The sequence below is a fragment of the Protopterus annectens genome, chromosome 11.part0 (genome assembly GCF_019279795.1).
Source record: "Protopterus annectens isolate FY-2018-M chromosome 11.part0, PAN1.0, whole genome shotgun sequence".
Lineage (NCBI taxonomy): Eukaryota > Metazoa > Chordata > Ceratodontiformes > Protopteridae > Protopterus > Protopterus annectens.
The window spans coordinates 451,247,555-451,535,912 of NC_056745.1; the positions used below are offsets into that span (position 1 = coordinate 451,247,555).

Consider the following 288,358-nt stretch of genomic DNA (forward strand, 5'->3'; position numbering starts at 1 on the left):
GTCATGAAATCTACACTGATCATCTCATAGGGTCATAGGTTCATAGTTTCATAGGTGTTTACTAGGCTAACAACCACAAGGGCCTTTTTAAGACTAGCCATGCATCCCAAATCTCTGACAAGTTTTGATACCTTTGATAAGTGTAAGCAGGCATTTGGGAGATTAAACATTTACAAACAGGGGCCTAGGAAATGAACCATTTACAGGTTGCTTGTGTCCATTAGAGACATAGTTGCCAAACCAGGGATGAATTTCCTGTTCCCCTTCCAATTGTCCAAGTTGCACTTGAATTGGGTTAGGGAGGAACTCTGCTTTACATGGATGGGGAGCCTGTTCCATAGATGGAGTAGTCTCTGGGATAGATACCTATCTCTCCAGCAGGTCCTATTTATATCACAGGCAAGGTTTAAGTCTTCAGAATGGGTAATTCTGGTACTGTATGTTTTGTGGATATGCAGGAGGTCCATCAGAATGAGGTCTGACAATGCCCTGTATGCCAGGCATAGATCTCCCCTCAAAAGCCTATAGGAGACAGAATACAGGGATAGAACCTTGAGATGGTCTGCATAGGACATTTTATTTATGCCCTGTATTCTTTTAGTGAGGAACCTCTGTGGACATTCCACTTGTTGGATATGCCTGATTAGGTACAAACCATAGGGGGCATTGTACTCAGTGATAGGTCTGATGAATGCCGAATACAGAGGAACAATGACTTCCTTGGATTCCTTGGACTTAGATGCCATGCCTTTGTTTATAAGTTGTGCAACATAGAATGATTTTCTCGCTACTGTAGACACAGACACATGATGGTCAAAGGCCAGATAACTATCAATGTATGTCCCTAAGTCCCTGACTACTGGGTCAAATCTAAGGGGTGTGTTGTTAATATGATAGTTACCAGGGATAGATGACTTCCCAAAGGATACTATTAGGCATTTTTGTCATTTAGTTTTAATCCGTGGCTCTGACACCAGTTGTTTTTCTGTGACAGCCCCTCCTGGAGAACATTTATGCCAGTGTGGGATTCAGTGACAGCTCCTAATTTGCAATCAACTGCAAACTTAGTCAGCCAGGGATCACTGACATTGACCTTGACTTCAGAGAAGTAAATGCCAAAAAGGAGTCGTCCTAGGACTGATACCTGAGAGACTCCACTTATGACTAGCCTCTTTGTAGAGGTGGACTTCCCAATTCTAACTTCCTGGATCCTAACTGTGAGCCAGTTGGCTATCCACTGGCTGACATACAAGTTTGTACCTAACCTCTTGAGTTTGTCAACAATGCTTGAGTGGGGTATTGGGTCAAATGCCTTGGCCAGGTGAAGGCAGGCAGCATGTACCATTTTGCCATCATTCATTGCTTTGGTTACCTTCTCAATGAAGTACACCAGGGTGAGTAGGCATGACCTGCCCTTGACAAAACCAAATTGGTTTTGGTCTGGTGTCTAGAGGTTTACTATATCTCTATTGATCATTTCCATGGCTTTACATATAAGACTAGTGAGACTTGTGGGTCTGTAGTTTCCAGGGTCTGTAGATGGCCCACCTTTTAGCAGAGGGATGACTGTTGCTGTTCTCCATTCATGAGGCACAAAGTCTGTTTGGAGGCTACAGTTAAATAGTAATTCCAGAGACCCTGATAGGCATGTTTCATGTTATTTAGAAGGCATCCTGGGATATTGTCTGGGCCCATTGATGCAGTGGTCTTGGTCTTAGAGAGAGCATTAAGGATCTTTTCCCTAGTGATAGTAGGGGGAGTTATATTTGATGGTATTTCCTGAGGGAAGTTTGAGGGGAAGAGAGGGGCAAAGTTGGATCTGAATTTATCAGCCATGAGGTTTGCTGTATCTTCTGGCTCATTATAGGTGGCTACATTTACAATCAGCTCTGCACACAATTGTGTATTGCCTTTGAGGCTGCAGACATAGCTAAAGAATGCTTTGTAGTTTTCCTTGGCCTAGGAGGCCAAACCTACTTCAAATTTGGCTTTGGTATTCCTCTGTGTTGTTTATTTAGTTTGATGAGAGTGCTTTTATCCTGCTGGGTGGGTGCTGTACCTCCTAATTTTTGTCATGATCTTCTTCCTCCTGTTACACAGCCTATTGATTTTGTGATTCCACCAGAGTGGCTTGTTTTTTGAGTTAGTTCTGTACTTCTTCCTGGTGGGTACAGCTGCCTCTATGCAGCTATTAACATGCTTGTACATGGTTCCTTTGAACAGTTCTGCATAGGCAGCAGTGTTCTCAGGGTTTATGGGGACTTGAAATTTTGCCAGGTTATCACTTAATAGCAGGAGGTTAGCCTTATTGTAGTTCCTGAACATTCTAGGGTTAGCTGGAGATCTAGGTTTCAATTTTACTTCAAAAGAGACAATTCTGTGGTCTGACCTTACCAGAGAATACATTACAGTAGAGGGTATGCAGCAGTCTCTCATATTAGTGAGGACCAGATCCAGTAAAGTTGCACCCCTGGTTGGTGAATTGACTATCTGGTCCAGGAAGATTGTGTTTACAAAATCTAGAAATCTCTGTGCCTGTACATTTGGTGTCATATAGGATTCCCACTTAATAGTGGGGTAATTAAAGTCACCCATGAATATGGTATTGGGGTGGGTGGTTAGTGTTTCTAATAAGTTTAAATACATGGTATGGGTTTCCTGGGTCATATGGGGGGGGCCTTTTCAGTATCATAGTGGCTCCTGAGGGACAATCTCTGCCTCACCAGACCTGACCTTATCCTCTCAGATCTACTGCACATCCCCACATCTAATGAGGGAGTAAAGTCCTGCTCAAGAGATCATAATCTCTTCTACAACATAAATAGAACATGCTAGAGGGATAGATATGTATTTCAGAAAATACTGCCTCTTTATAATAATCTTTGTCTCTACATAAAGCAAAGTACTTTTCTTACTTTATTCAAATATAATCTGGATGAATGGATAGGAACCACAAATTCATCCCTGGTTTAGCACCTTTGTTCCTTATGGATAGGCATAGGTTATTAGGTTCATAGGGAGGTACTAGGCTATCTGCCTGAAGGCATTTATAAGCCTAGCCAGAATGTGTTGGCTTTTGCCACCCCCTTAGATTAGTTCCCTGTGCCTCTGTCCAACAGAGCCACTAAAGTGACCCCCGGGGTAAACTTTCTGTTTCCCATCCACTCGTCAAGGCTTCTCTTGAAGAGTGTTAGCTTGGAGCTCTGCCTAATGTAGATTGGAATCTTGTTCCAAAGCATGGGAAGTCTCTGGGACAGGAATCTATCCCTCCAGCATGTCCTATTTATTGTTGTGGTGAGGTTTAGATCCCTAGACCATGTGGCATGAGGGGATATGGTTTTCTTTAGGTGGAGCATGTCCATCAATTCTGGGTTGGACATGGCCTTGTATGTCAGGCAGAGATCACCTCTGAGTAGACGGTATGCAACCGAGTACAGCTGGAGTTTCTTCAGTCGAGCTGCATAGGGCATTTGTTTGAGGCCAGTGATCCTCTTGGTGAGGTACTTCTGTGGTCTTTCCAGCTGTTGCAGGTGTCTTGTAAGGTACATCCCAAATGGGGCATTATACTCTATGATGGGTCTGATGAGTGATGAGTAGAGGGGCACAATGACCTATTCTGATCTGGGTGCGAACCCTTTTGTGATTAGGTGAGCCACATAGAAGGATTTCCGAACTACTTTGGCAATGTGAAAGGAGAGATTACTATCTGCTTGGGTCCCCAGATCCCTTATTATGTCTTCCATGTTTAGGGGACTACCACATATGTGGTAATTCGTGGGTACTTTTTTTTTTCCAAAGGGGATGACTATGCACTTTTTGGCATTTAGCTTGAGGCCATGATTTTGACACCAGGTATCTGCCTCAGTGAGACCCTTTTGGAGGATGTCTGTGTCAGCCAGAGAGTCAATTATAGCCCCTAGTTTGCAGTCATCTGCAAACTTGGTCAGCCATAATCCTTCTGTGCTTGCCTGTACCTCGGAGAAGTATATGCCGAACAGGAGTGGCCCTAGGACTGAGCCCTGTGGAATGCCACTTGTAACTGGTTTAGAGTTGGACCTAGTGCCTGCAACTCTCACCATGTGGATTCTGTCCATGAGCCAGTTGGCAACCCATCTTGTGGCATAGGGTTTTATGTTCAGGCTGGTGAGCTTGTCTATAATTCCAGAATGGGGAATGGTGTCAAAGGCCATTGTGAGGTCTAGGTAGGCTGTATGTACCACCTTTCCCTTGTATATAGCCTTGGTAACTGTCTCAAAGAAGTCCACCAGGTTTAGGAGGCATGATATGCCCTTAACAAAGCCAAACTGGCTATGGCCCAGTGTTTGGAAGTTCCCAATGTCTCTGTTAATGAGTTCCATGATGATGCGCTCCATAGCCTTGCAGACCAAGCTAGTCAGGCTTATAGGGTGATAGTTCCCAGGGTCTGTTGTGGCTCCACCTCTGTGGAGTGGAATAACCATTTCTGTGTGTCACTCTATGGCTACATAGCCTGTGGAGAGGCTGAGTTTGAACAGTGTGTTTAGGTGAGGGGTTAGTTTGTCTTTGACCTCATGTAGGACACTGCCTGGGACACCATCTGGACCCATTGATGCTGTGTTTTTGGCTTTGGAGAGGGCTGTTTTAACCTGAGTGTCTGTGATTTCAGGGGCTCTACATTCTTCTGGTATGGTTATGGGCCCTTTTGGCGGTGAGAGGGGGGTGAAGTTTGCACTGAACCTGTCTGCCAGGATGTTGGCAATATCAGTCGGTTCAGAATAGTTTGTGCCATTCTGCACTAACTCTGAGCAGATTTGAGCATTGCCACTTAGATTCTTGACATAGCTGAATAATGTCTTGTGGTTATCTTGGAATCCTTGGCAATTTTTCTTTCAAAGCTCACCTTGGATGATTTTATGAGGGATCATAGTTTCTTGCTGATACTGATCAGGGATGTCTTCCCTTCTTGGGCTTTTACTCTTTTCTGTACTAGTTCCCTCCTTCTATTGTATAGCTTGTTTATTGCAGGGGTCCACCAGACTGGTTTCCTTTTCTTGGAGGAATGAGTCTTGGTTTTGCTTGGGATGGCACGATCCATGCATTCTTGTAGGTGCCCATAGAATGCATTAGTAAAGGATTTTGCAGCTTGGACAGTGTTATCCTTTAGTATGGGGGCTTTGAAACTTTCCACCTCGGTCTTAAGTAATGTGAAGTTTGCTTTTGAAAAGTTTTTCATGGTGGTTTCCTTGACTGGGGGTGGGGGCAGAATGTGGATATCCAGAGTGATTTGTTTATGGTCAGATCTAACCTCTGAGGGGTTAACCTCTGGTGTGCAACACCGGTTGCCCATGTTGGTGATGACCAGGTCCAATATGTTGTCACCTCTGGTGGGAGTGTTGACCAGTTGATCCAGGGCATTTGAGTTTATAAATTCTAGGAAATGTTGGGCAAGGGAGTTAGTACTTGAGTAGTTCTCCCAGTTAATGTTTGGGTAATTGAAATCACCCAATATTAGGATGTTTGGTAGGACCTTTATGTTTCCCAGTGTTTCCAGAAATGCAGAATGGGGGTCCTAGGACATGATGGGTGATCTGTAGCAAGCTACAATTTGAATTGCAGTTTTGCCTGTTGTTAGTTGCATGTGGATGATCTCTGAAACATCGTGCTGTGCCACTAACCTGGTAGTGTGGGTATCCTTGATGAATATGGATACGCCCCCACCTTTTGCATTTCGGTCCGGGTTCTGTGGCCGAAATGTATGGTATGAGTTGTAGCCTGGTAGTGCTGGGGTGCTCTCTGGAGCCTTAAACCAGTTTCTGTTGGTACTGCACATATATTGATTTTCTCCATACTGAGGAGTGCCTCGAGTGCGTGTATTTTGAGGTTTAGACTTCTGGCATTGAGTAGCATTACCCTCAGTTTTTTGTTGCTTGTGCTATTTACGGCGGTGGGTTTGTCTTTTGAGCTTTGCCTAAAAAAGGCAATATGGGGGTGGCAAGAGCCTTGGCCAGTGTTCGAAAGCCTAAGTGTAACAGGTGCAAGTCGTCTCTAGCAAAGCAGAGTGGCTTGTCGAGCATGTCATCCCAGGTGGACAGACACTGGATCTCCTTTGAATGACACCAGAAACTTAGCCAATTGTTGAAATTTATAATTTTTTCTTTATATTGTGGTATCATTCTTGGTGAGGGCAGGATGCTACTCAGGGTCAGGGTCATACCGGTCTGGGCTACGTGATCAGAGAGCTTTTCCACACCTCTTTTCATGTAGTTCAGGGAGGTAAGGCTCAGGTCATTCACAGCGATGTTCTGCCCAGCTCTAGATTATTTATACTTAAATTAAAAGGGCAAAAAATTTCATGGGAATGCATGGATGGGCTTCAGAAGATCTTCATATAGGTTCATATGTAAATACTAGGCTATTGGCCCTAGGGCCTATACAAGCCTAGCCAAAAAGGTACCCTAGCTTTCACCACCCAAGAAAAGTATTTTCCTGTGCCCCTGTCAAGCAGAACCACAGAAGTGATCCCCGGGGTGAATTTCTTATTACCCATCCAATCATCAAGATTTTTCTTGAAGAGTGCTATAGGTTCATAGGTAGGTACTAGGCTATTCATGCAGCAATAGCCTGTAAGTACTAATGAGCCTATGAAATGCTGTAACAAAAACACTGTCGATGAGGTTCCAAGACATATTATGCTTTAGGTACCTTGATTCTTTTGCTTCCTAACCCAAGCATTTATTCAGTGACAGTGTCAAAAACTAGACCACCATGATTTCTTATGCCTCATAGGCTAATTAAAAATTGTATCAGCCTACTCTTTATTCCATGACTGTCCTAAGGATTGCAATGGTGCAGCATTTAAACATTTTATATTTGTGTTAAACTCCATTTCAAAATTTCTACTTATATAGTCAGCCTGTTACATCATTTGGGGCCATATGGCATGCAGAATGCTGCAGCTATACATTTGAACTGGTACTATAGGCACTACGTGGTGGACAGGCTATCATGTCCTATATAGTAAAGTCAGAGCTATAATCAGACAGGCCAGGAGACTGAAGATGCTGGAGAAGGACCACATACAGATAAGGTGCTGTTGTTTGCGAGTTGTCTTGTTCGCATATAGCAGATAACTCAAATCTACATTTACTTAAATTATCTAGACTGTACTTTAGAAGTACATTCTCATAGCATGTCATCACTACAGAGACAGGCATAATACTGCATGCATGGCAAAGTTTTACTTGTCACACATGTAGTATTGCAGCCAATATAGAAGTAGTGCAGTGGTGACATCAAGCATCACTGGTCTTTGAGGTTATGGGGCGGACTCGGTGCTGTTCAGACTACACAAAGTCTAGTAAATAAGATTCATTTACTTAACCTCTTTGTGACTCTCATGCTGACATTTGTCATAATGAATATCCAACCTCCTTGCTTTATATACTTAACTGTTTGGTGTACTCAGTCTCATATACGACAGTATTCTAGGAATGGAGCAGGAAGTTCTATTCAGGGAGGCAGTAACAGATGGTGGTGACTGTAGAACACAACGTGTGTATGTACCTTTAAGAAGCATTTCCAGATGTAGGCACATGCATATAAATAGTGAGTACGTGCAGGCAGCAGTGCCATTTTGAGAGAACAGCCAAAGTGTTAACATGTATGAGTATGGTAGTCAGTCTGTTTATAAATGTATTAAAGTTTAAGTTACAAAGCCTCATTCCTGATGCGTTTGTGTGTAATAAAGCTGCTTGAACTGAACCCACAACTGTTCATTTGTTTTATCCTGACTAGATGAGTGACAGTGACCCATTAAAAGGCTCAGCTGGATTTTTTAGAATCTGGCCCTCTAGATATCTAAATAAACTACTAAATGCCTATGTTTTATTGCTCTCTCTGCTTTGGAGCTACACCATATACTTTTCTACAGAGCAGTGTTGCCTGCTCATCTGCTTGTTGTCTTTTGTTTTACCTTGTAGTTGCTGTTCATTTTTTATCTTGAAAATAAAATTATTGAATAACATTAATCCATTCTGTAGTATATCTTGAAAATGTATTGTATCCAGTTATTATTGTGTGGTTTAACTTACTGCAACACAGTCATATCTGAAAATGAGCTTTTGGGTGTAATCTGCTTGCCTTAAATAAATAAATAAATACAGTAAAATAAAATAAATGGTTGAATGCATTCTTGAAATAAATAAGCTATTTTTTTTTCTGAAAACAAACAGTGAAGCTGCCCAGTCCATTGGTTTAGAGTGATGAAGTTCTGACTACATCACAGATGATCCCTCTTTGACTAGAGGCAGAGCTGATATGGGGGGAGGATGGGAGTGAGAAGCCAGTGCCAGCTCAGCTTATCCATCCTGGGGAAGGGTCATTGTGACAATAGAAGGTACTGACAGCCATGCCAGGAGAAGTAGGGCAGTAAATGTATGACTTGTGGAATTTTGTAAATAATTATATATCATTTGTATATCAAACTGATTTGTACAGATGCTTGTGCTGAACATGTATTTGTGTATCAACAGTGTACGCTCGTGGGATGAAAGGAAATGCTCATGTATCCTTGTGACTTAATTAAATATATATGTTTTAATATATGATACAGGATAGCAAGGGTTAACCCTGGCTTATTTTAAGAAAAATAATGGAAATGTAAATGAGATGTTAAACCATTAAATGGCACCCAACAATGCTGAATAGGACTGTAGGCATTAGGTCTGGAAGAAGCCTTTGTTCATTAGCTCAGTAAAAAGAGAAGAAGCACCAGGCACTGCCATAAACATTTAAGATGTGTATTGTAGCCGTCTATGCTAAATTCCTGTCTCAGCTTCAAAGGGGGTTACTATGAGAACCTAGAGTCAGGTGAGATCATCCTGCAAGCCATCTTGGATATTATATTTTACAGGGAGTAATCTCTGAGGAGGGAGTATTTTGTTTTGGGGAACCTGACTAGAAAGACTGCTCACGTACTTCATTGTGCCTGGCTCTAGCAAGTAAGTTATTAGGGAATAGCAATTCTCTTAGATTCAGTCAGGAATATAGTGAAGCTAAATTTATATATTGTTTTTCTTTATTTGTCTGAGTCTGTCCATCAATGTTTCCTGTGATCTGAACTCTGTGGTTTACTGTGAATATATATTCAGTATTTTCATGCTCTTTTATTATTTATTATTAAATATACTTAAAACTTTTATTATGGCTGGTCCTTGTAGAAAGTACTTAACCTTTGAGAGTGCTTATATTTATTTGGTGACACTGTGTGGGCCACTCCAGAAGGCCTAGCCATCTTAGTCAGCTACTACCATTTGCATTAGTATTAATATCATGCAGTATAATTGGACACCCTTTGTTAAGGGCCTTAGAGTAGCTGATTGTGGAGTGTCTGGAGGCAGAGATAACTACCTTAAACTCTGGGCAGAAGGGGGTACAGCAGGTAAATCTGTGCCAGCCTTTCCCAGGTGTGTGTGTGTGTGTGTGTGTGTGTGTGTGTGTGTGTGTGTGTGTGTGTGTGTGTGAAAAATCAAATCTCTCAGGGTGTATGCATCAGCTACTTAGAGCAGAGACACCAAGCACTGGGCTTACAGAGAGGGTGCTGGCAGTCTTGGCTTGGACACTCAGCTGAGGGCTTTACCCTACAGCTGTACCAATAGGGAGTCTTATTGTGGACCTGGAGGGAGATGGATATAGAGCAATCCGGACCCCAGACTAAGTGTGTTCTCTGTGTGTTCTTAAGGGAAATTGTACTTGATGCAGAGAGGTCTGCATCTGAAAATACTGTATGTATCCATTTGTGCTCCAAGTACACATCCTTCTCCATTGTCAGTGGTGAAGATTCAAGCTCATTGATTACTGGCTCAGTGTGGGGAACGTCACATATTGGTGGCAGTTGTGGGATCATCACTCATTACAGTCATCACTTGACTTTTTGCACTGGTGGCATCTGCAGGAGTTCAGGTATAACACCCACAGCAAGGAGCACACTGTGCCCATACTGCAGTGGTATGCTACCTACCAAGATACTGACATGTGTTGCAGTATGCATGCATGCATGCAACCTCTCTAAGCAGCTGTTGGTGCCCTCACAGGCCATCACGGGGGTGTTAGATGGAGGAATCCACTCTATGAGGTGAAGATGACAGTTCTCTTGCAAGGTTTACTAAGTTCTCATCCCAAAAAATGAGCTACAGAGCTCTTGACATCAGGTAACAAATGGGTCGGTGAAGCAGCTAGTGGGTAGGGATAAACAGTAGGCACAGGGATTGGAAAATAAATGAAAATAAACAATATTACTATATCTGTCAGTGATGTGAGGGAAGAGATGAATCTCATATGTAATCTGTAAAGCTGAAAATGTTCATAACTGTAAAAATTCAGCACAGAATGCCCAGCAAAGTATAGCACACTGGTTTATTCAAAGATAGCACACCACAAAATAAAACATAAATGTTTACATCCACAAGTAATTTTTCATCTATACAGACTTCCTCAAGATGAAAAAGCAACCCCAGAAGTACAACTTTCATGGGAGGACGGGGGAAGACCAAAGGAGGATTTAGATTTAATACGAATGCTTCGCACACAAACAACATAATTACGAATGGTTTTATGTCTGTTTTGAATGGTTACAGCTTTTTTAACTACAGTGATATTGATGTTAATCATGGACACTTTGAGCTGTTCAATAAGGGGTTTAATTTCATTCCCAGACATAAATGTTTGTTTGTGTCTTTCGGCTTTTCCCGGTTAGGGGTCGCCACAGCGGAACACTGGTCTGCTAATGATTGGTAGTGGATTTTTACGTACCGGGTTACCAGCCCTGACGCACAACCTTCAACAAAGGCATGCCCCATTCACATACTCCACCACACAGAAGACTCTCTAGCTGAGAATCGAACGGGACAACATCTTGCTATGAGGCGACAACGCTACCGCAGCACCACCACCGCAGTATTCCCAGACATAAATGTAACATCAGTAAATTAATTATTGATATGAAGTTGTTCCTAAGGAAAAAGAATCTTCAGTTATTATTTTGAGCTAATAGTGATCAGACTATGAACAGTGAACTTACAAAAAGAAGTTTATATAACCCCCCCCCCCCCACCCTCAGTTGAAAAACTTTGAAATTGTAGTAGAAAATGAATTTAGAAAATGTGTTTTGGGCAACAAATTTTTGTCCAATTTAACACCCGATGAAAGAAAGGTGATGGACAATCTTAAGAGTAATCACACTGTTAGGGTCATGACAAGGGTGGAGGCACAGTATTAATTAATAAGATTGATTATGAGGCCAGAATGAGTTAAACTTGCTTGGTGATACTGACAGATATTCTAGGGTCTCCCTTAATGAAATCAGTGCAGCCTACCATAACATTTATGTTACATTAAATGATTTGTTACTGGAAGATTTTATTGACCAACAGGATTTTAACTTTCTCCACAATGGTAGGCCTAGAGTGGCAGTAATGTTTGGTATCCCCAAAGTCCATAAAAATGTCATGGACTCCCCTCCCCCTTACATCCTATTGTAGCAGCAGAAGGCTCAGTTACAGCTCTCCTTGCTAAGTTTCTGGATGTAAAGTTAAAAAGTATACATTTGGGGGACTTTAATGTCCTTAAGGACTCGGGATTTTTTCGGAATGTGAAACAGCAACAGTTTAGTGAATTACTGAAATTTGTGACCATTGATATTATTGACTTATTTACTTGCATTACACATACATTAGGACTGCAATGGTTTGATGAAGCTTTAAGAGTGTTTGGTCATTTTACATATAAGGAGGTCCACACTTACTTGACTTTGATGGAATTAGTGTTAAAAAACAACTACATTTTCTTTGAAGGTGAATTGTTCAATCAAATATCTGGTGTTGCTATGAGGGCACACTGTGCCTCTTTATATGCAAATTTGATTTTGATGTATTGGGAACACTTACATCATTTTAATTCACTATACAAGGAATGTTGGACATTCTATAAATGTTTTCTGGATGACATTATAATTTTTTGGGTGGATACTGAAGATGAACTGAGAGAATTTTTTGAGTATATCTCTGGTACCACTTCTTTCTTACAGTTTACATGTCAACGCAATACCAACAAAATAAACTATCTAGATGTTACAAGTGAGAAAACAGAAGGGGGTTTCAAGTCTGGATTATATAGAAAACCTACCTACTCAAACTTGCTCCATTTTACCAGCTCACATCCGTACCATCAAAAGGTTGGTGTTGTTAAGGGACAATTTGTCAGCATTAGTAGGATGTTTTCAAATGATGAGGAATTTTTTGATGAGTGTAGAACCTTATCTAATATGTATTTTGATCATGGTGGCAGGTAGACAGGGTAGATTTAAACCTGTTTTAGGTGAGGATTTTATTACTGTGAACACTCACACAAATATATAGGGTGGTGTTGAACATACTGATACAGAGCCATTTCTGGTCAAAGCCTTTATTACTAAATTTAATGGGGACTCAAAGATAATTAGGGACATTTTGGAAAAAGAATGGCACAAGTTTTCCCAACTATCAGACTTGAGTCCCATCTCTGATAGTCCATTTAAAATTATTTACACTAGGGGTCCTAATGTTAAAGATTATCTTGAGCGTACTGGTATTATAAATACAAACAGTAGAACTACTGGCACTTTTAAGTGGGGCCTTGTCCGCAGTGTAGACATATAGTTAACAGGGAAACACTGTTTCTATCAGCTAGAGAATTTTATTTTTCTAGCAATGTATGTAATTCATATGATTCCTCTGGTCTGCTGTATATTGCTTTCTGCCGTCAATGCACTGTCTTCTACATAGGGAAAACTGAGAGAAAATTAAAGAGAAGAATGTACGAACATATAAACGATATTCGTACTAAAAACATTAGAAGTGTTCTTTACAAACATACTCTCATCTGTGTAGGTGCCATCTTTTCATTTCTTGTGGTGGAAGAAATAGCTAAGGGCCTGGGAAACTATGATCGAGTATAGGGAAGTATTCTGGCAGATTTTACTGGAGGCTAACAAACACCCTGGTGTAAATGAGGTTATCTCTCTAGCTCCAGTTTTAAAATTACATACTGCCAGATTATAATACTATTAATACACTTACAAGAATATATTTATTTTATGCAAATTAATATTTTAAATTGTTATAATTTTTACTATTGCAAGGAATCTTCCTCAAAATGACCACTAGAGGGCAGTTCACCATTGAGAAAAAATATTTTTAGTGACTGATTTTATTCACAAATTTACAAAGTTTTATTTATTATTTTAAGTATAAAACTTTTTAAGAAATATGGGCACTTGTGTTTTAGGTTTTACATAAATATGTCTTCACCTATGGAGATATACACACACTTATGTGACATAATGTAATATATTTTTAAATTTTACTTTGTGTAATTAGACATTTTTATCAGCTGCACTGTGATTGGAGGGGCATTTATTTGTTTATTTATTTAGAAGTATTTAAACTGCTGATTGTGAGTTATATTCATTTATGCATCTGAGGAAGTCTGTACAGATGAAAACGTACTTGTGGATATAAGCGTTTATGTTTTATTTTTTGGTGTGCTGTCTCTGAATAAACCAGTGTGCTATACTTCGTTGGGCATTCTGTGGTGAATTTTTACAGTTTTGGTCATCTTTTACAGCACTTGCTTCCATTTTCTATGAAAATGTTCATCTCAAGAGCTCACCTTAATGTCTTTTCTTTGTTATGAGAGAAATTGTGCCTCATTGTAAAGTTTCTTACATTTGCTTTGCAAATGGAGAAAATAGATTTCAGATAGAAAATAAATTTAATAATAGGGCTTTACTAAGCAGTTTAAAACTATCTTAAATAGTCAAAACCTGTTAATTCACACCCACCCATACAGTGAAAGCCTGAGCAAAATACTATAAATGATGGTTGTACAGTAAGGCACAACTCATCGGGGTTATTGAATGCATGGCCAGTTTCTCCCTCTCTTTCTTTCTTCTCGTGGGAGATACATGCCAGATAAAAGGACACTGTGGACTGGCTGGAAAGAAATTCTCTGCAAAATACAGTTAGTGAATAATTCTGGGAACTTCACGGGAAATGTGTGGGAACATTAAAACAATTTAGTCCATCTGTCACACCAGCATCAAACAAGCGTAGTGCAGCTGCATACTTACTTTTATTCTAAAACAAATTGCCATGAATACAGAATGAATGTGACAGCTAAGATGAAGTACAGGGAAGGGCAAATTCTGGGAAATTAAGGAATACAGGGTGGCAATACCTCATTGCCGGTAGCTGGAATGAATTGGGTTACATAGTTAATCTGAAAGGACTGTTCCTGACTATAACCATGGTTTACTGGGCTACAAATGTAAAGGGATGAGTTTTGATGATTTTTTTTTTGTTTTGTTTTATTTTGTCAGACATCAAAACTCACTGGTCAGACCTGTTTTTAAGTACAAAAATAAAACCAATTTTAATTTTAATTCAAGCTTTTGTCTAATCTAAATGTGCTGAGTACTTCTCCTTTGACTCGGTGTTTACAAAGTCAGACCACATGTGGTTTCTATTTCTCTGTTTATTGTGCTTGACTACTAGATTTGACGGTCATGGGATACAAAGTAAGAGGCTGACATACAGGTCAAGAAGTTCAGAGAAGGGAAGTGGGGAGATACCGATAGATATATGGCTGAATATCAAGTATATGGCAGTAGCAGTGCTCCGTGTGATAGTTTTGGGTGTACTAGTATGATCCAATCTCTGTCAGTGTCATAACAGTCATGTCAGGACACAATGTGCTGTGGGATTACTGATATGTCATTGTAAACATGAACTAAACTTTCATAAGGAAAATATTTCCCAGACAGCTAAACAAACACTTAGCAGCTAATACTTATGAGAGACCAGTAATATAAGCAGGACCTCCTATGGTTCTGACTGCAGCTACATGTATGGAGAACCATAAATTTAGTTCGCAAGGAGAAAGCAAAATAAAATATGAAGTTAACAAACTATGCTTAACAAAAAAAAAAAAAAATATATATATATATATATATATATATATATATATATATATATATATATACAGATATATACATGAGACAGAGTCATCCTTCAGATGACACATTAAACCAAGGTCCTATCTGCTTCAGTTGGTGGATGTAAATGATCTCACAGCAGCTACTCAAAAAGAGTAGGGAAGGTCCCCTAACATCCTAGGCAAACTTCCCCTAGAAGTATAAATACTGCTAACGTAGTGGGACTCACCTGGTCAAAAAAGGATTAATAAAATAATTAAAGGTATATTTATATATATATATATATAATATATATATATATATATATATATATATATATATATATATATATATATATATATATATATATATATATATATATATATATATATATATATATATATATATATATATATATATATATATATATATTTTATATATATATATATATATATATATATATTATATATATTTTTTTTTTTCACTGTAGAAAAGGGTCTACTCAACAAGCTCTCTTTTCTAGCATTTATCCATCCATGTTTATGAGTCACAAGTGACTCCTATAGCAACCTTGTGAATAGCTACCTCCATCACCAGAGTTTACTGGACAAACAGGAAATAGAAATAGATTGCAATGCCTTTCTTCCATATTCCACACACACATACACACACACACACACACACACACACACACACATATATATATATATATATATATATATATATATATATATATATATATATATATATATATATATATATATCTATATATATATATATATATATATATATGTATATATACACACACACACACATGGACAATACAGAGTCAGATTCTACCACCATGTCTTTGGAAGAAAACCAGAACACTCAGAGAATACCCACACAAACACAGGGGTCATACAGAGTCTACATAGAAGACATCCCACATGAGAACTGAACCAAAGGGCTTCCTGCTGCGAGACAACAATGGCACTTACCGTGACAATATGCCACACCTTTTCAGCAAGCATTGTACTGACAGATTTTTTTTTCCAACCAGGCAGAAATACTGTTGACCACAAGGTGGCAGAATAAGCATGTGAAATACTTCGAGCAACTCCAGTGAGTGCACAGCCAGAGATCTCACTACCCTTATAAAAGAAAGTTGTAGAAGCATAAAAATGACTGTTAAAGCCAAGGGACATAACAAATGCAATTGTTAAAGTTAAGAGTAAAGAAAAAATAGCACAAAAGGCACCTCACTCAAAAACAAATAATAAAGCTAGTTAATTACTCAGTTATAACTGCAAAACACTGACTTTACTTGTCCAAAAAAAGCCTTCAGGGGTGTTACAGAACATATTAAACATTGTCTTTAAATAGTAAAGTACTTTGAAAACAGGGAATAAGATTACAAAGCTGAGTAATTAGCTATTAAATTAAAATAATAACATTTATAACCAATTACTATTGTCTGTGCATAGAAATCACTGTAGTTGATAAACACCTAACAAACTACTTATGTAACATTGCTATTTAGTTTGCAAAATAAATTTCATACCAAATATGCCCCATTTAACTCTATATTCGGTTTAATTGGAGATATAGTACTATATTTTGAAAGAAAATTGAGATTTAGCAACCTTGTCAGCCTGAATAGCATTTAAGTGCAAGGTCACTGCAGTGACAGGAGATACACTACTCACTTTCTAATATTGTCCACCAGTCTCATTTTAACCTTTTGTCTTGTCTTACAAATATACCATTTGGGTGGCTAACAGTTATGAAAAACAGCATACACTGCTTTTCATGTATTATTACTGTTACTTTTTTATATAAGTGATGTACGTAACCATTTGCAGACCATGTACTATTCTTCCAATTACACTACAAACTTTATATTGACCATAGTTCAACATTCAATATGCTATTTCCTCTTTCAGAGGTGAAAGGTTAGTGACCACCAGCATATTCTTGAGTCTAATAGCCTTCTAATAAGAAATACTATTTATATAGGTAATATAGGGACTAATAGAGCTTCAGTTAATAGGGTAAGCCAGTTTTTCAATATCAGTTTCTTAAATGTGTCTGAAAATCCACTACAGATACTTGCAACATACAAAATATAATCTGTTTCAATATAAGCAGCATCCACCACATTTCTTTTTTTTTTTTTTTTACACTTAGGCCTATCAAAGGGTCTACATACACAGGCATTCAGTACTTCACAACAGTAGCCACTAATACGTAGCTTTACAATTACTTGATTTTTGACAATGGTTTGGTCAACAAATCTAGTAGCATTTCTTCTGCTCAAAGTAATTCACTGTATGGTAATGCCTGCAGTAGATGGTAAGTGTGGCTATTAGCTGGTAGCAAAATTATTAACAATGCACTTACCTGTCACACCAAATAGTTTCAAAATCCAAAAAAGAGCTAGAAACCCAACTGGCAGAAATTGTGAAACACAGACCACTGGGGTTATTATGTAGCTTCTCATGGAACAAGTTAAATAATTTCTCACCCCCCACCCTTACAGATTAACATCAAGACATTAAAATACCAACAAAAAATAACATGATGTTTATAAAAGTCTGATGCATTAGTATAACTTGCACAAAATAAAACATAAAGATACTGGCATAGGTAGAGGCAACATGCCCCCTCCATAGCTAAAGCCAATCTCTTTAAGTAAAATTGACCACTGAATGAAAAATAATTGTGAGTCAAACAGAAGTACAGGAGGTTCAAAATAAATGAAGTGTGGGACCCTTCACTCATTGTATAAGCATTACTACATTTTTCATATAACTGATGTACACGATCACTTGTAGATCATACACTACCTTCCCTTGCTAATAGCAAACATTACATTGGCCCATACCTCTCAACCTCTTAAAGCAAGAACAAAATGTTATAAAGATCTCACTCAAGGTCTAACTGCTCAGCACCAATAGTCCACAGAGATCTGTGTGTGGATTTTTCATTTGAATTTTTATTGTTTTATGTCGAGTAATTAAACAGTTCATTTTTAGTGGTGGCCTGCTGCAGTTTTTTCGTTTTAACCTGTTAAAGCAAGAAATCTGGACATAGTCTAAAATTGTAGGTGAACAAAGGCCCAAAAATAGGGATATATTTTAAATATTGATCTTTTAAGCTTAAACATTTGCTAGAATAACAGGATTTCTGCTATGCATGCATTTTCTGAAGGATATGAAGTCTGAAACTTAAATGCATGTCATTAATTAGTGAATTGAATCCTCAGTGAATTGCCAGAAAAACACACATTTTCTGAGATACAGAGCAAAAATATGAGGCAAAAATCTGGACATTCTGCTAAAATCTGTACTCTTGAGAGGTATGCATTGGTCACATTTTGGTATTCCACATTCTTGGGGCTTTATTCATGCATCCTTACACTCTTCACTTATTCTCACATGAAGTGGCCACTCCTTATGAAGGCCGCTTATCTTTAATCACTGGAAAGTCAACAAGGGTTGGAGTTAGAATTCAGCTAAAAAAATCCAAGGCATGTGGATTTAGCAGAGCTAATGTCTCTTTCCTCCAAGAAAATGCTGATGGGTATTGCTTTCAGTCAACTATCCCATCTCCTAGCCTTTATAATGCTCATTTTACTAATACTGTTAGGTCAGGGGTCCCACACAAGTGGGTTCAATCAGAGTGTCATTAGATTTTTGCATATGGTCTCCCTTAGTTATCCTACTGCTGCATTCCCTTCCTAGCTCTTACACTGACTTCCAAGAATATCAGTTATGTTCTAAACTACTCGAACAGTAGCTGGCCCATATTTTTTTCAGTATTTCATGATCCCTCTGAATCTGAAGAAGTTTCCTTTCAAAACATAGAAATGAAGGCATTTATTTTTGTGATAATACTGTGGTGCGAAGAAAGGGTGAAAAAAAATCACATGTATAGTGTATTGTTTATGATTCTCCTGTTGTTTTGTAGTCACTAGAATTTGTCACATACTAGACACTACTGCCTATTGTGAACAATGAGGAGGGCGGGGTTATGTTTTCTTCTGAAGGTACACAATAAAAGCCAGGATGTACATAACTGGTGAAGCACAGTACAGATACAGAACAAGAATGGACAATAAAAGGGCAAGTTTATCAGGGCAAAGAGATATCAGTTAAACATGCCAAAAGTGTTCTACATGGTTATCGAAAATGCACAGTCTTTTAAAATGAAAAATTGAGTGAGTGCAACTTAAAATGAACTTTTTTCCCCAAGTTTTGCATCTTGATTTTCTCTTCAGTAAGTTTTCCTGAGTCTAATAAGCATATAGAATTCTGAAAAATCGAATGTCAAACCTGTTATTCTAACAACTTTCTTTATAAGAGCAATATTTAAAACCTGTCCCAATTTTACAGCATTTGTTCTACCATTATTTTAGGCTTTGTCCACATTTCTTACTCTAGGAGATTGAGAGATATGATTAGATATCAGTACTCCTTGTACCTGTATGCTTGTATGCGTAGGTCTATGTAACTTAATAGTTATCAAGTTTTAATTACTGTTGCTAAGACTGTAATGGAAAGTACTGGGTTGAGTTTAAGACAGATGAAATACTCTGGTGTCACTTACTGCATATCTTATCTGTAGCTATACCATATAAAACTCATTTGGGTGGGGCCAGTATTGGCTAATATCCAAGACAACAGTGCGCATTTGCCATGTGCTCTTAAGGCCCATCACCCCTCATATTATTTGGTATTAATGGTGTATATCATTAGACAGTGACACCTGTCCATCACAACATTACTAGGCAAGTAAATATCCACCTATAGTGAATTATTCCTCTTTTTTACCGTAATGCTTTGAATGATAAATCAATCTTATCACTTTTACCCAAGCCATTGGTCCTTCAGATTTATTAATCCAAGCACTCTCAAGCAATCCTGAACCATATCACATACTCTTCAATACTATTAAAGTGGTTTTAAAGAATAATCCTGATGTTTTTTCAACCAGTTGTATCAGTTTTTGTTTTTAGGCCAGTATTATTCTAGAAGGCTGGAAAACCTCTTTCTTCACTGACCTTCAGAGAGCATTCAGACAGTTCATGGGCAGCCTACTTGACTCCAGTAATAAAGGCCCATCACCTTAATAGTAGGGTTATGCAGTAGGAATGCCCCCTTCCTCCCACTGTACCCAAATGCATTTGTTTTGTCTTGTAACTTTATGTGTCTTGTGTGGATTCAAGAAACTCATTATACAACATTTAGTTTGCTTCAATCAATATTTCTTAATTAGTGCCACAAATTGTACCTTCTTTCATGGACTGGCATACAGTAGTTATTTTTTTTAAAAAGTAGTTTATATCCAGTGTAAATACCTTGGAAGGCTCATACAGCAATGTCAGCATTTATCCTTCACATTTTATGACTAAAAGCTGACCAAAAGATGCCTTGTTCTCACATTAGCAGCATTCTGACATAACATACACATTCCGAGGGTCCACTCATTTCTGTTGACTAGCATGCAGACCAGTCCACTCAACTAACTTGTTTTCAGTGTATTTTGCACAGTCTCCACCTCCCACTTCCTTGGGAGCACACATAAAAATGACATAAGAGACAGGCATTAGAACAGCTTCACTAATCCCAAAGAGACATTTTGTAGGAGAATATGTAAAAATAAAGTGGAAGACATCCCAGAAAATGAGTCAGATACATCAGATAACACAGACAAATTTCCCAAGAAGTATCCAGAAACTAGACCAGAGGAAACCATAATGGTATAAAATCAACAAGCAAGAATGCGAGCAGATTTAACAGCATCAAGGAACATTGTGAACTGCTAACACTAAAACAGTTACTGCTAAGAAAGGCATCAATTAAATTATCTGCATATAATCCAAAAGAAACATTTCCACTAATAGGTTGATTTTATAGCACAGAGAAACTGAGGTCACAACATTACGTAAGCTTTTAAGAAAAGATAAGTGCTAAGCATGCCAACAACAAATGCACTATATTTAATAGAAATAAAGTAGCATACAGCATGAAAGAAACAGAAGGTTACATCCCCTGCTACTTGAGTACAGTGAATGGTTTGAAGACAATGTCAGACTGAAAAATCACCACTGCATACCAAACGTAGGCCATTCAGTCATACCTGCTGCACAATTACACTATGAAATTCCCTTCACCTGAGGTAAAGATGTGAGAATTAATCAAAATGATAGAAGAAAAGGACATAGTTGGTATTGTCAAGGCCATCACCATGAGTTTCCCAGCTGTGACACTTACAGTCCCAAAAGTGAAATAGGATTCTTGGATTTTCACCAAGCTATAAAGTGCTCTATCCAAAAACAAAACAGTTTCTGATTTTGAGACTAGTGAAGCCAATATGGGTCTGAAAGGCAGTTACTGGATATGTTTATGGATTTTTGAAATACTAAAAAAATGCTCCAAGTTTAGGTTTAGACACCACAAAAAAATCCATAATTAATGGTAAAATAACCCAGTTGTACAAATTTTCAAAAAAAAAAAAAGGATCAGCGTGCATGCAAGCTTTCAAAATTCCTTTTCTACCAAACAATTTGTTAAAATTAACATCACTGAGCAATAAATTAAACTTACCATAACAGTAGATGTTTGACTGATCATTGCTGCAGTAGTCTTAGCTATATGGGTTATATCCTGCCAAGGACAGAACAGTAGGCCAGCTTCCAAAGCTTCAGGCCATGTTCCATGCACCCATAGTGTCAGGCAGCTCGAGCTGAACTGACTAAAAACTAGTTTGTGTGCCAAACACTTCAGAGATTTCCTGACAACAGACAGAGGGTGGTTGAGCTCTAAAAGGACAATGCTAGGAACAACAAAAAATAAATGTTCACGCCTGGCATAAAAAGGCACACCAAAAAACAAGGGAGATGGAGAGAGGAAGGGAACAGCAATTGGAACAGTGATCATTCAAACATCTACTGTTATGGTAAGTTTGCTTAAACAATTGTACTATGTTCATCATATTGCTCCCTGCTGCAGTAGCCTTAACTATATTGGTAGATTATCCTAGCTTACTACATTTGAGAGGTGGAAGGAGAAGAGTCCAGGAGACCCTGAGGAATGGTCCTAACAAAGTCTGGCCTGGACCTAGAGAAGACTCAAGTTTATACTGCTTTGTAAAAGTATGTACAGAGGACCAGGTAGGAGCTTCTACAATAATTCTAAAAATCCAACCCTTTCCAAAAAGCCATAGATGAAGCCAAGGTCCTGGCAAAGTGGGCCTTGACCCTGCCTGGAATAGTTTTGTTATGGCGACTATAACAAAAGGTAGTAGCCTCAGACAAACATTTAGAAATAATCTGCTTTGACACAGGTTGTCCCTTCTTCTTACTTTCAGAGAAAATGAACAATTGATAAAAAGGTTCTACCAAGACAGTGAATGAGTTGTCTGTTGACATCCAAAGTAAAGAGTAGCCTTTCTTCCTCATTTTTAGGTTCAGGAAAGAAAGCAGGGAGATGGAATAGTTTTCTTTAAAATAAACTCAGATAGCACTTTAGCCATAAAAGAAGTATTGGTTTTCAAAGGAACCTTGTCCCTGTGGAAAATGAAATAGGGTTAGCTCACCATGAAACCTTGCAACTCAGATATTCATCTTGTAGAAGTCAGAGCAATCAGCAAAACTGTTTTTCATGTTAAGAACCTGAAGTCACAAGATTAACTGCATCAAATAGAACAAGTATGAGCTTCTCTAACATAAAAGTAAGATCTCAAGGAATAGCCACTGGTTTACTTGGAGGTCTCTTGTGCAAAATCCCTTTCAAAAACATTTTTACTTCGGACAGCATTGAAAGAGGAGGATCCATGGGTAGACTTGCTGAGATGTCCAATAAATGAACCATGGTAGAGGAATAAGAAAAGCCATAGGATAGTAACTCACACAAATATTTTAAAAACAGAGAACAACTAGCTGTTGTTGGCACCAACTAGAAAACATTTCCATTTGCTAATATATGATTTTCTAGTATCAGGCTTTCTTACCTCCATTAGTCCCTACTGCATGTCCTCAGTAAACAGGTGCCTAAAACGTATTAAAACCCAACCATCCAGGCAGTTAACTGAAGCTGATGGATGTCAGGGTGTATCAGACACCCCTATTCTTGTGAGAGCAAATCCAGTCTGAAAGGAAGTTTGGGGTAATTGATACTGGCCCTTTCCAAAGGAATCACAGTTGCTTGGGGCAGAAAGGATTCATCACAATAATCTTGGGGGATTCCCCCTGAATATTCAGAAGGACACTAGATATTACTGTGGAAAGGGTGGAAAGCATACAGGAATATTCCATTCCAAGGTAAAGAAAAGACATCTGTCTTCTAGACCTTCTTGCATGGAGATTGGAACAGAATCTTGCCATTTGATTATTCAGAGAGGAGGCAATGTAGTCTACTTGAGCAATTTCCCAGAGATGGATCAAATCTTGGAAATCCCCTTGATCTAGTTTCTATTTATGAGGGTCTGCCCTGCTCCTGACAGAAAGTAGGGTACCTGTACTGTGAGATTGGGCTGTGAAACTATATTCCGAGCTAACAATGCTTGTCTACAAATGGGAGTACAACGTGGTTCCCCAACTGCCTGTTGATGTACCACGACTGAGGTTTTGTCTATAAGAACTTGAAGAGGTCCTGGAGACCAAAGATGATTCAGAGAGTTGAGTGCCTTCATCAGGGCAATAATTTCTTTCATATTTATGTAGTTGCATCTGTCCTTGGTGTCCCATACTCCCTGCTCAGCAAGCAAAGTTGAAGGTGTCTTTGGTGACCAACTGCTTTGGAACAGGGAAAGAAAAAGGGAGACATGGATTTAAGGATATCTGTTGTCTCCACCAAATGATCTCTGTTCTGACAAACCCCAGCATAAGAATTTGAAAAGACAAAGAGTGTTGGTGCTAGGACCAAAGAGATTTCAGATATCACTGTATCTTTCTCATGTAGAATCTTGCCAGGGATATCATGAGAATCATAGAAGCCATGATACCCAAAATCCTGAGGTATTCCCTCACAGTGACAAATGTTTCAATAGAAAACTGTAGATATACAGATCTATTTTTTTCCTATGTAAGAAAAGCTTTTTGAACTGAGGTGTCTAGCTGAGATCCCAAGAAGACAATCATCTGTGAAGAAGTTAAGAAAGATTTTTGAATGTTCTCTTGGAATCCAAGCTTGTGTAAGAGATCTCTCATCCAGATAAAGATTCTTGACACTTTGCAAAATGTTCTGCAAATATAAGCAAGTCATCTAAATATGGAAAACATGAATACCCTATAGCATGCAGTGAGCTATAACTTCAGATAGATACATTGTGAACACTGTCGGTGCAGTGGATAGTCCAAAGGGTAAGCTGAGAACTGACAATATGATCCAGGCACAAAAACCCTTATGAATCGTCTAAAGTCTGGATGAGTAGGAATGGAATGATAAGCATTTTTTTAAGTCTAGTGTTAACAGGAAACTTGAAAGAGGAAGAAGAGATAATAGGTTGTGAAGTGACATCATTTTGAATTTGGACACTATCACAAACAGATGTAGGAAAGAAAGATCCAGAATTGGTCTCCAATCATTTTCTTTTTTTGACACTAAGAATATCCTTGAATAAAAACCTTTACCTATCTAGGAAGGAGGAACTGGTTCTATCATTCCTTGAGAAAACGTGATAAAGAACCAGACTAAGCAAAAGAGTTGGACCTGGAGGATGAGAAATGACCCCCTGGAAAGGAGGAATTTCCTCCCACTACTAGCTGTAACCTTGATGAATGATATTCAAAACCCATTTGTCTGAAACTATCTGCAGCCAAACAGAAAAACTAAGATTCAGAATTTCTGGAAGACGAAAAAAAAAAAGAAGCCAGGGTGGGGGGTCACAAGGTCTCTTGAATAGTCATTCAAACTTGCTGGACTGACCTATTCTAATTTATTTTTTATTTTTGCCAAAACTGGATGGAGAAAATTCCCTTGGACAATTTGGAAAAGGAGGGCTGAAAAATCTTAGAGATTCCCTGGCTCAGCTTGTCCATGTCATCACATTTTTGGATCACCTCTGCAGCAGAGGAGCCAAACACTAAATCTCTCTGTGTGGGAGAATTTAAAATGTAATTTTTTTCAAATTATCTGGGAGGTTCTGAGGATGCAGCCAAGCAAACCTCCTTAAAACAGTACCAGTAGCCATAGCCCTGGAATAAGTATCAGTAGAGTCATACACACACTGCATACAATGAGTAGTGACCTGTGCAATAGAGGAAATTGTAGATAAAACATTTTCATACTTTCACAATATGCCAGAACAAACTTTAACATATGGGACTGACAGTTTAAAATTCTGAAAACTCAAAGTTGCAGAAGTATCCACTTTCCCCCATACCTATCAATAATTTTCCGATCCATATTAGAAAGACTAGGATCAGACTTAACTAAGAGCTTAGCAGCAATGAAGTCAACTAAGGCTATAGCAGCTAGTTCATGTTTGAGAACTGTGTATACAATTTTAAAAGACTGAGAAACTTTATACATCCTATCTGCCGTTTTAGGGTCAGCTGGCTGACTATGAGGCAGTAAGAGAAACATCCTCCAATGCAGGCAGGACATGAGGAATGGGTGTAGGTTCTGGAAAGCCTTTCTGTAACAGCTCATGGTATTTTCTAAGGGGCTGATATACCTCAGTGCTTCAGGAAGAATCAGAAACTGTGCTCTTATCTGAGTCTGAATCAGAAATCTGAAAACCATGAATTTATCCCTGTATCTTTAGTTTCAGATTCAGAAGCAGAATCTTGAATCTCTTCCGGAAAAGGGGCATCCTTCTTTCTTTTTCCAGAGACTACAAGAAAGATCAATAGCCTGACTTAAACTCTGAGCCAGTACCAGTAAACTACTCCTATCCACAGAAATTTGAGGAGGAGTAGATAGATATTTGGTCTTCTGTTTCTTTTTGACAGAAAAAAAGGGGTCAACTGTGTTACTAATGATAGCTGCTGCTTCCCCAGGGCTTGGCACAGTACTCTGACACAACAGGAATACCTTTCCTGTTCCCTCTACCAGGACTGACAAGAATGGCTCCTGCTTGTCCACTGATGGGACTCCAGCAGCCGCAGAGAATGTGGCTAACATCTGTTCCATAGTGGTTGTAGATGCTACACCAGAGGGATCTGGAGTAAGCAGCCCCACAACAGAAATTAAACACAATTTCTCCACAGGAAAATATGTTATCAATTTGTTCACACTACTTTAAAACTGACACAAAAAAAGTGAGTGCTCTGTTTAAAAGTACATTACAGTCTCGACACGGTCTGTTAAACACAACACTCTTAGCTTTAAAATAACGTTTACGAAGAGGATAGTAATAAAAACATAAGTAAATATAAGAAAATGGAAGTTTTTTTCCCCCAAAGGGAACTTATCTACCCAGGAAAAGAAAGAACAAGCTGACTGTCAATCCTCAAAAGCCTCTGAGAAGCATACTCATCAGTGGTAGGAAAGCTCTGAAGGGCTTTACACCCAAACTTATCTTTTAGTCATCTCATCTCAAATTGCTTGACAAGCTGGGTATGTGGATTGTGCCCTGAAGCTTTGGAAGCTGGCTGGCTGTTATACTGTTGGAAGGATATAGCTAAGTCTACTGCAGAGTGACTTGTATGAAGAACATGTGTCACTTCATCTTCCTGTTTTGATTCAGAATCTTGAATCTCTTCAGGAAAAGAGGTATCCCTCTTTCTGTTACCAAAAACTACTTCATAAGAAGGATCAATAGCCTGAAATAAACCTTGATCCAGACCCAATGAACTACTCATGTCTAAGGCAATTTGAGGAGGGGTAGACACTTGCTTAGTTTTTGGTTTCTTTCTGGAAGGAAAAATGGGGCTAACCATGTTACTAATGGCAGCAATAGCTTCCCCAGGGATGGACACAAAATGGGGCTAACCATGTTACTAATGGCAGCAATAGCTTTCCCAGGGATGGACACAAAATGGGGCTAACCATGTTACTAATGGCAGCAATAGCTTCCCCAGGGATGGACACAAAATGGGGCTAACCATGTTACTAATGGCAGCAATAGCTTCCCCAGGGATGGACACAAAATGGGGCTAACCATGTTACTAATGGCAGCAATAGCTTCCCAGGGATGGACACAAAATGGGGCTAACCATGTTACTAATGGCAGCAATAGCTTCCCCAGGGATGGACACAAAATGGGGCTAACCATGTTACTAATGGCAGCAATAGCTTCCCCAGGGATGGACACAGTGTTGTCACACAACAGGGAAGGCTTCCCTATTCCCTCTCCCAGAACTGACAAGAGTGGCTCTCCCCTGCCCACTGAGGTGACCCCAACAGCCACAGAGGACTTGGCTAACCCCTGGTCAGTAGTGGCTGTAGGTGCTCCACCAGAGGGATCTGGGGTAAAAGATAAGTGGTCTGAGGAACAACAAATGGCCACAGCAGAGTCTTCTACCTTTGGTTTATGCAAATTGCTAGCATACTGTGGTTGCAAAGGCTGATTGTTTAACTTTTTCTTTTTGCAGTTGGAAAAAGGACCAACTGTAGGACTGGTAGTTTGTGCCACGGGCAAGCTGAAAGTGATGCCTCTTTCCCTGAGAAGACAAGCAGCAAATGCTGGTTAAAACTGCAAGTCTTTAAAAGTCACCTTTGCACATAAAAATACAGTAAAAAGCACATTAAAACATTTTTCTAGGCTCAAAAAAGTAAAATAAACATAACCACTTCTCAAAAAAATGATTTTCAGTTACTTTACACAACTTTTAAACTGACAGGTATCTGCCCAGCAAAGGAACAACACCAAGCTGACTGTCGATCCTCAGAATCCTCAGAGGAGCATACTGTTTTGCGACAGCAAAGCTCTGAAGGGCTTGGCACCCAAACTTGTCTTTTAGTCAGCTCAACATGAGCTACCAAACAATTAGGGTGCATCAAAGGTGTCTTGAGGTTTTGGAAGCTGACCGGCTGTTATATCCTTGGCAGTATATAACCTATAGGCTACTGTAGCAGTGATCAATATGATGAACATCATAACAGAACTCCTCATATGTATTAAAATCCATTAGGACTATGGCCCCACCTTTATCTCTTTGCAGTATTCTAATGTTTCTATCAGAACTTAAACTAATCAAGGTTTCTTTTTCAATCTTGGGCAAATTGTGAAATTTTTATAGGGTTTATTACTCAACATTCCCCTGATATCGTTGTCACATTCTCAAAAGCAAAGGTGGGTTAAACATACTAAACAGAAAAAGTACTCCTAATCTTTCTGTTTTTAATTATTCTTCCATAACAATTGCAAATTTAATTTTCTGATGAAGTCCTTTAAGTCCAAAATAATTTGAATCAACTTTGCTCTTCCCAAAGGAATGAAAGAAAATTAATTTTTCAAAACATTGCTTTCCGCTCTTGTTAGAACCCTGCTGGATAAATTAAAAAGTTATATTCATTATTATCTGTATTTGCTACCTGCTCTTATTCCTGTGAGTCTTTTTTCAATAAATATGTCATGACTGTGATGATTCTGTTTGTTCAGAAATGAATGCAATAATCAATTATAAATGAGCTTAAGGGAGAGTACATTAAAACACAATAATATTGCACCACTTTAGAATGACACCAGAAACTAAGCCAATTATTAAAGTTAGTTATCTTCTATTCATATTGTGGCATCATTCTTGGAGAAGATAAAATACTATCAGTGTTAGGCTCATACCAACCTGGGACACATATTCTGAGAGCTCCATGATGTCTCTCCTCATATAGTCTAGGGTGGTACATCACAGGTAATTTACACCCACATGGACTATGACTGAGTCATACTGGTACTTGTCATCAAATGACATGAGTGCATGCATAATATGGCTGATCCTGGCCCCTAATAAGCAACTGACCGTGACTTTCTCCTTATCCTGGTGAGAGGGACATCAGTGTGTCTCACAATAGAGTCTCTAATGACTAGAATGTTGAATTGTTTGGTGTCTTGCCTTATGGGCTTAAAAGTATAGGGTTCATGAGATGTAGATGTATATGTTGATGTGGGTGTTGTTTTGAAAGAGTAAATTTGGGGTTGTTGAGGGTGTGTGTGCTATGTGTACTTCATCTAGGAGGTCTTTGGGGTTTAGGAAGATTACATTTAAGTGCCTCAGCATATGTGGTTCTATGTGTCTGCTTTGAATTGTGTGTGAGAGGTGCAATGTGTGCACTACTGACAACTTTATTGACATTAGAAGTGGTTTTATGTGAGAGCTTTGCCACCAGTGACATTGTGTAAAAACATCTCTCACATACCATATCAGTTTTCTTGATAATTAACTAATTGTCAGTAAACATGAAGCAATTTCTACATTGCTTCAGGATATCCATATCAAGCTAGCTGGTAACGGAGATAGTTGGAAAGTTCATATCCATGGCAACAGACCCTTTTTTATTGATTAGACAGTTGGAATGAGAATATAAAGCAATGTCAGGAGTATTTAGTTTGCAACTCTGGGGGCAGGGCTTGTCACTGCAAAGTGGTTGTACTGTGTGCAAACTAGGTATTGGTAAAATTTCAATGGTGCTTTTACAGTAGAAATGTCAACTCAGGGTGTCTATAGCTATACTGGGCACTGCCAAACACTTGCGGGGAAACTAATAAGAAGAGTCTGATGATTTATGGATAAAGTATTTAGGCAAACATGCTGAAGTTAGAAGCAAGTCAAGCAGTACTTACTTAAAAGAAAGAATTACCTTGTCAAGAAAGATGAAAGAGAGGAGTCACCTGAATGGCTACCACCTGTCTACTACTAGTGCTGGTCTCACCACAGCTTCACTCTGCTGGGATACAATGCTCCTTTGCTTCTTCTCTTACCAGAAGCAAAACAGTAGTACCAAATCCAAGATGAGAAGCAGGCCACAGCCTGTTTGGTGATCCACAGTCTTTTACCCAGATGATGTAAGGGTCTGAAGGCTTGTTGTAGCCTTTTCCTGGTAGACACTTTGAATAGCAACCAGACAATTCAGGCAGGTCAAACACTTCCCAACCAGAAAGAGTCAGAAATCTATGCACTCTGATCCTTCTTTCACCAGGAGCAGAATATAAGCATAAATTCCAAGCTGCCACCTATGAAGCAGTTATTAGGCTTTCCAGTGATCAGCAGTCCTTAGAAAATAATGTTACTATGCTCCTTCTCTCACCAGGAGCAAACCAGAAGCATTACTCATAATCCCAAGATGACTACTGAAAGGTACAATGTGGGTTCACCAGTAATTGGTGGTCTTGGAGTATATGTTGTATATTTTAAAGGTAAGATGGAAAGTGAGTTAATACCCTAAGAGCTGCAGTGGTTAGATATGAAAGAGGGGGTGACTTAAGCTTTAGCTATCTAAATGGAGAGCCACTAATTTCAAAAGAGCAAGATATATTGTAAGGGGTGGGCACTTTTTGTTCTGGTATACAGAATACAGTGGAATGGCCAATACATTTAAATAGCTGAAGGGGAGTTATTCACAAAATGATAATTTTGTGCTTGCTCACAATAGTCAATAAAAGAGGAGAGAAAAGGAGATATGTGGTCAAATTAACGTGAGGGGCAGGTAACTAGAAAGACAGTTGAGTTTCAGGTGTGGAAAAACTTAATTTCTATGTGACTCATAGTGGTCTTTTTCCTAGTTTAAATATGCAGTTACAAGCAGAATACAAGTAAAACACAATGTGAAGAAAATGAATTACAATATACAAAATAGAGGAAGGCAATAAGCAACACAAAATACAAGAGAGCAAAAGCCAACTAACCTTTCCCTCACAGCAAGTTGTGGCAGAGTCTGGGTGGCCTTTTCTGGTATTCTGCCTCACTTTCAGTTTTTCCAGTGTCTCAGAAACATAACATTCTTTTTAATTTTATTGTAAAGCTTCCCACTAACCCAGCTCAAAGTCCTCACAGCAAACTTTCATCTCTGAATAAGCTCATTAGTGCCTCTTGAAATGTCTTTCTAGCTCAGGTTTCCTGGGGTAACTTGTTTCTGTTCTCACTAAACATTTACCAACCTTCAGTTCTGCTTTTTCTTTACCTAGTCCCATGAGCAGTACCTTGTGATGAGATAAATCCATTCTCTCACTCCACCCCATAAATCTCAGAAATGCTACACTATACAGAAAGTAATCTATTTTGTTGTAATTGTACTTCTTCTGCATGTACTGCTTCCTTGTTTCATTATTCATAATTCTCATTTCCTGATTATTTCCTTATCATTAATCTACAACTTCTCTCTTCTTTTTCCCCATTGACCTCTCTCTAAAGAGTAGTTATAGTCTCCTGTACAGATTATTAATGCATTGACCATAAGGTATTGTTTACTAAATTAAACAAATCTAGCCTTAAATTATTTATAGTAGGTGCATAAATTGAACACATTCTGGTATATTTCCATTTCCACATTCAATCTGCTATTTATAATTTCTCTTGATATGCTGTAACATATTATTCAAATATAAAAGTGTTAAACATAATAAAATTTCAGTTATTTCTTAATGCAGTGTGGTTATTCTAATGTTTTAGCACCTTCAGAGCAACGTCTATTGTCACTTGTATTTTTTGTTGCTCTGAATTCACTTTTGCGTTTTGGTTCAAACTATCATATTTTTCCTTATCCATCATAGGACAGTCCATCCAGAAATGACTTCTTTCCTATACACTCTGCTTCACAATTGTTTTATGAATGACCCCTCTCTCCATAAATGTCACATATTATTTTATTACAGTTCTTTATCAAATGTGTTCATTCTCTGTAATATGTAGTATATTTGTAACTCAGTATTACAGTTATATTCAGTAAGTGAAGCAATTCAATACTGTTCGTTAAAAAAAAAACTAGCAATGCAGTCCATGTAATAATCTAAAATCACTCCTCATACCTCACTTTATCTGTAAAAGAAATCCTTTCACAGTCTTCCATTGATGAATTATATAATAAAGTCTCCGTAACAGCACTTTCTCTAAATTGCAACATCGCTCTCTCTTTCTAGCATTTATTCAGATGACTGAATAATGTAATTCACCAAGGGATTCTTATCAGAAAACAACATAAAACATTTCTATATTACAAACAACACTATGTCACTCTCTAAATAAACATCATAAAAGGGTATTCTACGCAAATGGATACAAGACTTTACTTGCACCAATGGTACTCCTAATGGCTTCATAGGATTCACATATAAAGTATGTCTATCAGAAGCCATGTCAGAAATACAATTAAATCTTAAAAGTACCTTCCTAGTTCCAGAAGACGACACTTTCTCACTCTCTTCCTGAGTCCTGTGGCATTTAATAATTATTATGATAATTATGAAACCATGTACCTCTCTTCTGTTGCATGGAAACCTTACACACACTTGGCATTTCTCCCTGTCTACAAATCCTGTTCTACCAACCGATTCCAACTCCATGCTCTTCATTATGACACTTCACAAAGTACTGACAAATGAATCAGACACTTTCTCCAATGTTATTAGCTGTAAGACATTACATAGACCACACTGCAGCAGGACAATCCATGAACCTCAGCACTTTGTTTGCATATCTGACATCACCATCACTTTCTCCTCACTTGTATGCCTCTCATCTAATGTGTGGTTTCTCTCTCAGAAGCCTCTACAGTGAGAAGACTAGAGAGTGCTTTATTAACATGTACATTGACTTTATAACGTATTAAAAAAACTTTAAATAAATTATTTACACTCTCATTTTTTTTTTACCTTCACACTTAAAATTATTCATAATAAACAAAAAACTTAACAATTCTATTTCTTTCATTCTTTTTTCCATACATACATACATATATGGATCAAGATGACAATCACAAAACTTAAAATGCTGAACCACGTAAGTTTTCCCAGGGCAAGTAAACATTTAAACACACAACATTAAAACACATCACACTATCTAAAACCCACCTAACTATATATACCAACACCGAGATCACACTACAGTAGAGAAAGGCCGTAATTCCCCAAGTTAGGTAAGTGTTTACTTGCCCTGGGAAAACTTAAGTGGTTCAGCAGCTTACGTTTTGTGATTCTTGTCTTGGTATTTGGGTTTTCTGGATTCTGAAATTCTGGTGTTTAGAAGTAGAAAAAAATAATATATATATATATATATATATATATATGGGTCGGGTCTAGGACTATTCACTGAAAACACAATTCACTGAAACACATTTCACTGAAAGTTATATATGGCTTTTTCCCCACTGTAGTGTGACCCTGGAGTTAGTATATATAGTAAGGGGGTGTGTGGGGGGTGTAGAGGTCGTAGCCCCCCACCTATTTTAAATATTTTGAATTATACACATGGATACTTGCAATTCCAATAAATTACTCTTTCCTGAACATAATATATGTCCAAACTATGTGGAGGGCTACACCTCCCCACACCCCCCTTACCATATATACTAAGTCTAGGGTCGCACTACAGTGGGGAAAAGGCCATATATAACTGTCAGTGAAATGTGTTTCAGTAAATTGTGTTTTCAGTGAATTGAGCTTTCAGTGATTTGCGCACAGTCATTTGACTTTCAGTGAAATGTGCTTTCAGCGAATTGTCCTAGACCCATATATATATATATATATATATATATATATATATATATATATATATATATCTTCACTTCAGAGTCTCTAAATTCTGAAACATCAGATTTATATGATCGAGACTATATGATCAATGTTTTGGAATATTGAAATTCTGAAACAAATCGAAATATTTTGGATATATATTATGTTCAGAAAAGAGTAATTTACTGGAATTGCAAGTATCCATGTATATAGTTCAAAATATTTAAAATAGGTGGGGGGCTACAACCCCCACAACCCCGCTACTTAAATATTCCAACTCTGAGATCACACTACAGCAAGGAAAAGGGAAATCTCCCATTCTGCTCTGTATGTAAATCTCCGTTCACAATGTTGGGATTCTGAAAGTTCAATCATATGGTCTCAGCCTTTTGAAATTCGATCTTTCAGGATTTTGGCATTGTAAAGTGTTCCCATATATATATATATATATATATATATATATATATATATATATATATATATATGCAGTATATATATATATATATATATATATATATATATATATATATATATATATATATATATATACAGTATATATATATATATATATATATATATATATATATATATACAGTATATATATATATATATATATATATATGGGTTGAAATACCACAACACCAACTTGGCCACCATGTTGAACTTTGTCCCTTACCCCTGACGTAGTACAACCTCAGAGTTGGTATATTTATTTATTTAGAGGATGTTGGGGGCAAAGATGGGGGGTTAATTTGCTTCAGGTTTAATTGTATAGTTTTTTTGAACAAGTGGTTACTTACCTGGGGTTTGCAGTCGGTGTTTCAGGACATCGCTTTTCTGATGTTGTCAGCCTTCTCATCTTGGGACTCTGAAAGTGGTGTTGTGGTTTTTTGTTCTTCCAAAGTAGACCCATACATATATATATATATATATATTAATATATATATATATATATATATATATATATATATATATATATATATATATATATATATATATATATATATACATATATATATATATATATATATATATATATATATATATATATATATATATATATATATATATATATATATATATATATATATATATATATATATATATAACACACACCATCTTTCCACAACCATCTTCTTATTTCAGCTAATATAGCATCCTCTTTCTATTTTCTTGTTATATAATAAATAGTCACACCTTTTTCCACACCATCCAAATTGTCATTTGGGTTTTGGTTCAAACTGTACATTATCACATTTATCAGTTTCACGTTTCTTTGCTTGTTCATTTATCCCATACAATATCATAATCATATCTATACATTTAAATCCTTCCCATCTTTATTCATTTTTAAAGTTTTTCCAAAGTTCTTTATTCTTTCTGTAATCCACAAAATAAGGTTTTGTTGTTTCTTCTTCACCACAGTCAACACATTTTTGTTCCTCTTTCACCTTATATTTCATATTTCCTTACAATGGTAATTGTCTAACAAAATTTTCTACAAAAATCATGTGGTTAACAAACATTTTTTCAAACAATTTTTTCTGTCTTTTATCTCCATTTTTCATTTTCTCTTAATTTCATCCATGGGTAAACCAAAAATATTATACCATTCTTTTATTCTCCCATCAATCTCAATTACTTTGAACTGCCATATTTTTATTTTATTCTCATATTCTTTTTCTTCCATCCTGTATTTTTTTTCCTGTGTGTTTTCTTCCTATGCATTGTAATACTTTTCATATAACATCTTACCTGTCAATTCTTTTTGTATATCTTTTACCTTTCTTGTTACCCCATATAAATGCATAAATGGTAAATGTACCACTGGATACTTTAAAAAGTCAAACCATCTTATTTTTTATTATAAATTATCCTTCTCTTCACTGGGTATAGCCTCGAGCCCCAAATGAAGCTAAAAAAAATCTCTAACAACTTTTCCCATTTTAGTGGGAAACATATATATTCCCTTAAATATGGTATTTCCTAATATCTAAGTATTCAACATATATGCCTTTTTCTGAAATGAAAAAAAAAACTTTTCTACCAAGCTAATATTTTTATTTGCTCTACTAGCTCTCTTCATTGACTTATTGCACTTTCATTTACAAAATATCACTCCAAAAATAGTTATTTCCTTTCTGGTGAAATATATTTAATTTTCTTTTTTCTCTCACCAAATCCCTTACACTTCATTTCATTTAACTACAGATCAGTTTTAACTCCTTTTTAATCTTTATTACAACCACATTTATCCATCCTTTGTTTTTGTTTTTTTTTTATTAGAATTAAATTGTCGGCATATAGCATACATATTGGTAATTTCCTTCCATTTACATTCTTGCATCCCTCATTTCATACATACATGTCTGTATTACTGCATTTATTAAAAATAAAGCCAAGCACATGCTCCCTGGGCATCATTGTATTACCCCTCTCTTTATATTTACTTTTTCCCAACCATCCATTTATCATAACTTACACCTATAAATTTTCATAACATTTCTTTATTACATTAATATTTTTTCTCCTATGCCATATGCTTCTAAAGTCTGCCACATTGCTTCAAAGGTCACTTTACCAAAGGCTTTAGTTACATCCCATACTATCAGTCTTACTTCTGTATTTTCTTTCAATAACAACTCTACTACTGCTTTCACTATATTTACTATTTCTTTCACCTCTCTTCCTTTTATACAATGGATCCCTTCTCTTACTACTTCATCCAATTCATTCTCCATTATTTTTGTAGCATTTTCATAATTGTTTTATAGTCAGCATTCCCTACTGTTATACGCCTTCGGTTTTTTATATCTTTTTTCATCCTTTTTCCATACAAATTTTATCACTCCACCACACCGGTTTTCTTCCATTATAATTTCCTTTATCCATTCATTTAATATTTAAAAAAATATCTATTTGATCTTTATTAATTTCCTTATAATACTCATGACTTATTCAATCCTGGCATTGGTTCATTTGTGTCTTTTTTATCGCCTTCTCTATTTATTATATTGTTATATAATTTTCTAAAAAAATAGTTTTTCAGATATTGTTTTTACCTTCCATTCATTTTGCCCACCAATTTCTTCTTTTTCATTCATTTTCTCTACAGGATTCTCTGCCACTTCTATAATATCTTCTTGTTTGTAGTCATGTCTCCTTACCATCTAAGATAGCATCTCTCCTTCCTTCTGTCATGTTTCTTTTCCTAAATGAGAGGAACCTTCTCTTTCTTTTCCTTTCATGAAAAAAACTTTGTGTATGTAACATCACTTTTACATTTTTCTTTATTCTTTTCATACATCTGGTTTTTTTTCTATTTCTCTTCATAGGTAGGTACTAGACTATTGGCCCTGGGGCCTATACAAGCCCAGCCAAAAAGGTATCCTGGCTTTTGCCACCCAAGAAAATTATTTTCCTGTACCACTGTCGAGGAGAGCCACAGAGGTGATCCCCGGGGTGAATTTCCTATTTCCCATCCAATCATCAAGATTTTTCTTGAAGAGTGCTAATGAAGAGGTTTGTTTGATATAGATAGGTAGTTTATTTCAGAGTATGGGAAGTTTCTGGGACAGGAATCTATCCCTCCGGCATGTTCTGTTTATTGTGGTGACAAGGTTTAGGTCCCTAGAGCATGTAGCTCGGAGGGATTGGGATTTCTTTAAGTGGAGCATGCCCAACAGCTCTGGGTTTGACATAGCTTTGTATGTTAAGCAGAGATCATCTCTGAGTAGGCGATATGCGACGGAGTAAAGCTGGTGTTTTTTGAGATGGTCTGCATAGGGCATCTGTTTGAGGCTGGTAATCCTCTTTGTGAGGTATTTCTGCGGCCTTTCCAGTTGTTGTAGATATCTTGTGAGGTACATACCAAAAGGGGCGTTGTACTCTATAATGGGTCTAATGAGTGATGAGTAGAGGGGAACAATGACCTCTTTTTTTCTGGATGAGAAACCTTTTGTGATGAGGTGTGCCATGTAGAAGGATTTCCTGACTACTATGGCAATGTGATTATCAACGGAGAGACTACTGTCCACCTGTGTCCCAAGGTCTCTTATCACACTTTCAGTGTTAAGTATACTACAGCCTATGTTGTAGTTCATGGGTACAGAGTTTTTACCAAAGGGGATGACAATGCAATTTTTGGCATTGAGCTTGAGGCCATGGGTTTGACACCAGGCATCTGTCTCAGTGAGGCCCTTTTGTAGGATGTCCGCATCGTTAGGAGTTTCGATTATGGCTCCTAGTTTGCAGTCATCTGTGAACTTCGTTAGCCAAAAACCTTCTGTGTTAGCCTGTACTTCAGAGATGTAGATACCAAACAGGAGAGGACCCAGGACTGAACAGTGTGGTACTCCACTTGTCACTGGTCTGAAGTCGGATTTGGAGTCTGCTACTTTCATAGTGTGGGTTCTGTCAGTGAGCCAGTTGGCAACCCATCTTGTGACATAGGGATTTATACCTAGTTTAGTGAGTTTATCTATAATTCCAGAGTGGGGGATGGTGTCGAAAGCCTTGGCAAGATCTAGATAGGCGGTGTGAACCACTTTACCCTTGTCTACGGCTTTGGTGACTGCTTCAAAGAAGTCTAGCAGGTTTTGGAGACATGATCTGCCTTTTACAAACCCGAACTGGGTGGGGTCCAGAGTTTGGAGATTACCAATGTCTTTGTTTATAAGTTCCATGATGATACGTTCCATGGCCTTGCAGACCAGGCTCGTCAGGCTAATAGGGCGGTAGTTCCCGGGGTTTGTGGTGGCTCCCCCTTTGTGGAGTGGGATAACCATTGCTGTGTGCCATTCAGCAGGCAGAAAGCCTGAGGTGAGGCTATGATTGAACATGGTACTTAGGTGGGGTGCCAGTTCGTTCTGTAGTTCATGTAGAATGTAGCCTGGGATGTTGTCTGGTCCCATGGATGCTGTGTTCTTAGCTTTGGAGAGTGTGTTTTTTACCTGTGCAGCCATGATTACAGGAACTTTGCATTCTTCCGGTATAGAGATGGGCTCTTTAGGGAGTGAGAGGGGGTTAAAGTTAGCACTGAACCTATCTGCCAGGATGTTGGCAATATCAGTTGGGTCTGTATATTTAGTGCCATTGTGCTGTAACTCAGAGCAGAACTGAGTGTTGCCATTGAGATTCTTGACATGGCTATAAAATGCTTTGTGGTTGTCTTTAGAATCAGTGGCGATTTTGTTTTCGTAACTAGCTTTGGAGGATTTTATCAGGGATTGCAGCTTCTTACTGAGGCTGACCAGGGAGCTCCTCCACTCATGGGATTTTACTCTCTTTTGCAACAGTTTCTTCCTTCTGTTGTACAGTTTGTTTATGGCAGGGGACCACCAGATTGGCTTCCTTTTTTTGGAGGATAGCGTCTCGGTTCTGTTTGGGATAGTACAATCCATGCACTCATGTAAGTGCTTAAAAAGTGCAATTGTGTAGGATTCAGTAGTCGCAACTGTATTGTCCATCTGCATGGGTGTCATGAAGTTCACCACTTCTGTCTTAAGAAGCATGAAGTTGGCTTTGGAGAAAATTTTTACCATGGTTTCCTTAATGGGGGTGGGGCAGGATGTGGATATCTAGGGTAATTAGCTTATGGTCGGATCGGACCAATGAGGCATTGACTTCAGGTGTTGGTAACGACTATATCTAGGATATTGTTGCCTCTGGTGGGTGTGTGGATAACTTGATCCAGGGCATTGGAGTTTATGAATTCCAGAAAGCGTTGAGCGAAGGAGTTGGTACATGAGTAGTTTTCCCAGTTAATGGTGGGGTAGTTGAAATCGCCCATTATTAGGGTGTTTGGTTGAACACTAATATTTTCCAGTACATCAAGAAAAGAGGAGTGGGAATCCTGGGGCATGGTGGGTGACCTGTAGCAAGCTACAATTTGTATTGCAGTTTTGCCCAGAGTTAGTTGCACTTGGATAACCTCGGCTGCATTATGCTGAGCAACTATCCTGGAGGTGTGGATATCCTTAATGAATATGGACACACCTCTGACCTTTGGTGTTCCGGTCCAGGTTACATGGCCAAAAAGTGTGGTATGAGTTATAGCCTGGTAGTGCAGGGGTGCTCTCAGGAGCCTTGAACCAGGTCTCAGTCACTGCACAGATATCAATGTTCTCCATTTTAAGGAGTGCCTCGAGTGAGTGCATTTTGAGATTTAGACTTCTAGCATTGAGTAGCATCACCCTCAGTTTTTGCTTGCCTGTTCCTCTTACAGTGGTGAATTTGTCATTTGAACCTTGCCTAAAAAAGGCACTATATGGGGTGGCAAGAACTTAGCCAGTATCCGGAATCTCAGGGGTGATAGGTGCAGGCCATCTCTGGCAAAGCATCTGTCGACCATGTCATCCCAGGCAGACAGATACTGGATACCTTTAGAATGGCACCAGAAGCTTAGCGAATTGTTGAAGTCAATCATTTTGTCCTTGTACTGCTGCATCATTCTGGGTGATGGCAGAATGCTACTCAGGACTAGGGTCATACCTGCCTGGGCTACAAGATCAGAGAGCTCTTTCATGTCTCTTTTCATGTAGTCCAGGGAGGTAAGTCTCAGGTCGTTCACACCAACATGGACAATGACAGAGTCATATTTGTACTTGTTGTGGAGTGACCTGAGTGCGTGGGTTATGTGGCGGATCCTGGCACCCAACAGGCAGCTGACAGCAACCTTCTCCTTGTTTAGCCTGGTGAGTGCAGTGTGCTTGACTATAGAGTCACCTATGACTAGTGTGTTGGGTGCGTTGTTTTGCCTTATTGGCTGTGGTTGAGTGGCACACTGAGTCTGCAGGCGATGTGTCATTTGGGTTGTCACTTGCTTCTCATAATTCCTTAAAATGTACTTATATTGAATCCTATTTCTTTTTTATTCTCCTTACCACTTCCAAATACATTTTTATACTTCTGCTTTTACATTACCCACCACTGTGTCCAATTTTTACAAAATGATCTCATTGTCAAATGATCTTTCCTAACATTTTTCTTTCTTATCATTTATTCCTCCTTTATAAACTCTGCAGTTAATCTTTAAACCATTTCCCCTCCTTTATTATACCTTCCTCTATTCTTGTCCACACTCCTCTGTGATATAAAAACTCTGCCATCTGTAATCCCTTTATTTCTTTCATATTCTTAGAGTAAACTCCATAATCAAGTTCAGTCTTAAAAAAACTCCCCTTTTATGCATCATTTCCTCTATTCTTTCTCACATTTAAATCACCACAATTTGCTAATTTTCCCTTTTCTTAACTCAGGTTATGGTTAAAATTTTCTACCATCACTATTGACATATTTACTACCACAATTTTTTAAAGTTTAATCAAAGAAATGTTTTTTCTCTGTCATATTAGTGGTTGCATAAATCACTATTAGCCTTATACATTTTTGTCTCATTCTCATTTCATATATCACTACCCCTGTTGGTGCTACTATTGTTACATCTGGAATTCTTATTTCTTCATTTTTATGAGTTCCTTTTCCAGAATATCTCATTTCCTTCTGACCAAACAACGTGACACCCACCTGCCCCTGTCCCAATGCTTGTATTCTTTTCCTTTTCTTCATTAAGCATCTATCAAGCAAAACGTCCATTTTATTTTCTACACCATTTCACTACTACCAACCCCTTTTTATACATTTATAATGTTATTCAAATGGAATCCTAAAATTCTTATATCATCCTTTTTAATTTTTGTAAGTGTTTTACTCCCAGATTTTATTTTTCTTTTCATTCTCCTACATCTATCACCAAATGATTTTTCACTATATTGTTCTTTTTAATTCTCCAGTCTCCAATTCTCCTCTTCTTACTCTTTACTTTCTAAAATTGCAAATCTGTTGTCTTCTTGTATATAAATAATCTCACCTTGAACTATTTCTTCTCTAACTACCTCTTCATTCTTTAGATTTTCTTCGGTATTCCCTTCCACATACCACCCTCTCTTTCAACATCTTCTGTAGTAATATTTTCTACTGTTTGCCTTTCTTCTGAGCTTTCCTCTTCATCTACTCTTTGCTTTTCTAACATGTGACCATGAAACCTAAAGAGATTAAATTCATTAAATTGTTTTTACAAAAAAGGCTTATAGATCTTTGCTATATGTCCCCTCTCCCCACCTTGACCACACCTTCTTTTTTTAGTCTTCTACTAAATGATTTTCATCCTCACAGAAATAACATGCTTTAAATTGTCCCCAATAATTACACAATCCTTTCTTACCATTCACAATTATTTTAGTCAAACAAATGTTGAATTTTCCAATCCTTAACATCTATTATTACCAACACTTCTCAACTTTAAGTTCGTACATTTGTTTCATCACATATTTTTACTGCATGTACTTTACTACAAAGTGAAAGAAGAAAAACAGTTTTAACTCATGATCATCCATATCTGTAGCTCTACACTGCATATTTATTTTCTTTTTAGCAGTAGTCCCAAGCTTTGAAATAATTAGTCTTTACCTGGTGCTACTTTATTTATTTTATCATTTTCAATAATACATTTGTCCAAGTCAAAACTTTCAAATGTCACTTCACAAAAATGTTCACTCCCAAATGAATTATTGCTGTTTTGTCTTTAATGTCAAACCCTAGTGGCAAATAATACTATCCATGACGTCATACTTGTTCACACTGCTGACATTTATATTTTTTATTCTTACCACTGATTGTCTTCTCTTTGGCCGAGAAGCTGCAAATCTTTGTCCTCTCTCAGTTCCTTTCTCCATTCTTCCTTGCCATTCTACATCTGCATAGCTTCTTCTTTCATGTAAGAAAAACCCTATTGCAGAGGTAAACCCTTAAAACTGGCAGCTCCTCCAGCTAGAATACCTCCAGTGATTTCCCTTCACCAGCTGTTTCTAGCCTCTTTGTTTCTTCTCCCTGTAACACTCTCTCCACCATGTCACTCCATCATACTGCCTCTCCTCCCTTTGGTTCTGGCTGCTTCACCAAATCTAATCTACCAGTGTTTGTGTCTCCAATCCTCAAATTTCCACCTCTGTAACTGTTATTTAATCCCCTTCTTTGTCCTTCAGTAAGTTTTCTCCTGCTCTTGTCTCCATCTCTGCTGCACTTTCCTCCCATCTGGGAGTTCACAGAACAGCAGTAGCAGCTGTCTGGTACCAGAGAAAAGTAGATTGCTTCACATCCTCTCCTCCAAAAAGTAGGGGTCCTTTATTAAACACATTGCTTGCATTACTTACAATATTTGCATATATTACACTATCCACAATTGTTGACACTCATCTACAGTCAGCTTTCCATCATTTACTTTCTCCATTTTCATTTTTACTTATAAATTCACTTTATGACCCCCTACCCTTCTTCCATAACCAAAATCTTATTTTATAATATATCTGCTAATATCTATTTTCTATTAAATTTTATCTCATTCAGTCTTTCATTCCATACAATCCAAATTATATAAAACATTTCTATTTGCATTACAAATTCCCTTCTTCCATTTCTGTTATATCCATATTCCAACATATCCATATTTACATTTTTAATTTTGTTAAAACCTTGCAAGTAGTTATCTTCAAATAGCTTTTCCCATAGTTTCTTTACCCTTTTAAATTTAATAAAACATGTACTATTCTCTCTACCCCACCACAATGATTACAAATTCTATGAATTTCCCTGTTGCCCTGACCAAATTTTTGCTCTAGCCAGTAAGAATACCACCTAATGTCTCCTCTGAAAATAGGACACAACCTTTCTGGATGAATATTTGGACAACTTAGAGACACTTCTGTGGCTCTGAATATGCAGCTAAGTTCAAGAGGGAACTGCAGCAGACCTTTGTATAACCAGTCAGAAATGGGTTCATAGGTTAATACTAGGCTATTTATCTAGTAGACCATTAGTAGCCTAGCCACAGCATACCAAATTGTAGGTACTTATTTACATAACTGAATTCCCTGAGGCTCTGTAGGCTAGACGGAGATTATCTCTCAAGAGTCTCTAGGAAACAGAAAAGAGAGAGAACAATTTAAGGTTGTCTGGGTAGCTTAAGACAGACATAACCTTGATTATCTTAGCAAGGAAATGTTGTAGTCTCTCAAGCTGGGTCATATGCTTAGACAAGTACATACCAAAGGGCCATTATACTCTACTATACACCTGATGAGGAAGGAGTAGAGATGAATGATAATTTTCTTAGATATGGAATTAATACTTCTGGTGATTATTCTTGCTATGTAAAATGATTTTCTAAAAATCGGGATATCGGGATACATGGTGATCAAGGGATACTTGATCATCAGTGAAATTGTCCAGGTCTCTAATGATTGAATCAACTTTTACAGGAGTGCCACCTATGTGGTAGTTGCACAAGTTCCAAGTTTTGTGAAAGGACCCATTGCTACATTTCTTAGTACTGAGTTTTAGTCCATGGTCCAAGAACCACTTATTGGTGCACATTAGTCTGTCCTGAAAGATCTAGAAGTCACATGATGAGTTAATGACAGCTTCGAGTTTGCAGTCATCTGCAAACTTGGTAAGGCACAGGCTCTTGATGTCAGTCTTGACATCAGAGAAGTAAGCAACAAAAAAGTGGTCCTAGGAGTACTACTCCTTCTGAAGAGGGTATGCTTCCAGCACTAATAGATTAGGTTCTGTCTGTTTGCTATCCAGTGAGTAACATAGGGGGTTACATTTATTTTTAGGTATGCATGGATTTGGTCACACAGCCAATTGTCAAATGCACCATTTCAAACTGCAGAATGCCAGTACGGCATAATTGCGAATGCAATTATGTCAAAATGCCAAACATCCCCCATTTTTGACCCATGGTAGCACTTGTTTAGCTGGTAGAGCGGTCGGAAATGTCAAATGTCGAATTTTGTACAACATTCCGACCATTCGACATCTAAATTTTTGTCATTTAAATTCGGAGAACACCCTGTTCGACAACTGGCAGTACGTCCAAATCCATGTAAACATTATTTTTATTAATTTATAAATAATGCCAGAAAGTGGGATGGTATCAAAGGCCTTGTCCTGGTCCAGCTAGGCAGTATGAACCAGTTTACTGCATCTAATGCTTTTGTGACTAGTTAAAAGTAGCCCACCAGGTTCAGGAGGCAGGATCTGCCTTTAACATAGGTTCACAGGTTCATAGGTAGATACTAGGCTATTGGCCCTAGGGCCTATATAAGCCTAGCCAAATGGTACGCTGGCTTTTGCCACCCAAGAAAATTATTTTCCTGTGCCCCTGTCAAGCAGAGCCACAGAAGTGATCCTCAGGGTGAATTTCCTATCTCCCATCCAAGATTCAAGATTTTTTTTGAATAGTGCTAATGAGGAGGTTTGTTTGATATAGATAGATAGTTTGTTCCAGAGTATGGGAAGTCTCTGAGACAGGAATCTATCCCTCCAGCATGTTCTGTTTATTGTGGTGACAAGGTTTAGGTCCCCAGATCATGTAGCTCGAAGGGACTGGGATTTCTTTACATGGAGCATGTCCAACAGCTCTGGGTTTGACATAGCTTTGTATGTTAGGCAGAGATCGCCTCTGAGTAGGTGATATGCGACAGAGTAAAGCTGGAGTTTTTTGAGACGGTCTGCGTAGGGCATCTGTTTGAGGCCGGTAATCTTCTTTGTGAGGTATTTCTGTTGCCTTTCCAGTTGTTATAGATGTCTTGTGAGGTACATACCAAAAGGGGCATTGTACTCTATAATGGGTCTAATGAGTGAAGAGTAGAAGGGAACAATGACCTCTTTTTGCCTGGATGAGAAACCTTTTGTGATGAGGTGTGCCACGTAGAAGGATTTCTTGACTACTGTGGCAATGTGTTTATCAAAGGAGAGACTACTGTCCACCTGTGTCCCAAGGTCTCTTATAACACTTTCTGTGTTAAGTCGACTACCGCCTATGTGGTAGTTCATGGGTACAGAGTTTTTACCAAAAGGGATGACAATGCACTTTTTGGCATTGAGCTTGAGGACATGGCTTTGACACCAGGCATCTATCTCAGTGAGGCCCTTTTGTAGGATATCCACATTGTTAGGATATTTGATTATGGCTCGTAGTTTGCAGTCATTTGTGAACTTTGTTAGCCAAAGACCTTCTGTGTTAGCCTGTACTTCAGAGAAGTAGATACCAAACAGGAGAGGACCTAGGACTGAACTCTGTGGTACTCTACTTGTCACTGGTCTGAAGTTGGATTCAGAGTCTGCTACTTTCACAGTGTGGCAACCCATCTTGTGACATAGGGATTTATACCTAGTTTAGTGAGTTTGTCTATAATTCCAGAGTGGGGGATAGTGTTGAAAGCCTTGGCGAGATCTAGATAGGCTGTGTGTACCACCTTACCCTCATCTACAGCTTTGGTGACCGCTTCAAAGAAGTCTATCAGGTTTAGGAGACATGATCTGCCTTTTACAAACCCAAACTGGGTAGGGTCCAGAGTTTGAAGATTACCAATGTCATTGTTTATAAGTTCCATGATGATACTCTCCATAGCCTTGCAGACCAGGCTCGTCAGGCTAATGGGGTGGTAGTTCCCAGGGTCCGTGGTGGCTCCCCCTTTGTGGAGTGGGATAACTGTTGCAGTGCGCCATTCAGTGGGAACAAAGCCTGAGATGAGGCTATGATTGAACATGGTACTTAGGTGGGGTGCCAGTTCTTTCTGTAGTTCATGTAGAATGCAGCCTGGGATGTTGTCAAGTCCCATGGATGTTGTGTTCTTGGCTTTGGAGAGTGTGTTTTTTACCTGTGCAGCCGTGATTACAGGTACTTCGCATTCTTCCGGTATAGAGATGGGCCCTTTAGGGGTTGAGAGAGGGGTAAAGTTAGCACTGAACCTATCTGCCAGGATGTTGGCAATATCAGTTGGTTCTGTATATTTAGTGCCATTGTGCTGTAACTCAGAGCAGATCTGAGTGTTGCCATTGAGATTCTTGACATAGCTATAGAATGCTTTGTGGTTGTCTTTAAAATCAGTGGCGATTTTTTTTTCGTAACTAGCTTTGGAGGATTTTATGATGGATCTCAGCTTCTTACTGAGGCTGACCATGGAGTTCCTTCAATCATGGGATTTTACTCTTTTTTGCAACAGTTGCTTTATTCTGTTGTAGAGTTTGTTTATAGCAGGGGACCGCCACATCGGCTTCCTTTTTTGGAGGATAGCATCTTGGTTCTGTTAGGGATTGCACGATGCATGCACTCGTGTAAGTGCTTATAAAGTGCAATTGTGTAGGATTCAGCAGTCGTATCTCTATTGTCCGTCAGCATGGGTGTCATGAAGTTTTCCACTACAACCCCAAAATGCCTTGGATCAAGAGCTTCCAGACTGTCAATGTCTTTGTTAATAAGTTCCTTGATGATGCCTTCCATTGCTTTGTGGATAAGGCTGGTGAGACATATAGATATATAGCTTCCTGGATCAGTAGTGGATCTCCCCTTGTGGGGTGAGATTATTAATAAAGTGCTCCATTCCACTGGCACAAATCCAGTGCAGAGGCTAAGCTTGAAAATAGTAGCAAGTCTACCAGACAGTGTTTGGTGCTGACAAGAAGGTATGAGTTATGAGTTTATTCCTTTTATTGTATAATTTATTTATAGTAAGGTAACATCACATGGGTTTATTCCTGAACCAATAGATTTGGTTCTGTCTGTTATACAGTTTGCTACCCAGTGAGTAACATAAGGGTTTACATTTCAATAATGCCAGAAAGTGGGATTGTATCAAAGACCTTGTTCTGGTCCAGCTAGACAGTGTGAATTGATTTGTTGCATTTGCTGATTTAGTGACTTGTTTAAAGAAGCCTTCCAGGTTCAAAAGGCAGGATCTGTGTTTAACAACCCCAAACTGCCTTGGGCCCAGGGCTTCTAGAATTTCAATGTCCTTGTTAATAGGTTCCTTGATGATGTGTTAAGGCTGGTGAGGCATATAGATATATAATCTCCTGGATCAGTAGTGGATCTCCCTTTGTAGAGTGAAATTATAACTATAAAGTTCTCCATTCCACTGGAATAAATCCATTGCAGAGTCTGGTGTTGAATAGGTATAGTAGCAAGTCTACCTGACAGTGTTTTGTGCTGACAAGAAGGTAGCCTAGCACATTATTAAGACCCATGGAGCTAGTGTTTTTAGGCTTGAAGAGAGCATTCAGGACTTGCTTCAATGTGATTGGAGGTAGTGCTGGTGTGCTAACAAGTTGGGGAAAGTTAGGGGGAGATGGGGGAGTAAAGTTAGAGCTGAATTTGTCCACTAATATGTTGATTACATCCTCATGGGAACACTATGTGTTATTGCTGGGTATTAGCTCTGAGCATTGTTGGGTGTTACCTTTAAGGTTTCTAACATAACTGAAGAAGGCTTTGTAGTTGTCTTTAAAGAGGTGGCAATTCTCAATTCTTACTTACTTTTGGAGGATTTGATTTTGTTTCTGAGTTCTTTTGAGTTTTTTTCCTCATATTGTATATTTTGTTTATACTAAAGTTCCACCACAGGGGTTTATTCATGAACTTGGCATTATATTTTCATCTTATGGGAATACGTCTCAATGCATGCTTTGAGGTGGACATAAAAATTGTCTGCAAATGTGGAAGTGTGCAAAATTGGGTCATTAATGAGAGTATGGTGCTTAAATTTCATTAGGTAATCAGTTAGCTGGATTAGGTTTGCCTTGGAGAATAGTCTCTGAAGACAGAAAGGTTTTGTAGCAAGTCAGGTTTTACCCTCATAGTTTTTGTTACGCTACTGTGGTCAGATATGACCAGTGATAGTGTTGAGCATAGCGTGGCTTTATTGGTGAGAACCAGGTACAAAATTTACGACCCCCTAGTTGGGGCTTGAACTAGGTGGTATAGGAGCTGGCATTAGTCCAGAAATCTTTGGGAATTTTATTTGAGGTAGTGCAGGTTTCCCATTTAACAATTGGATAGTTGAAGTCTCCCAAAATAATACTGCTAGGCTTAATAAGGAGGGGTGTAATTTTGTTTCTATATACCTCAGTGGCTGCAGGTGACATGGAGGGGGTACAGTTGTTGGCTATGATATGCTATGAGGTATTATTTACTGTGAAAATGATATAAAGGAACTCAAGGTCATTGTCCTGATTTACAAGCCTGGAGATGAGGTGGCTTCTTAGGAATAAACACATGACACCTCCAGTAACACCATAATTTTCCCCATTAGTTCTGAAAGAGTGGTAAGCACTGAAACCCTACTACAGGGGGACTCTGTTTCTGAAACTACACAGACAGCTATATTTTCAAGAGTTAGGGAAGCTTGCAATGAGTGCCACTTCTTGATTAGACTTCTAGCACTGAGCAGTGTTACCCTTATATAGTTTCATTTTTGATTGGCTATGTAGGTAATTTGAGGAGACTGACCTTGCCTTAAGAAGGCTATATGATGGAGAAAAAAATCCTAGCTAAAAAACTAAAGCCATGAGGTGAGAGGTAAAGGCCATTCCTAGCAAAGCAGCAAGGATTTTGATTATCTCTAACCAGGCTGATATATACTGGATCCCCTCAGAATGATACCAGTAGCTAAGCCAATCATTAAAGTCAGTTTTTTTTTTGTTTTGTTTTTATTGTGGCATCTATCTTGGTAATGGTAGGGTACTGCTCAATATTAATTCACAACAATTTCAGATGCATATTCTGAGAGCTGAATCATTTCCCTCTCTTCATCTGATCAAAGGAGGTAGGTCTCAAGTCATTCACTCCCACTTGTGCAATCACCATGTCATATGTGTACTTAGGATGAAGGGACTTGAAGTGATATTGTCTATCTCCATACCTGAAAGGTAGCTAACTGTCAATTTGTCCTTGCTCAGCGTGGTGAGTGATGCATCTGTGTGTCTTACTATGCAGTAACCTATAACTAAGACATTACTAGACATATTGTTTTCACCTTGCTTCTTTGAGTTGTTTGGCCTGACAGCTGAGTGACCCCCCTTTTTGTAGTAGTGTCTGGATATGTTGTTTGAATGTTAGTGTGATGCTGAGTATCCTCCAAACTAAACGTTTGTCAAGGAGACCTTTGTGGTTAAGGTACAGACTTTTTAAGTACTCATCAATAAATGGCTTGTTTGCTTGTTTGGGACATGGGAGGCATGGTTACGTGAGGTTTGTGTCAGAACTTACAATATGCTGATTACAGTCTACAGCCTTTGAAGAGAGACTGACCATCAAGGATAAAAGATACCTGTTCCTCTCATATATGCAGGGCTGGATCCAGCACAAGTAGACCTAGGCAGCTGCCTAGGGTCTACTGCTGCCTGAGGGCTCTGGCCATAAAACATTTAACAAAATGAAATTATGGCTCTAGTCCTTGAATTACTACTGCTCTAGCACTTTTAACTTCTTTTGGTGCAAAATACATTGATGCCAGTGTCTCATTGGATCAACTCTGGCCCTCTCCTTTCACTTGATTATCTCAAGACCTCCAGTCTCCCATTGAAGAGAGAGAGAGAGAGAGAGGGAGACACACTCAAACTAGAGAAGAATGGTCTTTTTTGCTGTTTCTTTTTTACAGCATGAACCAAACAGAACAGTTGCATGCAGTAGTAGCAAAGCATTTCCTTGTATTTGTCTATGAATAAGACAGTCTTGCTCCTATTATATATTTTTTTTTACAAGAAGACCACAGGTAGAAGTGTGTGTTTATTTTGCAGAGCAGGATGGAAGCGTATGGACTTGTGTGTTTAATATGCAGAGTGGGATGCATGTGAGTGACGTGTGTGTGTTTATTATGCAGAGTGGGATGCAAACAACTGGATGTGTGTGCTCTTATGCAGAGTGGGAAACAGGTAACTGGACATGTATATTAAATCATGCAGAATAGGATGTAAGCAACTAGATGTGTGTGTGTGTGGTAAAGTGAATTGACAGAGTCAAACCTTACAAGAAGCAGCAGACTTAATCTTCCACACTATCTGCTAGTCTGCTTATCTGTGTCCAGTTTTGCAGAACATCTCTACTTTTGCCTCATATTTATGCCCTACCCCTGGGCAAGTCACTTAACCAGGCAGTACTTTAGGGGAACTGAAAATTTTAGTTAGGCTCTCTAATGGTACGCTGCTCTACAAGCCAGTTATGTTGTAAAGTAAGAAAATTGTGGTAAACAAGAGCATCATTATATGAGTCATGTTCTTTGGATGTTATCCTTGTTTTCCTAATTTTGTTAAATATTGACAGTGTGTTTATTATTTAACTGTGAATAAAACTGGACAACATAAAATACTTTTAAATATGAATGCATTTTAATTTAGTTTATTTTTGTAGGCACACAGGTGTGAAATACACTGGGTTTGGGATACAACAGTTTGTTTAGCACTTAGTGCAGATGAGTAAGGCTATGAACTGTTAAAGTGTTGCTTCCTTTAGTACAGGGTTTGATTGCTCCAGCATGCATTTATCTTTGTGACTCGGACCAAGTAACTTCACCCAGATACACTCCTAGGCTACTTAGGGACACTTGTGTCCAGTGGGCTGGTGCAGGCTGTTAGCACGTGTTACATATTTGTCTTTTGAATTCCTGAAACTTTCACATAACTGCTTATTAGTACATCCCTATATGCTATTTAATTATGAATCCTAGCACATCTCTTGTAGTTTAATGGGTTGCCAGATGTATTTTTACTAAGTGAGTTTTAAGGGAAGAGTTTACTGGATCTCATGCCAAGTCTGATTTGTTTCTTTTTGTTTACAAAATGTCTGCCAGTATTTTTTTCTGTAAAATTTGGAATAAAGGTTTTAAATTAAATTGAAGTCTCTGCGATTATTGTAAAAGTAAAGGAGAAAATAGTATGTACACTGACTTGTTTGAACAGAGTTCATGGTAAATGGGTAGAGACAGCCAAGTAATGATATGCTGATATATCTGGCAGGGACCAAATTCATTACCCTGCATAGGTCCCCAGTTGTTCATGATCTGGTTCTGTTGACTGATATATACTGCAACAGTATGGAATTATCAGCCAATCAAGTAGGTCAGAGGGGATAGCTATTCTTAGTAACAGAAAAAACATAGGGAGGTAGGTGTCTTGCAAGCATGTAAGCCCCCCCCCAAAAAAAAAAAATATGTTGTATGCAGTAATTATTTCTGATTTTTGTATGATGTATCAGTTGTTGAACAAAAGCTGCTACAGCATATATATTGTTTTTGTTTTAGTTTACTCATTGCACTAAAGAAAGAATTAATTCATTAATAGGCCTTGACTGTGTAATATAGTCTAAATATGTTGCATTTTAGTAATATATTTTTGCAATACTTACTTTACAGCCTCAAGTATCTGAAATAGGGTTTACATTTCCCAGCATCTATTATGTAGTCATTGCTGCATATTAATGTGATACAGTATTCTCTATTAAGATTGCATTGTAAATTATTTCTGTATTCAGTTAAAACCTGTTACTCTAGCAGTTAGCACACAGGACTAAAGCTCTGACTTGTTAATGGCAAGGGTGCAGGATTTAAATATTTCTACCTTTATTTACCTGCTGTGTAGCACTTAGCAAGTCACTTAGTCAGACAGTGCTTCAGAGCAATTGGGAATTTTGGCTAGGGTCCTTAATGTTCTCCTAGAATGCATGCCTAGTAACTATGAACCTGTTGCTGTTCTTTGCCAGCCATTCCCTATTACATAGTTAATCTAACTCAGAAAATGTTTTGGCAGTATTATCAGTACACCAGGTTTTTAATGTTACCCCTGAAAAGGGACACCCATATCCAGTGGCCTGTCCTAACTGTTGGCAAAAGTATTACACATTTGTCATTTGAATTCCTGACCCATTCATATAGCCATTAATTAGTGCTTCTCTATATGCTATTTGACCATGAATCTCAGCACATCTCTTGTAGTTTAATGGGATGCCAGATGCATTTTCAGTAAATGTATAGGAGGGTTGGCATAAAAGTTGAAGGGGTTGACATAATGGTTAAAGGTCTTCACCTCACAGATAAAAGGGGATAAGGTTTGATTCTGACCTTGGCATATTGGATAAGCTTGTAATAGTCTGCAAACTGATAACCAAATATTTTTAAGGTACTGGGTTTGTCATAATGGTTAAAGTTTTCACCTCATAAACACAGAGTTCAGGGTTTGTTTCTGATCACGGGTTATTGGCTGGGCTCAAAGCGACTCTTTAGGGCAGTTAGTCTACCATTCATCTATGAACCCATGTGAATTTCAGGGGAAGAGGAATCTGTTAAGTCTATTTTCAATGTGAGAATGTTTTGTCTTGTTATCAATGTTTTTTTTTTTTTTTTTGCTGTGAAATATAAAATAACAGTTTTAAATGCAAATCTGTGATTATTGTTAAAGTAAAAAAGAAAATCATATGCACAGTGAGGGGCTTGAACATTCTTTTCTTGTAACTGAAGAGAGACAACCAAGTAATGGGATATTGATATAGCTGCAGGAGGGGGGCAGTCCATTTCCTTTCTTAAAGGAGAACTGTACCCATAGACTGAAAAAAATGTTTATTTTACCACGTCTTGATGTTTCCTAAATTTTAACACTACCTTTGGACTCTATATACTTTTTTTTATATTTTTAAAAGTAATTCCAGAGTCTGCTCACATGGGGTCCGACATCTTGATTTTTTATTCTACCTCTAGGTATCCCACAGTGCAGTGTTTGGCTTTAAAATACTACATCATAGCCCCTAAGTTCCTGTCAATGCATTGACTTTACATGTGTTTTCACATATACCCTGCTTTCTTTTAGCCACTTAGGTTTAATTATCATTTCTTGCTTTTCAATTACAACTTAAAAGACAAACAGGGATAACCACATAGAACAGTATTCTCAGTGCCTGTTACTACAATTTCTTTCTAAAGTGGCCAATTTTCATTCTTTTGTTATGCCTGAATTGTTTTCCTTAAATTCATCTCTCCTTCCACTAAACACTGAATTGTACTCCTTAAATTCATCTCTCCTCCCACTAAACACTTTCCCTTTGTATCTGTCAAAGTAGCAAAGGTAATTTGAGCTGCTTGCTGCTGTGATTGAAAACTCACAGCAGGAGACAAAGTTCATGCATGGTTGCCATGTACTATCCACCCACTTACAGTGGGACACTTATTTTTGCTGCACCATACCATTTCTGTCCTCAAATTTTAATCATTACTAATTTTGAATGTTGGCAGTATGACTTGTATAGGGAGGAAGCTAGCTGATATGATGAACCGAAGGACGGTTGGTATATTGTGTGTGCAAGAGACCAGATGGAAGGGGAGCAAGGCTAGATGTATCGGAGGCAGTTTCAAATTGTTTTATCATGGTGTGGATGGGAGGAGAAATGGCGTAGGCATTATCCTGAAGGAAGAGTATGCTAAGAGTGTTTTGGAGGTGAAAACAGTGTCGGATAGAGTGATGTTTATGAAGCTGGAAATTGATGGTGTAATGGTGAATGTTGTTAGTGCATATGCTCCACAAGTTGGGTGTGCGATGGATGAGAAAGAAAAATTTTGGAGTGAGTTGGATGAAGTGGTGATGACTGTACCCAAGGGTGAGAGACTGGTGATTAGAGCAGATTTCAATGGGCATGTTGGTGAAGGGAACAGAGGGGATGAGGAAGTGATGGGTAGGTATGGTGTTAAGCAAAGGAATGCAGAAGGTCAGATGGTAGTGGATTTTGCGAAAAGGATGGACATGGCTGTGATGAATACATATTTAACAAGAGGGAGGAGCATAGGGTGACATACAAGAGTGGTGGAATATGCACACAGGTGGATTATATCTTATGTAGAAGGGCCAATATGAAGGAGATTGGAGACTGTAAAGTGGTAGCTGGGGAAAGTGTAGTTAAGCAGCATAGGATGGTGGTTTGTAGGATGACATTGGTGATCAAGAAGAGGAGGATGAGTGTGAGGGCAGCACCAAGGATCAAATGGTGGAAATTGAAAAAGGGTAATTGTGAGGTGAGGTTCAGGGAAGAGTTAAGACAGGCACTGGGTGGCAGTGAAGAGTAACCAAATAGCTGGGTAACTACAGCAGAGCAAGTAAGAAAGATGGCTAGAAGGGTGCTTGGTGTGACATCTGGAAAGAGGAAGGACGGCAAGGAGACCTGGTGGTGGAATGAAGAAGTACAGGAGAGTATACAGAGAAAGAGGTTGGCGAAGAAGTGGGATTGTCAAAGAGATGAAGAAAGTAGACAAGAGTATAAGGAGATGAGGTGCATGGCAAAGAGAGAGGTGGCGAAGGCTAAGGATAAGGTGTATGAAGAGTTGTATGAAAGGTTGGACACTAAGGAGGGAGAAAAGGACCTGTACCGATTGGCTAGACAGAGGGACCGAGTTAGTAAATATGTGCAGCAGGTAAGGGTGATAAAGGATAATGAGGGAAACGTACTCACAAGCGAGGAGAGTGTGTTGAGCAGCTGAAAGAGTACTTTGAGGGGTTGATGAATGAAGAGAATGAGAGGGAGAGAAGGTTGGATGATGTGCGGATAGTGAATCATGACGTGCAGTGGATTAGCAAGGAGGAAGTAAGGATAGCTATGAAGAGGATGAAGAACGGAAAGGCTGTTGGTCCAGATGACATACCTGTGGAAGCATGGAGGTGTTTAGGTGAAATGGCAGTGGAGTTTTTAACTAGATTGTTTAATGAAATCTTGGAAAGTGAGAGGATGCCTGAGGAATGGAGAAAAAGTGTTTTGGTACCGATTTTTAAGAATAAGGGTGATGTGCAGAGCTGTAGTAACTACAGAGGGATTAAACTGATCAGTCACAGCATGAAGTTATGGGAAAGAGTAGTGGAAGCTAGGTTAAGAAGGAAGGTGATGATTAGTGATCAGCAGTATGGTTTCATGCCAGGAAAGAGCACTACAGATGCAATGTTTGCTCTGAGAGTGTTGATGGAGAAGTACAGAGAAGGTCAGAAGGAGTTGCATTGTGTCTTTGTGGATTTAGAGAAAGCATATGACAGGGTGCCTAGAGAGGAGCTGTGGTATTGTATGAGGAAGTCGGGAGTGGCAGAGAAGTATGTAAGAGTGGTACAGGATATGTACGAGGGTAGTGTGACAGTGGTGAGGTCTGTTGTGGGAGTGATGGATGTGCTTAAGGTGGAGGTGGGATTACATCAAGAATCAGCTCTGAGCCCTTTCTTATTTAAAATGGTGATGGACAGGTTGACAGACGAGATCAGACAGGAGTCTCCGTGGACTATGATGTTTGCAGATGACATTGTGATCTGTAGTGAGAGTAGGGAACAGGTGGTGGAGACCCTGGAGAGGTGGAGATATGCTCTAGAAATAAGAGGAATGAAGGTCAGCAGGACTAAGACAGAATATATGTGTGTGAATGAGAGGGAGGATAGAGGAATGGTGAGGATGCAGGGAGTAGAGGTGGCGAAGGTGAATGAGTTTAAGTACTTGGGATCAACAGTTCAGAGTAATGGTGAGTGTGGAAGAGAGGTGAAGAAGAGAGTACAGGCAGGATGGAGTGGGTGGAGAAGAGTGTCAGGAGTGATTTGTGACAGATGAGTACCAGTAAGAGTGAAAGGGAAGGTCTACAAGAGGGTAGTGAGACCAGCTATGTTATACGGGTTGGAGACAGTGGCATTGACAAAAAGGCAGGCGTCAGAGCTTGACGTGGCAGAGTTGAAGATGTTAAGATTTGCACTGGGTGTGACGAGGATGGACAGGATTAGGAATAAGTATATTAGAGGGTCAGCCCAGGTTGGAAGGTTTGGAGACAAAGCCAGAGAGGCACGATTACGTTGGTTTGGATATGTGTTGAGGAGGGATGCTGAGTATATTGGGAAAAAGATGCTAAGGATGAAGCTACCAGGTAACAGGAAAAGAGGAAGGCCTAAGATAAGGTTTATGGATGTGGTGAGAGAGGACATGCAGATGGTTGGTGTGACACAGCAAGATGCAGAGGACAGGAAGAAATGGAAACAGGTGATCTGCTGTGGCGACCCCTAATGGGAACAGCCGAAAGAAGATGATGATAAAGTTACAATCCAATGTTTTCCACAGGTATAATAAGAATAAGAGAAGTAAAACAACTTGTAAAGACTATTGACAAAAAATAAAACTGCAAATGGAACAGGCCAAACAGTATGAGTCAGACATATGTCCATAAATTAGTTCATCTTAAGGTATGTTCACCTACTGAGCTTAACAAACTAAACTGGATAGGTGAGGGCACTGTTGAGAATGGAGATTTAAAACAAATAACATGGCCTGAAGCTAGAATTGTGCCTAACTAGAAAAATAAATAAAAAAAATAATAATAGTAATAATAATACAATTGTAGACAGGCCACATTGGTGGAGACTTTCAGTATAATAAGAACTTATACGATAACAACAAATAAACATACATACAGATTTGCAAGGGTGACAAAAATAATACGGTACTTATAAGTGTGTAGCAAACTGTGACTGACAAAGTCAAAATATACCACATCAACAATTTTGTTTAAAGACAAAGAAATGTTAAAATCCCAGGATGCACTGTTGTTAGCTGAAATATATCTAACTTGATATCTCCTGTAGTGTATACTTAGAGCCCTGGAACAAGGGTTTCTGTGCTTGGTAAATCCCTTTAGGAATTTTTTTTTTATAATTTAACAGTGATTTGGAGAGTTACTCATTCTCTTGTAGATTACCTCTTTAACTACCAGGAAAATGACTGCCCACACATGGAAATCCTATAGTTCTCTACATGAAATAGAGTAGATCAAATCTCCTAGACATACCTCTCAACTGTCCAGATTTTGTAGAATGTCCAGATTTTTGCATCATAATATTGGTATAATCCTCATAAAATTCACATTTTCTAGCAAATCATAGAGGACTGAAGTCACTGTGTTTTGGCCTTTGTTCCCCTATTATTTTAAGCTTTGCCCAGATTTCTGGCACTAAGAGGTTAAGCGGTATGCTACCAGATGGAAATGAAAATGGTCACTTGATGGAAGATTTACTACTGTGGATCATAGAAATTGGCCCCTTTTGTTGATTTCAGAGAATAGCTACTTCTGAGTAAAGCAACCTAAGTTAGTCTTTGATTATCAGTCTGTATCTCAATTACAGCCACTGGTGACTCCTGTAATATTACAGATTTGCCTCTAGTTATCCAGGAGTCTCTGACCCTTATTATTCTTCCTGAAACATTACTTTTTAATGTCCTTTTTATAATACTTTATATAATGATAGTCTGATTGAACAATAAAACACAATTTAGTCAATGTCACTTATTTCATATGACTTTATGGTTAGACAGCTGCAATAGCTTTATTTAATTTTAACACTTTTTGCATCTTATCCTGCATATATTTGAAATAATGTTTCCAGTAATAGTCAATGTTTTTTTCACTGCAATTAAATATATCAAATCTTCATACATATTTTTTTTATTATAATCCTTCTGCATGCTGACTAAAAGCCCTCCATTATGTTTATAGCCCATTTAGTCCTCATGGGGGTGAAAGCCATCACTGGCTCATTTATTCCACTGAGAAGTGAGAGCTGACTGCAAGGAGATCATCCAGGCTGTTATCAGCCCCCTCCCAGGAACTCCTAACACCTCTCAGCAGCTTGCAATTGACACTAACACTGCAAGTCTATAAGGAGTAGTATGAGCTTCCCTGAACAACTGTTCCCATGGCACAATATCTCTGTGGCCGAGACATCTTGGGATACACCACCTAGAGCTCCCACTTTGTATCACCCAAGTGGCAAGCCACGCTACCTTCCTACCCCGAGGATGGGCAAGCTATATGATCACTAGCATCCTCCCTCCCCCTCACATTTTCTTTTTCTTGAATATGACTTCTACTGTGCTTTCCTCTTCTTCCTCTAGATAAAAAAAATGTTTCTCCCTTGTGCACATGGGCTGAATAAATGCATTAACTGTTTACAATGAGCAAATTTATGGCATACCATATGCTGAATGAATTTTAAAATGTTTACTTTAACTTTTTTTCTGACTGCGTTGCAAAACATCACCCTAACATGCTGCTTCAGCATGTGGCAACTTAGGCTGAAGCTTTGTTTCTACTTTAAATTAACTACAATTGTGATCAAGTTTGTTTCAACTTTCCATTTTTCAGCATTGAATCAGTTGCTTATTCATCATTACATTTTATGACACTATTATTTTTTCTCAAAGTGTTATTTTTCTCTAAAATATTCCTCATATCTAAAATAATCTGCTTAGAGCTATGTAGACCTGGGATTTTATGCAAGGTGTTTACAGTGAAAAGCAGCTAATGAGCTTTATCCTGTAGCCTTGTTAGTCCCCCAGTATCCATTTGCAAACTCAACTCAGTACTGGCGTAACCAGTCAGGAGGAGAAGGAAACCACACTCACTACAATTCCAGTCTCACATAGACCTACCACGACAACAAACCAAACACATAAACACACAAAAACATACTCGGAGGCTCTAAATAAAAATCTGCCTAAGCAGCAAAGACCTCCAAAGCAGACACCCAAGCAACCGCTACCCCAAAACAAAACACGTGCAACACATAACTCACAAAGCCAGTGTGCCAAACAGTCACAACTCTTAAGGCTAAACAACACACCTGATACACTTGTAATAGGTGACTCTATCGTCAGGCACACTGACGTCCCGCTCACCAGGCTGAACAAGGAGAAGGTCACAGTGAGCTGTCTGTCGGGCGCTAGGATCCGCCACATAACACAAGCACTCAGGTCACTCCAAGGCAAGTACAAATATGACTCAGTCATTGTCCATGCTGGTGTGAATGACCTGAGACGTACCTCCCTGGACTACATGAAAAGAGACATAGAGGAGCTCTCTGAGCATGTAGCCCAGGCCAGCATGACCCTGACCTTGAGTAGCATCTTACCCTCACCAAGAATGATGCCACAATATGAAGACAAGATGATCAATTTCAACAATTGGCTTAAGTGTTGGTGTCATTCAAAGGGGATCCAATGCCTGTCAGCCTGGGATGACATGCTCGACAAGCCACGATGCTTCGCTAGGGATGGCTTGCACCTGTCACCCCTGGGCTTTCGGATATTGGCAAAGGCTCTTGCTACCCCCATAGTGCCTTTTTTAGGCAAGGCTCAAAAGACAAACCCACCTCCATAGGTATCACAAGGGATAAGAAACTAAGAGTAATGCTACTCAATGCCAGAAGTCTAAACCTCAAGATGCACTTGAAACTCTCCTTAGCATGGAGAACATCGATATCTGTGCAGTAACAGAAACCTGGTTCAAGGCTCCCAAGAGCACCCCAGCACTACCAGGTTATACCTCATACCATGCTTTTCAGCCCCAAAACTTGGACCGAACCACAAAAGGAGGGGGAGTATCAATATTCGTCAAAGATACCCACACCTCCAGGTTGGTGGCACAGCACGAAGCATCAGAGACTATCCATGTGCAACTAACTGTGGGTAAAACTGCCTTCCAGTTTATAGCCTGCTACAGACCACCCTCCCAAACACAGGAACCCCACTTGGCCTTCCTGAGAATACTGGAAAATATGAAGGTCTCTCCAAACACCATTATATTGGGCAACTTCAACTACCCAAACATAGACAGGGAGCATTACTCTAGCTCCAACACCCTAGCCCAAAGGTTCCTAGAATTTATAAACTCAAATGCTATGGAACAATTTGTTACCACTCCCACAAGAGGGGAAAACATACTGGACCTGATCATCACCAACATGGGGACACTATGCTCCAGACCAGAAGTGTATCCCTCACTGGTAAGATCAGGCCATAAACTAATCTCACTGGATATTCACATCCCGACCCCACCCCCTGCACAGAAAACCACAGTGAAAAACTTCTCTAAAGCAAATTTCACACCTCAAAACCGAGGCGAAATCCTTCAAAGCCCGGGCCTGTGGAAAATACGGCCCAGACCGCAGAATCCTTTATAAACGCATTCTATGAACACCTTCAGGAATGCATGGATCATGCAATCCCAAATAAAACCAAGACCCAATCCTCCAAAGGCAGGCGTCCTGTCTGGTGGACCCCAGCCATAAACAAACTATACAATAGAAGGAGGAAGCTACTACATGATAGAGCAAAATCCCAAAAAGGGAAGGCATCTCTGATCAGTATTAGCAAAAAACTATGGGCACTCATAAAATCGTCTAAGGCCAGCTTCTAGAGAAAAATTGCACAGGACACTAAGGATAATCACAAGGCTTTCTTTAGTTATGTTAGGAACCTGGGTGGGAATTCCCAGATATGCTCAGAATTAGTCCAAAATGACAAAAATACACCGAGCCCACAGACATTGCCAACATCCTAGCTGACAGGTTCAGTGCAAACTTCTCCCCCCTCTCCCCACCAAAAGGGCAAATATCTATCCCAACAGAGTGCTGCCCCCCTGACATCTCAGATGCTCAGGTAAGAGCCGCCCTCTCCAAAGCAAAAACACAGCCTCAGTGGGACCAGATGGTGTCCCGGCTCGTCCTACATGAACTCCAAGAAGAGCTAAACCCAAACATAAAACTACTGTTCAATCTTAGCCTTACTACAGGATATGTACCCAAAGAGTGGCGTGCAGCAACAGTAGTCCCTCTCCACAAAGGTGGTGCCTCAACGGATCCTGGAAACTATCGCCCCATAAGCCTGACTAGCTTGGTCTGCAAAGCTATGGAAAGGATCATCATGGACCTCATAAATAAAGATATTGGGGACCTACAGACACTGGATCCTACCCAGTTTGGCTTTGTTAAGGGCAGATCCTGCCTCTTAAACCTGGTCGATTTCTTTGAAACAGTCACCAAGGCCATTGACGAGGGGAAGGTGGTCCACACAGCCTACCTGGACCTCGCATAAAGCCTTCGATACAATACCCCACTTGGGCATTATAGATAAGCTCACCAGCTTAAATATAAACCCCTATGTCACTAGATGGGTTACAAACTGGCTCAAGGACAGAACCCACATGGTTAGAATTGCTGGAGCCATGTCAGACTCCAAACCAGTTACAAGTGGCATCCCACAAGGCTCAGTCCTGGGACCTCTCTAGTTCGGTATATATTTCTCGGTACAGGCCAACACGGAAGGACTGTGGCTGACCAAGTTCGCAGATGACTGCAAACTGGGCGCCATAATCAACTCTCCAGCCGACACAAGCATCCTCCAAAAGGGCCTCATAGAAACAGACAACTGGTGCCAGAGCCATGGCCTCAAGCTAAATGCCAAAAGTGTATAGTCATCCCTTTGGCAAAACAAAGTGCCCACAAATTACCACATAGGTGGTAATCCATTAAGTACAGAAGAAGTCATTAGGGACCTGGGGACCCAAGTTGATAGCAATCTCTCATTTGACAACCACGTGGCCAAAGTGGTTAGAAAAACATTTTATATAGCCCACCTAATCATGAAGGGATTCACATCTAGATCAGGGAGGTCATCGTACCTCTTTACTCATCCCTCATCAGGCCCATAATTGAGTACAATGCCCCTTTTGGGATGTACCTTACCAGACACCTGCAGCAACTGGAAAGACCCCAAAAGTACCTCACCAAGAGGATCAAAGGGCTCAAACAGATGCCATATGCTGCCGGTTAAAGAAACTCCAGCTCTACTCAGTGGCATACCACCTGCTCAGAGGCGATCTGTGCCTGATGTATAAAGCCATGTCCAACCCAGAATTAATGGACATGCTGCACCTCAGAAAATCCAAATCCCATCGAGCTACGCTCGAGAGACATGAACCTCAGCACTGAAATAAATAGGACATGCTGGAGGGACAGATTCATAACCCAGGGGCTCCCTTCACTCTGGAATAAAATCCCAGTCCAGGTTAGGCAGAGTCCCACATTGACTCTCTTCAAGAGGAATCTTGATGAGTGGATGGGAGATCGTAGGTTTACCCCGGCTATCACTTCTGTGTCACTGTTAGACAGAGGCACAGTATACTAACCTCAAAAAAAGGCATAGCAAAATTAATTTAAAATGGGTGGCGAAAGCCAAACACACTCTGGCTAGGCTTATAAATGCCCTAGGGCAGATAGCCTAGTATGAACCTATGAACCTATGACTCTAAGCAGGTCATCTGTCAATGACTGTTCCTGACTTGCCCTGGAAAAACAGCATTTATAGGAGACTTGTGTGGTTAAAAAGTGAATAGAAATACAAAAGTAATACAAATAGAATAAAATAAAAAGATTCATATTTCTAACCCATTCTGTTCTACACCTTAACCTTCACTTTTCATTCCATTCCTCATTTAAAATATAATTATTTCACTGCCCCTTTTCCCTGCCTGTGACTTTGTAATGTTGCCCTACTATTTCTTTAATACCTTATGGAAGTTTATTTTAATGTTGATTACAGTGCTCATACCTGTGTGTTTAAGCACTTCTCAGCCTTTTGGGTAAGATCAAGTGTAGTAACACTAATACAACTTCTCCTCACTGTAATTTTGTAAATGCTACAAAAGTTCATTCAGTTTCCAGAGAGTCAGTGTGTAAGGCAAGCCAACAGTATTAACATTCTAAGTGCATTCACACCTAACTCACTTCAGTGAGCTCAACAGCTTGGGTAATGAAGTCAGGCACTTTACATTTTCTGATTTGCAATGTTCTCCTGTAACAAAAATGCTGTGGTGGACAGAGCAAAATGCAAGGAAAGAGAACACACAACATTCTTAACTCATTGCATATTCAAAGATCAAAAAGTCAGTGTATTAGCCTTTGATGCCTGACACAAACTCTTCATTACATGCAGAAACTCCAGGGCGTCCATCTTCATCAATTTGTCTGTAGTCAGAGATACTAACAGCTGTAAATCTGACTGCGTCAGATGACTATTGAATGCTGCAGCAGCAGGCAACACTAGAAAGGCTTGGGTGCCCTTGTGTGACATGCTACATCCTTTTTTATTTCCATTTGCAAGTAACAAGTAACATGTATCATGTGAAATTTTTCCAAGATTAAGCAATCTCATGTGATAGGTCTCAGTGCCAGCTATGTGATGTCCTTTATATTTCTACAGCAATGTGAAGTTTAATTTCTTATTAGACAGTATGTAAATATATTGTACAATCATTTTTTTTAATTCTTTACAATTCAGTTTTCTATGGCATTGCATTGGTTCCAGTTCTGAATTAAATTTGTTATGTTGCCATTCAGAAATATATAAGCAGGTATTCACAGACAGCTCTGCACAAAGTGGTGTTGGAAGTAGTCATGCACAAGAGGGAGGTGATTCAGAGGCACAAACAGCACAGTATGCAGTATATGCAAGTTTCTATACCAAGACATGAAAATGAGGTTGTTGTAAATAAGGAAGTGATTATGCAAATGATGCCACTGAACATGGCAGAGTGATTCAAAGATGTATAAAGCAAGCACTCTATGTAACAGACTATAGCTGTTCTGGACACCAGAAATTTCCAGTGAACAGGCTATACAATGTTTATGATAGTAGCAGCTATAGCAGAACAGCATATGCTAGTGGACACTCTCAGGGTCAGTGCTCATGACATTCATCCCTCCATTCAATGCAGTCACTACTGTCAGTACCTAATGTACCATCACTTGGCTGGTCAAAAGTCCATGGACCATTTCTGTATGGATAGAAAAGCCATCACTTGGCTGGTCAAAAGTCCATGGACCATTTCTGTATGGATAGAAAGACCATATGCAAGCTTTTCAAATTGTATTATCCACCTGCAGAATTAATGGAGACACACAGACGACCTATTCCTGTGGACACTAAAATATGCATTGCTTTAACCATCCTGGCAATAGGTCTCCTTCTGCAACCTACAACCTACTCTCTGAACATCCCAGGTCTCAGCCTCATGTATCCCTACACCACTTTCTCAACATCATACTGCAGCAAATGGAGAGGGTATATAAGGACTGCAGAGTAGACCACCACCACCACTATGTGGTTATTTCACAGCACTGCACACTTCTCAAAGGTCAGAGGACATGAAAACAATTGATTACAAACACAAACACACACACACACACACACACACACACACACACACACACACACACACACACACACACACATACACACTGCCATTAAGATCCCACGTGGCCCACAAAGTGTCAGATACTTCAACAGGAAGGGCTTTCACTCTCTTAATTGCCAGGTGGTGTACAATTCCCAGTGTATCATATATGAGGTTTCTGTGTGCCACCCAAGCAGTTCCCATCATTCTAATATCTGGAACATGTCTGACATATAACAGCTCATGTGTGATGATTTTTCACATGTTCCTCTACTCAGTAAGTGCACAAAAGATAGGTACAGAGGGCAGTATATACAGTTACCATGCAATCAGTAGCAGGGTGGATATAATGATGCTACTCTTGCATGTTGCAGGTGTTGCTGCATATGCACTGGAACAGCAGCTGATGACTCCCAACTGCAACCCTCAGCCTATGTCAGAGGCAGCATAGGTTACAGATCTCAATGTGTGGGCAAGACTGACTGTGGATGTCATATATGACTGCACTCTGTCTTCCATATGGTGGCCACCTACCTGTCTCCTATTGTGCTGTGGCCATTTTTCCCTTTATTATACAAAGTATATCAAGGAATGTTATCATGTTAACCATTTCTGCAGTAATATACTGAACTCTATAACCCTGTGCACACCCTGCACCTCCATTACAATACACATTGCCATACCTCATTTTATGTACAGGGGCCATTGTGTCTTATGTAGAATGTCCTACTCTGTCTTCATATTGCCCCCTTGTGCATCCCCCATTACATTGTTATGTCATGGTGCAGTGATTCCACATCCACTTGCACTACTTCTATGTCACTGTTGCTGCCATCCACCATGGGTGTTCAGTAAACTGCATGATTACATTACCAGATGCATTGTCTTCTCCTCTGTATACCTATTTCAAAAGTCCAGTGTTTTAATTCAGTAAACTCCTGGTTCCACTCCTGGCTTGTGTTAGTCAGTTTTCTCACGATATGGAACCCCAGCTATATATCATGCTAATAAGGGCCTCTTAGCCCAGCATTTACATTTGTGACAGAATTTAACACAGTTGTGTCTGAATCACTACCTTAACCCATCTTGTTATCCACCCAATTAACGATGGAGTGGGGACACGGTACACACCATCCTCATGCATGGCATCTGTGAAGCTCATAACACAAGGGGTCTGTAATACAGAGGTTTTTCATACCATGTTCTGCTGTTCTATGACGTACATCATGTAGCCTGCAAAGGTACATTCATGCACATGGTGCTACTGTTTTGCTCTTAGAGTGGACCCAACTGAGTGGCCATGGCTGCTTCAGATGCTAGAGGAGAAAACTATTTTCTTCTTCATCTTCCTCCTTGGGGACTTTAGGAAGTGCTTTCTGGGAAAGATTATGGTCCTCTATACAAGACAGACTCTTGGCATAGGCTTGCCAAGACTGACAGAAGCCACTGTCATCATCCATCCTGGTTAGCTGTGCAGGCATAATTACAGTGACTTGTGACAGTGCCACCCTAACCTGCTTAGACAGTGGGACACATAGCTTTAGCGTAAGCATTGTTTGCCTTTTTTCCTCACCTCTTTTATGAGGTCTGCCACTATACACAGATTAGCAAGCTAACATAAAGGAATATCACAAAAGGCAAGAGCACCTCTCTAAGCAGAGAGGTACATATGCCATGTGCTCTACCATGCTGTACAGCTGTACTGTTATGTGTAACAAATTTGTGCATTAATATGTTCTCTTTTTTCTATTCTACTTCAGCTCCAGTTGTGGTGGTGGCAGAGGAGAGGTGCAGATTACCTCGGTTTGCAGAGTTTAACACCTCTAGCACTGGATCACCACTAGTCACCAGGCCCACCTCTCAGCAGAAGGGTGGAGTTCACCTTGTGAAAGGCGACCTGGAGAGCTCACTGGTAGCCTTTGTGGCTATTACTCAGGACAGGAGCAAAGGCACCTCTTCCCACAGTGACCCATAAGGTTCCCCTATGGTCATCTAGCAGCAGTTGAACAAGTCAGTGTGTTATCTGAGATATGTCAACAGATGGACACCCATTTTACCACAGGGGAATGCCTCCAATCATGGCTGGTCAACTCACATATCCATCAGGTCCTGACCACTGTACCACTAGAGGCACAGCCTGCACACGACACCAGCTATACATTTGACTGATGTCTGTATGGCTTGGCGTCTGGACCATTTGTGTATCCACCACTTATCCTGTCCCATCCATCATCCATGGGTTCCCTTGCCTCATATGTAATTTCCCATACCTTGTTTGTTATCGAGTATCCCTATCACCAACATCTGTATGTCTGTCTGTGTCCATCTGATTAGTCTCCAACCTTTGTGTCACTATTATTGTCTGTCTGGTCTGTATCTTTTTTTTTTTGGTCTGCCCCTTCATTCTTTTCTTCTCCCTTTGATATGTCCCACAGGCATTGCTCATTATTTTAACCAGCTACCCTTCAACTTCTTTTATGAAAAACTGGAGCCTTCTAACAAAACAATATACGGCCTTTTTCCATATACTTATCATTCATTATGGTTACCCTTGTGTGTTTTCCTTTATATGATAGTCCCCCTTTTCTAACTGTCCAGCTCCCTTCTTTCCTTCATATTTAATGAATTGGGTTGGAATAAATTTGCTGTGCTGCCCATCCTTGGGCTGTCTGACACTGTGCTTGTGATAGTGGTAGCAGTGTTGCATCTCATTGTGCACTTGAATGAGAAGAGCCTTATGCAGACTTGAAGGAGTGATATTAGCCTGCTTTTCTTGTGATGCCAAACACTCCAGTCACAAACTCTTTACTAGCAAGCTTCCTTCACTGGTCCTGTGTAATGCTACAAGGCCCTGTAATGCTGCTCCATTAATTTACTTTGCAGCCTCTCACAGTACATGTACCATGCCAGATCTGATAAATATCTAGGCAACCACAAGCTGCATTGCACTACAGGGTATTTGTTATTCAATGCTCTACACCTCTGAAGCACCTGCCTATGAAGCCCAGTCATATTCTCTGCAAGACATAACTGATTTCAGCTTTTCACTTGATAAACTAGTTCTATAGTCTTGTTAAGAGAAAAAGTTTTAAAACACACTGTTATTTGTCTCTTTCTCCCATCTAGCAAAATGAATATGCTATTTGCTGAAGTGTTGGTAAGAAAAGGTCATTGAACCATGTTTATTAAAGATGGGCTTTATCTATGATAAATGTAGTTTGCTTATGAACTTGAATACCATCTGTTTCCTATACTTCTGAATAAAGAAAGCTAATTGCAGTTAAATGAAAACTTGGTAAAAGGGCGCACGGCTGAGTAAGAGTTAATTTACTGAGGCAGGCTGTGTGTCCTGGAAAATTCCAGCTACCATTGTTGAACTAAGTATTCTGTACCTTTTTGAACATTCTGTACTAGCTGTAGTTTTGAGGTAAAACATTCTTTTCTGAGGTAATTTATGATAAACATGTTTATCCTAGATGTTTTTCATAGCCAACTATCAACTGTCAGAAATGTAACAAAAGTTATTTTGGCTAGTAACAGGAAAGTATAAAAGTTGATGTCAGTAAACAAGCTGATCAGATTGAGATCATCTTGGCCAACATGCTGCTGTAATCTGGTTAGCTGCAAATAAAGAAGTTTTTCATCACCTGAGGCAGATGTGACTCGCTTGAATTTTTTCTTCTGACATTTTGGTCCTTCGGACCGGAAACCTCTATGAAGATAAGGATCAGGCTGACAGAGAGACCGAAAAACCTGTGCAGGTGAGGGTTTCTCATCTTAAGATTCCCTCAACTGAAAGCCCTCCAACTGATTTGTCGTTGAGAAGAGGCCGGCCGCTCTCTGATCCCTATCTGAGGAATGGTTTCCGAACCAAAAGGGGAAACTGAGTCTCATCTGGTTCAGGTAGGATGAAAAATACATTTTTCTTTTAATTTAATTTAACCTTGTCGACAGGGGGTTTATTTTTAGTTAAGGGTGGGTAGGAATAATTGTTAAGATTATTTTGTTAGGATTACCTGTTATTTTGTTAAGATAGCCCCATTTTGTAATAAGCCTTGTATAAATAATTTTGATGCAGTCCTAAAATATACAGTCCTAAAATAAGAAATCTAGGAAAACATGGGTTCAAGTTGCTGCAAGTGTGAGAGTGATGCCTGTTTAAATGTTGATGCTAAGTATATGAAAAGTTTAAACAAAAATAATGTTAAATTTTTGAAGAAGTGGAAGTTGAAATATGATTTTGAGGGTACACTGAATAAGAATGTCTGTGCAAAATTGGTTAGAGATTTGAAAAAGGATGCAGGAACTAGAACTAAAAAGCAAAGACAATTGGGATTTCCCCAAGCACAAAAATGGTTAGAAGAAGCAAATAAATGAGCTATAAAAGAAAAACAGTGTCAGGAAAAAGAAAAAAATAGATCAAAAGGGATCACTGGTGCCAAGTGGAAAAGTAGCTTTATTTTTAGATAAGGAGGATGAGCATACAGTTTGTGCAGTACAAAGGCAGGCAACTGCCCCACCGTATGGTGAAATTGCTGCTGCCATACCGGGGGAACCTCCTCAATATCAGTCAGAAGATGTGGGATCTGTACAGCAGGGTGGGTTATTAGCTGATCAAGGAAATGTTGTGACCCCTCCAATTAACCCACAAATTCCCGTAGTACCTAAGGTTGCTTTGCAACAGATAGACCAACCTATGCAGTTAAGGTCAGGACCAGCAGGGCAAGGACATTGGGCTATTAAACTTTCTGACCACTCAGAAGCCCTTCCCTTAATACAAGTTGCAAACCCACAAGCAGGAGATGTTGGACAAGAACCAACTATTTTAGTTTATCGTCCCTGGGCTAGAGAGGATATAAAACAAGCTACGGATGGTATTCCTCATCCCAAGGTTAATTTTCAAAAGTTTTCTGAGGACATAGTTGGTATGCATTTAAGTTATCATCTAAATGGTTTAGAAGTAGAACAAGTAGTGCGACAAATCTTAGGTCCAGATTGGCACTTAGTTTGTGGTACTTGGACATGTAAGGCAGATGATGGCACTACATTAAAGCATAATTCTGGGGTGTTAGACACACGAGTCACTGATCTGTTAAAGAGAATTTTTGATAAGTGGTGTCCAAGAGCAGATTGGACAGTAATAAATCAGTGCATTCAAAATGATGATGAATCTGTAGATCACTATATCGTAAGATTGACAGAAGTGTTCAATAACCATTGTGGAATGACAATTCCGCAGGATCAAACTAATGATAGTCCGTATGAACAGCAATTGGAAAATGCTTTTCTTAAACTTTGTAAGGCTCCGATAAGTAGTTTTATTACTAAGCACATGGTAGATCACAGAACATGTAGACTGCAACCTTTGTTTGAATATGCACGGCATGCTGAGCGACATTTTAATTTAAAAAAAAAGAAAGAAAGTACAAGTGTTGGCAGTAGGGGATGATGGTGGTATATTCTTAGTACTGGACCAAAGGGGGCAAGGGCGCTGTGGTGGCGTAAAAAATGTGAGGGCCTGCAATGGGACATGTTAAATGAACCGGGTGGACATTCAGCCTATAGGGAAAGGTTAAAACGTGGAGAATGTTTTAAATGCGGTAGACGTGGGCATTTTGCTGCCAACTGTGAAGAGTGGCAACATCCCCCACAGCTTACGAACAAGGGCTCCGCATGACTATATGATAGTAAAGAAAGGCGCCATCTTCATTATGGGGATAGTGAAGAGGCAGACACTCTCTACGATGAATGTCAGAACACTCTAATGGAAGGGCGGGATTGTGACTGTGAAGTCATAAACCTGGCAAATTTGGGTATTGCTATGCATCTAGATCAGAAACCCATGACAGAGTTTTTGGTTGAGGGACAAAAAGTGGAGTTTTTATGTGATTCAGGTGCATCGCGTACACTTTTGGGTCCAGCAGTTCTGCCTCCGAACTGCGAAACAGATGAGTTTGTCCTTGTAAAAGCGGCAAACGGGAAAATTTATAAGGAACCACTGTCTCATCCTCTACTGTTCACAGACCCGCAAACAATTATATCAAAAGTTTGTCCAGTTAATTTGCTAGGAAGAGATTTGATGCATGTGTTTGGAATAGCGGCAATTCCCACACCTAAAGGTACTGAGGCGAAAAGGTTAGCGGATGGCTTAGTAGTACAGGGAGTACAAGACTTGTTTTACTGGTATAGCCTAGACTTGATTTCAGGCAGCCCAGGGCGGGTTGATACAGAGTTGATCAATCTAGCTCTAAGTAAATCTAGGAGCGGGTCACCGCAGGTTACGGCGCACTTACATTGTACAATGTTCTATAAGGCTCCTGGTCCGGATAAAGAATTTGAAAAAGAATTCTTTAAGCACAAGTGTGCAAGGATAATTTTGAATGATATGTTTTGGGATACGCAAGGTAATACAGTAGTAACCTGTACTTTGACTAAGGAAATGAGTTCTTTATATCGCTCAAGTTATAGGCCGCATGTTTCAGTTACTAAAGCAGTGGGGACACATTGGGTAGATTTGGCAAAAAAGGTGACGATTTGGGACACAATGTCTGAAAGTCAATTGAAAGATCAACAGATCCAGGTACAAAGATTAAATTGGGTGACTTGGGCACGACCAAGTGTGCACCTCAGGGATGACAAAGTAGAAGTGGCATGACAAATCCTCCTAACTCAAGAGGAAGATAGTGTGTTAAGTGCCTTGCCTGTAGAGTTATGGTCAAAGGGGAAAGGAGATGTAGGATTAATGAAAACAGCAGGTGAAGTTTGTATAACTGCAAAGTCAGGTTTTAGACCTCGTAAGCACCAATACCCGTTAAGTAAACAAGCAGAGGAAGGAATTAAGCCAGTTATCGAGCAGCTAAAACAGGTAGGAATTCTTGTTGAATGCCCAGATTCACCCTGCAATACTCTGTTGTTTCCTGTAAAGAAACCGGATGGGTCATGGAGGTTGGTTCAGGATTTACAAGCAGTTAATTCAGCTGTGATCCCAAGAGCACCTGTGGTCCCTGACCCCTATACATTACTTAATGATTTACTACCTCAGCACAGATATTTTTCTGTCATAGATATAAGCAATGCCTTTTTCTCCATACCACTACATAAGGAGAGTAGATTTTGGTTTGCATTCACTTTCCAAGGTAAAAGATACACATACACCAGATTGCCACAGGGTTATTGTGAGAGTCCGACAATATTCGCACAAGAAATGGCTGCGAATTTAGCTCAGTTTGTTCCCCCAGAGGGAAGCCAGGTTCTGTTGTACGTAGATGATATTTTATTGGCCTCACCCACGCAGGAGAGTTGTAAAAAGGATACCCTAGCCCTTCTTAGTTTTTTAGCTGAGCAAGGACATAAAGTAAATGAAGAAAAGTTACAGTTGTGGAAAGCACAAGTAAAGTACTTGGGTTATTTAGTCTCGCAGGAAGGTAGACAATTGGAAAATAAAAGAAAACAAGCAATTCTTGAAGCACCTATGCCTACGACTAAACGGGAGATGATGTCATTTTTAAGTGTGACTAATTTTTGTAGAAGTTGAATTCCTAATTATGCTGAAGAAGTAGGGCCATTGACCGCACTGATCTATGACACTCCCATGGCAGCTAAAAGTAATATACAGTGGACAGATAAGGCAATACAAGCATTTAATAGAATTAAGCAATTGATAGCAGGATCCTCTGTTTTGGGTTTTCCGAACTATTCTAAGCAGTTTGTACAAATGGTTGATTGCAAGGGAGGATATATGACTTCAGTTCTGGTACAAGTACATGGGGATAAACAGAGACCGATAGCTTTTTATTCCTCCAGATTAGATCCTGTTGCAAGGGCATTGCCGCATTGTGTTCAAGCTGTAGTGGCAGCCGCCATGGCAGTGCAAGCCTCAGCATCATTAGTTTTGTTTCACCCATTAAAATTGCGAGTTCCACATTCAGTAGCTACCATACTTTTGCAAGATAAGATAACCTTTTTATCTCCTAGTCGACATTTGTCATGTATGACAGTGCTGCTGACACAGCCACATATGACCATAGAGAGATGTACTACTCTTAATCCGGCGACACTTTTGCCGACTCCAGAAGAAGGTACTCCTCACGTTTGTTTAGAAAGCATTCATGACAAAGTACTTCCCCGACCAGATTTAACGGATATTCCGTTGGTAGATTCTGATCTCATTTTGTCTGTAGACGGATCAGCAAAGAAGGACACTGTAGGGAGAACACTAGTAGGGTATGCTGTCACCACAGAAACTGAAGTTTTGGAAGCAAAAGGATTGTCAAACATTTATTCTGCCCAAGCAGCTGAGTTAGTGGCTTTGACTCAAGCTTGTACCTTAGGGGAGGGTAAAAAAGTGACAATTTATACAGATAGTCAATATGCTTTCTCTACTGTACATGTTTTCGCTCAACTATGGAAGAATAGGGGAATGGTTACTGTGACAGGCAAACCAATAAATCACAGAGATTTAATTTTACAGTTGTTAGATGCAGTGCAACTACCACTTCAGATAGCGATATGTAAATGTTCCACATACCAACAGAAAAGATCCTGTCTCCAGGAAATGCTTTTGCTGATATGGCTGCAAAAAAGGCAGCTCAAGAAAATGATTTGCTTTTACATGACAATGATTTAGAGCCCGGACACCTCTTAGACTTAGAGACACTAAAAGTAATGCAAACATTGACAACACAGAAGGAAAAATGTCGTTGGATAAAATATGGTATCACTCAACAGGATGGGTTGTATAGGGCATCAGATGGCAAAATGGTATTACCCTCAAACCTTTTTAGGTATGCTGCATTGGTTAGCCATGGGCCTGCTCATGTAGGAGTACAGACAATGGTTCAAATAGTGTCTAAGGTGTTTTGGTGTAAAGGATTTTCAACTTATGTAAAGCAATTCTGTTTATCTTGTTTATTATGTGCAAAGTATCATGCTCAGGGGGGGGTTAAGAAATCTCAGCAGGCATTCCCTACCCCTCCTTATCCATTCCACACACTCTGTATGGACTTTATTGAATTGACACCTTCAGAGGGAAAAAAGTTCTGTCTAGTCATAATTGATGCTTTTTCTAAGTGGGTAAAAGCTTTTCCAGTAAAGCATCCTGATGCACACACAGTAGCTAAGCTTTTGACAACAGAAATAATTCCCCGATTTGGCCTTCCAAGGTGCATTTATAGTGATAATGGGTTTCATTTTGTAAACCAGATTGTGCAGAAGTTGGGTCAAGTGTTTCAAATTGATCTCAAACACCTTTGCGCTTACCATCCCCAGTCAGCTGGCCTGGTGGAACGACACAACGGTGTCTTGAAAAGTAAGCTCCGCAAGCTGATGGCAGAAAAGCATAGATCCTGGACTGCGTGCCTTCCATTGGTACTCCTGTACATGCACATCTCACCCTCCTACAAAGGACTTACACCATTTGAACTTTTGTTTGGGAGACCATATTACGTCCCGCAGTGGCAAGGATTGTTGCCAGCGGAACGTGAGGGGGGTGAGGATCTGGCGGATTATATGAAGAAGCTACTAAATGTCAAGTCTCTTGTAACCAATGACTCCTTTGCAGATTCCAGAAGTGAAACCTTGTTAAGCGTGGCACCCAGAGACTGGGTGTGGATCCGAATTGTGAAGAGAAAGAACTGGTCATCCCCCAGGTGGGAAGGCCCATATCAAGTACTTATCTCGACACCTACGGCTGTAAAGATCGCAGAGAGGACTTTGTGGATTCATATCACCCACTGTAAAAAAACTTAAGACTTTTCCTTCTACCATTGATGTTGGTCAGACTCCATCGGACCCCTGAACGCAAAGTCTGACTACAAAGGAAGGATGGCCATGTTCAACTGGTACTTGAACTGTTACGTGATGATGATTTTGGTGGCGAAAGTAAATATGTCCATACGAGAAGGAACAGTTGTAAGAGAAAAAGGAACGGTGGTGCTGCAAGCGCAAACAGGTGTTACTACTGTGTTCAAGGTAAAACTTTGTGAAGGAATTTTGGACTGTGCTAAATGGAACAATGATAATTTCTTGACTCGTGCAAAATATTTGTGCAATAGAGACTGTACGTCCTGGTCAAATGTTTGGTGGTCAACAGATGTAAATGGATGGGAAACAAGTGGTGCAGTGATACCGGAGAAAGATAAAAGCAGGCAACAAAGAATAAAAATTGTGCATTTCCAAGGTACTGAAGTAATTACTATAACCATCGTGTCACCACAAGAAAGTGATTCAGGAGTTTATGGAATCAGAGTGTCCCTTCGAACTAGAACTGATCCTTTGGGGACCCTCCAACTTAAAGTGCAAAGCCTTAAGAATGCGACAAGTAAAGCAGATTTTGCCTTCACAGAGGAAGAACAGTTGTTACTCAAGACGGGATTCGTACACCATAATGAATGGTTGTCTTGGGTTAGATATAGTACCCGAGAAGTACATCGTGAAAACTGTGTTTCTTGTGCTGAAGGTAAACAGCAATTAGCGACAGTCTCATTGATGCAAGATGAAGGTAACCTAATGTGTCTGTTAAAATTGTTCTTCAACAAAACCGAAGATAAATGCAAAGATGAAACCCAGCGTTTTCCAGTCATAAGCAAAGTTGAGAAACCGCCTACAGCGATTTCCTATCCAGGTTCGTATATGTGCATTTCCAGAGATGGCACAGGAAGAAGTTATGGCAATATGGGACAGAATTATTGCAACATTACTGTGAATGGCAATGGAAATCCATTTCTGGAAAACCAAACTCATAGTTTAGCAGACATTTGGTGGTTATGTGGAGACAACAAACTCAGATCAAGGCTTACGATTCCCTGGAAGGGAACTTGTGCACTTGCAAAGTTAATTCTGCCATTCTACATTTTCCCAGTTCCAGCAAGCAATTTCGTAAGAGAACCTGAAATAAAGCCAAGGTGGTTGAATAAGAGAAAAAGAGAGGCACCGAAGCAATCTTTCGACAGTGGTGTCTACATCGATAGTATTGGCGTACCAAGAGGCGTGCCTGATGAATACAAAGCAATAAACCAAATAGCAGCTGGTTTTGCATCCATCTTTGTCTGGATTCAACCCAATGAGAATGTGGACTGGATCAACTACATTTACTATAACCAGCAGCGTTTTGTGAACTATACCAAAGATGCATTAAAAGGTATTGCTGAACAACTGGAGGCCACTTCACAGGTGGCATGGCAGAATCGAATTGTGTCGGATATACTCCTGGCCAAAGAAGGAGGAGATTGCAGGATGTTTGGGGCTTTCTGTTGTACATATATTCCGAATAACACTGCCCCTGATGGGAGCATCACTCGAGCTTTGAAAGGTTTGGAGATGTTATCCAAAGAATTGGCAGAGAACTCTGGGGTAAGCAATCCCTTTACAGACTTTCTACAAGCGTGGTTTGGAAAATGGAGTCATCTCATCAGCAGTTTCCTGGTGTCCGTTGGGAGTTGCTGTGGCTATCGTGGTGGTATGTGGTTGTTGTTGTATACCCTGCATCAGAGGTCTTCTACAAAGACTGGTTGATACTGCTGTTACGAAGACGATGTACCAGCAATTGCAACAGACTGGTGAAAGTGAATACATTGAAATGTGACTTTTGCAAATGTTTTGAAGTTTAAAAGTTTGTCTTGCAAATGAAGTAATGTATGCAAAGAAAAACTTAGTTTTTACCATATATTGCTGAAAGAAAAAAGACAAATAAAAGTGTTTTGAGGGGGGAAATGTTAAGAGAAAAAGTTTTAAAACACACTGTTATTTGTCTCTTTCTCCCATCTAGCAAAATGAATATGCTATTTGCTGAAGTGTTGGTAAGAAAAGGTCATTGAACCATGTTAATTAAAGATGGGCTTTATCTAAGATAGATGTAGTTTGCTTATGAACTTGAATAACATCTGTTTTCTATACTTCTGAATAAAGAAAGCTAATTGCAGTTAAATGAAAGCTTGGTAAAAGGATGCACGGCCGAGTAAGAGTTAATTTACTGAGGCAGGCTGTGTGTCCTGGAAAATCCCAGCTACCACTGTTGAACTAAGTATTCTGTACCTTTTTGAACATTCTGTACTAGCTGTGGTTTTGAGGTAAAACATTCTTTTCTGAGGTAATTTATGATAAACATGTTTATCCTAGATGTTTTTCATAGCCAACTGTCAACTGTCAGAAATGTAACAAAAGTTATTTTGGCTAGTAACAGGAAAGTATAAAAGTTGATGTCAGTAAACAAGCTGATCAGATTGAGATCATCTTGGCCAACATGCTGCTGTAATCTGGTTAGCTGCAAATAAAGAAGTTTTTCATCACCTGAGGCAGATGTGACTCGCTTGAATTTTTTCTTCTGACAATTCTCCTCTTTTTATTCAATCTTTTTTAATTTCTTCAAATCTTTTGGGTTTCCTAATACCATGGTGGGAATGTACTCCATTCCTAAGTGAAGATATAATTAAGGGTCGTGAAACTAGTATTGTTTCAATCTTTGATGCTTGCTAAAGGTGCTCTTCTTAGCACCAGCAATGTGCCCAGAGCTGACTCCTTCTGTATTTCATACAGAGTTACATGTATTAGTATATCTAAATAAGACTGTAAATTCTTTTTTATTAGAACCATTGCTCCTACTGCTATCGGAAATGTCTGGGTATCTTTCTTCCATATTACTCTCGTTTCTGCCTGCATATCTTGATATTTTATAACTTTGCATCTCTCTGTAAGTGAGAAACTGCAATTGCTAGGTGTAGCAATTTCAATGACCATTGCTACTTTTGTCTTTGTCATGGACTATCTGGTTTTCTCACATCTGTTTTTTGATTTTTTGGTAATGGGTGATCCCATGTGATGCACACTTCATCATTCTCTATAATGCTTTATCAATTGTATTTAAAATGCTTCTCACCTACATTATTCTCTCCCCTGTGACCTTCCTGATAATTTCTCAAATTTTTCTTTTAAATTAAAACTTCTGCTGCATCCAGTAAATTTATATGGTCTCTAGCATTTGGGTGTGTATTTCATAATGTGTTGCAAGACTACTATGGTGTTTACAACTCCAACTGCACTCACCACACAATGAGCTCGAACTTGTGTGAGTTTGTGGTTGCACTTTCAAATTACTAAGTAATGAAAAACTCTTTCCACATTCAGTACATTTGTACGATCTATCCTGTTATGAATTTATTGGTGGTGTTTATTATTTTTTTCAGGCAAAATTATTTGTACATTTATATGGTCTCTCCAACACATGAATCCATTGGTGTGTTTTCAGGTATCACATTAATGCAAACTTCTTATCACATTCACTGCATTTACGTAATCTCTCAGATACATGCACCCATACCTATCAAGTGTACCTCATTATGAGGAACATACCTCATTTGGGATCTTAAAAAGTTCACATTGAAGGGACCTGTCACACATTCAGTGTTAGGAATTTTTTAATTGATATCCATGGTAAATAGAAAAGAATCACATTAATTCATTAAAATATCTTTTTTATAAGTAAAAGCAGCTTATTCTAACCATCATATGACCTCCATAATTGAAGTTGTTAGTAAGTGTTCCACATTTTGATCATGTGTTCCACATTATGAGGGCTAGCGTTCCTCATTTTGGAGATGGAAGGTTGAGAGCTATGCATCTATCTGGTGATGTGTTGCTTGGTATAAAGTACAAATGTTTTGCCATGTGCACCATTTATATGGCTCTCCTCTGAATGCATTTTCTGATATATTCTTAGAGAACCATGTCCTGTGAAAGTCATGTCATGGTCATAGGACTTGTATGGCCTCCCCAGTTTATTTTCTCCAAGTATTTCAGGTTTCTAATAGCATGCTGGAAATGGGACCCATTTCTAAGTAAAGGTATGATTAAAGCTTATGAAAATTGTATTGTTTCAGTACTTGATGTGTAACGAGAGGCACTTCTCAGCACCCGCAATGTGCCTAGAATTGCCTCTTTCTGTAATTCATTTGGGGTTATATGTATTGTCAGCATATTTAAGTACGACTGTAAATTCTTTTTTATTAGACCCAATGCTCCTGTTACAACCATATGAACTGTGTGTGCATCTTCCTTCCACATTGCTCTTATTTCTGCCTGAAAATTCTTGTATTTTTTTACTTTGTGTCTCTGTACATAATAAACTTTAATCGATGGGTATAGCAATTTCAATGATCAATGCTAATTTTGACTTTTTTTCATGAACTGTATTTGGTTTTCTTGCATCTATTTTTGAACTTCATCATTCTCTGTAATGCTTTATCGTTCACGTTTCCAATGTTCTCAGCTACATCTATATTGTAGTGTTTGCGCAATCCTCAGTGCAATAATCTTGTAAATTATTGTGGCTTTCAGTATACAGGTCCTCTGCCATGAGTGGATTACACCCAGCAAAAAGATGTGCAACTGTTTCCAGTTCTGTTTTACAAAACCTGCATTTGTTGGTTCTCTCACATGTTCAATGGACTTTGTAAACCAATGTGTATGTAGTTTACTATCATGGGCCGACATTATTAGCCTTTCATCTTTTGGTTTCAACTCACCTCTTCTAACCATTCCTGCATCAAATTTTTGTCAACTTGAAATTGTTCCAGGAGATCTCTGTACTTGCCACTACATTTATGGCTTTTTCCTTTTACTTTCCTTCTCATCTGATCCTTTTCCTTACATTCTTGCTTGTGTTTTTTGGGATATTCAGTTGCTGTCTAATTTTTGTCTACTTCTGTTTGAATTCCATTCCCACTTGATACCAAAAAACGTTTACTAAACTAAGCAAAGGTGTCACATTAGACTTCTTCTCCTCATGTTTTTAAACTTTTACAATGTTTGGATCTGATGTGGTCAGCAGATATGTACTTAGTCCCATGATTGCAAATCTACACATGGAATCAATTTTGAGGAGGCTCACACCCCCTTCAGAGCTAGAAATACATAATCTAGGAATACATCAATTTTTATATATCATTTTACAAGCATGAAGCATTTTTCTTATTTTCATGTCCAATCAGTCCACTACTATTTGAGGTCAGTCAATCACCCTAAAACTGTAATTTAGAACAGGAAGAGAAAATTGATTTAAAGCTTGGACTTTATTCCTAGATGTCAAGGCAGGTTTCAATATAATTTTAATTTTCTGAAGTATCCCTTACTGAGTTTTATTCTCATGCATTCATGTTTGATTGTCAATCCTTTGTCTATTCCAAAGTATTTATAAAATCCCTTCTGCTTGTTCGTTCATATCGCATCCCTGTTCCAGGTTGACACTTTCTAGGTGCTGCAGCATTCCTATTTTAAATGTTGCCGTTTACATTTATCAAAACCAAATGTCAATCTTATGTCATATGAGGAAGTTTTAACCTATGTGTATCTGTTGTTGAGCTCTAAAGTTATTTTGCTGCACAAAGGTCTTGCCACACTCTTCAGAGCAAAACAGCCTCTCAGGTTTAATTTCTCCAAGTCTTTTGGGTTTCTAATACCATGACGGGAATGGACCCCATTCCTAACTGAAAGTATAATTAAAGTTAATGAAATTAGTATTGTTTCAAGTCTTTGATGTTATACAAAAGTGCTCTTTGCAGCACCCACAATGTGCCCAGAACTAACTCCTTCTGCAATTCATATGGAGTTACATGTATCAGTAGCATGTTTAAATACAATTGTAAAGTCTTTTTTATGACATCCATTGCTCCAACTACTATTGGAACGGTCTGGGTATCCTTCTTCCACATTGCCCTCTCTTCCGGCTGCAAATCCTGATATTTTATGACACTGTGTCTCTCTGTATGTGAGACACTATAATCACAGGATGTAGCAATTTCAATGATCATTGCTAATTTTGTCTTCTTTTCATGGACTACAATATCTGTTTTTCTCGCGTCTATTTTTTGAACTGTTGTAATGGATGATCCCATGTGATACAACCTTCATCATTATCTATAATGCTTTGTGGCTCATGTTTCCAATGCTTCTCAGCTACTTCAATATTGTAATGTTTCCATAATCCCCAATGCAACAGTCTTGCTACATTACTATGCTTTTTAGTATACAGGCCCTCTGCCATTAATGTATTACACCAAGCAAGAGGATGTGTGACTGTTTCCAATTCTGATTTACAAAACCTGCATTTGTCTACTTCTCGGACATATTCAATGGACTTTATAAACCAAAGTGTACATAGTCCACTATCCTAGACTGCCAATATTAACCTTTCATCTTTTGGTTTAAATTCACCTCTCTTTGACCATTCCTGCATCAGATCCTGATTGACATGAGGCTGTTTCTGGGGTATTCTGTACTTGCAGCTATATTTATGTCTTTTTCACATTTCTTGCTTTATCATCTGATCCTTCACCTTATAGTCCTTCTTTTGTTTTTTTGGCACATTCAGTTGTTGCCTGATTTTTGTCTACTTCTGGTTTGACTTCCATTCCCACTTGACACCGATATGCTTCTGCTAAACTAAGCAGGGAAGTCATCTTTCTTGGTATACTCTGATTTTTATAAATCATTTGATAAGCATGAAGCATGCTTCTTGTTTTCCTGTCCAACTGATCCAATACTTTTTGGGGCTAATCACCCCAAAATTGTAAGTTAGCACAGAAAGTGCTAATTGGTTTAGAACTTGGACTTTGTTCCTAGATGTCAGGGCTGCCTTCAGTACTAATTTTAGTCTTCTAAAATATTCCTAAGTTTTATGTGCATTCGTTCATGTTTTATTTTTGATCCTTCATTAGTTCCCATATATTTATATACTCCCTCCTGGTCAAGTTCCTATATATCACATTCCTCTCCCAGAATGATGTTTTCTTGGTGCTGCAGCTTACCTGCTTTAAAATTTGCTTTTGCACATTTAGCAAAACCAAATGACATTTTTATATTATCTGAGAAAGTCTGACCAATTGTGCATTCCGTTCCTCATCTGATGAACTATACAGTTTTAAATCATCCACAAAAAGAAGATGAGAAGTTGTTTTCTGGAAGCTAAACTTTAACGATGCCCTAATCTGTTAAGCAGACAGCTTAATGAGTTAAGGGCAAGACAAAAGAAAAGCTGTAACAATGAGTCACCCTGGAATATCCCCCTTTGAATTCTTATCCCCAGGATAATAATTTTTCCTTTATCATGGCTTAGTTACAAAGTGGTTTGCCACTGTTTCATGGTCACTGCTATGTAATCAATCAATGCAATGTGTATCTTATACATTTGTAAACACTCCTTTATCCATGAACAAAGGATGCTGTCAAATGCTTTTTTGTAGTTTATCAATGGCGTGCTTAGATTCTTCCCCTTTTTACAATTCTTCATTATGACTTTAACAACAAATGATCCGTTGTTCCACATGACTTTCTTTTGCTACCTTTTTATTCTATTGCAATGACTGAGTTTTATTAAAATGACTATAAACTCTGTTGGCACCAGTTCCAGTGTATAGTTTATACATTGTCAGAAAGTAATTTATCGGTCTATAGTTTTTAGGATAGCTTGCAAGTTCATTCTAAACAAGGAGTATTGTTTTTCCTGTTGTTAACCAGGTTGGCGTATGTTCAGGGTGTGTAGATAAATAGCTCCCACTCAGGTCTAAATCTTTATGTAAAGATGTTAAATACTTTTAGCCAGAAATTAGGTACTGCATCTGGGCCTAGGTTTTCCGGGTAGGAGCTTTTCTTAATTTTGTTTCAATTTTTCTGGCCGTTACTTCATCCCATTTCATACCGTGTACATTTGAACTTCTTACTGATTCTTTTTCTTTCTCAGTCCTTTCAGCATCTTTGTTATGTTCCACGGGATCTTCATAGATATTTCTCCAAAATGTGTTGATTTCTTCTTTTTTTGTTGGTATTACTATTCCTTTTGCATTGTTTCCCAATTCTCTGTAAAACAATTTTAGGTTATCAATGACTTGCTTATTTTGCACTTTCCCTTTATATTTATTGGCATATCTTCTAAGTTTTTTCTGCCTGAGCAAATATCTTTAGTTTATTCTTTGCAATAGCGTACAATAGATCCTGGTTTGTTCCAATAGTGCATGCTGCTTTTATCCCGTCTATCTTTCTTCTACTTATTTTTGTTGATGTGTTCCCTCTTCTGTACTCTTCTAACAGCAACATTTCTTGTCTTAATTGCTTTATAGTTTTCTCTATTTGATACTTCAATGATAGCATTTGATTTTTCCCCTTCATTTCCCTTACAGCCCTGCTTTTTCATGGTAAGACTTTATCTGTTAGCTGCACAGTAATATATCCTATTTTCGTCTGTTATATTGCATGAATTTCTATGAACAGTTTTGATTACTGTGTTCATTTTATCAAACTTCTAACATTTTAGGTCTTATTGACTTTCTGTAATCTGTATCTTTCATTGATCTTAATATGTCTATCCAGGTCTACTAAATCAAGCAAATTTCCTTTAGATCATTTTCTTCTAAACAAAGAGCACATTCTTTGTTCTCCATTTTCTGTGGACAATCTACAGAAAGTTCCAGAACATCTTCCTGTGACATGTTCACTTTAGCTTCATCCTGTGTCATCTTAATTTTTCCATAAGGAACTCACTGGCCTATCATTCCACAACATTGACTATGTCAGAGTTGCCAACGTTTCCTGTTCCTTCCCTTGCTGTGCAGCTTCAACTTAACTTGTGTACTGGTTTCCTACTGATGGCTCCAAAGTATCTTCATATGCCAACTGATCAGATGCTTCCACTCCACTGGTTTCTCCTTAATTTGAGGACTTACTGTTTTTTCATGCTGTAATGTTACCAGAGTTAGATTTTTTACACTAAATCCTTCACTTCATAGATAATCCATAACTTCAGTTTCTATTTCTTTAACTTGTTCATTATGAATCCTCTTTTCTACTTTCCCCTGTGTTTTCTTAATTTTTTATATTGTAAAATTTTCCTTATCTGGATGCCATTGCCTGTATTTCTCTTCAGGTATTTTGGTGCTGATTTTTTGCATTCATTAGTCTTGCTTTCTCCTTTATATAAATATTGCAGCATATTAAATCTCTTTTTTCCCATGTTCATATTTCTTCTTCAGATGTCTCCTGCTCCTCCTGTTTCTCCTTACATGGGGGGGGGGGGGGCTCATTGATCTATCATGCTGTGACATAACCTGCATTATACTTTCTACACAAGATCCTTCACTTTACAAGACTCTATCACTTCAGCTTCTATTTTTCATGTCTATATCATATCATTGAGAGCTTAGGTTGTCAAATCCTAAAACACTGACAACTAAGCGTCAAAAGCTGACAATAGCGAACAGTCACATAACTGAATTCTTTCCTCAGGAAAGAATTTGCGTGGCCATCCATAAACAAAATAAACAAACACACCCAAACATAGTGGGGGGCTTCACCCCCACCCTCCTAATGTGGGGGGCTGTGCCCCCCACACCCCCCTAACTAAATATACCAACTCCGAGATTGCTCTACATTGGGGAAAGGGAAAATCCCCAATAATGGCCATGCAAATTCTTTCAAGAGGAAAGAATTCGATTATGTGGCCATTCGCTATTGTCAGCTTCCGATGCTTAGGTGTCGATGTTTAAGCATTCAACAACCTAAGCGGACGATAATTCAATATAGACCCTATTTTTCTAACTTCCACTTTACTAATCTTCTGTTCTACATTCCCCTTTTGTGATCTTGTTTTTGTATTGTGAAATTTTCCATATCTGGGTGCCTCTGCTTGTATATCTCTTCAAATATCTTTGGAGCTGCTTTTTTGTATTGATTAATTTGGCTTTCTCCTTTGCATAAATATTGCAACAAATCAGATTTCTCTTTCTTTCCTATCTCCATATTTCTTTTTCACACCTTTCAAAAAAATCTCTAGATTTTATTCTTTATATTTTTGCACTTCCTTAGTTGCTTCTTTTTCCAAACTCCCCAAGGATTATTGGTCTATATAATGGTTTTCATGAATCTGTTGCATTAATGTACACAAATTTTTATTTGAAGCTTCTGACAGTTTTTCTTGTGCAAGTATTTTTCTTTCCTCTAATTTCTGTCAATATTTTTGTGCATCTTCTCTTTGGAAATGCTGGGCTTCTTGCATAATAGTAACAATACATAATTTGTTTCTTACCCTCAATAGTCCACTCTATCATCTTTATAGCTCTTTTTTGGCCTGTCAGTTTTTGTAATTTTTGTGAACCACTGCTACCTTCTACAACAGGGTGACATCCTTTCCTTGAGCCTGCCCTAACCCCAGTTTAGGAATGTTTCCATGTCTTGATGATTCTACACAGTCATTTTGTCCAGTTCTGGCTCCAGTGTGTCTACCAGGACTGAGTACTTTTTTACCTGGGTCTTGTGTACCCAGCTATCTTTTTTTATTTTTAACCTACTTCTGTCCATGATATATGCTATATAAAAATACAGTCTATATATCAGTGTCGTCCTAGTAAGATTTTACAAAAACAGGGTCCATCTCATGAAATGTAATCACCAAGACCTGAGGATGAATTCAATTACAGCAATAATACTCTCCTTTGCTTGCTGATTTTATCATCTCTACATTCAGACATTCCAAATGTCAATTTTATGTTATATGAGGAAGTTTTAACCTATGTGTATCTGTTGATGAGCTCTAAAGTTTTTTTGCTGCACAAAGGTCTTGCCACACTCTTCACAGCAAAATTGCCTCTCTGCATGGATTTGCTCGTGTAGTCCAAGTTCACTTTCTGAAGCAAAACTCTTATCACATTCATTGCATATATAAACTCTGCAAGAGGTCTGCATTTGCTGATGTGCAGTGAAGGCAGTATACCGTGAAAAACTTGTGCCGCACTCACAGCATATAAATCGTTTGCATCCTGTGTGAGTCTGTTGATGAATCAACAGTTCACTGTCTGATTTCAAATTCATGCCACACTCAGGACATATAAATGGCTTTTCCTCCTTATTGCTCTGTTGCTGAGTTACAAAGCCACTATCTGATGTGTAGTTTTTACCACATTCATGGCAGTTGTTTCTATGTCCTTCTGAGTGAATGTGAACACAGTGTCTGGTGTTATCCTGCTGTGAAAAATTCTGAACATGTTCACCACAACTGATCTGTTTGTTCCCCATAAAGGTTGTTTGATGTAACATGATTCTGCTCTGATCCGAAAAGTTCTGGACGGAGTCAGCATGTTGATTTTGCTTATTCACTTTGAAGTTTTGCTCTCCTATAATGATGCACTGCTCATTAAAAAAACTTCCTGGACAATGGTCAATGTTTAATTCTGATGTGTTCTTCAACTGTTCAGTATTATTACATTCCTTTTCTTCATGAGTCATACGTTTGACAAAAACAGAATGCAGGACATGAAATGTCTTCTGACACTGTGGATGCTGATATAACATATCTCGTCTGTGATTAAGATAGCATTTTCCACACGTCAAATATTTAACGCATCTCCCTTTGGAGTTCACTGTCTTGGTAACTAAAAACAGAGATGAAATGATATCAGATTATGGTAAAAGAACATACATCTCAACATGTCTGCAACTTAAGTAACAACTATATAAATGAAAACAGTTTTTTTTTATATTTGACAGATTGTATGTACATATTCATTAGAACCTGAACACACAGGCTACACCTATATTTTAAAACATGTTTGGAAACAGTAAATATGAAAACAACCTCCTTAAATAACATATATGGTATCAAGACACATGATGAAACTAATGCACTGTTTAAACACTCTGTGATCTGTATTAATTTAAGTCTGACAAGCATTTTTAAGACTAATTGGTTAATTGATTTATTGAAGTGTTATTTAAGGAGGTTGTTTTTGTAAATGTGTATTCTGATGAAGTCTTTGGAAACAGTAAATATGATTTTAAGGCAATGGCATTGCAGATAATGAAAAGTTCATTAATTAGCAAAGTCACAGAATCAATTATTTTTGTGCTACAATATATGGGTCTACTTCAGAAGACTGACAGACCAAAAGACTGAAAAGTCAAAATACTGAACACATTTTTAATGCAGGGGGCAAGCCTCCCTGCATTCCTCATGCGGGGGTCTGAGCCTCCCACACCCTCTGCTAACTATATATACCAACTCCAAGATCGCACAACAGTAGAGAAGGGGCAAATTCCATCATTCAGTATTTTGAATTTTCAGTCTTTTGGTTTACACACACACACACACACACACACACACACACACACACACACATGCACAGTGAGAGCTCTCTGTACATTTTGTAGTGTAGCACAATACTTCATTGTTCTTATAAATGCAACACTTTATAAAATACAGAGGGGAAATTTTCCTTCCATGCACAAAAGTATATGCAAAGGTGAAGGATGTCACTAGATAAACAAAAATATGCTAAATATGCTTAAGAATGACACCAGTGTGATACCGGAGAATGTAAATAATAATATAATGCTGAACAAAATAACTACGTGACAAAATACATAACAAAATATAAATAAAACATTTAAAGGCACAAGCATTAACACACTTCCATCCATCGATATATTAGTAGCTACATAAACAGATTACAGAAAGAAGATGTCTACCCTTTGAGAGATCTGAATTTTGGATAATAAAAAATGTTCCTATAAGCCTATAAACTAAGCAATAGCTTAATAACTTAGGTATTCAAAAATACAAGAAATCCATCAAATATATTTTACATTGAAACCATTCACAGATTCATACAGAATAAAACAGTACAGTGAAGTAGGAGGGATTGTACAGTAACCAGCAAAGGGTGAATGCCTGCGGAGACAGAGCCAAACAGCAACAAGCCTTGGGTCAAATTACGACTGGGTGTTTTCTCCACCCTAATCTGAATACTGTTTTCAGATTGATCAGTGTGATTTCAGAGAGCAGAGATAAAAGACTGGACGACTGGAGAAATAGAGCCAATCAACAGCTACCCTTGGGTTGAATTAAGATTGTATGCTTTCTCCACCCTAATTTGTATGCTGCTTTTGGATTGCCCCAGTGTGTTTTCAGAGAGTAGAGAATTTAGGAGAAGAAGCCTGAGTAGATAAAATCTTAAATGTAAAAAATGGGGGTTAAAATATATTTATAACAACATAAAAAATCCAGTTGACAGTGAAGATGCAATACGAAAATGGTGGGGGCATGTATTAAAATGTAAAATAAATGAGCTACTTTGCAGCTAATTTCCCAAGCCCTCACTGTGAAATACATCAATGTTAGTTTCTTCAAATCCTAAAAGAAGAAAGCACGTCTCTTAAAAAAAATGTACGATAATAGAGCACACTCTTGCAGACAGTTATTAGATTCTAACTCAAGCTAAAAATAAAAATTAAAAAAATATTTTAAAAACATATGACTAAAAAATAAAAATACAAATAAAAATAACAGTTGTCCTAGCGATCAAACCCGCTATTATAGCATAAATGACCTAGATGTCTGTTTATCTCATATTGATTGTGTCCACTCTCACAAATAAACACAAACACACACACGCACTTGCACTTACATATGTGTAGTGTTTGTGTGTGTGTGTGTGTGTGTGTGTGTGTGTGTGTGTGTGTGTGTGTGTGTGTGGTATGCCAATGAGAGCATTATGCTTGCTCGCTACAGCTAAATTTTTCAAAGCAAAGTTATACAAAGCCATTTGGAAAGAAAGCTGGGACTTACTAAAATTTCCATTTTTTTTTATAACAAAAATAATAAGCAGCTCTCCATATCGAAATGTGAGTTAGTATAACATACAAACTTAGAAATAATACATTTTCTTAGAAGTGTGCAGTGGGAAATCCTATGCATGGGGACACTAGGAGCTTTGTAATCTGCCACCACACTGCTGTTTATAAAAGGCATGATTTTCTTTTTCCTAATGAGAGCTCCTCCTTTACTGATTTCTTAATCTAGCCAAAATGGATCCTCAACCTCCCCACTATACCATTATAATCAGTCATTCCCATTTCTCCTTGCCTTCAGATTCTGGACATGCCCTTTCAGTGGGAAGTATTCCAGATTTCTAAAGATACAGAGAGCTTCTATTGCTTGAACTGATCTTGAGGGTGAGACGCAGTCAAAGGTAAGTCACTGGAAAAAACAAGATCCTTCATCCAAATAAATACAAGTTAGAGACCATCACACCAGGAACAGCAAAGAGGAGTACCAAATAATTTCTCTCTCATACCACTGTGTATGCTACTCGAGGAATATCATGCTTCCCTCTTTCTTTGTAGCTCTGACTTCTGCCACAGGGCATGCACACTGGAGAACGTACCATGCTTTCTCCCAAAGACAGAACAATGAGTCGGTGTCTACCTTATTTTTAATTCTCTTAACTTGAGCATGTTCCCAAACCTGAGGTACTGATGAAGAAGCCAGATTCTTTATGAAGTGTGCATTTCCCAACATTCATTTAACAGCAAATATGTAAGCCAGTTTTGAATAAATCAACTACATGGCTCAATATTAAATAATGCCTTGGTAAGAGATAATATCTATATATCTGAAAATGATGTAACAGAGGTCTTTGATCTATTCACATTCCATGGCAATGGAGATAAGACGAGGCTGAACAAAACCGCCTCTCAGAACTATCTCAAAGATCAGTAGGAAACATACATAACATGATGTTATTTCTCTACTATGAAAACTTCCACTGGAAAAATCCATACATCAGATGTTTTACGCAGACTCTAAGAATATCTACCAACTTCTCATCATTGGCTGTGGAAGGGTGGAGTACACTGGAAGTAAAGAAGAAATGCAAACAGTCTTTAAGGAAACAAATTCACTAACAGCATATGCTATATAGCTCAGATAGCAGATCTTGGAAATGGTGCAGCAAAAAGCAAGCAGTCAGTGCAGTTTAATCAATACAGAAGTAATAGAACTACATGTGAATGTATCAGTCAGACTTCAAACTGCAGTCTCATGTAAAATAAAACAGTAGAGGGAGGCAGGAGGGGTAACTCTGCTTGTGAATCACATTCCAGGATAGTCCTACTTGTCTCCTTTTACATTCAGTCAGTATCTTCCTTCATAGAACAGAGCCTGTGGTTACTATATCTGACCTCAATATTCCAGGAGCTCTGCCACAAGTCCCTATAACTACAAGTTTACTGAGAATTTTCTCAGTGTTTAATGTAAGCATATTTATCTTGAAGAACCTAGCTATGTACTAACTTTAATCAGTTAAATACATGCCTGCACTTTGAATTAAAGTATCTGTGAATAGTCCATGCACTGTAAGGACTTCTTACTAAGTTGGCGAATACCCACTGTTGCTTGAACAGTAGACAATACTGCATATGCCAGTTATTTAGTCTCAGGAAATGAGAGACAACCTGTTTTACCTGCATATCTCTGTTAATTGCTTTGTTCGGGCTATAAACTGATTGCTGTCAGTTATAAACCGACCTGAGGGTTGGACTGTCAGTGTAGTAAAATGTATTGCCAAATATGCCTTCAGTGCTGTCCCCTCTTACACTCAGCCACTATTTCTATTTGTTCTAAGAATGTGGAAAACAATAAAAAGTCTTTGGCAGTGTGTTATATTTGTTATATTTTCATTCAGATCGGATAAGATTTATGTATGCTGAGCTTGTTTCTCTTTAAGACATATGTGTGTGTGTGTATATATATATATATATATATATATATATATATATATATATATATATATGGGTCCCTGTCGTTTGATCGAAAATACAGTTCATCGAATCGTGTTTCTGCGGACACACTTTAGCAAAATGCACCACCCCATGTGGGGGCTGCACCCCCCACACCCCCTACTTTATTATTCTCACTCCGAGATCGCACTACAGTGGGGAAAAGGGAATATTCCCTTATCCTCACTGTACCACAATGTCATTGGCAGTTTTGTTAGTTGTAAATCAACACTATACGTTGATTTACAACTAACGGTGCATGCAAACTGCATGCTTTCTTTAATTTTCCACTCTCTCTTTAGCGAGAGTGCATTTTCGATAAAATGCACTTTTGCTAAATTGTGTCCGTGGAAACACAGTTTTGATGAACTATGTTTCCACAATGTGACTAGGACCAATATATATATATATATATATATATATATATATATATATATATATATATATATATATATATATATATATATTTATATATATAATATATATATATATATATATTTATATATATATATATATATATATATATATATATATATATATATATATATATATGTAAATATATATATATATATATATATATATATATATATATATATATATATATATATATAAAAACACTATTTTTGATGTGCTGGTTAATCCCATGATGTTTTTCTAAGTGATGGTGTTACATTGTGCTTATCAGTGTAGTGCCATGTTATGCTAATTTGGTCGATACAGCTGTACATTTACACTGCATTACTATGGTTCTCTCCTGGTATACTTCCTGCTAAAACTACTTTGAGCTTACATTCATACACTTTTTCTACTCTTATATTTCCCCATATTCTCTTGCTCTGACTTACTCTGGTCCTTCCTCTATCTCTTTTTTGAAAAATAAGTACTAACTTTACTACCTCAATATAATTTTACAGCTTAGTAGAGTTTTTTTTCTTTCTTTCATTTCAGAGCCTGCGATCACTGAATCTGACCCCGATATTGCAGGAGCTCTGCCACAAGGCCCTAGACCTACAAGTTTACTGAGCCTTTTGTCATTGTTTAATATAAGCATGTTTATCATGAAAAACCTGGCTGTGTATTAACTTTAATCAGTTAAATACATGCCTGTTCTGTTTAAGAAAGTCTCTGTGAATAGTCTGTGCACTCTAAGTACTTCTTACTAAGTTGTCCAGTGTCCCCCTTTTGCTTGACCAGTAGACTATACTGCATATGCCACTTATTTAGTCTCAGGAAATGACAGGCAACCTGTTTTATTTGCATCTCTTTGTTAATTGCTTTGTTCTGGCTAAAACTGATTGTTCTCAGTCATAAATTGACATGAGGGTGGGAAATCCACTTGGCTTCACTTTGCTCCTCTACCTTAACCTCAATTTCCACCCACCTCCTCTTCCTCTAATATTATACTTCTTACATACACATTTCACTTGTAATTCTTATTCTGAAACCCTCCCCAAATGACCTTACTGCTTCTATGCATACACTTCAGTTTCTTGTTTTCTACTTTCCTGTCTCTATTTAATTTCTAGCCGCATTCCCAACTATCTTTCTTCCTCCCATACTGCTTTGTACTATATCCATTTATAATCACAACCCTCCCTAATAGTACCTATTATTCCACATTGTATATTTTTCTTTTCCCAAATAATCCCTCTTCTTATTTTGATTACATTATTATACTGCAGCCTTTCATACCCCTCTATTCCTTACAACCCGGAGAAGATACCAGGACAACCTACTTCTCTTCTTTTATAGAACGTACGTCTCTCCTTACCTGTCCTCTTCCAGCTTTCACACTCCACCATCACCGATTCTACTACTGTCCTGCAACTTCCTGTTTCCTTCCTCATTGCTACTTCCCCACCACCTGACATCTATAAAATACAGATTTATGTACTTAATTATGCTAAGCTTCATCTTATCCTCTATTCTTCTCCTCCTGCAGTGCCATCTTTTATCCTACCATGACTCAATAATATATTGCAACATCTCTCCAACTCTGTCCCAACTACATATCCATACCTCCTCTTTACACTCACCATACATTGCACCAAACCTGTTTAGCATTGCCCCTCACCTTTATTCCCAGTATAGGCTGATTAATTGCACTTCAGCTCAAGCAAAAATAAACCTCAAGTGCAAGAATCCTCTCCAAAAAACAAGTATGCATAATTCCCCAATATACAAAAAATTTTCTAGAAGGAGATACACACCCTAATCCTGTCCCCACCTATCACAATGAACATAACATTAATTCTCTTCCACACACTTCTGTAACCAAATAACAGCCTATCCCCAACCCTGGTGATCTAATTTTTGCTGCACTAAATGTTAGAAGTGTAGGAAATAAAACTGCTGAACTATATGCCTGGATTACCCAACATAAGCTTGATGTTCCCACTGTAAATGAAACTTGGCTTAAACCCAGCAGAAATTACTCTCAAGTTATACCTCCTGGCTATAATATCATCTGTAATGACCGTATAAAGAGGAAAGGTGGTGGTATTGCTTTAATATTTCCCAGCACCTACCAGATTCCCCCTTACAGCAAACCAATATCAAAATTCAGTTCAGCAGAGCTTCTTACTGCTTTCCTCAAAATAAACAGTTATAAGCAAATATGTATTACTGTCCTTTATATATCTCCTGGTGACAATACAGCTATACTTGAAGATATCCTACATTGGATATCCATAACATTTCACAAGAAATAATATTACTAGGTGATGTGAATGTCAATTGGTTGGACATAAACTCTAACTCCCCTAAATCTAGCATGAACGTATATGGTCTCACACAACTATGTAATAGCCCCACACATTATAGCAAGACATCAAATTTTCTGTTAGACTGGATCCTAGTATCAGACACTAGCAAACATCATCACAGGTACAAGGTCAGACTCTCTCAGTGATCATCTCCCAATCTATACGACTAGTCATATCACATATCCAGTTAAACATCATATTTGTAAAACAAGTAACCTTTCCAAGTTTAACCCAGAAATGTTTATTACTACACTGTCATCTATTAACTGGAACCTCCTGAAAATCCTCCCCTTAGACAATGATGTAATTGAATTCAACACAACTTTTCTAAATGTCCTAAATAGCCTTGTACCTCCTAGAAGGTAGAGACTAACAACAAATAATACAAACTGGCTATCCAAAAAGAATAGAATGCTAATGCAAGATACAAAAAAAAAATGTGCAAAGAATGGCAAAAATATAAAACAGAGGATGTCATAATAGTTAAGATGTTTACCTTACAAACACAAGGTGCAGGGTTTGATTCTTACATGGGGTAACTTGATAGGCTTAAAATGGCCCACCAGGGCAGTTAGCCTAGTACAAATCTATGAATCAATATCTTGAAAACTTCAGAATGCTTTGCAATCATACTAAAAAGCAAATAAATGAAGACAAAAACTATACTATAATAACTTTTAGAATAATACTAAACACAACCTTAAAAACTTTTAGACATCCATTAAAGAAATCTTACATCCCAGCCAAAAATTCAACTAAAACTCCTCTCCATATAACTCACCACCCCAAACTGCAATACAGTTCAACTCATATTTTATAGATAGTTTAACATCCTTTACCAAGGATTCCTCAACATCTAATCTCAACCCTGCCCAACAGCCACATATCATCACATCTACTTTCACCTTCAAACCTGTGTCCACATCCTATATAGAACTTCTCTTAAACAAACTTAAACTGTGCTCTTCTTCAAGGAAATGCCTAAAATCGTAGCCAGTGGCATTGCCTATCCTGTCTCAACTCTTATAAATAGGTCAATCCAGGAATCTCATATTACCACTCTCTGTAAAAATTCACACATTCTCCCCCTGCACAAAGGAGGAAATTCAACAGACATTAATAACTTTAGACCTATAGTAATCTTATCTCCACTCACCAAAACACTTTAAAATGTATTTAAAAACAATTGCTAGGCTATGTCCTGCAGGAACAACTCTTATCTAACTCACAACTCATGCTCAACCTTAGAAAGACCAGACTACTACTTTTTCCCCAAATCCCTCTCTTATGAAAACAACATTTAAAGTCTTCTCTCCTGATAATACCACCACTGACGTCACTTCTCGTAGTAAATCTCCTCTCCACTCCTCTTTATGGTGATTCTTTCCTTGCTAATTTCCAGGCTTCATAAAAATTAAAACTAGAATGATGCTATAAGAAAGTTGCTAAATTTGCAGCACATACCCCTTTCAGAACCCACCACTGTATAGCACTGAAAAGCCTAAATTGGTAAGAACTGTCACATCAACTAACATATACACAACTTCTTGCCACCTATAAAATTATCCAGAATCCATCTGCCTGTCCAACACTTAAAAACATTCTACATAACTATGTCCCCAGTCGGCCATTGCAATTCAGTGGCCAAAAACTCCTGTATGTCTACAAACCTAACAAATCTGCTGAGCATTGTCTGTACTCATACAAGGTTGCCAAGGCCAGGAACTCCTTACTTGTATCCATCAGGTCTATACCCTACCTCACATTTTTCAAAACCACTCTGAAAGACTTCCTAGTTAAAATCTGGCTCTGTCCTTGTTCAAAACCAGGATGAAATATATCTCTAAATATGAACAAGTAGTGTTAGCTTTTCATTCCTTACTTCCTTACTTTCCCTTCTTCATTTACTTCCTTACTGCTATCTAATTCTCTTCCCTGACTTCTATCTAAATATACCACAAGCCTATTTTTCCCTCACTTCATACTGCAATTCCTATATTTGTATTAGACTAAGTTACCTTTACTTTCTCTGCAAACTGCCTACAATTTCTCTAGATATTAAATGATTGTCATATACTTTGTATCGATTCTTAACCAATGTTTTATATTATGTCTAATTTGTTATAATTATTTAAACTGCATATGCTTTTGTTTTATTTTTGAAGATTGTAAAATTATTGTTCTTAAATGGTTTTGTAATAATTTGGAGCTTTTCTCCCCCGCCTCCTCGGAAAATAGGCTTCTACCCAGTCGAACTTTCCCAGTAATCAAATGTCAATAAATAAATAAATAAATATTTACGTAGTATTACAAGAGTCAATGCTCAGAGTAACAAAAGCACAGAAAAACATTTTAGACAATGGGTGAAATGTACATCTTTACCTTGATTGGAGAATATTCCAACAGGATGTTAGGGAAAAATAAAGTCCATACTTCACAGCAGGAAATTAAACTGCCACGAAGCTCTGGCAAAATAAAAAAAAAAAAAAAAAAAAAAAAGCAAGCATGCATTTTTTTTAACTTTCGTTAATCCTGGCTTTGCTTTTGATGAGGAAGACAAACTGCAAGAAAATCCAAAAATCACACAAAGGATGTTGAGAACAAAACACTTTATAACGCAAAGCTTTCGGGAATAACCCTTTCTCAATACTGAATACAGACATACACTAAGCAACTGCTTTTATACAAGCCAGAGAATCATGTGACTGCAGCCAAAGTCACATGACATATTCAAAAATGCATTTCAAAAAGGTGTATACATTTAATGAAAACATTTAGGAAAACTTTTAAAAAAAAGTGTGTGAATATATATACACATACACATACATACAATACATTTATCTACCTCAACTATATAAATGCAAAAATACAAAAATATATATAAAAAAGATATATATAAAAAATATATAAAAAAATATATAAAAAATATATAAAAAAACATAAAAATCAATAAAATACTCATTTCATACTGCGTTGCAATCCAACAAGGATAGGTTTAATGCTGACTGTACTGTTAATGCCAGGAGGGCTATCAGCTCCTAGACGTACTATCCACTGATATTCTTTAGTCTCAAGAAAGTTATTAATATCACCATATCTACTAGAAGGAACAACCAAGTCTATAACCCTAAACCTAAATGTATGTCGGTCTCCATGAGTCTCAATATGTTTAAATAAAGCATTCTGAGCACACTGCCTCCTGATTTCTGACTTGTGCTCAATAATCCTATCCTTAAGTCTACATGTAGTCTTACCAATGTAATATGCAGGGCATACAGTACATGATGCCATGTATACCACATTGGTAGAAGTACAAGTGGCTTTTACATGAAAATTATAAGTATAATGTGTTTTCATGTGCACATATTTACTGGATTCCAAAACAGTAACCAAGTCAGAACAACAGGAACAGTGATGGCATGGATAAGTACCAAAATAGGATACAGAACAAATAGGTCTATCAAAAGACAAATTTGAGGGAGGGCATAAATCCTTGTAACATAACATACTTTTAAGACTTCTCATATTTCTAAAACTAAAAAATGGCTTATCACCTAACAGTTTTGTAAGTTCAGGAGATGCCATTAAGATGGGCCAATACTTATAGATTGTACGCTTAACAAGAGTAACCTTACTAGCATAACCAGTTACATATCTAAACCTTTGTGTATCAGGGCTTGCGGTTAGATTTATTCTAATATCAGAGTTTGTGAAATATAGATTTCTAAAATATGGAGCATACAATAAATCTCTATTAGCAGACACATAGTTTTTTAATTCATTCAAGATAGTCATTTCATAGCCATAATCAACAAAATCTTTAAATGTATCATTTAACTGTTCACTAAAAATAGTATCATCTGTGTTAAGTCTACTCTATTTTTGTAGATGAGATAGTCCAGGAAGTGAGATATAAAAGAACTTATGGCATTATATCACCTATTTTGAACCAGCCTGGTGATAGAGGAGTTGATGTAACTTTTAATACAAATCAGGACAATTCGTTACAAGAGGCAGATACTTTGGAGAAAACAATGGAATCTAACAACGTTTTTAAACTTAGTTTCATAACTACATATAGCTTAGATAGTGACAATATTAAAAAACTATTACTTAAAAACTGGAACCTAATTCAGCAAGATAGAAGTATTTCTTGCAAATTAGACAAACTTCCTATGACAGTATACAGGAGAGGGAACAATTTGAAAAATATTTTAGAAGGTAACTATACAAAAAACTTTAGCAGGAAGAAAGGTATGACTATATGTGAAAGCTGTAACATGTGCAAACACATGGCTAGTGGAGAACAGATAGTTATTAACAACATAAAATACCAAGTGAAATATAAAATGAATTGTCATTCTAAACTTATAGTGTATGTGGCTTCCTGTACAATATGTACAGCTTTCTACATTGGAAAAACTGAGAGGCACTTCAAAGAAAGAGTATACGAACACACATATGCTATACAAAATAGAAAAGTAGATAATGCGTTGGTAAAACACATTTTAGCAAATCCAGGCCACAATTTTAAATTTATGGCATTAGACCAGATTCAGACCAACATTAGAGGTGGCCCTTACAACCTGTTATTAGAGGAAAGAGAACTATTTTGGCAATGATTTGTCTACCCAGGTCTAAACGACCATTGTAACATTAGCTGTTTATTAAAACTAAGGAGCTTGAACAGGAAATAACTATCTAATATCCACACTTGTTAGTATGTTCACACTCTTCCTACTGAATATTGTACTACATTATTACAAGAACTAAGTATTTCTTTGTTTTTTGACTTTTGCTCTTTCAGTCTGGTTTGGTACACATTTATTTCAAGATGATGATAATTTTACAATACTAGACTGTGTTTATTTGTTAACTATATACAATGAAATAGTTATCATTCAAGACACCTCCATATTTATTTATTATTATTTATTTTTATTTTTATTTTTATGATTATGTTATTTTATAACTTATAAAGGTCAATATACTAAACAGAAAATACACACTTATACGCAGTAAAATAAGTATAACTAGTGTAGAACTGTATTTTTACAACCCCCCCTGTGTATCGATTAGAGACCTATGTAAAACACCTTCTAAGCTGACTTTGAATGTATTATATTTAATATACATTTTATATATATTATATATTAATAAACACACATACATAAATATATATATAAGTTAACATATAGTGGTTAGTGTAACTGAAATATAACAACTTAGTGGCTACTTTACTATTTTTTAGGATTACGGTGTTCATTTTTACAGTTTAATTACAGAAATGTAAAAGTTAAGACTAGAACTCTATTGGTGGGAATCTATTTTTGAAAGAGATTACTTTTGAACACTACTATAGGAGCCAATTTGCTTTTGTTGACAATTGTCCGGTTTTACAGCTGTGTACATAGTTACATATACATATACAATAACATATGCAGCTAGTAGGTTTCTGTTTGCGAGTTGACTCAGTTTACTATTATTATTATTATTATTCCTTTGTAGAAAAACACATGCTGTTTAGAAGTTACTACTTTTTATAGTATACTTCCAAAGTGCACTTCTTAATATTTTTAAAATAGTTTTTAAGATATTATGACCTATTTACTTTTAAGTAACTCCACCACTTTAACCCACAATTGATGTATTAAACACGTGGGCTTTCAGTGATGAGAGTATAAATTGTTAATTGGTTTGGTGTTTAATTGTCTGAAGAAGTTGCTCACACTTAACATTTACCAGTGAATAAATTCTTTTTGTCCTCAGTTCGTGAGTCGTTGGATACTTTTTACTGTTGACATGATGCCATGTATACCACATTGGTAGAAGTACAAGTGGCTTTTACATGAAAATTATAAGTATAATGTGTTTTCATGTGCACATATTTACTGGATTCCAAAACAGTAACCAAGTCAGAACAACAGGAACAGTGATGGCATGGATAAGTACCAAAATAGGATACAGAGCAGAGGGGTCTATCAAAAGACAAATTTGAGGAAGGGCAGAAATCCTTGTAACATAGCATACTTTTAAGACTTCTCATATTTCTAAAACTAAAAAATGGCTTATCACCTAACAGTTTTGTAAGTTCAGGAGATGCCATTAAGATGGGCCAATACTTATAGATTGTACGCTTAACAAGAGTAACCTTACTAGCATAACCAGTTACATATCTAAACCTTTGTGTAGCAGGGCTTGCGGTTAGATTTATTCTAATATCAGAGTTTGTGAAATATGGATTTCTAAAATATGGAGCATACAATAAATCTCTATTAGTAGACACATAGTTTTTTAATTAATTCAAGATAGTCATTTCATAGCCACAATCAACAAAATCTTTAAATGTATCATTTAACTGTTCACTAAAAATAGTATCATCTGTGTTAAGTCTACTCACTCTGATAAATTGAGACTTAGTCACACCCCGAAAAACATGTGGGGCATGCATGCTATCCGCATGTACATATCTACCCACACATATCTCTTTCTTAAAAACAGATGTATTTAGAATTCCATTTTTAGAAAAAATACTAACATCAAGGAAAGAGGCCTCTTTACTAGTAATAGTTGATTTAAATTTTAAAAAGGCTGTCGTATTATTCAAGTATACAAGATATTGTTCTAAACTATCCCTAGAGCCATTCCAAATTAAAAAAACAGTCATCAACAAAACGCTGATAAAACACAACATGTGCATCAAAAAAGTTTTTACCATCATGCATATTGTCCAATTCCCACTGATATAGTACAAGGTTTGGTGCCCATGGCAACCCCGTTGACCTGCAAATACGGTTGTTGATTAAAAATGAACACATTATGACTAAGTACTAAGTCCAACAGTTGACATATATTTTGAATGGAGTCACAAGTTAAGGTTTTTTCAACAGTCAAAAACTTCCTAATGGACTCTACACCATACAAGTTAGGGATAACAGTGAACAGTGACACAATATCTAAGGTAACAAATAGAAAGTCATCTAAATTCCGTGGTTCACTATAATACCAATTTGATAATTTAAAAAGAAAATCACCAGTGTCCTTAATAACAAAATTACATTTATCCAAGAAAGGAAATAATTGCTTCTGAAGGTACACCGAAACAGGTTCGGTTACCCACCCATTACCAGAGACGATAGGCCTCATAGGAGGATCTAACAAGCATTTATGTATTTTTGGAAGTCCATATAACTGAGGTATAGTAGGACATGGTACAGAAAAAAAGTGAAACAGTTCTAAACTAATGTTATTATTAAACTGCATATCATATATAGATAAATTATCATCAGTAATATGCTTCCTAACATCCAACGAACTAATTTTTTTAAAAGACAAATGGTCCACCAGTATCTTCTCCATTGATAAGTTGTAGCAAGCCCTATCCATAATCACAATACTACCACCCTTGTCTGCCTGTTTAATAATGATTTCATTATTTCTTTTAAGATTCTGTAATGCAAGATGTTGTTCATAAGTTAAATTATAAATAAACCTCCTATCATGAGTATTAAATTGTTGCCTAAAGTCAGCTTCACATACATTACAAAAGGCAGTAGTAATCGGTACATTCACAGGTATAAAAGTACTGCGCTTTCTAAGAGTACTACTAGAATCAGTGTTGACATTAAACAGAAGTTTCAAATTCAAATTCCTCACGAACATTTTTACATCAGTAATCATACCAACTAAATCCAAATTAGCCATAGGTATAAAGCTTAACCCCTTTGAAAGAAGGGACACATGAAAATCATTCAAAATAAAAGATGAGAGGTTTAGAACGCCTCTTACTGTTTGGGCATTCTTGCCCTGCCTCAATGGGCTGTCGTGCTTGCGCTTCATTGACAAAGTCTCTTGCTTCATAGAGGATGGTTCCCTTTTCTTTAGAGAGTCCTGCACACGTTCCGGTTTCTCTAATTGAAACCGTTTCTCTATGAAGTTTAAAGTAGACTGGTGAGTTTTTTTGTTAGCTTGTTGCGCATCTATCACTAAACTCGAGGCAGTAGCTGAGGTGTCCATAGTGGGCGCCATTACGGCGTCAACGTTAGCGTTGTTAGAAGGGGCGGTGGTTATAACATCAGTGGAATTTAAAGTGGCAATGTCCTTTAGCATAGAATTGGCGCCGACAGTCAAATTTGGAGTAGAAGGCTGAAAGACATCTAGCGCTCTGTATGTATATGTGTGTATATATATTCACACACTTTTTTAAAAGTTTTTCTAAATGTTTTCATTAAATGTATACACTTTCTTGAGATGCATTTTTGAATATGTCGTGTGACTTTGGCTGCAGTCACATGATTCTCTGGCTTGTATAAAAGCAGTTGCTTAGTGTATGTCTGTATTCAGTATTGAGAAAGGGTTATTCCCGAAAGCTTTGCGTTATAAAGTGTTTTGTTCTCAACATTCTTTGTGTGATTTTTGCTTTTGATGAGCCATAAAATAATAATAGAGGTAAATTTAAAAAAACTAGCAAAAGTAACTGCAAAAGCAGTTACAAGGATTTGCTGTTTTACTTAAACCTCACTAAGCACTGTTTAAAAAAGCCACAATTAGCGAGGTGAAAAAATAAAAATTTCAATTCTGTGTGAGTTCATGTGTGTGTGAGAAACAGATAGACAAAGACAGTGTGAGTGAGTCAAATATTGAGGAAGTACACATACCTTTCAGTTTCTTTCCTCAAGAATTTGCATCTAATAATGGCTGTTCATCAACATACATTATCTGAATAAGACACAAGAAACTATAATGTATAGCTCTACTGACTAACTGTAATCCTCAGAAATTTACCAGAAAATAAAGGAGGTAAACTGGGGACGTTCTGATAAATGTAAATGTTCTGCTTATCTCTGGGTTACGTATACTTAAAATACAAAGGACAAAAATTTCATAGGAATGTATGGTTAGGCTTTTATGGATTCTTATGGATCAATAGCCTAGTAAGTATTATGAGGCCATGAACCTATAAACCAGGGAGGGAGAGTGTGGGGGGGTTGCAATACTCTGCACTATATGACTTTTTTTTTCATTCATTTGGTCACAATGATAGCTGAGAATGTGACTATAACTACTGGACACATGTCTGTGTGTGTGTGTGTGTGTGTGTGTGTGTGTGTGTGTGTGTGTGTGTGTGTGTGTATATATATATATATATATATATATGTGTGTGTGTGTGTGTGTGTGTATATAGGTATATATAGATATATATATGTGTGTGTGTGTGTCTGTATATGTCTGTGTGCGTGTTTCTGTGCAAAGTCGTGCACGTGTTTCTGTGCATGTGTGTCTCTTTCTGTCTCTGCATCTGTGTGTGTGTCTGTTTGACTTTCAGTGTGTGTATGAGTGCTAACATTAAATATTTATAAAACTTATATTTTTAATATAAAATACTTCCTTCAAAAACATTTACATATGCTACAGCAACTTTGAAACCTTATGCAGAGGGACTATTTTATGTCAAAAATATATTAAAATGCATATGCTAATAAAAAAGCAAATATGAAACAATTTAACTGATAGCCTATTGTTCTAGTGCAATAATGACCTCCAGAGTGGGTGTCACTGGGAAAATAATACCCTTCCAGGGGTTCACATGTTCTTCACCTGAGGCATTAAAGACTCACAATACAACTGGGAGGGTGTTATTTCCCCAATAATAACCACTCTGTCAGGCATTATTGCTTGCATAAACACACATTTTACTTTGTAAAAATACACTACAAGACTAATTTCTTTTAGCAAGATACACATGAATGCCATATGACTGCGGAGGCCATTCCATGTCTCCATAAAACAATCTGTAGTTTATCTGCACTTAAAATTTATCAGGAAGGGGAATACATTCTTGCAATTACTGCATTAATTAGAACCACATATCTGAATATCTCCTAGCCTTTTTCCATCATACACACACACACACACACACACACACACACACACACACACACACACACACACACACACACACACACACACACACACACACACACACACACAATATAGTTACAGATATATAGCCAGATAAAAAGGTTCATTTTGTACATCCATGTCAGTGAGAATTTTCTGATTTAATAGCTTGTATGTTGTTTACCGAGGTGATATAAACCTTAGTATACACAACCATATACTGTAAATACAGCTTTTTTGCTGACTTTCATGGAGAATGGCCTGAATAATATTAAGATATGAGGTATAAAGAGGAAAGAACAAAAGATTGAAGCCACTGAAAAACATTTATATGGACTAGCTGCAGACCAAACTTTACATATTAGCAACTCAAAGGCGGTTGTTAGTTTATGCACCTCTGTCTCAGACATCGTATGACAAACCCTTGTGGAAAAATATGAAGCAGTTCAAAACATACTGCCATTTTATTTCTGCTGAAAAAGTGCAAAAGTGCTGAGGTGTGTGCATATCTTATGTCGTGTTCACATGTTTTTCATGTATGTTGCTTGCCACTTTTTTTGTTTTGTTTTTTTTTTTAGTTTAAAATTACGAACAAATGTAAAAGTTAACAATATGAAGCTGTTTTTGAGAACTATCCCAGTTTAAACAGACAGACAAAATCATGAGGATGTTTTTGAAAACTACCTAATAAGTTGTTTGCAGTTTTTAGGGGTAAGCTTTGGTCCAAATCCTTGAATATGGAAATAGTGCTACAAAATACGAAGAAATCCAATGGCAAACCTCATTGAAAAATATGAAGTGGTTCAAAGTATAGCATTGTTTTATTTTTGTCGGAAAAAATGCTGGGGTATTAATAAATCTCAAATTAAATGTTTGCCTCCAAGTGTATCTTGTCATGTCTTTTGGTTGACATATTGTTTTCGGTTTAAACAGACAAACAAGTACAAAAGTCTTGAAAGTATGAATCTGTTTTTTGAAAAGTAAAACATTTTTAGGAGAATGGCTTTGATACCAAGAGTGAATGTGCAATTATTACCTCACAGATTCCAGAACTTGAGGCAACAGCCAGAGATAGGCTACCTATTAGATCGATGAAAAATCAAAATCTCGAACGGCTTAGATGTCGAAAATGTCGCTCTTCGTAATTGCTATTGTGAGATTGCGGTACAGCGAAGATCGGAAAATTTGCCCTTTCCTCACTGTAGTGTGATCTCAGAGTTGGAATATATATTTAGCAGGGGTTGGGGGTCAGGCACAGCCCCCCACAATAGTGATTTCAATTTCCTGCATTTCCACACATGTGAGTGTTTCAGATTTTAAATTTCATCTGTATAATATAGACCCCAGAGATAGCCTAATATACCATGCAAGCATAAATTTTAAATGCAAATTGATCACAAATATGAATTATGACTGCTTGGTATCATAATAGAGAGACTTCTCTATTATGATACCAAGCAGTCATAATAGAGAGACTTCTCCTTTAGTCTCATATACCACAGTCAAGTATCTCTGCCATGAACTTAAGTATCAAGCTTTGCAAGTTATACTCCTTTACCTCTTTAAACCTTATCTGTTTTTATAGTAACTGCTTCTTTCTACACTTTTAGCAATAAATTTGTCACATTCTTTCATTCACTGAAAAATGTATGCAAACATGAAAAATGCCACTGGCACCAAGACCTAATACAGAATGAAGACTTTAGCAAACTCAGCTGCAGGTGCCACTGTCTGACTTACCAAGAGTGAAATAAAACTTTTCAAAACACGAGCTCCCTCACATTTGTTTCATTGCTATTAGAATGGGTAGCATGTAGCAAGTAGCATGACAAAGAAGTGTTGACTTCATGCACTGCACTTTTATGCTTCTGTGCCTCTCCAGTGAATAGTTCACTGCTTTGGAGCCTGTGTGCTGAACATGCAACACTTTATAGCCATAAAGATGTTCATCTCTACACTGTAAACTAATAAATCTTCTGGCCGAAAAAAAAGTCACTGCAATAAATAGCAGTCAGACTTCTCAACCATCCATAATTTTGCAAAACCTCTCTGATTTTGCTTCATATATTTGCTCTAAACACCACAAAGGTTTTCATTTTCTAAGAAATCACTGTGGATTGTAGCCAGTCAATAATGTTAGACATTACACTTTCATATTTCTAATTATTCAGAAAAATGCATCTTGATGCAAAACCTACTATGCTATTAACTTTTTAAGTGAATTACAGTGATATTTAAAAGTTGTCCCTGATTTGGGGCCTTTCCCCCTCAATATTTTTAGCTTTGTCTCGAAAAAAAATATTCTAACCTTTATGTGCATGTGTGAATTTATTTTGAATAATAAAGTCTTGAATGCAAACTATTGGGGGGTGGTATAAACAATTTAAAATGTTTGAGTCAGATGACATATTTCATGGTTCTAAAATATTTATGAGAGTTACTGATAATGTTCGTGTTATTACCACAGGGATATATCAAATGTATATAAATGTGACAGCTTTGAAAAAATGTTACACACCTTTAAAGGTTAATTATCAGTATGATAGGAATAAAAATTCATTTTAGATGTAAATGCACTCACTCGAGGCACTCCTTAAAATAGAGAACATCAACATCTGTGCAGTGACAGAGACCTGGTTCAAGGCTCCAAAGAGCACTCCTGCATTACTAGGCTATAATTCATACCACACCTTTCGGCCACCTAAGCTGAACCGAAACACTAAAGGTGGAGGCATGTCCATATTCACTAAGGATATCCACACCTCCAGGCTAGTTGCTCAGCATAATGCATGCGAGATTATCCAAGTGCAACTAACTCTGGGCAAGACTGCAATCCAAATTGTAGCTTGCTACAGATCTCCCACTATGCCCCAGGATCCCCACTCCTCATTTCTTGATACACTGGAAAATATTAGGGTACAACCCAACACCCTAATAATGGGCAATTTCAACTACCCCACCATTAACTGGGAAAACTACTCATGTACCAACTCTTTTGCTCAACATTTTCTGGAATTCATAAATTTCAATGCCTTGGATCAACTTATCCACACCCCAACCAAGGGCAGCAATATCCTAGACCTGGTCATTACCAACATGGGCGACAGGTGTTTCACACCAGAGGTTAATTCCTTGTTGGTCAGATCCGACCACAAGCTAATCACCCTAGACATCCACATCCCGCCCCCACCGCCCATTAGGGAAACCACCGTAAAAAATTTCTCCAAAATAAATTTCATGCTTCTCAAGACAGAATTGGCAAACTTCACAACAACCATGCAGATGGACAATAGAGGTATGACTGCTGAATCCTACACAAATGCACTTTATAAGCACTTACACAAGTGCATGGATCATGCTACCCCTAACAGAACCAAGATGCTATCCTCCCAAAAAAGGAAGCCAATCTGGTGGTCCCCTGCCCTAAACAAACTCTACAACAGAATAAAGAAACTGTTGCAAAAATGAGTAAAATCCCATGATTAGAGGAACTCCCTTGTCAGCCTCAGTAAGAAGCTGAGATCCCTCATAAAATCCTCCAAAGCTAGTTACGAAAACAAAATCGCCACTGATTCTAAAAACAACCACAAAGCATTCTATAGCTATGTCAAGAATATCAATGGCAACACTCAGATCTGCTCTGCACAATGGCACTGAATATACAGAACTAACTGATAATGCCAACATCCTGGCAGATAGGTTCAGTGCTAATTTTACCCCCCCTCACCCCCTAAAGGGCCCATCTCTATACCAGAAGAATGCAAAGTTCCTGTAATCACGGCTGCACAGGTTAAAAACACACTCTCCAAAACCAAGAACACAGCATTCATGGGACCTGACAACATCTCAGGCTGCGTTCTACACGAACTACAGAATGAAATGGCACCCCACCTAAGTACGATGTTCAATCATAGCCTCACTTCAGGCTTTGTGCCCACTGAATGGTGCACAGCGATGGTTATCTCACTCCACAAAGGGGGAGCCACCACGGACCCCGGGAACAACCGCCCCATTAGCCTGATGAGCCTGGTCTGCAAGGCCATGGAACATATCATCATGGAACTTATAAACAAAGACATTGGTAATCCCCAAACTCTGGACCCCACCCAGTTTGAGTTTGTAAAAGGCAGATCATGTCTCCTAAACCGGATAGACTTCTTTGAAGCAGTCACCAAAGTCGTAGACTAGGGTAAGGTGGTTCACACAACCTATCTAGATTTCGCCAAGGCTTTCAACACCCTCCCCCACTCTGGAATTATAGATAAACTCACTAAACTAGGTATAAATCCCTATGTCACAAGATGGGTTGCCAACTGGCTCACTGACAGAACCCACACTGTGAAAGTAGCAGACTCCAAATCCTACTTCAGACCAGTGACAAGTGGAGTACCACACGGTTCAGTCCTGGGTCCTCTCCTGTTTGGTATCTACTTCTCTGAAGTACAGGCTAACACAGAAGGTCTTTGGCTAATGAAGTTCGCAGATGACTGCAAACTAGGAGACATAATCGAAACTCCTAAAGATGTGAGCATCCTACAAAAGGGCCTCACTGAGACAGATGCCTGGTGTCAAAGCCATGGCCTCAAGCACAATGGCAAAAAGTGCATTGTCATCCCCTTTGGTAAAAACTCTGTACCCATAAACTACCACATAGGCGGTAGTCTACTTATCACTGAAAGTATGATAAGAGACCTTGGGACACAAGTGTACAGTAGTCTCTCCTTTGATAATCACATTGCCACAGTAGTCAGGAAATCCTTCTACACGGCACACCTCATCACAAAAGGTTTCTCATCCAGGTCACTGTTCCCCTCTACTCATTAGTCATTACACCCATTATAGAGTGCAATGCCCCTTTTGGTATGTACCTCACAAGACATCTACAACAACTGGAAAGGCCGCAGAAATACCTCACAAAGAGGATTACTGGCCTCAAACAGATGCCCTACACAGACCGTCTCTGTTGCATATCGCATACTCAGAGGCGATCTCTGCCTAACATACAAAGCTATGTCAAACCCAGAGCTGTTGGACATGCTCCACTTAAAGAAATCCCAATCCCTCCGAGCTACATGCTCTAGGGACATAAACCTTGTCACCACAACAAACAGAATATGCTGGAGGGATAGATTCCTGTCCCAGAGACTTCCCATACTCTGGAACAAGCTACCTATCTTTATCAAACAAAGCTCCTTATTAGCACTCTTCAAGAAAAATCTTGATTGGATGGGAAATAGGAAATTTACCCTGTGTATCACTTCTGTGGCTCTGCTTGACAGGGACACAGGAAAATAATTTTCCTGGGTGGCGAAAGCCAGGGTACTTTTTTGGCTAGACTTATATAGGCCCTAGGGCAAATAGCCTAGTACCTACCTATGAACCTATGAATTATATAGGAGAACTGGTGGAGAAATAAATAATTATCTATATTGTAAGAGGGTTGATTCTAATAAATTACTGCTATTTCTTGTTGTCATCCTAAGTATGTAAAAAGGTTATTCCAAAACTGATGGTTTTAAGAGTTAAATGAAATAGAAGTGAAGATGAATTTTTAAAGAAAGGAATGACTTTGGAGTGTGAAAAAATGATACAGAGAGGATATCCCCATTAGTAAAGGAAATGCCCAAAACAGAAAATAATAAAAAGGGAACAGAAGCTTCTTTTTAAAAAAATAGTACTACTACTAATGATAATATTAACGGAAGGAATATTAGGAATAATCAAAGAAACAGTAGTAGTGTATGTATGCATGTATTTCAAATGCTTATACATCCATTAGTTTACATGTAGAAGATGTAATTTGGCTTAACTGGGAGACTTTATGCACTAATAAGGGTTAAGAATGTTGTTGGACCATCTCCTAAATATTCTTATAGGTGAAGTAGAAATGTAAATGAATTACTTATTTTTTTATTTATTTATTTTACATTTGTTTACCAGGATAGTCCCACTGGACACAGTCCATTTTCAGTGGAGGCCCAGGGAGAAAAGCTCTACAGTAAGTAAAATTTTACACAATATGTTAAAATACAGTAGACAGAAAAATTTGAAACAATATGTTAAAATACAGTATACAGCAGTAAGAAATAACAAGATTTATATATACAGGAAAAAATAGTTACACATGGTTAATAACACAATAAGTATACAATTTCAATCAGCAATAGGAGAAGAACTACACTGTAGTATATATTACAGTAGGTATATCAGGAAGTAAGGTATATAAGTGGAATAATTGGAGGACTTAAGTAATACATGGGCATAACCACTTATTCATTAAGTGTGATCTAAGTGAGTTTTTAAAGTGAGAAGAGGTAGGGGCAGAAATCAGAGCAGGAAGGAGATTATTCCAGGTTCTAGCTATAGAGTGGGAGAACAGTGCTTTTCCTGCAGTATTGTTAGCCCTAGAGATACAGAGGAGGGGTTTGTCGGAAGATCGGAGAGGACGATTTGTATTATAGTGGGTGAGAAGTTGGCCTAGTGCTGTTTTTTTTTTTCAGGATATGTTACCACATTGTAGGCAATGACTAACTGGTTATAGGTTAGTAGCTGGGGAAGTTCCAGCCATTGCAGTTCCCTTAGAGCCTGGCAATGGTGGGTTCTAAAGGTGGAGTTGTTCGGAAACTTGGCAATTTTATTATAACATGATTCGAGTCTGGCAAGGTCAAGTTTTCTAAGCTGGGTAAGAGTTGTAGCAACATACATTAGGGTAGACAAGGGGTGAGTTTGGGCTAGGGTAATCCGTGCTTGTTTAGAGAGGGATTTCCTGTGGCTATATAGTGTTCCCATTTTTTATGGACTTTTTGATAGTTGGTGAAATGTGGATATCGAAGTGTAGATTTTTATCAATTTCAGTGCCTACGAGTTTGGTAAGGTCAGAGGGAGAGATAATAGTGCCATTTATGGATGAGATAGCAAAGGATAGAGGGGTGGACATGGTTTGTTGGGGATGAAAAGTAGTAATTTGATTTTGTTAGGGTTTCGGATAAGTTGGATCTGAGTGATCCAACTTTCCACAGAGCTAAAGGATTCCTGGGTGAGTTGTTGTAGGTGGGAAGTGATGGAGCTGAACAGATAAAATTTGAATCGTCAGCATATTGTATAAGTGAAGGATGTTGTGTGGTGGTATGGAGATCACTGGTAAATATGGAGAAAAGAAGTGGGACTAATATTGAGCCTTGTGGCACACCTGTGGTACTTGGGGTAAGGGGGATAGTTCACCTTGCCATTGGATAGACTGTTGCCTTTTTGACAGATAGCTTTTAAACCAGGCTATAGCAGAAGGGACAAAGCATAGGGAGGCCGGGGTGTCTAGTAGTAAGGAATGTGAAACCATGTCAAATGCTTTGGAGAGGTCTAGAAATATTACATATACAGTTATTGTTGGTTGACCATATTGATGAAAGAGAACAGAGCGGTTGTTGTGCTATGGTGTTGTCGGAAGCCATGTTGTAAGAGGAGATTATGTGAGTTTAGGAATTGTGTTACTTGAGAATGTATACATTTCTCTAGTATTTTAGATAAGGGGGATAGAATGGCAATGGGGCAATAATTTGAGTATTCGTAAGAGTTTCTGTCTTTATGTAGTGAAACAATATATGATACCTTCCATAGCTGTGGGATATATGCTTCTTGTATGGAGTGATTAATAAGAATAGAAATAGGGTAGGATAAGGATTCAGCAGCTATTTTTATGAAGTTGGCTGGTAGACTGTCAGAGGCAAGGGTGGTATGTTTCAGTTTTAGGACATGTTTTTTAATTGTTGAGTCGGGAATGGGTGAGAGAGTAAAGAATACTTTGTTGTCAGGGCATTTGTTTGAGTTATATGTAGGGTTGTTTTTGGATAGTTGGGAGGATAGTGTTAAGATACATTCTGTGAAATGGTGATTAAATTGGGAGGCAATGTCCTTATTGTCATTTGTGGAGTTAGGAGTGGGAGTGGTAGCTTTGCCTGGTTTTAGAAGAGAGTTAAACTTTTGGGGATCTTTTGAATGTTTGTTTTGGATATTAAGGAAGTAATTTTGTCTATCAAGTTTAGTTTGTCTCTAGGCCTGATTTCTAAGTTGTAGGTCATTTTGTTTGGCTAGGCTAGTGTTGTCTTTCTTCCAGATTTTCCAAGCCTTATCTCTTGACTTTAGAAGGGCTCTAGTTTCCCTAGTTAGCCAAGGTGCATAGTTTCCCTTGGCTCTTATTTTCCTAATTGATGCGAGTCTAGGACATTGGTGAGAATATTGTTAAAGTAGTCAATGGCTTGGTCTAGTTTTAGGGTTTGTAGTGGTTTTCAGTTACTATGTTTTAGAATACTGTTTAGTTCTTGCATAGTTAGTTTACAATCATCTCTGACTTGTCTAAAAACAATGGGTTTGGCTATGTCGGTACGTTTCCACAGGAGGAAGGTGGGGAGATGGTCACTAAGTCCATCAGGAAGGCATCCTGTATGATAGTTTTGTTTGGAGCAGTTAACTAGTGTCCAATCTAGAACAGACTGTTTGTGGGTTTTTTGTCAATTCTAGTGGGTTCTTGATTATGTTGGGCAAAACTGGAAAGATTAATATGGTTAGTGGGGTTGTTAGAAGTACAAGTTGAGCAATCAGTATTCAGGTCACCTAGTAAGATGGTTTCTTGAGGGCCATTGTAACATTTATTCAATGATGGGAGAGTTATTACCTGGAGGAATATAACAGCAGAGAATGATGATAGTTTTTGTGTAGTTTATGCTTAGGGTTGAACCTAAGGTTTCGGCATTTTGAAATTTAGGTATGGGGGTTTGGAGAGGTTTGATGTTGAATGTATTTTTGTAGAGGATAGCAACTCCACCTCCCTTTCTGCCCACTCTATTCAGTCTTAGGATATTATATCCTGGTGGGAGAATTTCTTCCTTTTGGGTACTAGGTTTTAGCCACGTCTCAATAATGGTTAGTATGTCAGGGGAGTAGTGAGCTACAAATGTGTGTAGGTCAGAAAGTTTGTTAGAGATACTTCTGATGTTGACATTCAGAATCAATAGGTCAGAGATTTGCCTAGCAGACAGTAGAGAGTTTTGTGCCCCAGGGTTTGGGTGTATGTCTCCAGATATAAGTAGATTTTTAGTGATAAACAGTATGTGTTTAATTGTGTGCATTATGTCTATGTTGGATCTCAGTGATATTTTTCTAGTGTAAAAATTAGCCAATATAAGGAAAACATGTTAGAAAAGAGGCACATTTAGATATGATGGCTACAGCACCTGTATGCACACCTCTCAGCTGTCCAGAATTTCACAGAACATGTTTCTCTTGGTGAACTTCTGCCCTCCTACAAGCCTGGATATGCTCTACACTGATCTAGAAAATGAATATTCTTTCTAAGAATACATAACCAACAGAGGGAACAGCAGAGGAAACTCTACATTCAACGTTCATATACTTACAGTCTGGAACCTGCTGTCCATTTCTCTAAAAAATGACCATTCCCTGACTATTTTTTCAGGACAGCCCACAAGGCACATCTCAAATTAAACAAACTCCATAAATTTCATGGTATCTAAGTAATTACTCTGTCTTCACAAATTTTAAGGTGTTTTCCATCTTAGTAACTCCCCTTAATATCTTGTCCTTGTAAAAATGCCTCCTCCTTCATAACCCATTTCTCTCTCTCTTTTTTTTAATTTACATTCTCATCATCAACGATTACAACTATGCTCTCTCTCTTTAATAATTTAGTTAATGGCCATTCAAGCCTTTCTTCCAGTCTTCTCTAACAGTACCCCTACAAGTATCTTTTCATTTTCTCATATACTAAACTATAGTAATTTGTGCAAGATCTCTGCTCATTGCATAACTTTTAACAAAATGTTAGCCATCACAATGGGCATCCTTAGTAATGCTGACTTTCACATAAAAACACACACCAACAACATTCATTAATACATATTTTACCTACTTTAGTGAAATTGCTCAGTTCGTATGTAATGATTGGTACCTATATCAGCTATCTGCTATATTCCTTGTTGCTTCCTCCTCACTTCATCTGTCATTAGTTACTGTTCCCAACCATTGGCTTTTGTTAGCTATTTACCATATCAGCTGTTCACTGTATCTTTTGTGCTGTAAATTGTTTATTGATTTGTAATATTTATTATTCTAAACTGTGTTATATGTTTTCATGTTATATTTGACATAATATGGAGTTTTGTATGGATGCCTGCTATATAACACATGAAATATTTAATCTTTAATACTGTAGGTTTAGTGAATATGTTTTGGGACAGGTGGCAAAACTATGAGTTAAAAATCAAGTTTCTTAATCCTAAAGTAGAAGATATTTCATTTATCACATCAAAGAGACCCTACATTTCCACTGTTCTATTTTTTCTCTGCTTTGTGTTGGCTGTCATGCATGCATAAGCACAGATACTACTTGATTTGGAAATCTGCTATAGCAGGTCAGTATGCAGATGAATAAAAGTTCAATATGATTTTTCAACAATAAAGACAACAGGAAGGCATATCATTTTTAAAATTCTAACAATGAAGAAGTGTGTGTTGCAGTAAGAAAGATTCCATACTAAATATGTCTCCCAAGAGCTAAAAGTATATATGTTGTGGTTCAGCACTGCTGAATTCATGTCCAAATTTTAATACAGAAGTATTACACTGACTTTACAAATCCAAAAGTATCCTAAAGTAAGAAGCTGCTACAGCAATCTTGGGAGCAAATGTAACGGCACTGTGAATACTTCAGCTGTTCCATGATGTTGTCCTTTGCACAGTAGAATGATAAATTAAGTAAAGCAAATAAAATAAACCATTTGGTGGATACATTAATTCAACCTTGCAAAGGCAATTTAGGGAAAGGAATTTATTTTTATGAAGAACAAAATGCTGTACATTGCATTACCATGATCATTTTCGTTGAAGTATGTAAAACTTATTCATCTTGACTGCTTCATCATGCAAGTTTTATACTACATCCATTCAGCCAAAGTATAACAGATGTACTAATTGTACCATGCTAATGCACTTCCTAAAATTATCAAGGGGAAGCAATACACAGAATTACAGTCATGATGCCTTGGTAAGCATTGATCTCTGATGTCAGATATTAACCAGTAATAACCAAGTACAGTCAAGATGAATATTTCAACTCATTGTATGGAACTGCAAATATCATTTGGTGCCCTGTCTGCATGTGAATACAGAAGCTCACACATTCTTGCTTTGCACTTTAATAATAATAATAATAATAATAATAATAATAATAATAATAATAACACTGTTCTACAACAGAAAAATAATCATAGGGAAGCAACATACAGCATTAATTATTTATTTATGTTTTATTGACCAGGTTAGTTCCACTAGGCAACTGTCCTCTTTTAAGGGGAGACAGGAACTGGTATTCTTACTGACTGGCAGAGATATGTCTAGAGCACTGTGGAGATTCCCTTATTATTTTCAAAAAGTGCTGAGTGATCTTTTACATCAACCTGAGATACCAGGCAGATGGGACCTTGGTTTAATGTGTCATATGAAGGATGGCATACTTAGGAATAGTGAGAAGTAATAGTCTAATGTAAGCTGCTTTGCTTTATATTATTACACATTTTAGCTGGTATAGTACTTGCACATGTAGGAACTCCTAAATTATTTATTTACATGTCATTTTTTAGTAATAAAACATTTTACTGCAAAAGAAAATGATCAAGAGGCAGTAACAAACAGTATTATGGACTGGATTATTTAAAAGGTGTTTTCTCTGATACCAGTCAGTAAAAATTTTATTTTACATGACTGCAAATACCATTTGCTGCACAGTTTGCAAGCAGATATGGGAGCTTACATGTCCATGCTTTGCAGTTTGTGTATTTTAATAGTAAAACAAAATGTTTTACTGCAGAAAAGTGATCTTGGAGAAACAATAACCAGCATTGTGGTTTTTATACTTTCACAACTTTGGTTCTCTGATACTGGACACTGAGAAGTAATAGGGAAAAAATATTGCACTTTATTTTACTTGATTACAAACTGCAATTGGTGCATTATTTGCATGTAGATATTATAATATCAAGAAACACCCTGATCATCCCATGATGTTGGTCTTTGCATGGCTGAAAACTGAATTCACTCAACCATGCAAAATATATAATTAGGAACAGTAAAATATAACATCTAAAGGGAGATGTACTTGTGAAAATGTGAGCATGGGGAAACCCGATATTGCATTATCATCATAAGGCATTCAGCACTGGTTTCTGATACCCGAAAAGAGAAATAACACATAATATACAAATGGAGTACAGTTCATATTTTCAATAACAGCATGTTTTACTCCAGAAAAAAGTGAACTTGGGGAGGCAAAATTCAGCATTACGTGCTTGATGATTTCACAGATGTAGTGAGAAGTAACAGCCAAATTTAGAAAAGAGAAATATTTCACTTTATTTTACAACATTGTAATATCTGGAAGTGAAGGTGGAAGATCACATTCTCACTTTGCAGCTAGTGGTTTTAATAGTTAATATGTTACTACAGAAAAGAGATGCTGATGGGGCAGCAAAATACAACCTTATTTATTGTCTAGATACTGTGAAACTCCATAATTTTTCTGTGAAGATGGTGTCTGCACCAGATGTTGTTTATTCTCATTCACACAAAGTACGACATCTGTTGAGTGTAGTAATTCAATCAAAAGCATCCTAGGAAACAATGCTTTTTTAAGAAAATGCTGCAGCTCTCCTGTGTGTAAAATTTATAGTACTGTGGAACACTTCCACTGTGCTGTATCTATTCAACCACACAAAACACAGCATCAGGGTGAGTAAAATACAGCACCCTGAGGGCAGTATCATTCTTCCATACCTAATGTATATCTAAGACTGTCGATTGCGGGAAAGTACTACAAAGCAGTATTATTTTGAAGTTTTGATGAGCGCTGATCTCTGACACCTAACAGTGAGAATTACTAGCCAAATATAGGCATAAGGAAAATGGCACTCTGTTTTACACGACTGCAAATATCATTTGGTATAAGGTTTGCATGTAGATATAAAAGCTCACATACAGTAGCTTTGCTTTGAAGACCATATTTTTGCTGCATAACTAAACCAGAGACCAGTTGAAGAACAGTTTCCAAAAGGGTGATGTACCACTACAATAAGGGCCCACTTTGTCATCTGGTAGTCTAACCACTGGTTTTGCACTTCAGTATGTGTCCATTAAGCAGGACATGCTCTTCTTAGACTGCCAAACATACTGCACTGCATACCACCAGATTGATCAAGAACAAATCTGGTATTATTTCAGACTTGCTCCATATGTTCAGTTTGGCATTTATTATGCAGGCCTTCTTAGGTGGAAACAGAATATATCATTTTCGTCTGAGTTCCCTCTGGATCTGCAAGTTGTCTGCAGTCCTAGGCAGGACAATGCTTGTGGTGAAATGGCCATCTGTTTTAATCTATCCCATGAACTAAACTGCATAATAGCTAACTGTAACATTCCATTCAAGCATGGCCTTGTGGCTGGAGAGAACCCCAGATTTCTTTATCAATTACACTTCATCTCATAATATGGGAGCATTGCTGTAGGAGTTCTTGGCTTGTTCTGAAGGATTTTAATGCCTAAATCAATGGCAAGTCCTGTGAATTGCCCATGTAGTTTCTTAATTGTTTTTTTCAAAATCACTAAGGTTGTTACTATTACAATACGTTAATTCAGACACTGGTTTTCTAGCTTGAGATGGAGACTAGGACCTAGTTGGGGAGCTAGTCTTTTTTTTTACCATGTTCTGGTTTATAACCACTATCTGGTTTATTTCAGTGCTGGTCTACCTCATATTAGATCTCCTAATATTGATCTGGTTAATTCCTGGGATTTTCAAAACATTAGCAGATGTATAGACTGATGCCCATTTTGGACCAGATTCCAAGTGAGAACACTGACAAGAATTCAGATGGATTTATCTTTGCCTCTAACAGGGTAGCAACTACTGCTGTGGGTGCTGTAGTCCCAGTTTGTATACATCCCAGTTCTGCTGCTAGGTGAAAGTCATGGTCAGATCTTGAGCTCCACACAAAGCACAAGTTATGGCAATGGTTGCAACATCCCTGTAGTTTGACTGTTCATTATTCTACTTACCAGGCTGAAATTTCATGAAAGAAGGCATTCATAGTACATCATGAGCACTCCATTCTTGTGATATTGAGTTTTTGCTTTGTTGGGCAGAAATTGGTAATGCTGACTATGGGAGGTCATTAATGCATCTCATTTTTGTGCCACTACTTTGTGTGGGCTGGATCCTGGCCCAGCCAGACATGTACAATGTTGACAATTTATTGTGACCACTTATTCTCTGGATTTATTTGGCCCTCCTTGAGAAAAGCAGATTTATCTATACTAAAAGAGGCTTTTCTTTCTCTCATTCAGAAGAGATATTTGGCTCTTAACTGCCTTGAAATTTGCTGCCCTGCCTCCATCTTGCTCAAGCATCTTAGAGATTATTGTGGTCTCATGGACATCATTCTTGACTGAGATGCCTGTTACCTTTTATGTCATGTATAGAGGGTAGTCTATGGGATCATCCATCCAGTAGCCTCAAGGCACAGTCTTGCATCTGTTACTTTTTACATTACACAAAATGTCCCTTTGAAAAGTTCATATGTAGGGAAAGCCTTCTGTTATCAGTGATATGCTGATGATACTCAGGTTTACCTTTCTTTCACTCAAGAATCTGTGCTGTTTGTTTCCATATATGAAGACTGGAATCCATCCTCAACTGGATGACAAAGACTTGACTTATACTCTATACTGCAAAGACAAGAAGCATGACTACTGCATGCCAGAATACATTTTAGCCATTATGCCAACCCTCCCCCACATGCTTGTTTGAGCATTCTCTTGATTGAAGGATTTTTCAGTGTCAGAACTGGTCAAATACACACTTTGTTGAGTGCAGGCATAGTCAAAGTGTACTGTGTCAAACATTGGGTAAGCGGGAGTAGATAGTACTGCCCAAACTTTCATTGAGTGAATAGCAATGCAGAAACGTTCATTTATCATGAAAGATTCAGCATTGAGCATGTGTGTGTGTGTGTGTGTGTGTGTGTGTGTGTGTGTGTGTGTGTGTGTGTGTGTGTGTGTGTGTCTTCTGTAATGGTACTGGTTGTGAAAGAGTGTTTAGTACTCTAACTTGTAGGGATGGGTGGGATCAGGGGAAGGGATAGGGTATGGACATATGACTAAGGGTACACCCCTTTGTTACATTAGTATCTCCTTACTACAAGAATATCTATCTGCTATTAGATAAGAAGACACAATAAATAATGGCGACATAGCAAAAGCAATTAAACAGATTTCCTCATTACATATAAAAACTTGCCTCTAAGAAGTAATTCAAAATCGCTGACAATTCTCACCTAGCCAGAAGATGGTATTACAGTTGTGGGGTTATTTGGCATAACTAAATATTAACAAGGATCTCTCTTCCTATACAATTTATATATCTCTCTTCTCTTTAACTTCCAACCAACATCCACATCCTCTAGTGCATTACTCAAATTCCACTCTTCTATATTTACTCTTTAATTTTAATCTGCATTGATTAATATACCAAAATGTAAGCACTTAAACATTACAATAATAAATAATTTAACTAACTAGTATAAAGACAAAGAAAAGTCAAAGTCTGGATTGGAAATGACTGAAAACTAAACAGACACCAATGTTAATAAAATGTCTTAGTTGACACATTACGATATACTCATGGAAAATATGAAATTTAAGGGACCTCCAAAATAAGTCATCAGTCTTATGCCCAGTTCAGGAAGGTGACTGATTCTGCTGGTGTGGCATCGTGCAGCAGTACTTCAACTAGAGTGGGGAATAACAGTGTGCCTAGGGCATTAGGTGTCAGGGGGAATTAATTGGCAGCATTAATAACTGCAGTCCTCATGTGAGTACAGAACTTCAGATCAGTTAAGCTGCAGCGGAACTGTGCTCACACCCAATCAGCAATTATTAAGCACTGTCAAATGAAATGAATGGGCTTAGTAAAATTAGACTGTAGTAACAAAGGAATTTTCCTTTTCTGAACCTCGAGTTTCAAAAGCAGATCTTTATTATTTTATTTTTTTGCACCTCACATTTGAGTTGACAGGGAACTAGTGTAAGGACTTCTCAGGTTGCCAACTGGCGTAGCTGCATTTCTGCCCAGCATGCAAAAGTACGTCTACCTGAGGTCACAAACCAAGCCCTGGGAATACCCAGCAGCCTTTGACCTGACTACCTGAGCTGCCTGAAAAGGACACAGGAAGACAGGAGTTCTTGCATACAAATTAGAATCTTATGAATGGCACAACAGGCCAAAAGTAAGACCTTGTTGCAACAGGCACCCAGTGCACATCCTGTAGTACAAGCTATTACAGCTGGTAACAAAAGCACCACTCAAAATCCATGCCATGGAAATCTATAAATCCTGGAGGCAAATGGGGTCACTATCAATAAACCTAATACAAAGCACATTGCAATAGTGTTTGACCCACTGTACCAAGGTCCAAATATGGTAACAAGTTCTCTGTACTAGCAATATTCTTCAGATGGTAATAGGGTGATCCGACAAGCACTGACACTTGATCCTTCAAAGTAAATGAGCTGTCAATTATTGCTCCCAGGTTCCACATGCAAGGCACAAATTCCATTCTATTCTTTCAACACAAAATGAGTGGAGAGGGGTTATTGACAAGCAGACAGTGGTATACACTAGTGAAGCCTACATTTTTAAATAAGTTTAAACAACTACAGTTCATCCATATTTTTACAATCTCCATACAGTTAAGGTAATAAAATCTTTCACATACATGATAATAATAGTAAATGCCTCACTCTCTTACGACATCTCTTAAAAATCACAACAATATGCAGCAAATAACATCGGGTAAGGCACCAAAAACACAAGAGGGTAGCAGGAAGAAGAATTAATGCTCGTTACCAACACACACACACACACACACACACACACACACACACACACACACACACACACACACACACACACACACACACACACACACACACACACACACACACACACACACACACACACACACACACACACACACACACACACACACACACACAGGGAATACCCCAAGCGGTAAAAGACAAACCACTTGAGTACTGCGAATATAAGAAAACAGCAGATGAACAGAATAATTATAAAAATGTCAGGCTCCAAAATGTTAAATGCTGCAGAAAGTTCAAAGAGAACCAGGATCAAATATAACCTTCAATCTGTTACCGAAGAGATTAATTATCATTCTAATAAGAATAATCTCAGTGTTGTATCAAGATGAAAAATCAGAATGGCACAGATCAGGGAGAGCATGGGATGTTAAATATTGTAAAGCTATATGTACACCATTTATACAATAACGTTACTGATGATAAGAAGGTTAGCAACTGAGATAAAAATTTGTCATATTTGGAGGGTCTAAAGAAAGTTTCTTCAGAGTGGGGATAACTAAGACCTCTTTAAAACTAAATGGAATACTCTATTCCTGAAAAATAAAATTTGGAAAATCATTAGATGCAAGACTCGAGCCAAGATTCACTCAGCCTTGTTGGACTAGAATCCATGATACACTTTCTTCCTGTCTCTTCACTTTAATCATCTTTATTCTTGCCTTTAAAAAACTCTTTGCAATTTTTAACAAATATTCATCTACCCTCCTGACCTTTTTTCTTATTTTTCATGTAAACACCTCATCTCCATCTGTCATACTCATTCCATTACTCAGTGTACCATATTTATAGCTGACATCTGTTAATCCAATATGTATCCTACAAAACTACCACACTGTCACTTAGTTTGCTTGGTATATTAGTTTATTGGTGATGCATGTCTCATTCCCTCCAATGGAGCTGAGAAAGTTTGCACTGTAACTTCCAATGAGTGGAGCTTAAACTTTTTGACAGATTCAAATTATGACTTCACATTTCAAACAAAGGTTCATATCTCTGGAAAGACAGGGATACTAAGTAAGCAATAATGCCCAACAGGGTGTGTATTATTGCGGAAAGAACACCTGCCCAGGGTTGTTCTGAGGCCACAATGTCACAACACACACCCTGGAGGGCATTACTGCACTTAGAGAATGGGCTGTCTGTAAAATTGTTGTGTTTTACTTACTTATTTCTTTTAATATAATATTACTTTTTTATATAGTTTTGATGTAAAACAGATCCTCCACCTAATGTTTCAAACTTGCTGTAGTATATGTTAATTGTGGAGGAAGCATTTTACATTCAAATGTAACACTTTAAAAATATATCCTGGTATTTACTTTTTCTGTCACCTCCTAAATCGTTTGGTTTGTTGCCAGTCATTGGAGAGTGACGTTACTAAATAATGACTTACATTTGAGTTTCAGACTTTTATTTCCTTTGGAAAATTCATCCTAACACAAATCCTTTTATTTAAGCAAGTATGTAATTTTATAAGAGCAATAATTAAAATCTGTCCCATTGTGTACATTTTGAGATGAAACCTTTTAATACTTGGCATATAGCACATGTTTTGGAATTATTGATGCAAATATGAATAAACAATATTTAATGCCTCGAAGCATCAGTGGGGTATAACTACAGAAACACCTAACAGTGTCACTTATTTGTAATGGGGTAAATAAATCAGTATTACAATCCTACATCTGTATTCCATGTGCAGTATGAATATACTGCTACTTGTTTCTGCTTAGATTAAATAATAGTGTTTCAATGATTAAGATGTAGTTGTCACAGTTTAAATACTGTACATATGAAATTCTTTAACGTCTGATTATTTGCTGTTGACATATGTAGTTATTTCTTCATTGACATAGTACTCCCTGCAGATTGCTGGGTGAATGCTCATTAGTGTGCCTGCAGAAATCGTGTTCATGTTATGGGCTTTTTGCTAGTATATCCTGTACATCTGAAGGTTTTCTTTCCAGGTTTTCTTCTAAATGGGCTCCGCTTAGATGAATCTCCCAGGCAACAAACCACTACCATCCATTTAACAGCTATCTGGAATATGGTGGTCCCCAGCTTGTCCAGGGAAATTAAAACACACATCTAGCCAACCATGTAACCACTGGCTGAAATATGGTGGGCCCCAGCACATACAGGAAAAAGCAAAGCTGAGCCTAGCCAGCGCCAGCTGCCTGGCTGCTGTGTCAGTGGTACTCAGCATGTCAGAGATGAAAGCACAGCAGGCCCTCATTTTTTACCAGGCTGCAGTGCAGTGTGGCCCCCCATTATCCCCCTCTCCTCCATACATCTTGCAAATGTCTAATAAATAAAAGGCTTCACCATAAGGAGGACTCAGCTGATGGAGGACTCAACTGATGACACTATGGTGTAACCCAGAAACGTAGAATGGGCAACAATAGTACCAGGGAATCCGAAGTTAGTGGTTGGTGATTTCAGCAGCCAGTCTAACAAATAAGATAACCAGTGAAGGAAAAAAAAATCAAGAGGTAAAATACAACAGATACAGGACTATTACTGTCCACATCACTCTGGTTCTGTTTATCTGTGTACCGGCTCAGGCAGCCTTTTTAGAATTGCACAAGCTTCATACTGCAGATGAGGTAAAAATGCACCTGGGGTTCAAGGTTTCTTAAAAAAATGGTGAAGACGTTTGGTATCTGGGCTTCTGTATGCAGTCAGGCTTTGCAAGACTCTATATCTAGAAGTTAAGAATAGCTGCCAAAAACTAAAGTGTGAGTGTGTATGTGTGTGTGTGTGTGGGGGGGGGGCAAAAGCTTGCAAAGTACTGTAAATTGTTAACAAAAATCAATAGCCGAAGAGTCTATGACATTCAAAAAGTTGAAAAGGAAAAGAAAAAGTGAAGTAAAAGGGAGAGAAGCTAAGAAAACTCAAAGGGACACTGAAAGTAGTGTGGTAGAGCAGAGCTGGGAAAGGAAAAACTCTTCAGTCACCCTAGTGAGAAAGACTGACCAAATGTACTATGGGATTTAGAAGATAGGTGGGTCCCTGTTGGAATATGTAGAGACAAATATGAGTCTAAGAAATAGAGAATGTTTTAACAAGGCATTTAGAAGAAACAGCACATGTGCAAACAGCTGAAAAGGAGATGAAAGAGCAATAAAAGTATTAACAAATGGCACAGAAACTGGCTGAATTCAACAAAACATTAGATAGAAGCAAATTGAGACTTACAGCAGTACCAGAAAAAATTAAGTTAAGGATTGTAAACACTTTACGAGAAAATGCCACTTAAAGAAATAACAGTTAGCAAACATGGGGGAAAAGAAAAGAAAACTGCTCACTTTGGATACCTTGCAAGGCACACCAAGCAGCACATACTTATCCATTTAATGGCTTTGATGAGAGTGAATTAAGTTTTACAACAAGCTGAAGCAAAATCATGAAAGGGTTTGATTTTGGACGAGAGGATGAAGGAAGGGCTGTATTTATCTAGTTAAACAAAGATGGAGATGATCATTAACATCAGTCTAAGTACCAGCTGCGTGAACGTAGTCAAAAACAAGTGTGTCCACTCATAAACGACTGATTTAGTAACAAGCTCTGTAATGGGAGGGAGATTTAAACTAGTTGTGAAAATTGCTCAGCATTTAGGAATTCAGTACAGTTTCAGGATCTGGACTGTTTGTATTTATATTATAATCCCAGTGGACACTAGCCATTTATATTATAAACCCAGTGGACACTACTTAGTATATCATTATTTTGTTACAACATTTTAGAAATTATTTAAACCTGTAAGAATTCTCAAGTTCTTGGCCCTTCATGGTGTAAACAGTGTTGTTTTATGTCAAAGGGTTCTTACACACAATGGGGTATTTTAATATTACATACAACATGGACACACATGTACATGCGCCAGCACACACACACACACACACACACACACACACACACACACACACACACACACACACACACACACATACATTAGGTTTCTACAAGTCATTACGTCAATAGCTCACCTTGTACAGACAGTTATAGCATTGTCTATTAGGCATATTACTTAGCTGTCTCTTATACTTACCTGCAGGTGTGATTGCAGGATGCTTGTCCTGCTGCTCAGTCTGTTCCATGCTAACATCATTAAATGGGACACCATCATCCCTTTCAAACATCACTAACAGCAACAGTTCTTCCAGTGGGATATTGTAACCTGAGATTCAAAAACAAAAAAATGTATTACACATATTCAGAGATATGTCAAACTTTTAAATCAAGCTTTTAAGATAAAATTCACTGTGTCCAATATTGTTGTTGATTTTAGTAAATGAAAATGTATTGCCAATACAAATATGCATATGCTAACATCAGAAGGTGACCAAGGCTCCATTGTTTTTATACTCCACAGCCTTATATACTTTCCAAGCTAATTTACTAATGAACTGCCTCTTTTTCTTCTCACCCTTCTTCCACCCCTTTAATGTACTTCATCTACTTTGAAACAAGAGATGCCATCCAGTGGCTGGCTTTACACATAGATGGTGATACTCATAAGTGCTATGCTTCTGCATGTACCACAGTTTAACAGCCATACCTTTCAATCTGGTAGCACATGAATCAGTGACAAAGCCAAAAATAATGGGGGGAAAAGGCCCCACAAAAATAGAGACAGATTTTAAAAAGGCTTTTATAAATGTAGAAATTTGCTAGAAAAACAGAGTTTGCATTTGAATTTCTTGAAGGATATGAAGTCTAAAACTCAAATGTACCTCATTATTTTAGTGGGAGGACAGCTGTGTGTAAATTAGATGGATATTCTAAATATGTTAGCAGACAACATTGACTGATATTAGTTGCACATAATAAAATGTAGCATAAACTACAATAAAATGTCTTTGGGTTCATTACAGGAAGTATACTGAACATTCTGTCAAGTCACACTAGCATGAATGGAACTGCAAGTAGACCAGTAACTGACTTTAGAGGTCAACATTAAAACAGCCTGGCATTAAAAGGTTGTGCCTGCCTTTGCCAAATGGCAGAAATAAAGCTTGTTAAGCAGGACACTGGGCTCTTGTGCAAAGCAGCAAGGAGCTGTTTCCAGCGGCTCTGGCTATCTCCTGTCATCTAGGCAGCCTGAACAAAACTGGACACATGAACAGTGGGTGTCATTTAATTAAATGGGACAGAGGAAGCAGTTGATCTAATTTAAATAAATAGCAGCACGGGAGAAAGGTTTTTTCTATATTTTTTTACTAAAACAGTAGCACTATGACTGTCACTTATATAGGGAGGTAAGAAGGTAGGGATTTTTGTGTAATATAATAACATAATAATAATATAGACCCATAACTGACAAGTGGCCCTGGGTTTACAAGAATGTATCTGATTTTGCCTCATATTTTGGTCTGTTCCTTATAAAGTAGTTTTTTTTTTCAGGCACATGAATGATGACTGCAATCACTAAATAATCACATACATTTCAGTTTCAGACTTAATAGACTTCAGAAAAAGCATGTAATAGTTGTATTATAACATCTCATTCCAATGAATAATGGAACAGGAAAAGGCAGAAAGCTGTGGCTGTTGAGATAGACATCCTGGGCTTATTTATGTATTTATTTATTTACTTTAAATAAAGATTTCTTTACTTAAATTAATAAATAAATAATGTGCCTGAACAATCACATGTCCATGATGCAAATATGCACATGCAAAAATCAAAATCTCATTCTGCATCCAACTTAATTTATTTTTCTTTAAAACTTAAGGTAGATGATTTATAAGAGCGTGTTACATGCAGCACATAAGGTAATTAATATGATTAGCACTGCTGAACATAACAAAAATGTAAAGAATAAAATGATTTTGTTTCAGATGTTGGGTGGCTGGCTATCCCCCCACCAGAAGCTGTGGGACATGGATGGCCACCCAGATCTCCCCTACAATAATTCACCACTCATGTAACAGCAATATCTGGCCCTCATTTTGGTCCTTTGTCTCCCATTAGTTTTAGCATTCTCCTTGATATTTGACATAATAGGTAGATAGGCATGGGGGGAGGGGGTTGCAATGGGTTGTATACTGTATACTGACAACATACAAAGTGAGGATATATTTATGTATTTATTCAATCATTTGATCATTAGTGGACCGGAGTTCCGCTGTGGCGACCCCTAACTGGGAAAAGTCGAAAGACACAACATTCAACATTCATATATATATATATATATATATATATATATATATATATATATATATATAGCCCTATCCCTCATCTGGTAAATCACTGAGGATTATAATCACTCAATAATGCAAGACATGACAGTTTCATACTTCTTATTGTTCTGAAAATGCATGAAGAACGAAAACCTTTTGTTCTACTTACTTTTTAAGTAAATTAGAGTAATATATAAAAACTGTCCCTGATTTTGGGCCTTTGACTTCTCATTTTTTGACATTGTCCAGAATTCCTGAACCAAGAAGAGAAGTATTACTCTAATTTACTATGCTGTGAACATATATACCTTTGTAAATATGTTCCTATCAAACAGCTGTGTGACACACACACACACACACACACACACACACACACACACACACACACACACACACAAATACTCACACATAAAGACAAACACTCACACATAACGATACACACACACACACACACACACACACACACACACACACACACACACACAAACAAACACACACACACACGTGTCACGAGGTTTGTACTTTTCATACCGTGTTAAAAGTGCTTTTTGTCTGGGTCATGGTTTTAAGAGTCCGTCTACACCAAATTCACTCACCTGGGTAACTAGAAAACAAATAAATGTTTTATGAAGGCTTAGAAAGGCTGGAAATGAAATGTATCAAAGCAACATTTTAAAACAAAGTCAGAGATGGTTAAGTTACATTTTCGGATGGCTCTTCCTGTTGCAGTCCTACTCACTTTCTTTCTCTGCTTTACAATTTTCCGCTTAGAAGGCCAGATTGTTTACTTATTTATTTTGAATTTGCTAAACAAGGTAGAGCAATGATCCCACTAGACTTACTTCAAGCTCAGCCTGGGGTAACCAAATAGATAAATGACATTATATACAGAGTAGATGACAAAATGTGATCTACACATGTATTATAAGTAAAGTGAATTGAAGGTATAAAGACGACAAATACATGACATTATATACAGACTGACTGAAAAACAAAGTATATACATGCATTATATACAGATTTGATATCAGAGATGGTGTGCTGAAACAAAATCACAATGAAAAGTAGACTTAGACCAAGCTGTGTAGAGGGAAGTAGGGTAAGAAGATGTGAAGTTATATAACCAGAGAGAGAGCACTTACATTTTCCTTGAGTCTTGTGATGTGTTTTTAGTTCCGACTGGAAATGGGGTAAAAGAATGATGTTTAAGAAAAGAAGGGAGAGAGATTCCTACAGTTTGTGCCTGAGGACTGAAAAAGCATGGTTTGTGCACTGAAACCTCATATGGGGGGTTTGGAGGAGAAAGCGTGTGTAGTTGAGATTTCTAAGGTTAAATCAAAAACCTTTACAGATGCATTCTGAGAACGCTGAGAAATCAAGCAATTTGCTTCTAATGAAACAGAGCAAAGTAAGCCAGTTGGCTTATGGGAACCAAACTGATTTTGAAGTTCTACAACCTATGTGCGTTTACAATGCAACTTCTGTATTGGTGTTTGGCACACTTTTTTTTCCATTCATACGTCTCAACCTCTTAGTGCAATAAATCTGGACAAAGCCTTAAACAATGGGGGGGGGGGACAAAGGCCCAAAAATAGGGACAGATTTTAAATATTGCTCTTATAAACTCAGAAGGTTGCTAGAATAACTGCAGTTGTGGTAGCATGTATTTTTTTGAAGGATACAAGGTCAAAAATTTAAATGTATATCATTATTTAATGACTTCAATTTTCAGTGATTTGCCAGAAAGCTACAAATATTATTAGGAACAGCCCGAAATATGAGACAAAAAGCTGGACAGTCTGCAAACATCTGGACAGTTGAGAGGTATGGTTGCATCTGACTGAAAACCTGCCAGAAGTATATAATTAAACAGAACGTTTGATAACCACCCTATCCTTACTCTTTCCATTTATAACTTGTGACCTATGTACGGACAGAATGTGTTTCAAAATATATTTTCAGTTTGAATTTGTCACTGTCATCTTTATTTATCTACCTATCTTGAATATGGCTTATAATTATCTTGTGAGAGATAGTAATTTGCTGCTATTATGGGAGTTCTGATCACTGTTAGCCTAGCTGCAAGTTATAGGGTACGTGACAACTTATGGAATAGTAGTATACTGAAAATCACAATACTCAATGCAAAACAGTGAAATGTCAAGATATTGAAACTTTACAATGCTGAACTCAAAATACATACTACATGTATGTACTCTGTTAGTAAAATGTGGAAATAAGTAATAACATGGTTCTTGTAGGGGGATGCATGTCCAACTCTCTATATGCATAGGGGAGCAAGTACTTTCATTTCAAAATTTTAACATTTCAGCATTTGGCATTTCATCATCATTATATATCCAGTATTATGATTTTCAATATATTGCTTTTCAGTAACATATATAAAATTGACAAGGACCCATACACACACACACACACACACACACATATATATATATATATATATATATATATATATATATATATATATATATATATATATAAATATGGGTACATGACAAGTGGTTGAAACACAAACAAAACTTTTCAAAATCAGACTTCCACTAACTCTGTTATTCTGTCATCTCACAAAAATAACAGTCTCCCATTCATTCTCTCTGTATAATATATTCCATTTGATGAGATTACTCATCACAGAATGCATTGGATCAGAATGAGTTTTGACCACATAGAGTGCACTTATATATATACATATGGATTACATTCAACACATTAAAGAGTCAGCTTGTCTCACTGTAAAAAAGGTAGTACAGCTAATCAAAAATCAGCCGATTTGCATGTAGCAGCTTTTTTCAGTGCAGTTAGTGGCATTCGGGTAATTTACCCTTTCCTCACTATATTACAAACTCGGATTTAGTATATGTAATAGCAGAAGATGTGGAAGGTGCCCTCTGCAAAAAACATGTTTAAACTATTTTTTTTTCAATCATCGGGTGATCGATCAGTTGGGTTCAATCACTTGCCGTTCTACGGTTGGAATTTGTTCAGAATGTGGGCCTTTGCTCTTCTTTTCTCTAGAATGCCGTGAGTTCACCGTCTGAACACTAACTTGAACCAGATTTGACCTTTTTTTTTCCTGGATAAGATTCCTTTCTTCAGTCCCTCCAAACATCACGGAAGTGTGTTTTATTTATCATAAATATCTGACACATTTTTTTTTGCTTATTTTAGTTTTTTATTGCTAACCAGGCACAGCTAATTTGGCAGCATTTGCAGATTATCTTGGAACATTACTAGTGATTACTTTGTGAGACAGGGTAATTTGCTGTTTTTCTAAGAGTTCAAATTACTGCTGGCCTAGAAAAAAAGTTGTATTCCAACTGACTGTTTCACTTTTCTGTTTTTTTTTGTTTTTTTTATTGATTTGTGCACTACTTGTGATGTTGCAAAATGGCTGGTTAGTTAGTTTCAGTAGTCAACCTTAGACTGACTAGACAAACTTGTTGGGTGTTTGTCCATTGGTTAATGTGCTCAAAGAAAGCTTCTGTACAACTGAAGAGTTGAAAGCTGGTAATGGTTGCACGAGGCTGCTATAAGTTACTAGTTGAGTATTTCATTGTTGCAGTTTTGCTGAAATAATTTGTGTATTGGTGCTAGGCCATTATTAGTCATGTGCTGTACCTCTCATCATTATTGCATTATTACCAGTTGAGCAGACTCATTTTTGCTGTAGTAGTTGTTATACCAGATGTGTTGTTCTCATACAGTATCTGCATGGCTGCCCTAAACTACTCTTAGCTGCAGAGAACTTGTTGTGCCCTCATTTAGCTTAGTTCTTTTCCTACTATCTACACCCTACACCTAGCCAAGCTATGAACAATATAGCCTGAGCAATTAGACCAAACTAAATCAAAGATGCACCTGCACAAAATGGAAACTAAACCAGTCTGTATTTCTTCTTTTGCTAGCACCGGCAACTCTTTCCTAGTGTAGGAACTACGTGCTCACAGAGGTGCAAATATCTATGAAATCTGAAGGCATCTTTCTCCGCAATAGGATGGCCTGTGAACATCATACACTACCACCAAAAACTATTTACAGCTACACTAAACAGATATATTCTGAGGGGATCTACTTCATAAGCTTGAAGTCTCAAAACTTCAAATTGCAAACGGTAGAGGCCATAAGATCGAAGTTTTGAAACTTCGAAATTGTAAATAAAAAAAATAAAAACAAACATTTTTTTTCACATTTTTGCAGGGGGGCAAGCCCCCCCTATCCCCCACACCTCTACTAGATAAATATACTGAGATCGCACTACAGTGAGGAAAATGCAAATTTCCCATTCCGTGCTGCACAGCGATCTCCATTCAAAACGTTCGAAGTTTCAAAACTTCGATCTTATGGTCTCGACCATTTGCAGTTCAAAGTTTTGAAACTTTGAGCTTGTGAAGGGAATCCATGCTAAGGCTATAAAAACAGTCATAAATAAAGCTGCATATCAATAAGACTGGGTGTCATGGCATATATCCATCTTTGCGTCATTTGTTGATTTTGCCTTTAAATCATTCTACAATATCCCTAATACTTGAAATTGCTTTTTCAATATAGTTTTTTAAGTTGTCTTGTTGTAGCATTGCACTCACAAACAATCTTTCCTGGTGTTATTAGAAGAAGAGGTTAGCAGAGCCCTGTACAGATACAAATGCCCAGAAATTACATTTTATCCATAAAACTTCCTTTAGAAATGAAACCTGTAATTTAGTGTGGCTAAAACAAAGCCATTGCATGGAGACGAGCTTAGAGCAGCTAGTTAGCACATTAAACAGTAATATTATCAAATCGTAGCACAATCTAACCTAGTCTAGTGCCAAATCACAGAGACCACTAAAGGAAACCTCTGTATAACCCAGTCAATGATCTACAGTAGCCCACCCAAACACAGGTCCAGAGAACATACATATGCAATTTCCAAATATCTCCGTAGCCAGCTTGGCATCCTGAGACAATGTAGCAATTGTTTCATGTTCACAGACAACCATTTAATCCTTAAAGAAACAAACACAGAATGTGACAGATGCTCATACACAGCACAATATGTAAGAGATGCTCATACACAATTTCATTTGGAGGCAAGCACCTTGCATGCAAACAAGGTTGCCAAGAACACACACACACTATACCCAATGCACATAGTGTCCACCATATATACATAAACCAACTTATGCTGAGGCACTAAAAAGTAATCTTCACAAACCTCCAAGACCTCCTAAAGCCTATAATCAGCAATGCCTACCCTTAGCAATCTCTAAAGCACTCACCAAAAGCAACAAAAAACACCATACATATGCCTAGACCCAGTGAAGCCCCAAGGGCAAAGCCCATATGGCAAGCCAACACATTTCCCCAGGAATCTTATTATAGGGGATTCCATTGTATAACTCACAGGTGCCCCACCCACCAGACTGAACAGGGAGAAGATAACAGGTGCTTATCTGGGGCCAGAATTCCCCCAAGTTACTCATGCAATCAAGTCACTACAGCACAGGTACCAGTATGATTCTATCACAGTCCATGTGGGCATTAATGACCTCAGACACTTCCCTGGACAATATGAACAGGCACATTATTGATCTCTCTAAATATGTGTCTTAGGCAAGTGTGTGCCTTACAATGAGCACCAGTTTAACTTCACCAAGGATAATACCACAGTACGGAGAAAAGATGAATTACTTCCAATTATTGGTTTATTTTTTTATGTTTTTCTAGGGCAAACTCAATATTTATCAGCATGGGAGAACAAGTCACTTTGCAAAGGATGGTCTACATCTGTGTCTCTTAGGCTTCTAAATAGTAGCTAAAAGTCTACCCCCCCCCCCCGAGCCTTTTTTTAGGCAATGCCAAATTGGCAAACCTATCAAATTAGCAAATAAAACCCAAATAACATAAAGGTGTTAGTGCTCACTGCTAAAACCCTAAACAAGAAACTTCACACCCTGCAAGCTCTTCTCACTCTAGAGAAGGTAGACATCTTTGCCAATACTCAGGCATGGTTTAAATCCGTAGAACGTACTCCGGCAGTGCAAGGCTTTAGCTGCACAAATAAGGACAAAAGGTGGAGGAGTCTGAATCATATTAGTAACAATCATAACGCTACATTGGTTAAACAGGACAATGTCCTGGAATTTAGCCACATACAAATCACCATAGATAAAGTCCCATACCATATCCTAGCAAGCTATAGGTCACCCTCTGTGGTCCTCCAAATACTCTATTCATGGGAGACTTTAACAACCCTTCTATAGACTGGGAAATGTACACTGCCTCATAATCACAGGCACAATGATTCATGGACTTTATTAACAGAAATACCCTTGACCACATGGTGTGCCCACCTACTGAAAGTTCAAACATACCGGACCTGGTACTCACCAGTATGGGAGAGTACTGCACACTCCCCCCAGTATCATTTCCTCACTAGTGAGGTCAGACCACAAAGCTGTCTCTAAAATAAAAATCAGCTTGTTAACCCCATCAAACCATGTAACAGTTTTATCAAAATGCATTGCCCCTCTCAACCTCGAGTTCACAGCAACCTATGCGGAATTATTCACAGAGACCCTGTTTAACCATGTAAATGGTGGCATAGAGGCTGCTGTACATACTAGAAGCAGACCCTTGATCCTCTTCTTGGTAGAGTGCAGTTTAATAACTTATCCCCATTACCCAAGGAAAGGGCTTGCAAGGGGAATCAGTCCCATTAGTTTGTTTAAAGTTCACCTTGCACACTTGTTTATGAGCTTGAAGGTGTACACCCATAGCTTTCGCAATGAAGGGGGCTTAGTTTTGGTTAGTTTTTCTCACCCCCTTTTCCATGTCCCTTTAATTTACATTTTGTTTTTGTCTGAACACTGCTCTGTTTGAGCTGAGTGGCCTCTGTATCTCCTGCATATACCTTGCACACCTTCATTGATTGATTCCATCTGGGGGAGGTGTGTCCCACTTTGCTCCCCTCCTGCTCTCAATTCCCCAGCCACATTCAGGCTCTTCAATTTATTCATCACTGTCTCCACCTTCTTCATTCACACTTCTGTCCACCCATTAAAATGACACACAACTTCACTAAACCTGCATCCTACTTCCTCAACCACCTTACTGTGATATTTTCCCACGGTAAACTTCCATACAGCTTCATCACCATCCACACTTAAATAAAGCCACCAAGAAATGCTCACCATTCTCAACCCCCTCACCTTCCCATATACAAGTTCTGGTCCTCTCCCATCCTCACAGACACATACCTCTTACTTTCAGAACTCCTTTTCTACCCTATGGTCCACAGTGCTTCTCCGCCTCATCATCTTACTCTTCCTTCCTTTAACACACTGAACTACATCATCAACCACATCTCTGTTCTCATTTCTCAACCCACTCTATCCTAGAATACCACAAAGCCCCACAATCACTCATTTCAACCCCAAGACCTACCACTCTCACTTAACTCCAGTTTTGCCATCACTTAACCTCATCTCCTTCAAACCTACCAGATCCAAGTAATACCACCTCAGACTTCCTAAATACCTCTATAAATTAATCCCATCCAGCTCACAGTCATCAAATCCAACAATGAATCCAATCCAGACACCTCCCACTACAAAATACCCACAACCGTTCCCAACACCACCACTATCTCCTGAGTATTAATTAACTCCCAAAGCTTCTGTAATAAACTTGAACAAATAAACACTTTACTTACAACCCACTCACCCGACATTATAGCTGTCAATGAAACATAGCTCAAACATAGCAATCCTAATTTTCGGCATCTACTTCCTTCCTACAAATACCTCCAAAACACCAGACCTGGCAGAAGACAAGGTTGAGGCACTAGCATTCTTTATAAAAACAACCTTAAACTATCATTGCACCAGAAAATGTCTCCTCAGATACTGAAACAAAAGGATCCTTCTAACACTTCCCTCCCATAAGATCAGTCACTTTCTAATAGCAGTGGCCTACCATCCTCCACCAGCCTCTCTTAACAAATTTAAATCTCTTATTCTTGCAATCACCTCAACTGCCCAAAACTATAAAAATATCGCTGTTCTTGGTGATTTTAACCTAAACTACCTAGGTCCCTTGAGCAATGACATTGATGAATTCCTATCCAGAATCGACCTTATACAGTTACTCAGTGATGCTACTTGTCCAAATTTCCAAACCAACAACCACTTCTTCCTGGACTGCTAATCACTAACAAACCTATCACCATCTCCAGCACATCTGTTCTTCCACCTTCATTCAGCGACCACTGCCAGTAACCTTCCAAATTATCCATCAGTCACCAAAACTGCCCCCAAACTAGTTACCTTCAGACGTATATCTATCTTTAATATAAATAACCTCAAGAAACACCTAGCAAATTTCACCTGGTCTCTCATTACCAACTTAGAGAACCCCCATCTTGGGTGCGACAACTCTGACACATACCTTCCTTCAACTTCAAGACAAATTTCTCCCTCTTACACAGCGCCTTTTCAAATACAACAAAGCCCCTGGAAAAACACTGAAATTAAAGCTTTGCTCAAACCTAGGGACAATGTCTGGTCTTCATGGAGATAAAATCCCTCACCAGAAAACAGTACTGCTATTACCTGTTTGTGTAACCTAGCTAAGCAAGGCATATCCGGACATAAAACCAACTACTTCAAAATCAAGCAGCCTGCTCTTTTAGGCAATTCCAAACATTTTTGGCAGGAAGTACATCTTCTCACAGGCCATAAATCCACTGATCCCACCTCCTCTTCTATCACCAACCAGACTCCCAAGGCCAACTCTCAACCTCTGTCTTTCAAACCATAGTAATGCAAACTCTACCCCTCCCCCCAGCACACCTACCCTCCATCATTTTGTCCCCCTCTTCTATTTTAAAAAAATTACACACAAATAACTTGTTCTCCTTTTAGAAAATATACCTCTGGATGCACCCCCTGGTGCAGACAAACTACTCCCTTGGTTTATATCACTCTGCAAAACTTCTTTGCCACAACTTTTCTACGAATTTATAACCTCTGCTTAATTCAAAATAGAATGCCAGACATATGGAAAACTGGTCTGGTTAAATCCCTTCCTAAACAGCCTCAGCCAGTAAATAAATCCACCTTCCACCCTATTTCCCTTCTGCTTACAGCTGGAAAGATACTTGAAAAATGAATCGACAGCCATTAGAGAATGTTTCTGCTTATGTATTCATTAGTTTGTTTTGTGAGTTTTTTAGTGTAATTTTTTTTTGTTTTCTTTTTGTGACATAGTATTCCATTTGAAAGATAGAGATACAACAAACAGCAGATTATAGCACTATTGCGTGCAAGGGACATTATTGCTAACTCAAAATCTTGATAAATATAGAATGTATTAATTAGTATAAGGAATTATTTTTATTGATGGTTCTGAACCATGCAGTAGGTTCATCATGAGGTTAGTGGGGTCTATATCACAACATTGAACTGCCAAAACATTGACTGCCATAAGGTTGAACTTAGAAGTTTGAAATGTGATATGATCGAAAGCTCAGAACAGCGATTTTTTTTCCCAGGGGAAAAAAAATCGCTGTTCCGAGAAACACACACACAACACATGCACACCATAAACCATTTCTAATGTGGGGGGCTTTGCCCCCCACACACCCCCTACTTAAATATACCAACTCCGAGACCGCACCACAGTGGAGGAAATAGAGAAGTTGCGGAAATGGCCCACCAGCTTCTTTCCCTGGGAAAGAAGTCGATGTTCCGCAACTTCGATATTTTCAGCTTTCGATCTTCCAAGTTCGACCTTATGGTGGTCGATGTTTTGGATGTTCGATGTTCCGATATAGACCCGATTAGTGGGGTATTTATATGACTGATAATGGGGAGTATGGTGATTGAACGGGGTGCATAAGCCCCACTTCAGTGTTAATTTTTGCTGAGAAAACTAAAACAAGCACTTGTCACACATGCACTATTTAATGTAAATAATGAGATTAGCTCATTTTAAATTGTAAAAAATGCTGCTAATATTATAGAACTAAGCCTTAACACACTTTGTTCTTTGTAACTTGCAAGTGTAGACTGGATTATAAAGTAATAGCTATGGATATTAGAGGTTATTACAGGGTGCTCTTCCTTTCTAGAATAATTAATTGAAGGTTTTCCAGGCCACTAAGGCTCATACCTCTTAACTGTCCCTGATTTTCAGGGACGTCCCTGATTTTGACTCAAAATTTAGCTCTGTCCCTCTTAATCCCTCCCAAAACTAGTGACTTTTGGAGGAAAGGTGGTGAATTACACTTAATGAATAATGACAATAATTAAGAATTACAGACTTCTTTTACTTCAGAAAATGTGTATTAATTCATATGCTCTGATTCTGTCAATGTTTCAAGTTAATAGCACTAATATTTTAAAAGTGTCCCTGATTGTCCCTGATTTTTTCTTGACTTGTCCCTGATTCTGTTGAAATTTGTCCCCGATTGGTTGAGAGGTCTGCCATTACTTTTACCTAGTTTATAAGCCTCAATACTAGGACTGCTTTGGTAAAAATATTACTTTATCCTACTACATCTGACTGATTTTAATTTTTAACTCAGACCACTCTACCCATAAAAGTACACTGAGAAATTGAATCCATTCATACCTACTGACAGCATAGTTTCATAATTCTGTACCATCACTTCTCTGTGGAGTCTCTTCTCTTCTTGGCTTAACACCATCCATTCCTCTTTAGAGAAAGCAACGGCCACATCTTCAAAGGCTTCTGGAACCTGGAAGAAAAATTCTCAGTTTACCAGTCTGCCCTCAGTTGTACACTGAGCACTCAAAAACAGATTTCCACACATAATGGACTTATCCTAGATACTAGTACACAGACAAAATGTAGAAGCCCTTCTTTATAGTTATCGATGAGTGGTAACAGTTAGGTTGGGAAGAATGAAGTGTGGCAGGTGGAGATTCAGTCATTCAATCTTTTTTAATTCATTCATTAGACAGACAGGCAAATGAGCTGGTCCACACAAGAGACAGTTCAGTCACCACCAGCTGCATGAGACAAGGGCAAGATTATGATTATGTGAAGTTAACCAAGTCAGAGTGGGCAGAACTAACTGGTAAAATACACATTTGTTTAAATCCAAGTGGGTGGGAAGAAGCTTTTTGGTTTACTGATAGGGTTTGCATGCGTGATTATTATTGTGCTCTAGGTTTAAGAAATTATTTAGCAGTAAAAGCCATGCAATGAGTGCATAAATGACTCCAGAGTGATTATTACAGGGGCAAGCTTCTTTCTAAGGTAGAGTAACTGACTCTGCAGTGAAGGTCTTTAGTGTATCCTGTTGGTGTCCATTTATGGATACCCAGTACATTATGATAATATACCATAAACCTGTACAGACAACAGCTATATGTAACTAACAGCTACAATTCAATATTATCACGCAATCTCCTAACATTAAAAAAATGTTGCAGTTACTAAAAACGAAGGTCTGGTGGTCACCATTAATATTTCCAGTACATTAGCAGCAGTATTTATATATCTATCACTGTCTTTATTCAGCCCCAAATTCCAACCCAAAAGGAAGCCACAATGGTAATACAAGGTCCTGCTAGAATCCTTTATCTGATGCTAGCATGTTTGATCTAGCACTATAGGAGTATGTGCTTCCCAAGTAGTCAAACCCAGGATAAAAATCATCAGCCTTATTAAATGTCACTGAGCAAACATGAAGTCAAAACTGATTTAACACAAACATATCCCTACATTCAAGCAGCCATGGGGGAAAAAACAAGCATACTAAAGTAACAAATAAATAAGTAAATGCACATAAACAAAAAACAAACTGTATAAGTCATTATGTAAGCACAAGCGGTGTCAGAGTGGAATAAATCATGGATAACAAAATCAGCTACCAGGGCACTGATGCTCTTGATAAAAGATCCATTTTTCTAGTACTCACCCTTTGTTGCAAAAGAAAGCCATAGTGAGAGGACAATTCGTACGTGCGGCATGTATGGTCTCCACTATGGAGGATTTTCTATGCGAATGTGATAACCTTAAACAAATGTTTTTAAGAAGGGGTTACCCTTGTAAATTCTTTACAGACATCCTTTTAGAGGTAGTTAATAAAAGAGAAAGAGGTTTTTATCTCCCTCTTTTAGCAGACCATGAAACGAATATTCTTACAGGCACCATCGATGTATCTACTAATAATACAGAGGATATTAGGGATTATAAGACCTCTTTTATTACTATCTTTTCTGCGGACAGTCATAAATTGAAGAATACCCTGGAGAAGAATTGTTCTATTTTAAGCCAAGATAAACTATAAGACCACACATAGGTACTAATCCTGCAATGTTTTTTTAAAAAGGGTAAAAATTTAAAAAGTATTTTTGAAACCAAGAGCTACTATTCCAGATGTAAGGATGGTGACACGAGTAAACGTGGAATGTGTAACTTTTGTATATTTATTAAGGAGGGCAGTGTTTTCCACATTCATAACACAGAGGTTAGGATTCATCAAAGATACAATTGTTGTTCCAAAAAAGTTAGATATTGTGCTATGTGTAACAGCTGTTGTTTTTATTATCTTGGGAAAACTGACAGTAAATTAAAAAAACGTATATATGAGCATCTATACATCAGGTTAAAAAAGGATACTAATGCCTTAAGAAAACACATTTTAGAAAATGAAGAGCATGATTTTAAATTTGCAGTGATTGACAGCATTAAAACAGAAGGTCTAGGTGGAGCTTGGTCACTTTTGTTAGAGAAGCAGGAGTTGTACTAGCAGCTGTGTCTTGATGCGGGAAACTGGCCAGGTTTAAACAAACACATTTCAATAAGCTCCCTACTGAAATCAAAAGCTATTGAAAGATAACCAGTGTTTGCACAGAATACATCTTTATACTATTACATAGTTCATTTTGAACACATATATTTATATTTAGGTTTTATACTTTATTTTAATACAAGGAATGTATTGCTTGATCTCTTTGTCTTTAAGAGAGTGTGTCAGTATCTATTTGATTATGACGTTTTTGATCTCTATTATAAAATGGAATTAAATGTTTAACCATTTATCTTATGAAGTTCTGAATGCACAGGATGAAAGCACTTATCTTTTGTGTTCATTCTGTGTTCCTGCAATAAAAAATAATTTTCTATACTTTGGGCTCAGTCTCAATATTGTACGAGAACGTTTACAGAGAGGGACAACTCCAGGTACTTTGTTGGATTAATTGTTGCTTGTAGAAGTTTATTTTGTTCGTTTTACTTCAGTTTGTTCTTGATAAAAACTTGTTTACTACAAGAATGAGCACAGGAGTCTGAATGATAGAATGAGAATATAAAGAATTAATATCAAATAATGAAATTCCATAAAAACAGAAAAATGCACTTTGAAACAAAGGAAGTAATAGCCAGGGAATTGTTATGGCTAAGCTTGTATAGGCCCTACGGCCGATAGCCTAGTACCAACCTATGAACCTTTGAAGTAATAAAGTGGCAGTTGACTTTGGATTATCAGTCAGTCAAGGATCAAACAAAGACAGCAGTAGTTCAGATGAGGGCACTTCTATCTGGCATAATTATTAGTATCAGTCTGCAACAGTGGAAAATTGCACAGAACAGCGGATGACTGGGCAGAACACGTTTAGGCAGTTATCAGGAAAAGGAACAGGAACATTAAGAAGGGAGCAGGTACTCAGACTGTTGGTTGCTGACAGTTCTGTTACCAATGGTATCAAATGGGGAAGAAGGAAAGAAAAAGCCTTGAAACTGTAAGAAAAAGCTCCTAGCCTAACCATTGACATGACAGTTTAGAATGCAGTTTAGACAGTCAGGGAGCAGGACATGTTGACATGTTATAGTGAATGTGGGAATAAATTACTTGCAGTGCATGGAGTACCATGAGTACACTCATAAAATGACTAAATTACATCCTGGTTCAGTACTGCTACAGCACAAAACAAGACCTTAAGAACCCCTAAAGTGATGCTTAACAATTAAGCACCACCCTACACGTTAAGATTGGACAGTGCTAACCAATAAGTAGCAGTAGCAGGGCATGAAATGGCTTCATTCTAACTCCAGTTTCTGCCTGCTGTCTGCTAAAGTACACACAATACTTTGTTTACAACTGCTTCCCTTAGACAGTGATTACATAAAGATGTCAACCACTTCCCCATTGCTTTATTCCGCATTGTTTTAGCAGCTTTCAAAGCTGATAGAGCACATTGCATTTGTTTTTTTTTTTCTTACTTTTCACTAATTTGCAGTACATGGAGTGGATAAATCTCCATGCACTAAGAAGAATTATGATCAGCTCTCTGACTTAACTTAAAATTATGTTTTCTCAATACGGATGCCAAAACTCACCTCTTGAGCTTCGCTCTCAATGTGAATTTCTTGGCATTCGTGTCTCAAATACATAATAAGTAAGTTATGATATGTGACCCAATCATAATCTTCTATATTAAGAATGAAAGTAGAAGATGCCCAGATGGTCAGAAAGACAGATGCGAGATAAAGGGATTTTGGGTGCAAGGTGGTCTTCTCTGAAGTGTTATCACTGTCAGGGGTTCATACTGCTAGGAAGCAGAGGATCAAGGAATTCAGCTGTTGGCTACAGGCATGAAATGAAGAGCAAGATTGTGGGCAAGTATCAGGCTGGGGATATGTGTGGTAGAGATCGAGAAAAAATCTATGCCACAGGCTTCTTCTCAGTTAACAGGACCAGATTTGCTAAAAAATAGACTAGAGAGATGCAGTGAAAAAAATGGAAAGCGGAAATGAGAGAAACAAGGGCAATAGAACAGATGTGGTAAAACAACGGAAAAGGGGTACTGAGTAGTAGAAACTGGGGCACAAAAGGAGGGTATCTGTTCAATGTAAAAACTTTAGGGAGGAAAAGGGTCATTACAGACATCAATAGAATATTACCATGTAGATAAAACAAGAGAAACAGAAACCTAAGCAGATAGGAAGAGTACATGACATATGGCTCCCCCAAAGTACAAGCTGTAAAGCACTAACAGAAAAGGTAGGCCAGGCAGGGGAGTAGCAGTCTATAAAAAGAGATATTCAAATGACAGGTGACGTGTAAAGGAGGGAGGAGACAGAAAGACAATCAGCAAGATGAGTGTACTATCAAACAGGTAGAAAGTGCAAAGGGTAGTTCCTGTGGACAGATACTACTTACAGGCCACCAGATAATACCAACCATGGCACCCAAAGCACTACCTATGCAGGCAGCATTACAGTACCATGCCTTTTAACTGAGAAACTAAAGCAAATACCTCTTTTTAGCTTCTCAGTTAAAAGTCTGCCTAACAAACTGCAGGTGCCTCATGAAAACAGCTATCACTGAATCTCAGTCAGCTGCAAGCACTACAGGTAATTTACGCCTCATTATCAGCAGTGCTGGAGGTTTAAATGCATTAAGAAATGAGAGAAGGCAATAAGGGAAGTGGCAAAGGCAGCTAAAACTGAGACAAGGAATTTTCTAAGTACTAAAAGGAAAAAGCAGGGGCAGAACTGTTCAAGGCATTAAAAGATGGAGACCTATAACAGAAAGCAGGGAATAGCTAAAGTACAAAATGATTTTTCATGTCTGTCTTTATTACACAGAAGGAAAACAAGATTGTGCAGGAAAGCAGATAAGTGTACATACGTCAAGTATGAACACTGGAGAAGGAAACACAAAAAAGGCAAACTAAGAAAGCATAAAAGAATGGGAAACAAAGTGGGTGCTCTTTATATTAATTATATTATTATATTCTAGATTACAGTCAGTATTCTTTTCCAGTTCAGCAACACAAGAGTCTTCAAACAGGTATATAACAAAGAGTGAAATAAACTAATTACGTATTTCTGTAATGATGACATACTCAGATATTCAATTATTTTATAGAAATAACTGATATGAAATGGAATACAAACAGTCATATGTACTATAATTTTGTCACAAATCCGAGAAAAGAGAAATAAAAAAAATGTAACCTATGTATGGAACTTATACCACATCCGAAGCAGAATAACAGACAATTGCAATGCATTTCCCAATACTTTACAGTGGCAGCATCCATGTTTCTACTCAGTAATTATACTACGCAACAGCAGACACAAATTTCCACAGAGTTGTCTCCTTCTTCCACAACCAGAATTTATTTTTTCACAACACATCTGCCAAACTCCATTTCCTATAAAATAACATTTCATTCAATATTTCATTCCAAATAACCCATATTATATAAAATACATTTTTATTTATCTTTCTCACACATTCTTTCTTTTTGTTCTTATAATATCCATACGTAATCATAGTTGCATCTATGTTGTTTATGTCATTAATAGTCTCACAAATTTTCTCTCCACGCAATTTTTCCAGATTTTCACCATTTTTTACATTACAAAAAAGCATGCTCAGTTGTCTCTTCCACCCCACAAAATAAACACACTGGGCAGGATTCAATAAACTCTGTGTAGGTTCTGCGCAGAGCCTACTCAAGAGTGTTTTTGCATATGAGATACTGCTCATCAAGCGGCATCGTGCCATGAATATTAATGATGAACGGCACACATACACAAGGTTTTGAGGCTCGCACCAGTGTTGCAGGCTGCTAAACCTGTACACTGAATTTGGATCATACCACCCAATCTTTTAGTGCAAAAAATCTGGTCGAACACTAAACTAATTGGGGGGACAAAGGGCCAAAAATAGGGAATGATTTACTTTGTGTTAGCATGCATTTTCTGAAGGATATCAAGTATGAAACAGAAAAGCATGTCAATATATACTGACTTCAGACTTCAGTGTGATATCTCATTAAACCACACATTTCACAAGGAGCAGCCCCAAAACATGATGCAAACATCTGGACATTCTGGACAGTCTCCCTTTTGTGTTTTAATTATGTTTTTTTTTTGAGGTCAGTGTTTGCATGACAAACATATTTAGCTGTGCTCACCTGGTTTGCATGAAGTGCAGCACAAAGCAGGCTGGAGGAATGGACCACCCAGGTAGTAGACACGACCCAGACAGTCACAGACATAAACCGGATGCATGGTTATAGCACAAACACAGTGCGTGGCATTGCTCTATGATTAAAAGCAAAGACTTTACAATAACTACTAAGACAGGGCATATCATGTAACTAATCCTCTGGCAGCAGGTGTTAAGTGTATGTGTGGAGTGCACATGGTCCAAGGTTCTAGTACAGGATGTGCAAATTTTGTTTTACAGTTGTTAGATTGCAGATTATAGCAATGAAGTGCAACATACAAAACTGTTTTCTCAATCTCCTTAGGAGAACATTAGATATGGTTCATTTGACTAGCACATTTACACAAGTGCCTGAATACCTAATAATCTTGAAACTGCATTGTTTGCCACTGTTGTGCATCTCTTACCATTGGGCAAACACAGTATCTGGAGGTGTGCACCCTTGCCTATAGTGTTTGCATGATGGTAAGCGATGCACAATGTTTTCAAATGTTGCAAAAACAAAATGTGCATACTCTCAGTAAGAATCAGATGTGCAGTAGGCAGGAAAACATCAGCATATACAATGCAATTAGCAGGAAATGATCATTATACATTGAGCTTGAGCTACAGAAGGCATTTCAGGAGTTGCTGGAGGTGTGCCTTTCAGTCACAGAGGTGGGGTGTCCAGGAGTCCAAAGTTTTTTGCTGCAGTGGGACTATTCAGGGCTTTAACCAGTGCTACAGGTATCCCCCGCACTGGTAAGCAATGCAGACATCACTTCGATGACCTCCGGAGGAGGAAGTGCGATACCCTCAACCATTAGTTTGGGGAAATTAGTGCAGGGCATGCCCCAGAGATATGTATGTATCAATTTCAGTAAGTAATTGTAGGTGTTAAAAGCTGAATATAGTCAAGATTGGTATTCATAATGGTTTTCTGTTTTGTTTTTTCCACAGCTCCTGCAGAGAGAGCCTCGAATGTTCGGACCCATGCTGTGCATTTAATAAGGATGCGAAAAGCATATGGTATGTATGAATTAGAGCAGTACTGTTTAAATAGTATTTTAATAATAATAATTTGTACAGTAATTTAGTAGCATTAAAAGTTAAGGACTGCTTAGTTGGTATTTAATAAAGTTGTATCAAATGGGGCATGAATATCTCAAATGTAAAAGAAACTATGCATGACTTACTCTGTAGCACACAGCAATGGTGAGCATACATCTCTAAACTGTTAAAGGAAAGTATGCATGCAGTATTCTGCAAAACAAAGGAACAGTGCAGTATTTGAGAGTAGACATTGGTTGTGGGTTCAAAAAACACACTTCCCAAATATACAATATTGTAAGGTTTTCATCATTAATGGAATGTAACTTCATACCTCTATACCAGTGGCACAAATGTAAACTGTAATCAATATAATTGGAACACGCATATGTGCAATATATGCACATATCAAGAATTGGTGGCTGCAATCTGAACTATAGTATGCCTCTTTTATGAATTGGATGGTCTTAAAACTAAGGAAGACATTTGTTAGGAGTTTGTAGTGTTAAAAGTAAAGGTAACAGAATAGAGTCAAATAACTATATCCATGCTTTGTATGTCACATATGAAGTTACTAATGTTCTCCCTTTTTTCCTGTCATCCCAACCCTGCTCTCTCTTCTCTTTCTCTCTCTCTCTCTTTTTTTTTTTTTGTTTTTCCCACAGCACAGCTAGGTAGGCCTGCCCCATGGGTTCCACCTGTCCACAGGGTAGAGCACCGCTGCCCAGCACATCTGGTGCACAACCTGGTTGCACCCTTTCTGCCACCCCTGCACTACCCAACCCCTCAGACAGTCTCCCCAGAGGATAGGCCTGTGGCTGTAGCAGAGGTGGTGAGTTTATCACCTGACAGCAACAGCTGGCAATGGTGTGTAGGATTGTGAGCTGCTCTGTGGATGCATGCCTACACTGGATGGACTGCCTGTTCTCCATCTTTGTATGGAGCACTCATAGGAGACACAGACATGGGGCACTACAGCCAGCAGCACAGTGAGGTAACAGTGATGACAGTCCAGTGAGTGAGGACTAGATTCTCACTGTCAACCGCCTTGACATGCATGGGGCCTGAATTTCCCACCCACCTCATGTGTCCTTCTCCAGCCTTGTCTCTTGTCTTGTTTATCTTGTCTGTCTGCAATTGCTTCCTTACCTGCCCAACTTACCTCACCCAGACATTCCTATAGCCCGTCCCCAACATTCCTCTCTCTCTCTCAAGAAACAAAAGAAAATGGGCAGCTGTCCACAAAAAAAATCATCCCATACATAGCTCTCCATTTCACACACATGTCTCCATGACACACATGATTCAGTCCAATTCCCTTGGTCACCCCTTTCTGTGGAGGTGACAATCCAAATTTCGCTAAATTTGTGCATATATGTTCATGTTTTATTCTGAAGAAATGGACAGCTATGGTTTTATCCTATATCCTTCCTGCACATTCCTGCCCTTCTTTCACTTTATTTTCCCCCTGCTTGCTCCCCATTTCACCACTTTCCTGTCTTCCCCATTTTTTTTCTTTAAAGAAATATTGCATGATGGTGTGCACCTCTCACCAACACGAAGAAATGGTAAATGTCAGCAGTATGAGTAGATATATTTGAAGTATCATACACAGTTGTAAAAGTATTACTTCCACACGCATTTAAACCCAGTATCATCTGCCTCCAACAACATTGCATTAACACTTGCTGCCACTGAGTCAGTTAACTAGCAGATATATTTAATATATTCAATAGTAACTGACACAGTTTAGGAAAGATTTCCCTTTGTACTCTCCTGTGCTTCATCCCCATATCACTAATGTTGTATCTTCTTCATTAAATGTGTATGAAGCAGCACTGCTAGATCCCCTGTAATGTTTTATTAAGAAGTAGTGTGTGATATTACGTGACGCTGCACATCACGAAGCATCGATAAACAATACTGCTATCAAAATAGTTTAATATATTACCTATATATATATATATATATATATATATAGATATATATATATACATATATATATATATATATATATATATATATATATATATACCATTTGCCTCATAAAAGGAACTTATCACTGCATTAAGTGCATTAATTACTACAGCCAGAGATTCAGCTAAGTAGCAGGTGTATACATAGCAGTTCAATCTGCCATTTGCTATACAGTCTCTAAAATACACCTGCTAATCAACTGAGTCTGTAGCAACACCTGTTAATTCCGTGATACATTTATTTTTGTGTTCAGATGGTACTGGGTTTGAATCCAGGTGTATGTAACATTTTCAAGTAATTTTATGTGTAAATTCAAATTCTGTAGTGTGATAGTTGGTGTGGAGTCTGTAAAATATGGTTAGATGGTACTAGTTTCCAATAACACTGTATATAATACTTATAAAATGTTTTGCCCTAGCAGAGCGTTAGTGTATAATGCACACCACTGCTCAATTATGCTTTAAAGAAAAGAAATGAGAAAGACAGAAAAGTGGTGAAATGGGGTGCAAGCAGGGGAAAGAACAAAGTGAAAGGAAGGCAGGAATGTGCAGGAAGGATGTTGGAAAGAACCACAGCTATCCATTTCTTTAAGAATAAAACATGAACATATATGCAAAAATTTAGCTGAATTTGGACTGTCACCTACAGAGAGAGAGGGGTGACCACAACTGGACCGAATCAAGTGTGTCATGAAAACACGTGTGAAAAATGGAATGCTATGTATGGGATTATTTTTTTTTGAGAGAGAGAGAGAGAGAGAGAGGAATGTTGAAGAAGGGATGTAGGAATGTCTTGGTGAGGTAAGGTGGACAGGTGAGAAAGCAACTGCAGACAGACAAGACAAACAAGGCAAGAGACAGGGATGGGGAAGTATATAAGAGATGGGTGAATACCATGGTTGGGGTGAGGGAGGGGACATCACGAACCCATGAATGTCAAGTTGGGAGACAGTGAGAATTGAGTCTTCACCCACTGGACTCTCATCACTGTCACCTCACTGTGGTGATGGCTGCAGTGTCTGATGTCTACATCTCATTGTGTTATTTAATAGAATGATGGAGAGCAGTGTCTCCATCCGGCATAGGTGTGCACCAACTGTGTGGTGTACAATTATATGCACCAACCCTGGCAGTTCATCATGGGTGATAATCTCACCACCTCTGCCACTGCTCCCAGAGGGAACCACTGGCCTATCCTTTGGGGCAGAACTATCAGAGAGGCCAGGTAGTTCAGGGCTGGAGGAGGGATTGCTACCAAGTCATGCAGCAGATGCCCCACATAACAGGCCTACCCCACTGTGATGTGGGGAAAAAAATAAAACATTAAACAAAGAAAAAAAAAAGAGAGACAGAATAGGGTTGGGGTGAGAAAAAAAGGAGAACATTATTAACTTCATATGTGACATACAAAGCATCGATAAAATTATTTGACTCTATTCTGTTACCTTTGCTTTTAAGAATACCAACTCCTAACAAACACTTTGTTTACTATTAAGACTACCCGGCTCCTAAACGATGCACAATATATTACAGATTGCAGCATGCAATCCTTGATGTTTGCATATATTGCATATATGCATGTTTCAGTTATACTGATTACAGTTTAGAGCAGGCCAGTGATTACACTGCTTTACCGCTCTGCCATTACATTGCAATATCAATGAAAACTTAACAGTACTGTATATTTGAGAAGTGTGGATTTTGAAGGCACAACCTATGACTGCTCTGTAATACTGAACTGTTGTTTTGGCCTCCAATGTAATGCATTCATACTTTCTTATTACAGTTGAGAAATGAATGCTCAATTTGATACAACTGTATAATTAACCAATAAATGCGTTGTAACTGTTAATGCTAAAATAACCCTACTGTCGGGATGCATACATACCACATGCGACTCGCAACCGTGCCAATTTAGTGACAAGGGTTCACACATTCACTTCTCAGTCTGTAACGGCTGCAGAAAAAATACAAAAGAACAGAATACCATTAAGCATACCAGTCATGACTATATCCAGCTTTTACCTCATACAAGTAGACTCTGTAAGTGATAATTACACATCTGTGGGGTGCCCCCTGTCCTACATTCCTCGATCCACCAGTCAAGGGTATCCCTCTTCCTCATCCTGAAGTCACTGTAGTGATTCCTGCATTGTTCACCAGTGCAGGGGATACCAGAAGCACTGGTCAGATCCCGGGCCAGACTATTTCATGTCTCTGCCTTGTGATCTGAGCAAGATAGTTCCTCTGCAAAAGCCTGGGTCCATGTTCATTCACTAGGAGTCCAACAAGCACTTTGGACTCCCAGACACCCCATCTTTGAGCAAGGAATCTCAAAAACTCTCCAGGAATTCCTGCCATGTTTATAACAGATCAAGACCAATGTAGAATGATGTTTTCCCACCAATTGCAGGTATTGTGCTTGCTGGGAGCGTGCACTTTCTGGTTTTGCAACATTTGAAAGTGTTGCACAGCTCTTACTATCACGCAAACATGTTGTGTGAGAGTGAGCACTGCCACGAAATGTATTTGCGTGATAGTCAATAGTATTAATTGAATGCATCCGGTGTATCTTTGTGGCTGTCTGGGTCCTGTCTGCTACCTGGGTGGCCCATTTGTCAGGTTTGTGCAATGCCACTCTATGCACAAACAAAATGTGCATACAGCCATTTGTGTTAATCAGCGCATCACGCAAACAGTGGCCACACCAAAAAAAAAAAAAACAAGAAAAAATATAACAAATGGAGAATTAGTCGAAATACAGAAAATCAATTTATGACATGCACAGTAGAAATTGTTAGTACATATGAGATATGACTACATAAGTCTGGATCCCAACTCTCACTGCAATATACCATCAAAAAACAGAAGGGGGGACTTAAGCATCTTTGCCCCACAAACAGCTTTGCAGCAAATACATGATGTAATTCTTCACATAACCAAGTGCAACTGAATGTATGCTGATATCAAGGCATGGCCTGTTATTTCTAAATGTATTCTGTTTAATATATTTGGATGTAGTGCACTTAGTGATCACACAACCTACTATTATTACTCCTTGTAAATATACAGTCGTGTCCGACCTTTCTGTGTTTCTTGGCCATTTATCAGTTTTCTGACCAGTACTCACAGACATGCTGTGTGTAAGCCAGTCTATATCATTTACCTTAAAATGTGTAAGGATATTAACTGTGAATACTATGATATGCAGTTGTCATCAAATTAATGGAAGGTAGGATGGTACAAACAAGCACGGACTGCTGTTTTGAGGGTGGGGAACAAAGCTGGGGTCCTGTCATGGCACATGCAAGGGTTAATGTTCTTTCAAATAGGGTGGACCCAGGCTGAGCTACTGTTATGGCACAAATGAGGATATGTTGCTGTGGTTACTCTCCATGTTTTGCATCCTGCCTGTTTGATCTTGTGAGGATGGTGAAGCTGGAAACTGCTATGTGTCTCATTTCTTTCTAACTTCTCTCTGTTATGATTTCCCATTACAAACATATGGTGCTAAACTGAGGGCATGCAGTGATCATCATTACTTTGGGGAGGTATCAATGTGTGAATCTTTTTGAGGCCTAAGGCCTACTACTTGCTAACGGACACATACAAGTCAAATAACTCTATGCTGTCACATGTTACATTAATTTCTGTACAAGTTTTCTGCCTTGTAATTGCCTACTGTACCAAGTGATGAAATACAAGGACATGTCATAATATTATTATACAATACAGTACATTTTTAGGACTTAGCTTGTAAATGCAGCAGTTGCCAAGGTGTTAGTTAAGGGCTGAATGTGATGCAAACAGTATACAGCCAATACATGGGGAGGTAAAGGCTGTGGCTGTGAGTTGAGGCCAGCAGAGGTCACATGGTTCCTGTACTGTGTCCATATCATGTATGTTGTGATAAGTTAAATATGGCCGGAAAACTCATCTACATCTCAGCCTAGGCCTATTGGCAGCAGCAGCAGTATTGGCTTCAGCCTGTAGAGCATACATATAGAGTTAAGCAGCAGCAGCTCATAACATTCTGTCTGTGTAGACTTTCTGTGTCTGTACTCCACTACATTTGAAACCCACAGGAAAAACCAGCACAGAACCTACATGGTTGCTTTATAACTTGTTGAATAGTCCACCAGATTGACTGATAACCATGTAATTCAGCTACTTATGCAATAATTAGCATCTCTGAAACACAGCCTAGACATATGCAGTCCATTAATAATCTACACCATTATAAAAAGGCTAATGTGCAGCTAGCCAAACCGATGGTGAGGATACTTGCTATATGTTCAGAAAAGCAAAATAGTTCCAATGCTATCTTCACAGATGAGTACTGAACTCCAGCAGGTATGCTTTCATTTTGTTACCTATATAATGCATATGCTGGAATATATTAATGGATAATATGAAGCAAATCATTTTACATTTTTTATCTGTATGCATTAGTCAGAAGTGTACTGATGCACAGCCATGTTTGTCAAGCCATTTCAGAGGTACAAATCATTGACAATACATGAAAATAGTAAGCTGTGTGATACATACAGTATGTACAAATGTTTCAGGGACAGGTCCTTTGAATGCATGTTTAGCATTTCAAATGTGTTTTATTAGCAAAATGATTCATATGCCTGTTCTGTTGTGGGGGCAGGGGTAGCAAAGAAATTTTACTGTTATGTCACAAACAAGAATGGACTGTGATCTGAGCATGATAGTCCCTCTGCAAAAGCCTGGGCCCATGTTCATTCACTAGGAGTCCAACAAGCACTTTGGACTCCCAGACACCCCATCTTTGAGCAAGGAATCTCAAAAACTCTCCAGGAATGCCTGCCATGTTTATAACAGATCAAGACCAATGTAGAATGATGTTTTCCCACCAACTGCAGGTATTGTGCTTGCTGGGAGTGTGCGCTTTCTGGTTTTGCAACATTTGAAAGTGTTGCACAGCTCTCACTATCACGCAAACATGTTGTGTGAGAGTGAGCACCGCCAGGAAATGTATTTGCATGATGGCCAATAGTATTAATTGAATGCATCCGGTGTATGTTTGTGGCTGTCTGGGTCCTGTCTGCTACCTGGGTGGCCCATTTGTCAGGTTTGTGCAATGCCACTCTATGCGCAAACAAAATGTGCATACAGCCATTTGTGTTATGCAGCGCATCAGGCAAACAGTGGCCACACCAAAAAAAAAAAAAAAAAAAAACAAGAAAAAATATAACAAATGGAGAATTAGTCGAAATGCAGAAAATCAATTTATGACATGCACAGTAGAAATTGTTAGTACATATGAGATATGACTACATAAGTCTGGATCCCAACTCTCACTGCAATATACCATCAAAAAACAGAAGGGGGGACTTAAGCATCTTTGCCCCACAAACAGCTTTGCAGCAAATACATGATGTAATTCTTCACATAACCAAGTGCAACTGAATGTATACTGATATCAAGGCATGACCTGTTATTTCTAAATGTATTCTGTTTAATATATTTGGATGTAGTGCACTTAGTGATCACACAACCTACTATTATTACTCCTTGCAAATATACAGTCGTGTCCGACCTTTCTGTGTTTCTTGGCCATTTATCAGTTTTCTGACCAGTACTCAGAGACATGCTGTGTGTAAGCCAGTCTATATCATTTACCTTAAAATGTGTAAGGATATTAACTGTGAATACTATGATATGCAGTTTTCATCAAATTAATGGAAGGTTGGATGGTACAAACAAGCACGGACTGCTGTTTTGAGGGTGGGGAACAAAGGTGGGTTCCTGTCATGGCACATGCAAGGGTATAATGTTCTTTCAAGTGGGGTGGACCCAGGCTGAGCTACTGTTATGGCATAAACGAGGATATGTTGCTGTTGTTACTCTCCATGTTTTGCATCCTGCCTGTTTGATCTTGTGAGGATGGTGAAGCTGGAAACTGCTATGTGTCTCATTTCTTTCTAACTTCTCTCTGTTATGATTTCCCATTACAAACATATGGTGCTAAACTGAGGGCATGCAGTGATCATCATTACTTTGGGGAGGTATCAATGTGTGAATCTTTTTGAGGCCTAAGGCCTACTACTTGCTAACGGATACATACAAGTCAAATAACTCTATGCAGTCACATGTTACATTAATTTCTGTACAAGTTTTCTGCCTTGTAATTGCCTACTGTACCAAGTGATGAAATACAAGGACATGTCATAATATTATTATACAATACAGTACATTTTTAGGACTTAGCTTGTAAATGCAGCAGTTGCCAAGGTGTTAGTTAAGGGCTGAATGTGATGCAAACAGTATACAGCCAATACATGGGGAGGTAAAGGCTGTGACTGCGAGTTGAGGCCAGCAGAGGTCACATGGTTCCTGTACTGTGTCCATATCATGTATGTTGTGATAAGTTAAATATGGCCTGAAAACTCATCTACATCTCAGCCTAGGCCTACTGGCAGCAGCAGCAGTATTGGCTTCAGCCTGTAGAGCATACGTATAGAGTTAAGCAGCAGCAGCTCGTAACATTCTGTCTGTGTAGACTTTCTCTGTCTGTACTCCACTACATTTGAAACCCACAGGAAAAACCATCACAGAGCCTACATGGTTGCTTTATAACTTGTTGAATAGCTCCACCAGATTGACTGATAACCATGTAATTCAGCTACTTATGCTATAATTAGCATCTCTGAAACACAGCCTAGACAGATGCAGTCCATTAATAATCTACACCATTATAAAAAGGCTAATGTGCAGCTAGCCAAACTGATGGTGAGGATACTTGCTATATGTTCAGAAAAGCAAAATAGTTCCAATGCTATCTTCACAGAGGAGTACTGAACTCCAGCAGGTATGCTTTCATTTTGTTACCTATATAATGCATATGCTGGAATATATTAATGGATAATATGAAGCAAATCATTTTACATTTTTTATCTGTATGCATTAGTCAGAAGTGTACTGATGGCACAGCCATGTTTGTCAAGCCATTTCAGAGGTACAAATCATTGACAATACATGAAAATAGTAAGTTGTGTGATACATACAGTATGTACAAATGTTTCAGGGACAGGTCCTTTGAATGCATGTTTAGCATTTCAAATGTGTTTTATTAGCAAAATGATCCATATGCCTGTTCTGTTGTGGGGGCAGGGGTAGCAAAAAAAATTTTCTGTTATGTCACAAACAAGAATGGACTGTTAGTTTGAGATGGATCACAGCTGAATTACTGCTATGCACATACAAGGATATATTGCTCTTGCTACTCCCCTTGCTTTGCATCCTGTCTGTTGTTAGTATTTTATATTTGTAGAATGTTTTATGTTTTTCCAGTGGGTATTACTGATTGTAACTATTTTATCTGGTAACAGTTTCTTTGTAGTTATGTGATACTTATGTGTATTATCATTCTTCTGACTTTTAGCAAAGAAAATGTCATTGAGGAGCAGACCTGCCCCCCCTTCAGTGAGGCCGAGAATACTTTAATTGTTGATGCGCTCAGTCAACATGGCATTTTTCTTCTGGGAAGGGATTATCCTCATATGCCAGAGAGGCTGAGATAATGGCAGTAGATCATTACCAACAAAAATTCCATGGGCCGATACAGCTGGACTTATGAGCAGGTGCACCACAGAGCCACTGACATTATCATGTCTGCACTGTGGCATGCAGCTGCTGTTGACCGAGACCAGAGGGTAACCAGGGCCAGGCCTGCTGCAGAACTACCTCTTACCCCCAATGAGGAATTCCTGGCAAATCTTCTACAACCGTACAATTCACAACAGAGTGGCCCACAACATGTCATTGACATGGGTGCCACTCCCTCTCAGTCCCAGGAAGAGCTTCCATTTAGGCTTTGTTACATGACCAGTTAAATGCTGCTGTATAGTAAAACAATTGAAATAAAAATTAGTTCTGAGTCACATGTCTTTTTTTTGGGGGGGGGATTGAAGATTGGTACAGTGATAAGCTCAGTTTGGAGTTGTCAGCCACATTCTTGTTGAATGTAAACTTCATGCAGATAAAGAGGAGTACATGTAGTAACTCCTGTCTTATTGTTAAATTTGATAATGTTGCCCTTACCTCTTGCATAACTTATTTCAGGGTCATCAGGATATGCCTCCTGCAAATGGTAAGCCAAATAAAGTTATTTCAGTACTGCAGATAAATTTATAGAAATATCATAATGTGTCATTTTAGGCCTATTGTGTGCATTGCTGTACTTTCTGTAATAGTGGCAGCACTGTTAGTTGTTTAGCATATATTGCACCGTAGTAGTGCAGGTATTAATGTATGCCTGTGTCTCTCCCTTTTTATCACAAGTGATCATGACAGTGGGACTGTGGACCCTGTGCCATCTGATGTCAGTGTCTCATCAGAAACTGCCGATGATGGTGGTGAAAGTGAGGCATAGTCGGGGGGGGGGTGCAGAAATTAAATCTGACTCAGAAGTTGACATCCAGCCAGCCCCTTCTTTTTCCCCGGACACAGCCAGTAGGCCTATGCCTACCCAGTCCATGGAGCCCACAGATACAGGACAGGTGGAGGGCAATGGCATTGAACAGGAAAGTGTGGCTACTGCAGCTTCAGTGCCTGTTGACTCTGGTCATGCCAAAGTGTTGGCTAGGTGCCACACAGGAGGGTTGATTGGGTGCTTGGAGGGAGCCTGCTGTCCCTCCTCCACCTGGTGCAGGTGTCTCTTCCCATGTCACTCAGTATGTTTAGGGCCATCATAGAGGCACAGGCATATTCAGAATGGCACTGCAGAAAAATGCTCAGGGTTGTCGATGTTGCACACTCTGACATGCGTGACTGCCTCCACCGTGTCGCAGATGCACTGTATCGGATGAATGGCACATTGGAACAAGGGGTGTCTGTGATGTACCAATGGGTGTCTGTCATGGAACGAGCAGTGTCTGTGCTGCAACATCTGCTGGGAAGGGAATGGCATCCTCATGGGAATAGGTCAGCCACAACATCTGCTGATAGCCAACATGGCCATGCCCGATCATGCTCTAGTAGTGGTGGTACTTCTGCTGGTCCATTGGTGAGTGTGCTGTCCACACCCAGACATGGCAGGCCATGAGGTCATGCTCCATGAGCTTTCCTGTGAAGGAAGCACATCCAGCAGACATCAGTCACACATAGGCAGCAGCACTGCATTTGACCATGGACATGGAGGGGCCAGTACAACTCCTGGCAGAGACAGTTTTCATAGTCAGGGGTGACAACAATGAACTGCTATCTCTACCATGCATGGCTCATACCTGTCGAACATACCAAGGTGTACAGCTAGAACTGAGCTTGGCTGTGTTCATACAGACTCTCACACACCACTTTCACATGGAGGACCCCTACAGATGCACACACAGCCTGCCTGCTTCCCTTTCTCTCTCTCACACACACACACACACACACACACACACACACACACACACACACACACACACACACACACACACATGCACACACACACAAACACACAAACACACACTCACTCACTGACCTTTTGTGTCAGCCTAGGCCACCTGCCCCACCCCCCAGCACACTGTGCAAGTGATGATAACTGTGCCTATCCCTGTTTTCCCTCTTTTGGATTCAGGGATACAAAAGCTTTGTGTCTGATGCACAGGGTGCATAGCTACATTAGTGCCTAGTATATCTGCATTTGTGCTGTTGAACTAATAATTGTACCTGTCACTTATATTTGCCTTGCCAAATTATACAGTGGATAGCATCATCTTGTCAGTACTTTCACATGTATTCTCCTGTAAGGGCTGTGAAGTCAGGAACTGCAATGTGTCTCCATATTTTGTAACTTTTCTCTTTAATGTTTTCCAGTACATATGTATGGTGCACGTCATAAGATACACCATCACATTCAGATCTCAGGATTGTATGACAGCATTGTAGTTAGACTCATCAGAACAGTAATACAGCATAATGCTCTCTTTTGCATGAACATCACCAGATACATGCAGCAGCTGGAAAGACCACATTGATTCCTCATCTAGATAACACAGGGCGTACTAACAATGACATGCTGTATATGAGTAGATTAAAAGACATGTCACTATCATCTCTCTGGTATCACATTAAATTGTGGCTATTATTGTAAGCCTCTTACTTTGGTTTAAGCACTTGGGTTTCAGGCCAGTTGTCTTACATTAAGAAGGTTTGTAGTCTATACTCTTGTGGCAGGAGATGGTAGCCTCTGCCCTTCTGAGCTGGGAATTACTGGTTTAATGCTTTTGTGCCTGTTGGTCTAAGCATATTTGTTATAGTTTAAGCACTTGGCCTCCAAACCAGTTATTTTACATTAGGAAGGTTTGTAGTGTAGACTCTTGTGGCAGGAGAGTATAGCCTACATCCTTCTAAGATGGGAATTGCTGGCTAAAAGATTGTGTCTGTTATTCTGAAAGTGTCTTAGTTCTGGTTTAAGCACTTGGGTTCCAGACCATTTATTTCACACTAGGAAGGTTTGTTGTCTACACCCTTGCTGGAGAATTCTACTGAACTGTTGCTTTATTTAAATTGTTTTTTTTTTCTGCTGTTGTGATTGCGATTGTCTGCACTTCTAATTTCTAGTGCTTCATAGGTTTGATTCAGGCTTGCTGAAGCTACACTGTTTGGTATCATTTCAACACTACAACCAGCCCTCCTACATTAAGAAAGCCCCCTACACCCTTGTGGCAGAAGTGTACAGCCAAGGACCCATCCGAGTTGGGAATTGCTAGAATAAGGCTCAGTCTTGGCCTTTTCTTTGTTTAATTGTTTAAAATCGTTTAACTAAAACTTGTATTCCAGCATCATGTTTGGCCAGGTTTTAATTCAGTTTACTGAATTTCAGCTGCTCAGAGCTTGCACTGCTGCCCTGCGGGCAACTCAGTTGTGCATTGTGAAACATTAACACATTTTTCTACCCCCAATCCTCCACAGAAGAGACACTTTTTGTTAGCCTTACAGCAAAACCTGGTCCATCTAGCCCACTCCCCACTAGATACTACAGTATAGACCTTCTGTTATGGATGGGCACTTTCCCACCATTTCTCCAGGTGGCCTGATTAACATGGGCATCCTGAGGCAGTGTGGCAATTGCTTTATGTATATTAACAACCAGTTAATGCTAAAACAGACTAATACAACATGTGAGAGCTGTATCTATACTATGAATTTGGAATGAATTATCTCACATAACAACAAACCTGATATCAAACATACTGTCAACACATGCACTTCACCTCTTGGACATAGCAAGCTCACAAAATATAAATCCACATATGCAAAGGTACTCGCTACAAGCCTACCTAAACATCAGACATCTTCCAAGCACAAACCTACTGCACACACTGCAGACTCAACAAAATCCAATACACATAATAATCTACACAACAGTGTCTCAGCCAATATGCCCTAAGGCAAAACACCTCAAAACTAAATGTCTTGGTCATAAGTGACTCCACAGTGAGACATACAGATGTCCCCCTCACCAGGCTGGCAAAGGAGAAGGTCACAGTCAGCTGCCTGTCAGGTGCCAGGATACGTCAGATCATGCACACACACAAGTCTCTCAACAAGTACTGTTATGACTGTCATAGTCCATATTGCAGTAACCTAACTGTACTACATGAATTATGGCATAACTGAGCTCTGAGATTATCTGTCCCAGGCAAGTATGTCCGTAGCCCTCAGCAGCAGTCCACCTTCACTTAGGATGATGCCTCAATATAAATGAAACATGATTAACATTGACAATTGGCTTAGCTTCTGTTGTCAATCCAGGGGGATCCAGTATCTGTCAGCCTGGGAAGATATGGTTGACAGACCATGCTGCTTTGCCACAGATGATCTTTACCTGTTGCCTCTTGAATTTTGGTTGCTGGCAAAGGTACTTGCATTCTCCACAGTAGCCTTTTTAGGCAATGTCAGAACATCTAAATTCCCAATGTAAAAAAAAAAAATCCATTAGAGACAAACTGAAGGTTATGCGGATTAATGCAAGGAGTGTAAATCAGAAACTGTATTCATTGGAAGCACTCCTTACCTTGGAAAATGCCCATGTCTGTGCAGTCACAGAGACATGGTTCAAGGCCACAGACAGCCAATCAGCCATACAAGCCTACAATGGCTTACACACATTCAGACATCAAAATGAATGTGAAAGAATCAAAGGCAGAGGTGTATGCATCTTCATTAAAGACAAATAGGCCTCAAGACTTGTCAAACAGTACGAGTCCATAGCATTGCTCCAAGTCCAACTAACTGCAGGTAAAACCCCCTTCCATATTATTATTAGCTATAGGTTCCCCCACCATGAACCACAAGAACCACTCTGCCTACATGGACCTACTTGAGTCACTCACTATACAGCCAAATGCATTGGTCATGTGTGATTTCATCTATCCTTCCATCATTTGGGAGTCATATATGAGCACAACCATGCTCGCCCTAAGGTTTTTGGACTTTGTTAATACACATGCTCTGTAACAAATAGCCTGCACCCCCACAAAGGGCTTGAAAGCCCTAGACATAGTGCTCACCAACACAGGGAGTCTCTGCATTAACCTCCATGTGTTGCTCTCTCTAGTAGGGTCAGATCAGAATTCAGTCTTGTTCGAATTAATGATTATACCTGACACCCCCTCAACAGCAGAAAGGATGAAATATTTCTCCAAAGGAAATTACAGCTGTCTAAGCAATGCCATAAATAGCTGCAAACCCCTGCTACCACTGTCAACAACGACTGCTATACAGAGGTGTACAAAAATGTCCTGTATAAACACTTATCCAAATGTACAGAGTTGGTTGAACCTGAACAGATCAAAACAAGGTCCTCACAGAAAAACAAGCCAGCTTTGTGGGTATCAAGCATAAATAAGTTATACAACAAGTGGAAGAAAGTAATGCCTAAGAACAAGAGGGAACTGACTCAGCAGAGAAAGGACACCCTCCACAGCTTGAACAAGCAAATTAGCTATCTTGTAAAGTCCTCTACAGCCAAGTAGGAAGCTAAACTAGCATCCCTAGTTAAAGATAATCAGGAGGCATTCTTTAGCTACATCAGAAATCTAAAAGGGAAGAGCCAGCTTTGTGACAAACTAGAAGTAGACAGTACCACTCATACTGATCCTGAGGACATCGCCAACCTGCTAGCAGATAGATTTGGGGAAAACTTCACCCCCCCCATCCTCACCAGACATTCCCCAAAGCATACCTGTCACCAGACCTCTACTTAGTCTCTCCAAAGAGCATGTCATAACAGCACTCTCCATGAGCAGAAACACAGCCACTATGACACCAAATAACATCCTAGCTGCCTACTAAATAGTCTGAAACAGGGCCTAGTGACCTAGTGGAACGAGTTGGCACTCTCTTCAATCACAGTGCAAGTACTGGCTTTGTCCAAACAGAGTGGAACACAGCAACATTAATTCCCTTGCACTAAAGGGGTCCATCAACTGACCCTGGGAACTATAGACCCATAAGCCTAACCAGCTTTATCTGCCAGGTCATGGAGAGAATAATAATGATCCTTATCAACAAAGACAAAGATGACTTTCAAACTCTTGACCCAACACAATTTGGCTTTGTTATGGGTAGATCATGCTTATTAAACCTGGTGGACTTCTTCGGGAATGTCACCAAAGTCATGGATGAAGGCAAAACACTACATACAGCCTATCTTGACTTAGCCAAGGCTTTTGACACAATTCCCCACTAAGGCATCATTGAGAAACTCACACAACTGGGAATCACTGGGTACACTGCGGGTACTGTGAAAAGCACTTATGGCTGACATCAAAGACTGAAACAATACTAATTTCATGAACTTTAATCATACTTTGAATGGGGTCAATTCCTGTCATGGTATCAGAAGCACAAAAGATTTGAAGAAATTAAAACTGGGAATTAACCCATATGTCACTAGATAAGTAGTCAACTGGATCACTGACAAAACACATACAGTTAAAGTTGGGGATTCCACCTCTAGCAGTAGACCAGTTACCACTGCTGTTCCACAAGGATCCATGATGGACCCCCTACTATTTGGAATGTGTTTCTCAGAAGTCCAGGGGGAAAAGAGATGGCCTGTGGCTTACCATGTAACCAATGACTGCAAACTGGGTGCAATCACTGAGTCCCCTAACAATGATGACATACTACAAAAAGACCTTGCATATGCGAATGAGTGGTGCCAAAGCCATGGAGTCAAAATAAACACAAAATAATGTGTTATCATCGCTTTCGGCAAAGGAGAAGTCCCCGCACATTACATTATTAACAGCACCCCATTTAGCTGAAACCCTGTGGTAAGAGATTTGGGAACACAAGTTGATAGTAACATTAATTTCAGTCACCATGTGTCAACAGTGGTAAGGAAGACCTTCTATGTTGCACATCTCATAAGTAAGGGCATCACATCCAGAGCCAAGGATGTTACAAAGTACAGCTGTGTACACTTACCATAAATGTAGATGTTTGAGTATATTCACTGCTACAGTCATCACACTTGGGTTATTTGCCTGCAGGTAACCCTCATTCGGCCCGAATACCAGAGACTTAGTATTTCTGCGTCAGTTGCTGTCGCTCCACTATTGACGTCAGGGGTATAAAACAGGCAGCCAATGCCATTACATCAGTTTTTCTTGCCCCAAATGTCAGGAGCCCCCCAAATAGGAAGCTAAGTTATGGTGGGGAAGACACCACCAGTAAAAAGTAAATATCAATACCAACACCCCTGAAGGAGGTGAGTAATAGACATAAAGAGGAGAGAGAGAGAGAGAGACAAGGGGGCTGGAGGGAGGGAAACCAGGACTGCAACAGTGAATACATTCGAACATCTACATTTATGGTAAGTGTACACAATTGTACTATGTTCTTTGTGATTCAATGTTGCAGTCATCACACTTGGGTATATTCCCAAAGCTGAAGAAGGGTGGAGGCAGTCAAGAAGAGTTGGGGCTGGCTAGTATACCTTGTAGGACTGCTGTTGCAAAACCTACCCTGGATTTGGAAAAGATAGGCAGGTGGTAATGTTTGGTGAATGTGTGTACAGAACTCCAAGTAGCAGCTTCCAGTATGTCCCTGGTAGGGACTCCCCTGAGGAATGCTGTAGAGGTAGAAGTTGCCCTAGTGGAGTGTATTCTGACCCCCTGAGGGCTTGGTTTCCAATGGTGCTTGTAGCAGAAATGGATGCAGTGTGCTATCCATTTGGAAATCGTTTGCTTTGAAATGGCCTTACCATCTGCCCCTGGTGCAAAGCTGACTAGTAACTGGTCAGAGTTCCTGAAGGTGTTAGTCCTATCAAGGTAGAATCTGAGCTGCCTGTGCATGTCCAAGGAGTGCAGGATCATTTCCCCTTTATTATAAGGATTAGGGAAAAAGTTGGCAATTGGATATATTTGTTGAGAACCACACTGGACACCACTTTAGGCATAAAGGAAGGGTTAGTCCTGAGGGAAACCCTGTCAGCATGGAAAATAATGAAGGGTTCTACAGCCATAAGTGCTTGTAGCTCAGACAATCTTCTAGCTGAAGTGATGGCCAGAATCAAGGCTGTTTTCCAAGAGAGGAATTTTAACGCTGTTGATGCTGCAGGCTCAAAGGGGGGGTAGCGTGAGCTTTTGGGCAGATGTGGGGTGTGGAGTTGAGAAGTCATTGGGAATTCTTTCCATAAGGGGGTGGTTTAGCACTCCCTGCTTTAGAGGTGGAGGCACTCCATTGCTTAGATCTCTGCATACCATGAGACTGTAGTCTGGGGAGGGGTCTGTTTCCCCTGGGTCTAGTTTGAGATGTCCTTGAGGGAGCTGGAAAGGACCAATGTTTCAAGGGGCAATGCCTACTGAATCTAGGAGGCTGTACTTGCAAGAATCCTTTGACTGTTTGCATAGATTTAGCTTTTTCTTCCATCTTTTTAAGAACCTCTTCTGCTGTGGTGCCAAACAGATTGTCCTTGTTCAAAGGAGAGTCTAATAACTTTGATTTGACATGGTCTGGCAAGGTCTGCTCCTTATGCCAAGCATGCCTTCTCAGTACAGAACCAGTGACTGCTGCCCTGCAAGATGCTTCTAGGTTGTTGAAGCCACACTGCAATGTATGCTCACTGACTTGGCTTGCAGAATGCATAAGCTCATGCAATTCTTTATTTTCTGCACAGTCTGTAAAGGTATCTATTTTTTGCTTAATAAGTTCCATAATATGTTGTTGGTACTTCAGCATGTGAAACTGACAATTCAAAGCCCTAATGACGAGAGTTGCAGAGGCATATACTTTCTTACCTCATCTGTCCAAAGCTCTGGAATCCCTGACCAAAGGGGTAGGATTCTTAGCTGTAGCTGCTTGGATACCTTTAGGCCCCTGGGAGATGACCTCTGGGTCAGCAGTAGGATTTTTGAAAAGGAATTTGTGAGAGTCAGGTACTCTGTAGTACCTGTCTGGTTTCCTAGGAGCAGGGGGTAAAGTATCAGGAGTTAAACTGGATTCCAAAAAGACATCATCCACAACATCCAGGACTGGTGCTATTGCTAAAGGCCTATGTTGTGGCAAATCTAGAAATTCTCTGAGTCTCTTTTTGGACTGAGGATAGTCTTGGCATTCCCAGTGGAAATTCTGTCTTAAAGTATGTAAGATTTCACCAAAAGAAAATTCCTCGGGAGGAGAAGCCGAGGGAATGGATTCCTCTGCATCTGAATCCTCATAAGCAGATAAGGGCATGTCTTCATAATCAGATACCTCAGAGTCATTGGACCCTTGGTCTGTTGAAGCTGCTGGGGACAGGCCTCTTTTTCTCTTAGCAGGGGAAGGCTGACTTCCCCTAATCAGCATAATAAGGTCTTCTGCCATTTTAAGAATTTGCTGTCGTGGCAAGGGAGGAGGTGCATCAGCTTTGGTCATCAATTTTTTAGGCGTAGCACATACTCTTGGACTTAGAAACTCGGTAGTTTTAGATGGAACTGAAGATGCGAAAGAAGTCGTCGGGTTGAGATGAACATCGGTAGTGCGAAGAACTTCCTCAAAAGCCAGTACCTGCTCAGCAGCTCTAGAACCATCCAAGGTAGAGACATCCACAGGTTCTGTAGTCGAAGAAGAGTCTCGTAACATACCAGACTCCAAACGGGTCTCAGTAGAGGCCTGCAAATCCAGTGAAGTGGGCATCAGGGGCTGTGAAAGCGTCTCACTGAGTACAGGCGAACTGGCAACTAGCTTAACCGAAGCATTGTCGGCAGCTTTGAACCTGTGTGGTCTGTCTCTGTCTTTATCCTTATGTTTTTTTCACAAGATCGGTAGTTGGATGGCTTACTGAAGCCATTTCAGAATATGGAGATCGAGAACGAAAGTATTTAGTGACAATAAGGGCCCAACAACGAATAGTTCTGGCATTGAACAAGGCACAAAACTGACAGCAAGGTACGTCGTGGTCTGGGCCTAAACAGGTGACGCAGTAAGAATGGAAATCTCGGTGTGGTATTTGCATTCTACAGGCAACACAATTATTAACTTTTTCTGACATTGGTTAGAGCAAGAAAAAAGGGTCTGCAACGGGGTACTTAGCTTTAGTAGATTTCAGGATAATTCAATTCGGAAACAAAAACTCAGGTAGCGGCCAACCGGCACTCGTGCGAACTGCTTCTGCTTTCGGCTCCTCGGCAAGAAAGACTGATGTAATGGTGTTGGCTGCCTGTTTTTATACCCCTGATGGCCTGACATCAGTCCTGGAGCGACAGCAACCAACGCAGAAATACTAAGTCTCTGGTATTTGGGCCGACTGAAGGCTACCTGCAGGCAGATAACCCAAGTGTGATGACTGCAACAGTGAAACATGAAGAACATCTCCCCTATACTCATCCCTCATCAGACCAGTAATAAAGTACAGTGCTCCCTTCTGTACATACCTCACCAGATACCTGCAGCAGCTGGAGACACTTCAGAGGTTTCTCACCAAGACAATTCAGGGCTTGCAACATATGGCTTCCATGGACAGAGTGAAGACCCTGCCACTGTACTCTGCATGTTATAGGCTGCTGACAGGCAACTTGTGCCTGGCCTACAGAGCAGTCACATACCTTACCCTAATGGAAATACTGCATATCCACAAGTCACATGGGACAAGATTCACTAACTCTAGGGGATCTTAAACTAGCCTGTGACATTAACAGGACATGCTGGACAGACTGACATGTCTCCCAGAGACTGACACTCCTCTGAAACAAACTCCCAATTCACGTAAAACAGAGCTCCTCAATTACCCTGTTTAAGTTTAACTTAGACAACTGGATGGGAGACCATAAATTTACCATGGATCATGACCCTCTTGGATAATGGCAGTTGGTGCTGATCATACAATTGCAATGGAAGTATATACCATTCAAGTCGATCGATAACAGAACAATGGTATAACATGGCCAGGCTTATAAAGGCCTTAGGGCCAATAACTTAGCAAACTCGTATGACCCAAAGGTGATGTCTGCCTGGGTTCCAGCTCAGTCTAATCCTGTCCTGGTGGGCTGGCTGCATATACAATAATGTGATATAGCTGATTATAGCAGCTTTGTCTGTTGGGCATATGGTGATATATCAGCATTATCTACTAAGCATATGGTGATAACAGTGTCCCACATGCTGTTGTAAATGGCTCTCAATAATGTCAAGTAACAGCTCTCACACACACACACACACACACACACACACACACACACACACACACACACACACACACACACACACACACTTGACTGCAGTGAGAATAGAACCCCCACATATCTTACTACACAGACTACAGGACACAGTAATATACACAAGTGCCACGGCACAAGGCTTACTTTTACATGTCTGCCAGTGAATTTATAGTAGATGATATCAGCAGGCCATGGGGAAACAAGAGGTTGGAAGAGCTGCATGAAATGGATGTGTAGGCTTGTGCAAGTATCAAAAGACTAGCAAGCCATGCCATTGGAGAAGTAAATGCAGGACAACACATCTACTCTGTTGAGCAGACACACACACACACACACACACACACACACACACACACACACACACACACACACACACAAACACTCAGTTGACTGCAGTGAGAACAGAACCCTACCTATCTAAGTACACAGACTATAGGACACAGTAGTCTATGCAAGTGCCAAGGCACAAGTGTGACTTTGATCTAGCTGCAGGTCAACGTATAGTGGATGACATCAGCAGTGCATGTTGGAGAGAAGACAGTGGGAGGCCTGACTGAAATGGTTGTGTAGGCAAATGCAGGTATCAAAATACTGGCAAGCCATGCCATTGGAGAAGTAACTATAGGATAGCATGTCTTCTCTGTTTATTAGAGACACACATACACCAAGTTAACTGCAGTGAGAACAGAACCCCTATTTAAGTACACTAACTATAGAACACAGTACTCTATGCAAGAGCCACAGCACAAGTCTGACTTTTACATGGCTGCAGGTCAACTTATAGTGGATGACATCAGTAGAGTGCATGTTGGAGAGAAGAAGGGGGGAAGCCTACCTGAAATGGATGTGAAGGCAGATGCAGGTATCAACATACTGGCAAGTTATGCCATTGGAGAAGTAATTGTAGAATAGCACATCTACTCTGTTGAGTAGAGACACACAAACACAGAGTGGACTGCAGTGAGAACAGAACCTCTACCTAAGTGCACAGACTACAGAACACAGTACTCCATGCAAGCATCCAAAGCACAAGTTTGACTTTTACATGTCTGCAGGTCAACTTATAGTGGATAAGATCAGCAATGCACGTTGAAGAAAAGATGGAAGGAGGCTTGCCTGAAATGTATGTCCAGACAGGTGCAAGTATCAAAATACTGTCTATTTATGGGACTGGGGTGGTAACTGGAGGATACACACTTGCTCATCTGGCTGGACAAACACACACACACACACACACACACACACACACACACACACACACGTAGGTATCAAAATACTGGCAAGTCATGCCATTGGAGAAGTAACTGTAGGATATCACATCTACTCTTTTGAGTAGAGACACACACACACACACACACACACACACACACACACACACACACACACACACACACACACACACACACATTGACTGCAGTAAGAACAGACCCCTACCTGTCTGTGCACAGACTACAGAACACAGTACTCTATGCAAGTCTGAGTTTTACATGTCTGCAGGGCAACTTATAGTGGATGACATCAGCAGTGCATGTTGAAGAGAAGACGGTGGGAGGCCTGCCTGAAATGGATACATAGGCAGGTGCAAGCATCAAAATATTGTCTTTTTATGGGATTGGGGCAGTAACTGCAGGATACACACTTGCTGTTCTGGTTGGACAAACACACACACACACACACACACACACACACACACACACACACACACACACACACACACACACACACACACACAGATACACAGTTGACTGCAGTGACAACAGAACCTATCCAAGTATACAGACTACAGATCTCAGTACTTTACACATGTGCCACAGCACAAGTCTGATTTTTACACGGCTGCAGGTTACCTTATAGTAGATGTCAGTCAGTAGGCCATATGGGAGATAGGTTGGGAGGCCTGCATAGGCACATTGATTCACAGGTTCATATGAGGCCAGTAGCCTAACTGTAGAGTATGTCCTAGCTGTGTAGAAGCCTAGCTGTATAAAAACACAAGTACCCTTATTGAGCATAGTTGGATGTTTGAGATTAGAAGAGCAAGGTTGTCAGCACCAGGACTGGCCCTGTCCATGAGGGAGAACACAACTGAACACAAGAACGGCAACCGAAGAAAAGTAGTCTACTCAGGTTTTATTAAAACAAATAAAAGTTGCATAAAGAGCTTTTTGTCCAGATAAGTAACTAGACTTCCTCAGCTAATGAAACTATGTTTGCTACAGTTAAAGATATTCTTCCCAAAGTCACGTCTCATAATTATCATACTTAATTGAGTAAATCAAATGTATTTAACCCTTATACTGCTTGCCCTACTACACAAGAGATATGAGTTCAACAGTGTTGTTAAAACAAAATACATTTATACATTGTACAACCGTTCACAGTTTTTATGTGTAGTACCAAAAGCACCAATATAAAAGCCTAAGACTAAATTAAGTCATCTTATCAAGCTCTTTAGATTTAAGTGACACAAGATAGAGCATGTTTCGTTTAAACCTGGATTTTGGCAAGCATTTAGCCTGAGTTGCCAAAGTAGTTCAAGTTGTTCAAGTAAAATACTACTCGGGCCCCCTCTAGTGTCCTTAGCTATTTGATCTATTATTTTAAATTTGAACTGGTGGAGTAGAAAGTTCACTGTATGTCTGGCCAAAGCATTTTCTAATTTGTTTCTACTGATGGAATACAGATGCTCATAAACCCGTTCTTTAAACATTCAATGGTTTTCCCAATGTAGAAAGCAGGGCATGAGTCACATTGGGCCAGATAAACTACCATTCTAGTGTTACAATTGAATCTTTTCCTTATTAAGTAATGTGTATTCCTGATGTAAAATTTTTGACCTGTCTCCATAAATCTACAGTAGTTACAGGACTCACACTTATACATACCAGGATTCTTTGTTGTACTTACTACAGTTCTTTCCTTTAGGTTTTTAAGGTTATTCCCTCTCCTGAAAATAATTCTAGGTAATTCACCTACCTTATTGGCAATTTCCCTACTTATGCTGTAATTTGCATGCCACAAACATTTCCAGGGTTATGTGTGGGTGCACACTGCTACATGGAGTTTACTGAATCTAAAACCTTTTACTGCCGTATTCGCATTGCGAGGCAATGCGTACATGGTCAGAATTATTGTGTAGGTTTTAATGAATTCCCCCACTCTTTCAAATTTCTTTTTATAAGGCATATTCCCATTTACTAGTAGCTTATGTATTACCAGTATCCATACGAAATCTGGCCACTCTGCTATCTTGGTACACCACTTTTTCCTTACTTTAATGGCTTTAATCAAAATTTCTTATCAAATTTCCCCATAAATGTACATAATAATAATAATAATAATAATATAGTTTCATCACATTATTATACCACATCCTTCTATTTTTCTCTGTTTTCAACAATTTTTATTTTCCATGTTAGTATTTTTTCCTGATAAAGTTTAATCTCTTGTTACATAGTCTTTTTTCTCATTTTCTTATTCTCATCAGTTCCCAAACTTTTTGCACTTATATTTAAACATACTCACTAATAATTTTTCTTTCTCTTCCCTTACCCACTTTAATTAGCTATACAAGTTTAAAGAAGAAAATGAACAACTGCATTTAATAATCCAACCCCTTCATTTTTACTCATATGCAACACACCTGTTTTCATTGGGTTTAACCTTGAACCCCCATATAGAAGAAAACACCAACTGCACAATTTCCTCTTCATATTTTTCTGGAATCATATAAACATTTGACACATATGCCATTTACCCATTAATACAAAACTCACCAAATAAACCTATGAATGCTAATCTATACATTCTCCACAGAGGATATATCTCTTTCATTTATTTTATCAAACCCTCCAATTCCATCATAACTACATAATTTTTCCTAATTTTATCCCTAGCAAAACACTTAATTTATTGAAAAATACACAGCCCGAATTTCACCACATCACCCAGACCCTTACTTTTATCTTTATTCAGTTATTTGCATTCCTTTAAACATCCTTCCAGAAAAAAAACAACACTACCCTCATCCATATTTTGTTGTTAGTAACTGCAACTATATCTTCTGCATATGTCAAAATTACTGGAATCAGCACATCATTTTGCATCCCACGTATAACATCTTTCATTTTATAAGCTACTTCACTGACTATTGCGTTCATTACCATTGCGAACAATATTCCACTCATGGGACATCCTTGTCTTATACCACACTTCATGCGCATTTCTTTACTCAGCCAGTCATTTCCTAACACTCTCACTCTTATTATTTTGATATGCTGACAAACACACATCCCACAAAGCATCATATTCTACTGTATCAAATGTCTTGTTTATATCATTTATGATAAGTTTCACATCCTCCCTTTTACTTATAATATCGCCCAAAATTTCTCTCACAATCAATAACAATTCTTGATATCCCTTCCCTTTTATACTATACATACTTTCTTCCATAATATCCCTGATCCTTCCTTCCAATTTCCTCTGTATTATTATCATTAAAATGGTATAATCTGTGTTATTTAGTGTAATTCTCATTTTTATTTTATTCTTCTCATCTTTCTTCCATATAACTTTTAATATTCCACTACATAACTCTTCATAAAAAAAAAAAAAAAAAAACTTCCCTAAAACCATTCATTTAGTACATTTACAAAATACTCTCTTTGCCAATCCTTTAATTTCTTGTTATGTTCTTATACATTCTATACCCTATAACATCTGGGCCTGATACTGAATCATTTACTTTCCTAAGCACTTCATCCAATTCATTAGCAGTAATTTATTTTTCAAATACTTTCTTAACTCGTTCTGGATTTTTTTTTTTGCTTTCCATTCTCTCTTATTTTCTTTCTTTTTACTATTCTACATATTTTCCACATGCTGTAATACTATGCACACAACCTGCAACTGTTTTACCTTTCTTTTTACATCTTTCATTTTCCTAATTATATAATAGCCCCTTTACTATTTTACTCAAATATGCAGATGCCTCTTCTTTTCTCCCTTGTAAATAATATGTGTGCCTAAACAAAAATGCCTTTATTTTTTCTTGATTTCTTTTATAGGGTCATTGGCTCCATATTATAACAGCTCTTTTATTATTAAAATCTCTCACACATTTCCATAGATTTTTCCATACTTCACTTTATCTTCTTTTCTTACACCATACTGCAATTAAAAAGCACTTTTTATACTTGTTTTTAAATTGAATCTACCATTCAGAAGAGTTTTTATACAAGTCTTTCATGGGTACATGATCCTTCTTCCATAACTACAATACTTCCCATTCTCCAATTCCATCCCATAATTTCTTATTTCTACCTTTTACTCTCTTTCTTATATAAATATACTTCATTTCTTCCATCATCTCCATCCATATTGTTAAATGGTCTGAAAACCCTTCACAACTGTAGTACCATCTACTACCCTACAAAATAATCAATTTTGGATCCAAGTGCCTGCCCCCTCTATAAGTTCATTGTTTTTTGTTCCACATAGCTAATTTACCAAATGTTATCACTTCCTGTATTTCTTTACATCCTTCCTTTTTTACAATTTCCCATTAAATCACAATTAAAGTCCCCTGCAATTGCAATTTTCATGTTACCATCACATATTCTCTTTTGGCTTTTCCCAGTTAGGGGTCACCACAGCTGAACTCCGGTTCGCTAATGATTGGCAATGGATTTTTACAGTGCAGAGTTGCCAGCTTGATGCCCAACACACCCATTCACGCACTCACCTATCTGCATGTCTTTAAATGTCACTCGACCATGGGGAGGACATGCAGACTCCACACAGAAGGCACTCCAGCCAAGAATCAAATCATCACATAGTCTAATATTTGATAAAACACATTATCTATTTCCTTGCCAAGTATATATACATAGAATCCTACAAATCTATAAACATGTTCACTCCACCTCACATTCACAGCAGTTAACCTTCCCATCCTTACCAATATTACATGTAGTATTTTCACTGTTTTGTTTTTTACAACACAGCCACTCCAGAACTTTTATTTCCTATGTTCCATATTTTATTTCCATCCCAAAGCTTCTCTGTTTGCAGTCTTTCTTCAATTCTCAGAAATCTTACATTCTCTAATACAATAACATCTACATCACATTTTGGTGCACCATTTCAGTATCCTTATCCTTCTTACAGTGTTAATAACACTGTTCACATTTACTGAAAGTACTCTAAAACTGGTGCTTTTCATTCTTTTTAAGTTTAGGGGATATATTTTTAAATTGTCTTTTTCTTATTTTTACTCTTTCCCAACTGAATATATTTTCATTCAAATACTCCTTAATCTTCAAAATCAGATGTTCACTGGACAGAAATTAAAAAATTATTAGTATTGATCCCTTTTCCTGATCTCTCTTCCTGTATGCATTCTGTCTGCTCATTTCCCCCCTCCATATATTTGCTCCTTCTCCTTCATCTCCTCCTCCTTCTTCTTCTTCTGTCTCATCTTCTTTGCCTAGATCACCCTCTCCCCCAGGCTGTTGTTGTCCTTCCTCATGTATGTTTTCTTCCCTTTCCCTTCTTTTTCATTACTGACGGTTTGTTCTTGACAATCCATCAAAAAGTATCCTTTTTTTACACAACCTGCATTCAGCCACACACCTCCTTGCTGTCCTCTGTCCCCATGGGTCTATATTATGTCAGCAAAACTGCACTACAGCAAATGCCGTTTCGCCAACACATATAGACTGAAACTGGAAAACAGCAAAAGATCAGGTCAGAGATTTCTTTCCCAGAGAAATAAATCGCCTGGCCTGAGCTATGACATTGCCCTTTACCCCACTGTAGTGCGATTTTGGAATTGATATATTTAGTTAGGGGGGTGTGGGGGGCACAGCCCCCCCACATTGGGGGATGAGGGGGGGGGTGAAGCCCTCCACTTTGTAATGTTTTAAGTGAAATGCTGTATTTTGTTGGATAAATCGGTGAACTCGGGTTTCACTGTTTAAAGATTTCATTCTATATGTGTCAGCAAAACGGCATTCGCTGTAATGCCATTTCGCTGACATAATATAGACCCATCCCCACACCAATTACACTGTACTTTGTCACAGTTATTAATTAAATGAGCAAGTCTCTACAAAAGAAAATGATTCAGGCTGGCCAGCAGATTTTAATGTCCCTCTGTGACTAGATAAAAAAATTAAATTTGGCAAGAGTTTCACCATGTTTTTTTCACATTTCGAAGTAGTTTCCAAACTCCAACCCCATTCCATAACTTTCTCTCACCACTAACTTTCACAAAATTATCAACAGTTTTACCCAGACATTTCTTACCATCATCTTCTTAAAGGTCAACAGTTCAAAACTGCAAAGTAACATGCTTTTAAACGTTTAAGTTACTACCAGAAAACAAATAATTGTTCCAAGGATAAATGTCATTCTTTTTTGTTACACAGTTTCAGAAGTTTCATCATCAGTCCGTCAGTGTCAAAAGTTAAGTCACAAAAAGTTTTTCTCCTAATATGTATAAAAGATTACACTTCTTGAGCTTTAAAACCCAGAACAGTTACCAAATTTTCCCATACATAATAGCTGTCTACTACAGAGTCATTTTTTTCTTTTTCTCACACTTGCTCTTCTCTTCTTTTAAAAACAGTTTTACTTACAGTTTGTTGCTGTTCTTTCTTTTTTGCCTGCTGTCACTGCTGCATATGTTTTAGTTACTGCATTATCTGCTGCCATGAATAGGGTTGCCACCTTTCATTGTAGCTAAAACCATATCAAAGCCACACCCCTTGTACCTCCCACAACCCCACCCATCTCCTCCCCTCCCCCACCTACTATCCACCTATTTCATGACGAATTCAAGTCAGATGAGGGGGAGTGCACTATTTTTACCATTTGTGGTGCTTTTTTCAACTGATTTACTATGCTTATCTGTAAAAAAGCATAGTAAATCCACCAATTTAACAAACTTCAATAGTCTCTTTTTTTAAAAACAGAATGTTGGAGTTTGTACAGTGTTTTCCAGACTACCAAACAATCAGCTGGAAAAAATGGATAGGTGGCAATGCTAGCTGCAAAACCAGACACCTTCTCAAATTGTTGCTATATTCTGTATTACTTTCTGTCCCTGCTGCATAAGTTTCAACTGATGCATTCTCTGTTGTCATACTACCTAGTTCATTTTCCAGATTACCACCTTCAACATTTCCAAAAATATTATCTGCTATCTCACCCTATGAAACAGCAGAACTGTCACCTTGATCATCCTACTTGATTATTTTTAACAGAATATCATCTGCAAACCTTAGTTCTGTTATCTGCACTGCTTCAACAGACTCGCTTAATTCCTTCTCAATGGAGACAGCTAAAAGCTTCTCTTTTTTAACATTTACCACACAGGTATTTTTCTTTACATTCTGAAGGTCCATCAAACAAGTTTTTCTCCAAATTCTCACTTTCCACCTCCAAACTCTCCATAGCTTTTGTCTCCTCCTCCATACTGATGCTTCCCTCCAGTGCCATCAAGCAGCTTCAAAAAGTAGGTAACAAGGACATCGGCGGACATATAATATGTAAACTATAGCATAGACTTGCCGAGCTGGGAAGGTAGCAAAACCATCAGAGGGGGAAAAAAGTTTTTAAAATGCCTCCCCTGTCCCTCCCCACCTGACAATCTTGCCTCAGCTGACTTGTAAGCATGGGGGGATGGGAGGTGGTGACCTGACTGAAGACCTGATTAGACTTCATTATTACTGCCTGCAGCTGTATTTGGCGGGCTGCTTAATTCCTGTTAAATACAGCTGCAGTTAATTATTTTTCCCTTTCTTACTTACCTTGTTGCTGGCTGCTGCACACCTGTGTTAGACTGGACAGGTGGTGTTCCCAAATCCTGATCCCAATTCCTGGCTAGCAACAGTGCATGTAGATCATTCATGGTGTCCAGTCATTCATAATGTGAAGAGTCTGGCCCAGAATATTACTACATTTTGTGGCAGTATTTTGTCTGTTTGCACATCCTGTTAACTAAGTCCCTTACTGTTTTCCAAAATCCGATTGGTGCGTTTTGGTGGTCACGTGCATTTTCGCATTATGTTGCCTGGTAACCGAACCCAGTCAGAGTCAGACGAGCAACAGAACAGAGGGACAGCAATCCAAGACTGAGGAGTTTCTTTACAAGGTGCGCGACAAGGACCAATCAGTGGGTTTTCATTTTAGAGAATAGATGTATGTGTGTGTGTGTGTGTGTGTGTGTGTGTGTGTGTGTGTGTGTGTGTGTGTGTGTGTGTGTGTGTGTGTCTGTCGGGGCAGGGTCTATAGCATTACATTGAACTGTCACCTCAACAAATGGCATTTTATCAGAAATGCAGTTTATTGAATTTCCCTCATATATACCTCTTGAGATTGCAATACAGTGAGGAAAGGGCAAATTTCCCAGTCGTCACTGTACTGCAATCTCAGTATGAACAGTTCAATGAATGGCATGTTCTATGTAATTGTACTGAAAATGCCATTCGCTGAATAGATCTTTTGATGAACTGATAGGGACCTTAAGGGCAAGAATGAAGTTGAGTAAGTGTGTGTGTGTGTGTGTGTGTGTGTGTGTGTGTGTGTGTGTGTGTGTGTGTGTGTGTGTGTGTGTGTGTGTGTGTGTGTGTGTGTGTGTGTGTGTGTGTGTGTCAGACAGAAAGAGAGTCATTCCTCTCAACTGTACAGATTTTTGGTCTGTTTCTCATAAAACATGTGTTTTTCTGTCTAATCTCTTCTTCTTCTTCCGGCTTTTTCCCAGTTAGGGGTCACCACAGCAGATCACCTGTCCACTCATGATTGGCAGTGGAGTTTTTTACGGTGTCAAGTTGCCAGCCCGGCACCCAACTTTCCATAGAAGGCACACACATGCACACATTCACGCCTAGGGCCAATTTAGAGTATCCAATCCACCTACAGCATGTCTTTGGGATGTGGGAGTAAACTGGAGGACCGGGAGTAAACCCACATGACCACAGGGAGGACATGCAGACTCCACACAGAAAGCACCCCAGCTGAGGATCAAACTGAAGAACCTTTTGCTGTGAGGGTGCAATGCTAACCGCTGCACCACTGCGGCCGCCCTTTTCTGTCTAATCTCTGAGGACCATTATTAAAAAGTTTCAGACATCAGATCCTTCAGAAAATGCGCACAAACCCAAAAACTGTTGTTCTAGTAATTTTCTAAGTTTAAAACAACAACATTTAAAATCTGTCCCTATTTTTGGGCCTTTGTCCTGCCCATTATTTTAGGCTTTGTCAAGATTTCTTGCTCTAAGAGGTTAAGAGGTATGGTGATGAGAGTATCTCTGCCTGGGATGTCGCACTAGGGGGGATTAGATAGGGAATTGAGTCTAGATATGTGTGTGTGTGTGTGTGTGTGTGTGTGTGTGTGTGTGTGTGTGTGTGTGTGTGTGTGTGTGTGTACGTGAGAGAGCATTTGTGAGGGTAAATGGGTGATTGTGCCCACAAGTCCAAGTGACTGTTGGGGGGTTGAGTTTGCTTGATGCTATCTTGCATTTGTATGTGTGAGAATGAAATAATGGGCTAAAAAGTAATGTTGCACTTATAACTTAAAAAATTTGCTTGAACTGGCTGTACGTTAATATGCAGTGTGTTTGTGTGTGTGTGTGTGTGTGAGAGAGAGAGAGAGAGAGGCAGCAGACATAATGGGCTAAAAAGTAGGACAGATTTTAAATACTGCTGTTATAAACTTAAAGTTGTTGAAATAACTGGATCTATGTTAGCATACACTTTGTGTGTGTGTGAGAGCCAGAGAGAGGGAGATTACAAAGGCCCAAAAGTAGAGACAGATTTGAAATATTACTGTTATAAACTTAAAGTTGCTGGAATAACTGGATCTATGTTAGCATGCATTTTCTGTGTGTGTGTTTGACAGAGAGAGATTATAATGGTCAAAAAATAGGGACAGATTTGAAATATTGATCGTAAACCTGGACAGTTGCTGGAATAACTGGATCTGTTAGCATGCACTTTGTGAAGCATGTGAAATCTGGATTGTGGACCAAGCAAAACATGATGGTGGGACAAAGGCTGAAAAATAGGGAAATATTTTAAATAGTGCTTTTATAAACTTAGAATGTTGCTAGAATAACTGTATCTATGTTAGAGTGTAGTGTGTGTGTGTGTGTGTGTGTGTGTGTGTGTGTCTGTGTGTAATGAACGACCCAGCAATATTGACAGATTTTAAATATTGCACTTATAAACTTAGGAAGTTGCTGGAATTACTGGATCTGTGTTAGCATGCATTTTCTGCATGGTCGTAATAACCAGATCTGTGTTAGCTTGTATTTTTGTGTGTCAACAAAGACCCAAAACTGGTGGCAGATTTTAAATACTGTAGTTACAAAACTGAGAAAATTGTTGGAGTAACTGGATCTGTATTTACGTGTACTTTTTGTGTATGAGAAGAGAGACCCAATAATAGGGACAGACTTTAAATATTGCACTTATAAACTTAGAAAGTTGATGGAATAACTGGATCTGTGTTAGCATACATTTGTGTGTGAACAAAGACCCCAAAATAGGGGGGATTTTAAATACTGTTTTTATAAACTGAAAAAAGTTGCTGGAATAGCTGGATCTGTGTTAACATGCATTTTCTGTGTGAGAACAAAGACCCAATAATAGGGACAGATTTATGGGTAACAGAAAATACACCTCTGGGATCACTTCATTGGCTCTGCTTGACAGAGGATCAGTTAATTAATCAATGGGGTGGCAAAAGCCGACACACTCTGGCTAGGCTTATAAATGCCCTCGGGCAGATAGCCTAGTACCTACCTATGAACCTAATACTTCTCTTAACTTAGAAAGTTGCTAGAATAACTGGATCTGTGTTAGCATGCATTTTCTGTGCAGTTGGTAGAATAACCAAATCTATGTTAGCATCTATTTTTGTGTGTGAGCAGACCCAAACATAGTGGCTCGTTTTAAATACCACTGTTATAAAATGGAACAGTTGCCAGAATGACTGGATCTGTGTTAGCATGGATTTTCTGAGTCTGCACAAAACGAGATATGGCGTGTGTGTGTGTGTGTGGGGGGGGGGGGCAAAGACTCAAAAATTGTAAGAGATTTTTAAGTATTTGTCTTATAAACTTAGAAAGTTAACAGTTTGCTGGTGTTAGTTGCAGAGTTTCACTGTTTTGCACTCTGTTTTATGTTGCTTTCAGAGCATTGTAGTTTTAATAACCATGCATATTCTAAATTTCTGTTGTATTATATGCTGAAATACAGTTTGGTTTGTATTTACTGTTTAGGACATAAGTAGCATATTCATCTTCTGATTATAGTGCTTAGGACACAAGCTGAATAAAACCCTACAGGATCAGGTCAAAACAGTACTAGGAAAGTGTACATTGCAGCTCCCTTTGCTACAACTACGTCAGCCATAAATCACTTTATAGCTCTTTTATTGTTAACCATGGTAGGTGAACTCATAATTGTAACTCAGTTTAATTTGTTTTTGGTAAGTGTGCTGATCAAATAGCGGTTACCAATTCATTTATAGGAATCTCTGGCCATTTCCCCAATGGCAGGAATTGTGTGTGGTGGGAAGCAGGTCTATTTGACCTCTGCAAAAAAGGTGTAATATCGATGGTGATTAGTGTGATGATATGGACAAGTGCCAGCATAGCCAGCTGGAGTTTTGTAAAGAATGATATGTCCTTTGAATATCAAACTGATTTATACAAGATGCTTCTGTTACAAATGCATTAGAACTGTATGTCATTTGTATATCAAACTGATTTGTACCGATGCTTGTGCTGAAAATGTATTTGTGAGGTTTGCTTTTGTTAAAATGTATCAACAGTGCACCCTGCTGAAATGAAAAGAAATGCACATGTATTATTGTAACTGAATTAAATGTATATGTTTTAATAGAAGCTACTGGGACAGCAACAGTTAACCAGCTAGCTTGCTTTAAGAAAAATAAGAAAAATGTAAATCAGCTATTAAACCATTAAAATGGCACCGCACAATGCTGAATAGGACAGAATATGCTAGGTCTGGAAAAAGCCTTTGTTCATTAGCTCAGTAAAAAGAGGTGAAGCCCCAGGCACTGCCATAAACATTTACATTGTATTGTAGCTGTCTATACCAAATTCCTGTCTCACCTTCAAAGGAGAATACTTTGAGAACCTAGAGTCAGGTGACCAGATGAGGTTATTCTGCCAGCACTCTTTGAAATTATATTTTAGATATTACAAAGATAATTCTCAGAGGATTAAGTATTCTGTTTTGGGGAAGCTGACTTGAAAGACCCTCACCCACAGCATCTTGCCCTGCTGTAGTAAGTAGCTTAACTACGGAAGAGTAATTCTTTTAGATTAGTCAAGAATTTAGTGAAGCTTAGATTAGATAGTGTTTTCTTTATTTGTCTGAGTCTGTCCATCAATGTTCTTTTCATTATTTCCTGTGATCTGAGCTCTGTTGTTTGCTGCAATATTTTTATGCTCTTTTATTGTTTATTATTAAACATATTTAAAACTTTTATTGTGGGTGGTCCTTGCAGGAAGTATTTAACATGTGTGAGTGCTTACATTTATTTGGTGACACTGTGTGGGCCACTCCAGAAGGCCTAGCCATCTTTGTCAACTGCTACTATTTGTATTGGTATTAATATTACACAGTATAATCGGACACCCTTTGTTAAGAGTCTTAAAGCAGCTAATTGTGGAGTGTCTAGTGGAGTTGGTAACTACCTTATATTTTGGGCAGAAGGGGGCAGAGCAGGGGTGTGTGTGTGTGTGTGTGTGTGTGTGTGTGTGTGTGTGTGTGTGTGTGTGTGTGTGTGTGTGTGTGTGTGTGTGTGTGTGTGTGTGTGTGTGTGTGTGTGTGTGTCAGCTACTTGAGCCAGGGACAAAAAGCACTGGGTTTACAGAGAGGGTGATGGAGGACTTAGACTGGACTCTCGGCTGAGGACCTAACCCTATGGCTGTACCAGTGGGGACCTGGAAGGAGACTGATATAGAGATCCAGACCCCGGGCTGAGTGTGTTCCCTGTGTGCTCTTAAAGGAAATTGTGCTTGATGCAGAGAGGTCTGCATCTAGAAATACTGAGCATATCCATTTGCATTCCAAGTGCACATCCTTCTCCAGTGTCAGATGTGAGGATTCAGGCTCCTCGATTACTGGCTCAGCATGGGGACGTCACATATTGGTTACAGTAGTGGTCATTACATATTGGTGGCAGTGGTGTGCATCACATTTAGCATATGGTTTCCTAGTTTAGATTATGGTATGAGTAAAATCTGATTTAGGTCCCTATAAAACTACTCTACATTTGTCTACATGGTGCCAATCTTTTAAGTTGGTAAAACAGGGGGGTTGAATTCATAGGTGCTGACTGGAAGCTCTGACCATATTGCATTAATGATCATCCATCCATCCATCCATAACCCATTTTTCACATTTTGCACCTGTTCTAGTTAAATACCCTGTTAATATTGGGTACAGGTCCTGTACTGAAAGTCTAACATAAAGCTTAACAGTTGCCCCCAGTGTATGTACTTGTGCTTTTGCTGCTGCCTCTAGACTTTTTCTATTATAGCTGGTCTGCATTCTATTGTGGTGAAGTTCTGATCAGTACACTGCATGCTATACCAGCCAAAGTCAATTTGTTACTGAGTTAACATTATCAGCTGACCATTTTCTACAACTTTGTCATGACTTTCTTCCTTTCTGTTATGCCAGTAGTTTTTTCTAGGATACCCTAGGGTGGCTTTTGGTTTTGGTCTGTGCTTATTCCTGGTAAACAGAGCTAAATCTATGCCTCTAACATGGTTGTACAGGGTCTATTAACAATTCAGCATAGCCAGCAGTGTCCTCAGGGTTTGTGGGAGGGGGTGGGGTTGTAAATGTCAGGTTATCACAATATTGGGTTTGCCTTAGAATGGTTTGACTTTTCCAGACAGGACATTATAGTAGGATGGATGCAGTGTTCTTCCGTGCTAGTGGTGACTACATCAACTTAGGTTATGAGTGTTTATTGCTGGTTTGAACAGTGAGACTTAGCAGCAAGCGTTTGGATACAGCTGCTTACTATTCATTTACTTTGTAGATCCGAAACGCTCATTCTGGTGTTGTTAGGTTATGAGTGTGGTGAGGTGATCCAGTAAAGTATGTATTGTGGGTTCTTGGGTGATAAGAATTGGACCTATTGCTTGCAAGGATACAGTATAGGACTTTCCTATGGTAATTTGGACATGGAGAAGCACATTAAGCATATTTTGTTTGATCAGCCTTGATGTTTGTTTCAATTTCACATACGGTGAAACACCTCCACCTTAACTCTGTGCCTGTGCAATAGCTGGTCTAAATGGGTCGACAGCTTTGCAGCCCTGCACTGTACTCTACACTTTAAATCATGTCTTGGTAACTGCACAAATGTCTGCATTTTCCACAGTGGGAAGACTTTGAAGTCAGTATAGTTTCTTTAGATTCCTGAGATTGAGCAGTAACATCTTTATATTTACTAAGGTTGGCTTTGCTTTCCTAGAAGGTTTCTCAGTTTTTCATTGCCCGCTGTACCTTTTTCAAGCACTGTTTTGGCCAATATTACCAAGCTTAGAGGAGACTGATGCAGACCATTCCTGGCAAAGTAGCACCATATCCTCCTATGCTGAAAGTTACAATATTTTTTCCATTGTGGTCAGCAGTCTGAGTACTTCTTTTATTTTACTAAATATTGTGCTGTCTTGAAGTGACACCATTCAGAGGAGTTCTGCACTGGAAGCACTGAGGATAGACCTGCATGCATTGCAATGACATTCCAAAGAGAAAGCCTTTCAAAGACTGACCCAGTTCTAGTTTATGTCTTGACTGTTATAGCCTTAGTTTAAGGTGCTGTGCTATTTTCTCAGTGCAGAAGGCACTGCTGGCCGAAAATTCTTGATAGAAATACATCAGCTGGGGAGAATTATCTGAACTTTTACATGTAACGTGAAGCAGCCAGAGAGAAGGATAAAAATTCAGAGGTGTGTAGCACCATTAGATTCAATAGAATTGCAGCTTAAGTGTACATAAATCGCTATCCTGTTGGTACTGCCTTAGCAGATGTATAATACAGTGGAACAAGAGAAAAACCTGCATATCTGTGTTTGCTTCTTTTTGCAGTATACTGTGGCCATCATGGTGTCCTGCATTATAATGTGGCCGTTGTGGCGTCTTACATTACACTGTACTTAGGTTGAGTGGTGTAGTAAACACATAAACTGACTGCAGATTCTCCACTGCTCATCAAACCTGATGCTGTAAAAAGTTGTTGTAACTGTTTTAAAGCTTCTCTGGATAACCAATCTGTGACTGAAATGTTAGCAGGTTTAGGCTTTTAGGAATATTAGATGCACTGATAGCTAGAAATCCTGTCCATTTTCCTTGACCCAATACAGAAAAATACAATTGCTGAACCTGTACTTATTGGGCATCTAGTGAGTTTTTTATGCATTCCTGCTGCTTATTGTCATTGTAATGCCAGCATCCAATCTGTGGCTGAATCTCAGATGTAGCTGGGTTCCGCTGGCCTTCTCCACGCTGCATGGTTTTAAACTATACGTGACAGTGGTACACACTTTTCATGTACTGAGATAAAGTTCTGGCCAAAAAATGAGCCCTTGGGCAGTCGCTTTTTGATTGGAATGTTGCCTGTGAAAATGTAAGTTTGCATTGCATTGCCCTGACTTTAGTAGGCAGAAGAAACATGCATTTCTGATTATGAGCTTGTGTTGTAGGAATGGAGTCTACACTGAAACGAAACAAATATCAGATGCACAGCAGAGGAAAGCAAAGCGTGCTGATCAGGAAGAGGCGGCACAGCTGTCAGTAAGTTTAGCTGCTTTCCTGACTCGGTAAGTTAAAACCCATTGTGCATAAATGACCATTAAGTGTAAATCATTACAATGTACAGGGCTCTAAATTCAGTGTTATAATTGCGACCTGCCTTTGATAGGCAACAATAAATAATGGCATAATTGGTAGGTAGTAGACCATTTTCTCACTTTTCATTCATCACTGAAAATATCACCATTACCATCCATGGCACTGTACAGCTGAACATGTGAATGGATGGCTTTAGGAAGGACCCTTAAAATGGGAGTTCAGTGCACATGCAACAATGACTTTTGAAGCATGTTGCTGTCAGCTATGCTGTCACTGTCAGGTATAATTTGTCATTGTCTTTCTATTATGTAGGCAGCACTTTTTGAGGAGAGAACTGTAGAGCTGTTCATATTCTGTGTAATAAGTAAGGCAGCATCAGGTTGGCAACATCTTTGCACTTATTTTACTGACTAAACATGATTGCTTCAGTCCTATATTGCACAACAGCATATACGATGTGTGTTTATATCACGTTATTGAAAGATGAAAATAGTGAATGCTATTTCATCTAACCTAAAATATCTAAACCACATAATATCGAACATTCATAACAGCAAATATTTTCCTTGGGAAAAAATTTGCTATTCTGAAACACATACACACAACACAAGCACACCTAAAAAACATCAATCCACACACATACACTTATAATCCTACAAATAACCCTACACTAAACTATACATACACCACTATCTATCCACTTACCTTAACCCAAACCCTAACCCTAAGGTCCATCACTATCGCACACTCACCTAACCTGTGCCCTAACTCTAACTCACTTAACCCACCCCCTAACCCTAATTCACCTAACCCGCGCCCTAACCCTAACTCACCTAACCCGCACCCTAATCCTAACTCACCTAACCCACGCCCTAATCCTAACTCACCTAACCCCACGCCCTAATCCTAACAACCACACAATGGCACACTTACTTGAACCCAACCTGTAAACTTACACCACAGCACTGAAAACAGCAAAGCCACAGAACCAGCCAACCGAATTCTTTCCCTAGGAAATAATTCGGTGTTCTGCAGCTTCGCTATTTTTAGCGTTCGCTCAAAATGGGTCAATATTAGAACATTCAAAGTTTTAAAACTTCGATTTTCTGATATAGACCCTACAAAGTGGGTTCTTTCAGCAGGCAAGCAAAAAAGCCATTGAATCCTGTGGTACCTGTAGTGGCTTCAGATGTACAGTGCAATACTGGGTACATTTTTTTTTAGATTGGGGAAAGCTTCAGTAGTCCTTTCATCCTTCAGAAGTAATACAATTATTTATTTTAGGCTTGTCATGAAACTGTAAGTGCCTGTGGCAGCAACAGAGTAGGGTGCTGTAGGCATGTTATGGAACTGTCAATGCCTGTGGCAGCAGCAGAGCTGGGTCTTGTAGGCATACCATGAAACTGTCAGTGCCTGTAGCAGCAGCAGAGCTGGGTGTTGTAGGTATGTCATGGGACCGTCAGTGCTTGTGGCAACAGCAGAGCTGGGTGTTGTAGGCATGTCATGGAATTGTCAGTGCCTGTGGCAACAGCAGAGCTGGGTGTTGTAGGCATGACATGGAACTGTCAGTGCCTGTAGCAGCAGCAGAGCTGGGTGTTGTAGGTATGTTATGGGACCGTCAGTGCTTGTGGCAACAGCAGAGCTGGGTGTTGTAGGCATGACATGGAACTGTCAGTGCCTGTGGCAGCAACAGAGCTGGGTGCTGTAGGCATGTCATGGGACCATCAGTGCTTGTGGCAACAGCAGAGCTGGGTGCTGTAGGCTTGTCATGTAACTGTCCATGACTGTGGCAGCAGCACAGCTGGGTACTGCAGGTGTGTCATGGAATTGTCAGTGCCTGTCACAACAGCAGAGCTGGATGTTGTAGGCATGTCATGGAACCATCAGTGCCTGTGGCAGCAGCAGAGCTGGGTGTTGAAAGCATGTCATGGAACCATCAGTGCCTGTGGCAGCAGCAGAGCTGGGTGTTGTAGACATGTCATGGAACCATCAGTGCCTGTGGCAGCAGCAGAGCTGGGTGTTGTAGACATGTCATGGAACGATCAGTGCCTGTGGCAGCAACAGAGCTGGGTGTTGAAGGCATGTCATGGAACCATCAGTGCCTGTGGCAGCAGCACAGCTGGGTGATGTAGGTATGTCATGGAACTGTCAGTGCCTGTGGCAGCAGCACAGCTGGATGCTGTAGGCATGTCATGGAACCGTCAGTGCCTGTGGCAGCAAAAGAGCTGGGTGTTGTACACATGTCATGGAACCGTCAGTGCCTGTGGCAGCAGCAGAGCTGGGTGTTGTAGGCATGTCACGGAACCATCAGTGCCTGTGGCAGAAGCAGAGCTGGGTGTTGTAGGCATGTCATGAAACCATCAGTGCCTGTGGCAGCAGCAGAGCTGAATGCTTTAGGCATGTCATGGAACCATCAGTGCCTGTGGCAGCAACAGAGCTGGGTGTTGTAGGAATGTCATGGAACTGTCAGTGACTGTGGCAGCAGCAGAGCTGGGTGTTGTAGGCATGTCATTGAACTGTCAGTGCCTGTGGCAGCAACAGAGCTGGGTGCTGTAGGCATGTCATGAAACCATCGCCTGTGGCAGCAGCAGAGCTGGGTGCTGTAGGCATGTCATGGAACAGTCACTGCCTGTGGCAGCAGTAGAGCTGGGTTCTATAGGCATGTCATGGCACTGCCAGTGTCTGTTTCAGCAGCAGAGCTGGATGCTGTAGGCATGTCATGGAACCGTCAATGCCTATGGCAGAAGCAGAGCTGGGTGAAAGACAACTTGCTATAGGGTAAGGCATTCTACAGAGTAGTGTAGATCATGCATCAGCACACACTGTCTTATTACAAGCTCTTAATACCTTGCAACAATCATCCTGACTAGCCTTCACCTTTCTTTTTAGTCACTGTGATACAGTGAAAGTACTGATGAGAGGAGTTGCACAACCATATGTTCCTGGAGAATCAGCTGCAGGTCCTCAAAGTCAAAACAACTTTCTTCCAGCTGTGTCTTTGAGTCAGGAATCAGTAGCTGTGACCCTATCTGGAAGTCCTGAATGTGAGGAGGCCTGTGCTACATCCAGCAGCAGCTATGACAGCCCTGATGTGATTGAGGTGGAGACCAAGACAGGATTTCATAAAAGTAAGTGTGTTATCCTCAAGTAAGATGATCTTCAATCAAGTGCCGTGACAGTGGACTACACATGTACTGCAGCAGGACATGTGCAACTCTGCAAACATTCTAACACCCACACTGCCGTTTGTAACAGCATGAATGATGCCATAAAAGATTATGACACTGGCTTGTACAAATGTGGTCATCTTACAGATATCAATAAAAAGACCATCTTGACCATGTGGTGGCTACCCCATGATGGCCTTGAGTTCCCTAAGAATTTCATGGGCTATTCCAGAAGCCAGCAAAACAGAAGATTTGGTCCACAACTTCTGCATGAATTCCAGTTTGCACAGTATTCACAGAGTTTGGATTGGGTCTTTTGTGGTTAATGCTTTCTTTGTCTTTAACACAGCTAGACAGTGTGTGTTGGTCTCCACACCTATGACCAACTGGTCTAATGCAAGGAAGATTCTTGAATGACATAGCAAGTCAAAGGATCATGAAAATGCACTCGCAAAGTCAGAGACATTTCTAGAAGAATGCTCTGGCCAACTGCAAATAGCTTATCAGTGTACTGCACAGAAAGATGAAAAGCTGCAGAAATGCACAATTCATGCCTTGAGACATTTTGAGCAGGTAATTCTTCTCTGTGGAAGACAGAATTTGCCACTCTGTGGAAACCTGACTTGCACAGGAAACTTTAAAGCATTGCTTGAAAGGACTGCAGAATTGGACTCAATACTCGCTGACCATTTAAGGTAGGGTCTCTGAAATGCACTGTACATTTCGGCACACATTCAGAATTAAATTATTAATCTTACTGGATTACAGAGCCAGTGAAAATTTTTAAGTAGAATTAAAGAGGCAAAGTTCTTCAGTTTAATTGCTAATGGAACAAATTACAACTTCCTTAAGGAGCAAGTGACTCTGGCTCTACGTTATGTTTACAGATGTGACATAAATGTGGAAATCTGTGAAGACTTCATTGAATTTGTGGAAGTACGTGACACCACAGGAAAAGCCTTATCTGACATCTTTCTACAGAGACTCACAGCATGGGGTATGGACAAGGAGTTATTGTGAGGACAAGGCTATGACAGAAGAACGTCTGGCAATTTTAATGGTGTGCAAGCAAGAATTCCAGCCCTGTTTCTAGAAGCTGTGTACACTGCCTGTAAAGTGCAGAAGCTCAACACTGCTACAGTACATTCATGTACAATTTGTGATATGGCAAACACTCTTGACACCTGTAGGAAAATAACTGCAATGCTAAATTCATCCACTAAACATCACGATGAGTATTTAGCCCACCTTAAGGAATTCACTTCACACAGTTCCTATGTCAGGATGAAGATGAAGACAAAAGTACCTCACTTCAGGTGTATGGCAATTCTCAGTGGATGAGTCAGACTGATTGCCTGCACAGCTTCAATAGTAAATATGTCATCCTTGTTACCACATTAGAGAGCATTGCTGAGTATGACAAAGATGCTGACAGATATCTGTACTCTATCACAAGATTCAATTTTATTGTAGTTGATGATTAAAATGAAGTCTGTGCTTGATATGATTAAGGTACTTCAACTGTACCTGCAGCAGAAACAGATTGACTTGATTAAGGCTTGTGAAGAAGCAAAGGTTGTCACTGACACTCTTCAAGCAATGAGATCAAATGCTGACAATCCTTTTTCAGATATGTATAAAGAAGTCAAACGGCTAGCAGCTAGACTCATGGTAGAAAAAAGTGTTCCAAGGATCTGTGGAAAGCAGTCAAAGAAGCAACATTGGTGCTGCTGACCCAGAGTAGTACTGTCGAAGGAACATGTTCATTCTATTCCTGGATCATTTCACAGGTGAAATAAAAGACCAACATATAGAATTTCACCCATGTTTCATTGCATAGTATCTGGCGCCATCCATACTGCATGCTTTTGAAGATGATGAGAAAGTGCTGGAATTCTACAATACATACATGACTGACATAGCTAGTCTGCCAGTTTCAAAAATGAGCTTCACTGATGGGTGCGCAGGTCTATGTTTAGCATTACACCCCCAATTATATGTACCAACTCCAAGACTGCACTACAGTAAGGAAAGGGCAAATTTCCTTATTCTTACTGTAATGCAATCGTACTCGAACAGCTCGATAAACAGAATGATTGAAGCCATATGCTGTTCGATGATTTTTCCACTCGATGGGTGGTCATAGACCCTAGATGGGCAGATGGAGAGCCATTGCATGACAAGCTGCCATCACTTCAACCCTACAGCAGCTGATCCCAGCATTTTATCCAAATGTAAACACTGCTTTATCAATTCTGGCCACCATGACAGTGAGCTTTTCCTCTACAGAGCGGTCATTCTGTGCTCTAGGAAGCATTCATACTTGGCTATGAAACACTATGTCTGACATAGACTTAAATGGGTTGGCCTTGATGTGCATACATTATGACATTCATGTTGATTTCACACAAATGCTGAAAGACTTTGATCCATGTAATGATCACTGGTTTAATGTCTTTTCAAGGTGATACAGCAGACCATCAGGATGATGGCAGGTGGATACCCATGGCTGGTTTTACATTGTTGTTTGCTGACAGTATGACAGTATGCTGTGGATGGGTGGCCTCCCATTTTGACTGGATTGTGGCCTGCTTGGTGTGACTGGTTTAGGCTTCAGTTACCAAATGATATGAGAATCAGAGCAGCCAACAGCCCAACCCAGATGGCTTCCCTTTGGGCTGGACTGTTGGCTGCTTATTGTTATTGGTTTAGGCTGCTTTTTTAAGCTATCACAACCACAAAAGTCATCGGCTCTCAGCAGCAATTACTGTCCACTGTGGTTGTGTGAGGTGTGATGGACCTCTGTGGGACTGGCTGCTGGCTTCACCTTTGCTGGCTGGTGTGTGGTGGTGTGATAGGACCTTTGTGGGTTTGGTGTGTGGTGTGAATGGACCTCTGTGTGACTGGCTACCTTGACGTGGGTAGAGGGGCTTGCCACAGTGAATGGCTCAGGCAGTCTCCCCCCTGTTGACTGGGTTGTGGACTGCTTATTGGGAATGGTTTAGACTCCTTTTTTAAGTTAACAAATCCAAAGCAGTCATCAGCTCCTAGCAGCAGTTACTGTCAACTGTGTTTGTGTAAGGTGTGACTGGACCTCTGTGGGACTGGCTTCTGGCTTCCCCTTTTCTCAATGGTGTGTGGAGATGTGACTGAACCTTTACGGGGTTGGTGTGTGGTAGTGTGAATGGACTTTTGTGTGACTGGCTATCCCGTTGTGGTAGATTGGCTTGTTGCAGTGAATGGCTCAGGCTGCCTCACCCTGTTGACTGGGTTGTGGGCTGATAACTGTGAATGGTTTAAGCTGCTATTAAATATGCCTAAATCAGAGCAGCCAACAGCCCAGCCCAGATGGCTTCCCTTTGGACTGGACTGTTGGCTGCTTATTGCGAATGGTTTAGGCTGCTTTTTTACGGTATCATAACCAGAGCAGTTAGCAGGCTGTAGGTGATAGTGTGTGTGTGTGTGTGTGTGTGTGTGTGTGTGTGTGTGTGTGTGTGTGTGTGTGTGTGTGTGTGTGTGTGTGTGTGTGTGTGTGTGTGTGTGTGTGTGTGTGTGTGTGTGTGTGTGTGTGTGGTGTAAATGGACCTCTGTGAGACTGGCTACCTCTATTGTGGTACAGAGGCTTGTTGCAATGAATAACTACTACCAGTTAAGAATGACCATGGACATCTCAGACTAAATTTTGTCAGGGCAGCATGGATGCATGGGGGGGGGTAGCAGTATGTATCAGATCTTAAAGAGTGCAAATTGAAAAAAAAACTGTCTGCACCCCTGATAGGGAAAGTTCCCTGATGCCCTGGACAATTTTCTCCTAGTAGTATAAATGTCACTTTGGGTCTCCCCTGAAAAGACAGACGTTACTATCCTAGTGTGACTAACACAGTCAACAAAGGAAAAATAAAAAAAAAATAAAAAAATGAAAGATTATTTTAGAACTATGATTTATATAGGAGATGATAATGAAAAAGCATATTTTTCCAGTGTGACTTATGAGAGTGTAATTCTAGAAACATTCTACCAGATGGTGGTAACCTTCCAGTTCTGAACACAGTAGATAGGACAAAAGATGATTTTACCATATACTACTGATTAGAGTGACATAAGGCAAATCATGCCTAGAAATGGAAGGTGTTTAAAGCATTATGATATTTGAAAGAATACAGGTGATAAAGCTGTAGTTTGTAAGTAAAAAGTGGTAATCTGAAGTTTTATTTTAATAAGGCAGAAGTAGTTTCAGTAATAGGCAAGGTACATATGTTTTGATTGTATTTATTTATTTATTTCACATTTGTTAACCGGGTTGGTCCAGCTGGGTAAGAATTGACCCTTTTTCAGTGGAGACCCGAGGGGAAAAGCCCCAAACAGACATACAAATAGAGACAAATTAACAATATTTAAGAGCAAAAAAATCTTATGGATACAATGGATAAGAAGAACATAATGTACTCACTGGAATAGTACATATCTATCCATACAAAAAGTGTAGTAATAGGTTGTAACAAGACAAACAACAATAATAAATCCAGCAGGTAAGCAGGAAGGAAGTTAAGGTTGTAGGTAATATAATGAAAATTAACAAGGTATAATTAGATTAGTGGCTAGAAGAAGAAATGTGTAAGTGCAGGGGCTTCAGATTTGAGGGAAAGTAGAGTGAGAGTAAAATGTAGAGAGGGGTGACTGCACAAGGGACCGTAGGTCAGAAGAGGGAATGGTGCAAAAGAAGATAGTAGTAGAGGAGGGATGTAGTGAACTAGAGGGAGGGTACAGAAAGAAGAGCAGTTGGATAAAGTAAGTTATAGAAAGAGGAAAAAGGTGTTATAGATCAGACTTAGTGGTGAAGTGGGTATGTGGAGAGGGAGGGGTTAAGTAGGATGATAACAGGTACATAAAGGGTTGTTATGGAGGTACACTATCAGGTCAAGTTTAAAGTTAGGAAGGGAGGTATGACTTCTAATATAGAGTGGAAGATTGTTCCAGGTAAGTGAGATGGAGTGTTTATAGAGTATTTTACTTATGTTCTTGTTGGGTTTATAGACTCGTAGTAAGAGTTTATCAGAGCTGCGCAGGGATCAGGGAGAGGTGTACTAAGAGATCAGGTTGGACAGAGAAGGACAGTCAAAGTTTGAATTAAGAATTCTGAAAGCTTGGATCAGCTGACATTTGGTCAGAAGGTGTGGGAATTTGAGCCAATGTAATTTTATAAGAGCGGAGCAGTGATGGGATTTATAGGGGCTGCTGGTGACAAATCTAGCGATTCTGTTATAGGTTTGGTCTAGTTTTGCCAGCTGGTTATTTTGTAGATTGGAAAATAGAGGGGAGCCATAGAAGAGGGCGAGGAGGAGATAGGATTGGGCTAGCAGTAGTTTTGAGTTGGGGGTCAGGAATATGCTGTTTCTGTACAGCATGCCCAGTTTCTGGTGTGTTTTCTTTATAGAATGAAGTATGTGGAGGTCTAGTTTGAGCTGGTCGTCTATGATGACACCTAGGAGTTTAGTGTATAAGTTTGGTGTTATGATGGTGCATTTAGAGAGGGTATAAGAAAGGTGGATTTGTAGTGGGCTAGAGTTTTAGGTAGGAATAGTAAGAGCTTAGTTTTAGAGGGGTTCAGGATACGTTGATAATTGGAGAGCCACTTCTCAATAGAGTGAAATGAAGATTGGGTGATATGGTGGAGGTTATTGATAGAGTCAGAAATGGAGATCAGAGTTGAATCATCTGCATACTGTATGATAGAGGAGAGGCTGCTGGAAGTGTGTAGGTCATTGGTGAAGAGGTTGAAAAGGAAGGGACCAAGAATTGAACCTTGAGGAACACTGCTCTGAACTGGCAGAAAGGGTGAGAAGGAATTTTGCCATTTAACTGCTTGTAGGTGACTGAACAGGTAACTTGAGAACCAATTTAGAGTGGGAATGGAAATGCTCAGCTGAGAAAGTTTATGAAGTAGAAAGTTGTGAGAGACAGAAAGATCTAAGAAGAGGCAGGACACAAGTTTATTATTGTCTCTGGCCTCAGCTACAGTATGAGAGAAGGATAAGAGTGCCGTGTTAGTACTGTGTTTGGGCCTGAAACCGTGCTGGGTGTTGGTTAAAAGATTGTTTTGAGTAAGGTGGGAAAGCAGTTGAGAATGGATACACTTTTCAAGAATTTTGGAGAGGGGAGAAAGAATAGAAATGGAATGGAAGTTAGATGGTTCTGTGGAGTTACCTCCTTTATGTTGTGGGATAGTGAAGTATTCCTTCCAAATAGAGGGGACAGTGGATTCTTGGACTGAGCTGTTGATTAGAATGGTGACAGGAAGGGCAATAGGGTTAGCAGCAAGTTTAAGGAATTGGGGAGGTAGGTTATCAGGGGCGGGAGAACAAGGTTTGAGTTTACTGAGGAGAGTTTTAATATAACTAACAGAGACAGGTTGAGCGTGAAGAGGTCTGAGAGGTTAGTGGAGTCAGATTGGGAATGTGAAAAAGATGTCGGTCTGGTAATTGAAGTGACAGAACTGGAAGTGGAATTAGAGGTGGAGTTTGGGTTATTAGAGGTGTTCGGTACTAGTTTAGAAATGGTATCAATGAAGTAGTGATTTAAATAGATGGCGGTATGTGAGGGAGATTGATTGGGAAAAGGGTTGGGGGTTGTGAGTGAGTCAGGGTTAAGAAGAGTTTTTATGGTTGACCAGAACTTCTGGGGGTTAGTAGTTTACAGAGATTGGTCAGACGGGTAAAACTTTCTTCTGTCCTGGTTGACTTTTTTTCGTAAGGTTTCTAAGTTCCCTATAAGATTGTAGGAGGGCAGGAGATTAGCTTTTCTGATATTGTTTCCAAAGGGCATCTCTTTTATGTATAAGGTGGAAGGTTTCTTTGGATAGCCATGGGGCATGTTTAGCTTTGACTTTTATTTTTCTGATGGGGGCAAGAGAGTTGAGTATGTTTAGGAATGTCTGGTTGAAGTAGCTAATGGCATCATTTAAAGGTAGACAGTATAGGCAGGACAGGTTCATATTTCAGAGAATTTTGTTGAAGGAAGTGGTATTGAATTTTCTTTGGTTGCGGATGTATTTTAAGAGGTGAATACTAGTGAGGTTGGGTAAGTACCTAGTAATGTGGATAGGTAGGTGATCACTGATGGAGTCAGATAGTGTACCTGGCTGGTGGTATAAATCAGGAGAATTTACGAGAATCCAGTCTAGGATAGAATTGGAGTGTTTTTTGCCAAGGTGGGTAGGGGAGAAGACAAGCTGAGTAAAACCATGTAGGTTGAGACCAGGAGATGGTGTAGTAGAGTTAACTGAGTTCCAGTCTATATTTATATCTCCAAGTATGATAGTTTCAAAGGGATGTGAATTACTCCAGGTTTATCGTGGATAAACTATCAGTTTGGAAGTTATATTTCCCATGGTTACTTTACATGAAAAATAAAAAAAAAGAGAAAATATTGGCCGCTTAGTAAAATACTCTCCCCTTGATATAATGCAGTTATATCAAGGGGAGAGTATGATGGCCTGATGAAGCCTACGGGTGAAAGCACTTGCCAGATTGCATATTTCAATAAACCATATCTTTATTTTATTCAATGCACCGGTGAGTTTATGTCGTTTTCTACATTGCGACTTGCTTGGATATGTAAGAAGATACATACGAACCTTGAATGAGAGGAATTAGTTTGAATATATTTGCGGTGAAGTGAAAAACTGCCGATACTGCTGAGATTTTGAATTTATACATTTGGCGCCATTTTCAAGGTTTGATAGTGTGTGTCATTAACTGTTCATTTTGCCACTCTCCCTGTATTTACTTTACATGAAAGTTCACAAACATAGTGTATTTGGATCAGTGTTCAGCTTGTGATGTATAAAAATGTTAAAAAATCGTACTTATGAACAGTTGTATGCCATAAGAACAAACACAGAATGAAACTAATGCCTTACATAGGCATAGCAATAAGGTGATATGTGCAAAAGGTTCAATTTTTTTTTGTTGTTGTCTTCAGTGCTGTTGGCTTGGTTTAAAGGGATGAGATGTTGAGACTTAGCTTGATGTGAAAGAGCTCCACAAAATAATAATGCTACAATTTTAAATACATGTTGAAATCAAAGCCATTTAAATACTACTTTGGGTTGAATTACATCCTATGACTGGGCTCTTTTTTGTGATAACACTGAAGTAATGGAAAGACTGGGGGAAAGACCTTGTGTGGTATACAGGAGAGACCGGTCTTTTAAAAATTACCTAGAAAAAGGAAATCTTCCCTATTTTAAGAGACCCAAGGACCAGAAAATAACTGGTTTGTACAAATGTGGCCACTGTCACCACTGTCCAAATATTTTGTTAAAAAACAATATTAAAATTAAAGGGAAGAATATTAGTTCAAATGGCTGTTTTTCCTATGACTCGAGGTTTTGTTGTTTATTTGGCCCAATGCAAATTATGTCCAGTATTTTATGTGGGAAAACCAGTAGGAAACTGAGAACTTTGTTACCACAATCAACAGAACATGCTGGAGGGACAGGTTCATAACCCAGAGACTGCCCATGCTATGGAACAGACTTCCCATACATGTCAAGCAGAGCACCTCACTAGCCCTCTTCAAGAGAAATATTGATGAGTGGATGGGAAATAGAAAATTCACCCCAGGGATCACTCCAGTGACTTTACTCGACAGAGGCACTGGGAACTAAGGTTGGGTGGCACAATGCCAGGGTAATCCTATGGGCTAGGCTTGTAAAGGCTCCAAGGCCATTAGCCTAGTACACACCTATGAACCTATACTTCTGATCACTTATATGAACTTTGTAAGAAGAACACTAATGCTTTATAAAAACATATTGAGAAAGAAGAGGAACGTAGTTTTGATTTTTTTTTTTGCATTAGAACAGATAGTAAATGACCCCAGTGGAAGAATTACAGAGGAATACATTGAAAGTTTGAACTGAATTGGAAATTAAGGTTAGACGTCACAAACTTTCTGGGGTTAAATGAAATGTGCTATATTTTAAAATTAAAACATTATGAAGTGTAATTCCTGTAATTTTTAGTTCTAATTGTGGTTATTTTATTAATTATACTACTCTAATAGTGTAGTTTTAGTGTTTGATGTGCATGATTGGATTAATTTGATTATGTGAATTCTGATACAAGTTTTTAAATGCAACTGACTAGTTTGTTGTTATGTTCTGATGAAGTTTCAATGAGGAATGAAAGAGCTTAATATTTCATTAAAACAGCATTTATTCAAGTGGTTTTATCTATTTTTACTGGCTTCTTTTGGAAGGTTGTTTTGTGCACTGCAGCAAGTTTTCTGTCATTTGGTGTTTTTCAAAATAACGGAAACCACAAAAGGTCACCGCAAATGGGTAAAACCTGAGCTTTGTGAAAAATGTAGAAATCTAAAAATAAAAACACAATGGGCAGGATTCACGAAACCTCCGTGTAAGAGTTAGCAAGTCTTACATGGAGGATGCAGTTAAACGGTGTGATGTCAGCATGCCATGCATATTCATGAGGGCATGCTGAATCACACTCTAGGCTAACACGGTCCCTGTAGCAAAGTAGGGGGCGTGTCCGCACGGCGAGTCCTGCAAAGGGACACACCCCCAGAAGAATCACAGTCCCGAAAGGAAACTCCCACGAGTGAGTCCGCGGAAATGTCAAGAAACACAACACCACACATGCCCCCACAGACTATAAACCCAACTGTAATGTAAAACATAAAAATTAACAGTTTAATTTTTTTTTATAATTTCAAAAATGTTTGCCCGTAATTGCGCTCGTTTGCGCGGGTGTGCCCTTTGCTCAGCCACAGTTAGCAGTCATTGAAAAAGCATATAAGATCTAAATATGCAACTTAAGCCAAGTAGCAATAGCGTAGCGGTAGAGACGTCGGCCAAAGAGGAGGTAGTCACGGTTCGAGCCCCAACAACATCATTTTTTATTTTTAGTGAAATAAGCACGAAACAATCCCCTGACATATATGTACATATATATAACTATAATTTAAATAAAATGTAATGAAATGGGCCATGTATTTTGGAGAAATCTGATACAATAAAAAAAAAATTTTATAAGTGCCCATAGCTGAGCAACGCTCAAACAAGCTGAGTATAACTGCCCGCAGGTGACCAGTGGTTTAACAGGTGTAATATGCGTGCCCGGAGTTGAGCAGCGCTTTAACACGCTGAAACTGTGTGCCCGTAGTTGAGCAACATTTCTCAAAGCGTAATATGCGTGCTCATAGCCAAATAACGCGTTAACCAGCGTAACCCATTTGCGAGTTGCTGCGCAGTGCGCCAACCGGCTTACCGGCGGGCAACGTTGAGCAACCTGTATCAAAGCCGCCTTTACAAAGACACACCTCCTAGCCTGTCTAGACAGTAGTAAAATAAAAAAAAAGCAATGCCCAGGCTCGAACCCAGGATACTGTGCATCATAGTCAAAGTACTGAACCACTAAGCCATGACAGCTGTACTGAAAAATGCAGTATTAGCATATATATAGGAATGAATGGAAATAGAAGCATGACAAAGCAGTTTTTTTAAGCTGATACAATTTCAAAATGGCCAATTACAGATAAGTGCAGGAAAAACGGCATATATAAGCCCCATAGGCGGGAATACACAGCATAACTGATTGTGGAACCTATTTGCAGTCAGGATGGCAGGTATAGGAGAGGGTAGTCACTTTCGAGCACAGAGGTGGGGTGTTGGGGAGTCCAAATATATGGTTTGGCTCCTAGTCCATGATCATGAGGCTCAACTCATGCTGGGCCAGGTTCTGTGGGGAGCGTACAAGGCAGAGGCGTGGAACCGGTTGGCACATGATTTCACCAGTGCCACAGGCATACCAAGGACTGGTGAACAGGTCCGTCACCACCATACGGACCTGAAGAGTCGAAAGCAGGACCAACTGAACCGTTGGATCCAGGAGGCTCGGCAAATGCCCAACGCCCCACTACTGAGTAAGTATCCATGTAATTACGTATGTAAGGAATTATCCTAGCTGATATTATGGAGATGTATGTTCCAATATTACTTCATTTACATTACAGCTGCATGTGTGTGTTCTGCGAATCGGCGAGCCTATGGTGATAGGCTGGAGCGGTTGCGCCACCAGGCAGGTTAGTAATTATTTTTCTGTAATTGTTATACAATATAAGTGACAGCTTGTAAAAGAGTTCAGTGTAGTTACATATTAATAAAGTTCAAATAACACTAGAAGAAAGATTCTGCTAGTACTGTATGATTAGATAAGTGATGCAGCCTGTAATCCAGAAATAAAAATTAAACAAGTCTGAAATGGAGATTTCTCACCTGTATTGTAATATCAGATAACCTGCTGCAGCCTGAAAATTAGTGGTAAACAAGCTAAAGACAATAGACATGTGTCAAATACATCCCCTTTGAAAATCTGCCATATGAAACAAGTGAGTCTGTTGGAAAGGATTGTTGTAACCAAGTATGACATGTTAATAATGCCTAGAATAAAGTACCATCTTGAATTGTAAAAATAAAACAAGTGAGAGTGTGAGAAAGAGGTATGAATTCACCAAGAAAGCTGTTATAACTTCTGAATAAAGTATACCGTAGTCAGTACATAATGAAATGAATGAGACAGCCACAACCAAACAGTGAAATGTTTGTAATAAAGTACTGAAGCTGGAATGTGTCTGTCCCACAATTTGGATATATTGCTGTACCCTTGCAATATGGAGATAGTATGGTTGTATGAAATAATGAACATCCACAGTTGTCTACAGCCATATAAATCAAATGTAGCAAGATGCTGTACCTGAACACAGCCAGATATGAACGTGTATGAATAGAAATGCAATGTATATTAATGTAGCAGTAACAGTCCCATCACCAACATTCCTAAGGTTACATATAGGAAACTGTACTAAGACCTGTAGGGTATATACATCTGCAGCTACTAGAGATGTACAGCATATGTATAGGTAGTTGAAGTTGTTAATGAAATATTTCTTCACCCTACCCTATATTCACAAATAATGCCATTCCACAACAAACTGGGTATGTGTATTCACAATTAATTCCTATGGACATTTGTCCTGTTGGTTCAAACATATTTGCACGTAAGTTGATGCATGTGCCCTGTTCACATATTCAAACCTGATGGCCTGTTGCCATCAATCAACCCTGCATGCTGTTGGATTGTGTACTGTTGTTCAAAATATGCATGTGTTATGCTTGCTGTTCAATGTTTGGAATTCATGGGTGTTTGGTTAATGGGAATACTGATGCATGCTGTTACAACTAATTTTGAATGGTATTGTTTGTTACTAACCCAAAATGTCATAAAATATTGCTAAACATAGGACAACAGGGAAGGCGAGTTCCAGCAGACCCACCTCTCCCACCTCAGCTGGCGAGTGCACCTGGCACTAGTGCCCAGGCCGGAACCTCCTCCGGTGGCCCTGTGCCACCTTCGGGTGGAAGCACTGCAGGGGATGGGGCTCTTCCCCCCTCTGCAAGCGTGGCCAGAGGAGACCGTCCACTCACCCTCCAAAGTGTCCGGTCTGTGGTGCATAGTGAGATCAGGCATTCTGTGCTTGAACCCCTACGCCAGCTTGAGGCTCAGGTGGCACAACTCACGGGTGTGCCTGCTGCCCATCCTACACAGCCCCCAGCACAGCCCCGTCCTGGGCTGTGAAGGTGCAGTGGCAACTGCCCATGGGTGGGGATCTCAGTTCCACTGTTGCCATCTGTGGGCTCATGGGCTCGCGATATCCAAACATCCGTCCCCATCAATTGCGTTTCTTCCCCACTTGTGTCATACTCCGCCCCTGTATGCGTCTTGTTTGTCTTGTCTGTTAACCTCCCCTACCTACCTCCCCAAATATACCTACTTCCTGTACCTCACATTCCACTCTCACCTGAAAAAAAAAATAAAAAAGGGCACTCTGTTCCTGCAAAAAAATTATGCCCCATACATAGCTGCCCATTTTGCAGACATGTCTGCTGGACATGTGAACTGGTAATTACAATTGGCTGTACAACATACTTTGTTGTCCTCACCCCTCTCTCAGGGGTGAAAGGTTTCAAATTTCACACCAAATTACACACATATGCACAGCTGTTGCTGATAAAGAAATGGGCAGCTATGGGCCTTTCCAACATCCTTCCTGCAAATCCTGAGCTTGTTTTCCTACTGTCCTACCCTCTTTGTGCCCCCTTTTTCACCACTTCCCTATCTCCCCATTTTCTTTTCTTTCAAAGAAATTAGCGCGGGTGTGCGCGACAGTAAGCACTTATAAGTAGTAGTAAGCGGGTGTGCACTTGTGTGCGCTTAGCTAAGCATGTGTGCGCGAAGCTAAGCGACAGTGCGCATGCGTGAGCTCCGCACATACCAGCGCTAACCCGCTTACAACTGCTTAAAAGTGCCTTAGTCACTCTGAATGACAAGGCCTGTAGTCTGCTCAGCAGCAAAATAAAATTCCTCTGTCAGTCTCGAACCCAGGACCTTGGAAACACTAGTCTGCATGACTTACCACTAAGCTATGACTGATATACAAGAACTTTGTGCTGAAAGCAATATATCATGAAATAGTAGGACTGAATGTAAAGGGAATATAGGAAGGCTATTACACAAAGCTTTTCTTGTATCTTTACTGGCAATTCTTGTGGATTTGTATAACATTAGTGTGAGAAGAGAAACAGCTATGCTAGTCGGTAGCTAATAGGTAATAATGTGACAGTAGCACCTTGCAAACCACAGCCATATTTGAATAGGTAAGAGGCCAGACCTCGCAACTGTGACTGATTTACAGGGATGTCCCTGATTTGAAAACAAATGTTAACTGTGCCCCACTGACTCCCTGTGAAATGTACTAACAGTAGGCAGAAAGGTGTTTTATCCCACGTAATGGTAACTGTCAATTACTGAAAGTATGCACTACTTGCATGTCAGAAATGGTGTAGTAATACATATGCTCAAAATACCCCACAGTCACAACTGCAGAATATCTGAAATATATCACGGGTGTATCCCACTGATATGTACCATTCCCTGAGGCTGATAAAAGATACACCTGAGAGTATCTGAGGCCTGCAAGTGTCACAAACTCACAGGCATATCATTCTGTCTGCTGTCACACACTCTGTGAATAGCTGTAGAATAGCTTCCACAAGCACACCCGCATGTAGGTGTACAACCCACAAATATCAAAGGATGTAGCCAACTAATAAAATAAGGACAGTATAGCAGTTTACAAGCACTGCATGTGCCTGCTATCCATAACTGTTAGTACAAAGTACAAGGCCCCACTACTGCTCAGCAGCAAAATAAAATACTCTTGTAGGTGTCAAGCCCCACACCTTGGCCAAACCAGACTGCATGCAGTACCACCAAACCACAACAAACATATAAGGAATTGCTGCTGAAAGAAATATAGCAAGCATTACAAGGAGTGAATGTAAATGGAAAATAGGAAAGCCATAGCAACACATTCCAGTAAAGACACCTAGCAGGCATTCAAGGAGTGAATGTAAAGGCTAAATAGTGAAGCCATAGCAACAAATTGCAAGAGCCACTGCTGTATACCAGTTACTCCACAATTCCCACAAGAAAGCACATACTCCCATTTAAACAGTATTAGTATTATTAGGTGTCAGTTAACATACATACTGAGAAGAATAAACTGGAGGAAGCAATAGTCAGGTTTCAGTACAACATGCATTTCAGTGCCTACAACACAGCCTGAAATATGAGAGACATACCAACCTTACACTCACAGAACAGTGTCCACAGCATACCAGCATGGTCCCCACCTTGAAAATATGAAAGGGCTATGCCTACCTAACCTAACATTTTATAGAACTGTCCTGAAATCACAGTGAGAATTGCAATTACCACACAGCAGGCTGCATGCAATTAGTAAATGCTGGCTAACAATTGGTGCAGAGGCCATCACATGCACATGTGCATATACCTACAAAAGCAGCCTGTACTCCCAGTCCACACATGCAATACTTTCATTGCAACATCCGGAGGGAGAGACAGAGAGAGAGAGAGAGAGAGAGAGAGAGACAAAGAGACAAAGAGACACAGAGAAAGGCACCAAAAAAAAAAAAAAGCAATAAAAACCAGCAAGCAAACCAGCAGCAGGCCACCAAGCAGCAAGCCATCACAAACAGCAGTGACAAACAAAGGTAATGTAAACTAATAATCTAATAGTCTACATACTGTGAACCCTCCATATGTGTTAGCCGTCTGTATCTATATATATGAATATGTGCATAGGGCAGGGGACATACTGCAACTGTTAGTGAAGGCTGGACATACATATGTATTTGAAGGTTGCTATGTGCACATATCAGTGTAGGTTGTAGTGCAACGTACAATGTAGGTTGTACAGTAATGGATGTTTAGCAGTATGTTAGTGTGTGTATTCGTATGTGCAAATAAAAAGGTATATATATATATTATATGTATATGTATGCATATTTATATATGTATATATATATATATATATATATATATATATATATAATATGCATATATGTATACATAGATAGAGAGGGATGTATAAATAGATAGACATATATAGATATATAGATAGATAGATAGAATATGTATATACATCTATATGTAATAGACACATACATATATAGATATATATATAGATACATACACATATACAGACAGATATGAATGTCTAGAGATGTGTATGTATATGAATATCTCTCTCTCTCTCTCTCTCTCTCTCTCTCTCTCTATATATATATATATATATATATATATATATATATATATATACTGAGAGAGGCACATGTGTGCAGATGTATTGCAACAGGTGCCTGGTGACAAAGGCATGGACTGAACACCAGTGTGGATACTGGAGTACCATACCCCATTCCAAAACACTTACACCACTAACCACCACATAGGTGGTTGCTTGCCTACTACTGGATGTGTCAGGAGGGAACATGGGAAACAAGTGTACAATAGCCTCCCCTTTGATATTCACAGTGGCACACTAGTCTTGTAATACCTGTACATGGTACGTGTCAGCACAAATGGTGTGTCAGCTAGGGAAATGTAGGTCACTGTACCCCTCTACACCTCACAATATCCTACACGGTATGTACCTCCCATGACAACTACAGAAAGGGAGAAGGACACAGTCATACCTAACAAACAGTGATAATGCCCTCAAACACATTACCTATGCAGAGTGACTGACAAAACCACAAATAGAGTGCCTTTCATACTACCTACACAGAGGTTACCACTGCTGGATATACATAGTTAAGTCACACCCATAACAGTTGTCCAACAACCATGGTAACACCTCACAATATCCCCAGCCTAAATGACCTATGTCTGTCATCCTTGGCACTGCAGTAAAGAGCACATGGTGGAGGTACAGGTTCCTACCCACAAATAAGCCATACCCTGGAGTAAACCACCCAGCATTAAGAAGCAAGGCTCCTCATTAGTAGATGTCAGACATACCCCTGTTGAATGTTATGCAGTTAGGTAATATGCCATATGAGTCACCCTGTGTAACTGTTTGACAGGAGCAAGGGGCAGGGTAGCATGCTGCTGTAGGCCCAGGGTCAATAGCATACTACCTACCTATGACACAATGCACACACACATGTACTCATTGCAATACCAACTATGTGAGGTGGAATGAGTGTGCCACTGACTGTGTGCAAGGTCTGTAATGGTGTGATTGCTCAGCATGACTTTGTGTCTGTCATGGTAGTGTGTGTCCTTGGTGTGAGGCTAGAGAAAGATGTGTCAGGTATTGGGATACAAACATACTACATTGCCATATGTTGTGCTGTGGTTCCCTGTATGTGACTGCGGTGTAGATAGGGGTATGGCAACAAAGACTAGGGTGCATTACCAGTGAAACTTTAACTGTGCATTGCATGCATTGCATGGGTTGACAATGTTCCCCATCCATTACCTTGATACAAACCCCCAGTGTGAGTTTGTGCATTGGACCTCAAACAGTGTGCCGACTGCTGGAGTATACTAGTTTGTTGTATGGAGTGTGCCAGGCACTGTCACACAGTTGTTGGCTGAGCACTGATATGTGGTCATTTACATGTGTATCCCCCAACAGACAGACAGATGCTATATATGGCAGTTCAGTGATATCACTACAGTAGAGTATTATGTGTGCCATATCACTTGCTCACATATTTTTCTTTTCCTTCCAGGGCGATGGTGCACCAGCACAACCCCACGTACTCTGCTGCAGAGGAAGAGGAGATACACCAGAGCCTGGTGCGGGATTTTGCCACACTCTTTTCCCGCACCAGCCAGAACCAGTAGGAAAGGGCTGCACTGTGGCAAGACCTTGTCCGTCGGGTAAATGACATAGGCATGCATAATCAGACATATGAGCAGGTACGCCATCACTGCAGTGATTTAATTAGAAATGCCCGTCAGCATGCGTCTGATATCCACAGGCAACAGCTTGTCACAGGTGGTGGGGTGGCTATACACCCCCCCCCCCTCACCAGACTGGAGGGGCTCCTCCTAAGTGTTGTAGCTCCAGCCCAACAACAACAACATCCGCAGACATGTGTAATGATGGAGGCTGGAGCCACCCAGCATGTGGACTTGGAGCGTGCAGGTAACATGCCATATCTATAGTTGACTGTTCTCTACACTGGTAGTTTATGCATGTGTGAGGTGTGTACTGTGTTTGTAGCTGTTATCCTGGTAATTATAGTGCAAGAGTGATATTCTCAATATCAGCAGTAGTCCTGTGAAAGCCAGCTGTTGTACTACTGAACTGTATCATACTCACAGTATCAATGGCACAGTTGTGCCCACTGACAATAAATGTCTTATTTGTGCAGGTCCCACTGGTGTAACAGCAAGGCAGCCAATCCATGCTGGTGAGTGTGTAATAACAATACTTTTAATACTAATGATAATAATAGTAATAATACCCTCAAACAGTATTGCTATGTGTTTGATTGCAGGTGTGTTTGTGTCTGTGTGTTTGTATCTCATGTACTGAGGAGTGTGCATGTGTGCATGTGCCCATGTGTGCATGTGTGCATGTGCCCATGTGTGCATGTGTGCATGTGCCCATGTGTGCATGTGTGCATGCACCCATGTGCCCATGTGTGCATGTGCGCATGTGCACATGTGCCCATGTGTGCATGCATGCATGTGTGCATGTGCCCATGTGTGCATGTGTGCATGTGCCCATGTGTGCATGTGCCCATGTGTGCGTGTGCATGTGTGCATGTGCCCATGTGCATCTGTGGTAACATTGTATACACATTGTAAACTGTGTTTCCTGTCTTCCTCTCACAGGTTCTGGTGTTGCTCTGGTGGTGTGCAGCAGGGAACCTGAATCCATTGCTGGGGATAGTGATAATGATGATACCTGTGTAATGGCACAGGGAGGTGTGCCAGGGTCCGTTGTTGGTCAGCCAATCGACAGTACACAGCAGTCAACCCCATCAATGTGCACAGTCATCCTGCCAATACATCCATTGTCACCAATGTCCCTAGGTGATGGACAGCATACAGTGGGCATTGACCAGGGTAATGTGGTATCAGTGGCACATGCATCCTCTCACAGCAGCCATGGCCAGAGTCCTGACATGGTACCACACAGGCAGATGTCCAGGGGTTCTCGTGGGAGCATCCGTGGTCGTACTGCCCCTGTCAGACGTACCCACAGAGGTCATTCAACCTCAGCTATGTTCCGGGCTGTAATGCAGGCACAGTTACATATGGAACGGTACACCAGACAGGGTCTGAGGAAGCTGAGAGCACATTGCACTGCTATGAATGACACTATGCATGACGTTGTGGCTGCCAGCCATAATTTCACCGAGGTCATTGACAGACGTTGGGGGGACACATTAGATCTGTTCCACAACTACATGTCCATGAGCCAGGGCAATGCAGGATGGTTGAGGCATCGACGTGGACATATGCCAGCAACATCAGCAGCTGGCAGTCGTCGCGGACGACAACAAACCGCTGCGCTCCCATAGTGCCAGTACCAGCCCCAGCAATGCTGGGTCTGTGCTGTCATCAGACCACCCTAGGAGACCATGTGCACGTGGCTCTGGACAGTCCCAGCAGTGACATGTCTCCAGTCATCAACCAACTGCTTCTGATGACAGTACCCAGTCCGGCTTAGTACCTGACACTGTCCGTAGCACCCCTGCCAGGCACAGGTACCATGTCCGTGGCCAGAGACAGTGATCTGTATGACCTGGCAGGTACAGTCTGTGGCTGTCCACAAACACCAGATATGGCAGCCACGAGGTGGAACTGTGTGCATGCATACACACATGCATAATGCTAACACCTAGGGCTAACACATACATGCACACACCGCATCAACATTGCCCCATCTTGTACTGTTGTCCCTCACTAACACACACACACATACATGTCGATTGGTTGCATCAGTGGCAGACTCAGGCATACCAAGTACACACCCTGTGCATATGATGAAACTGTGCCACCTCCTGCAATCTGTAACATTGATGCAGGAACAGGTTAACATGGTGCTGATGCACAGGGTGACTACATAGAAGTGTAGTAATATTATCATGTTGTCAACAGTACAGTGTAATGATATCATTGTGGGTATATCCCAGCATGCCTGATGCATTAACAGTATGATTGTCATTGTATTGTTTGGTACACCCCTATTAATTACCATAGTGTAATGTCTGCACATCTTTGCATTCTGGTGGTAAGGCTGAAAACAGAAGGCCACCTACGTAGGTTGCACAGGGGATAAGAAAATGGAAGTAATGATACTCAATGATGGACATGTAAACCGCAAGATGCATGCAGTCCAAACTCTACTCTGCATGGAGAATGTTGATATCTGTGCAGTAATAGACAACAGGTTCAAGACTCCCAAGAGCACCCTAGCACTACCAGGTTACACCTCCTACCATGCTTGACAGCCCCATAACACAGAACTAATTATGACAGGAGGGTGAGTTTCATTAAATGTCAAAGATACTGTGGTGGCAGGACAGGTAGCTTACATCCTACTAAGTTGGAAACTGCTGATTGAGGGCTCAGTGTCTGTTATTCTAAATGTGTATTAGTTCTGGTTTAAGCACTTGGGCTTCAGGCCAGTTATTTTACATTACGAAGGTTCATGGTCTGCACTCTTGTGGGAGGAGAGGCTGGACTCTGCCCGTCTGAGCTGGGAATTTCTGGCTAAAGGCTTATAGTGCCTGCATATTTGAACTGTTTCTTACTGAAATTGGTACACCTTGTTTACTGTAGCATAGACTAGATCCAGGCCTGCTGAATGTAGCTTTGTTTGTATGATTGTTTGCTTGTTATTCCCCTGAAACACTAATTCCACCTGAAACGCAGCTTTACAGCACCTCTGTGGATCCCTAGTGACATCTGCATTGCTTACTGTACTTATTTCGTTGTTTCACTTGAAAGAAAGTTACTGTTTGTCATTTTTGCATTTAAGTTACCTGTAACACATTGCACTTGAGTTACCTGGCACTTGCTCACTAAAGCATTTATATATGCCAGCACTAACAAATTAAAAGCACTACACCCTCACAAACTCACCTTGAGTACCTTGTTCCCCATTGGCCCTTTTTGTTGTCAATTATAAAGGAATTCCCAATACTATTCTAGCATGTCCAAAGGTCAGTTGTCAGTCTCCTCTCCGGTCCAGCTGGTGAATCTGGGAATCTTGATGCAATGTTACAACTGCCTCATGTACACAGACAACCCTCTCCTCCTCCCAACAAATTCCAACACATGTGAGAGATGCAACCATATAGCCAAACTGGAGGCTAAGCTCTCTCAACTCAGTACTGGCGAAACCTGTCAGGAGAAGGAAACCACAGTCACTACAATTCCAGCCTCACATAGACCTACCACGACAGCAATCCAAACACATAAACACACGAAAACATACTCGGAGTCTCTAAATAAAAATCTGCCTAAGCAGCAGACACCTCCAAAGCAGACACACAAGCAACCGCTACCCCAGAACAGAACACGTGCAACACATAGCTCACAAAGCCAGTGTGCCGAACAGTCACAGCCCTTAAGGCTAAACAACACACCTGATACACTTGTAATAGGTGCCTCTATTGTCAGGCACGCTGACGTCCCGCTCACCAGGCTGGACAAGGAGAAAGTCACGGTGAGATGCCTGTCGGGCGCTATGATCTGCCACATAACACAAGCACACAGGTCACTCCAAGGCATGTACAAATATGACTCAGTCATTATCCATGCCAGTGTGAATGACCTGAGACGTACCTCCCTGGACTACATGATAAGAGACATAGAGGAGCTCTCTGAGCATGTGGCCCAGGCTGGTATGACCCTGACCTTGAGTAGCATCTTACCCTCACCAAGAATGATGCCACAATATGAAGACAAGATGATCAATTTCAACAATTGGCTTAAGTTTCGGTGTCATTCAAAGGGGATCCAATGCCTGTCAGCCTGGGATGACATGATCGACAAGCCACTATGCTTTGCTAGGGATGGCTTGCACCTGTCACCCCTGTGCTTTTGGATATTGGCAAAGGCTCTTGCTACACCCATAGTGCCTTTTTTAGGCAAGGCTCAAAAGACAAAACCACCTCCATAGGTATCACAAGGGATAGGAAACTAATAGTAATGCTACTCAACGCCAGCAGTGTAAACCTCAAGATGCATGCACTGGAAACTGTCCTTAGCATGGAGAACATCAATATCTGTGCAGTAACAGAATCCTGGTTCAAGGCTCCCCCCGAGCACCCCAGCACTGCCAGGTTATACCTCATACCATGCTTGTCGGCCCCAAAACTTGCACCGAACCAGAACAGGCGGGGGAGTATCAATATTCGTCAAAGATACACACACCTCCAGGTTGGTGGCACAGCAACAAGCATCAGAGACTATCCATGTGCAACTAACAGTGGGTAAAACTGCCTTCCAGTTCATAGCATGGCACACACCACCCTCCCAAACCCAGGAACCCCACTTGGCCTTCCTGAGAACACTGGAAATATGAAGGTCTCTCCAAACACCATTATATTGGTGGACTGCAACTACCCAAACATAGACTGGGAGCATTACTCTAGCTCCAACACCCTAGCTCAAAGGTTCCTAGCATGTATACACTCAAATGCTATGGAACAACTTGTTACCACTCCCACAAGAGGGGGAAACATACAGGACCTGTTCATCACCAACATGGGGACTCTATGCTCCAGACCAGAAGTGTACCCCTCACTGGTAAGATCAGACCATAAACTAATCTCACTGGATATTCACATCCCAACCCCACCCCCTGCCCACAAAACCAAAGTGTAAAACTTCTCTACAGCAAATTCCACACCCCTCAAAACCAAGGTGGAATCCTTCAAAGCCCCCGGGCCTGTGGAAAATACAGCCCAGACCACAGAATCCTTTATAAACGCATTCTATGAACACCTTCAGGAATGCATGGATCATGCAATCCCAAATAAAAACAAGACCCAAGCCTACAAAGGCAGACGTCCTGTCTGGTGGACCACAGCCATAAACAAACTATACAATAGAAGGAGGAAGCTACTACATGATAGAGCAAAATCCCAAAAAGGGGAGGCATCTCTGTTCAGTGTTAGCAAAATACTACGGGCACTCATAAAATCGTCTAAGGCCAGCTTCGAGAGAAGAAATGCACAGGACACTAAGGATAATCACAAGGCTTTCTTTAGTTATGTTAGGAACCTGGGTGGGAATTCCCAGATATGCTCAGAATTAGTCCAAAATGACAAAAAACGACACCGAACCCACAGACATTGCCAACTTCCTAGCTAACAGGTTCAGCACAAACTTCTCCCCCCCTCCCCACCAGAAGGGCAAATATCTATCCCAGCAGAGTGCTGCCCCCCTGACATCTCAGATGCTCAGGTAAGAGCCGCCCTCTCCAAAGCAAATAACACAGCATCAATGGGACCAGACGGTGTCCCGGGCTGCATCCTACATGAACTCCAAGATGAGCTAAACCCAAACATAAAACTACTGTTCAATCTCAGCCTTACCACAGGTTATGTACCCAAAGAGTGGCGTACAGCAACAGTGGTCCCTCTACACAAAGGTGATGCCTCAACGGATCCTGGAAACTATCGCCCCATAAGCCTGACTAGCTTGGTCTGCAAAGCTATGGAAAGGATCATCATGGACCTCATACATAAAGATATTGGGGACCTACAGACACTGGATCCTACCCAGTTTGACTTTAAGGGCAGATCCTGCCTCTTAAACCTGGTTGATTTCTTTGAAACAGTCACCAAGGCCATTGACAAGGGGAAGGTGGTCCACACAGCCTACCTGGACCTCGCAAAAGCCTTCGATACAATACCCCACTTGGGCATTATAGATACGCTCACCAGCTTAAATATACACCCCTATGTCTCTAGATAGGTTGCAAACTGGCTCAAGGACAGAACCCACATGGTTAGAATTGCTGGAGCCATGTCAGACTCCAAACCAGTTACAAGTGGCATCCCACAAGGCTCAGTCCTGTGACCTCTCCTGTTCAGTATATATGTCTTGGAGGTACAGGCCAACACGGAAGGACTGTGGCTGACCAAGTTCGCGGATGACTGCAAACTGGGCGCTACAATTGACTCTCCAGCTGACACAACCATCCTCCAAAAGGGCCTCATAGAAACAGACAACTGGTGCCAGAGCCATGGCCTCAAGCTAAATGCCACAAAGTGTATAGTCATCCCCTTTGGCAAAAACAAAGTGACCACAAATGACCACATAGGTGGTAATCCATTACATACGGAAGAAGTAATTAGGGACATGGGGACTGAAGTTGATAGCAATCTCTCATTTGACGACCATGTGGCCAAAGTGGTTAGAAAAACATTTTATATAGCCCACCTAATCATGACAGGATTCACATCTAGATCAGGGGAGGTCATCGTGCCTCTTTACTCATCCCTCATCAGGACCATAATTGAGTACAATGCCCCTTTTGGGATTTACCTTAACAGACACCTGCAGCAACTGGAAAGACCACAAAAGTACCTCACCAAGAGGATCAAAGGGCTCAAACAGATGCCATATGCTGCCCGGTTAACATAACTCCATACTCAGTGGCATACCGCCTGCTCAGAGGCGATCTGTGCCAGACGTATAATGCCATGTCCAACCCGGAAGTAATGGACATGCTGCACCTCAGAAAATCCAACTCCCATCGAGCTTTGCGCTCGAGAGACTTGAACTTCAGCACTGACATCAATAGGACATGCTGGAGGGACAGATTCATAACCCAGAGGCTCCCTTCACTCTGGAATAAAATCCCAGTCCAGGTTAGGCAGAGTCCCTCCTTGACTCTCTTCAAGAGGAATCATGATGAGTGGATGGGGGATCGTAGGTGTACCCCGGGTATCACTTCTGTGTCAATGTTAGACAGAGGCACAGTATACTAACCTCAGAAAAGGGCATAGCAACATTAATCTAAAATGGGTGGTGAAAGCCAAACACACTCTGGCTTGGCTTATAAATGCCCTAGGGCAGATAGCCTAGTATGAACCTATGAACCTATGTACCTATACCCACACCCCCAGGTTGTTGCCACAGTGTGATGCATCACAGACTATCCACATGCAACTAACAGTGGGTTAAACTGACTTCCAGTTCATAGCCTGCTATGGACCACCCTCCTAAACCCAGGTAACCCACTTGGCCTACTTAAGAATACATGAATATCTGCAGGTGTCTCCAAACGACAATATATTGGGCAGCTTCATTTACACACACATAGACTGGGAGCATTACTGTAGCTCCAACACCCTAGGTGAAAGGTTCCTAGAATCCATACACTCAATTGCTATGGAACAACTTGTTACCACTCCCACAAGAGGGGAAAATATGCTGCACCTGATCATCACCAACATGCGGACTATATGCTCCACACCAGAAGTGTATCCCTCGCTGGCAAGATGACACCATAGACTACTCTCACTGTATATTCACATACCAAACGCAGCCCCTGCACAGAAAACCACAGTCAAAAAGTTGTGTAATGCAAATTCCATGTATTCACATGAGGCAGGCTTCAGACATGGGAACTATTTAAGGTCACAGGTACATATGTCTATGTGGCACACACATACCTCATGTGTGCATTGACATTACTGATATAATCTATGTCATACAATATTAAGAGCAACACCTCACACACATGGACAAACTGTGTGACAAAAACACACATGGCATTTGTAGGATTCAAACCCCTACCTAACTATGTTATGACACTTGAGAGAGACACATTAGCAGAGTGCGCTATTTGCATTACTGGGAGGTTTCCCTTCTCCTGCTATACTTATAGGGTGCTGACATCATCAGTGTTTAGAAAGAGGAATGTGCATCATGTAGTGTGTTCTTCTAGTTGCCAAAAGGGACATTTCTTTCACACAGAATTAAACACACACTAACCCCCTCACCCAAACACACACACACAATGAGCATTTGCAGGATTCAAACCCCTACCTAACTATGTTATGACACTTGAGAGAGATGCATTAGCGGAGCGCGCTATTCGCATTACTAGAAGATTTCCCTTCTCCTGCTATACTTATAGGGTGCTGACATCATCAGTGTTTAGAAAGAGGAATGTGCATCATGTAGTGTGTTCTTCTAATTGCCAAAAGGGACATTTCTTTCACACAGAATTGCACACACACTAACCCCCCTCATCCAAGCACACACACACACACAGTGAGCATTTGCAGGATTCAAACCCCTACCTAACTATGTTATGACACTTGAAAGACACGCATTAGCAGAGCGCGCTATTCGCATTACTGTGAGGTTTCCCTTCTCCTGCTATACTTATAGGGTGCTGACATCGTCAGTGTTTAGAAAGAGGAATGTGCATCATGTAGTGTGTTCTTCTAATTGCCAAAAGGGACATTTCTTTCACACAGAATTACATACACACTAACCACCCTCACCCAAACACACACACACTGAGTATTTGCAGGATTCAAACCCCTACCTAACTATGTTACAACACTTGAAAGAGATACATTAGCAGAGCAAGCTATTCGCATTACTGGGAGGTTTCCCTTCTCCTGCTATACTTATAGGGTGCTGACATCATCAGTGTTTAGAAAGAGGAATGTGCATCATGTAGTGTGTTCTTCTAATTGCCAAAAGGGACATTTCTTTCACACAGAATTGCACAAACACTAACCCCCCTCACCCAAACACACACTCAGCATTTGCAGGATTCAAACCCCTACCTAACTATATTATGACACTTGAGAGAGACACATTAGCAGAGCGCGCTATTCGAATTACTGGGTATCTGTTCTTCTCCTGCAGTATTTATAGGGTGCTGACATCATTATTTTTAAAGAGGTATGTACATCTATTACTATCTGTCAGTTAGGGGGATTGCATAACAGCCGCCTACTTCAGGGTCAGATATGCACATCAGCACTGCCAGGTTATGTTTTATACCATGCTTCATGACCACAACACACAACACAACCAGTTCAGACCACCCCTCCCATATCCAGGAAACATACTTTGCTTCCCTGGGAACAGTGTAGGATATGAAGGTGTTCACATACACCATTACAGTGGTTAACTTCAGGTACAGGTATATTGTGTGGGGGAACTACTCAGGCCTCAACAACATCACCCTACAGCCACTACAATTTATGAATCCATGTGCTATGGCAGGACTGCTCACCACAGCCACAAGGGGGAATACATATTGGACCTGACCATCTGCAACATGGGGACTCTATGTTCCACACCAGAGGTAGACCACCATTGTTAATATCTGACCATATCCAACTTTCCCTGGACATCCATATCCCATCCCCACCCCCAGGCAAGGAAGTCACTGCAAACAAAGTATTTATCAAAAGCAGACTTTGCACTTGTGAAGACTGGGGTGGAAGACTTCAAAGGACCAATGGTGGGGGATTATACAGGCCACTCTGCATAATCCTTGACAATTGCATTCTATGAGCATCTGGAAGGTTTGCATTGATCATGCTATCCCAAACAAACCCAAGACTCCTCCACAACAGGAGACCTGTCTGGTGTACACCAGCCATATATAAGCTGTACAACAGAAGGAGGGAGCTAATACATTACAGAGCAATATCCCACAAAGGGAGGACGTCTCTGAACAGTACTGGCACGACACTTCAATCCCTCAAAATCATCACGTCAAAGTGTTGACAGTGAAATTGTCCAGACACTGCAGATAAGGCTCCCCTCAGTCTGTAATTGACGCCCAATTACTGTTATAAGTCCTCGCCAACCCTCTTCCAGCAAACGCCAGCCACATGGATGTGACATTGCAAATTCAACCCCTGGGATCTCCACTGTTTCCCTGCTTGACGGAGGCACAGCACACTAGCCTTAAATGGTGCCTTCTGTGACCTACTTTACAGAGGCACAGTAGCCTACTGTACTGGGGAGGCAGACGCCAAGCACACTCTGGCTAAGCTTGTATTCCCTAGGGCAAACAGCCTAGTATTGACCTCTACACCCACATGTTTAATTTTCAGATGCACAATATTTGTTGCTGATAAACTGTTTGCAGGTCTTTATTGCCATAGCTTTCCCTGTTTCTATGAACAACTTGTGTATCTGTGGAAGATGTTTGAATATGAGAGGGATCCACTATTTAACTTATGTCTCTGTAGTCATTTAACTGTGTGCACTGGGCAGATTTCTGTATTGTGGGAGGTTCCTGGATTAACACATACAAATACCAGATATGTGTGGCCAACTGCTAAACTGAGACATGGCCTAAGTGTGTGAGCATGCCCAGTTCAGGCTTTCCATGGCTTGTTGCCTGACATATGTCTCATTTATCAAAGTGTGCGAGCATGCCCAGTGTGAGCTTTCCATATGTTGAAATCTGCAGTCCACCACATTTGTGGTTGTGTGTGAACTTCAACAATATTTCACATTTATAGTTGTGTGTTGGGAGTCATGTTGTGTACTTACTGCCCAACTGCTTTGTGTCTGAACCCAACAGGGATTATACTGTGCCTGCAGGGTTTCCATGGGATAGTTTGCATACAGTTGCCAACATCCTTTCATACTGACCAAACACTGTAATATCATATGGTGTACTGGTTCAGTACTTTCACTGTGGTGGACAGTATCCTGGGTTTCAGTCCTATCACTGCTTTAAATATTCATAGTGAGCACACCAGACTGGTTAAGGGCCAGTTGTGCACATATGACCATGTTGCATTTTGTTCAGATATGGACTACTTAAACCAGGCTTGTCCAACATCGGTAGTGTATTCCGCAACTTGGGTGGACATTGACAAACACTAGCTATGTGCCCTAGGCCATTTCTAATGCTAGTCAGAGAGTGTGATTGTCCTTCAGCGCACATTGTAACTGGATTTTGCCATGACATATTTCAAGGTTAGTATACTGTGCCTCTGTCTACCCGTGACATAACAGTGATACCCACGGTAAACCTACCATCTCCCATCCACTCATCAAGATTCCTCTTGAGGAGAGTCAATGAGGGACTCTCTGGCTAACCTGTACTGGGAGTTTACTCAAGAGTGGAGGGAGCTTCTGGGTTATGGATCAATCACTACAGCATGTCCTATGTTTGTCAGTGCTGGGGTTCAGGTCTCTCATGTGCATAGCTCATTGGTATTCAGATTTTACAAGGTGCAGCATGTTCATTGATTCCAGCTTGGACATGGCTTTATACATCAGGCACAGATTGCCTCTGGGCAGGCAGTATGGCACTGTGTGGAGCTGCAGTTTGTTTAATCAGGCAACACATGGCATCTGTTCGAGCTCTTTGATCCTCCTGGTGAGGTACTTTTGGGGTCTTTCCAGTTGATGGAGGTGTCTGCTGAGGTACATCCCACAGGGGCCATTGTACTCAATTGTGAGGCTGATGAAGGATGACTGAAGAGGCACGATGACCTCCCCTGATCTAGATCTGACTACCTTCATGATTAGGTGGGTATATGGTATGTTTCTGTAACCACTACAGCCACATGGTTGTCAAATGCAAGATATCTATCAACTTGTGTCCCCAGGTCTCTTATTACTTCTAAAGTACTTAATGGGTTAACACCTATGTGGTAATTGGTGGACACTTACTGTTTATCCACAGGGGATGACTATACACTTTTCTGCAATTAGCTTGATGACATGGCTCTGGCACCAGTTGTCTGTTTCTATGTGGCCCTTTTGTAGGATGCTTGTATCAGCTGGAGGGTCAGATATGGTGCCCAGTTTGTAGTCCTCTGCAAACTTGTTCAGACACAGTCCTTCCATGTTGGCCTGGACCTATGGGAAATATATACCAAACAAGGGAGGTCCCAGGATCGAGCCTTGTGGGATGCCAGTTGTAGCTGGTTTGTAGTCTGACATGGCTGCAGCATTTCTGACCATGTCAGTTCTGTCCTTGGGCTGGTTTGCAACCCATCTACTGACATAGGGGTTTATATTTAAGCTGGTGAGCTTATCTATAATGAACACGTGGGGTATTGTATGGAAGGCTTTTGCAAGGTCCAGATAGGCTGTGTGGACCACATTCCCCTCATCAATGGCCTTGATGACTGTTTCAAATGAGTCAAACATGTTTAAGGGGCAGGATCTGCCCTTAAGAAAGCCACGCTGGGTAGGGTCCAGTGTCTGTAGGTCCCCAATATCTTTATTTCTGAGGTCCATGATGATCCTTTCCATAGCTTTGCAGACCAAGCTTGTCAGGATTCTGGGGTGATAGTTTGCAGTATCCATTCAGGCACCACCTTTGTGGAGAGGGACCACTGTTGCTGTACACTGCTCTTTGGGTACATATCCTGTGGTAAGGCTGAAATTGAGCAGTAGTGTTATTTGATGTTCCATTCTTCTTGGAGTTCATGTTGGACACAGCCCAGGACACCATCTCGTACCATTGATGCTGTGTGTTTTGCTTTGAAGATGCTAGCTGTTGCCTCAGCATCTGCAATGTCAGGGGGCCAGCACTCTGCTGGGATAGATATTTGGCATTTTGGTGTGGGGGGGGGGTTTGCACTGAACCTGTCAGGTTGGATGTTGGCAATGTGTGTGGGTTTGGTGTATTGTTTGTAATATTTGAATAATTCAGAGCATATCTGTGAATTCCCACCAAGGTTCCTACCATCAGTTAAGAAAGCCTTGTGATTATCCTTAGTGTCCTGTAAAATTTGTATCTTCATAGGTTCATAGGTTCATACTAGGCTATCTGCCCTAGGGCATTTATAAGCCTAGCCAGAGTGTGTGTGGCTTTCGCCATCCCTTGCTATGTGAATATTATGCCCATTTAGGATTTACTTTACTGTGCCTCTGTCTAGACGTGACACAGTGATGACCCCCAGTGTAAATCTACGATCTCCCATCCACTTGGCAAGATTCCTGTTGAAGAGAGTCAGTGAGAAGCTATGCCTAGCATGGACTGGGATTCTGTTACAGAGTGTAGGGAGCCTCTGGGTTATGAATCTGTCCCTCCAGCACATCCTATTTATTTATGTGTTGAGGTTGACATCTCTCGCGGCTCTGATGGATTTGGATTTTCTGAGGTGGAGCATGTCCATTAATTCTGTATTGGACATGGCCTTGTACATCGGGCATACATCGCCTCTGAGTAGGCAGTATGTGACTGCATATAGCTGGGGTGTCTTCAGCCGGGCAGCATATGACAAATGTTTGAGACCCTTTATCCTCTTGGTGAGGTACTTTTGAGGTCTTTCTAACTGCTGCAGGTGTCGGGTAAGGTACATCCCAAATGGGGCATTGTACTCAATTATGGACCTGATAAGAGAAGAGTACAAGGGCACAATAACCTCTCTTGATGTAGATGTGAATCCTTTCATGATAAGGTGGCCAATATAGAAGGTCTTCCTAGCCACGTTGGCAATGTGAGTGTCACATGAGAGGTTACTGTCCACTTGTGTCCCTAGGTCCCTGATTACTTCTTCCATACGTAATGGATTACCACCTATGTGGTAATTTATGAGTACCTTGTTTGGGATTTGGAGAGACATTCATACTCTCCAGTGTCTTCAGGAAGGCTGAGTGGGGTTCCTGGGTTTGAGAGGGTGGTCTGTAGCATGCTACAAACTGTACAGCAGTTTTGCCTATGGTTAGTTGCACATGGATGGTCTCCGATGCTTCGTGCATTGTCAGTAACCTGGACGTGTGGGTAACTTTGCTGAATATGGATACTCCCCCTCCTTTTGTGGTTTGGTCCAGGTTTTGGGGCCGAAAAGCAAGATATGAGGTATAACCTGGTAGTGCTAGGGTGCTCTCAGGAGCCTTGATGCAGGTTTCTGTCACTGCACAGACATCGATGTTCTCCATACTGGGGAGGGCCTCGACAGCGTGCATCTTGAGGTTTAGACTTCTGGCATTGAGCAGCATTACCCTTATGTTTTTTCCACTTATGTTTTCTAGGGAGGTGGGTTTGTCTTTTCAGCCTTGCCTACAAAAGGCACTATGGAGGTGGCAAGAGCGTTAGCCAATATCCAGACACCCAGGGGTGACAGGTGCAAGCCATCCCTGGCAAAGCAGCGTGGCTCGTCAAGCATGTCATCCCAAGCAGACAGACATTGGATCCCCTTGGAATGACACCAGTAATTGAGCCAATTGTTAAAGCTGATCATTCTGTGTTTGTACTGTGGCATCATTCTTGGTGAGGGTAGGATGCTGCTCAGGGTCAGTCATACCGGCCTGGGCTACATAATCGGAGAGCTCCTCTATGTCTTTTTTCATGTAGTCCAGTGAGGTACGTCTCAGGTCATTCACACCAGCATGGACAATGACTGAGTCATATTTGTACTTGCTTTGGAGTGACCTGCGTGCTTGTGTTATGTGGTGGATTGTAGCAGCCTACAGGCAGCTTACTGTACCCTTTTCCTTGTTCAGTCTGGTGAGCGGGACATCAGTGTGTCTGACTATGGAGTCACCTATTACAAGTGTATCAGACATGTTGTTTGTCCTTAAGGGCTGTGACTGTTTGGCACACTGACTTTGTGTACTATGTGTTGCATGTGCTATGTTTGGAGGTAGTGGTTGCTTGGGTGTCTGCTTTGGAGGCCTCTGTTGATTTGGTGGATTTTTAATTAGAGCCTCCGGGAATGTTTTTGTGTGTTTATGTCTTTGGTTTGCAGTTGTGATAGGTCTATGTGAGACTGGGTTTGTAGTGTGTGTGGTTACCTTCTCCTCCTGACTAGTTTTGACAGTACTGAGTTGAGAGAGCTCAGCCTCCAGTTTGGATAAATGGTTGCATCTCTCACATACATTTGTATTTCTTGGGGGGAGGAGGGGGTTGTCTGTGTACATGGGGCAGGTGTAACATTGCCTCAAGATTCACAGATTCAACATGTTGTAGCTGGCCTTAGTGGATTTTATGAGTGGCCATATTTTATTGCCATAATACTGATCAGAGATTACTTCCCTTTTGGGTTTGCTCTATCATGTAGTAGCTTCCTCATTCTCTTGCATGGTTTGGTAATGGCTGGGGTCCACCATGCAAGATGCCTGCATGTATGGAATTGGGTCTTGGTTTTATTTGGGATTGCATAATCCATGCATTCCTGAAAGTGTTCATAGAATGCATTTATAAAGGGTTCTGAGGTGTGGCCCATATTTTCCACAGGCACAGGGCCTTTAATGGATTCCACATCAGTTTGGAGGAGTGCAACATTTGCTTTACACATGTTTTTCACTGTGGTTTTCTGGCCAGGGACTGTGGTCAGGATGTGAATATCCAGTGTGATTACTCTATGGTCTGATCTTACCAGTGAGGGATACACTTCTCATCTGGCCATAGAGTACCCATGTTGCTGATTATCACATCCAGTATGCTTACCCCTCTTGTGGGAGTGGTAAGTTGTTCCTGAGCATTTTGGTTTATGAATTCTAGGAACCTTTGGCCTAGGGTGTTGGAGCTAGAATAATGCTCCCAGTCTATGTTTGAGTATTTTCAGTCACCCAATATAATGTTGTTTGGAGAGCTTGATATTTTCATGTGTTCCAACATAGGCCAAGTGCAGTTCCTGGCATTAGGAGGGTAGTCTGTAGCAGGCTACAAACTGGGAGGCAGTTTTAGCCACTGTTACTTGACCATGGATAGTCCATGCTGCTTCTTGTTGTGGTACCAACATGGGAGTGTGGTTATCCTTGACAATTATTGCTAGTCACCCTCCTTTTGTAGTTTGTTCCATGTTTTGGGGCTGTAAAGCACGGTATGAGGTGTAACCTGGTAGTGTTAGGGTGCTCTTGTGAGCCTTGACCCAGTTTTCTGTTACAGAACAGATATCAACATTCTTCATGCTGAGGGGAGTTTAGACTGCATGCATCTTGCAGTTTAGACTTCTGGCATTGGGTAGCATTACGTCTAGGTTCTTATCCCTTGTGATACCTATGGAGGTGGGTTTGTGTTTTGAGCCTTACCTATTCAAGGCACGGAGGGGGTGACAACAGCCTTTGCCAGTATCCAAAAGGCCAGGACTGATAGGTGCACGCCATCCCTAGCAGGTGGAGCATCGTGTCTTGCTCAGCATGTCATCCCAGGCTGGCACGCATTGGATCCCCTTTGACTAACAGCAATATGTAAGCCAATTATTGTAATTGATCATCTCGTCTTCATATTGTGGCATCATGCTTGGTGAGGGTAGGATGTTAGTCAGGGTCATCAAGTTTGCATATACTACATGGTGTTACATTGCTTAACACATGGCAATCATGCCTCAGGTGGTGCTGCAGGGCTGTCTATGTTGGATGCATATACTACACTCTCTGTACATGTTTGAAAGCAGGTTGTGTCAACTTAGGCATCCCTTTTACTATATGTGTGAGTCAGAGAGAGGTATCATTTCCAGGGTTCCTACTGAGCCAGTCTATGTGCTATGCGTTGCCGCTTTGCCAAGGCCAAGGCATACTGGGCACGCCTCCTTCTACCTACTGGGGCAGGCTCAGGTTGTTCGTCCTCCAAGTCACGCTCTGCCTGTGATTGGCTTGGCAATGGTGGGGGGCTGTTTGGCCCAGCCCTATGCTGGTCCTGCTGCAGCTGTTTTCACAGAATCATATTATGTAGCATAGCACATACCATGACAATTTGGGTACATGTAGTTGGTACTGCAAGGCTCCACCAGATGTGTCCAGGCACCGGAACCGTGACTTGAGCAGCCCAAACACACGCTCGATTACATTTCGTATTTGTGTGTGTGCCTCATTATGGCGTTCTTGTTCAGGTGTGTGTGCATTTCTGATGGGTGTCATCAGCCACGGCTCCAGTGCGTAGCCAGCATCCCCCACTAAGTGACCATGTGGGATGTCCCCATTAGCAAATGTCTGGTACAGCTGCGTCAAATGCCAGATATGGGAATCATGGTAGCTTCCAGGGCAGCCAGCACACACATTCATTATTATGCCCTGGGAATCACACATGACCTGGCAGTTGATGGAGGGGAAGCCCTTGCGGTTAATGTAGGCCCTACCCTGCTCACCAGCTGGTGCTTTGATGCGTATATGCGTGCAGTCTATTGCACCCACTACCTCAGGGTATTCCGCTATTTGCTGGAAGAGACGCATATTGCTGGCCAATACCTCACGGGAATTGGAGAAATATACATGATCATCGGCATGTGCTGACATGGCATCCAGGAACTGGTGCAGTACCCTGGATGCTGATGCCTGTGATATCCCCATCATATCACCAGTTGGTCTCTGGAAGGTACCTGTTGCTAGTATTCTTAGGCCAACACATACCTTGGTTTCCACTGGGATGGGTTCCCCTCTGTTGGTTCTGTGTGTGAGGCGTGGCCTGCACAGCTCAACAATTTGCTGTAGGAGGTCTCTGTCCTCTCTATAGCGCTCCACTATCTCCAGCTTATGTAACCCCTGGTAGGTGACCCTGGGCCTGTACACTCTTCTCCGTCTCCTCACTGTGGGTTGTCCAGCAGCATTTGCATAGTCACCACCCTCAGCAAGTTGCATATGTCTCCTTAGAACAGCTATGGTAGCCCCTAGCATTTTTGGTCTGAGTGAAGCTTTTTCAGTTTTCACTTCTAATAGCTTACTCCTCTGTTGCAGTGTCTCTTGAGAGAAACATTCTGCACTGTTGTTTGCAGAGTTTTAAGTGCTGGGCTGGGCTACTGTTCTGCCTGTGTAATTGCCTTCTCCTGATTGTTTTCACCTGCTAGCTCTGCCAGTAATCCCTGCTAGCTTCCTACTATTTCTCATGCTTCCTTTTTCCCTTCTGTTTCCTCAGGGGGGGAGCAATGCGCATACCAGCAAAAACACGCTCACAGCGGCTAACACATGCGCACACATGCTTAGACGGACTAGAATCTGCTTATTCGGGTTAAAACGCGCGCACACCAGTGCAAACAAGTTTACATGTGTTTAAACAGGCTCCTACATGCTTACTCTGCCTTAAACGCGCGCACTCACACTTACACGCGTGCACTCTAGCTTACTCGTGCCTACCAGAGCGCACACGCACGCCCTGCAAGAAACTTTGGTGTTATCCATAGTGTACACCTTCCATTTCTTGGCTTTTCCATGCCTACTTGTTGACACTTCTCTTTCCATGATGTGTGACTGACATCTTTCACATGCCATTGTGCTCCAATGAGCTGCATTTCTTTCATACATTCCCCCCTGTGATGTCACCTATCTCCTACTCTGTTACTCCCCCTTATCCTACTCCTACACTGCACGGAATGTGCTCATTTCCTATGTAACAGTACGATTCACTATCCTACCACTCATTTACATAGGATTGCCTACTAATGCTTAGTTACATGTCTTACACTCAGCTTCCCCCCTTAGCAACCCCTACTCAGTGGCCATGTTGTTTTAGCCTGCTATTCCCTTCCATTGTAAATTCATGCTTTGCATAAACCCATGTTCGTGGGTTTAATTTTTTTATTTTTCTGTTTTTTTATAGCGCGGCCCGTTTGCGTGGCGCTGAGCTATGTTTAAACATCGGCAATCGCCGAAAAAAAAAAAATTTATTTTATGTTTGCATCGGGGTACATTGCCAGTGGCCACATATTTGGCCATTGGCATGCTGCCTGGGACATTTGCAACCTTTATTTGGAGCTGACAAGGCTCCATTGTGTTATTTGCAGAACGGTATTCAGTTATCAACTGAGTACATTTCTGCAGATAACACAGCTCTTACATGGGCAGGTTTCTGCTTCCTGGATTGCAAAATTACCTCATTTGCATGCCTTTCGGCTGCAAGTGAGGTAATTAGCATATCCACGCCCTGTCCGTGTAGGAGCCGTTTTAGGTGCTCTCTTACACGCACATACAGGCTGTTCCTGGATCGCGATGGCTGCATGGAGTCTTACACTACTCTTAGACTCCGTGCAAGCCATCGTGAATCCTGCCGAATGCTTCAAAGGATACAACAGAAAAAATAACTTTATTAAACAAACCACAAGCTAAGTAAATTTACAATAACAAAAGATGTTTGAATGATTCCTGAGGCTCCCTACTGCAATGTTGGCACTCAAAAAGCAGTGGGTTGACATGCTGACAAAAAGACTCAAAATCTCAGAGAAAACAAATCTTGAAAATCACTCTTCTTCTTTAAACTTCTTTTTTTTTGCAAAGGGGAGCAAGCCCCCCTGTACCCCCCATGTGGGGAAAGCTCCTCCCAGAGCTTTTATATACCAACTCTGAGATCACTATACCTTGGTGAAAAGGGAATATTCCAGAAATGGCCATTTCAGACTGTTATATTTAAGTCCACGTTTTTGTCCATTCAGTCTCCGTATTTTGGGACTCACTCTAGCAGGTCCCAACATTTCAAATGGTTATCAATTACTGCTGCAGTCGACTAAGCTATATGGGTTATGACCTGCATAGGACATAACAACCAGCCAGATTCCAAAGCTTCAGTGCAGCTTCCATACACCCAAACCATTAGTCATCTTAGGCTGAGCTGACTAAAAAGACAGGTTGAGCTCCAAGCCCTTCAAAGCTTCATGAGTGGGAGTCTGAGTTCTGACCTCTGAAAGACATTGCTAGGAACAACAAAAAAAATAAATGCCCACACTCTGGTAAAAAAACACACCAAAAAAAACAAAGGGGACAGAAGAAGGGAATGACTACTGCAGCAGTGATCATATAAACATCTACTGTTATGGTAAGTTTACTTACCCACCTGTACTATGTTCATCAGATTAATCACTGCTGCAGTAGTCTAAGCTATATGAGTAGACTGCCATAGCTTAGAATTATTAGGAGTGTAAGGAGAAAGGTCCAGGAGCCCCTGGAAAATGGTCTTAGCAAAGCCTGACCTAGACCTGGAGAAGAAATCTAGCTTGTAATGCTTCACAAATGTATGTGCTTCTACAGTATGTCTAGAGTCCAACCCTGTCCTAAAAGCAATAGATGAAACAAAGGCCCTGGTAGAATGAGCCTTGATCCTGACTGGAATATTTTTTGCTGTGGCGGTAATGACAAAAGCTAATAACCAGAGACCATGATTTAGAAATAGTCTGCCTTGACACAGGTTATCCCTTCTTCTTACCTTCACAAGAAATGAACAAATGATCAGAAGGTCTGAAAGATTTTGTTCTGTCAAGATAGTACTTGAGTTGTTTGTTAACATCCTAGATAAGAAGTATCATTTCTCCCTCTTTTCAAGGTTCATAAAAGAACACAGGAAGATGGATAGTTTGACTTGGAAATCCTTTTCAGCATAAGAGAAGGATTATTTCTCATGGAAACCCTGTCTTTTTGGAAAATGAGATAAGGTTGATCCACCATAAGAGATTACAACTCAGATTACCTTTTCGCAGAGGTCAGAGCAACCAGCAAAAATGTTTTTCATATTAAGAACCTCAAGTCTGCAGATGAACTGGTTCAAATGGAGCAAGTGTAGCTTCTCTAACAGAAGAGCCACCAGTTTTCTTGGAGCTCTCTTATGCAATCCATATTGCATTCAAAAACATTTTGACATGGTAATGCCTTGAAGGAGGGTAATTCATAGACAGATATGCTGAAATGGCCAACAAATGAACTCCAAGAGAAGGGTAAGACAGGCCTTAGGAAAGCAGCTCACACAAATATTGTAAAGAACAGAAAAGCACTAGCCTTGAATGGGCAACAGTTAGGCTGTTGGCACCAACTAGAAAACCTTTTCCATTTGCTAATATATGATTTTCTAGTAGCAGGCTTTCTTGCCTCCATTAGTACCTGCTGCACATTTTCAGTAAACAGGTGCTTAAAAGGTATTATGACCCTATCCTCCAGGCAGTCACCTAATGTTGTTTGAGGTCAAGATGTATCAAAACACCTCTATTCTTGTACGAGTAGATTCAGTCTGTAAGGAAGCCTGTGGTAATTACCCATGGTCAGTTCAAAAGAAGAGAGAATCACTACTGTCTGGGCCAGAAGGTAGTCACTGCAATGATCTTGGGGGATTCCTTCTAAATATTCAGAATTACCCCAGATATCCGTAGAAAGGGGGAAATCATACAGGAACACTCCTGTCCATGATAAAGAAAAGGCATCCATTCCAGGCCTTACTTCATTAAGTCCTGAAGAAGAATCTTCCCAGCTGATTATTCAGAGAGAAGGCAAAAAGGTCTGCTTGAGGAATTCTCCACAAATGGATCACACTGTAGAAGACCCCTTGATCTAGTTTTCATTTGTGAGATTCTGCCTTTGTCCTGCTCAGCTTGTCTGCCACACAGTTTTGATCTGATGGAATGTAGGAAGCCTGTACAGTGAGATTGTGCTGCAAAGTTATATCCCATGCTAACATGACTAGTCTGCATAGAGATAACAGCTGGTTACTCCTTGCTTGTTTTTGTGCTATATCACTGCAATATTGTCCGTAACAACCTGAAGTAGTCCTGGAGACAAAAGGTGAATCAGGGAGTTGAGAGACTTGGTAAGGGAAAGCTTCTCTTTTATATTTATGTGGTTAGGTCTGTCTTTGATGTCCCAGATACCTTGTGCTTCCCAAGCACAGTCCGAGGCACCTGTGGTAACTGACTGTTTTGGAACAGGAGTGGATAAGGGGAGACCCATATTCAAAAATAATTGATGTATCCACAAAGTGATTTCTCTTCTCACAGATCCAAGGACTGGAATCTGAAAAGATAATGGGTGTTGATGTTGTGACCAAAGACACCAGATAATATTGTATCTTTCTCATATGCAGTCTTGCATCATAGATGCCATGAGACACAAAATCCTGAATCCTGAGGTATTCCTTTACACTGACCAAAATCTGAATGGAAACTCCTCAAAAAATCTAACTATAGATATATTTTTCCTATGGAAGAAATGTTCTTTGAACTGAGGTTTTAGTAGGCACTTCAGAAACACAGCCCTGTGCAGTGGAGTCAAAAAAAGACTTTTGAATGTTCTGTTGGAATCCCAGCCAGCATAGGAGATCTCTCACCCAAGTGAGAGATTCCTGACACTTGCAAAAAGACTCTGCAAAGATAAGCAAGTTGTCTAAATATGGAAAAAAAAGTGGATCTCCAGTAGCTGGCAATGTGCTACAACTGGAGCTAGACACTCTTGAAGCAGTGGACAGCCCAAAGGTTAAGGCAGAGACCTAATAAGGTGATCCAGACACACAAAACCTTAAGAAGCATCTAAAGTCCAGACAGATAGAAATGTGATGATAAACATCTTTTAAATCGAAGGTTACCAAAAAACTCAAATGAGGTAGAACAGGTAACAGACTGAGTAGTGAAAGCATTTTGAACATGGGCACCATCACAAATTGGTTTAGCAAAGAAAGGTCCAGAACTGGTCTCCGGGCACCTTCTTTTTTTCTTTCTTTGGCAACATAAACATTCTTGAATAAAAACTTCTTCCCAGCTGAGAAGTAGGACTGTTATGTCAAAGGCACAATATGAAAGAATGGCGTTAGATTTATTGGAGTGTGGGGATGATTACTTGCATTTAACTGACAATCCAGTAAATGATTATAGTGTCAGCTGTTGGACCTACTTGAGAGAGGTGAGAGGTTAGTTTTTTTGCCAAGGAAGATGTAAAAAAATTGGTAATTAAGGATCCTATTGATCCTTATTTTTATGTTATATTAGAGTTTTGTTTGACTCATAACTATTTTAGGTTTGAAAAATCAGATTTATCTACAGAAGAAGGGCACAGCAATGGGTGTTTCTTATGCACCCACTTATGCAGTGATATATATGGGTTATTTTGAAAAATTGTTTATATATAACACTGCCTTTTGGAGAGAGAAAGTTGTGCTGTATAGTAGATTTATTAATGACCTTTTCTTTGTGTGTAAAGGTTCACCTTCGGAGTTTGAGCAATTTATTGAAGGTCTAAACTCAAATGGACATGGCATCAAGTTTTCAACATGTTTTGGCAACACCACCATACAATTTTTAGACATTGAATTTTATGTGGATGAACATCATGCCATTCAATACAGGCCATTTAGGAAGCCCACAGCTGTAAACAACTTTCTTTTTGCTACAAGTATGCACCCTCCTCATTTGATTAGCTCTTTGCCTTTAGGGGAATTCAGGCGAATTGCCCAAAATATTTCTGAGGAGAAATATAGGACTTCATTTTTGTTGGAGACAAGGGAGTGAATATTGGCAAGGGGGTATGATAGACAGAGTTTGAATTGTGACTTGAAGAAGGTACAGACAGGTGAAAGGTTCCAAGTTACAAATAGAGGGCAAGGAGTAGGTATAAATAAGAATCAAAATTTGAAGCCTACATATCAAGGGCATGATATTTATTTTGTTTCTAAATTTTCATCCTTCTCACCTATTTTGAGCTTATGGCATTTAATATGTTTAGATGAGGAAGTTGGTGATTTATTCCCAGGTATGGTAAAATTCTCATATGGGAGATATTCCAACCTTAAGGAACTGCTGAATAAGCCTTTATTTGTTTCAGATAATAAAACTATGGGCTCTTTTTCTTGTGGGAAATGTAAGGTTTGTCAGAAAATCAGAAATATTTCAGGTAGTTCAATCAATGGCCGCAAATTTTTAAGTAAGAGTAGGTTTACTTGTAATTCATGTGGAGTAGTGTAAGTCATTGGATGTGGCTGTGAAAAAATAAAATGGAATATAGCTCAAACAAAAAGAGCTGTCCAGGTCAGAATTTTAGAACACCTGGGAGATATTCGGAATAAAAATTATAAGAGTCCTGTGGCAGATCATTTTTGCAAAGTGCATGGGGGAGATGATTCCACTTTTTTCTTTAGTATTTTGGCAAGACCATTTCAAGCAAAAAGTGGTGAGTTTAAGCAAAAATTGAATATGCTTGAAAGCAAAATGATTTTAAATTATGGCACTTTGACACCCATAGGGTTAAATTTAGAGGTAGATTATGTTTAAATTGTTTACATTTAGAATGAATTATTGCAGCGGTAGCGTTGTCGCCTCACAGCAAGAGGTTCACCCATTCCATTCTTGGCTGGAGCGCCTTCTGTGTGGAGTCTGCATGTCCTCCCCTCGGTCGAGTGGCATTTGAAAGACATGCGTGAATGGGCGTGCCTTCATTGAAGGTTGGGCATCGGGCTGGCACCTCGGCACCATAAAAATCGACTGCCAATCATTAGCGGACTGGAGTTCCACTGTGACGACCCCTAACCAGGAAAAGCCGAAAGAAAAACAACAACATTTAAAATGAATTATATATTTAGTAGTTATATTTATTTAGGGTAAATTATTTTGTATCAAATTATTTGTATTAAATAACAATTTTGTATTATATATTGTATGTATTAGGATGTTAGTAATGGGTCTATATTATAACATCGAAGTCTGAAAACTTTGAATGTTATAATATCGAACCCATTCAATCGAAACACCAGAAAACTGAACAGTCAGAATAGCAATTTTTTTTCCCAGGGAAAAAATTCACTGTTCCGACAAACATACACACAACTCAAACACACCAAAATAAATAATCCACACACATATACTTCAAGAAACCCTACACTAAACCAGACATACACCACTAGCTACCCACTTACCTTAACCTAACCCTAACGTTTCTAACTATCACACACTCACCTTACCCACTCCCTAACCCTAACTCACCTACCCCACCCTGACCCTCATGTCTACACAATAACACATTTATCTGACCCGCGCCCAAACCCTAACTCACCTAACCCATCCCAATCGCACACTCACCTTCATTTGCACACTTACCTTAACCCGTTCCGTAACCTTCGCTCCACAGTTGAGGAAATAGCAAAGCTGCAGAAACGGCCCACTGAATACTTTCCCTAGGAAAGTATTCGATGTTCTGCAGCTTCGCTATTTCAAGCATTTGCTCTACTGGGTTCAATATTATAACATTTGAAGTTTTTGAACTTCGATGTTATAATACAGACCCATTAGTAATATAGGTGTATGTAATATGCATGGGTCACTTTAACAATATGGGTTTAAGGCAATGGGATATTTTAAGAAATGTATGGGTAGTATTATTAGATAATTGATTGAATAATTAATTAATGAATGAACCTGTTATAAATGTGGAATGCACATTGATGTATGTATCCTTGAAGGCAAGAGGCCGAGGTACCAGATCTTGTGGTGAAAGCAAAGAATCTACTACCTTTGCTGCATGTGTTTTTTCCTATTGTTTCTATTAGCCCCTGAGAAAGCATGTTTTGTGGTTCAGGAAGGAACAGATGGTTTTGATCTGGTGGATGTGGAATAATACCCTGGAAAGGAGGGAATTTTTCACAATGCCATTTATAACCCTGCTGAATCAGTCACAGAACTAGATTGCCTGAAATAATCCGTTGCCAAAGAAAGAAAGAAAAAAAAGAAATGGAGATTCAGGCTTCCTGACAGGGACAAGGGACTGCAATGGTGTGGGAGGAGGAGACAAACTCCCTTACATAGTCATTCTGACTTATTTGATTGTCCTGTGTTCTGGGGGTTCCTGCTTTCTTTTTGGAACCTCCCTGCCACTATGTTTTAAATATCTGCTTATTAGCATTCACTGAAACTGGATGAGGGAGCAGAAAACCCCTTGGAAACTTTAAACAAAAAGGGAAAAAAAACAAGACATTCCCTGTATCAACTTACCCATCCCATCACATTTTGATAACCTCTGCAGCAGGAGGTCCAAAAACTAAATCTCTATCCAAAGGTGAATTTTAAATCTGATTTTTAACATCTGCTGGAAGGTTCCGAGAACACAGCCAGCCAAGAATCCTCAACACAGTCCTAGTGGCAACACCCCTGGATGTGGTATCTATGGAGTTATAAATACACTTTAATGAATAGTGACCTGAGAAATACTAAACCACACAGAGCAAAAATGTTCTCACAGAAAGGAAATGCACATGAAACATTCCTCATACTTTCACAATTAGTCAAATAAGCTTTATCATATGACCCTGACAATTCAAAATTCTAGAAATTAAACTGCAGAAGCATACATTTTGCCCCAAACATATCCACGGTTTTACCACCCTTATCGGAAGGGGAGGATTAGAATTAAGAAAACCCTTGGCAGCAGCTGGATTGACTAAAGCTATAGCTGCTGGGTCAGGTCTGGGATGAGTGTAAACAAATTTAAAAGAATAAGGAACTTTGTACATTCTGTCTGATTTCTTATGTGTAGCAGGCTGATTATCAGGGAAACCACAGGTTGTACACACACATCCTTCAATGCTCACTGACTAATTGTGAAAGTATGAGGAATGTTTTATCTGCAATTCCTTCCTGTGAGGATGGGAAGAAGTTCTCGGCATTCCAGTTGTAACATTTCATACTATTTTCTGAGGGACTGAGAAACATTGGTGTTCTCCCACTGAAAACACTGGCATATTCTAGAAACAGTCTCAGAGAAAGAGAATTGTGACAAGGAAAGTCAGATAACATGCTCTCTTCTGTATCTGAATCAGACTTCTGAGAAGAAAAACCTGGATCTGTCTCATCACATCCCTTTCTAGATTTAACTTCTTGAATCTCTTCAGGAAAAGAGGAATCCCTTTTTCCTTTACCAGAACCGCCTGATAAGAAGGTTCAGTAGCCTGTACAAGACCCCGAGCAAGACTTAACAAGCTGCTCCTGTCCAATGAAACTGGATCAGAAGAAGATATATGTTTTGTTTTCTGTTTCTTTTTGACAGGAACATTACGACAAATAAGGTTTTAATGGCAGCCACAACTTCCTTAGGGATGAGTGCAACATTCTGGCTAAGCAGAAGCACCTTCCCTGCCCCTTCCCCTAATACTAGCAAATGTGGCTCTCCCTTGCCCACTGAGAGGACCACAACAGCGGAAGAGGATGTGGCTACCCAACATAGTGAGGTCATGGCAAATCTGTCCCAAGAAAAACACCACTTCAGTAACCTGAAGAATAACAACCCATTTAATCCAGTTTAAAAAGGCAACTCAAAGTTATCACTTTCATCCTCCATATATACTAGGACTTCATCAGAACAATGGTGCCTTATCCATTAATGTTAATAAATACAGAAATTAAACAGTCACATGCAATTAAACATCCTGCAGTACTATGACATCAGCTATTTAAATTATTGTTTGAAATGTTGATAAATAATTTGCATAATTGAAACAAACTCAGAAATCATCTCAGCTAAACCCCATGGCTAATGCCTGGTACATAGTGGCTGTATGAGCAAATCCAAAGGGATCCGAAGAAAAAGATGAGTGGTCTAAGGAACCACCTTTGGCCACAGCAGAGCCACCCACCTGTGGCTGAAGCAAATTGCTAGTCTGCTGTGGTGGCAAAGGCTGTTTAGTTAACTTTTTCTTTTTTGTGGCTGGAAGAAGGACTAACCATGAGACCAGTAGTTTGTGCCATGGTCATGACAAAAATGATGCCCTTTTTCTGGGGAAATTAGACAGCACAAACTGGTAAAATTTCAAAATTAGTATAAAAATCACTTTTCCCAATAAAAGCATAGTAAAAAGAACACTAATACACTTTACTAGCCAAAAAAGCAATTTAAAAAGTTTCTTCACAGAAGAAATGGTTTTAGGATATTTAAATCAACTTTTAAACTGTCAAACACAGAAGTGCACTTCTATTTAAAAGTACAGCAAAGTCACGTGGCAGTCAATAAAACACAAACTCTTACCTTAAAATATACTTTTCAAATAGAAAAGTAAATTTAGACATTTAAAATAATATGTGGCTGTTTTTCCTCAAAGGAAACTTATCTGCCCAGCAATGGAACAGCATAAGCTGACAGTTGATCCTCCAAAGCCCACAGAGGAGCATTCTCTTTGGTGTAAGGAAAGCTCTTAAGGGCTTAGCTTCTTAACTTGTTTTTTCACTTAGCCCAGCTTGTGTTAACTAATGGTTTGGGTGCATGGAAGGTGCCCTGAAGCTCTAGAAGTTGGACAGCTGTTACATTTTATGCAGAATACAACCCATATAGCTTAGGCGGGTCTATATTAGATAATTGAACTTTCAAAAGTTCGACTGTTATATGGTCAACAGCATATGATCGAACGTTTAAAAGTTTGAAAATCTAATAAAAAAAATAAACTACACAAATAACCTACCTGAATGTTTTAAGCAGGGGGGCAAGCCCCCTGCACCCTCCACACCCCCCGCTCTTTAGTAGTATATGTTCGCTCTTTAAATATACCAACTCCGAGATCACACTAGTTGTTTGTCTTTCAGCTTTTTCCCGGTAAGGGGTCACCACAGCAGAACTCCGGTCCACTAATGACTGGCAGTAGATTTTTTTAAGAAACACTGAGGTGCCAGCTCGACGCCTAACCTTCAACGAAGGCACGCCCATTTACGCAAACATGTCTTTCGAATGCTACCCAACCGCAGGGAGGACATGCAGACTCCACAAAGAAGGCACTCCCATGCCACGCCGAGAATCGAATGGGAGAACCTCTTGCTGTGAGGTAACAATGTTACCGCCATACCACCGAGATCACACTACAGTGCAGAAAAGGGAAATCTTCCCATTATGCACTGTACAGAGATCTTCATTAAAACATTCGAACTTTCAAAAATTCGATCATATGGTGTCAACCATATGAAAGTCGAACTTTTGAAAATTTGATCATCTAATACAGACCCGCTTAGACTACAGCAGTGAACAACATGAAAAACTTCATAACATACTCATCAGCTTTTGTGTAAAAACAAATAAAATGTAAAAGTGCATTTACACAAATTTAACTTAATTCTGTTTTTATTTCTGTTTCTATTTTTCATTTTTCTGCGGCGAAATCTGATGTTCTATTTTTGATTTAAGAACAGGTTTTAAACTGCACACAACATTTAAACCAGTTGGATGATCTGCAGGTTACATATCCACTTATACTCCCTTCTTTCCGTGAATAGGACTTCATTATCTCGCCTTACTATATGTGCACTCAAATCTCTTTTAGAACTATTATTGAAACATATATTAAGGCCAAGCCCTACAAAGCAAAACAATAAAAAAATATCATATATAATACTTGCTTGCCCCAGGTACAAAAAAAGACCTTTATTCAAAAAAAAAAGCTCATCTCTCTCTCTGTTAGAGGATAAATTATCTAAGTTTTTGTTGATAGCCAAGGCCACAACTCTATATTTTAAAGCACTGCCAAGATTTTCAAAGAAACACCCCCCCCACCCACCCTATTGTATGTCGCAGGGTGGGTCACTGACTGGTGTCCATCTATATGTGTATTTTGTATTATATTTTTATACATGGGAAAGTCCGTTGGTATGATAGTTTGTGGGGTGTTTAAGTTATTTTTGCTGTGGTATCCTTTGATCTAGTGTGCTCTGTTTTTGTGCTTTACAAAATGCCAGCACTGACGTTTTGTCTTTTGATGTTTGTGCATTTTGATCATTTACCATAAACCCATGTACTACCTTTAAGAATGCTGTATGTTAGAAAAGGAAGGAGCAGGAAACTAAGATGCCACATTTTCATAGTCATATATGTTCGCTATAATCGTACTTAGATTTTCATTGTTCTGAGGGTCACAATAGACAGCCCTTATTAATGAATATGCAGATACATAGTATGTGTATACAAGGTCATTTGTATACCAAGGCTGTGTCTAATAGCTGCTGCTGTGGGAAGCAAAGGCAGTTCATCTGTTTACATTTGGTTAAGTATTTGCAAGTAGTCTGTTATCAGCACCTGTGGCTGACATATGCTCTAGTGCTTTTCCCATACCACCCACACCATGTTCAGACTGCTGGAAATGAAGAATGTATGTGTAGCTGCAGCACAGAGACTGGAGATCCTAATTTGTTTATACTGTATCTGCCTGAGATGTTGTTACATTAGTAGCTGTTCACTCACTGCATATCACAGTCATGTGCAAAGGCTCAAAATTAGGTGTGCTCATGTTCTCCAAGGCCAATGGATAACAGAAAGAGAGCGAGAGAGAGAGCATTCATTATTTACAAGGTCTAATAATCGTTACTTACATGGTTTAATAATGATCACCGTTTCTCCAAGTTGGAGTGACCCCCGAGAGAGAATATTTAAGTAAAAAAAGGTATTGGAGGTGAAGCCACCAAATAGGAGGGATTGTAGGGGCTTGCAATCTGTAAAAATTCTTCTTCTTAGCATTTACACTTTTCCATGAATCACCAGACTCCTCAAGTATGTACAGGTATGTGTATATGCACACTATTTATATATGCTCAGGGTAATGGGATTTGTAACGAAATGTGTCAGCCTCTGAATTTCAAGGTTGTATATTCTGAGACAGAAGCAAACAAAGTGTGATCTGATAACAACTGTAGTAGAACAGTGCAGTTATCCACAGAGTTCCCATGAGAGTAGTATTTTAGTGGGACATTGCCAGCTACTATAACTATCTCCTCTTTTATCATTTGTCACTGATGTCTGCACCTGCCCTTCTACTTTGGCTTCTTTCACCATGACCATTCTTTCATGGTCACAGCTCCCTTTATCTATCTACCTTTAAAATATTGTGTGCCACCCTATTTACTTGTCCTCCTCTAACAACCTCTGCCTGTTTACTAGTCTGCTGTTGACTACTCCTCTTCAACCTCAGTCTGGCCTTTTTTATCTAAGTAAGCCATGGTCATGTCCAGCTCAGTAGCTGCCCCATTCTCTTGGACACACCACATTATTCACCACCAAAAAGCTTCCTGAGTGAAACTGCTGCCCTACATTTTAAGTGCTTCAGATAGCTCTCTCCTGCTCTTCTTATCTAGCCAGTATTGCTCTTTTTGTGGTCTCCCATAAATCATTCACTTTTTCTTTTGTTTTATTATTTTCAATTATGTATATCTTTATCCATACAAACATAAATATATAATTATTTTATTACCACTTAGTTAAGCCTCTGCATTATTTATTTGTTTATTTACTTACTGTTCATAAAGGGTTTACCACTAGGCATGGATTATTTAAGCCATAACCCATGCCTGGGTGTGGGTAATGCTGGATTTACCCACGGTTGGTGTGGTTTGGTCACAAGGGCGAAGCCTGAGTGGCCAAACAAAGACAACCCTGGGTAAATCCAGCATTACCTACACCCAGAAGTGGGTTATTGCTATTATACAATGACATTATTTAAGAAAAAAAATACTTACTTTTCTTAAATAATGGCATTGTATAATGCCTCCATGCTGCCCTTCCGCAGCTGTCTGGTATTCTGCGGCAGTTCTGATGTAATGCGCATGTGTATGCTTACGCAGTACATCAGAGCTGTGTGTGGAAGCAACGGAGAAAGGAAGATCTCCGTGGCTTTTTAAAAGTGTCTCGCTATGTTAAAAGAGTTTAACATAGCGAGATAGCTTTAAAAAAAACAACGGAGATCTTCCTTTCTCCGTTGCTTTTTTTAAAGCTGTCTCACTATTTTAAACCCATTTAACATAGCAAGACAGCTTTAAAAAAAGCAATGGAGAAAGGAAGATCTCCGTTGCTTTTTTTTAAGCTATCTCACTATGTTAAACCCATTTAACATAGCGAGATTACAGCAACAGAGCTCTTCCGTTCTCCATTGCTGTCTAAAAAAAAAAAAAAAACTTATACTAATGGAAAAAGTCCGAACGACCGGACCTTTTTCCATTAGTATAAGTCTGATTTACAATGGGCACGCTGACCAATCAGCGTGCACGTTTTGGAATATTGATGGGAGGTCATTGTATAATTTCATATAAGTCCTGAGGTAAGTTTCTTACTGACTACAGAATAACCTGGCTAAGCCACTTGCAAATTCCCATTTTTGTAAGTGTCAAGGGATGTTTTTACAGTCACTTGAGCAAACCACCTCAGGCAGAAAAGACACGTCATGTGAAGAGCAGCATTTCAGAAGTCAGCCGCTCCCCTTATGCAGCACTATGGTGTCAGCTCTCTAACAGGAGTCCTGGAATCTAATGTAGGAACAAATCCCACTGCCTTCTGACTTATTCTGCCTTATGTGCTGTCCTTGAAATGCTAAGCAAATATAAACAACGTCAATGTCATGCAATGCTGGGGTAAAGGAACCCCCCCCCCACAGCAGCTTTGTTTAATGAAACTTCAGCCATTTTACATTTTTGTACTACTGGCTGTGTTACAAAGCAGTTAGTTCTTGCTTATACTATATTATTCTGTCAGACCAAGTTTAATTTGGTTCTAAATAAAGGAATAGCAGGACCATAAAATATGAAAGGTAGTGGTAAGAGTTTTTGCAAATAATCACATTGCACCAATTCTGTTTTAAAGGACATATGTATCCTCGCGTAAGGTATGCTGACAGAAGGAAAACATTGCAAGTTAAGGTTAATCATCCTAACTAAAGAAGAAGAGAGAAAAGACAATAAAAATATGTTACTATAGATTACAAAATCCCTGCTGAATTAGGCAAGTCAAAATAATTGAAAACATAAGAAAAACTATAACATTAGCCCAAAACTGGGGAGATGGAAACTGTTTCTGAGCAGGACCAAATTACTTATTCATCAACAGCATCTACATAGTCTCTGCATAATCATACATGTTGGTCATTGCGGTCCCTAGAATATCCCAGCTTGTTAAATATTACCCTGCATTAAGTACATGCCTGAAATCAGTTTGTGTCTTTTATCTATAATTTCTAGAGACAGTTTAGTGCAGTTAGTACCACTCGTATGGTTCCTTATGTCCTGATCTGCATCATCCTTTTCTGCAAAGCGTTTTCCTCATTCTTTAGCTGACCCCTTACCCCTGCACTGCCTCTCAAGGTACCTGCCCACCTTTTATTACACCCCCCCCATAACTCACACACTCTCTCTCTCTCTCTGCTTTTCATGATTTTGTGGCACATATGCTTGCCCCATCCCCCACTCTATCCTCATTAGGCTTTCTGAAATGCAAAACCATGCCTGCAGAAGGAAGTGTTACAGCAGGTATTTCTGCACAAGCAGACAGGATGGGGGGGGGGGGGGGGGGACAATGAAGATTAAGAAGCAGGATTTACAGAGTATATAACAAAAATGATTTTGAAGTTGTTAGGCTGGCAATAAAGACAGCAGAAAAGTCACCAGGCTACTATGGTATAAGTGCAAACACACATAAAGCACAGTGATAATGCCAGTGGAAAAGACCCCTAGGAAGTTTAGGAACTCACATCCTGAATAATGTGTGCAGTTCTACATACCATTTGTTTGAAAAGACATTAAAGGGATATAAACATGGGATTATGGCCCAAATAGTAAAGGACTGTAATTATAAGCCTCAAAAGGTAAGATTAATTAGCCTTAATACATATTCACACTTGATCAAAGCAGGGAGGGTGGATGCCAAGTAGAACAAAGTTTCCAAGCGTTTCAGGGGACTGACAAGGTAGAAAGAAGTAACACAACTCTACATTAAAATGCCTGCTAGGGCAAGAAATCATGGAGTGGGATTGAAGTGTTGTCACATAAAGGGAGTGCCAGGAATGTTTTTTGTGGGAAAATGCTAAATATGTGAAGTAGCTTGCAGAAGAAATTTGGAATAATCTGGGCAATCAATTTCAAACAGGTACAATATAGAGTTAAAATAATGACAACCTGGTGAAAACATACATGGAGTTGACTTGTTAGGGAGCATAAAACATTACAAGTGATAAGCCTGGCAGTTATTAACTGCTCACACTACCTAAGCATGTCATGAAAACCCTTGTTTAGTATAGCATTAAAAGGCATCGTTTAAGGGACAAAACTAAGACATGATGATGCAAATATGGCAGAATAACTTCACGTGTGAAAGTTAGATGACAACAGGAAAACACGGGAAGTGTATAATCTGAGGCTATGGCACATATTAATAACGTTGCACTACAAAAATGTACATGGCTTTGAAGGAAGATCTACTACCAGATAAGCAGATATACATACAGACAGGATCTTGCCATTAAAAAAACGTCAGACAAGTTCAGCAAGGTTGCTCAAAAACACAGAAGATTATACATCATCACATCAGTTTATAGATACATAAAACTAGCACACACATGAAAAAGAATCAGTGCTGTATTTTGCCATGTTCCTCTGAACATATAAATGCCCTTTAAAAGAAACATGTTGTATTAACCCATGTTTAGTTACGTACAGTGCTATCTTACCTCCAGCATGATAACTCAGTTTCAGTTTACAACACCACCGGAGAATTCAGACTTGTACTGTTACAAAGTATGCATTAATATACTCTTTAATGCTCAAAAACCTCAAGGATAACTTTTTCGTTCTCTTTTCAGTAGTTTCTGTTATGCACAGAATTTTACTTCCTGTCCAACTCTAAAAAGTGTCCCTGGTATCATTTCACTTCATGAATATTAAATGTGTGACATAGCAGAGGAAGGGCTAGGGAAGTTCTCAGAACTAACCCTTTAAAACCTCTGAACTGCTTTGCAGGATCAGGGGCACTCAAGGGATCTCTGTTCATAGAACATTCCGTTACTTCCATTTCTGCCTCCTGTGGTAAAAGAAAATGCAACAGAAGTAATTTTCTTAGCTTTAAATATTTGTTTTCCCTCTGTAATATTTTTAACCAAATGTGGTTGGTAGATTTAGTTATCTAAACTACTTTGCAAACAATGCAGCACTCAGGAGACAGGAAGTGTCTCTCTGGAGTCTGGAGTTAGGAATGTTATAAAGATAGTTAAATTATTGTGTTAATCTCTCAGAAGGTATGGACTGTAGCTTTTTTTTTTCTCCTTTTTCCTTTACTTTTCTTTCTTTCATACAAATAGCATCTAATGAGCTAACCTTAATCTCTGAGCATAATTTTGGGGTAATTAAGTAACATGGCTATGTCATTCCACTGACCCTCAATTTGCCTATATATAATCTAGTTTTTAAATACATCTTTAAATACTGTGCAATAATTGAAGTGTTTTGAAATATACAAGGCATTTACCCTTTTGTCACTGTGTTTTCATCTGATTAGACTCCATTTGCTATGACCCACATAGGGTTGCAAGCCAGTAACCCTTAATACTACCAAAGGACTCACCCCAGTTCTATAATCATTAACCTCTTATGTGCTATATTACATGACTTGCTAATATCTAAGAGTGTGTCTGCATTTACACAGTAAAATAATTTCTTTTGTTTGGTATTGTCTTCCTTTTTTGACTTAATGCTACACTTAATCTTATGCTCCACTTCTAAGTGTTCTAAACATTGTTTCTTAGTAGTGTTTTCATATTTTTTTCTCCAACCAATGATTTTGCATCAGTGGTTTCTGATTTGCACCTTATATCCTGCAGAGGTCCAACATTTTGGCAGACAGTCTGAGCAGGAATATCCTCCTTCCTCACAAGTGGTCTCTTAATTTGAGAGTTGCCGCTTAGATCTTTCAGTGATGGGGCACTCTGTGTTGTGACCTGTTTGCATCACTGCTCAACAGCTGCTACGCCTTGGTCCCTCCTCAGGGGCAGTCACTCAGGAACACTCTTCTGTATGCTTGGTCTCTTAAACACTTACCCTTCAACCCCTATGATTATAAAGTTTCTTCAGAAGGCTGCCCACTGCAGAGCTACTGCAATCCTTATAGCCCTCTTTTGGCCTCCTTAGGTTTGGTTCGCCTTTCTTTGGCCTCTTCTGAATTACCCTCCTTGGGTGCTGAATCACCTTCCGGATCTTATCTCCCATCCAGATGGTCTAGATATGCCCAATCTCCAGACTCTAAAGCTAACCACATGATTCCTCCAGTTCCCTTGATGGTCAGGAATCACATATTTTCCATCAATGTGTTACATATCCTTTCCTACTCCCAGAAGATGTCTACACAGAAGGTGTATGCAAGCAAGTAGAAGTATTTTGCTAAATGGGCTGATTCTCAGGGTTTTGATCCCATTTTGGTTCCTTTGAAGGCAGTCCTGAATTTTCTTACAGTTTTATTTAATGCTAGCTCCGGTTATTCTATGATGAAAATGCAATTAGCAGCTATTTCCAACTTTCATGTCAGCAAGGATAATGTGCTTTTGGCTGCACTAAAGATTTCAAAGGCTTTTCTCAGGGATACTTTCTTGCTATGTCTTCCTCTTAGGGACCCTATTCCACCATGGGACTTGCTTTTCATGTTACAGGTGCTGACGGGCAACCCATTTGAACCCACTGCTACTACTGATCTGAAGCCTTCGTCTTAGAAAGCATTGTTTTTGACAGCTATTACTTCTGCAGGATGCATATCCGAATTGCAGGCCCTCTCTTCTGTCCCAACATATTTGATTTTTCATAGGGTGTCTCTTTGTACAGATCTCTCTTCTCCCCAAAGTACCTACTGAGAATAACTTGAATCAAGCCATCCACCTTTCTGTGTTTTTCCCCGATTTCATCAACAAGGGGAATATTTGCCGCATTTCATTGATGTATGTAGGTAATTGAATTTTTATCTGGATAGGATGAAATCTAAACAATTGTTTTTCATCTTTCCAGTTCTTGATTGGATCAGCCTGTTTTTAATGTAATGCTGTACAAGTGGTTGTCCAATTGCATTGTCTTTGTGTACAGTGTAAAGCTTCACAAACTAAAAAGTCATCTACCAGAGCCATGCCTACTTCTGCTACATTTTTCTCTAAAGCCTTGTTGGACAATTTGTGTGCTGCTGCTACTTGGGTGGGTCCCCTTACTGTTGTGACCCACTACAAGATTAACATTCATTCAAGATCCAGGGTTTCCTTTGGTACCACAGTATTGCGGAATATTCCTCCTAGAATCTCCATTGGTTTCACGTGGCTGGGGACTGTCCCACAGGTTGAATCCAGACAAAGAAGACAACATTAAATACTAAAGTTATGCAGTCACCATAATGCTAGATCCATGCTGTCTTTCTCCATTTGGTTCAACCTTCTCTCACTCCCACCCCTGCCTGTCTGTGTAGCAAGCTCCTTTTCATATGTGAATTAAGTTGAGAAGGTAGATTTAGTTTGTTTGTGTGTACCTTACATCATATGTTTTAGGCTGGTGTTTTGTCATTGAGACAGTGAGGGCCAAACTCGATCTCAGGTTATCTGAGAGAATGAGGCATTAAGGGTTGAGGAGGTAGAGCTCAGCCAGCTGAAGTCTTGGAGATTTGGTCAGTCTTTGATCTGAGTTGGGTCCAATAATCCACAGGCTGAACCAGATGGAGAAAAACAACACAGATCTAGCATTATGATGAGTCCATAACTTTCATTTCTGATCCAACCTGTGGGAATTTCTCTTTCTGTGAGATTAGTCACTGCAAAGGGAAGGTCTACAAGAGGGTAGTGAGACCAGCTATGTTATGTGGGTTGGAGATGGTAGCATTGTCAAAAAGGCAGGAGTCAGAGCTGGATGTGGCAGAGTTAAAGATGTTAAGATTTGCACTGGGTGTGACTAAGATGGACAGGATTAGGAATCAGTATATTAGAGGGTCAGCTCAGGTTGGACAGTTTGGAGACAAAGCCAGAGAGGTGAGATTGCGTTGGTTTGGACATGTGCTGAGGAGGGATGCTGGGTATATTGGGAAAAGGATGCTAAGGATGGAGCTGCCAGGTAAGAGGAAAAGAGGAAGGCCTAAGATGAGGTTTATGGATTTGGTGAGAGAGGACATGCAGGCGGTTGATGTGAAAGAGCATGATGCAGAGGACAGGAAGAAATGGAAACAGATGATCCACTGTGGCGACCCCTAACGGGAACAGCCGAAAGAAGATGATGATGATGATGAGTCACTACACGAAATTTTGATATTCAGGCTTGCACCATACGATTGACAGTTTACAGAAGAAAGACAGATTAAGTTAATAATAATTTAAATACTAAAAATAAAAATCAAAATTAGATATTGAAAATAAATACAGTAAAAAAATGAAAACTTTTTACAGCATAAACAAAACAAATGCAACAACAGGAACAGACTCAGCAGAAATATAAGGATATATAAAAATAGTACTATAAAATAAGCACACATCACCAATAATTGCCATAAACTTACAGTTTACAGTTTTCATAGTGTAGATACAGGCATATAAAGTGAGCTGTGCGGAGAGTTATGTAAATAACAATGACATATTGCACATAAATAATGTTTTACCTATTTAGAAGATGAGGCTCTGGGTTTGCTGTTCAGCAGTCTGATAGTGTGTGGGAAGAAGCTGTTATGGAATCTGGATGTCCTACATCTAATGCTTCTGTAGTGCTTCCCTTGTTGTTAGGAGTTTGAACAATCCATAAGCCAGATGGTGTGTATCCCTCAATAGTTTTCGGACTCTACCATAGCATCTGTTTGAATATATGTCCTGTAGAGTTTGAAGGCTGGAGCCAATGATTTTTGTGGCCTGTTTAACAATCTTATCCAGTGCCTTCCAATCAGCTTGAGAGTAATTTCCATACCAGATAACGATGTTATTTGTCAGTACACTCTCAAGTCGTGGTTCTGTAGAAGGTAAGTACGATCTGTTGAGGGAGATTAGCTCTACAAAGTCTCCTAAGGAAGTGGAGATGGTGTTGGGGCTCTCTTTATAAGATAAGAAGTGTTTGTGGCCCAACTTAGGTCTTGCGAGATACATACCCCTAGGACTTTGGTGTTATTTACTCTCTCCACAACACCATTGATGATGATAGGGGTGTGTGGCTTATTCTCCTTCCTAAAATAGATGATGATTTCCTTGGTTTTCCCAACATTTAGTGCTATGTTGTTGTCAGTGCACCAATGAACAAGCTGGTTCACTTCCTGCCTGTAGGCCCCCTCATCCTTCTTCCTGATAAGGCCAATTACTGTGGTGTCATCTGCAAATCTGATGATTCTGTTTGATGCATAGCTGTGAAGTCATGTGTTAGAACTGTAAAAAGAAGTGGACTGAGTGCGCAACCTTGTGGGAATCCAATGTTTAGGGTGATGTGATTGAGTGATGTTTTCCTGTTCTAACTATTTGTGGCCTTTCAGTCAAGAAGTCAATGATTCAGTTGCATATTTTGTTTTCTATGCCTAGATTACTCAGCTTAGATAGTACCTGATTTTGAATTACCATAGTGAAGGCAGAGTTGAAGCCTATGAACAGCATGCATGTGTAACAGTCCTTATTTTCCAGGTGTTCCAAGGTGTGATGAAATGTTAAGGCAATGGTACCCACAGTAGAATGATTTGGCATGTGTGCAAATTGTAAAGGATCAAATGCAGATTATTTCTAGAATGTCTGAGTGTTTTCAGTTGGGAAAACACTGAGTTTTCTCAGTCCCTCAGAAAATACTGAGTTGTTACAGAGGGATTTTACAGAACCTCCATACATTCCTCCTCTTTTGATTACCTTAGAGGATGTGTGTCTTACTACCTGCAATTTTCTTGATTAGTCAACCAGTTCTCCCTAAAAAGGCAAATAGGATATATAAAGGTCCTCTGCCTTTTAAATTTTTACACAATATTTCTAAACCTGACCCAGCAACTACAGCTTTAGTTGATTCCACTGCTGCGAAGCACTTAGTTAATTCTAATCCTACTCTTTCTAATAAGGATGGGAAAATTATTGATAGGTATGGGAAAAAGTGTATACTTCTGCAACTTAGATCTTCAGAAGTTTGAATTGTCAGGCTTGTATATTGAAGTTTGTTCTGAATAATTGTGAAATTCTGAGGAATGTTTTATCTACAGTTTCTTCTTGTGAAGTACCACCTGCTTTAAATAACTTTTGTTTCAACTGCACATGTCCCCACTTATTGTTTGCTAAGTGTCTGTGTGTGTGTGTGTGTGTGTGTGTGTGTGTGTGTGTGTGTGTGTGTGTGTGTGTGTGTGTGTGTGTGTGTGTGTGTGTGTGTGTCTATATGTGACTCTGTTGATACTTCTTCCAGGGCTATGGCCACTGGTACTGTTTTTACGAAGGTTAGCTTGGCTGCATTCTCAGAACCTCCCAGATGTAAAACAATGAGATTTTAAATTCTCCCTTGGATAGATATTTAGTGTTTCTACTGCAGAAGAGATTAAAAAGTGTGACAAAAGATGCAAGCTGATTTAGAGAATCTCAAGATTTTTCAGCCTTCCTTTTCCAAACTGTCATCAGAGAAGTAGATGCCAAAGGGGAATCTCAAGATATTTCAGCATTCCTTTTCCAAATTGTCATCTGAAAAGTAGTTGGTAAAGGAAATTTCTTTCTCCTCATCCAGTTTTGACAAAAACAGAATAAACAATGGTCAATGGAATTAAAAGTAAACTGACATTTAAGAAGAATTAGCAAGGGGTTCCAAAAAGAACTCTCAACCCCCCAGGCCAAGGACAGTTCAACAAGTCTGACTATTCAAGAGACATTGTGACTCCCCTCCCATACTTCTCCCTCATCTTCCAGAAAGTCTGAATTTCCATTTTTCTCTTTGGCAACAGATTGTTTCAGGCAAATGGGTTCTGAAAGTCATTCATCAAGGTTACAGTTGGCAGTGGGGGGAAATTTCTCCTTTCCAGGGGGGAGTCATTCATCATCCTACAGATCAGGCTGTTTTTTTTCCCACCTGTTCTTCATCGCATGCTGTCCCAAGGAGTGATGGAACCAGTTTCTCCTTCCCAGGGGGGGAATGGGTTTTATTCAAGGATGTTGTTAGTGCCAAAGAAAGAAAATGCATGGAGAACAGTTCTGAATCTTTCTTTCCTAAACCTGTGTGTGATAGTGCCCAAATTCAGAATGTTGCCACTTCACAACCGGTTACCTCTTTTTCATCCTTCAAGTTTCCTGGTAACACTAGACTTAAAAGATGCTTACCACATCCCTATTCATCCAGACTTCAGAATTTCTTAAGGTTTTGTGTGTCTGGATCACATCATCAGTTCTCTTCCTTACTCTTTGGACTACCCACTGTACCAAGAGTATTCAAAAAGTGTCTAGCTTAAATTATCTCATTGCAGGCTATAGGGTATCCAGACTTTCCACATTTAGACAATTTGTTTAACTTTGTAGAGTGTGTTTCAAGGTGTCAGAAATCTCTCTCTTTTGGATGAGAGATCTTTGCACAAACTGGGATTCCAACAGAAAACTCAAAAGTCTTCCTTGACTCCCGATCAGGATTGTGTTCAAGGGATATCAACTAGACACCTCAGTTCAAAGATCTTTTCTTCCACAGGAAAAAAAAAAAAAGATCTGTATTTACATCTATTTCTAAGGTTTTCCACTCACTTTGCTCACTGCTGGGAAACACCTCAGGATTTAGGGTCTCATGACATCTATGATTCTCATGACACCCTTGGAAGACTCCACATGAGAGGGATACATGTATCTGAAATTTCATTGGTCCCAGCATCAACAGTCAGAAACTCTGTACAACCATGTCAGTGGCTACATAGAGGCTGTTATACCTACCAGAAGTAAGCCCAGAAACAAAGCGTCCTGGTGGCATCCCATATTAAACAGGATGTACAACAAAAGGAAAAACAAGTATGGCAAAATCAGGAATGGTAGTTCCCATAAAGATAAAAACACTCTCATCAAAGTAAATAAGCAACTAAGGGCTAATTAGGTCAAGCAAAGCCACCTTTGAGGTCAATATATCTTCCTAGGTGAAAGATAACCATAAGGGTTTCTACAGGTATGTCAGAAAACCTTATGGACAGCACACAACTGTGTGCTGAACTGGTGGTTAATGGTGCCATGTTCACTGAGTCTGGCAATTATCGTGAACCTGTTAGTGAGCAAATTCAGTTTCAGTTTTACCCTACATTCACCCCAAACATTCCTCCCACTAATACCCTCAAACATACCCCCTTCAACTATAATTTGGGAATGGTACTAGCTGCACTCACTAAAGCCAAAGACTTGATCTCAGTGGTCCCTGATAACATCCCAGGATGCCCCTGAATATTATAAAATAAGACTTATCGGGAACCCTGGAGTCATTATTAAACTATAGTCTAAAAACGGGTTTTGTGCCACATGACTGGAGGACTGTGATGTCCATCCCCTTACATAAGGGAGGACCTTCAACAGATCCTAGAAACTATAGACCCATTAGTTTGACTTGTCTTATTTGCAAAGCCATGAAAAGAATTATGAAAATTATGAACAAGAATATAGGAGATCTACAGTCACTGGATCCATCCCAGTTTGGCTTTGTCAAAGGAAGGTCATGCTTACTGAATCTTGTGGACTTCATTAAAAAGGTCACTATGGCAGTGGATGAGAGGAAAACTGTGCATACTGCCTACCTAGATCTGGCTAAGGAATTTGATACAGTACCTCACTCGAGCATTTTCAACAAACTTACAGAACTAGGTATAAATCCCTTTATAACATGCTGGATAACTAGCTGGGTCACTGATAGGACCCAGGAGGTTAGAATCAGTGAGGCCACCTCCGCAAAGAGGTCTGTCACCTATGGATTCTCTGTGCTAGGCCCTGTCCACTTTGGCATCTAATTCTAGGATGTCAAAGGTCTCTGCCTAACCAAGTTCACAGATAATTGCAAACTGGGAGCAGTCATTAAATCCTCCCAAGATGAGAACACTCTTCATTAAAGTCTAATACAAACACTTGATGCCAAAGCCATGGCTGAAAATACCAAGAAATGCATTATAGTACCTTCTGGGAAGTCTGTCACACTGAGTAACTATGTCATCAGTAAAACACCTTTAGAATTTGTTTCACTAATTAGGAATATGGAAACTTCTGTAGTAACCTAGCCTTTGACCAACATGTGTCCAAGGTAGTAACAGAATCCTCCTTGTTGCTCATCTTATAAGTAAGAGCATGATATCTAGGTCCAGAGAGGTCACCATACCACTGTACTTGGCCCTTATCAGGCCCTTCATAGAGTATAATGACCCTTTCAGTATGTAACTGACCAGAATCATGCAGCCATTGGAATGCCACAGAGTTTCCTTACAAAACGAATGCAGGGAGTAAGCACAATGTCCTATACCGATAGCCCAAAGCCTTGTCACTTTACTCTGTATCATATAGACTTCTGAGAGGTGATCTTTGCCTGGCATACAAGGCATCCCTGGATCCTGTTTTGATTTTTTTTTTTTTGCAATTCTGCAAAACAAACATCAACATAACTACTAAATTAAAATACCTAAATTTTGCTTGCAACATAAATAGGACATGTTGGAGAGACAGATATGTTCTCAGAGAATTCCCTTTTTCTGTAACAAGCTCCCCATCCATGTGAAGCAGTGTTCCTCCCTATCCCTTAAGCACAGCTTGGACCAGTGGATTGGTAATAGGAAATTTGCCTCTGGTCTGGCTTCTGTCTTTGATGGATAGAGGCAGTCAGCAAATCACCCCATATAAATCAAATAAAAATCATATTTGTGGGTCACATTTGGGTTGCACGGCTAAGCTTTTAAGAGCCATAGTGGTTGTTAACCTTGTATACATCTGTGAACCTATATCTTTTCAGATCCTGGTGCTGGAGTTTGTCAGAAGAGAAATCGTTTAGTGGAGACAACTGATAGCCTTAAGTCTAGGTCTCCCTTTCTCCCTCCCTTCTCCAAAGTAGTCAGTCAACACAGATGCTTTGGGCTTTGCCTGGGGAGCAGTTTCACAAGGGATAAAAGTGCTGGGAGTGTTGGACACCAAGGACAAATGCAGGTATATAAATATCAAGGGGAAGTGTGCCCTGATCAAAGCATTGAACTCTGTGAACAATCTTTGGTCCCTGGGACATCTTCAAGTTGTTATGGACAATACTGAGTGATGTGGTACATCAACAAGCAAGTGGATCCAAGTTGCACCACCTTTACAGACTAGCCATCTTAGCTTGGGATGTAGACTCACAGCACAATCTCAAGTCTACAGACATCCTACTTTCCATCAGAGCAAACTGTGTGTTAGACAAGCTGAACAGCAATAGAGCAGAACCTCACAAATGGAAACTAGAATGAGGGTCTTACAAGATTTGATCCATCTGTGTGGAGTTCCTCAAGTAGACCTCTTTGTCTCCTCTCTGTACTATCAAGTAGCAAAATCCTGTCCCAGGTGTACATGCAAGAAGACTTGGAAGACAGATGCCTTTTCTTTTCTTTGGACAGGAATGTTGCTGTATGCCTTTCCACCAATATTCAGGGTACTTCAGTAGGAATCTCCCAAGATCATTGTGGTGACTACCTGATGGCACAGGCAGCCATGGTTCTCCCTTTTGGAAATGGCCAGGGACAATTATCATGCAGACACGATCTACTTCTACAGGACCAACGGTACTTCATCTACCCAGACATTAATCATTTTCAGTTGACTGCCCAGATAATAGGACCTCAATTCCTTTTATGCATCTGTTTTTTGAGGATGTGTAGCAGGTACTAATTGTGACAAGAAAGCTTGCTACTAGAAAATCTTATATTAGCAAAATGGAAAGGTTTTGTGCTTGATGCAAACAACATAAGCAGCACCCATTCAGACCTAGTTGTTCTCTGGTTTTACTATATTTGTGTGAATTATTATCCTATGGCCTTTCTTATTCCTCTATCATGGCTCATTTAGCCAGCATGTCTGCCCAAGGATCCTCCTCTTTTCAATGTTGTTTCATATCAAAACTGCATTTACTACACTGTATACTCAAACTACTGCTCTCTGTTTTCCTTTTTTGCACATACTGTACCGGGCTCTTAACCCCCATCCTACTTCTACTAACTATACTGTCCCACTCTTTCTCTGTGTCCCTCCGTGGTTGTACCTTCCTCAGTACAATTGCATTATTCTTCTCCTTACCTTTCTTCTCACCTTACTGTTGCCAACCTGACACTCACATCCTTTTCTCTCTCTCAACACCTCTCTCCTTCATCTATCTCTCATCCTCATTTCAAACAGTACCTGTCCTAGCTTCACCCTTCCATTGCAGCATACATTGTTTTAATAGCTGTAGTATCTAACAATACAGATCCTCCTGTTGTTCTTCTTTTTAGTTTTAGGTAATAAGCCTGTTTTCATTTTTGCACAATTCAGTAAGCACCCTGTTCAATACCCAAGGCCCCCAGCAGCTGTGACTTTGTGGGCTCTTTGCCCCAAGCTCCAGTTAGAAATAATTCTGTGCTTAAACTCTAGCTGTTTTCACCTGATCCTCTACTGTTTTTTTCCTCATAGTCTAATACTGCACATCACCAATTCCAGCCAGCCCCCCCCCCTGTATCTTGCCCAGTCTCTTCCCTGCTCTGTTACTTATTCTTCCATAGATATTACTGGTATACTGGTATACTACCAAACTAGAGGTTGAATAGGAAGTGCTACATCCTGCCAACTCAATGCTCATTTCTTCTTCTTGCCATAGTTACTCACTCTAGTCCCAGCCCCCTCCCCCCTCCACTACTCTCTATCCACTGAGAGTTTTATCTTTTCTTTTTGTCCTCAGGCAATTAAGCTCATACCTTCAACACCCCTTTCTACTTTCTTCTTTTTATCATCCTTTCTCCAGTTCATTTGTGTGCCTACCAAACTGTACTGCCTACTGTACCTCCAGCTCATACTGCCACAGTCTCACAGTATAGTTCTTTTTCTTCTGTGACTGAAAGCAAACTGCTACAAAAATTAAAAACTTACAGTAGGCTCACTGATTGTTCTGGTGGCCTCTTTTAGCAGCTGCAACCTGAGTTCTTCCCACTCCATTCACCACGCTGAGCTCAGGCTCACTCTGTTGACCAATTTTTTCTTGACACTCACAACTCCCTAACTCCCCCTAGAAAATTTCAAAATTAAAGCTCTCTTTGCTCCATGGCTCTTTATAACTACTCGATCTTTAATGCTGAAAAGAGACAATGCCTAGAAAAACTGGCTAAGATCCAGTTCCCAAACAGATCTTCAAAACTATAAGACAGTCTGTAACCTCACATAAAACATGTATACTTAGACAAGAAAAACTTCTATTTAAATCCCCAAACCAATCCCCACAAGAATTCAAAAATGTTCTGGAACACCATAAATAAGAGTCTACATTCTGGTAACCCCACAACACCAAACCCTTGCCCCAACAACTCTCCTAAAGAAACAACCACCATTCCTAACCCTTACTTCAATTACTTCATTAGCAAACTAACTCAATGCAGCCACACCTGTAACCTCTCCTTCCCTCCTCACATCCTGAACACAAATTCACCTTCTCTCTAAAACCTGTCCCCACTGTGTACATAATATCTCTACTCAACAAACTAAAGCCATGCTCTCTATCTGCTGACTCCCTACATCCCTTATTCCTAAAATAGCTACCAATTCAATAACCTTCCTTGTATCCATCCTGATCAACTTGATCTGTGCAAGAATCTACCATTCCCTCAATCTGGAAAAAATTCTATATTACACATATTCACAAAGTAGAGCACTCCACTGACCTCTCTAACTACAGACCTATAACCATCTTATCCCCCTCTCCAAATTACTTGAAAAATATATCCATAAGCAACTTCTTGTTTATCTTCTTCAGGAAAATCTTCTCCCGCTTATCCAGCATGGCTTCTGCCCTAACCACACCACTACTACTGCACTAATCTCTTCACACAAACTATCTCAGAAGCCAGAGACAACAATAAACTTGTTTCCTGTCTATTTCTTAACTTCTCCAAAGCCTTTGATACAGTCTCACACCAGAAACTTCTTACCAAACTGTCTGATCTCAGTCTCTGATTCTTCACAAAAATGGTTCTCAAGTTACCTCACTAACAGACAGCAGTCCATCAGATAGCACTCTACCTCCTCCTCTTTGCTCCCTGTCTTTACAGGTGTACCCTAGGGCTCCATTCGTGGTCCACTAATATTTAATGTATTCACTAATGACTTGCACACTTCCTGCTCTATCTCATCTCTCGTCCAATATGCTGACAACTCTACTATCATCTCTGTCTTTGACACTCTTCCTCAACTCCACACGTTAACACAAAACTATTTCACCTCTGTCAAAACCTGGCTAATTAACAACCAACTCATTCTCAACCCCAAGAAAACAAAACTTCTCCTGTTTCTCCCAAAAACACATTCACAGCATAAATTTTCCTTTACCATAACTTTATTTGACAACACTGTTATTAATGTAGAACCTCATACTAAGCTACTAGGAGCGATCATTGACAATCAACTCAAATTTGATCTTCACATTCATAATTGTATAAAAAAGACCCACCAAAAACTGGGTCTGCTCTACCATAACAAAAAATTCCTCACACTGGACTCTAGACTTTCCCTTGCTCATGCCTACCTTCTACCCATTTTACTCTATGCCTCATCTATCCTAACTAATCTACAATCCACTCTTAAGTCTAAGCTTGAACTCATTTAGAAACAAAATCACTAGATTTGCTACAAACCAACCTTACAGTTCTCACCACTGCCTCTCCATTAAATCTCTGTACTGTCTCGAACTCCCGCACCATCTACTGTCTTCTCAACTTATCATCATCCACTCTGTCCTTAATAAACCTATATCCTGCCCTGTCATCTCATCCCTTATCTCATTACAGATCCCCACACACTCTCTCTCGAACTCCCGCACCATCTACTGTCTTCTCAACTTATCATCATCCACTCTGTCCTTAATAAACCTATATCCTGCCCTGTCATCTCATCCCTTATCTCATTACAGATCCCCATACACTCTCTCAGGAGCTCTGACCAGCTTCTCTTGGATATCTCTAAACCAAACAAAAGTATTGGCCAACTATACAGCTACACTCCTGCCCTTGCTTGGAACAAACTCCCTCTTACTCTCAGATCCATCACAAACACTTGTAGCTTCAAAAAGGCCTTGAAAGAAACACTACTAAACTCTAAAATCTGCTCATGTCAAAATACCAACTAAAACACTGTCTCTGTCCCTTCGACCCTTACAATTCGATCTACTAATCTTCCACTCTCTCCCTTTGACCCTTTCTATTCACTCTACTAATCTTCCACCTTCCCCTCCCTCTCCCCTTCTTCCCTCCACCTAAATGCTTACTAGTATTCTTTACCTGGAGATTCTTCCTCTCTCCACTCCCTGTCTACTACTCTCACACCTTTTCCTATGAGGCTTTACTATACTGTACTATTTTGCCCATCTCCCTCTACTGATCTCCCAACTCTACTAAACTTCATTTCCTATGCATCCTACTTGTAATACTGTATCTTAGTGTGGAGCTTTTCTCCCTGGGTCTCCACTGAAAAACGGCTCTAGCTCAGTCGGACATACCCGGTTAACAAATGTCAAATGAATAAAATAAATAAATATTTCCCATTAGCAGTGCTTTGTATTGTATACTATTACATCTTGAAGCCACTTGAATTATACTTGTGTATAATGCAATGTCACTGATCTTGTTGTATACAGAGTTGAATATGCCAGACTAAGGGCACAACATATCCCATTATGTAAATGAACATTAATCAAAGAAAGGGCAGTAAGAGAATGTCTGCTGTGCAAAATTCGTCTTTGAGGGAAGCAAATGTAAGAAATACTGACATCTTTTAGGCTGATTAAATAATGATCAAGTATTCTGATGAAAAAGTATTAAAAATATACCTGTGCCAGTTAACAAGTGCAGAATATTCAGTTCTCAGGTATATAAAGGAAGCAAATTAGAGTTCTTAAACTTCACTTTCAAGGTTGACATACTCTCCAAGTGTTATAACTTCATGTAACAATCCAGTACCTTAAGGTATTTGCTAAATACCTCTCAACTGTACAGATTTTCACAGAATGTCCAGATTTTTGACTGATATTTTTGGTCTGTTTCTCATAAAATTGTGGGTTTCTTACAAATCATTGGTAAATCATTAAGGGTTGAATTCAGAAAATAATGACAGACATTTCAGTTTCAGACTTCATTCCCTTCAGGCAATTAATGCTAATGTAAAACCTGTTATTCTATCAACTTTCTAAGTTTGTAAGAATAATATTTAAACAGTGTTCCCATTTTTGGGCCTTTGTCCTCCATTATGTATGGCTTTGACCAGATTTTTTGCTCTAAGAGGTTGAGAGTTATGTTCGATAGCTTTACTAATTAATACAAATTTCCAGACAAAAAGCAGCAGTAGGCTCATAGGAAGTTACTAGACATTAGCTCCAGGAGACCACAGAGGAGCTTATCCATATTTCTCAATTGTCCCACCCAGAACATTATCTAGTTAAGCGACTTCCTCAGAGTCACACACTGGGCAAACAAAGGCTGTTGGAATTATCCTGGACTACAAGACACATCAAACACATTAGCAGTCCATTGTCTTGGTACGCTGGACTAAATGCCAGATGCAGCAGAAAAAATAGTGTTTCTATCTTAAACTCTTAGAAAGAAATGGAAAATGATGGGGAAGATTAAAAATATAGCTTGGAAAGTTTGCTAGCTGCATGTCTTTCATAGGAGTGTTTACTCTTATATGTACCAGCTAAGCATAAATATTAAAAACCTAAGCTGCTACCCACCATGCTAAGAACCCCCACTTTATAAACTGTAAGTTTTACTGCAAGAACGTTTGGTTCAATAGCACACTTTCTGAAATCCTGTAACTTAATAAATTTTCAATTTTTCAGTACTTATTAGCAAAGTGACAGCATTTGAAATGGTTTGAGAGACATTCTTTCTAACAAATCAGGTTTGAGTAGACTGCCAGGCATTCAGTCTATTATATAAACAGGTGTAGAGTTCACATGACTATCATACCTAAATTGGGAGGTAAAAGACAGAGAAGGAAGAGTTTGTAACGTGTTTATCCTCTGATACAACTGGTGCACTTAAGGGTTCCTCACAGTCTTTGGTCACCAAAAGACCAGGCACAGGTTAGTCACTGCAGTTTTCACAGGTGTATCAGATACCTCTGTAACAAACATATGGGAAATTGTGTTCAGCAAATCTTCAGCATTTATCTTAAGGTTCACAAAAATGTTTATTTGATGCAACTCTTGATCTGATCTAATAAATGGACATTCTCTGACCAGTAACCACAGTATGCACCATGGGTCCTGAACAATTTTCATGGAATCTGAGAATCGATTTAGAACCATAATAGTAAGTCTTCATAAAAAAATCATGTCCAACTGCAAAACGTCTGACTTCTGAATGTTTTTTGAAGTCTGTTTCTGAGCCCACTGTTTTATGTGGGGTTTTGCTTTCATATCTGAAAAAAGGATATCAGATGTAGCTCAGCCTTCATAATATTAGTATTCCTTCTGTCTGCAGTAGGCAAACTGGTCATCACATGAGACTTATTTCTATAGCAGAATAAGAACCTGAGCAATTGTGTTGCCATACTCTTACCTTTCATTTTCTTCATTCTTTCCTTCAATGTCTAGACAAGTCTCTGCTCTATCATTAAAGTATCCCATTCCATAATGATTAGACAAGACCCATAATCAAGCACTGACATTTTTGGAATGTATACATACTCCCCTGGATTCACGAAGCTCCATGCAAGAATAAGGCTATTCTTGCACAGAATGGTTTGTGTCCATTTAGGATAGCAGCACGTCTTGCATATGCATGAAGATGCGCTGCTATCTAAACTAAATGGACATGAACCAGGAGCGAGTGCACGGGGCATGTGTCAGCAGTGCCTACACCTGAAACATGCCCCCTTCACTCTGAAAGTGACATATGGCACTTTCTGATACAGATGAGTGTCAGACTATATAATATTAGAGCCTGGTTCTAATATTATATAGTAAATGAGTGTCTGCAGACACTGAAATGTAAATAGTTACCATTTCAGTCTCTGCGGACACTGAAAAAAAAATAAAAAACACAAACAGCTAGAAGGCAGCAGCCTTCAAGTGCACACCCCCAAATGTATGCACTCTTGCCTTACATGCATGGAAGCAGTAGGGCAAAAGGAAAAGAATACAAAATAAAAAAATTTAATAATATTTTTTTTTATGAAATAAATCCAAAGTTTAAGCGCTGCTCAGCATGTTTGTGCTGCGCTCTGCTATGCTTAGCCTGGCTGAAATCCTGAAAATGATAGACAAGTGCCACTGTGATAGAAAACATTACCAAGCTGCTGAAGTGCAGTGGTACTGCCATGGTATAGTATGTAGAACATGTTCGGTTTGAGTCCCCCCTCTGGCAAATTATTTAATAAACTTTTAAGGAATTTGAATGATAGATGTCAATCATGGCTCATATATAGCACAGTAGGGGTGGGAATATGTAAAATATAAATGTATAAAATAATTTATAAATTTTATGAAAAAAATAGATTTAAGCAATGCTTTGCTAGTGTAAGCTTTGTTTACCTGCTTTCAGCTCTGCTTAGCTGGTGTAAGCATTGCTATGTGGATTTGCATGGAGCTATGCATAGTGCAACATATTAAAATTGGCCAATCAAGAAAAAGTGCAGAAAACTGCCCTATTTAAACTGCACAGGTGGGAATACAGCCATAACCATTTGGGATTGCACACAGCAGGACCAAAATGTCTGGCACTGGTGAAGGTGTGCACTTCTGAGCGCAACAATGGGGCATCCAGGAGTCCAGGGTCATGGTTGGGCGCCTAGTTAAAAAAACATGATGGCAGGCTGCTACAGGGCCAGTACAAGGGCTCACAGTACTCGGCGAAGGCCTGGGACCAGATTGCACGTGATCTCACCAGTGCAACTGGCATACCCCGGACTGGTGAGCAGGTATGTCATCACAATAATGACCTGAAGCAGAGGATGGGTGCACTCTTGGACCAGTGGATCCAAGAAGCCCCAGCGCAGGATGTCCCATCTGTCTGTAAGTATGCAGTCTTATGTATCTCTAAGTATGTAAAAAGTTCAACTTGTGACTGTGCAGGTGAGATTAATGTGTGATATTTCCCCATAGAGCTGCTGCTGAGAGGTCCCAGAATGTGCAGGCTCATGCCCAGCAACTGACCCGACTGCATCGGCAATATGGTGAGTACAGAATACTCACTACTATTATCAGTAAGAAATCAAAATTATTTTAAGGTATTACTGCCTGTATATATAATTGTGCTGTAAAAGTCAGGAATAAATGCCTGTGTCAGGCTGCCAGTGTTACAATAGAGTATTCCCAGCTGCTGTGTAATACAGATATCAGTAGCAAACAAGGTACAATATGCAGGAGAGTAATATTAGAATATGTATAAGTGTGTCTGAGTGAACCTGCCAAGAAGGTGCCATATCAGGGCTACTGTAACAGTTAGAAATGAAAAGCATTCCCCTGTGCAGATCATGCAGGAGTAGTAATTGTGGATTTCTGAGCTGAACTGTTTTTTAACTGATTGCTGCATTAGTTTAAACTCTGCACTTAAAGTTACATTTAGTCGAATTTGATCGAAAGTTTGCTTGTTTGTTTGTTTAATTTAACTGTGGAGGCTGCCCACTAAAGTGTGCTAGCTTGTGTAACTAATTTATCACTGTTTCTGCATTTTCTGTCTGTTTCTACCAAAAAAACAAAAAAACAAAAAAAATCCTTGTTTTCCCGCCTTCCTCGACTAGTTTAGACCAGTTTACAGGCATTGCTGTATTCTGGGCTGTGGTGTATTTCCTGTGTTGTCCATTACCTTACTTGGATAGAAGGAAGTTTCTTTGCTCACCAGTGGGAGTGGGGAGCCTTGAGCAGCCTACCTGTCCTTGGGGGAAGTGACCTCAGCACAAGAAGCTGTAGTAATTGGTTGTTTTGGACCATTTCTAGCTCTTTTGTAGTTCACTGTTTAAAATCCGCATTTGCACGGCTTTGCGCAGTTAAACAAGGTTAAACTTTTTCTGGCTCCGCCAAGTGTGCTCTTCAAATTTTCCCTTAAGGAAGCTCTACTCTTAGTATAACCAGACTACTCACTGTATTATAAGCCTAGCACTTGTTCTCAATACTTCTCTACTAAGTAAGCACTCTCGTACTAAGTAAAGAACTACATCTACTTACCACCCCTGTGAATATCCACTTCCCTTAAAGGTATACCACTCCCTTATGCTGTTCTAGCATGTCGAGTGGTAGATTACTGGCGTCGTCTCCAGTTCAGCTGGTCAATCTGGGCATCTTGAGACAATGCTACAATTGTCTCATGTACACAGACAACCCTCTCCTCCTCCCAACAAACACAAATACATGTGAGAGATGCAACTATATAGCCAAACTGGAGGCTGAACTCTCTCAACTCAGGGCTGGCATGACCAGACAGGAGGAGATGGCAACCACACACACAACAATCCCAGTCCCACATAGACCTACCACAACTGCAAACCAAACACATAAAACACAAAGACATACTGAGGCTCTAATAAAAACTTACCAAAACAACAGAGGCTCCCAAAGCAGACATCCAAAAATCCACCACCTCAAAACAAAACACATGCAACACATACTTCAATAAATCAGTGTGTCGACCAATCGCAGCCCTTAAGGCCAAACACCTTGCCTGATACACTAGTAATAGGTGACTCCATAGTCAGACACACTGATGTCCCACTGACCAGGCTGAACAAGGAGAAGGTGACTGTGAGCTGTCTATCAGGAGCTAGGATCCGCCACATAACACACGCACTCAGGTCACTCCAAAGCAAGTACAAATATGACTCCGTCATTGTCCATGCTGGTCTGAATGACCTGAGACGTACCTCCCTGGACTACATGAAAAGAGACATAGAGGAGCTCTCCGATTATGTAGCCCAGGCTGGTATGACCCTGACCCTGTGCAGCATCTTGCCCTCACCAAGAATGATACCACAATACAAAGACAAGATGATCAGCTTTAACAATTGGCTCAAGTACTGGTGTCATTCTAAGGAGATCCAATGTCTGTCTGCCTGGGATGATATGTTGGACAAGCCACGCTGCTTCGTAAGGGATGGCTTACACCTGTCACCACTGGGCTTCCGGATATTGGCGAAGGCTCTTGCCACCCCCATAGTGCCTTTTTAGGCAAGACTCAAAAGGCAAACCTACCTCCTTAGAAAAAAAAATGGAAAAAAACTAAGGGTAATACTGCTCAATGCCAGAAGTCTAAATCTCAAGATGCAGGCACTTGATGCACTCCTCAGCATGGAGAAGATCGACGTCTGTGCAGTAACTGAAACCTGGTTCAAGGCTCCTGAGAGCACCCCAGTGCTACCAGGCTATACCTCGTATCATGCTTTTCAGCCACAAAACCCGGGCTGAACCACAAAGGGAGAGGGAGTGTCCATATTCATAAAGGACACCCACACCTCCAGGTTAGTAGCAACACATGAAGCATCGGAGACCATACAGGTGCAACTAACCATAGGCAAAACTGCTATACAACTGGTAGCATGTTACAGACCACCCTCCCAATCTCAAGAACCCCACTCAGCCTTCCTGAAGACATTGGAGGATATGAATGTATCACAAAATACCATCATACTGGGAGACTTCAACTACCCAAACATAGATTGGGTACATTATTCTAGCTCTAATACCCTAGCCCAAAGGTTCCTGGAATTCATAAATTCAAATGCACTGGAACAACTAGTCACCTCTCCCACTAGGGAGATAATATACTAGACCTGATCATCACAAACATGGGGACAAAATGCTCCACACCAGAAGTATACCCCTCACTAGTGAGATCTGACCACAAACTAATCACCCTGGATATACATATCCCACCTCCACCCCAGCACAAAAGACCACAGTGAAAAACTTCTCAAAAGCAGACTTCACTCTTCTTAAGACTGAGATGGTATCCTTTAAGCCCACTGTGCCAGTGGATACCACATCCCACAATGCCGAATCCCTCACAAATGCTTTCTATGGACATCTCCAAGAATGCATGGATCATGCAATCCCAAACAAATCCAAGTCCCTCTCCACCAAATGTAAGCGTCCTGTCTGGTGGACCTCAGCCATAAACAAATTGTATAACAAAAGAAGGAAGCTACTGCACGTCAGAGCGAAATCCCATGAAGGGAAGACATCTCTGATCAACATTAGCAGAAAACTACGTTCTCTCATAAAAACATCCAAGGCAAACTTTGAGAGAAAAATCGCTAATGACACTAACGATAACCACAAAGCCTTCTTCAGCTATGTTAGAAACCTGAGCGGAAATCCTCAGATATGCTCAGAGTTGGTTCACAACAACAAAAAATACACTGAACCCACAGATATTGCTAACATTCCAGCTGACAGGTTCAGTGCAAATTTCTCGCCTCCTTCACCCCCAAAAGAAGAAATACTTATCCCAGCTGAATGTAATCTCCCTGTCATCTCAGATGTCCAAGTGAGAATCGCCCTAAACAAAGCAAAAAACACAGCATCAATGGGACCTGACGGTATCCCAGGGTGCGTGTTACGTGAACTCCAAGAGGAGCTAAACCCACACATAAAAATGCTATTTAACCTTAGCCTTACTTCGGGATATGTACCTGAACACTGGCGACAGCAACAGTGGTCCCACTCCACAAGGGGGTGCCTCTACAGACCCTGGAAACTACCGCCCCATAAGCTTAACTAGCCTGGTCTGCAAAGCTATGGAAAGAATCATTATGGAACTCATAAACAGAGACATAGGGGACCTACAGACACTTGACCCCACCCAGTTTGGCTTTGTAAAGGGCAGATCCTGCCTTTTAAACCTGGTGGACTTTTTCGAAACAGTCACTAGAGCCATTGATGAGGGCAAAGCAGTCCATACAGCATACCTGGACTTGGCTAAGGCCTTCGACACAATACCCCACTCAGGCATCATAGATAAGCTAAACAGCTTAAAAGTAAACCCTTATGTCATTAGATGGGTTGCAAACTGGTTAAAGGACAGAACCCATAAAGTTAAAATCGCTGGAGCAATGTCAGACTCAAAGCCAGTCACAAGTGGTGTCCCACAGGGATCTGTCCTGGGACCCCTCTTGTTCGGCATTTATTTCTCAGATGTTAAAGCAAACATGGGAGGGCTGTGGCTGATAAAGTTCGCAGATGACTGTAAACTAGGTGCCATAGTTGATACACCAGCAGACACACACATCCTACAAAAAGGCCACACTGAAACGGACAACTGGTGCCATAGTCACGGCCTTAAACTAAATGCCAAAAAATGTATAGTCATCCCTTTTGGAAAAAACAAAGTACCCACAAATTATCACATAGACAGCAACCCACTGAGTACAGAAAAAGTAATCAGAGACCTAGGGACCCAAGTAGACAGCGACCTCTCATTTGACACCCACGTTGCCAAAGTGGTTAGAAAAACATTCTACCTTGCACACCTCATCATGAAGGGATTCACATCCAGATCCAAGGATGTCATTGTACCCCTATATTCCTCCCTCATCAGACCCATGATTGAGTACAATGCCCCATTTGGTATGTACCTCACCCGGCACTTGCAACAGCTGGAGAGACCACAAAAGTATCTCACCAAAAGGATCATGGGTCTCAAACATATGTCTTATTCTGCCAGACTAAAGAAACTTCAGCTCTATTCAGTAGCATACGGCCTGCTCAGAGGTGATCTCTGCCTGATGTACAAGGCCATGTCCAATCAGGATCTGATGGACATGCTCCACCTCAAAAAATCCAAATCCATCAGGACTACAAGAGCTAAAGACTTAAACCTCGGCACAAGTATGAATAGGACATGCTGGAGGGATAGATTCATAACCCAGAGGCTTCCCATGCTTTGAAACAGGATCCCAGTTCGTATTAGGCAAAGCCCCTCACTGGCTCTCTTCAAGAGAAATCTTGACGAGTGGATGGGAGATCGTAAGTTTACCCCAGGGGTCACATCTGTGTCACTGCTAGACAGGGGCACAGTAAACTAATTCTATTATATAAAGGGACCTTCATTGTGTCACTACTAGACAGAGGCACAGTATTCTAGATTTATTCTGTACATTTTTGTACCATTTCATGGGGTGGCAAAAGCCACATCACTATGGCTAGGCTTACAAATGCCCCAGGGCAGATAGCCTAGTACTATACTATGAAACTATGAAACTATGTATGTCAAAACTAATAAAGGTGATCCCAAACACTGGTGTGTGTCATCTCACTTGTACCTGATAAATAGAAATGTGTATGTCCTGCAGAATGCATTAACTGAGGTGAACTGATTTAGCACTGCTTGTCTGCATACTTTAGAATGGGCATGTCAAATAACTGGAAAAAATGCAACAGTACATATTCCCATCAGAATGTGTTTTACTTGTTTGTCTGCCAGCATTGTCCTGTGCTAACCTTTCAATTTCAGCCATATGTAGCTGTGAATGTACTGAGAAATGTATAAGGCTAACAGATGCAGACTCAAAACCTACACTAAATTGCAGTATGTAGTTGTAAAACAGTCAAATGTGCAATCCAGCTAATGTGCACATTTCAAAAACAGTGACACCAATGTCTGTTGTGTATGCATAATTTGTACTAAAAATGGGAAACAAATAATGCAACATGTCATAATAAAAGTACTGTGCACAAAAATATGTACTAGACAGAAATGTCACAAGCAACACACAACACCTCCCTAGTAGCTCAGTCTGATAACGACTAGGCCTGTAGTTTAATTTTTCACACACAGCATGGTTCAAATCCAAGGACTGCCATTAACATCTCAGTCCAGTTCTAAAGTTGTAAACTGCAATCTGAATAGAAAAAAGTAATGTACTGCAACACATACATTTTCCATACAGGGCACACAGGTAAAGAAATCTGAATAGAAATACTAGTATGATGTGTATAACTATGAAAGGTGTGCAATTGCTGTGTTGATCAGCCCCAGTTCTACAAATAGATGCAAGCTAGACATCCACACTCTGCAGTCTGGCCCAGACAAGCCCCTTAAGTGTCACGCTGTCATGGATAGTTTCCCCCTTTGCCAAGAAACAAGCACACAGAAAATGTCACAGTAGATGTTTGTGAAAGGCACAACACACACTCCAGGACCTGCAACTAATACGAGAATCTGAAATATGTGTAGAAACAGCAATGTAATGTGCACACAGTTCATCTGCAAAGACCCACAGGTAAAGAAATTGGTATAGAAACAGGTCTGATGTTTGTTTGTGTCTTTCAGCTTTTCCTGGTTAGGGGTCGCCACAGCGGAACTCCGGTCCACTAATGATTGGTAGTTGATTTTTACATACCGGGTTACCAGCCCTGAAGCACAACCTTCAACGAAGGTACGCCCATTCATGCATGTCTCCACGCAGAAGACGCTCTAGCTGAGAATCGAACCAGACAGCGTCTTACTGTGAGGCGACAACGCTACCGCAGCACCACCACTGCGGGTTTTTGGAAACAGGTCTGATGTGTATAACTAAATTAAGGGTGGAATTGCTCTGTTGATATCTACAGCTGTTGGTATGCTGTAGCAGCCTCATGGCCCAGATAGAGTGTTAGTGTGGTCAGAATGTAGACTAGTGAATAGTAGTGTACTGACAAATATACTTGATAGCAGTTGTCAATTGAATCTGTTCCCTTCCCCCACCACTCAACCGATCCAACCATAACACTGAAACCAACATGGGTATGTTCCTAAAAAACCTCTACTGTTGGGACCATTGTTCCATTTGGTTTATCATTGTTTAAACTGTGTGCATACTAATATTCCCTGTTGAATAATCACCTTATTGCCTGCCTGACATACCACTAACTGGCATGCTGTTGCAACCCTGAATGCCATTCCATATATGCATGGGTTCTGTTTGCTATTGCAGTGTTATAATTGCACTGTTTTGGGTAAATGGGAATATCCATGTATCCTATTTTGACTGATGTTATAATGTGTTGTGCATAAGTAATCAATATTCATTGTTAATTTCTACACCATAGCACATATGGGAAGGCAGATCCCAGCGGACCTGCCTCTCCCACCCCACCTGGCCGAGGCACCGGGCCCCAGCACATCTGGGACCCAACCCAGACCACCCTTATCTGCTGGTCCTGCAGCACCCTCAGGTGGAACCACTGCAGGGGATGGGGCTCACCCCCGCAAGTGGGTGCAGTGAGGACATTGTCACCCTGGATGAGGTCTGTGGCATGGTGCGCAGTGTCCTCCAGATGGAGCTGGATGACTGCCTGCATCAGGTGGAGGGCAGGCTGTCATAGCTAGAGAGGCAGGCGGCCTCTCCAGCCCAGCCATCTTCAGGGCTCTGAAGAAGTAGTGGTGACTGCCGTCGGGTGAGGACATCAGTGCCACTACTACCATCTGGGGGGCTCATGAGCCTCAGATTCCCAACCACCCTCCCTGTCAAGGTGTTTACCCCCCATGTGTCATACTCTGCCCCATCTGCTGTCTTGTCTGTCTGCAAATGCAACCTCCCTTCCAAACATCCCTAACCACACTTACCAATAATCCTTCCTTAACATCCCACTCTCACCTTAAAAAAAAGGGCATCTGTCCCACAAAAAAATCACGTCCCATACATAGCTCTGCATTTTGCCCAGAGACATGTACCCATCACACAATCTAACCCTACCAATCATCCATATTGTATGATGCCCACACACCTCCCTGTAGGGTGTGAGGCTTCAAATTCTAAATTGCCCACATGGAAAGCAGCTGTTGCTGCCAAAGAAATGCAGAGCTATGGTCCCTTCCTACACCCATCCTGCAAATCCCTACTTGTTTCTCCTCTTGTTTGTCCCCCTGCTTGCCCCAATTTCACCACTTTCCTATCTCCCTTTTTTCTTTTCTTTATTTGAAATTAGAGTGGGTTTAAGCGGCTGTAAGCAAACCTAAGCTCACATAAGCATCACTTAGCTCCACGCAAACCCGCTTACAACTGCTTTAAAGTGCCTTAATCACTCTGTCTCCATCAGCCCCTATTCTGCCCAGCAACGAAATAAACAGTCCTTGCAAGTCTCAAACCTAGGACCCTGCACACTATAGCCAAAGTGATTTACCACTAGGCCATTTTAGTTGTAAATAAATCTGATGCTTTCTCAAACATATCACCCAGCACAGTCATTCAATTGTAGCGGAAATGTATTTATATATGTAAATGTCTGTATGTATGTATGTTGTTCTTCTTTCGGCTTTTCCCGGTTAGGGGTCGCCACAGTGGAACTCCGGTCTGCTAATGATTGGCAGTAGATTTTTACGATGTCGAGGTGCCAGCTCAATGCCCAACCTTCAAAGAAGGCACACCCAATCACGCATGTCTTTTGAACGCCACTCGACCGTGGGGATGACATGCAGACTTCACACAGAAGGCGCTCCAGCCAAGAATCGAATGACAGAACCTTTGCTGTGAGGCAACACTGCTACCACTGCACCACCATGGCTTTATGTACATATATATATATATATATATATATATATATATATTTATAAATGTATGTATACATATATATATATATATATATATATATATATATATATATATATATACATACATATACATGTATCTGTGTGTGTGTGTGTGTATTTATATATATATATATATATATATATATATATATATATATATATATATAAAAACAACAAATAAATATATGACCAAAGGCACCATTAATGGGGGTGAGGGGGTCCAAAATAAGTACCTTTTGTAATTATTGATATCATCACCTCCTCCACAGCTGAACAGATCAGCCTTGCAACACAATAACCAACACTTGCAAATCTCATACCCAGAGCCCTATACAACATAGCTACAACAAGTTAACAGTAATACATCTCAGCTGTACAATGTCAGGATGATATCAATAACATATCGTGCAAAACAGTCTGTGTACCATACATAAACATACACACACATATATATATATATATATATATATATATATATATATATATATATATATATATATTACATATATATATATAGATATGTATATACACATATACATATATTACTGCTTATAGATATGTATAAGAAGATATATATTTAGAGGGTGAACAACATATCGTACAGCCAGTCTTCTTACAGTTGCCACCTTTTAAAATGGCCAGGGTTTTATTCTTTCATACAAAAGACAATTATTGCATGAAACATATACCCACAGACAAGTCAAAGGATATGACACCACATACAAGTTTGCATACATAGAAATGTTTATTTGTGTAGTATTTCAGTTGTATTTGCCATTTTATATAGCAGTTAAGTGTTTGAAATACATAATAATTGAGTAATGCAACTCTCAAACAAAACATTTGATAGAGAGATCTGAAAGCATAACATATGTTGCTGTCCAGGCCAAGGCCTTCAAGTAGTACAACAGTAAAGAAACACTGGCCTGGAAGATAAGAATCAATCAACACTAATTAATTACAGATGTAGTTCAGGAGCCTCCAATTGCACTCTGTACTCAACCTCTAGTGGGAAAAGAATTAAGTTGACACAATGAAAATGTATCTATTGCATAGCAATGCTTAACTTAAAACATTCCCTATCACATTCACAAACAGAACTGTCTGTAAGACAGTAAGCACTAGCCCACCACTGTTCCCATGGTGAAATGTATGACAATGTACAGCCATATACCTTCATTTGTCTTACTACTGATATCCCTCACATGTAACAGCCTAGGTTAAAAATGGTGCACACCAATCCCTCATAGAATGACTTACAGGGGCATATAACAGTGTTACATACACTGACTTCTGAACTGTACAAGGTCACATACATTTTGTCCAGCTGTAGTCCTCATATATATGAAACCTACCCCACAACATGTGTGGGAGTCCACAACATCACTGGAAAGATAGCAGGACTGCCACCACTACATAATGATAGGCCACTACTTAATCTCTTACTGCATGACATATGGACAAAGCCTGGTATATAGGTGTACGACAGAGGCTGGAACAAAGGGCCATATTTGCAATATTGCTGTTATACACTGTGAAAGTTGTTGGTGTTACAGGATTGGTTGCAACATACCCTTACTGAGGAATATGAAGTCAGAAACACAAATGGATGTAGCCATGAACTGATAGCACTCAACAGACAGAATGCCACTGATATATCAGAGACAAGACCTGTGTGGTGAACAGACAAAACATAACAGCCAATCCTCTGGCCATCATGTGGATAGGCCCATAGTTGAGAGCTATGCAGACAGACTGCATCCCATGAAAAACTAGAATGTACACACAAACCCTGTAAAACTAGCAGTATACAAAGTATATAACAACAATACTCACACTGTCCGTAGGTCTGGAACCTTATACAAATATGTAGTTGGCCTGTGTCTGCAAGTCCTGTTGTAAGAGGTATTGTTACCTGCTGTCTGTAGCACTGCTGCCCACACACAGGAAGAATGTCTTCCATACAGGAAAGGTAAAGGGACAATGCCCACATGATGTAGTCATTTATAGTAGTGGGTAATTGGAAGTACTACACAGATGGTTGTATGCAATTAGCAAGTGGTGAACACTGACTGGTGCAGAAGCCATCACCTGATCATGAGCATCACCTACAAAATACATGATGCAACCTTTTCAAAGCAGCTCAATCCCTGTAGTGGACAGAGAGGGAGAGAGACAGAGAAAGAGAAAGAGAAAGAGAAAAAAATAAAATAAAATAACTACAACTACAAACCAAGCCAAAACAAAACTATATAATACAAGGGACACATAAAAGAGTACCTAGAAAAGAGAACAATACTACAACAGGTATGTGAAACATATATGTATGTAACTGAATGTAGTACTTGATCTGTAATAATAGGATAGATGATGTGGAAAGATATATATGTGCCATCAAGAGTTGTAATGATGCCCTGCTGAACAACTGCTATAGACAGCATCTGGCCCTGTGGGCAGTGGGCCATACCTGTCAACTGTGCAGATCAGCACTGAATGACAAGATGTACACCATCATAGTGTGTGTTCTGTACCTCAAGACATGTATATTAGTGTGGCAAATAACTGGTGGTGGACGTAATGAAGTTATGATAGACGCATGAGATTCAGACCCCACCACCTGCAGGACAATCATGTTAACGTAAATGCACAAGGTTTGTAACAGGCTTACCTGCAATCTGTCCCTATATATACCCCTAATGTTAGGCTGTGTCCACATGTGACACCTGTCTGTTTTGTAGAGAGTGTGGACCTGATGTTTGAATGCACTCCATATATATATATATATATATATATATATATATATATATATATATATATGTATATGAGTATATATATATATATATATATGTCTACATATATAGACACACACACACACACACACACACACACACACACACACACATATATATATATATATATATATATATAAACTCAAAAAAAAAAAAATATATATATATATATATATATATATATATACAAACACACACACACACACACACACACACACACACACACACACACACACACACACATTTGTTTGATACTGCATTTGATTGCACAAAGTCATATGTCACATATCAGGTTCATGTAATGTTAAGATATGCAGTATTGTGGCCCCGTGGCATATCAGGGAAGAGGGTGCTATGTCAATAAGGGTGTGTACACTCCTCATAGCCACAGTAAGGTTTGAAGGTTATACAACGAGAACAAGCCAGTACCATGAATCCCACTAGGCAGCAAGGCACTAAACCCTCCGTTTAATGACACAGAACAATACTGTAGATAGGATCACTACAGCTCTTTAAGATAGCTCCAAAATTTCAAACACCAGATGGACGAGCAGGAAAAGTTAAAAAGTCCTTTTATTGCACACAACAAGAAAACCATCCAAGTAACCACAAGCGCTTTCGCCTGTTCTTAACAGGCTTTTTCAAGTGTATTAGGTTGCTGCTTCTTTCAATATTTAAACTAAACCAACCCTGCTCATGTGATTAAATTAATTGCATGATTGTCATCAATTAATTGATACAAAATACTTAAAAATACATGCCCTAAGGTTTGAAGGTTGTCAGTGTAATTGTATTTTACTGGTCATACATGCACCGCTAATAATGACATCGGCAAATCAGACATCAGGCAATCACTATTGACATCTGTCCACATATCATCCCAGGTATATGTTGAACAAACACATAGGGGCTGTGAACAGCAGAGCAAACAAAACTGACACACATATACACACATTCAGCAATAGCATGTACACTCGTGAGGTATGGTGAACAGTACATGCCAAGGTGCTGAACAAGTGCACAGCAATATTGTGGACATGGGTGCAGTGTATTCCAGGGGAAGGGCCATCATCTACTAACACAGCCCATGCATCACAATGATGTATAATGTTGGTAACAGGGATTGACTATAGTTGCAGTGCATGCTGTTGAGTGCCATATGTCATGCATATTGACAGATGGGTAATGAGAGGTCTGTGTGTAATATCTTTGTGCAACCTCACCTGTAATTGTGTGTGTGTGTGTGTGTGTGTGTGTGTGTGTGTGTGTGTGTGTGTGTGTGTGTGTGTGTGTGTGCATGTACAGTTAAGCAATGACGTGCAGGTCTTAAAGTGCATTTCTTGTTTTCCCCTCACAGATGGCAAGGTGCGCCAGGGTCTCTCCTGCAGGCAAACCGATGTTAGTGTCCATACAGACTCTGACAATGATGACAGGTGTGTTGAGGCACAGGCAGGGTTGTCAGGGGCTGAAGCTGCACCATTGTTTGACATCCCACTGTTATGTGGCCATAGATGAGGGACAGTTGGTGCATGGTGGCATGAGACAGGACAGTGTGGTGTCTATGGCACATGTGTCTGGACACAGCAGCCATAGCTGGATGGCTGGCAAGGTACCACACAGGCAGATGTACAGGGGTGCTCATAGGAGGGCTGCTGGTCATCATGCCCTGGCAGAAGTGCCTCATCTGGTATCACTAGATGCATGTTTTAGGCCATCATGGAGGCACAGGCATGTATGGAACAGTATACCAGACAGGGTCTGAGGCTGCAGAGGGCTACTCATTCTGCTGTTATTGAAAACATCCGTGATCTTGCAGGTGCCCACCATTATTTAGCAGAGGTCCTGGATAGATGGTTGGGTGAGATGGTGGGAATCCTCAACCGTGGAATGCCTGTGCTTGAGCATATGGTGGGAGTAGTGTGACGGACACGTGGATGTAGGCCAGCAACATCAACAGGTGGAGGTCGACGTGGACATGCAAGAAGTCAGAGCCACTCCTATAGTGGCAATACCAGCCCCAGCACTGCAGGGGGGCATTGTCCACATCACAATATAGCAGGCCATGTGCATGTGTCCCTGGCCGGTCCCAAGAGGGACCCAGATCCAGCGGACATATGTCATCATCAGGGGAGATTACCATATCATGGCTTGTACCTGGTGGTGCCCGTGAAACCCCAGGCAGGCACAGTTCTCATGTCCTGCAGCTGTCCAACAAACCCCTGTATAGGGCAGCCACATGGCAGAACTGTGTGCATGCATACACACACACACACATCACCAACACAGCTAGGGAAACCCCATACCTACACACACCACATCTGCACAGGCCAATTAATAATGAAACCCTCTAACACAGACACATGATGTCAAATGAATGGCTCAGCCTAGGTGTCTGGCAAACCCACAACACACCCTGTGCATATGATGATACCTGTGCCACATCCCTGTCATCCATAACATTGATGCAGGACAGGCTAATATGGTTCTGATGCACAGGGTTACTGTACTATGGTGTACCAATGTAATGCTGTGTAACATGTTTTCAGCACTAAAGTTTAATGCTTACATGTCAGGGTATGTAGCTGTCCAGCCATGATGTATTATAGCTGTTATTAACACTGAGTGATTGTGGTCTCCATAATGTATTCCATTTGTGTTGTAGGTGTCTATGTGTCAGCAGGATTTTGGTCTGCTGTTGTTTCTTACAAGGGGTGGGGCACTGTGGTGACACCTTGACTGTGCCATATCCTGGGTACAGCTGAACACAAGTCACAGGTCTGTATAACAGTTACTGCATATACCACATGCCTGATAGGTCTGAGGGGTGTATACAGGTGAGTGCATGGTGGCTGATGTCAGCAGCCTTTCCACAGTGGACAATGGTAAGTGCACAGGGTGGTACACACCACATGTTTGTGTATAACACACACACACAGAGGCTTTGGTGTTGATGCAATACACATAGAATACTGTACACATGAGTCTATGTACTTTTGCAAGGAATCCATTTTAGCCTATGTAATTCCATCAAGACAGAATAGGCATAACATCACATTGGGAAATAATCAGTCTGCTAGTTTAATGTCATTGATGATGGAACTGGCAGGGTATATGCCCCCTTCCCCAATGTAGTGCAGTCCTCAACTTGGTAATCCTAGGTGAGCTGGTGTGGGTGGCACAGCCCTACCCTTTGGAAGGTGTGGGGTGGTGTAGAACTGCAGATAGTGTGATTGACAATTACTTAACCTGTTAATATGAACTGTACAGTATTACAGCCAACTAAGCAGGGGGATACACTCAACAATAACTGCAATGATGGTGGCTGTGTCCATAAGATCCACACCCAGTTATATATACCAACTCCAGTATCGCTATACAGGTATACAGGGGGGAAGAGTGCATTTACACATATACTACTAGTTCTGATGGAATGAATTTCCACAAGATGATACCTGTGAAATATTAGCATTTTCCAGTCAATGCTTGGACAGATGACCTCCTCGGACATGTATATTCTGCAAACTGAAGTCGATTCCTTCACATACACATACACTCTTACTTGGCAACACGTGGACTAGAACCCCCTACCTAGGTACATAGTGCTACTAATGTGTGTGGCCTTAATTGCACACACCACACAGCTTTTAGGATGAGGTGTGTTCCTGGTTACATATTAAGTGAAGGACATCACCAGGCCTTGTACAGTATGGTAATGGGGGATGTACTGGTTGTTTATGAACAATAGTCTGACATACTGTCATATACACATTGACAAACACATAGTCATACACACATCTGCAAGACCTGTGTTTATCAGTTCTAACTACCTAGGCAGTGTCTCCATTCTGTTACAGATAAGTTGCACATACCACATGCATAACTGGGCTAGATAGTGTAATCAGTTACCTGTATGGTTGATGATGACAGTGGTCCTCATACAGTGGACCGTGGGACATGTACTAGGGGTACCATGGCGTAAAGACATTATACCCAGCACCCACACCCCACATTGGATATTATACTCAATGAAGCCCATGATAATACTCTGATATACCCACCATCACACATTGACCAGGACGGCAATACAACCCATTGTCTATCTTAAAAGTGGAACTACAGGGATATGCATCTATTGCACATGCCACAGGGATAGTAGGGTGATGCTTTGTCATGGTTCTCCTACGGTCAGCAAAATCACTGTCCCTTATACTGTGTGGCAAGGTGTATTGTATTAGGAGAATGTGGCCTCAGAATGCTGTATCCTACAAATATATACACTTGCACACATACACACACTTGCCAGAACTCAGAGGGTAAGCCATGCCTATCTACCCATTTGTACAACAGTGTTGTGCTGGTACTGCAAGCTCCAGTTACCCTGTATGGTCAAGAGTGTAATAAGGTACATGTAATGTCCATTATAGCAGCATCCATATCCAACTATGGCAAAGGGGGGTGCCGTGGGTGTGAAGGGCCTCAGGGTATTATCAACTACAGGTTTACAAACACACAGACACTTCTAATCTGAGTAATGCTCACTGCCACATTTGTCAGTACTGGGGTCCATAGGTGCATGTGTTCATAGGTGTGTACCAGGATATTGTCCATGGAGAGATGAGAAGAGTAGGGGATGAAGGTACAGTGGTATCATGCCACCTGCCATTTACCAGCAGGCCATCTATCAACTGATGCCACAGGAGTGATCCTCAGGGTGGGAGTTAAATGCAAAATCCAATCATCTGGTTGTCTCTTGCAAAGGGCCAGTGAGGTGATCCAGCTGTCATGTATGCAACATGTATTAAATAACATGGTCAGTGTCTGTCTTGGAGACCTGTACCCAAGCATGTTCTGTTGACTGTGGTAGTGTAGTTGAGGTATCCATGGCATGTGGTGTATACACGGTGGGGATTCCTAGCTGTGGCATTCATAATACACCTGGGCAGACATGTCAGTGTCACTCAAGCATAAATTGCCTGTAAGCAGCCAAGATGGATACCTGACATTTGTATATCTGTACAAAGGACAGACAAACATCAGCTAGCCAACTGGTTATGCATTAGGATGAATGTGTTGACAGATGTCTGACACTGGTAGGTATGCCATTACTACATGACAGCAACCTTCAATTACATGCCCTATACACACAGTAGTCTACAGTTACTGTCCACATCTCAGATCAATAGCCAGTAGGAAATACCTAATGACACGCAGCTCACACACCAAGAACATGACAGTGAGGACTCAGAGTCCATCTTTGCATGCAGGGGTGTTTGGTTCCGGTACTACAATCTGCAATCTACTCTTACTTGGAAAAGCACTGTTAACAGTAGTAAAGTAATGATACACTACACGTCAGTGTGACTGCATATAACCTGGGATACTACCCATGTATGTAATACATTAAAATGGAAAAGAGTGTTGTACGAGCCATATATACTCAGGTGTCCCAATCAGTAGACTCACACCCCTTGCTACTGTAATGACAGCACGTAGACATATGTTATATACATGGAATTAAATACACTTATTAAAGATGTCATTACCCTGCTATTTCATTAGACTGGAATGTGATCACTGGTTACCAGGGCTGAGCCATTCTTAGTAGGCTTCAGCATTGCTGCAATATAAATGTAAAGCAGATGTGTGCACTGGTAAGCGAAGCTGAAACGGTGTAAGCGTCTATACGTTTAAGCGTACTTTAGCACCGCTTACATTGCGCAAACCCACACACACCCGCTTAAAGCTGCTCAAAACTGCCTTAACCACTCTGTATCCAACAGTCCTTGTTCTGCCTAGCAACAAAATAAGCAGCCTTTGAACCCAGGCCCCTGTACACTATAGTCAGAGAAGTTAACCACTAAGTCATCACAGCTATAAAGACATTTGTTGTTTTTTCCAATATATCTGTCAGTACACATACAGAAAAATGGTGAACAACTGGTCTGACTTCTACATTTGTGTAGTACTTGTTAGTGATATTAGTGTTGAATCAAGTATGTTGTATCTAAGTATACACATATCAGATAAATACGCTGTTATACATCTGGGAAGGTATCTGCAACAGTCATGTTTACACATAACAAGGATATATATATATATATATATATATATATATATATATATATATATATATATATATACATATGTAGATATATGTATGCATGTACATACACATATATATATATTTATATATATGTATTGCTATAAACTGTATATTGCATGATATATATATGGTCATATATAGCTCTATCTGTATATATATATATATATATATATATATATATATATATATATATATAGATATATATATAGATATATATATGTATGTGTGTGTGTGTGTGTGTGTGTGTGTGTGTGTGTGTGTGTGTATAATATATCTGTATATATATATATATATATATATATATATATATATATCTGTATATATGTAAACATATATATATGTGTGTGTGTGTGTATATAATATATATGTATATATAATATATATACTACTCAGAAACAGCTCCTCGTGGTCCTGCAGAGTGGTGCTAGCAGCAGAGAACTGAGAAAAGCGACTACTTTCCTGATCAAAGTATTTTTTTGCTGTTTTTACCTGAGAGACCTTCCTTTTCTTACTTTGAACAAGTTTAAACTGCTTTATTACTGTTTTTTTGCATTGTACATTATCTGCACTTAAAGTTACATTTGGTCGAAAGTTTGTTGTTAAATTTAACTGTTGAGGCTACCCACTAAAGTGAGCTAGCCTGTGTAAGTGATTTATCACTGTTTTTCCTGCATTTCTGTGTACTTTCTAACCTAAAAAAACAAAACAAAAAACAAAATCCTTGTTTTCCTGCCTTTCTCGACTAGTTTAGACCAGTATACAGGCTTTGCTGTATTCTGGACTGTGGTGTAGTTCCTGTGTTGTCCATTGCCTTACTTGGATAGAAGGAAGTTTCTTTGCTCACCAGTGGGAGTAGGGAGCCTTGAGCAGCCTATCTGTCCCTGAAGGAGTGACCTCAGCACAAGAGCTTGTAGTAATTGGTCGTTTTGGACCATTCCCAGCTCTTTTGAAGTTCCCTGTTTAAAATCCACCCCTGAGCGTTTTTTTCTGGCTATACTACTCAGAAACAGCTCCTCGTGGTCCTGCAGAGTGGTGCTAGCAGCAGAGAACTGAGAAAAGTGACTACTTTCCTGTTCTAAGTATTTTTTTGCTGTTTTTACCTGAGAGGCCTTCCTTTTCTTACTTTGAACAAGTTTAAACTGCTTTATTACCTGTTTTTTGCATTGTATGTTATCTGCATTTAAAGTTACATTTGGTCAAATGTTTGTTGTTAAATTTAACTGTTGAGGCTACCCACTAAAGTGAGCTAGCCTGTGTAAGTGATTTATTACTGTTTCCCTTCATTTCTGTGTACTTTCTAACCTAAAAAACAAAAAAAAAACAAAAAAAAAATCCTTGTTTTCCCGCCTTTCTTGACTAGTTTAGACCAGTATACAGGCTTTGCTGTATTCTGGACTGTGGTGTAGTTCCTGTGTTGTCCATTGCCTTACTTGGATAGAATGAAGTTTCTTTGCTTACCAGTGGGAGTGGGGAGCCTTGAGCAGCCTATCTGTCCCTGAAGGAGTGACCTCAGCACAAGAGCTTGTAGTAATTGGTCGTTTTGGACCATTTCCAGCTCTTTTGAAGTTCCCTGTTTAAAATCCGCCCCTGAGCGGTTTTTTCTGGATATACTACTCAGAAACAGCTCCTCGTGGTCCTGCAGAGTGGTGCTAGCAGCAGAGAACTGAGAAAAGTGACTACTTTCCTGTTCTATTTTTTTGCTGTTTTTACCTGAGAGACCTTCCTTTTCTTACTTTGAACAAGTTTAAACTGCTTTATTACCTGTTTTTTGCATTGTACGTTATCTGCATTTAAAGTTACATTTGGTCGAAAGTTTGTTGTTAAATTTAACTGTTGAGGCTACCCACTAAAGTGAGCTAGCCTGTGTAAGTGATTTATTACTGTTTTTCCTTCATTTCTGTGTACTTTCTAACCTAAAAAACAAAAAAAATCCTTGTTTTCCCACCTTTCTCGACTAGTTTAGACCAGTATACAGGCTTTGCTGTATTCTGGACTGTGGTGTAGTTCCTGTGTTGTCCATTGCCTTACTTGGATAGAAGGAAGTTTCTTTGCTCACCAGTGGGAGTGGGGAGCCTTGAGCAGCCTATCTGTCCCTGAAGGAGTGACCTCAGCACAAGAGCTTGTAGTAATTGGCCGTTTTGGACCATTTCCAGCTCTTTTGAAGTTCCCTGTTTAAAATCCGCGTTTGCACGGCTTTGCGCAATTGTGCGCATAGCGCAGCGCCGGTTAAATAGGCTTAAACTATTTCTGGCTCCGCCAAGTCTGCACTTCAATTTTTCCCTTAAGAAAGCTCTACTTTCAACAAGTCAGTCTATTCGCTTTATCATAAGCCTAGCACTTGCTCCCAAAACCTTTCTTTTAAGTGAAGCACCCTTAAACTAACGTAAGCATTACATCCACCTACAACCCGTGCTAATACCCACTTCCCTTCAAAGTCCTCTCTCTGACCCAGTTACACATAACCCCCTTATACTATTCTGGCATGTCGAGTGGTATATTACTGACATCCTCTCCAGTTCAGCTGGTTAATGTGGGAATCCTGAGACAATGTTACAATTGTCTCATGTACACAGACAACCCTCTCCTCCTCCCAACAAACACAAACACATGTGAGAGATGCAACTATATAGCCAAACTGGAGGCTGAACTCTTTCAACACAGGACTAGCAAGACCAGACAGGAGGAGAAGGTAACCACACACACAACAAACCCAGTCTCACATAAACCAACCACAACTGCAAACCAAACACATAATAACACAAAGACATACTCAGAGGCTCTAATAAAAAACGTACCGAAACAACAGAGGCTCCCAAAGCAGACATCCAAGAAAAGACCACCTCAAAACTCTGCAAATGCAACACATAGTAAACAAAGTCAGTGTGCCAAACAATCACAGCCCTTAAGGTGAAACACCATGCCTGATACACTAGTAATAGGTGACTCTATAGTCAGACACACTGACATCCCGCTTACCAGGCTGAACAAAGAGAGGGTAACAGTGAGCTGCCTGTCGGGAGCTAGGATCCGCCATATAACACAAGCACTCAGGTCACTCCAAAGCAAGTACAAATATGACTCCGTCATTGTCCACACCAGTGTGAATGACCTGAGATGTACCTCCTTGGACTACATGAAAAGAGACATAGAGGAGCTCTCTGATTATGTAGCCCAGGCCGGTATGACCCTGACCCTGAGCAGCATCTTGCCCTCTCCAAGAATGATGCCACAATACAAAGACAAGATGATCAGCTTTAATAATTGGCTCAATTACTGTTGTCATTCTAGGGATCCAATGTCTGTCTGCTTGGGATGACATGCTGGACAAGCCACGCTGCTTTGCAAGGGACGGCATGCACCTGTCACCACTGGGCTTCTGGATATTAGCTAAGGCTCTTGCCACCCCCATAGTGCCTTTTTTAGGCAAGACTCAAAAGACAAACCCACCACCTTAGAAAACAAAATGGAAAAAACTAAGGGTAATGCTGCTCAATGCCAGAAGTCTAAATCTCAAGATGCAGGCTCTCGAAGCACTCCTCAGTATAGAGAGCATCAATGTCTGTGCAGTAACTGAAACCTGGTTCAAGGCTCCTGAGAGCACCCCAGCCCTACCAGGTTATACCTCGTATCATGCATTTTGGCCCCAAAACCTGGGCGAACCACAAAGGAGGGGGAGTGTCCATATTCATTAAAGACACCCACACCTCCAGGTTAGTGGCAACGCATGAAGCATCGGAGACCATTCATGTGCAACTAACCATAGGCAAAACTGCTATACGACTTGTAGCATGCTACAGACCACCCTCGCAATCTCAGGAACTCCATTCAGCCTTCCTGAAGACACTGGAGGATATGAATGTTTCACCAAATACCATCATATTGGGAGACTTCAACTACCCAAACATAGACTGGGTGCATTACTCAAGCCCCAACACCCTAGCCCAAAGGTTCCTGGAATTCATCATCTAAAATGCAATGGAACAACTAGTCACCTCCCCCACAAGAGGAAATAATATACTTGACCTGATCATCACAAACATGGGGAGAAAATGCTCAACACCAGAAGTATACCCCTCAGTAGTGAGATCATACCATAAACTAATAACCCTAGATATTCATATCCCACCTCCACCCCAAGCACAAAAGACCACAGTCAGAAACTTCTCAAAAGCCGACTTTACACTCCTTAGGACTGAAATTGTATCCTTCAAGCCCCCTGGGCCAGTGGAAACCACATCCCACACTGCTGAATCCTTCACAAATGCTTTCTACGGGCATCTCCAAGAATGCATGGATCATGCAATCCCAAATAAAACCAAGACCCTTTCCACCAAAGGCAGGCATCCTATCTGGTGGACCCCAGCCATAAACAAACTTTATAACAAGAGAAGGAAGCTACTGCAAGACAGAGCAAAATCCCATAAAGGGAAGGCATCCCTGATCAGCACTAGCAAAAAACTATGTTCACTAATAAAATCATCAAAGGCCAACTTCGAGAGAAAAATCACTAAGGACACTAAAGATAATCACAAGGCCTTCTTCAGTTATGTTAGAAACCTGGGTGGAAACCCTCAGATATGCGCAGAGTTAGTTCACAATGGCAAAAAATACAATGAACCCACAGATATTGTCAACATACTGGCAGACAGGTTCAGTGCAAATTTCTCCCCTCCCTCTCCACCAAAAGACAAAATAAATATCTCAGCTGAATGCAACCTCCCTGAAATCACAGATGTCCAGGTGAGAGCTGCCCTCAGCAAAGCTAAAAATACAGCATCCATGGGACCTGACGGTGTCCCGGGTTGCGTGCTATGTGAACTCCTAGAGGAGCTAAACCCGCACATAAGAACGCTGTTTAATCTTAGCCTTGCTACATGATACGTCCCTGAACACTGGCACCTCTACAGACCCTGGAAACTACCGCCCTGTAAGCTTGACCAGCCTGGTCTGCAAAGCTATGGAAAGGATCATTATAGAACTCATAAACAAAGACATCGGGGACCTACAGACAATTGACCCTACCTAGTTCGGCTTTGTAAAAGGCAGATCCTGTCTTTTAAACCTGGTGGACTTTTTTGAAACAGTCACTAGAGCTATCGATGAAGGCAAAGCAGTTCATACAGCCTACTTGGATCTGGCAAAAGCCTTCGACACAATACCCCACTCAGACATCATAGACAAGCTCAACAGCTTAAATGTAAACCCATTTGTCACAAAATGGGTTGCAAACTGGCTAAAGGACAGAACCCACAAAGTCAGAATAGCTGGAGCTATGTCAGACTCTAAGCCAGTCACAAGTGGAGTCCCACAGGGCTCTGTCTTGGGACACCTCTTGTTCGGCATTTATTTCTCAGATGTGCAGGCAAACATAGGGGGGTTGTGGCTGACAAAGTTCGCAGATGACTGCAAACTAGGCGCCATAGTCAACACACCAGCTGACACATGCATCCTCCAGAAGGGCCTCACAGAAACAAACGACTGGTGCCAGAGTCATGGCCTTAAACTAAATGCCAAAAAATGTATAATCATCCCCTTTGGAAAAAACAAAGTACCCACAAATTACCACATAGGTGGTAATCCATTAAGTATGGAAAAAGTAATCAGAGACCTGGGGACCCAAGTTGACAGTGACCTCTCATTTGACACCCACGTCGCCAAAGTGGTTAGAAAGACCTTCTACATTGCCCACCATATCATGAAGGGATTCACATCCAGATCAAAGGATGTCATTGTACCCTTATATTCCTCCCTTATCAGGCCTATGATTGAGTACAATGCCCTATTTGGTATGTACCTCACTCGGCACCTGCAGCAGCTGGAGAGACCCCAAAAGTACCTTACCAAGAGGATTAAGGGTCTCCAGCATATGTCATATGCTGCCAGACTGAAAAAGCTCCAGCTCTATTCAGTAGCATACCGCCTGCTCAGAGGTGATCTGTGCCTTACGTACAAGGCCATGTCCAATTCAGAATTAATGGACATGCTCCACCTCAAAAAATCCAAATCCATCAGAGCCACGAGAGCTAAAGATCTAAACCTCAGCGCAAATATGAATAGGACATGCTGGAGGGACAGATTCATAACCCAGAAGCTTCCCACACTCTGGAAGAGGATACCTGTCCATGTTAGGCAGAGCCCCTCACTGACTCTCTTCAAGAGAAATCTGGACGAATGGATTGGTGATCGTAGGTTTACCCCGGGGGTCATCTCTGTGTCATTGCTAGATAGAGGCACAGTAAACTAAATTTAATTTAAATTGTACACTTTTGTATCATTACATGGGGTAGCGAAAGCCACATACACTTTGGCTAGGCTTATAAATGCCCTAGGGTAGATAGCCTAGTACTATACTATGAAACTATGAAACTATATATATATATATATATATATATATATATATATATATATATATATATATATATATATACATGTGTTGTTTTGTTTCTTATACTATTCATTTCATTATATTGACATTCACATATCAATATAAATACAAATCCAATATAAACATTTATATGCATTCATACGTGTTTTTATACGCTTATTTATACATTTTTATACATATTATATATATTATCATATGTATATTTATATTTATAAATGTACATACACTATATATTTATTTTACTATATCATCAACTATGTTATTTATTTATTCAATGCAGGTTACTATTAAGTATATGTATTTATGACATTATAATGTATCAATGCATTGTGTTTTGGTTAATTTATACCTGACATACATATTCATATATTTTTGTACACTATTGATATGTATATGTATATTTTAATATATATTTTAATTAATTTATTTATTTATTTTAAAATACTGGTATATATCCATAATGGCTGTATTCATTGATGTCATTTCCTTTTCCTCCCCTTTAAATAGGGCAGGAATTAGTTTCCTTTCTTGTCTGATGAAGTGGGTATTCCATTTCCCCGCGAAAGCGCTAACATTTTAAATACTTTAATAAAGAGATTTTCGTATTTCTACAAGCGACTGAACAATATCTATCTGTATGGAATTATAACGTATCATTGTTTGAATTACAGTGAAAGTGAAGTTTGGCATCTACTACGGAAAACTTATTGAAGGTTCCTACCCAATGGTTTACTATTTGCATCTAGTAACGATAATACTTTTTGAACTTAGTGAGCGTTTTCAAACCAAGAGGGTTTATGTGTGTTTTTAACGCTTGCTTACTGTTGGATTCTTAACACGCTACCTACTACATTTGGTTGTTGTTTTTTGCTGAATGGTTTTACAGCGTATGTCCAACAACGACCAAAGTATTTTTTCATCCATTGAGCTTTTTGCCACTAGAAGCGTTTGCGTTATTTAACGCTTGTTTATCTTTGGACCATTTACGACGCTGTATGAAACGTTTGGTTTTTGTGGATTCATATCAAAAAACTTTTTTCTCTTCTTGGGACTTGGTTTTTCTACATTACATTCACTATTTACCTTGGGACTCTTGCACATGGAGGGTGATAACAGCAATGGAGCAAATGCAGCTTCACTGATAACAACAAACAATACCAGACTTATAGGTGCCCTAGAAGACCACACTAATCCGTTGATGAACTATGAAGGGGAATTTGTTGTCAATAATGAGGAACATGCACCAGCAAATGAAGCTATTATTCAGTCTCTTAAAAAAAGATATGGAGGACACTTTTTATAGATTTAAGAGATTACAAGCCCAACGCTACCATATGGAGGCATGTATCACGAAAGGGGTCATACCGCGTGGTTTACGCATTTTGAACATGCCTACATATGGAAACACCTATCCTACATTATTACAGAAATGGCAACAAATTAATCTGAATGCTAGCAGGGCTTATATCCAATTATTAATTGATTTCTTCAAACCGATGGAAGAGGACTTGAAGAAGAGCATACTGGAACAACAGGATAAAATGCTTAGTGTATGTGGGGATAATTACACTGAACTATTTACTCAAGGACTACTGGATCGGATTTCTAGATATGAACGAAACTTATATGACAACAAAAGAAGGAAATTGCATCGAGATATGAATGATTTTGCCTCACATAACATTTTTGTGTGGCCCCGATCGAATAACGAGCAACAACCTATGTCACGCCAACGTCCATCACAGTTTGTACGAAATACCAACAACACAAATACAATAAAGGAAAATTTCATTGCAACAAGGATTAATGCTGCAACTACAACTCACAGCTCCGAAGGGAGATTGCAGACTATCACTACAACAACAAAAGTCCAGCCATTGGACTTGAATCACAAGGATTCCACCAGTGTTTCTCGTACATGTGTAACAGGAATTGAGATTGGCAAACCACCTATTAATCTTCTTTCCCCTGAAGACACTACTGCTTCTTCTTCAATTTATACTACACCTAGTGAGAGTATCAACGACAACATTCCTCCATCGGCAACTGGCACCACTAATCTAGCAAGTGCGGTTAGGAGGAAAATACAGATGGATAGGATTGAAAGCCATAATCCAGTGGAAGCTCCTTTTCCAATACGTACAAACAGGAAAAGATCATTAGATTTCAACAATTATCGAGAGCCAAGAAGAAGGAAATAACTCCTGTACCACAGCAACAAACCACGCTCCAAAATTTTTGGAACTAGATTCATTGGTTCTGAATATCTCGAACCATGACCTGACCCAACATGAGAAGGAACTCCTGAATAAAGGTATGTCTTTCATTCCATCCTCAGACATGGACCTCAGTCAAGCTGTTATAGCTCTAAGATTGTTTGCTCGAAATATCTGTTTGAAACTTTTGTTCAATGATAGAAACAGGAGTGATATTCCCACATTGCGGAATAAGAGTACATATATACCCCCTCCACATAATAATGTGGACATTTTCATTAAAGCCGTGGAAAATAGTCTTTATGCCACCTATCCCTCTCACATTTCTCAAGTATCTGGTAATCTGACATCTTCAGAATTAACAGCTCTAAGATCTTTGAAAAATAGATCAGAGATCACGATACGTCCAGCAGACAAAGGTGGTCCTATTGTTGTCATGGACACTGTCTACTACAAGCACAAAATGCTTGAGTTGCTCAATGATGAAGCCTATGAAATTATAAACAGAGATGAGATTTTTCTAATGCAAGAACAAATCTCCAAGGAAATAAGTGAATGTAAGGACATGGGTTACATCAATGATGAACAATACAAATATTTGAACATTACATGTCCCCTAATACCTACAATATCAGGACTACCTAAAGTCCACAAGAACTTACACTATCCTGAATTGAGGCCTATAGTAGCTGGCTCTGGCTGGCTAACAGAACCCCTATCACTGTACTTAGAAGATGAATTAAAAAATGTTTTAACGAAATCACCATACATCCTAAAAGATTCAAAACAATTTTTGCAGGATTTATATACATGTTCAAATAGTTGGGTCAATTTAAGTCTGGATACCATCCTTTTTGCAACCATGGATGTCAAATCACTTTTTACTTGTATTCCAAACCAGGATGGGCTCAATATGTTTAAAGCTTATCTTATACAGCATATGGGGTACACACAAAACAAGACAGATTTTCTGGCCTTAATGATGGAATTAGTCCTAGAAAACAATGTTTTCCTTTTTGATGATGTATGTTACAGACAAACAACTGGTGTAGCGATGGGCACAAGCTGTGCGAACAGTTACGCAAACCTGGTCATGGCAGCCTTTGAGAATGACTATATAGTAGGCAATACTGAGATCTTGTTCTACAAACATTTTGTAGACGACTTGTTCCTTCTATGGAAGGGTACCTCAGAGTCGCTTAAAAATTTTTTTGACGTACTAAACACAAATAGTACTTTTTTGAGATTTACAATGAGCCATTCTTACTCTTCAATAGACTTCCTTGATATAACAATATTTAAGATGAACAATGGAATTCATACACGAGTTCATCGTAAGGAATGCTATAGACCTGCCTTTTTGCACAGACAGAGCATGCATAATCCACGTGTCTTCAATAACATCATAAAGGGCCAGGCAATGAGGGTCTCGAGACTTTCCACACTAGACCCCCATTATAAACAAGACATGGAGATATTAAGAGAAGGCCTTGTTAGCAGAGGCTATTCTTACAAGGAAATCAATGGAGTATATAATCACATGACTCATATCAGGGAAACAAGTGCCAAACCATATTTTTCCAATTCGACAGAATATACTAGTAACCATCCACATACCAATACCGTAACAGGACAGTTATCTATTATTCTTCCATTCAGTGATAACTTGGATGTAATACAGTCTGCAATCAGAAAGAATTGGAATATTCTTACAGTCGATGAACGAATGGGGAACATAGTTGGGCCAACACCTAGGTTTTCTTTCAAAAACATGAAAACCTTGAAACAACATTTGTGTGGTAGGACTCACAATTTTATTCCCTTTACAGGATTTGAACATACTAAAAAATGTGGGGCATGCCCTCAATGTAATTACATAGATGAATCCCACTACTTCAGACATCCTGATACTGGGCATCTTTGGACTATTAAATGTGACAGCACTTGTACTACTAAAAATGTCGTATATGTGGCTCATTGCACCATCTGCTTTGTGTTCTATGTCGGAAAAACGAACAGATCTCTTAGAGAACGAATAAGAGACCATACCTATTGCATGGCCAGGGGACAGGACTACAGTGCCCTGGCCAAGCACACTCTTGCAGTAGGACCAACTCATGTCTTTCTCTACCAAGTACTGCACGTCCAAGAAGAAAGTGATAGACTGGGTGATCTTACTAATCGCACAGAGCTGGCTGAATTAGAATGGATATGTAGACTGTCAGCCCACAGAGGAAAAGGCTTGAATGGAACTGTTTCTATTAAACTGTATCTTAAAAATAGGAAATTACATTAACATTAGTTCATCTTGAATTCTTACATTTCCACAATCTTACATATAGCTACACATTTTTATACATAATACATTAGATACATTATATCTTTTATATTTTACATTCATATTTACATATATTACTTAACATAACATATAATACATATACATCTTTGGACTCCAATTTTATTCACATCTTGATCTTTATTTGCTTAGTACCTCAGTACAATTTTTATAAAATACAAATACCCCTTTTTCGTGTTAGCACATATATATGTATATTTACATACACATTTTATTTTTACATTTTTTTACATTCATTTAATATTCATACATATATATATTTTTTGCTGTTTTATATATATTTTTTGCTATACTTTTGTCATATTTTTGTTTTGTTTCTTATACTATTCATTTCATTATATTGACATTCACATATCAATATAAATACAAATCCAATATAAACATTTATATACATTCATACGTGTTTTTATATGCTTATTTATACATTTTTATACATATTATATATATTATCATATGTATATTTATATTTATAAATGTACATACACTATATATTTATTTTACTATATCATCAACTATGTTATTTGGGCGGCCACGGTGGTGCAGTGGTTAGCACCTCCCACATCCCAAAGACATGCTGCAGGTGGATTGGACACTCTAAATTGGCCCTAGGTGTAAACTCCACTGCCATTCAATGTGCGGACAGGTGATCAGAAGAAGAAGAAGAAGATCAACTATGTTATTTATTTATTCAATGCAGGTTACTATTAAGTATATGTATTTATGACATTATAATGTATCAATGCGTTGTGTTTTGGTTAATTTATACCTGACATACATATTCATATATTTTTGTGCACTATTGATATGTATATGTATATTTTAATATATATTTTAATTAATTTATTTATTTATTTTAAAATACTGGTATATATCCATAATGGCTGTATTCATTGATGTCATTTCCTTTTCCTCCCCTTTAAATAGGGCAGGAATTAGTTTCCTTTCTTGTCTGATGAAGTGGGTATTCCATTTTCCTGCGAAAGCGCTAACATTTTAAATACTTTAATAAAGAGATTTTCGTATTTCTACAAGCGACTGAGCAATATCTATCTGTATGGAATTATAACGTATCATTGTTTGGATTACAGTGAAAGTGAAGTTTGGCATCTACTACGGGAAACTTACTGATGGTTCCTACCCAATGGTTTACTATTTGCATCTAGTAATGATAATACTTTTTGAACTTAGTGAGTGTTTTCAAACCAAGAGGGTTTATGTGTGTTTTTAACGCTTGCTTACTGTTGCATTCTTAACACGCTACCTACTACATTTGGTTGTTGATTTTTGCTGAATGGTTTTACAGCGTATGTCCAACAACGACCAAAGTATTTTTTCATCCATTGAGCTTTTCGCCACTAGAAGTGTTTGCGTTATTTAACGCTTGTTTATCTTTGGACCATTTACGACGCTGTATGAAACGTTTGGTTTTTGTGGGTTCGTATCAAAAAACTTTTTTCTCTTCTTGGGACTTGGTTTTTCTACATATATATATATATATATATATATATATATATATATATATATATATATATATATATATGTGTGTGTGTGTGTGTGTGTGTGTGTGTGTGTGTGTGTGTGTGCATACATATATGTATAACATATGTCCATGACATGTAGTGGAGTCATACCTCAGCACCAATAGTCACAAACTCTTAGTGCAAGGGGATGTCATGTAAGTATTGCAGGTATAAATGTACACTTGTGCTACTGTAACAGGGGTTGTCTTAACAGAAATGTTGTGTGGGAAGTCACCTCTGATATTGACATGTACGCCATCAGTTACTAACATACATCATAAGATCATCATAATACAGTACCACACAAATCACAGTACTGATCCTGTGGAATACAGCAGAGATATGACCAATAAATGTGGACAGTCTGACACACTCTGGTCAGTCCAGAGGTATACACAGCACCCCTTAGTGCAATACGTGTGGACCGAGCCTGACAAAATGGATGTTTACATCCATGTAAATGGGATATGATGAAAATACTGGAATAGATAAGCTCACACAGTTTATGCATTCACACACTCCTGTCTGTCCGGACACATAATAAATGGAGGAGCAGAGGTCACAAGCCCACATACTACCCACTTGTTAGTGACATACATCTGTACATCATCCCGCTGCTTTGTCAGAAATACACAACAGTTATGGTGGCCCAGCAACAGTACATCTGGCAAATATCTGGACATAACATCACACTGGGTAAATACACTGAGCTGCTAGGCATGTCACAAAGCACTGTACAAACTACAGGCAGACCACCAGAACACTGGCCTACATTTCTTATGAGGGAATACACATGTACCTGCAAATATCTACAGGCATGTAATGGCATGGGGTAACAGACACCTGTGTGAAAGTGCATACCCACAACCAATCTGAACACAGCCACAGTCACATATGGTAAGCGTACTTAATATTACAGTATATGGACTGTGTGAACAACACCATCCTCATATGTGCCAATCACACACTAACCCTACATACACTGGGCCAATACACAGCATATTCCAATGCCTGACTGTGGTATGGGACATGTGTTGGTCTGTCCCTACAAACATGTACGCCAATAAGGTACCATACACAGGAGCAGCATGCAACATCACATTGAACAGGACCAAGAACAATGACATCTACCACAGTCTGTACACAGGCCAAGGTACATATTCACAATACACACTCTGTCGACAATTGCCATAAGTACACAGACCTCACTACTGTACACACAACAACAGAACATATAGGTTTTGTCCTCAAATATAAGGCCTACTATACATAACATGTCTAGCAGTTTGATATCTCAGTGGCTTGTTATCAGGTATGATGTCAGTAAATAATGATATACTGAACATATGCACCTCTTACTGAATGACATATGTACAAAGGTTGACAGAGTTGTGGCTAGAGGCACAAATACAGGGCCAATATTGACATGTTGCTGTGATAAACCCATACATTTGCTGATGTAACAGGGTTTGTTGTGACATATGTCTTCTGAGGGATATGAAGTTAGTAACTCACATGGCTGTCACCATGTACTGACTGCAATCCTCAGAGTATGCTACTGCATTTCTAAAGATAGGAAATGTGTGAGTAACACAACACATGTAAGACTCCAAACACTGGCCAGTCTGCAGATAGCCCTACAGGTAAGAGTTTCCCCAACCACATAACACTGTCATGACAGATATTAAATTATGTAGAACAGCCATATCCACATAAACCCTGTTAAAGTAACATTACTTCAAATGTAGAAGACCAATACTTACATTCTGTTCTCATGTCTGGAACATCCCTCTCCTGTTTGTTGGCCTGTTTCCACAGTGTATGTTGTAAGAGGTATATCCAACTACCCTCTGTGATGCTGTTTGTCAAACACCCACATGAAGTCCTGCTCACAGTGAAGGAAAAGAGCCAACACCCACATGAAGTGCTTAGTTTTAGGAATGTGTTTCCATCCACTTGGTTATAGGAATGATAACACAGCTGTTCCACATGCAATCAGCTAGTGGGGGACTGCAATTCGTGCACAGGGCATCAGCTGATCATGAGCATCACTTACAAACCACAAGCTGCTACCTAAGCAAAGCAGGTGTACTTTTCCATATCCACCAGAGAGGGAGTGAGAGAGACAGATAGAGACAAAGTAAGAAAGGAAGGGAGTAGGACAGTAAGAGCCAAGCATGTTTGTGTATAATCCATGGGTGGAGAGTGGTATCTGGGCATTATGACGGTTTCCTGTATTGTGTACTAATCCATACTTTTACATGGTAATTGCACATGGCTGTACACATTTATGGCTGAGGATTGTCGACTAGAATCTATACAATGTTTGGAAAATGTTGGCCTTGTAATGTTGACAATGGGACATGTAGCTCCTCAATATAATGATGTGGCAAAACCCACACTGCATTGGACCCTGTCATTAAGCAATCACCCCAACAGGACACTAATAACACACACAATTGCACACTTATTACTATTACATTGTCATGCAGTTATTGCATGTGCCATGGAGCTTACATGTTGGAAAGCTGTCCAAAGGTATCTTTGAAGGTGTGTGACATCAGCAACAGTGATAAAGGAGGGATAAGGGAAGTGTAGTACATGTGACTGTCCAATAAAGCAGGTGTCAAGGAAGACACAAGCACACTCTCAGGGAATCACACATATTATCACAGTTGGCAGGGTCAGGATTAGAACTCCTAACTAACTAGTTTGCTGTACTACAGTATTATGCAGTTATCACATGCACCACAGAGCTTATCAGGCTGATATATGGCCAAAGGGTTATTTCACGGTGACTGACATCAGAAGGCATGCAACAGTAGGGCAATGGGAGATGTAGTGAGTGTGAATGGCTTCAAAATCATTAATCTCCACACACACACACACACACACACACACACACACACACACACACACACACACACACACACACACACACACACACACACACACTTGCCAGTACTGACATGCATGGGTTCATTGCTTCAAGGGTGTGTTTAGTTGACTGTGCCAGAATACTGTGCAAGGCTAGGCAAAGAGAATACCTTGGCATCAGACCACATGACAATGGTCTTCAGTGTGGCTCAGGGTTATAGTCCATGGATTGGTCTACACAGATGGGTATTGTAGTCACTATCCACTCACCTGGGTTACTATTGTGGGTGGCCAGTGCTGTGCAATGCTTGCCATGTATGTGATCTATATTCCATAACATGGACAGTGTCTGGGTTGTGCACATGTCCCACATGCATGTTCTTTGACATGTGGAAGTGTGCCTGGGGTCTCTGGGGCATGTTGTGTGGACAGATTGTTATCATCTGATGTGGCATTCCTGACCTCATGGTGAGACCTGGCTATGGAACTGAGGTCGTGCCTGTGCCTACATTGATAGCATGATACAGTATTCAGTAGAGTTAGTGGCATCTGTCCATACAGGGCATGTGTATAAGACATGGTATTCCCTTTGTGGGTTACATTTGCAGACTCTACAGTTGTTGCAGGCGTCCAGTGGGGAACATAGCAAAGGACCACTGTAAGCAATTATTTGCCTATTGTAGGGATGGAGAAGGGTGCCATGTCCTTTTACTTGCTGGATAACACACAGTCAGAAGATGTTACACATCACAGTACATTCAGATGTCAGTGGCAGTGTTGTGGTCAACAGGTATGTAGTCCACTGCAATCACACTGTGGTTACTATCTGTGGACAATATGCAGGGAACTACCAATATAGTGGTTGTTGCCTAGCCAAGTGTGTTTATGTATGAGACATGGGTGGAGAGTGTTCTCTGGGTAATACAAGGGTTGCCTATATTGTTCACTGATCCATAATGTCACATTTAGGGCTATGGATTGTCTACACCAGCCTCTCTGCTGTTTGACATCTGTTGTCCTTGTAAGGAGGACATTGTGATATATAGTAGGTCCTCAATATAATAAATTAGCAAAACCCACCCCACAATGAATCCTGTCATTACACAATCATAGCAACCTCCACACAGGATACTGTTGACAAACACACACACTTGCCAGTACTGAGATTCAAACCCCTACCTAGGTATGTATTGTTACTATAGTGTACCGCATTTATCACATGCACCACGAAGCTTATTGGGCTATGGATTGTCTACACTAGTTTTTCTGCTGTATGACATCTGTTGTCCTTGTAAGGTGGACATTGTGACATATAGTAGGTCTTCAATATAATAAATTAGTGAAACCCACCCCACAATGAATCCTGTCATTACACAATCATAGCAACCTCCACACAGGATACTGATGACAAACACACACACACTTGCCAGTACTGAGATTCAAATCCCTACATAGGTATGTATTGCTACTATAGTGTACCACATTTATTGCAGGTGCCACAGAGCTTATTGGATGGATGTTGTCCCAAGGTACTTCTACGTTGAGGAACATCACCAGCCCTTGTAAATACTGGCATTGGGTGATGTAGTGGGTGAGAGATCCCAAAAATAATTTTGTCCTAATCACACATTTACATTTACCAGGGGTGAGGTTCAAACATCTATATAACTACCTTTACAGACCATTATGTTACACATTTACCACATGCACCACTGACCTGACATGGTATAGGTTTCGCAACAGATACTTGTAAGGTGGATGATATCTGCAGGACTGCTGAAGTCAGGCTTTGAGATGTGTGCTGGCTGTAAATGGGGACAAAAACTTTGAGGTACACACACAAACACTTGCCACAAATGAGTTTCAAACCCATAGCTGTGTAGTTACTGTTATTACATTGTTCCGCATTTATGGCATGCACCACAGAGCTTATAGGGCTAGCCCTTCTCCAAAGGTATATTTCAAGGTAGATG

The 288,358-nt window shown here is 39.7% G+C and overlaps 1 protein-coding gene across 1 annotated transcript; it reads right to left on the reverse strand.

Annotated features, from left to right (window-relative positions):
* Window positions 1-84,910: 84,910 nt before the first annotated feature.
* Window positions 84,911-236,304, reverse strand: LOC122814829 (zinc finger protein 19-like). Its single transcript, XM_044087124.1, has 4 exons — window positions 236,173-236,304; window positions 136,560-136,686; window positions 123,787-123,915; window positions 84,911-85,886 (listed from the first exon to the last, which is right to left on the reverse strand). Exons 1-4 carry the CDS (start codon window positions 236,179-236,181, stop codon window positions 85,021-85,023), a joined length of 1,131 nt encoding a protein of 376 aa, XP_043943059.1. The 5' UTR covers window positions 236,182-236,304; the 3' UTR covers window positions 84,911-85,020.
* Window positions 236,305-288,358: the final 52,054 nt, after the last annotated feature.

Excerpts from the sequence above, each read along its gene's own strand:
- LOC122814829 (XM_044087124.1), bottom strand. Across the intron at positions 123,916-136,559 it reads TGAAACTATGCTGTCAGTAG|GTTACAATATCCCACTGGAA; the intron begins GTATGAATGGAT and ends TTTGAATCTCAG. Across the intron at positions 85,887-123,786 it reads TCCTGCAATCACACCTGCAG|TTACCAAGACAGTGAACTCC; the intron begins GTAAGTATAAGA and ends CTCTGTTTTTAG.